Genomic DNA, 288,358 nt, shown 5'->3' with positions numbered 1-288,358 from the left:
GATATTGACTTTAATAACACTGAACTTGCTCCACTCAAAGAAATGCTTCCTATCGCTAAAGATATATTCGAGCAGTGGGACCTTCATATCAATTCTTCCAAGACTGAATTTGTCCATTTTTATTTAGCAGATCCTAAACCCACTGTTAAACGCAAGGTGATTGTTGGAAAAGTGTATAGAGGTGATGAAGAGTGGCGCTCTAACAAAACTTTAGGATCGTTGATGTGCACTGTTAAGGATATCAAGAATCGAATATTCCTTGGTAATGTTGCCTTTAGTAAATTTCAGAAAGTTTGGATGAAGAGCAAGATTTCAGTCCAAAGGAAGATCAAAATCTACGAGGCACAAGTAGTCTCTATTCTACTCTACAACTGCAACTCCTGGGCTGCACCACTAGCTTCGTTGAATGAACTTGATATTGCTCATCGCAAACACCTCCGAAGAATCCTCAACATCAGATGGCCTACTGGGGTTATTTCTAATGAGGCACTCTATGCTCGTTGTTATGTCACTCCCTTGTCTGTGAGAGTCTCTAAGTTTCGATGGAGAATGTTAGGACATATCTTAAGAGGACAGGAAGACTCACCAGCATACACCTCTATGTTATTTGCTATAAATTCTGATATTTTTATGGAAGGGAGACGGGGTAGACCATGTTTAAACTTATTAGATGTTATTAGAAAAGACTTGACTAGTAGAAATCTTGATATTAGACTTAAGAATTTGACTGATTTCGAAGACCTTAGATTTTTGGCTTTAGATAGGGAGGAATGGAAGAAGTTAGAAGATGGTTGATGTTTTTGTTTTCTTTTTTATGCGTTTTGATATCTATAAGGTGCCTAGGATGCTCTTTTAAAGAGATTTTTCGTACTTTGAAAGATTTACTACTTACTACTACTTACTATCACAATCATTTTAAATCATTTTCAAATCATTTGAGTGATACACAATGAACTGAAAACAAATGTTAAATAGTAATCTATCATAAACCTGATGTGATTAGATATAATTATATTTTAGATAAATAACACTATTTCTACCTTTCCTTTTCAGCCTGTTCTTTAGAGATACCCTCCCCAATGAAGGACGGTTGTTTTGGTATCAGGAGACAGGCATGAACAGGTTCATAGTACATAGCAGACATCAGACGTCTGATTGGGTACAGGAATCCTACTGCAGAGAATAACTGAAAGAGCGGTTGTAATGATGATTGATGCGCGTATTATGGTTTCAGGCAAAAAGTAAAACAAAAACTCTCGTTGAAATCACACATGTCATAAAATATAGACATGGCTTTGTTAACTATTATTACTAGCAGGAACCCGTTTAACCCTATAGTGGTGTCAAGACTCAAGAGACTAAAATATTTATTATCTATTTAATTCGCGTTTTTGACACCACTTGGGAGTCCAAATTTTGGGCACTAAAATTCTTATTCTTTGGCCAATGTTTTATTGTTTCATGCTGATTTAAAGGCCATTAAAGCATTTGAACCAGTCAAAAAAGTTTAAGTTGTATATCATTTACGGTTTTGCGGAAAGTCGTGTTAAAGTTGATGCCGTGGTGTCAGTAAAATTGTTCGAATATATAAACTTATATATATCGTCTCGCTTTATTTTTAGTAAGATTTAAAATTTACATCATAAAATAAACAAGTTTCTAAAGCCCATGGTAAAAGATATATTACCCAAACGAACAAGCAGATGAACTTGATGACATTCCTGGTGACCATCTGTTTATAGAGGGCAGGGTTCCAGAGTCTGAAGCACTGCTCGAAACTTATCACCCCCAAATGTCCAAAGGAACAGTATAAAACAGTCGTGTTTAGATAAGGAAATATTTCACACCACCTGAAGGATAAGCTTCGTTGTAAGTATGAGGCATTGTGGTAATTTAATTAATAAGGTTAATTAATTAATTAATTAATAGTGATATTTCATAACCATGAGTAGGGGTATCAGTAGCTTGTAGCCGATTATAACTCCGTAGAATAATTTGCAAATCATTGCTTTCATAAATTATAGAACAAAAGTATAATGACCCATTTATTTGCGATGGGCAGTTTCAGTACAATTCTCATCAGGTTTTGTATGTTCCGAATACATGAATCTGGGTATTAGCGGGGAGATGAACCATAATAAACAAACAATCAGTTCCTATATTCTGGGTTTTGATTGGTAAATAGAGAAAACAATTGGTTCATCTCCAATATCCAGATTCATCGGCAGGTGTAACAGCATTATTATTATTATTTGATGTAATAATAATAATTTCCATAATTTCGTGCAGTGTATATTCTAAGAGTTATTATGGTTTTATATTAGCAGATTTAGGTATATAATTATTGTATATAATTGTATCTATAAATACTTGAGTAAACATTAACCAGTAAACAAAGCTGGTTCCAATCAAAAAAGATGTTATAATTAACAATACGTAATAGGTATAATGTACCTAATTAAATAATTAATTAACTAAATGTACCTATCTCCAAGGGGTCGACCTCGTGTAACACTTGACAGGCAGATGCAGGGCATTAAAAAACCTGTTGGATATCATCTGTCACATTTGAGGTCACTTAGTTTGATGATATCAGTTGTAAAAGATGGCAAAAAACCGATTGCAGTATGGGAAATATGAAGTTTTCAATGATAAAACAGATTGAATTTGCCACCTAGATGACAATCACATGAAAAAGAAAATCTTTTCGAAGAAAAAAAGGTGGATGGAAAAAAGTCTCACAGCAGGAGATAAAGTCACTGAAAGCGAGACTCAACATGACCAGCATGTGGTGAGACTTCTTGTCTAGGTTGGTGAGAGTGTATATCACCACTGAGTTGCCATACACCCCGACTAAACTCAGCATCAACATTGGTATCATCACCAGCAGCTCTGAAATGTTACAAATCTGCATTAGTTTTAAGTTTTAACAACGTTCAAGAGAGGATAACATGAAGATTGAAGTTAAACTTGTTGCAGCTGCGACTGCAGGTATGGCAACCCTGCTAGATGCTGGTGTTAAATGTGTGGAGATGATAAAGTAAAAGTATCAGGTGTAACCAGGGACAAAAGGAAATCGTGGCATGTACGGAATCGCGATTTTTCCCATTATTTGCGACAAATTAAATTAAGTAGTAGTGTTAAATTTCTGGTATCGCATTTTGGCCAAAAGATCGCAATCTTCGTGCTGTGTAAATAAGTATGTATACACTACTAACCTTGTCAGGTTCAAGTCGACTAATGGAGGGGAGGAGTAGACCAGTGTAACAGTGTAGTAGTAGCCTTAATAGGTTTATTGACTGTCGTTACTTGTACACTAAGGTCGAGATCGTTCTAAACGTGAGTAGGCAGTATGAGATCTTTGTACATTGTCATAAGGTCCGGAATCGAATGGTACAGTGTTACGTGTTCGATGGTTTTCATACTATTGAAATGCTTCTCAATAAGGGAAGTAAAAGATCCTTATGATTTCCAAGCTGTGAATAGGACTTGCAAGAGTTTTCGAGCAGACTACCGGATCATGAACAACCATAATAGAACTTTAGGTTTACCCATTCAAAGCGAGACCCTTTGCACACTACCTACCATCTAAACTTCCAATGACATGCAAATTGGTTCAGTGTAAAAGCAAGTAACTAGGAGTTACAATTGGGATCAGTACATGGTCCTATGGACACAAGAGTCTGTACAAAGCAAGCAGGTAGAAGTCGAGCGTATATAAATGGCCCGTATATATACCTCGTGAAAGAAACATTGGATTACTTCACGGCAATGGTATTGTCAAAAGTCTTTGCAACATCTGAAACAGATATTGACGCAAATGCCTTCGTGTTAGGACACGTAGCCCCTGATATTCAAGTGAAACCAAGAGGGACTAATCTGACTTGAGGTGGACTAATTTCAATGAGCATTACATACTAGTTCTTCTGTTACTAAACTTTGGCACAGTAGAATCTGTACTTGTATCAATCTTAGCCATTTCTCCACGTCATGTCCAAATCAGATACTCTTGTATGCTTTTAACATTTTGCTTAGACTTAGGATTATGTCTGACAAAATTATTCAGGAGTGGCGCCTCATACAATGAAGAATGGCATTATACAATACACAAACCAAATGTTACACACCGTATTAGTTGAACGTGTATTACCTCACTAAATGTGCTTCAAAACTTTAACGGTTAATGTGAACAATCAAACCCATTTCCTCGCAAACATTCCGGTTCTTCCTATCTAAAGTAGAAATTGAGTGACCATAAATCAAAATCGTTTTCAGTCCCAAAATAAACTGTGAATAAACTCATATTATCGTGCACAAATAAAGGATTCATTTACGGACACCTGCAATTGGCTGCACTATTTGAATGACTATTACGATATTGCTATCGCAATATAGCTGTCATGTAATTACTCAGTTATGTTCTAATCAGGCCACTAAATGCCATCAGTTTATGATATTCAACTCCCGGTTTAGAGTTTAAGTTTGATGGAGAAGAGGACATCTGTAAGAGACAGGAGACTCACCAGATACACTCTATTATTGCTATAAATTTGATATTTTTAGAAGGAGACGGTAACCATGTTAATTATAATGATATTAGAAAAGACTTGACTAGTAGAAATCATGATATTAGACTTAAGAATTTGACTGATTTCGAGACCTTAGATTTTGCTTTAGATAGGGAGAATGAAGAGTTAGAAATGGTGATGTTTTTGTTCTTATTTTTGCGTTTGTATCTATAAGGTGCCTAGATGCTTTTAAAGATTTTTTTGTACTTTAAAGATTTACCACTTACTAACTACTATCAATCATTTTAATCATTTTCAAATCATTTGTGTGATACACAATGAACTTAAAACAAATGTTAAATAGTAATCTATCATAAACGTGATGTGATTAGATATAATTATATTTTAGATAAATAACTATTTCTACCTTTCCTTTTCAGCCTGTTCTTTAGAGATACCCTCCCCAATGAAGGACGGTTGTTTTGGTATCAGGAGACAGGCATGAACAGGTTCATAGTACATAGCAGACATCAGACGTCTGATTGGGTACAGGAATCCTACTGCAGAGAATAACTGAAAGAGCGGTTGCAATGATGATTGATGCGCGTATTATGGTTTCAGAAAAAACTCTTGTTGAAATCACACATGTAATAAAATATAGACATGGCTTTGTTAACTATTATTACTAGCAGGAACCCGTCTAACGCTATAGTGGTGTCAAGACTCAAGACTCAAGAGACTAAAATAATTATTATCTATTTAATTCGCGTTTTTGACACCACTTGGGAGTCCAAATTTTGGGCGCTAAAATTCTTTGGCCAATTTTTTATTGTTTCATGCTGATTTAAAGGCCATTAAAGCATTTGAACCAGTCAAAAAAGTTTAAGTTGTATATCATTTACGGTTTTTGCGGAAAGTCGTGTTAAAGTTGATGCCGTGGTGTGAGGTGTCAGTAAAATTGTTCGAATATATAAACTTATATATATCGTCTCGCTTTATTTTTAGTAAGATTTAAAATTAACATCATAAAATAAACAAGTTTCTAAAGCCCATGATAAAAGATATATTACCCAAACGAACAAGCAGATGAACTTGATGACATTCCTGGTGACCATCTGTTTATAGAGGGCAGGGTTCCAGAGTCTGAAGCACTGCTCGAAACTTATCACCCCCAAATGTCCAAAGGAACAGTATAAAACAGTCGTGTTTAGATAAGGAAATATCTCACACCACCTGAAGGATAAGCTTCGTTGTAAATATGAGGCATTGTGGTAATTTAATTAATAAGGTTAATTAATAATTAATTAATAGTGATATTTCATAACCATGAGTAGGGGTATCAGTATTCAGTAGCTTGTACCCGATTATAACTCCGTAGAATAATTTGCAAATCATTGCTTTCATAAATTATAGAACAAAAGTATAATGACCCATTTATTTGCGATGGGCATTTCAGTACAATTCTCATTCAGGTTTTGTATGTTCCGAATACATGAATCTGGGTATTAGCGGGGAGATGAACCATAATAAACAAACAATCAGTTCCTATATTCTGGGTTTTGATTGGTAAATAGAGAAAACAATTGGTTCATCTCCAATATCCAGATTCATCGGCAGGTGTAACAGCATTATTATTATTATTTGATGTAATAATAATAATTTCCATAATTTCGTGCAGTGTATATTCTAAGAGTTATTATGGTTTATATTAGCAGATTTAGGTATATAATTATTGTATATAATTGTATCTATAAATACTTGAGTAAACATTAACCAGTAAACAAAGCTGGTTCCAATCAAAAATGATGTTATAATTAACAATACGTAATAGATATAATGTACCTAATTAAATAATTAAATAATTAATTAAGTAAATGTACCTATCTCCGAGTGGTCGACCTCGTGTCACACTTGACAGGCAGATGCAGGGCATTAAAAAACCTGTTGGATATCATCTGTCACATTTGAGCTTACTTAGTTTCATGATATTAGTTGTAAAAGATAGCAAAAAACCAATTGCAGTATGGGAAATATGAAGTTTTCAATGATAAAACACATTGAATTTGCCACCTAGATGACAATCACGTGAAAAAGAAAATCTTTTCGAAGAAAAAGGTGGATGGAAAAAAGTCTCACAGCAGGAGATAAAGTCACTGAAAGCAAGACTCAACATGACCAGCATGTGGTGAGACTTCTTGTCTAGGTTGGTGAGAGTGTATATCACCACTGAGTTACCATACACCCCTATTAAACTCAGCATCAACATTGGTATCATCACCAGCAGCTCTGAAATGTTACTGCATCAGTTTTAACAACGTTCAAGAGAGGATAACATGAAGATTAAAGAAACTTGTTGCAGCTGCGATTGGGTATGGCAACCCTGCTAAGATTTATACATTATTATTATGAGATGTAAAAGTATCAGGTGTAACTGTATGTTGCACTACAAACCTGCGTCAGGTTCCTGTCCCCCTAAAGGGGTTGAGGAGTAGAATCCCGTGTAGGACGTGTAGTATGTAGCATTAGTAGTGTTATTCTCTGTCGTACTTGTCACTAAGGTCGAGAGTTCCTGAATGGGACAGTTTTACGTTTCGAATGGGTTTCCCATACTAATGAAATGGGGACAGTTCTGCTGAAATGGGGACAGATTAAAGTTCTTATGGACTTTCCAAGCCTGCTGGAATAGGGACTTGCAAGATTTTGAGCCAACCGCTTGGATCTATGAATTCAACGATAAATGAATTTGGTTTACCCATTCGTAAGGGATCCCGTTTGCACACTCCATATCCAAAGATCTAAAACATTAAAATCACAGCGACATGACAAGATTGGGTCTTCAGTGTTAAACTATTGCAAGTAACTTGTGATGTTACCATATTAGGGCATCACGTGATGTGCATTGGTTGCTCCTATCCGGAGGCAGCAGAGAGGTTTAGATACAAAGCAAAGCAAGGGCTGGAGATACGAGTAACTAAGAAAGGACCCGTATAATAGTACCGTTTAAAAGATTATACAGTTTAGAAACGATTCCTTTGTCACGTGCACGGTCATTGTAAACAGGATATTTGCAACATTGTAAACAGGATATTTGACCGCAAATGACTTCGTGCTTAGTGACACGTAGCACCCTGGATATGTTAAAGGAAACCAAGGAGGGGACTAATTGACTAAGAGGGGGCTAATACCTTACTAGGATTCTTCTGTATACTAAAATTTGGGCACAAAGGTTAGAATATGCTTGTAATTCATTTGGGTGGGCCAGCATGGTCCAAATCAGAATATGCTTGTAATGCTTTAACATTTTGTTTAAGTACTTGAGTATTTTGCTGAACAAAACTTAGCTCTCAACGGAGATGGCTCCCTCTTGTACGTAAGTTGCAGTTAAACCAATTACAGCAAAAGCCAAATTTACCACACCCGATTTTCATTTACCGTGTTCATTCCCTTCCCCTAAATTGTGCTTTAAAATGTTTAATGAGTTAATGTGAACAATCAGAACTCCCATTTACCGCAAACCCCAATTTACCGCAGATTTCTCCCAAACTAAAGAGAAACCAGTCTTAAAAGTGAAGAAAGGAAAAGTGCCATAAATTTAGTGGTTCAATTCGGAAGTGACCATACATATTCAAAAGTCGTTTTTCAGCTACTCCTAAAAATATAAACTGTGGAAATGATAACGTATGGTTATTTCTGCAACAAATAACAGGATGCATTTTACGGACTAGCGCGTGACAAATGCTTCACTATTTCAATGAGCATAGTTACAGAGTTATAGCAACCAATTAGGCTTGTTCTATGTAATTTCAAATTATGATTGCCGGGCCAACTAAAGTCCAAAGTCAGTTTAGAGTATTTCAAATCAAATACGACACGCGATTTAGTAAGTTTAAGAACCCTCTTTAAGTGTTTAGGAGTAAAATCGCTCTATATAAAGTGGACCTCGCTATAACTACACAATTAAATTAAAATATACACTGCATACAAATTTCGAACGTCCTTTTAATTTTTTCCATTTTATTCTCGACGGAGCAAAAACATTGTCGGTTAAACATTCCGAGTTTTACGGTAATAATATCTTATAACATACAGCCAATCCTACTACAATTTACTAACTAATCAACTGAAATAAGTGCCACTGTTTGTACAGTCAATATTAAATCATGGAGTAGTTCGATGTTTATAAGTCTCATGATTGAAATACTGATATTTGGATTATACCCAACTATCAGTATACCCAACTATCAGTATAAAGTAAATGAGTAAACTCATTTACTTTACAATACTAAATAAATGAGTTTCACTACAACGATATAACAAATAGTTTCAACATAATACTTTCAACACTACTATATAACAAATAATTTGAGAATATGAGTATGACGTAGAAATGTCGATACGTTATTCAGCTATTTATTTCCATTAGAATCTGTCTTCACTGAGTCTATTCAGAAACAATCAGAAATTTGAATGAACGAAAGAACTATCAAATCAAGAGACTCAATACAGATACCACCACACCAGATAGGACCCAATTAAAAATATTATTACAGACATATCTCCACCCTAATTATCCTATGTAATAAATAACGGGTCGATTATTAATGGAACATACAACTCGACAACTAATTATGAATCCTGATTTCCGCCAGTCTCAAACGAATATAACGTTGACATTAATTTTACTTAAATCCAGTGCTTACAAAAGCATCAAAGTGAAGCTCGGTGATTTTAATTGTTGATTAATAGCAGCAAAATGAAAGTTACAGGTAACTCTGTTAAAAGAGACAGAGCTGCGGTTTAATTCACAATTAATATGTTGTCAGATTTGATAGTAAATGTCAGAGCGTAATAAGGGCGTGAGAAATCATAAAACAGAAAAAATGTTTTGTTACGCCGCGCGGGCACATCGAGGCTCCCATATTCGGTATTCAGCTTTTTGTCAGAACCATTCAAAATATTTGTTTAATTTGACAATTATCCCCCTTCAACAATACCTAACTAGTTGTAGCTAGTCCGTCACAAGATTAGAACTATAAAATAAATGGCAATAAAATAAACTCCGCTTTCTACTGCCCTCCTCAAGAGTTCAACATACAACTCAGCGGAATAGCGGTAATTTGGCTAATAACTAATAACTAATTACTAATTGTTCTTTACTTTGTTTGTATTAGGGGAGGTTGTTAGCGTATCATTATCTTAGTTATGAGGTATTTGACATGGTTGTATGAAAATTCCATTCATGCTATTTCTAGCATAAAGAATCACCGTTATAGTAGGGCCAGATATTTTAGTAGGGCCATTGTACTATTGTAGCTTTGTAGGAGTTTGGGTTACAACAAAATGGGCTGGGGTGTTCATGAAAGAAAGGTCAAAGTTCAATAATAGAAATAAAAGTAATATAAAATTAACGGGTCTACAATTAACTTTCCAATTTGCAGAATTTTGTTTTAATTTTGTTTTAATTTTGTTTTAATTTTGTTTTAATTTTGTTTTAATTTTGTTTTAATTTTGTTTAGATTTTGTTTAAATTAAGTAATTATTTTTGAACCAATGACAAGTTAGCAGTAAGAAGTAAAAGAACAGCTTATATTATGTTTCAGCAGGACAATCTTCAACTTCAGAGATTTCGCATATTTTACTTTTACCGCTTCTGGTAAATCACAAATACAATAATTAAACAAGCGGATTTAAAAGTGGTATAAAGGCTAAGGTATAAAGGCTGGGGTGGTGCCGGCTTATAACCGGCTAATAACCGGCTAATAACTGTCTAATAACCGGCTTATTACAGGCTAATAACCGGCTAATAACCGGCTAATAACCGGCTAATAACCGGTAAATAACCGGTTAATAACCGGCTAATAACCGGCTAATAATCGGCTAATAACCGGCTAATAACCGGCTAATAACAGGCTAATAACCGGCTAATAACCGGCTAATAACCGGCTAATAACCGGCTAATAACCGGCTAATAACCGGCTAATAACCGGCTAATAACCGGTAAATTAACCGGCTAATAACCGGCTAATAACCGGCTAATAACCGGCTAATAACCGGCTAATAACCGGCTAATAAATAAACCTGTACTTTAGGAGAGTGGTTGTGAGAGACCAATGTGAAAAGAGGGAATGTTGTTGTTGCACTACTCCCACAAGTATCTCCGCTGCTACATCGCTCTCCTTCCTCCATATTGCCTGATAGTTGGTTGTAAAACTCTGAACAATCTCCAATAGAGAATTCTTTAAAATATTTAGGTGCCCAGGGATGAAAGCCGGAATTAATGAACAGTGCTGCGTCAAGGCTTCCCTTCTTCTCTCCTGATTTTGAGCCTAGAATCCTATCCTATAATTTCAAGTTGCATAAGTCATTAAGCCAACTTTTGCTTTGATACTAACAATAAATCATGTTTAAGGAAATAAAACTTACGACTTACTCACAAAATGAGTTGAAACCGGGTAAGCAACAATAAAATGAAATAAAATTCGAAATCGGTCTTCGAAGACATGAATACACTTTGAGAACTAATTGAGACACAACGATAAAACCAAAGCTTCTCTTATCTTACTATAATCGTTTATAAGTTCAAAGTATCCTAGGATACTTCGGCTACAGAAATTAGAATTTAATTCCCTAATCAAATAATCATGGCTGGTAAATTTTTGTCTTCACATAAAGTTAAGCCACGCTTACTAGGTATGTATTTCTATCTTCAAAAAATTGTGTATGTTATTGAAGCCAGATATTTTATTTTTTACATCGCTATCTAAATTTTATATCTTCAAGTCATAATAGTCGCACTAAAATGAACAATAATGAACATTACCCTCGAAATTCATGTTATATACAAAGCACTGAAATTGCACGGGTATACTAAATTATAGCCGAATGAAACCGTAATAACTTTTGAATAATTAGAAGTAGCACTAGCAGTTAATTGTGGTTCAGTAATTAGTTCTTAAATTAAAGGTCTTGTTATTGTGGCCACAATTTTGGAAAGTCGACAATTATTAAGGAAAAGATAACTTTTCAGGATAGGACAACTTCACATAAAATACACTAAGGCTAATCTGATAAATTATCTGACATAATTAACATTAATCTGCAGCAGCTTGATTTTATCACCGGTATTAATGATAATTTGATTGAATAATTGAAAAGCATGCGAATTGGGCCGGGGACATTATTGAAATATAGTGAGGTTGACAATTTGGAATTACTAATTGAACAACAATTCTTAACAATTTCACGAGAAACTAACACGATGCGAAAGTCACTTAAATTAATCCAACAATAGTAGTAACTTAGTAAGTATATGTGATAACGAATAAATTGCGAAAACGTTTCGTAGAAGACCCCCTGAGATGTATACTTTTAACCTCAAATCTAAGGTGGTGCGATCGTTAATTAAGGGAACGTAGGTACAATTTCAATAAACAAAACAACTTATCATACTCATACCATTCTCAAATATATGTGATTGAATCCCATACCGAATGATCTCGAGTATAATCTAATTAGTACATTCTTTTAAAATCATCTCATGTCGACCAGAGGTAATCATTTTTTACTCCAAGTGGCACGTATATCAAATAACATAAATAACAGTATTCGAAAGTAGCAACTCTACATGAAACTTGGAGGAGATTTAATTGGATCCCATCTAGTCTGTAGACTATTAACTTATTAAGCTTATAGTTATCACAAAAAGGAAAAGGAAAAAAGGAAATCACAAATTTCCTATTCTCATTTTTGGCCTTAACAACCACGATTTTTTGTCCATGTACAATGTACCAGAAAGTATCCTCAGATAGATCAGAGTAGTACATTATTAGTACATTAGTTACTTATTAGTAATCAATTATTTACTAACTAGTACATGATTATAGTATGGTGAACTGGTAAACACCCTCACGAACTTCGTAATCTATGTTTTATAAAGTAATAACGGACCTTTACCGATAGTTGAAATTCGACATTTAGCGTCATTTAGCGTCATTTAGCGTCATTTAGCGTCATTTAGCGTCATCTAGCGTCATCTAGCGTCATCTAGCGTCAAGTAGCGCCATCTAGCGTCATCTAGCGTCATCTAGCGTGAAATGACGCCTGATGATGATAGATGACGCTAGATGACGCTAGATAGCGCTAATTAGCGACATGCCGCTAATTGCGTGGCACCTTTCCAATGTCGCCATCTAGCGCTAGATAGCGCTAGATGGCGCTACTTGACGCTAGATGACGCTAGATGACGCTAGATGACGCTAGATGACGCTAGATGACGCTAGATGGCGCTACTTGACGCTACTTGACGCTAGATGACGCTGAATGACGCTAGAGGACGCTAGAGGACGCTAGAGGACGCTAGATGACGCTAGAGGACGCTACCTATATTTATATAACGCTAGTTACGCGACACTGTCGCCAGGCGACAGCTAGCGCTATTTGCATAGAATTGCTGGCCTTTTTGTAGGCGACATCTAGCGCCATCTGACGCGGCGACATCTAGCGCTAGATAGCGCTAAATAGCGTGCACTGTCGCAACCCGACATTGATCGCTATCTAGCGGCTAGCGCTAAATGTCGTTGCGTCAGTTGTCGCCGCGTCAGATATCATCAGATGTCAACATATAGCGCTAGATAGCGTTAAATGTCGTTATAACTTATATGTCGCCCACAAAAAAGGCCAGAAATTCTATGCAAATAGCGCTAGCAGTGTCGCGTAACTAGCGTTATATGACGCTATAGATAGCGTCATCTAGCGTCGTCTAACGTCATCTAGCGTCATCTAGCGCCATCTAGCGCTATCTTGCGCTATCTAGCGCTAGATGGCGACATTGGAAAGGTGCCACGCAATTAGCGGCATTGTCGCTAATTAGCGCTATCTAGCGTCATCTAGCATTATCTAACGTCATCTATGATCTATCATCATCAAGCTTCATTTCACGCTAATTGCCGCTAGATGACGCTAAATCGATGATGCTAGATGTCGAATTTCAACTATCGGTAAAGGTCCGTTTTATAAAATAAAAACTAGCATGTTAACCTAACTAGTTAAGTTATAACTACAAAATGTCTTCAAGAGAGTTTTGCAGTAAAGTGGTACAAAACCGACCTGCACTATTAGCCGGTTTTTAGCCGGCTAATAACCGGCAAATAGCAGGTTATTAACCAAATTGCCGTCTTGCTGTACAGTGGTTTAGCTCCGCGATCGCAAAATACGTTTTGTTTTATTTCACTTACAACAATTAAATGTGTAACTTCATTCGTTATATTGGCTGACTGAAATAAAAATAGTTTTCGAAAATCGTTGTGTCTACAGTACTGAAATTTGGATTTAAAAAATCAAAATATTCCATATTTGAACAGAATATCAGGTGCAGAAGGAACAATCTAGACTATAATTTGTAACAACGAACAATCTAAGATTACTTTACCACTAATGTGTGTGGTTGCCTTTTGATACAGTGAAGTTATTATGAAATGGCTGCAGAATATTTAATTTCAATGATGCGGAAGCTGGTGGATAATTAAAGATTCGAGCAAAATTCTTTAAATGCTCATTTTTGTATAATTTCCGACTTGATATCTCAAAATAATGGGTTTCATTCACTAACCTTCCGTAACAATTAACGACACCTTTCGACAACATGGCGCTTTTGATGCAAAAACACATTTTTCCATTAAAATTTTATCTTCACCGCGATATATTCGCCTATAAAAATTTCAAAATATAAAGACTTTTATTGTTCAAAATGAAACAGGATATCATAACTTCATGAGTGCAACAATATGTCAAATCTCATAACCAATAAAAACAATCAAAGACAATTAAAACACTAAAGAAATTCACTAAAAAGGAGGAACGTGTAGCAGCGCATCCGGAAAGAGTGGACACGTTTTTGGAGAGAGCTGGTCCAAAACCTGAAATATTTAAATTCAATAGAGGGTATTAGAATATTTCTATGGTCCAAGAGTTGTGTTTCAAATACATAACAGTTGATAGTAATAAACCGAATGTGACGACGCTTTACCAAACTTTTCAGTCCTTAATAAATTCCAATAAATTTTGTAAAATTCTCAATAATTTGTATAACCTTGAGACGTTTCGGGAGTAATGGAGACAATGTACTCAGTATTAGACTTTACAGCTTGACCGGCAATAACAGCGTCAACGTCAGAAACATTCTTTTTGAATATCGACAATCCTGTCTCTTTCCTCTTGCAATCAACCTGCATGTGAAATTAAGCATGACGCCTATCATGATTGCAATGTTTACCAGTTAATGTTATAATACGTGTAAACGAGCCTAGACAAAATTGCTCGAGTTTACATGTTACCTGGGGACCTCAGGCTATTATATTTATGTTCATAATCATAATAGAGATTCGGCGGAATGACAGGCTGAGCGCGGCCCAGTAAGAGTTTACACCGCGGTCTGTGAAACTGTGAAAGTTCGCGAAATATTGTACTTAAAACGTAAGCGTTTTATAAAATATCTTGGGAAAGAAACATGGGTTTGGTAAATTGGGCTGCTGTAAATCATGATTTTATTGTTGCAAATATTACATACAAAATCATACGATGCAGGTAAACATACAATGGCTAATAAGTATAACAGAGAAATGAACTCACAATGTAGAACATATTCTTAAAAGACCCAGCAGGTTTGACCCAGCCTATCCTGATATTCTTAGCTCCAGATATGATGTAACGGAGAGCTGGTCGGTATAAGGGTTTATCCTCGTTAGTGGTTACTTGCAGTTCTTTAGCTAGGCCACACCCCACTGCAGTGCACCCCATCACCTGAGTTATCAGACTTAGTAAGTTAGGAGGCGTGCCAGCTGCAATCCCAATGCAATTAATTAATTGATTAAAGAAACTTTACGAAACTTTCAGAAAATCTAAGTTTGACCCATCTCTATAATCTCTGAAGCATCACAAAAACGTCCTGAGTAATCAGAATTAACACATTCTTTTTACACAGTAAAATCCCGATATAAATCAGGGTTCATGATGCAAGTGCTGAGTCCCACATCTCAAAATAAATACATAAATCGATGAAAATATTTAAAAAGCATTATAAAAATATGTCCCTCATCTTTTTTCCACCGTCCATCGTCATAAAACTTTTAAACAGTCACAAGACCAAGTTTTACCTGGACAGTATAGAGAGCGACTGGCTGTAGGTCTGGTATACGAATATAGTCCACTGAAGTGAAGTTAAACTCCCACTCGTAATCAAGTCTGTATTTTACTTTGTAACTCGTTATCTTCCCGTTCCTCTCTCTAAGTAATTTAATTACTAGGTAATTTAATTACCAGGAAATTTAACTATTTATTTAACTAATCTTGATAATTATTAGTATTTCGTCATCTGCCGTTTATAGCAACTCATCTATTAAAATTGGATTGCAATCATAAGTACAATTTCAGCTTTTTTACTTTACCAACAGAAGATAACAGATTTACAAGCTGACTAATAGAAAATAACTTACTTGAGAGGTATCTCGTTCCAGACACAGTAAAGAGAAGTAGTCCCCTCCTGTGCTTCACATCGCACCTCTGTGGGCGTGGCTCCTGGACGCTCCTCGTGGGTGTTAAACTCTATCCTGTGTCCTACCAGGTCTCCTTTAGATTGCACTGAGGTACAGGTTATTATATAAATAATTATATTATTAATTATATATAATTACGTCTAGTCTAGTTTCTGCATTATTCTCGTAGTCGTATGTGTTATCCGATAACACAATTATACACATGCAAGCATAATACAGAAATAATACCTGATACCTTGTCAGGATTCATTGTTTACAACAAAACAAACAAGCTGTCTTCTGAAAAGAGCTCCCTTATCTTTTCGCGTACTTTTTCAAAACGAGCTTTGTTGATCACGTGTAGTGACGTGTTTCAAAATTAAAACTCTCGCAATTACAATTATAATTATATCGATCTTGTATAGTATTTGTTTCCAAAAATAATAATTTTCTCCCAAAAGTGTACGTACCGTATGCGTAGTAAGGGGTACCAGGGTGGAGGTTCTCCACAACAGTTGATAGTTTTACAGTGTGGGAAGGTTCAAGGTTCTCCTTCCATGCCCGGTTCTGGACTATTATCTGATAGATTAAAGCTTTGTTCTGGTTTGCTCGCGGACTGTCCCATTCCAGCCGAACACTCCTGATGTAAAGTTTCTTCAACACAAGGAAATTTTTTATATTCTTGTTTAAACACATGGAAATTTTTGCTTGTCCGGGATTGTAAGTGTAATTGCAAGTTTTATATATTTGCGAATCTTTTTGAAGAAACGAATTGCGCAACCAGTATTTAATTAATTAATTAAGTAATTACCGAGGACTGAGCACAGTGTGTCTGAGAGAAAAGCAATTTCTACTGGTCTCGGAGTGGGGGTATGTTTCCACGTAAAGAGGATCTGAGATACTGGTACCTGACCAGTTCTTCACGCGGACCTGCAGATTATTGGTAACTTATTGGTAACTTATTGGTAACTTATTGGTAACTTATTGGTAACTTATTGGTAACTTATTGGTAACTTATTGGTAACTTATTGGTAACTTATTGGTAACTTATTGGTAACTTATTGGTAACTTATCTCAGGTGATCTGAGATACTGGTACCTGACCAGTTCTTCACACGAACCTGCAGATTATTGGTAACTTATTGGTAACTTATTGGTAACCTATTGGTAACTTATTGGTAACTTATTGGTAACTTATTGGTAACTTATTGGTAACTTATTGGTAACTTATTGGTAACTTATCTCAGTTGATCTGAGATACTGGTACCTGACCAGTTCTTCACACGAACCTGCAGATTATTGGTAATTTATTGGTAACTTATTGGTAACTTATTAGTAACTTATTGGTAACTTATTGGTAACTTATTGGTAACTTATTGGTAACTTATTGGTAACTTATTGGTAACTTATTGGTAACTTATTGGTAACTTATTGGTAACTTATTGGTAACTTATTGGTAACTTATTGGTAACTTATTGGTAACTTATTGGTAACTTATTGGTAACTTATTGGTAACTTATCGGTAACTTATTGGTAACTTATTGGTAAAACTACCTGATAATATCCAGTATCAGTATCAGTAGTACAAATAATCAGTATAGAGACTGTCTTGGTATCTGCATTCCACGTGCACTGTTTATGCCACCCTGCCTCCATCTGGAATTCCTCTCCGTTCTTGTAGCACGCTATCTGATAATTGATTGATTTGATTTAATTAATTAATTAATTAATTAATTAATTGGGGAGTTCACCAGAAGTAAACTCGGCACTAACGCCTCAAAAATGTTATTTACAAACAAACTTGTAAGCTTTGTGCTTTTAAAGTATCATTATTTTGGTTCAAGTAGAACTGTTTTGTGGAATGGAATTTGTGGAATGCATCATGGTTATCAAAGTATTTTGAATTTTCTACCTCGTCCACATTGATTTCTGTGTGCAGAGCGTCTGAGTGACCTCGTGTAACTTTGAAGTCTATCGTGAAATTGGCACCGTACTCTACAATCTGTAAACGTGTATTTAAATGTGTAAAATGTGTAATTGCACTAATCAAATAAATGTGTAAAATGTGTCATCAATACTATGAACACCTTTGCAATGAGAGCAAGGTATCAGAAATATAAAAAAGTGATTTCCGATAACAAGCCATTTGACAGAATGACAAATTCAGATAACTAACGTCTATTTGAGATGAGGATTTTATTTTAAGCGGCTCTGTTATCGCTATTCGGTAGTTTGCCATATACAGTGAGAACATTTGTTGACTGAAAGCATTTTAAAAAGGGTTACAACTTTAATGAGTTGGTACTTTATGGATGTGCTTTATAATGCAGTGATTATGCTTCACAATTTCTAATATTTTAGAGATACAAAGCTTTCAAGCAGCTTTAGATGATTATATTAAAATGTCCACATTCCGATAATTCTTATCAACTATAAGGTTCCTATTTCCTAATTCCTAATAGAGTTTCATTATCTCTGATCCAAGTATTTTAAACGTGTAAATATTTAAATAATCAGTCAATAGTTATTATTATAAAACTTATTGTTATAAAACTTATTATTATAAAACTTATTATTATAAAACTTATTGTTATAAAACTTATTATTATAAAACTCCAATCTTATTGTGACAATCATATTGTAACAATGTAGTTTCTACACATACCTATCGTAAGTCCCACAGTCGACTGAGTTGATAAAAACATCTTTATTCGTGTAGTTCCGCAATACTCCTGTACATACTTTATCGCTGTACGATATGAACCTGGGAATTTTTTTATATTTTTAAAGAGAGGCTGGGCTACGAGAGGATAGCATTGAGATGCTCTGCCTACCTCTGGGGTGTGACAACCCTGGGGAAGGTTGCCGGTGAAATCAGAGTGACTGGTGGAGGATGGTGTAAAGAGTGACATGCGTCAAAATGATACGCTTAAGTGCCAGCTGGGTTTGGAGGAGTAAAAAGAGAGAGAGAACATGGGAATGAGCAAGGCTATTTTCAGATTTATAATCAATGATGTTATAACATTCGCACTTCGCACCTCGCGCGGGTTAATTGTTAGTATTTTGGGTACTACTAGTTATAATAGTTATTTTACAGAATGGAAATTAAAATCCAGCAAATCTTGCTTCCTCACCTTGGGCTCTGGACTAATGTTTTCATTTCGTAACCAATGTAGCTGGAGTTGGAGTGCATATCAGCGAACACCTGTGGTTCAGGAATTATAAGTTTCGAATTTCAGACCCTAATTGAGCCAAAATACTATGTCATAATATCATGATTACATTGAGAGATTTAACAAAAATGTGAAAAATCCCTTTTAAATTTTTATCAGCGTGATCCCATGAGTGCCGTGATAAACAGGTCAACATTAACAACTAACCTCAACATTAACAACTAACCTCAACATTAACAACTAACCTCAACATCAACAACTAACCTCAACATTAACAACTAACCTCAACATTAACAACTAACCTCAACATTAACAACTAACCTCAACAATCAACATTAACAACTAACCTCAACATTAACAACTAACCTCAACATTAACAACTAACCTCAACATTAACAACTAACCTCAACATTAACAACTAACCTCAATATTAACAACTAACCTCAACATTAACAACTAACCTCAACATTAACAACTAACCTCAACATTAACAACTAACCTCAACATTAACAACTAACCTCAACATTAACAACTAACCTCAACATTAACAACTAACCTCAACATTAACAACTAACCTCAACATTAACAACTAACCTCAACATTAACAACTAACCTCAACATTAACAACTAACCTCAACATTAACAACTAACCTCAACATTAACAACTAACCTCAACATTAACAACTAACCTCAACATTAACAACTAACCTCAACATTAACAACTAACCTCAACATTAACAACTAACCTCAAAATTAACAACTAACCTCAACATTAACAACTAACCTCAACATTAACAACTAACCTCAACTGTCAAGATTAACAACTAACCTCAACATTAACAACTAACCTCAACATGAACATCTTCATGAGGCCTGATATACATGTAGAGATTACTGGAAGTTCTGTGATACGAGAAACAACTGTCGATCCAGCACTTCACGTTTTTTGGATTAAGGAAGTAGTAGTCTATTCTGATTTGCTGAGGAATTGTAGGGGTCAGAATATCGTCCTCTATCTTTAACTCGTAGTCAGGACCTGAATAGTAGCGGAGAGGGATTTATTTGTTGGTAATTTGTTGGTAATTTGTTGGTAACTAATTGTAAATTTTTGGTAACTTATTGGTAACTAATTGTTAATTTGTTGGTAACTTATTGGTAACTAATTGTTAATTTGTTGGTAACTTTTTGGTAACTAATTGGTAATTTGTTGGTAACAAGTTGGTGGCTTATTGTTGGACTTATCAGTGACGAAAATCATGAGGATATGACGAAAGTTATTGATCAGTCAGCTTTATTGCAGCATCGACCGATCGAATATCTGTAAAAACGTAAAAGTTATACTTTGTGCTGAGTGTTTTGAGCATTGGGAGTCCGCAGAACACCTCTCTCCACAATTATTAGTGGCACTGCATGAGTAGAAACCGACATCGCTGAAAAATGTTAACTTTAATACTTTAATATCATTTCCAGTATCATTTTTAAATCATTGACAGTTCCTTTTCGTCGCTTGCTCGGTATCTAACCTTTTGGTAAATTTCTGAAACATACTTCCCTATTCATCAATATTCACTTTTCATTCATCAATATTCACTAAACATTCATCAATATTCACTAAATTCATTCATCAATATTCACTAAATGTTTTGTTGCTGCTGATAGTAATCTGATAAGCTGATAACGCGCGGCCTGACCTGCCTTTTAGCCACGTCTTGTTAACCAGTTTACATCCTACACCTACTTTTACACCCTCTATACCATGTCTTCTGAGCCTAGTTCGAGTCCTACTGACCTAAGCTTGATCCCCTCGAGTCCTCTGGAGTCCCACAGCCCTACCTCTAGTTCGAGTACCACGACGCAGAGCGACACATCTGAAAAGGGGTTGCTGGGCAGTGGTGCCCCCACCACTGCCGCAGATCAAAAACACTGCTCGGCAAACCCTCAAGCTGAAGGTAAGATAAACGTCGAAAATCACAGTACGCAGACAGAGTTTGTTGGTTTTTGGGTACCTACTTTTACGCCAGAAACTTGCCTCGAGCTACTGCCGTCACTTACACCGGACCAACTTTATCGTGAATCTTTAAGTGCCGGACTCTGTAAATCTACAAACAAAACGCTACGAAAACCATACATGACAGCAAAGCTAAATCTAGACTCTAGATACTATGATCATCTTATCAGAAATCCAACTGATAAGCAGACTATACACGATAATCTAACCTCCGATTTTTGCATGCTGCTGGAAAAAGCCGAACAGACGCTTGACGAATACAAGGAGGTGATAAGGAGCTCTAGTTCTCTCGTCGCTAGGAACTCTACTCCCAACACTACTTCGGATCCCTCAACCTTCGTCACAGGTTCGCCAGCCGGACACGAGGAAGTACTAGAAGCTACTCCGGTAAGAAGTTTGCGATCAAAGTTTGAGTTTGAAACGCATAATGTTTGTGATGGACTGGACTTTCAACGCATAGGATCACGTGACGTCTCTTACTTCGGCTCCAGTAAATACAGTTACGGCAGTATTACCCATCGCGCTAAGGCCTACCCACCATCTGATCACGCTGTAAATAAGATATTAGACTGTATAGCTGACGAACTAGACGATCCCACCTTCAATAGGGATAACGTTACTTGCATGGTCACTAGATACCAGACAGGCTCAGACTCTATCCCGTTTCACTCTGATAATGAAACAGGCTTAACGGGTGAAATCATCACTGCCAGCTTTGGGGCCACTCGCACCTTAACTTTCCGTAACATAGTCACTGATGAGCGACGTGAACACGAACTAAGGAATGGCACAGTGTACGCAATGACCACAGAGTCTCAGTTTTTCTGGGAGCATGCGATACAACCCGAACCTGGCGTCACCTCGTGTCGTGTGTCAGTGACCTTTAGACGCATTGACAAGCCCATGCGCACGCACATTCCTAAAATCCATGAACCGTCAATAGCACCATCCGACCCCCTGAGACCCTCCAAACAGACTGTCCTATACCTTACTGACTCTATGATACGTAACACCCCATCATCTTTCCCCTCTAACTTTCGTGTCATAAAGCGTGACATGTACCAACTCACGGACTTAATGAAGTTTGAAAATTTTTTTGAAAACTGCGATTATGTGATTATATCTTCCGGTATTAATGATTTGTCGAGATATGACCATAGAAGCTATACACTTTCCCGTGAAATTAGGGACAATTTTAACTACTTGTTTGCTAGATATCCAAAAACAGTGTTTGTTTTCAACTCCCTTCTTAGAACGAGATTTGCATGGTTAAATAAGGAGGTTGATTTGTTTAACCGCTGCATGTTTGACTTTAGTCTGATCGAAAATCGTAACTTTTGGTTTTTCGACTCCCACCATATTTGTAGTGTGATATTTAACAAAGGGTTTGAGATTTTAGATAGATCTGGAAATGGGATTCACATTACTCAGCTGCCCAAGAGTGAGATAGCTAACTGTCTGGTGACCGGTGTTCAAAAACTCTCTATGCGAAGCGAGAAAGTTCGAAAGCACTGGCCATTAAGGCGGGAGTTTGTCTCGCTCTTGCCTGGTAACTAACGGTTAAATACAAACTCACAAAGCCGTACCCCAGCCTACTACTTATACTTGCCGCGCCAAAATTTTCACAATCTTTAAGGGATTATAGCTTACATCTTATGGTTATAATGAAAACCCTCGCATGAAAATATATAGTCATGCCCGTGCTCTTATCAGCTTATCGTAAGTTACTAGAATTCTTGCCCGAGTTTTTTAAACACTTTAGAATAGTTCTGAAATCAGTACCGCTATCGTAATATTGTAATATTGTAGACTACGTTACGATTCTATCTACACACAGAGCTGTATAGTTCTTGATAGGTAGGTCTAACAAGTTTTCTTTTTCATCTTTACGCTTTCTCAGCACACAGTTTATTCCTCATTCATTCACACGCACACACATTAGCTTTTTATACATATTCTTAGACTGTACAAGCTATTCTATACACCATACTATACACTCTTATCTATTTAATATCTTACTTAATTATTCACAGATATCTGGTATTTACACATCTTGAACAATGGTTGAACCTAGTTTCAAATCACAATGCTCAAGTTGCTTCGGGTGGTCTTATGCTCCTAGAAATGTTTTCATTTGTCCTGTATGTGACAAACCAGTTCATAAAAAATGCCTCAAAGATTATCTTGGTTGTATTACATGCTGTCTAAACCTAATACCTGGCTATAGAGTAACTTCCTACGAACTTAATGATAATTACAATACAATAACCCCCACTTTTAACCCCTATATTCGTTCTCACGTACTGAATCAAATAGGCGAACTTACTGATGAAATAGATTCCAGCGAAATCGATCTCAACAATTGTATATCGGAGATATTGGTTAGCTGTAAGTACCAACACCCTGATAATATCAAGACCCCTAGCAATCGCGAATTTAAGATACTTTCGTTAAACGTTAGATCACTCGTGAAGAATATCTCAAATTTTAGTGAAGAAATAGAAACATTCTCCAAATTTGACCTCATCTGCCTCAATGAAACCAACTGTAAAATTTCTAATCTTCCTAATGGTCTGAACGACATTGAAATCGAACAGTTTTACGAGCCCTTTATCAAAGAACCTGCACGTAAATCTGGAAAAGGAGGTGGTCTTGCGCTCTATGTTAACAAACGCGTTTGTGATTACGATAAAATACAGGAACTCGAACTCAATCTGAGTCCAGAAGAAGTTACTTGCGGAGAATTTCAATTGCTTAAAATCAACAATTTTAAAAACGGAAATAAGACAAAAATCATCGTAAATTTCTACCGCTCGCCATCCACAAGCCCTAAAAAATTCCTTGAAAAGTTTGAAAACGTGCTCAGGGGTCTTGATAGACACTCCAGAAAGCAGATAGTCTTCCTGGGTGATGCAAATATTGATCTTATAAAATACGATACCGACGCTTACAGCCAGGATCTTATAAGCTTACTAGAAAAATATGGGTTTGCCCAGACTGTCTCCAAGCCTACCAGGGTAACTGACCACAGTGCAACGCTTATTGATCACGTGTATACTAATCACGTGACAAACGTTGTTAGTTGTAATGTCGTGACGTTGGATATGTCAGATCATCTCGCGGTTAGCACGACCATTAGTTTAGGAGCCACACCTAGTTTGAACGAGCGATTCCGTAGTCAACGTGTAAAGAACAACAACACTAGCTTGAAATTAGAGGCCCGTGTATTTAACGAAGCTAATCATGCTAAATTCAAAGAGCTTATTGTAAGTGAGACCTGGGATGATGCTACCTCCTCAACGTGCGCTGATGAACAATACAATTCCATCTATCAAACGTACATGAAACACTACAATACTGCATACCCCCTGAAGCGCGACAGTTCGAGAAGAAAATTCGAAAGAGCTGACCCAAAGCCTTGGATCTTACCCTGGCTTGAGGCGGCATGCAACCGCAAGAAGTTACTTTTTTTTGAAAAAACTATAAATCCATCACAAAAAAACTGCGACGCGTATGATAAAATGAAAAAGTTTTGTCACAAACATGTGAATCTAGCCAAAGAAAAGTACTATAAAAAAATGTTTGACAAATACCAAAACTGCTCTAAAAGTCAATGGAAAATTATCAATGGCCTCCTGAACCGTAACAGAAAAAAGTTCGGACACACCCGTCTGAAGGACGACGATGGCACGATTATAAGCTCCGATCTGGCAGTCGCTGAGAAATTTAACGGCTACTTCTCCGGTATTGCAGCCAGTATCAAGAGGCAAATCGCTGCCCGTCGAACCTTTGACCCAGGTGGTTTCAAGCATTTTCTTAAGGCTTCGTGTAGTAACTCGATGTTTCTTAAGCCTACATCACACGGTGAAGTCCAAAAGATAATATCAGGGCTTAAGAACAAGTCCACACTCGATTGTAAAATTGAGCCATTGAAAATTGCAAACAGCTGCGAAAACTTTACCAGGGCACTAGCTAATGTCATTAACTGTTCGTTCTCCAGTGGTACCTTCCCAAATGCTCTAAAAACTGCGAAAGTCGTTCCTATCCACAAAGGTGGTTCAAAATTGGAAGTAGCTAATTATAGGCCGATCTCTCTTTTGGGATCATTCTCGAAAATTTATGAGAAACTTATGCATGCTCGTGTTTTAGAATTTTTAGATAAGAACGATTCTCTTTTCGAAAATCAATACGGATTTCGGCCAGGAAGATCGTGCGAACATGCACTGCTCAATGCCCAAAATTCCATACTACACTCTCTGAATAAGAAACAAATTTCCCTACTGCTCCTGCTCGATTACAGTAAAGCCTTTGACGTGCTTGATCATGAGACCTTGCTTAAGAAGCTTGACCATCATGGGATCCGGGGAGTCGCGCACGAATGGTTTAGATCTTACCTTTGTAATCGATCTCAATACGTAACTTTAAACGGAACTTGCTCTTCTAGCATGCCCATAGTTTACGGCGTACCTCAGGGTAGCATTTTAGGACCTCTCTTATTTGTAATTTATATAAACGACCTACCTGGAATTAGTGATTTTGCAAAGTTCATCCTTTATGCCGACGACGCAAACATATTAATTAGTGGAACCACCCTAGAAGAAATACAATTAAAAGCTAATCAGCTAATTTCACGTCTTGTAGATTGGGTAGGTGTTAATGGGCTATCTTTAAATGTAAAAAAGACGTGTTATATGATTTTCACTAGAAAAAGAATCGACTTCAGCGGCTTTAATTTGTCCATTGACAACACTGTAATCGAACGTAAGACTGAAGCAAGATTTTTAGGAGTGATCCTAGACGAAAAGCTCACTTGGCAAAAACACATTACGGCCGTTAGAATAAAGATGGGTCGCTACCTCGGAGTTATGTATAAGCTAAAGCACCTTCTACCTATCAAAGCCCGCCTAAACATTTTCCAAAGCCTTATCCAATCCCATCTAAATTTCTGTTCTTTAGTGTGGGGATTTGCCTCAAAATGTCACATTGAATCTCTGTTCACCAAGCAAAAGCAGGGAATTAGAGCTGTTATGTCAGGATATGTAAATTATAGATATAAAGACGGCAATCCCCCGGAGCACACAAAAAGTGCGTTTAGATTGCATAATATCCTAACAGTCCATAGCGTCATTGTAAAAAACGCTCTTATTCTACTACACAAAGTAAGGAACATGCCAAGCCTTCTCCCTAAATCCATCAAAGAACTTTTCCCTCACGATATTCCCACCTATAATTCCACATTCGAACATAACCTTTCTTGGTTCACAACTTACAACGGCCCAACATTTAGAAATACTCTTTTCTTCAAAGGACCCATGCTCTCTATTACAAAACAAAGTAAGGATATAACTATTCCAAGTTCTACCTTTTCAATTGAAATCTTTAAAAATTCAGCTAAGCGCGAACTCCTCAAGCTGCAAAGCTCAGGAGACGATGAAAATTGGCCAAATTTCTTACTTTATAGTATACCTGGGCTAAGAAAGTCTCAACGAGAAGGGCGCTCGCAAATAGACTACAGCACCGAGTTAGTAAGCGACAACGCGTAAAGAAAGATCACTCGCGACAAATGACCATGATCTGTTATCAACAACATATCATTTTAATTTCACTGCCATTATGCAATGCCGAATTTACATCTGCCGCGCAAAACTTTTTATCAATTACTATTAAATAGTAATTAGCATGTTTACAAATTGCGACTTCAACCAGTTTTGCAGACCGTTAGTTATATAGTACTTTTAGTAGGGCATTTATTTTAATATATTTATTTTACATTATTATATTTTAGTGTGACTTCTATAATTTCATTTATGTAATAAACATTGATCAATAAATTGCGGCACACGCCAACCTCCACCGTGGGGTTTCAAAACAAAAATTTAGCTATTTGCTGAAGAACAACAACGACAACAACAACTGAGTCACAATTATTGCAAATTGGATTAAAGTATTTGAAAAGAGTCGAGATGTTTAGTTATCCAAATCATTTAAAATAAAAATGAAAGTAGTTGAAGATTGCCGAACCTGTCAGAAAAATTAGAAATAAAGAGATGTCCCAAGTTTGATATCGTATACTTGTCATCATCGCTGATGATGTCCCTGTAGCAAAGGATATTGTTGTCATATTCAATGTCAGAACAGTCGGCAAAATTATTACATAAAGCATTCAATATGATATGAGCCTTAAGAGGAGAAACTTTAAATATAATTTGGTCGCGGGAAAAATGGTATATATATTTCGCTGGATTGTACAACTTTCGTCTTGGTAGATTCCAAACACAAGGAAATTTTCCTTCTGGTTGGTAATATACTCAATGATGGAAGTATAGTGTATTGGCTATGCCCCGCTTACTAGTTTAGCTCTTTCTAGTCCCCTGCTACACGGCATGTAAACAGGGATTGGCTAGTTAGAGGCGGTCCGTGTAGGCCTTACACTGTTCTTTCAGCAATACTCATATTACTATTATATATTAGTATCTAAGAAAGTTCTTTTATTCAAATTTCTGATTGTTTCTGAATAGACTCAGTGAAGACAGATTCTAATGGAAATAAATAGCTGAATAACGTATCGACATTTCTACGTCATACTCATATTCTGAAATAGTATTACTATTAATTCAATTATGACGATCAATATGTACATTAAAAATTTCAGCTATTTATTTCTATTAGAATCTGTCTTCACTGAGTCTATTCAGAAACAATCAGAAATTTGAATAAAAGAACTATCAAAATGAGACTCAATAACACTACACGAATCCACCAGAGTATCTTAGTAGATGTAGTTATTATGAGTATACAACCCGTTCAATAATCCCAGTACCTTCAACTCATTCTAACTTATTCCTAAAAGTCCCTTGTACTTGTTCCGCGGTAATAACCACACACTAAATATACGTGTGCCACGCCCTGCATGCGTCATTATATGATAAGTGTCTGATATGGCATACCCTCGTGTTATATGGACAAATATCCAACTTTTAAAACTGGTTTAGAAATATGATATTCAACATAAGTTGGTTTTTAGACAAGATAATGCTGTAAGAGAAGCATACCGGACGATTAATAAGAGAGCCAAAGTTGATAGATCTCATGACAATAACCGCACACGAGGGGCCGCGGTTCTATCCCAAAAGGGTGGACACGAGCCTCGCACCGCCCCTGTGTCTTCCTTCCGCGTGTCCTCTACACCTCATGACGGCTTATAGATAAGGTTTTGATATATCCCCAAATATTCGTCAGATAAATTATTAACAACTTTTTTGAACTACGGAATATGAAAGCATATACATCTCCTAAAAGTTTTAACATGGATATTGAATAACTCAAATATCCTTCTATCCTTGCAATGCTCACACGAATACCTCAAATTCCTATATGAATATCCTACTCCCGAATACTCACACGAATTTCTCGCCGTCTCGTTTCCTCCATGTCACGGAAGGTAAAGGTTCTCCCATAACGGTACAAGGTACCACAACACCGCGTCCTCGTTTATTTATTTCTGGTAACGCCCGGGACAGATATTCCTGAGGAGATATCCGCGTTACAAGGACAACAACACTATAATCAGGATGAAATGATGGTTACTAGGACAACAACACTATAATCAGGATGGAATGATAGTTACTAGGACAACAACACTATATTCAGGATAAAAGGATAGTTAACAGGGATAAAAAACCGTAAAAATCGGGATAAAAGGTTGTTTACCGGAACAAGAACACATTGGTTAGTAACTATAGGGTTAGTAACTATTGGGTTAGTAACTACAGGTTAGTAACTATTGGGTTAGTAACTACAGGTTAGTAACTATTGGGTTAGTAACTACAGGTTAGTAACTATTGGGTTAGTAACTACAGGTTAGTAACTATTGGGTTAGTAACTATTGGGTTAGTAACTATTGGGTTAGTTACTATTGGGTTAGTAACTATTGGGTTAGTTACTATTGGTTAGTAACTACAGGTTAGTAACTATTGGGTTAGTAACTATTGGGTTAGTAACTACAGGTTAGTAACTACAGGTTAGTAACTATTGGGTTAGGAACTATCGGTTAGTTACTACAGGTCAGTAACTATTGGCTACCGGTAAATGTAAGATGGGATTGTAAAGATCCACTAATTGTCCTGAGTTCTGTTTAACGTACCTCTGGTTTCTGCATACACAGGTAGGAGGCTGTGATGTTCAGAATGTAGGGAATAATAAAACCGATATCTCCTGATTTTAGTGCCATCGTGTAACTACCCTCGTGGCTTACTGATGATACTGAAAATCTGAAACAGAAAAGTGTTGCTTTTATGCTTCAGGGCAAACAAATTTGAAGTTGGATCAAAGCAATGAAGAGTATTTACCAACTTATCAACTGTTGAAATGATATAATTATAAATTAAAATTATCGTTCGCTTTGTCAGCACTGTGTTTGTTAACTGTAAAGTTTATCATGAATAAAATCGCTCTGAGACATATCAATAATTAATTAATTAATTAATTAATAATAATATTATGAAAATTTACCTGCTTGTTCCATTTGTAGGAACTTCTCTGTTAAAATTTTGATAAACTGATATGTCACATTCTTGCTCGACACAATACTTCACGTATAGATCATAGTTCTTTAGTTCTGAAAATGGGGATGCCTATTTCATATATTCATTGGGTTTAGCCAGGTTTCGACGTTAACATACAAATTTAAACAATTTAATAACACCTTACAATTTTCTGTCACATAATTTCAATGATGTCCAAAAAATCTTAAATTTCGTGCAATTACGTATTTCTTTAATCTTTAAGATGTGGCAGATATTTGTTCAACCAAAAAATGAATTTCAATTAATTAACTAATGAATTTCAATTAATTAACTAATAATGAATTTCAATTAATTAACTCATAAAATGTTAAACATTTATATACTCTTTACCAGGTGAGAGTTGGAAAAAGTCGAAAGAGCTAGTCGTTCCCGGATAAAATATTTGTCTGGCAGTTTCGTGTGTATTTACAAGTAGGTGGAGGGGGAGCAATGTAGTGAAGTACAGTAGAACACTATTCATTCAGGCACATCAGACTGAAACAGAGTGACATGGTTAAACACTGTTAGATTGGTACAGGATGGGGGCCGGGGGGGGGGGGACTTTATCAATTATTGTGGGCTAATGTTGAGACTGGTAGTGTGATATGATACCCTACAATTGGCCTGGAGGGGGATATTTAAAACATATAAGTGATACGAAAGATTTTATTAGCAGGAGCTTTCAAAATACTTGTGTAAATCGTCTTCAGCTGGGGATAATGTTGTGAAGGGTGATTAATTGGGATCCTTGCACGATTGTTATGTATCCTTATGATCCTTGCTCGGTTCTTATTGTAGAGCGGATCTCGGGATCTAGTTTCAACCCAATTTTCTGGACCTTTATAATATCTCAGTCATTTGAGTAACAGAAAAACGAGCATTTATTTTTCAGGAAAATGTAGTTTAATTGGTAAATTTGACACGATATAATCGTTCAAATAGCAAAAAAACGCGGAAATGGTTTTAGGTCGGAGAATAAAATTGAGCAACAGAAACGGGTATCAGCTTGTTGGCTTATTTGAGTTGCCTTGTGGCTGTTCGAACTTTAAATATGATATGAACATGATTAACATATGGCGACACAAATTAACTCTAATTAAAAGTTATGGGGTTTCGACAAATATGAATAATATATATTATTATTATTATCATTACCCATTTATTGTTGACTCCAGAGCGGCTTGTTCAAAAACATTTTCAGTAAATATCTTGCAATAAATTTAACCTCTTAGACGAAAAAATGTCCTTGTTGTTTGTGTTTGAGACGTCTAGGATTATCTAGATTACATTTCGAATCATTAAGTATTTAACTGCAGACAGACTGCAGACAAAACCATGGATAGAAGTTTGGAATAAGAAAATAAGTGCACAATTATTGACTAAATATTACAGTAAAACCCATATTTAACTATTCCTGTACACCGCAGATTTGTTACAGCTCTCCGAATTTCGATAAGAATGAAAGAAATGCGAGAAAATTCGAGAAAAAGGGGGAAAATTGGGGGAAAATTCCAGCTTGTAAACAACAGGTTAACACGAGAAACTAAACATTAAGCCAAAGTAACTATAGCTTGTAAGTGGGTACAGGAGTAGATTCACATATTTTAGAACCTCAAAGTAGAATAAAATATACCATAATGTGAGTATGTGATGTTGGGATCTATAAGCAGTAATCTAATTAACAAAACAAAATGAAGTTATGATAAGAACCATGCGGACTTGTCAAGATAACGCAAATTTTAAAAACATTAAGGTTCAAGCAAGGGGCTTAAAACTTTAAAACTTCTCAGCTTGTAAAATATCTTGAAAACTTCCACAAGGAAGCCATGATAGTGGGCATGAATTGTGAAACGCTTTTCATAATATTTTCCTCGACTGATACATGAAACAAATTACTCGGAGGATGATGAAACAAAAAAGTTCAGTAAAAACCATGCTAGGTGCATTGATAAGAAAGGACTTCAAAAACAAAAAATCACGGTATTATCGCGAGATTTTAAATATCAGTGCTGCAGCAGCCAAATGATGTAACTTACACTTGCAGTTCTTTAAATCGACTGTTAAACGTACTCGTGCTTTAAAAAGAACTCAATTTTCGAAGTGGCAAAGCGAAATACACACAGAACACAAGACCTTCCTGTCATCTAAATGGAGATTACATATCAGCAATATTCGTTAAAACGGACTCAAATTTCAGTCCGCGTTACAACCCACAAATAAATGATAATATTCCTAATTAACCACGCGATACACAACCGGTCGTGTATCTCCCGCTAACCGTAGAATCATTTAATTGTCCACATTGTATGGGTCCAGTCATGAAAGGGCTGGCTTCACATCCAAATTATAAACTAATTTAGGCAGCGATAAGAGTTACTAAGTCCAGTAAAGAGCAGTAGGACCGGAAAGTGGCGAGAGTGGCACCTGCCGTTTAGAGAGTGTAACAGTGAAGGTAACACACCGTAACACGTGTGTTTAGAGAAGGTAACACGTGTGTTGTACATGTGGTAATGGGGGCAAGTTGGAGGGCAGATAAATCTTAAGGTATAGCTTTGTATGGCAACACTGTGTATTGATATAAAAACTCGAAAACTGAAGGGGATTGGGGAATGGGGAGGTGAGGCTCATTTTTCCAACACGTGACTGTCAATTTATTTTATGGGTTTTATTGGTCAATGGTAGAAGATGATTGGTTTATTGCTGTCACGTGTCAAAAATATACTTCACCTCTCCGCTCCAGAATCCACTTTTATATATGGGAGCTTATTAGAAAACTGTAAAAGAGGGTACAGTACCATCAGGGTACTTTCATGCACTTATCGGACCTTATTTGGACGGACATTAATTGAACGCTGGAGGCCTTAACGTTCATCTTAATGTCCGTTCAAATAAAGTACGTTCATTTAAGGTCCGTCCAAGTTAAAGTCCGTTGAATTTTTTTCAAAAATTCGAACTTTTTTCCAGAATATGACAACTATGAGAACTTTATTGTGCCGTAAGTTAACGACGGAAAGGTTTTCCTTGGTCTGCCGGAGGCACAGGAAACTCTACTAGTATATGATGTTTTCAAGGGGCACTTTGCGGAAAAAGTCAACGAAGTTATGGCACTCATTAACAACATAGTTCATGAGCTAGTCCCCGCCAACATTACAAACTTGTTCCAGCAGCAGCCTCTACACATTTACGGTAAATCGTGTTGCCAAGGACAGTGTCTATATTAGACGAGACTAAAGAGTTTCTCCAATATAAAATTGATTTATAGATTGCAACAGCCCTTAAGCGCTTGGAACATCGACTTTAATTCTATTTTAAGTCTATATAATTATCTGCACCCGGGAATTGAAAACTGCAAAATCTTGCAGCTTCGGGAAATTAAATTACCACAATGATATCAGAGTTCAGACTACGCAATATGTAAGTCAACGAAAATAAATCCCATGGAAAAAGCGCTCTTGATGAATCGCTAATGAGAGCGGGAACTGGAAAAAGGACGGTCAAGCAAAACCCTTGCAAATCTGATCGAAGATATTCCATAGATGTAGTTGTTCAAGAAGGAGTTGATGATAGAAATGATTGATGCAGTCTGATAATAGTTATTCTTTATATATTGCATGATGTGAACTGATCTCGTAAGGTTGCTTAATCGTTTAATAAGCCTTGACACCACCGCTGATTGGAATTCGCGTGCGATGATGTGAACCCTGCTTGACTCAGGGGATGATGTGAACCCTGCTTGATTCAGGGGATGATGTGAACCCTGCTTGATTCAGGGGATACCGTTATTATACAGTAATATGATCTGGTAGACAGGTGTCCGCGGACAGTGGTCCGCAACAGTGGTCCGCAGACAGTGGTCCGCAGACAGTGGTCCGCGGACAGTGGTCGGGCTATCTCGATACTGCCGATATTCCCTCTAAGAGTTACTCCCAAGCTACCACACTGTAAAACACTAAATCATGTCGAGTCCTAAATAATGGTGATCAGTGCAGACCAAACAGCAAAGCCAAAAAAAAGATAAGGGGGGACCCATGTAGGCGTAGCTGAGACACCTCACAAAAAGTAGACCAAAGTGGCTCTTGCTTGTGAAAGGTGTATCAACTCCACGCTTGGTTCAGCTAGGCCTGATGGAGTTCTCTTCCAATTATTCAATTAGACAGTTAGTATAGCCTTCTGAAGCAGTCCACAAGTGAGCCAGAAAGGAGGTTAACTTATTGTATTCCAGCTGTTGTGAGCCTAATGATCATTATGAAAGTCTGGAAATAGAGATCAAGTTTCTAGCTGACTCATTGAAACTGAAAAGACGCTGAAACTGGGATAAAAAACATTACACGAACGCCCAAAAAGATGAACCAATTGATATGAGCAACGTTTAAAATCGAACAGCGTTTTAACGTTGTATTTAATTTTAGATTGTGAATGAAAAGTTCTTAAACGTTTTGTAGGCCAACGTTGGTTAATTTTAAAGGTTAATTTTTAAACGTTGAACTATTTCATGCACGAAAACCCATTTGATGAAGATGATATGCGATATTAAACACTGATCATGTACACATCTTTTAACATTTTTACTGCTTAACGACTGCTTTTTTTACTAATTACTGTATACAAAATGGATTTAAAAATAATTTTCTGAAATAAAAAAACATTTAAAAAAATGAAAAAAATTCGGATTTTTGATGGTTTTAAGTTGAGTGCCTTCTAGCGTTCATATTAATGTCCGTTCATAATTATTAGTCAGTGTAATAAGCGCCAAGCGCGAGCACAGAACTTTTTTCTCCGATTTCGTTGATACATGTTTCGTATCCAAATATCAGAGTAAATTTATGGGTGCTGGAAGAGCTGCATAGAGTCCACTAGTATTTAATATTAGCCTGTACTGGCTCAATAAAATGTGACCTCCAGATCAGTAAAATTAAGGGTGCTGGAAGAGCTGCATAGAGTCCACTAGTATTTAATATTAGCCTGTACTGGCTCAATAAAATGTGACCTCCAAATCAGTAAAATTAAGGGTGCTGGAAGAGCTGCATAGAGTCCACTAGTATTTAATATTAGCCTGTACTGGCTCAATAAAATGTGACCTCCAGATCAGTAAATTCATGGGTGCTGGAAGAGCTGCATAGAGTCCACTAGTATTTAATATTATATTAGCCTGTACTGGCTCAATAAAATGTTACCTCCAGATCAGTAAAATTAAGGGTGCTGGAAGAGCTGCATAGAGTCCACTAGTATTTAATATTATATTAGCCTGTACTGGTTCAATAAAATGTGACCTCCAGATCAGTAAATTTATGGGTGCTGGAAGAGCTGCATAGAGTCCACTAGTATTTAATATTAGCCTGTACTGGCTCAATAAAATGTGACCTCCAGATCAGTAAAATTAAGGGTGCTGGAAGAGCTGCATAGAGTCCACTAGTATTTAATATTATATTAGCCTGTACTGGTTCAATAAAATGTGACCTCCAGATCAGTAAATTTATGGGTGCTGGAAGAGCTGCATAGAGTCCACTAGTATTTAATATTAGCCTGTACTGGCCCAATAAAATGTGACCTCCAGATCAGTAAAATTAGGGGTGCTGGACGAGCTGCATAGAGTCCACTAGTATTTAATATTAGCCTGTACTGGCTCAATAAATTGTGACCTCCAGATCAGTAAAATTAAGGGTGCTGGAAGAGCTGCATAGAGTCCACTAGTATTTAATATTAGCCTGTACTGGCTCAATAAAATGTGACCTCCAGATCAGTAAAATTAAGGGTGCTGGAAGAGCTGCATAGAGTCCACTAGTATTTAATATTAGCCTGTACTGGCTCAATAAAATGTGACCTCCAGATCAGTAAAATTAGGGGTGCTGGAAGAGCTGCATAGAGTCCACTAGTATTTAATATTAGCCTGTACTGGCTCAATAAAATGTGACCTCCAGATCAGTAAAATTAAGGGTGCTGGAAGAGCTGCATAGAGTCCACTAGTATTTAATATTAGCCTGTACTGGCTCAATAAAATGTTACCTCCAGATCAGTAAATTTATGGGTGCTGGAAGAGCTGCATAGAGTCCACTAGTATTTAATATTAGCCTGTACTGGCTCAATAAAATGTGACCTCCAGATCAGTAAAATTAAGGGTGCTGGAAGAGCTGCATAGAGTCCACTAGTATTTAATATTAGCCTGTACTGGCTCAATAAAATGTGACCTCCAAATCAGTAAAATTAAGGGTGCTGGAAGAGCTGCATAGAGTCCACTAGTATTTAATATTAGCCTGTACTGGCTCAATAAAATGTGACCTCCAGATCAGTAAATTCATGGGTGCTGGAAGAGCTGCATAGAGTCCACTAGTATTTAATATTATATTAGCCTGTACTGGCTCAATAAAATGTTACCTCCAGATCAGTAAAATTAAGGGTGCTGGAAGAGCTGCATAGAGTCCACTAGTATTTAATATTATATTAGCCTGTACTGGTTCAATAAAATGTGACCTCCAGATCAGTAAATTTATGGGTGCTGGAAGAGCTGCATAGAGTCCACTAGTATTTAATATTAGCCTGTACTGGCTCAATAAAATGTGACCTCCAGATCAGTAAAATTAAGGGTGATGGAAGAGCTGCATAGAGTCCACTAGTATTTAATATTATATTAGCCTGTACTGGTTCAATAAAATGTGACCTCCAGATCAGTAAATTTATGGGTGCTGGAAGAGTTGCATAGAGTCCACTAGTATTTAATATTAGCCTGTACTGGCCCAATAAAATGTGACCTCCAGATCAGTAAAATTAGGGGTGCTGGACGAGCTGCATAGAGTCCACTAGTATTTAATATTTGCCTGTACTGGCTCAATAAATTGTGACCTCCAGATCAGTAAAATTAAGGGTGCTGGAAGAGCTGCGTAGAGTCCACTAGTATTTAATATTAGCCTGTACTGGCTGAATAAAATGTGACCTCCAGATCAGTAAAATTAAGGGTGCTGGAAGAGCTGCATAGAGTCCACTAGTATTTAATATTAGCCTGTACTGGCTCAATAAAATGTGACCTCCAGATCAGTAAAATTAGGGGTGCTGGAAGAGCTGCATAGAGTCCACTAGTATTTAATATTAGCCTGTACTGGCTCAATAAAACGTGACCTCCAGATCAGTAAAATTAGGGGTGCTGGAAGAGCTGCATAGAGTCCACTAGTATTTAATATTAGCCCCAAAAAAGCGGTCCCGGTCGAGCCTTGGCTTTAACGAGATGGAAGCAACCAGAGAGATGGTTAGATGTATAAATTTGGGGATTGAAGTGGTTTGCAATAACCAGAGAGATGTTAAACAAATTTAACAACAGGTTGTACAAAAAAGCATGTGTAAAGAGTTACCGCTATCGAGTGATAAAAAAGGACAAAGGAGAAAGCATAGATATGATCTTAGGCAGCTAGACGCCAGCTAGCTCATCGCGGTGTCACATGACTTTAATACCACGATATCATTGGTCATCTATATATCCAATGCGAAATATAAATATAGCGCGTTTTTCATGAATTTGTAGCGCCGTACAAAAATTAAGCAGTTTGGAACAAAATTACAAGTTTTCAGTTTACAGAAATATTGAAACATTTCAATTTTTGTTTGCATGAAGGTTCTAATGACTTAATACAGTCGTTTAGATAATAAAAATACTACAAAGATACCAAGTAAACTCACAAATATTGCAACTTGGTTAAAAACAATGCATTTAACTGTTTTGGTGGCGCGCGCGCGCCATCTCAGTCAATTACTCCCATATTTGATCAAATAGGATAATAGGGACGCAGAATATGCGTCCCTCTAAAAAGTCCGATTCCCTTCATGGTATGCCCCTTTTTCCGCCTTCGGCGGCGCGCGCTTCGCGCGCGAAAAGTGGCATGCAACGTATGTCAACGATTTCGATAAATTTGGTACCAAAAGTTGTCTAAAAATGTGAATAAAATAAATCCACCGTGTAGCAATTTTTGCTAAAAATGCTACACGGCGCTTGTTTGCCGCGCGTGCTTTTTTCGCGCAAATTTTTATTTTTTGGCCTATAACTTTCACATTTTCAGTTATTATCACATAATCATTATGGCATCGTAATCAGCTCATCGAGACAAAACTTTTAGTACTAATATTTTAAGATTTAAAGGAAAATTATTTTCAAAATTTTTTAATCTGAACACAAGGGTCCCCCCTTGTGTGAAATTTTGAACAAATTTTTGAACATTTTTGTGCTTCAAATATTATAATTTTTGTACTAAAAGTTGCGTCTGACTAAGTTCATTACGATCCTGTATGAATTATTTCAAAATATTCAATATTTTAGGAGTTATAGGCATTTTAAGTAATAAATTACCCATTTTTCGTCCTTTGTACACTCTTGCGATGCACAAAAGGCCCACATACAGCTCGACGTTATCGTGCTACACGGTGAATTTTCATTATTCACACTTAGAGGCAACTTTTGGTACCAAATTTATCAAAATCAGAGACAAAAAATTCTGTGCCAGCTCATGGCGCTTATTACAAAGACTATATGTCCGTTCATTTATTGTCCGTCCAAATAAGGTCCGATAAGGTATGTGGGGCTGTCACATGAGGAAACTACCTTATCGGACATAATTATCACGGACAAGTTTTTTCACGGACATAATTATTCACGCTCATGACCGCCCAAAAATTGTGATAATTTTTGGCGATTTTTTAATAAGTGTTTTACTCTTTTTCTGATCTCTAGAATGTGACCGAGGAGTGATTATATTTGTCCTAGTATACTAAAAAGCTATGTAATATAGTAATCGGCTACACAAATATTTCGCATATAAAGGGACACACACACTAGAATTAATGGAAATAATTACCGGACTTTATTATTCACCGACCTTAAATGCCACAGACATTATTTTCACGGACATAATTATTCACGCTAAAGTCTTCAGCGTGAAAGTAATGTCCGTGATAATTATGACCGATAATGTAACTCTTAATCATAACTCAGCCTTAAAAGTACAGCCTTTTCTTGGTAATTCCTTTTTTCCGTGCACGTGGATTATTCATTTATTGCCTGAACGAAGAAAGTACTATTACTACTATAGTACACTTTATATAGTACTATACACTAGCTCAAAAACCTCTCCCGGGAAGAGAATTCTGCCCAGAATTTGTATGATGAATGAAACTTTGTCACATATTGACTGAATAAATAACTCGAACCCCTTTCCTCCAATTTCTTCCCTCCAACTTATTACCTCCAGTCTCTTCCCTCCAATTCCTAATTTTTTACCTTACCCTGCCTACTTAGTACTATAAATATATTCAGAACTTAACAAAAGTTCCAAATTTAATTATCTGACATCTGTTTATATAATTAATAATTGTACTCCGTATCATTATTTGTTTAAAACCATAATCTAAGAAAATTCTAGAAGACTAATATAATTTAGAAATGATCTGATACATAATCGGATGAAAAAGAAGGTAATCAGTCACTCTTAGTCCCAGTCAGATAAGATCGTTAAAACTGATTAAAAAACTGATAAGCATGATGATAAAAACACGGACGATTTATGTAACGTTTATTTTCTCTTTCTTTGCTTTTTTTGCTCGTAGTTTGTCGGATCTGCCTGTCCGTTTGTAAAAGTTACTTTATAAAAATGGTAGCTATCCTGCACTGGACGTTAATCAGTGTGGTGTTAATAACCAGTGTGGAATTAATTAATGGTCAGTACACTTCTCTTTTATTAATCAACAAATAGATCGTGAAAGGTAAAGACTAATAGATTAAAATTAATAAGCCAACATAATAGAAAATGTGTCCTAAAAACTCGTCGACATTTAAAATAAGATGCCCATCGAGTACACACACACCTAAAGAGGCGTCAATGTAAAAATAGGCCCCTTTTAAAGGCCCTTTTTTAAATAGATACCCCTTTAAAAAGTGGTAACAATTTTTTCTTTTTCATTATCCATGATCTTTATACCCATATAAAACCCGAAGAAACATTCTTGCAATTGCAGTGGAGGAAGTGTTATGGAGTGAGTGTATTGTAGAAGAAGGAGACTGCGGGGCGGGAACTCAGACCAGTAGTCGCCTGGTCCTGAGATCAGGAACTCACGTTACCTACCAACAGAGGAACTGTACAGTTGACTGTGATGTGGAACTTGACTTGTTTGAGAGAGGTGGGTGATACTGGGGTGGAAGGGGGGGGGGGGGGGGTGATACTGGGGTGGAAGCCGTGCATTTGCGATTAGTTTATTGTTTAAATACCTTTACTAAGGATACATGCTGGAATTATTCTACGTTGCAATGTAACAACATCGTATTCATGATAAGATAACGAATAATTTGAGATCATGTATACGATGTTGTTACATTGAAACGTAAGATAATTCCTTTCCTGATAAGAGCCTATTCCTTGTCGCAACAAACGGGATCAATACAAATTTTGCCCCAGAACATTACAACTATGCGACTAATAAATAATGTTCGGATCCTGAATATGATTAGTTACTCTGGAGTAACTAAATTCGTGAATGTTTTTATTAAACCATTATTTTGTAACACCACTATTAGATCCAAATCACGTCAAACTTAGGTGGTAAGAAAATTGATTTATGTTTCTAGAACTTAAATTTAGGAGAATGCACAATTTTTAATAGTCGGACTCGTCCCCACCTCAAAAATATTGTTACAGTGATTCGTCGGAATTAAAAACCTATAAAATATTAAAGTAATATTTTTACCAGATGTTCTAGCGACTCCAGCAAGTGGCACGAGCATGCTGGATCAACTTCTGGGTAAGTTTCCTTTTCGGCTATCAAACAACAATAGCTCCAACCATTTAAATATTTAAAAGTAAAAATTATCAATTATCATTTTAATCATGAAAATTCAAAATCATTACCTTCAACAATTAAGAACCAATCACTATTTCATAGTATTGTTATAAATCATCACTTCTTTAACCTGATAACACATTTCTCTGCCTTCCCCCACAGACACAGAACAGCGTTCATACAACCCGGCTCCTGACGAACTCTTATCCGGACAAAGCGAATTTGAAGACACTAATTACGAGGATGTGGAAGAGGCGTCCCAGTCACCAGTATCTACCAGTTTTGAAGGGACTATAATACAAGATAGCCGGATAGCAGAGCTGCAAAGCGGCACTGAGGCTTCGGAACTTGAACGTGATGAATTCTGCACCGTTAACAGTGAGGACAATTGGAAATAAATTAAAAACTTACCCTATTGGAAGATATTTGACTGGTCATTGCGTGAACGGACATTAAAATGAACCACTTTAACTTTTTAAGGGTGGACATTTTTAAGGGTGGATGGAAAAATCCGAAATTAAAACGTGGTCCCACTGTAACATCCACGTGTACTTATCACGTGTTCCCACAGTAACAACCACGTGTACTTATCACGTGTTCCCACAGTAACAACCACGTGTACTTATCACGTGTTCCCACAGTAACAACCACGTGTACTTATCACGTGTTCCCACAGTAACAACCACGTGTACTTATCACGTGTTCCCACAGTAACAACCACGTGTACTTATCACGTATTCCCACAGTAACAACCCACGTGTACTTATCACGTGTTCCCACAGTAACAACCACGTGTACTTATCACGTATTCCCACAGTAACAACCACGTGTACTTATCACGTGTTCCCACAGTAACAACCACGTGTACTTATCACGTGTTCCCACAGTAACAACCCACGTGTACTTATCACGTGTTCCCACTGTAACAACCACGTGTACTTATCACGTGTTCCCACAGTAACAACCCACGTGTACTTATCACGTGTTCCCACAGTAACAACCACATGTACTTATCACGTGTTCCCACAGTAACAACCCACGTGTACTTATCACGTGTTCCCACAGTAACAACCACGTGCACTAATCACGTGTTCCCACAGTAACAACCACGTGTACTTATCACGTGTTCCCACAGTAACAACCACGTGCACTAATCACGTGTTCCCACAGTAACAACACACGTGTACGAGCCGTGTAACGTGACCTGTGGAGCAGGATTCGAGCGGGTTATTCTCCTCCGGAACAACTTTAGGCCCTGTGGAGATAAATCCCGACCTTGCTTCCGAAACTGCACTCACCGACATTCTAGTTTGTTGCATTCTGGAGATTTTTAGTTTATTTTGTCGACACTGTAATGTTTTACTTTTATCTTTCCTTCTTTCCTTATATCACACAATTAATACCTTTAGGCTTTATCTGCTGATGAATGAATAATAATCAACGAATTCTGTCCAACCGAACTCACTTGGATGAACGAATATGTAACTTTGCATAAAACTAACTTACAAGAAATCTACCTCTAATAAACAAACCTTTGCTCAGTATACCTCTAATATTAATAAACAAACCTTTGCGCAGTATACTACGAGAAGATGACTGAATGCCAGGGCGAGTGTGACGGAGGGAACAGCACAGTACAAGGCACTCAGCTTTATATGAAGTTTTGTCAGGATAACCCATGTGCTATAAAAACGGAGACGTGTACTGTACAATGTGGTGAAGATGAGCCGAGAAAACCTGGTAAAACATGTTATTTATCTCTTTCTGGGTCTAATGCATCGAGGAATATCATTTTGGAAACGTCTTGTGATAATTTTATTTCTTTAAGTCAGTATCTTAAACTGTAAAATTAATCCTGGCCTTATAAAAACTGTAAAATAACCAGCCCACGTTTCCAGGTGAGACTCACGGTTGGAGTGAATGCACTGCTCGGTGTGGTCCAGGTACTCAGTCCCAAGTGGTCGAGGGAGGGGATGTCGTCACCAGATCTTGTAACGGCTCATGTGATCAGGATATACCACGTGACAGTGATTACTCGGGTACGTGGAGGTGAAATTATGTCGCTACAAATATTCATGTTTAGCTGCCGCGCGTTTTTAGCACGAAATCAGATTATTTCCAGTGCTGACCGTGACAAAATTCGATACTAATACACTTTTAATGTTATGATAATATTTAAACGGATAACAGTTTCTATGAAAATTCCTTCTCACTAGATTGGAGCGTCTGTAGTGCCCGCTGTAATATTGATGTACAAACACGTGGTCTCCATGGCAACAACCGTACTGATAACTACCAACTTTGTTACGGGCCATGTGACGGGTTAGTTTTTAATTCTTTCATTTCTTGCAATAATCTTTATAACAATCATGGAAAATATTTCTCCCAAAATATTGCAAAGACTTGGGTTATTCTACTGTATATATTTGTTTAGAATGGAGGTGTTGTGGAGTGACTGGTCACTTTGTACGTGTTTTATTCTACTTTATTTATTTGTTTAGAATGGAGGTGTTGTGGAGCGACTGGTCACTTTGTACGTGTTTTATTCTACTGTATTTATTTGTTCAGAATGGGGGTGTTGTGGAGCGACTGGTCGCTTTGCACGTGTTTTGATCACGGAGCTGGTGTTTCCAAGAGGTACCCAATCAGCTGTAACTCCTCCTCCGTTAGTATTAGAGTATTTTATCTTTCTGGGTGATTTGTCTTAAGGTTCTTATTATAAAACGCTGATATTATTTATTTCTTATACATTACTCAAAATAACAAGATCGTAACTACTTGCTTATCTTGTGATTCCCAGGAGTGTAATGAAGAGACTGTGTCGTGTTCATACAGTGATTGTGCCGAGCAAGATGAAAGTTCTTACATTGTTCACGGTTAGTTTGAAATACATATTATAGCTGAACTCGATTATATTAAAGGGTGTTCCTGAATTGTGATATAGAAGTGGAACACTATTTTAATGAAAATGTTTACGTTGCGAGATGGAGCCTAGCAATGATGTATTACAGGTATCAAACTGGTTGACAGTAGTAGTGAATATTCTGTAGCAGAGGGCTCATCTCTAGAACTGACTTGCTTAGTACTGCTAGAGACCTCATCAGACTCAGCTATGACGTCATCAGACTCAGCTATGACGTCATCAGGCTCAGCTATGACGTCATCCAATCTGAAGGCCACGAATCTTTCTCCGAGTGGGATCACATTATCATGGATTACAGTTTCTCCAGGTTTTTTAAATGATGAAAATGATTTTATTTAATTTATTACGTACAACAGCAAGAAGACATTTAAATACGAAAATGTATTTCTTCTGTTAAGTTGGATTTGCATATCCTTGATTAGGAGTATGTTAACCTTTAAAACTTCCCAGATGAAGGGACGATTGATTTTGAAGAGCATGTAGTTGTAAAGAGGGTTGACAAAGTTTACAAAATACTTTACAACGTCTTAAGAATAAAAGTAAGTTTACTTTCCCTCGAGCATACCCAATATTATACTTTACAACGTCTTAAGGATAAAAGTAAGTTTACTTTCTCTCGAGCATACAACGTCTTAAGAATAAAAGTAAGTTTACTTTCCCTCGAGCATACCCAATATTATACTTTACAACGTCTTAAGGATAATAGTAAGTTTATTTTCTCTCGAGCATACCCAATATTGATTAGACAAGATTGTTAATCAATATTTGATCTAATATTTAATCTAACGAATAAAAGTATCTCTTTTGAATCCTAATCTTTACGTACATTTACATACATTTACTTAAAATTGCGTACATTTACGTACATTTACGTACATTTACGTACATTTACGTACATTTACGTACATTTACGTACATTTACGTACATTTACGTACATTTGCGTACATTTGATCAGGTTGTGAGAGCAATCCACGCTGCAGGCTACCTGTGTAAAGTTACATCGGCATCAGGAGCACAGCACACAACAATCAAACCTGTTAAAGTTTTTAGTTTCATCGCCTCCCCACACAACGTCACTGTTGCTTTAGGTTAGTTGCGTATTATTACCGTTGTCATATTTCTTCCTTGAACGAGCTAGAAAATTCGGTAAACGTTTAATGAAAATTATGATTTTATCTTCATTGGAAATTAGGTGGCGGCCTCTGAAAATCTCTCTGAAAAGAGGTTTCCTTCTCCTCGTTATGGAACCAAATGATAATCGTTATCAATGTTTTCATTATTCATTGTGATTGTCCGCGAGAGCTCTGAATTTATTTAAATGTTGTCTAATTATTTGTATACAGGTGGTGAAGCTGTCCTAACGTGTCATGTTCAACATCCGGACCAGATAACTACTCCCAACAATAATGTACAGGTGTGTTAGTGAATCAACTGATGGCAAGAGCTGGTGCAATATTATAATAACATGAATAAATTCGTCATCATAAACTTCCCTACCTAAGTAACTATTACCTAGGCTACCTTGTAGAATGTAGAGTCCACTTATAAGTGTAAGAATGTTCTGAGATTGTAAATTATCAGGAGAGAAGCAAAGTGTACATCACGTGGTTAAAAGATGATCTAGTCCTCTTCTCTCTGGTTCATGTTAGGTCGCCCTTCAGAAGCTTACTTACTGTGTTTAACGCTGATGAGAATGATGGGGGTCGTTACAGCTGCCAGGTATATCTATAATTTAATAAACACCGTTACAGCTGCCAGGTTTCTCTATAATTTAATAAACACCACACATTTTACAGATTTTACTTTTATTTGAGTACTCACTTACCAGTACTATTTATAGATATTGGAAATGAAATCAGATTGTGTTTTGAACTATGTATTAAAGACGTGTTGTGTTAAAGACGTTATGCCTAAAAATTTACCAGGCAGAAAAAGTCACATAGAAACATCTGTCGACTAAACTGAAATATTTTTCCAGGCTCGGTCCGGTGATCTGAAGATAGTGTCAAAAGCAGGTCAGGTGACAGTGGGCGTGGAACCACTGGAGTTGGAGACACGGTCAGACGATATGATGGATTCTCTGGTGTGGTCAGAGTGGTCGGAGTGGTCAGAGTGCTCCAATCCGTGTGATATGGGTGAGTAGGACTGAGATTGTTTTGATAATACTTTTAAAAAAGGATGTAGAAGCAAATACGACATTAAAGTTTGACCCCAAATAGCTGAAGTGTTGGTATGATGTAAAGCTCAAAGCTGTGACAGGTTGCATAATAGGCAAAATTTTTAATTGTAATTATATTGTATGCACAGTTACAAATCAAGTTCTACAAAAATTTATGATAGATTTCTTATGATTTAGGTTTGAGGGTGCGGAGTCGACTTGTGAGTGAAGACACGACAGAAAATGAAATTAGTCTATGTTCTGGAAGCTCTGAATGTGCGACATCTCAAGGTTGGTAGAGCTAACTCCTCATTCAATTTTATATCTAAACGTTACTTTTAAACCCATTGTTGACTCTGATAAAATTATTTTAAAAAATAAATTAAAAAATAAAATAAAATAAAAAACTCTGATAAAATGATTGGAACGCTCTTAAGATTAAAATCACATGCGGCTGAAAACAAAGACGTTATAGGAAGTTAGGATTAATGAATCACAATAAAATCTCACAGTAGGAATGGTTATAAGAGTGGTGTACAGTGAAGTGTCTCACCAAGTGTCAATACTCTCAGCTTGGTCTGTGTGGGGATCTTGTGAAACGTATACATGCTCCAGGTACACTAATAAAACAATTATTAACAATTATTTAAAACTATTATACATTTAAAACTATTATAAATTTAAAACACTCGTAATCTTAAGCAATAAATAATTCTTACTACAGCAAACGATAGCCAATCATTTATTTATATAAGTCAAAATAAGTTGTATGATCTGAGTGAATATGCAGGAATTTAAACGTCAAAAATACGTCATTACTTAGTACTCGTAGAGTTTTCAAAATATATCCTTGTGTTTGACGTTATACACTATGTTCAGGTCCAGGTCCAGGAATTGTTTGAGTACTGGGTGTGAAGAAACACTGTTATCAGAACCTGAATATTGTAATCCCTGTGTAGTTCAGAGCGGTGGTCCGGGCAGAAAGAAACGGTTTTTTCTCTAAAATTACCGATCAGTTGTCACTTTCCCGATTAATTTCCTCGCCAAAATTTGTAATTATTTGTGATCTTTTAATTGCCTTTAATTACCTTTGATTAACTTTAATTGCAAATAATTACATTTAATTACCTTCAATTATTTTAACAGGTCGGCAGAGTACCTGACGGGTAGATTCTCAAAATGCTCAACAAACTGCGGTCTTGGAGTCACTGTCAGACCAATCTTCTGTGACGACTGTAATCAGGTCAGTCAACATCGTGATCTTTTCCATCTTTTCCTTCTTTTTGTGTGATGAGTTTCAAGTTTTTAGCTAGTTTCAAGTTCGTGACAAGATTATGATTCGTTTTTTCCCCTTCAATCATAATCTCTAAATCTAATGACCACCGCCTTTGACTAGATGACGTTTGAAGTGGACTCATGTATGAGTGATGTTCAATGTCAAGGTAGCAATTTGGGAGTTTCTGCTCAAGTAACTATCTTCTCGGACTCTAACGGTAACAAGACTACAAGAGTGACTGAGATAATTTGGAAAAAAGATAATTTGGAAATAATTTTTTTTTCTTCAAAAGTTAAAACTATGATCCAGACAAAAGTTCTCAAATGGGTCACTAATCAGTGGTCACATAAGTTACAACGTCACTAAAAGATCACACTATAATATCCCTAGCTTATCACCCTCTATTTGTACAGGAGTTGAGATGTATTCGGAGTGGGCTGACTGGGGGGAGTGTAACTGTGGAACCAGGACTCAGACCAGGACCAGGTTTTGTATTACAACTAGCTGTGCAGAGCCTGCACTTTGTCAGGAGTGTTCTATAGGTGGGTTATTTTAGTTGACATAACCTGGTAACCTGGTAACCTGGTAACCTGGTAACCTGGTAACCTGGTAACCTGGTAACCTGGTAACCTGGTAACCTGGTAACCTGGTAACCTGGTAACCTGGTAACCTGGTAACCTGGTAACCTGGTAACCTGGTAACCAGGTCCTGTATTACAACTAGCTGTGCAGAGCCTGCACTTTGTCAGGAGTGTTCTATAGGTTGGTTATTTTAGTTGACTTGGTATCATTTTTTATACTTTTCATATACTTTTTGTATATATGTTTTTTTATGTGGCACATACATTTTTAAGTCGATTTTCTGGCCGACTAGATTTCAGACACACAGAGTTAAAGTATAACATAAATTGAAATGTAACGAAATCTTAACAATGGATTTTAATTTACTGGTGTAAGTAAAAGCATTGTCTACAGGCGACCAAAGCGAGGATAGATCGTGTGACAAACAGTGTGAGTTAGACTCCTTCACAACCTGGAGTGTTTGGGGACATTGCCAACCCTCCTGTGGATCCGGCAGACGCTACCGCACACGCTCTTGCAACGTTAGTACATACTTTAGGTTTTGTTAGTAATGTTAGTAAACATTTTTGTGTTTTGAAGTGGTAGTTGCTCTTTTGCTCTCAACTATTTTTAATCAGGTGCGCTTTAAATTTGAATCGAATAATGGTTTAGTACCAAACAAATTCATTTATAATCGTGGACTCAACAAAACACTATAGCAATAAGCAAACAATTTGTAATCCAAATAACTCCTGAAACAACTAAAATGATTGCTGCGCGCTTATCAGGGGTACACGTGCACGGGTAGACTATCAGACTCAGAACAGTGTGACACGGAGTGTGCGGAGGTGGACTACTTCTTTACCCAGTGGAGTAACTGGACATCCTGTAATCTTCAGAATTATAAGCTCAGGTATGTTCAGACCCTTACATGTTTTTGGATTTTAAAGATGTCGATATACTCGATCATCAATCATTAATTTTTATGTGTAATTACTTATACTATCATGTTGAACATTGTTTATTGTATGTTGAACATTGCATTGCAACTACTGCATGTTGGACATTATTTTTATTGCCTGTTGAACACTGTTTTCTGTATGCAGAATGTTGTTTATTGTTGTGAGCAGTTACCACGTCTTCTTCAGGACCAGGACTTGTATAGATGAGACAAACTGTCCGAACACTGCAAAATTGAAGTTAGATTTGAAGAATTGTGACCAAAGTATGACATTTAATTCTACTCATCACTTTATAATTCTTATACTCAGACGTTCAGCAAAAATTGTCAGCATAGGAAAATTCAATCAAAAATGTTGTCACCGTTTGCATTGTTTAAAATATATTTGTATACGATCCTGTTTAATGATGGTTGTTGTCACCGTTACATTGTTTAAAATATATTTGTATAAGATCCTGTTTAATGATGGTTGTTGTCACCGTTACTTTGTTTAAAATATATTTGTATACGATCCTGTTTAATGATGGTTGTTGTCACCGTTACATTGTTTAAAATATATTTGTATACGATCCTGTTTAATGATGGTTGTTGTCACCGTTACATTGTTTAAAATATATTTGTATACGATCCTGTTTAATGATGGTTGTTGTCACCGTTACATTGTTTAAAATATATTTGTATACGATCCTGTTTAATGATGGTTGTTGTCACCGTTACATTGTTTAAAATATATTTGTATACGATCCTGTTTAATGATGGTTGTTGTCACCGTTACATTGTTTAAAATATATTTGTATACGATCCTGTTTAATGATGGTTGTTGTCACCGTTACATTGTTTAAAATATATTTGTATACGATCCTGTTTAATTTAATGATGGTTGTTGTCACCGTTACATTGTTTAAAATATATTTGTATACGATCCTGTTTAATGATGGTTGTTGTCACCGTTACATTGTTTAAAATATATTTGTATACGATCCTGTTTAATGATGGTTGTTGTCACCGTTACATTGTTTAAAATATATTTGTATAAGATCCTGTTTAATGATGGTTGTTGTCACCGTTACATTGTTTAAAATATATTTGTATAAGATCCTGTTTAATGATGGTTGTTGTCACCGTTACATTGTTTAAAATATATTTGTATAAGATCCTGTTTAATGATGGTTGTTGTCACCGTTACATTGTTTAAAATATATTTGTATAAGATCCTGTTTAATGATGGTTGTTGTCACCGTTACATTGTTTAAAATATATTTGTATAAGATCCTGTTTAATGATGGTTGTTGTCACCGTTACATTGTTTAAAATATATTTGTATAAGATCCTGTTTAATGATGGTTGTTGTCACCGTTACATTGTTTAAAATATATTTGTATACGATCCTGTTTAATGATGGTTGTTGTCACTGTTACATTGTTTAAAATATATTTGTATACGATCCTGTTTAATGATGGTAAAAATATATTTTTAAAGTTGCAGGAGAACTCGGTTATGAGGACGGATCTGGTGATACAGGTAAATACGATGATGATAGTGCTGATAGTGCTGATAGTGCTGATAGTGCTGATAGTGCTGATAGTGCTGATAGTGCTGATAGTGCTGATAGTGCTGATAGTGCTGATAGTGCTGATAGTGCTGATAGTGCTGATAGTGCTGATAGTGCTGATAGTGCTGATGGAGAATACTACGAGCAATGGAGCGTATGGTCATCGTGTGAGAATCAGAGCTATAAGTACAGGTGAGCTATCAATTCTGCCATAGTCAGTAGTCTAAAACAGTGTTAGCTTATTTGATGTCTGATTTGCATTATCTTAGTATCATTTTATCATTTTTAAAGCAGCGAACTTATCGTTCCCTTCCTTCATGTATATCATACAAGGCTGCCTTTCAGAAGTCGAGGATGCAAGGAAGGGTACAAATGTGAAGACTTAGCTATGCTAAAAGACGTAGAGGAGTGTGCTGATAGTGCTGATAGTGCTGATAGTGCTGATAGTGCTGATAGTGCTGATAGTGCTGATAGTGCTGATAGTGCTGATGGAGAATACTACGAGCAATGGAGCGTATGGTCATCGTGTGAGAATCAGAGATATAAGTACAGGTGAGCTATCAATTCTGCCATAGTCAGTAGTCTAAAACAGTGTTAGCTTATTTGATGTCTGATTTGCATTATCTTAGTATCATTTTATCATTTTTAAAGCAGCGAACTTATCGTTCCCTTCCTTCATGTATATCATACAAGGCTGCCTTTCAGAAGTCGAGGATGCAAGGAAGGGTACAAATGTGAAGACTTAGCTATGCTAAAAGACGTAGAGGAGTGTGCTGATAGTGCTGATAGTGCTGATAGTGCTGATAGTGCTGATGGTGCTGATAGTGCTGATAGTGCTGATGGTGCTGATGGTGCTGATAGTGCTGATAGTGCTGATAGTGCTGATAGTGCTGATGGTGCTGATAGTGCTGATAGTGCTGATAGTGCTGATAGTGCTGATAGTGCTGATGGTGCTGATGGTGCTGATAGTGCTGATAGTGCTGACAGTGCTGATGGTGCTGATAGTGCTGATAGTGCTGATAGTGCTGAAGAAAGTTTTGATGGGACAAATTCAGGTTCTTTTCACATTCTTCCTATCATTGTTCCTCGGTTAACCAGGAGGTGAAAGCTATTTTAATATACCTGGCTTACATAGAAAAGCAAACTATGAACCAAGCAAGAAAGCAACACGTGATTTCAGATGGCAGAGATCTTATTGACATGTACGGAGAGTGGAGCGAGTGGAGTGACTGTAAGAACATGCAGATAACACTAAGAACTAGACAGTGTAGAGACGAGAACACGTGTCTTCAGAAACCCGAACTGACAAGTGAAGTAGCTGAATGTCAGCAGCCGTCTTCTTCAGACGAGGTCAGTAAGTTTCAGTAAATTTCTGTTTACTTGTGCATGCACTAACTGCAGTCTGAGCATTTCCCGCGAGCCTAAAAATTCTTTGTTGCCATTGGTTTCATTTAAGTTCATTGCTGTGTAATCCTGTACTATTTGATGAAAGTATCAAATCAGGTGTTGCCTGGTAACCAGGTAACCAGGTTACCAGGTTACCAGGTTACCATTTAAATCAGGTGTTGGGACCATGGATAAATCAGGGAGCTTGTCAAGTTGGTGCAATACAATGTGGAGATGGGGAGCAGATGAAAGTCAGGCAGTGTTACCTTGATCAACCCAGGTATTATAACCTGGGGACCCCAGACTATAATGTTAGATTAGAGATTTAGATGAAAGTCAGGCAGTGTTACCTTGATCAACCCAGGTATTACCTGGGGACCCCAGACTATAATGTTCATAAACTTAGATTAGAGATTTGGCGGAATGACAGGCAGTGTTACCTTGATCAACCCAGGTAACATCAGCCTGTCAAAATGTCTTTATTCTGGATGGAAATCTGTCCTGGATGTTTTACTTCAGTTTAAGAATGCTACATTTTTTTCAAAACGCATCAAACAATACAACTTATGGCAGTACCTTTGCAGATCCTGCCCCGAGCAAAGCTTCCAATCTTCCGAGTGTGACGATTCAAACTTCTTCGAGTGCACCAAACTCTTCAAAATAGTCCCCTGCAGCATACAATGTGACGATGATGAAGATGCAGGTATTAGACCTTTTACAATTCGAAACGAAACGAAATACAGTATTTACTATTAGATCTTACAATTCAATACGGTACACGTACTGTAGTTCTACAAGCACTAAAGTTCGACAAACCTTAAAGCTCAACCCTGTTGAATTTTAGTGCGCTACTTGGACTGTAGTTCGACACGGCTTATTAGCATGTTTTAAAAATCTAACACATATTTTACTTTGGACATTCCAACAGCCATATAATTTGTTACACGGGTGTAACCAGTCAATTACAGGAAGCCGAAGGATCCAATTATACATAAGTCCAATGTGTGCCATGATACTTGTCTGATATGACCAATTTAAGGTTAAAACTGGATCTGGACGAGTTGCATTTTAGGGCCTACCTGATAGTTTAAGTTGTCTCTAGAATCTAGAGACATCTAGAGTCTAGATGTTAAAGATGGTTACAACACGGCTATCAAAAGGTGAAAGGTCTGAATTCGCTTCCATTAAGTCATTAGTTAACAAACTTGCTTATGTCATAAGCAAGTTTGTTGACTAATTTATCATAAGCCTTATAATAAATACAATTCCTCGCATTCAGAACGCAGCAAAGAAGAGTGGATTACTTACCAGGAATGTGTTATGACGGATCCGCAGACTAATTGTGGGGCTGGTGTCCAGCTAAAAATACGGTCCTGTTTCCAAAGAGGTTATTCGTGGATACGTTTGTTTTCTTATTATCAATATCAATCTTAAGTGTTATTCGTGGATACGTTTGTTTTCTTATTATCAATATCAATCTTAAGTGTTATTCGTGGATACGTTTGTTTTCTTATTATCAATATCAATCTTAAGTGTTATTCGTGGATACGTTCGTTTTCTTATTATCAATATCAATCTTAAGGGTCTGCCCACACTACGCCATGTGGCGACGGGCCACTTGGCCCTATTAACCTAAACATACTGTGCCACTTGGCGTGGATTTAGCAAATCCATGCCTCTATTCAGAGGCACGAATTTCCTGCCCACACTACGCCATGTGGCGACGGGCCACATGGAGTGGGTCAAAAATGTAATTTCGTGGTTCTTTCAGCTGATAAGTAATTTGTCCGAGTATTGTATCATTTTTGAAAAATCGTCAATGCTCATAGTTTTCCATTGTGCAGGAGAGTGCACCAAAGAAGAGCTTGGGTGCAGCGACAAAATGGACTTACTAAACTGCACAGCTTTGATGAAATCAGAAGTCTGCTCACTGCCTTGCCCCCTTGACTGGAAACAGATAGATAAAGACTGCGATAACAAAGATTGTGCTGTGACAGTTAACATGACGAAATATTTTGTAGAGATGAAGTTCGTTGAAAAAACATCTTTATGCAAAATGATCTGTGAATATAATTATACAGAAATACGATGTATTTATAAAAATAATATTTCATTGACTACATCAAACGTCTGTTCTTCCTTCTCAGCAAATTCACTTTATTCAGGTACAAATCCTCCAACGCATTTTACGGAGCTGTGGAGCTTATCGGAGACAAGGGCAAAATAGGTTTTATAGCTTGGGGTTTTTCTGGGGTTTTCATTGAAGGCTGTGGCGGATTGACGCGGTTCAAAGGCCGAGAGGGACCTGTTCATGTCGACCAAGATCGGGAGATTACCTGGACACTTTACATCTCAGATGAGGTTAGAGTGAGGTTATAGTGAGGTTAGAATGTGGTTAGAGTTGGGAGACTACTGTCCATGACATCTTGTCCATGGACAAGATGGCTATACTTAAAAATGAATTAAGTTGTTCTGATGATTCAATCAATCAATTACAATGAAGATCATGTGTGCAGTAAGATATGAAGATCATGTATGCAGCTGACTGAGTCCGCTGCAGTAGTACCTCGCTTTCACGTGCATCGAGGGAAGAAAGAATTTTAATTAAAAAAAACCGCGTTATAACGAGGTTCACGTTATAAAGATGTATCTTGTTTCCAGGAGATGTTGTTAGTGATGGGAGGTATTCTCTCTCACCGGTAACCAGGTTACCAGGTAACCAGGTAACCAGGTAAACAGGTAACCAGGTAACCAGGTAACCAGGTAATCAGGTAACCAGGTAACCAGGTAACCAGGTAACCAGGTAACCAGGTAACCAGGTAACCAGGTAACCAGGTAACCAGGTAACCAGGTAACCAGGTAACCAGGTAACCAGGTAACCAGGTAACCAGGTTACCAGGTTACCAGGTTACCAGGTTACCAGGTTGTAAAGATGTATCTTGTTTCCAGGAGATGTTGTTAGTGATGGGAGGTATTCTCTCTCACCGGATGAAGATGGATGGGTGTAAATCTAAATACGCTGCCAGTAGGATCAATACTGCGGGTTTTAGGAACTTCAGAGCTGTTCATGCTAGATACCGATTTGTGGAGAAAGGTAAAACTCTGAAATATTCGTATCAAGGTGATCTAACTCATTCCATGATTTGATTTGAAGTAGCCTTATGTTGTGTGTTTCCCTTCGTGTCCAAAAGTATTATATTGATTTGAAGTAATAGTTTGATGATTATTATGGAAAGATTGCAGCCTCTTTTAACTTTTTAATTTCATATACGATTAATTCTTACCACGATAGATACCAATACAGTAAATACTAAGTACGATAAAATCTCAAACCAACAGCCACGAATTTCTAATTTCCCTCAAGGAAGCGAAGGTATCTGGGAGAATATCGGAGACTGTTACCCAGACAACGCGAGCTCCCAGTGCGGTCAGGGAACCCAGATACAGGGGAGAGCGTGTCTGAGGACGGGAGGGTGTCCCCCCTTGATGGAACTGGTGGAGGATTGTCCGGCTGGGTCCCCCCTGGGATGTACTGGGTTGGTCAGATCGGCGGAATGTCAGACGCCTTGTCCTGGTAAGATTAATTTTGTTAAGTCGTGTGTTCTGTTATTGTCATTATTTTTATCTATTTATGAATACAGAGTTTCTACGAATTATGTTTTTTGAAACATCACATTCTTTTGCTCAGATCATAAGTCATAGCCATTTTGTTATTCCTAGAATTTTACTATTTTTGTTGCAAATCACAATAAATGCATATTCATTATTCATGAATATTATCATTTAATTAACTAATGACTGGACATATATTTTACCAAGGGTCCTTAAATTTAAATCTAGAACGTGGTTATATTATCAACGTAACGAATAAATAAATAAGATATATTTGTATCATATTATAATATGTCCCCAGAGAATATAATTGAGATAGGAAAGAGAGAGCAGTCTAACACTCCAGGATCTCTGGTAGAGTATGGAAACGGCATCTGCCATCTCCCTTACAGCAAAAGGTGAGTCTTTAATCTGTATAAAGTCTGTATAGAGTCTGTATAGAGTCTGTATAGAGTCTGCATAGAGTCTATATAGAGTCTGTATAGAGTCTGTATAGAGTCTGTATAGAGTCTGTATGGAGTCTGTATAGAGTCTGTATAGAGTCTGTATGGAGTCTGTATAGAGTCTGTATAGAGTCTGTATAGAGTCTGTATAGAGTCTGTATAGAGTCTGTATAGAGTCTGTATAGAGTCTGTATAGAGTCTGTATAGAGTCTGTATAGAGTCTGTATAGAGTCTGTATAGAGTCTGTATAGAGTCTGTATAGAGTCTGTATAGAGTCTGTATAGAGTCTGTATAGAGTCTGTATAGAGTCTGTATAGAGTCTGTATAGAGTCTGTATAGAGTCTGTATAGAGTCTGTATAGAGTCTGTATAGAGTCTGTATAGAGTCTGTATAGAGTCTGTATAGAGTCTGTATAGAGTCTGTATAGAGTCTGTATAGAGTCTGTATAGAGTCTGTATAGAGTCTGTATAGAGTCTGTATAGAGTCTGTATAGAGTCTGTATAGAGTCTGTATAGAGTCTGTATAGAGTCTGTATAGAGTCTGTATAGAGTCTGTATAGAGTCTGTATAGAGTCTGTATGGAGTCTGTATGGAGTCTGTATGGAGTCTGTATGGAGTCTGTATAGAGTCTGTATAGAGTCTGTATAGAGTCTGTATAGAGTACAGTTCGTAGCATAGAAGCGCTTAAAAGTTGTGATCATTCATTTCTTAAAGTGCTAATGTTTAACCTCGTTGATTTTGACAGATAACAACTTTATCTTTTTAAGCTGAGATGTCTTTCACTTCAGTTGTGGTGAAGGTGAGATAGTGATGGTATTTTCTTGTTTCCTCTCCGGTTCCTGCCCGGCTGAGTATCTCGGAATGCAGGAGGGCTGTTCTTCTCATAACTTTCTGGACTGTTCTCTGTTGTTCTCTGCACTTCCGTGCCACGTGCCCTGCCCTGTAAGTAGTCATATTCTTATTATATAATTCATTTAGAGTAACTTAAGAATAACCATCTTTAATTTCCATATTGTTTTTGGTCGCCATATTCTAAAAATTCGAAAGAAGGTCCAAATAAAATGTTAATGATAACCCCCTGTCAGGTTGAACGAAAGTTAGGAGAGTGGGAAGACGCAGGAGACTGCGAAGTTTTAGGAAAGAGCGGATGTGGACCTAACCACGGTTCCCAGTTCCAAACTAGATCTTGTGTTAGAACCAAGTCTTGTCAGCTTACCACTACTACTAAGGAGTGCTCTGATCCATGGCACTGTTCTCAGTTCTTCAGGTACCGTCGCCTGGGTGACGCTCGCTTGTCGGTCTGATCACACGAAATGTTTTATTCTTTTATTGTTGCTTTGATGAGCAATTTTCTGTTTGAATTCAGTCCAAAATTTGAATTATTTCCGTAAATTTTTGAGCCCACTTTAGCCGAATAGCGAATTAGCGTTCAACCATATTGTTCTTAAGGAACTTCTGCATCTCATAAAACATTTCTAAAACAAATTCCCATGTCTTCAGATCAGTACCATGTGCGGTAGAATGCGAGGAACAACTAGGAGAGTGGGTGGAAATGCACCACTGCGTACCAATCGCAGGTATTTATTTATATATTTATATATTTATTTTTATATTTATATATTAGTATATTGGAGTACTTATCTTTATTAGAGTATTAGAGTATTAGGTACGATGGCTGAAAATATGTTGCCAATGTTGTAGAGGTTTTATTGAATCTTTTGGAACTCATTCCCTTGTCTAATTGCGGGAAATACTGATTTTTCCCTACCAAACCCAGGTAACTGTGGAGACGGTAACCAGGTACAAGTCAGGTCATGTCACGTGACCCACACCTGCCCCACGTGGGCTAGCAGCACGCTGTCCTGCCAGGGTGATTTAACTGAGTGCTCGGAACTATTCCGGTCGGTGCCCTGTCACGTGCTGTGTCCGGAGGAGAAGGTGTGGGAGGAGATGGGCAACTGTTTAGTAGGCGGAGGAGAAGGAGGAGGAGGAGACTGTGGGGAGGGGACCCAGATTTTAGCACATGAGTGTGTGGGGACGGACACGTGCTCGGAATTGTTTAGTTGTCAGACCAGCTCGTCTTTCTCTTGTTCTGATGCTTTTAGTAGTCAGCCGTGTACTGTGGAGTGTCATCCTGAGCTTGGACATTTCGTTAGCGTGGGAGGGTGTCTTGTGGAGGATGGCAAAAAGTTAGTTTTATTTTTCTTGCAAAATGCAAACTTTTTCAGTTTCTTTTCTTGTTTTATCAAAATTTTGAACTTTTAGGATAAAGTTGGTAACATTTTAAAGAGTAATTCCAGCAAATAATTACCCTCCCTATAGTTGTGGTGAAGGGCACTATGTATCGGTTTACTCGTGTTTCTTCAACAATACGTGTCCGGGACCTCTATACTCTTGTCAGAACTTCCTCGATTGTCCCGAGCTATTCCGGCTCTCGCCCTGTTCCGTGGAGTGCGCTGATGTGAGTCTCATGTAAAAACAATCTCAAGCCTTTATAGTCAATAGTGGTCTCTGACCTATAGTCAATCACAGGCGTTTATAGTCAATAGTGGTCTCTGACCAATAGTCAATCACAGGCGTTTATAGTAAAAACTGGTATCTGATTTATAAGTCCATCACCAGCATTTATAGTGTCTGGACTGTGGTTTAGCTATTTCATATTTGTTCAGAGATTATAATGCATTAGTATATCGTACCAATATTACATTAAAATTTAACATTGCCTCCCTTTGACCCTTTCAGCCGTTGGGAGATTGGGAGAAACACGGACAATGCCACGTGGTCCCGGGGAATGGTACCTGTGGGGAGCTGGCGGGTACTCAGCTGCTTGTCCGGGAGTGTATCAACTCTAAAACGTGCCCTAAAAACAAGGGTTGTACTGGTGTCCTGACTTGTTCTAGTTTGTTCAAGTTCGAGTCGTGTGATATCGACTGTGCTAATGATAAGGTGGAACATGATTAAACTTTATAATTTTATAATTAAACTTTATAATTTTATAATTAAACTTTATAATTTTATAATTAAACTTTATAATTTTAGATTTAAACTTTATAATTCAAATAATCTTATCATTCTCTTAAGTTAACGATTAATTTATTTCAATTTAAACTGAAACTAAAAACTCACTGTAGGAGGAAGATGAGATGCTGGGCGAATGGGTGGACATCTACCACTGTATTGCTAGCAATGATACCGGTTGCGGTATCGGTACTAAACCTCAGGTTCATTTCCTTATAATTATAGTTCTAGAATCTAGCTGCTCTGCTTAATTAGTTATCCACTTGGAAGTTTTGATTCGTTAATTAACTTCGCTAAAATTGACTATTTGATCTCATGCTTGGATTAAAAACACGATTTACACGAACATAATTTACACGATTATATATTTTAAAAAAGATCTTCAATATTAATTTTACCCTAAACATAACAAACAACCCAATGTATTGTAGATGAGGGAGTGCATGAACACTAACACGTGTCCAAGGTGGGCGAAGGAGCACATAAACTGTTTCGATCATTTCAACTGTTCCACTTTGTTCAGACAGATTCAATGTGTTGTGGTTTGCGATAAAACTATTGGTTAGTTTCACTCTAAAATATTTTAATGTTTACTTTTGATATAATTTTCGGGCTGAGGTATCGTTACAATTCTCTGTTTTGTGTTTCTGTATATAATTTCTGAGTCCATTCGAATATTTGCTTGTACTTATCGTTGATGCAATCACAGCCAAACCCACAAAATACCTTTGAAAGCCCAGCCTACTCGTAGATTATCATTATTGGATTGAAAAAATCGTGTGTCAATGGTGCAGTCACACTAGTACTACTACATATCGACAAAATCAGCCACCCACCTTACTTATATATATAATTAATTCATATACAATAATTGTTTGCAACGTTTTAAACCATGAGTTATTTCGTTTTGGTTATATTTCATAAATTGTTTTCAGATGGAGGTTATACGATTGACAACCTCATTCTAAATGAAAATTCTACACAAAATAGCGATAACCTTACGGTTATAACTGATGGAACCAAAGAAGAACAAGAAATAAAAGGAAAAGAAGAAGGCAAAGAAGCAGTGAAAGAAGAAACGAAAGAAGGGGGAGGAGAGAACGATGACGGAGAAGTTACTGAAAAATTGATAGAAGAAGAAACGGGGGAAGAGGAAAAAACAGTTGAAGGAGATGATGAACTTGAAGACGAATCAAGCAGCTCAGTCGATGATAATAAAGGGTTTAGCATCCTTCCTTACATAATCTCTGTAAAACCAACTCAGTCTTCAGACAGAAAAGTTACCAGTAATGCAGAGCTGGGGAAGGATTCAATAACAGAAGAAGATGAGAAGGGAGATTCAACTAAGGGAGAAGATAAAGAAGAAAAAGCATCAGAACAAGAAGCAAACAAAGATAAGGCAGAAGAAGGGAAGGAAAAGCAAACAAAAGAAGAAAAAGAAGGAGAAACACTGAAAGAAAAAGAAGAGGGAAATGCATCTGATCAGTTTGAGACTGAGGATTTGAAGAAACAGGCTGTTGAACTGAAACCCACCTCATGTGAAGCATTGTTACAGCTGTCCACTGATATATCTTCTGGTGTGTTCACTCTTTACAAGCTTAATGGTGACGTGTACAAGACGGCTTGCAAAATGGTTAGTGCTTGACATTTTGCAGCTGTATTTAAAAATTGGAAAAATAATGTGGGTTAGCTTCTGTTCGATGTAACCGATCACAAAACTGATTTTTACATGATCAAGCAATTTATCATACAAATTCTAATACAAATCACACTCAGGACAAGACAAATTTAGAACCAAAAGCCTGGACACTACTGGGAAGTTTTGTTAATACTGACGAAACAGTATCTTGGGGCGGAATCAGAAATAGGAACTGGACAAACTCTGAAACATTTGGACGAGCTGGGAATGCAGAGTTAGCTGATTTTAAAAGTGACGCATGGAATGCAGTAGCTGGGACAGAGATTTTAATCGAGGACAGGTCAGTGCGCTTAAATCGTTTTCATTTTCTGTTCTGCCTGAATATATAATTTTTAGTAGATATTAGGTTAATCTATTTTTATTATCATATTTATAACGATTGTCACAGCTATTTTCTTTTATCTCAGTTATGGTTGGATGAGCTTCTACCTGGGGGACCCGAAAGTCACCCTGATAGATCTCCTTGGAAAAGTAGAGCACTGCACTACAGAACCCGTCAAAGGTCCCGGTCATAACGTAGAGTCGAGCAGTTCAAAATGGAGAAAGACTGGAGTACTTCTGATCTACCCTGCTAGAGCTAAGGAATTAGGTACCTTACCTGCTTATCGGCCTTTATTTTTCCTGCCCTCATTAATCATCATTTTGCTCCTGTGGCCATACTTGGTGTTAGGGCCGTAACAAATTTTTGGTTGACCAAATTAGGGCCGGGTTAATTAGGGCCGATAAGACATGCTTGTCTGATGTCACATTCCTTATCATCGGAACACATCTCGTCAATCCCAGAAGTTATAAGTTATAAGAATATCGCTTTCACTTTCTAACTCCTGTATCCAGGTTGCAACAGGATGGACACTAATCCGGGTTCCACTGAGAGGACACCTGTGCTGGGTTTTGGTGGAACTCTATGTGGTCTGATGGGAGCTGGCATGCTCAGTAGTTATAACGCTAAGTCTATGGTGGGTGTGTTAAAAAACCTTTTGTTTTCAGCGATCATGATAATTGTCGTTTTAGTTTATAATTGTAGTTGTACAGTTTCAGGGCCAATTTTCCATTGTATGAACCAGTAACTATAATCAACTACATTCTGACCATCGCAGAGGATCCCTTTCATTTCACTCAAACCCTAACTTTTTACTAAAACCCTAACGTTTAACTAAAACCCTAAATTCCCAGACCTAATTTGTTAAATCCTCTCCTACAGGACTGGCACATGTCACTAAATGAAGACACCACGTGCACAGAGGTCAGGTGTGACGAATCAAGATGTGGTGGACCTTGGAACAAGCTGGTACTTGCTACGTCACGTGACTATATTAACGTAGAAGGCGCGCATGATCTCAGCACGTGGGGCAAAATTTACATCAGATAATGTGTAAATGTTGGGACAGCTATCCCCCGCATTAACAAGGGGAAGAAACTGAATTTTTTCAGTTTACTGTTTGGAATATTTTGTAATTTCAATGCTATCATTTTATATTTTTAAAAGTTTTGATTATTTTTGTCATTGTATTTCAATTTTGTGAGACACTATTTAGATTTTATTTTTCAGTAGCGTTAATATTGTATTTGATATATCATGAAATTGTTGAAATTGTTAAATCATGAATTCGAATTATCGTTAATCGCAATCGTATAACGGCTATTTAAATGAAAAAATAAAGCCGACAGATACAAACCCACTTACTGACTTACATCTTTACATGTAACTACAAACGTTACCCAAACTTTCAGTCGGGATAGGATCAGAAATTGAATAGAAATACATTTTAACGAGGGCTCTGGGTTCATACTTCATACAGCCACATAGAAAACCGAAAACGTGTTAGTAGAAGATTAATGCCCTATATAGATAATTTTTATTTTATCTATAAATGTTCAGAGAGGTTCGCGAAATTTATAAATAATTTGTATTTGTATCTATAAAATGTTCAGAGAGGTTCGCTGACGTTCGCTAACGTGACTATGGGAACAGGTGGTTTGATTGCGACTTGTGAACCATTCACTAAACAGAGGGTCTGCTCATTCAAGTAAGTTGTCGCTCTAACTTTAAATAAAGTACTTTTAAATAAAAATTGTTAGTATTCAAGATAAACTGCATTGTCAAGTACGTTAATTGTTAGTGTTCGAGATAAACTGCAGTGTCAAGTACGTTAATTGTTAGTGTTCGAGATAAACTGCATTGTCAAGTACGTTAATTGTTAGTGTTCGAGATAAACTGCATTGTCAAGTACGTAAATTGTTAGTGTTCAAGACAAACTGCATTGTCAAGTACGTAAATTGTTAGTGTTCAAGACAAACTGCATTGTCAAGTACGTAAATTGTTAGTGTTCGAGATAAACTGCATTGTCAAGTACGTTAATTGTTAGTGTTCAAGATAAATTGCAGTAGTAAGTACCTGTGCACGCAAGGTAATTTCTAACTTATATAAATACAGATGCTCTGTGTTCGAAAAACAGTTAAAGTTATTTTCCGCTTCTCAAAATAACTCGTGCTCTCTCCGGAGTTAGTTAGATTAAGTTAGAGATAAGTTAAGGTACGGTCAGCGAGGGTTGGGTGAGGGTTGAGTGATATAAGTCTGGTTATATATAGGGTTTGAAGTAAAAGTTTCTCGAATTAGTCATTGTATTATTATATAATTTGTTATCTTGTAACCCTCGTTTTCGTTGTTCGTACCCTAAATTGCTACAAATAATCTACAAATCTTAAGCAAATAGAGACTGCTTACACAATTTCCATACTTCATTTTGTACAACAATTTCAAGATTACCGTTACGCTTACATTGGACATTTTACTTTATAATTCACTTATATTCAGAATATGAAAGGAATCGTGTCGGGGGTGGTTTTTTATGTAGGAGTGAGCATGGAGAAGAAAACAAAAAACGGCCATCAGTACAGTGAGGTATATCTGTCTAAAACAACAATGATTGAAGAAGGAGGGGAGGTGCAGATATATCGGTGGTGGGCCTCACAGCCCACCCCGAACCTAGAGGTAATGCTTCTTATGCTGATATCAATAATTTTAGAAGTTCAGGTGAATTTGTTGAATTTTTTCAAAGTTGCAAGATGTCTTGATTAAACAGGGGGAAACTTAATTACACTTATAGATAATTAATAATTTATTCACTCATGTTTTGCATTTCTCAGCTGAACACCCCATGTCGGGCGGTAGTTATCAAAAGGGATAACTACCTGGAGTTATCAGGACTCATGACGGTATCTCAGCCGCCTTCAACCTCCAAAGCACCAACCCCACCAGGCCCAACCCCACCAACCCCAACCTCTAAAGCCCCAACCCCACCAGCCCCAACCCAACCAACCCCAACCTCTAAAGCCCCAACCCCACCAGCCCCAACCCAACCAACCCCAACCTCTAAAGCCCCAACCCCACCAGCCCCAACCCAACCAACCCCAACCTCTAAAGCCCCAACCCCACCAGCCCCAACCCCACCAACCCCAACCTCTAAAGCCCCAACCCCACCAGCCCCAACCCAACCAACCCCAACCTCTAAAGCCCCAACCCCACCAGCCCCAACCCCACCAACCCCAACCTCTAAAGCCCCAACCCCACCAGCCCCAACCCAACCAACCCCAACCTCTAAAGCCCCAACCCCACCAGCCCCAACCCAACCAACCCCAACCTCTAAAGCACCAACCCCACCAGCCCCAACCCAACCAACCCCAACCTCTAAAGCCCCAACCCCACCAGCCCCAACCCAACCAACCCCAACCTCTAAAGCCCCAACCCCACCAGCCCCAACCCAACCAACCCCAACCTCCAAAGCAACAACCCCACCAGCCCCAACCCAACCAACCCCAACCTGGCCTCTAAAGCCCCTCGAAAGACACTGAAAAGGGCACCCCACCTGTGAGTTAAAGTTTTCCCCCCTATTTTTTATTTAAAAGCAAAATTCATTAGAGCTGTTCATTTTCGTTATATGACTCAATACGTGTAGTTGGTAAGTTATAGGTTTTTCAGAAAGCGTACATTATTAGCGCTGTTTAATTTTGTTATGAAATGTATAAACCTAATTTAATTCAGATAAAAATCGTGAATAAGAAAAACCCAAGACCTAGCACATCCTCAAAAAGCACACCGGCCTCAAAAAATCACCCTATCCCCTGGGTAATATCTTTTTTACAAAGCAGTAAACACAGCAAGATTTGTTTTTAAAATGGTTTTATCAAGATAGCTGGTAGAGTTCTTGTAGGTAAGTTTTATACATCAGAGTTGAGTTTATCAATTTGAGGCAACATTCAAATGTTTCAGTTTGACCTCGCAGCTCTACCCTTACCTCCACATCCCGATGACCTTCTTGGTATTGTTCTATATCTTCCTCCGGCCTCCCTCATGATCCCCCTCCTAAAGAAGCGTATGTGGTCATTACATTAGACTTCACTTCTGAATTCATGAACTGCAGAGCCTAGCTCGCATGAATACTTTATGTTATATTTGTTAGCCTTACTATACCGCACTTTTATTATTACTTTTTGTAACAGGTCTCTCTCTCTCTCTCTCTGATCCTGACTCTCTCTCTGGTCCTGACTCTCTCTGGTCCTGACTCTCTCTGGTCCTGACTCTCGGTCCTGACTCTCTCTCTCTCTCTCTCTTTCCCTGGTACTGACTCTCTCTCTGGTCGGTCCTGACTCTATCTCTCTCTCTGGTACGGACTCTCTCTCTCTCTCGTCCTGGCTATCTCTCTGATCCTGACTCTCTCTCTGGTTGGTCCTGACTCTCTCTGGTCCTGACTCTCTCTCTGGTCCTGACTCTCTCTGGTCCTGACTCTCTCTGGTCCTGACTCTCTCTGGTCCTGACTCTCTCTCTGGTCGGTCCTGACTCTCTCTGGTCCTGACTCTCTCTGGTCCTGACTCTTTCTCTGGTCGGTCCTGACTCTCTCTGGTCCTGACTCTCTCTGGTCCTGACTCTCTCTGGTCCTGACTCTTTCTCTGGTTGGTCCTGACTCTCTCTGGTCCTGACATGACATGCGACGGATGTTGCTTCATCACTCAATGGGACTACCCAAAAAGAATACACAACCAGATGAAGCTCGTTTCAACTGAACTCTGTACGTATTCAAAGTCTAGCGGATATAAATTAGAATTTTATTATCAGAAGGAAAGCCGATCGTTTACATTTGTGATTTTCAAGAACAATGTTTTGTTTGAAAGTGTGAGTGAAATGAAGGCTGGTTTTGACTATACCGTCATCGCATGGTTACTGGTTAGCTCTAGATAGTAAATTTTTAGATGTGGTTGATATCTGTTCAACTCACTGATCCAACAGTTGTAATTGCTAAAAAGTGTTTGAGTAAATCTATAGAAGTAATTTTTCAATTTGACATGTTTTACTCGGTGTGGAAATGTTACATTTTTCAGTAAGTAGATTGTTAGTATTATATGTTACTTCATACCTTACCTGATTTTTATATAATAATAATAAATCTTCTCATTCTGATATACGTTTTTTTCTTGCTTTATCATACCATCAATCTGCTCATTTCAAGTTTAAATTAAATGGTTTGAATATAAAATTAGCTGGATGTCAAATATTTGAGTTAACCAAGCGCTTGGTGGTGATGTTACAAAATTCATTGTAGTCACGTGTATCAATCAGCATCATGTTGTTCCACATATTTCCAGGCCAGTAAGCTAGCTTCCTACCTTAACCTATAATCTATGTCACCTATGTTGAGATTCGTTAAGCTTTAACAGGGCCATCACAATTCAAATTTTGTGATCACAGAGAGGAAATCTTACAAAGAGGAGATCTCTCTTTGAGTCTTTGAGTTCTGAGGAGTGCAGCCCCTAATCATTAGGGCCGCTACACTCCTCAGAACTAACGGGCGGTGTATTAGGCCTAATGGGCGGTGTATCAGGAAGAGATAGCTCATAATATTATACAACCGGAAAGTGTGCAGTCCATTGGAAATAGAATTCGAGTCCCAAATTTTCGGAGAATTGCAGGATATTTACATGACGTGTACCCCCCTCTCCCTGTTATTATAATCAAGTTATTACCTCATATAAAAACATTTAGGGGCGCGTGAATTTACATTTTTCTTCCTACTTTACCATATTTGATTTCCCAGAATCAGCGAAAAGACGATATAAAACAAATCGATGTATTTTCAAATTGGCTTATAAGAGTTGTGATTCTGAGTATCTTCTCAATTCTCACTATTGCCGAGTAAACAATCAGTATTAATGGGGATACCACTCTATTTCGAAGATGAAGGAAGTTGAATTATCTATATTCTACAATTGTTCTATGCTTTTGTTTGTCATGAAAGTGATTCATTTTATTTATATGCAGTGTATACTCCTTGTATAGTAAACACTCACAACATGTATGCACTTTATTGCGTTAATTAATGTCCGCGTTGATTTGTTGAACACAGTATACGGCCTTGTACAACACAGCTCTTTGGAAAACATTTTTGATCCCGTTTTCTTGGATTGAAAGTTTTCAATTCAGTTATTTCACATTTAATTTTCCGTCCCAAAAGCCACGTTATAAAAGTGGGACTACCGTTATATACAAGTAGGGTTGGTACAATCACAGGCACAATAACACAGCAAAGAAGATGTCAGAAGCTGGTTCAGTAGATTCAGAGCATAGCCGGCTACTGGACGACGAGACGTCACGTGCTGATTACTCAGGGAGGAGAGGTTCAGTTCACTCACTGGATAAGTCTAATAAAGCTGATGTCCTGGAGATTTGTGAGGTAGCGCTGCTATTTGAATAATAATATTGTTCCATTGTAGTGCAATTCTAAAACTTATCACTCCTCCTATTAAGCTATTGAGGTGGGGCAGTTCATCAACAAACTAGGTCACGTGACTTTTGAGCAGATCGCAGCCCTTCATTAGCGCCCATTAGTGCCGTGGTGCAGCTTATATTTGGCCAAATTATGCCAAATCACATTAACATGCCCAAAACCCAAGCCGAAAACAATATGCTCATATTTACTATTTAGGGATGAAGAAATCTAAATTAAAGGTAACCCTGAAGATCCGTGTAACTCTTCAGTTAACAGAAGAAGGTGAGAGGTTTGATACCCTGACCTCTGTAACCTAGTCTAACTCTTCAGTTAACAGAAGAAGGTGAGAGGTTTGATACCCTGACCTCTGTAACCTAATCTAACTCTTCAGTTAACAGAAGAAGGTGAGAGGTTTGATACCCTGACCTCTGTAACCTAGTCTAACTCTTCAGTTAACAGAAGAAGGTGAGAGGTTTGATACCCTGACCTCTGTAACCTAGTCTAACTCTTCAGTTAACAGAAGAAGGTGAGAGGTTTGATACCCTGACCTCTGTAACCTAGTCTAACTCTTCAGTTAACAGAAGAAGGTGAGAGGTTTGATACCCTGACCTCTGTAACCTAGTCTAACTCTTCAGTTAACAGAAGAAGGTGAGAGGTTTGATACCCTGACCTCTGTAACCTAGTCTAACTCTTCAGTTAACAGAAGAAAGTGAGAGGTTTGATACCCTGACCTCTGTAACCTAGTCTAACTCTTCAGTTAACAGAAGAAGGTGAGAGGTTTGATACCCTGACCTCTGTAACCTAGTCTAACTCTTCAGTTAACAGAAGAAGGTGAGAGGTTTGATACCCTGACCTCTGTAACCTAGTCTCACTGTTCAGTTAACAGAAGAAGGTGAGAGGTTTGATACCCTGACCTCTGTAACCTAGTCTAACTCTTCAGTTAACAGAAGAAGGTGAGAGGTTTGATACCCTGACCTCTGTAACCTAGTCTAACTCTTCAGTTAACAGAAGAAGGTGAGAGGTTTGATACCCTGACCTCTGTAACCTAGTCTAACTCTTCAGTTAACAGAAGAAGGTGAGAGGTTTGATACCCTGACCTCTGTAACCCAGTCTAACTCTTCAGTTAACAGAAGAAGGTGAGAGGTTTGATACCCTGACCTCTGTAACCTAGTCTAACTCTTCAGTTAACAGAAGAAGGTGAGAGGTTTGATACCCTGACCTCGGCTACTTTAGCCTGGAGAGATGTACACGCCTCCACAGAGACGTACACTAAAGCTCCATGGTGCAGTAACAAACTGGGCAAATACCTTTGTCAGGACATTCTTAAGAGAGGTGGGTTTTTTAATTAAAATAATTTATTTGTTCATTTATTTGTTTATTAAAAAAGAGAGGTGGGTTTCATTTTGCGAGGGTACTTCAGAGTGGAACAGCATGTTTTTTAAATGTTACGTTCAGTTTTTTACATTTTGCAATTATTAATTAAATTAATATGAGGCTGGTTGGCTGTGCTATTTCTTTATTTTGAGCAACTCATATAATCGGGTGTTTTTTCAGTTTCTGGTCTGGTCGAGCCAGGACAGTTTGTTTCCATTCTAGGACCTAGCGGAGCTGGAAAGACTACAATGTTGAAAACCGCTGCAATGATAAGAATGGAAAATGTGAAAGTTACAGGTAAGTGTACTAGTGATTGCTAATTTGTGACCAGGTAAATTGATTGGATGAGAAAGCATTTAGAAAGACCCTGATAGACAAAAGCTGATGTGCAAATTTTGAAAAATTCCATCATGCTTTATACTTTTATATTTCTCTTTAAGTTTTCAACTCCAACTATTCCACCCGTTTTGTATATGAGTGATAACCGAACAGCTCTTCGCAAACGTGAACCTAAATTAATTATATTAGGTCGCATTCAATCTATAAAGATATTCAGTACAAACACTTTAGGTTCACTTTCACTTTCACTTTCACTTTCACTTTCACTTTCACTTTCACTTTCACTTTCACTTTCACTTTCACTTTCACTTTCACTTTCACTTTCACTTTCACTCTAGGTACAATTCAAGTGAACGGATGGCCTATAGAAAGCTCCCAGATGTCACTGATCAGTTCTTACGTTGACAAAGACGATCACTTTTTTGGTGAACTAACTGTGCGGGAGACGTTTATGTTTCATGTAAGTTTCTAAGCTTTCGTGTAATAATATAAGATCAAAGCTTTCTGCAGTCACCAAGAATCTGTAAGATTTCTACTTTGGTTAGAACTATCAGCTTATCAAACTATTCTGCAGGCAAACTTAAGACTAGACAGACGGCAACGATTAGCAAAAAGAACGGAGAAGGTTGAGGAAGTTATCGAAAAGGTATCACTTTTAATATTTAAATAGTTATCGCGTGTAATAGCAATTTTCGTAGCGGCAACTATAATTACTTTCATTATAAGATCATGCAAAAACGTATTCGATTTCAGCTGGGACTAAAGAGCTGTGAAAATTCACTGGTCGGTAAGGCAAGAATCGGACTTGGCTGTATTTCAGGTAAACAATTTTATTGTTCAATGTTTCTTTGAATTCACATAAAATTTCTAGATTCGTAATTCAACAAACATTTGGGGGGGGGGGGGGGCGTTACACTTACACGTTACACACGGGGGGCGTGTAAATATAGTAAATACTTATGAAGCTTTTACAAAGGTGGAGAAAGAAAGCTGTTGTCCATTGGGCTGGAGATGTTGACGGATCCATTGATTCTGTTCATAGACGAACCAACACTGAATGTGGAGTATTTTGAAGCTGAAAACGTTGTAAGATCACATTCAATAATTTCTTGGTCCTTACCTGTTCTCGTGGAATCAGATCATACCATAGTACCTCACACGGAATTGAATAATAACAATATAATAGCTATTTTGTATATATAATAGTGATACAAATAATATGAAACTTTGCGCAGGTGAGGACTATAGCGAGTTTAGCAAGTGTTAACCGCACAGTACTGATGACTATGAGTCACCCTAGCTCCGAGGACTACTCCCACTTTGACAGGTACAAATACAATAGAAATACAATTGTTTTTTAAGGTTTGGAGTTTCGTAAATTTCAAGTAAAACCGCGTACTTTTCCGAGCATGCCCTCGAGACTGATCAGGGATAATGAATTTTCCCTCCTTCAGGGATATATCTTAAAATACCTTTTATACGGTTCACGAGTCTGAACGGTAGTAATACTGACATGCCGCCATTTTAGACACGTTTTTAATTTCCTCCACCCACCTGACAATGTCAAGTTTTAAACTAATTACAACAGTACAAATCTATTACATTTATTGAGGACGTTACTGAAGAAATTAATTTAATGTAGTTTGAGGAGTCCTCACTCTCCTCACGTCCAACAATGGCGTTTCTCTTGTCGCTAATATATAAATAGAATGTTACAATTTAACACAATTTCTGTTCCAGGGTTTGTCTGATGGCTGAGGGAAACATAGCATTTTTAGGAACAAGTGAGGATGCAGTAAAACACTTTGAGAATCTGGGTAGACCATGCCCAGTATTGCATAACCCAGCTGATCATTTTATTAAAGAGCTCACTATCAAGAAGGAGACTCAGATAGAAGATATTGGAAAAATTGAGGTTTGTGTGGAAAATTGTGGAAGGGAAAAAAATGAAAAATTTAGGTTTGTGGAAACAGGATCATGAAATAATTCCTTAAACTGATGATTTAGTTGAATCCTAAACGGAGATTTATAGTATCTTTCATATCACAGTCGTTTACCAACTACTACAAAGATTCTGACCACTACAGAAGAATGGATGAGGGAATCTCTTACACAGCCAAAATCAATACTGTCAAGCCTAATATCATCAGGTAACCTTTCTTTTTGCCGGATCTAAATGTCTTTGACGGAATATTCAGAGTGATCAGACTTCTCAAGAGGGAGAAATAATTTGCACTATATCGTTAATGAACAATTTGCTGATGGACTTTTCAACCATTACATTAAAGCATTAAATAACATGTGACGTAGTAGTGACGTAACATGTGACGTAACATGTGACGTAACATGTGACGTACATGTGACGTAACATGTGACGTAACATGTGACGTACTGGTAAGTCTTATAAGTAGTATAGTACCAGTAAAGAAATCAATGATAACACCCCTATAATACCTTATTACAGTCGGAAAGTTCTAACAGCTTCATTTGTGGAACAGGTAAAAGAGAACCTTAAGAGCGGTTACATCGTAGCTAAAAGGTCTCTTCCTGATGGGTCTCAACAAGTTATTCAAACTGTGGTAGGTGTTAATATTTTTATTTTTTACACCTTTTAAGAATTCAACTTCAAGATTTATTGGGACATGATTTAAGATGAAGCTTTTATCAACAGACTTTGCTTTAATCTCAAATATCTTAATTTAAATATTATTTGAAGTTTATTTTTCAATTGAGATTATATCGAAGATCAGCAGTTAACATATTCACAGGCAGTTGGTCTAATATTGGCGCTGGGATTTTTCCACACTAAGAATGACCAGCAAGTTGCGCAGAATAAAGCTGGATTACTCTTTTTCTTCGTTACATTCCTGGCATTTTGTTGGTCGCATGCATCCACCTCGTTGATTCCTCAACAATTTCCAGTGAGTTTCAGATAAAGCTAACTACATTTTGTATCACCTTCCAAGCAAAAACGTTATTTGTCTCCATGAAAAAATCATGATTGATGCATTTATTGTTCATTACAAATGTTTCGATCGCACGTGTGGATTTTTCCGACAACGAGAATGAACGTTTAGATTTCAATAATGGCTATGGCTTTTAATCGCGATAATTTATATATCTAACAATTAAAAGTGATTTGACCTATAATTATAATTTACTAATATAACATATTTAATTCAGGTGGTACAGAGGGACTACAAACGTGGGATTTACGGGGCGTTCCCTTACCTCCTGACCACAATCGTAATGGCGGTAAGCAGGGAAAAAAGAAAATCGCGGCGCCGCGACAGGTCAAACTAGGCAGAATCGCCGCAAAATCGCGGCGGGAATTTTGTAAATCGCGGCATATTCGCGGCAAACAATCGAATAATCGCGACGAATTCGCAGGGGGTTCCCATACCTCCTGACCACAATCGTGATGGCGGTAAGCCTTCTGTAATGCTAGAAGAGAACAACTCATAGCACTGAAACGTTGCAATTTCATGACATCCTTTCTATAAATTTCCTTGTTTTAAATGTGCCATTTTACTGGCATCAACAAAAAACCTGAATAAAAATAAATTTTAACAAACTGACCCGCCCCTTTCAGTGTCCATTTGAGCATGTTCTAGTGGGAATACAACTTATATTCTTCTACTTCTTCACAGGTGAACTAGAACTTGGTTATTTTTACTCTATCATAGATTAGATAGCTTACTCATTAAAAAAAAATATTTCTTCGTATTTATGAATGAATCATGTTTTACTCGTAGAAATTTATTTTGTTTTAAAACTAACAAACCAATGATTATTAATAACTTGCCTCAATACAGGACTCCACATCTCGCTCGCAGCTTTCTTTAACTGTTACTTTATCAGTATCTCAGTGGTTTGGGTCTCTTCCTCAGTCAGTGATTTTGTCTCACAGGATAAGGGGTCGTTCACATATTACGTAATCAGCTGAGGGGGGGGGGGGTTTCCGAATGATTACGCTAGTGTCATTTTGACACAATAGCTATGTGTAAAACTGATTACGGAGGAGGGGGGGTAAAAATGTTCCAAAAAATGATTACGTAATATGTGAACGACCCCTAAAAGCTTTACTTTCAGTGACTTATTTTTGTTCCTTCTTCCTTTGTGATTTTGTGTGGAGCAGGCCACTTATTTCAACGAAGTACAAGTAGTTTCGGAAATAATTCTTTACTATCATAAATAAAAATTGTTTTAACTGCATAAAATTGTAATATAATCTGCTTTAGGAATTTTTTGTGGCTCCGTAATGAAGACGGTGGATGCAGCAGGAAGCTTACTGTTAGCGATCACAGTTCCAAGTTTTTTACTCGGAGGACTCTACCAAAACGACAAGTAAGGACTGCATACAATTTTGAAAATGTTCAATGTTTTATTCATATTCCTGATGTACACTAAGTCGTATTCATAAGAAATCGGATAAATTTGGTATTCATGAAAACTAACTAATGTTTATGAATGCCAACTATGTGCAACTCACTATTCGCTCAGCAAAACTATTTTCAACACTTTCACCTCGAAATCGAACTTCAAAGCTACAAAAAAATAATTTTTTCATCTCCCCCCTCAAATCTAAATATCTTATAATACCATGATAATATGTATTATGTTGTATTAAACCTTATATTTTCATTTCAATTTCATATTATCAGTACAACCCCGTATTGGTTTATGCCGTTCAAGTACCTATCTTGGATAAGGTATGCATGGAATGCCATGATGGTGAATGAGTTCCGCAACGTTGATCATATCGGTATGTTTCCAATTTCCATGTAAATTTACAATTATTATTTGTACGCTAGAAACCACTCAGTTAGAATTTCAAACGTGCTTTAATTTCAATTCTTGCACACATTGCATAATATAATTGATTAAAAACTAATTATAATCCATATAACTGACGTTTTTTGATCAATGTGTCCTCAGAATGTGACGTACAAGAAATCAGCTGTCAATTTAACAACGGTTCAGAAGTTCTATCTTTCTACGGAATAGAAAATGTAAGTGTTGTAATATTTTAAAATTAGATAAAAGTAACACAGTCGAGCTTTAGTGCAGGGTCGGTTTTAGTCCGGTTAAAGGTTCGGTTCTGTTTTGCAGAGCTTCGGATTTCACAGCTGAAAATTGAAATGAGCCGCTCAATCAAATCGACTTAAAGAAGTAAAGCTGAACCTGCAAGTTCTGATGTAATGATAAACATGTATCATCAGTCATCACTGCATGATCTCATCTTCGTGAAAATTATCCTCTGTAGATTGCCGCTAGAAAGTTTATTTTTCAACCTCATGGTTAAACTTGATTTTTCAGAACATCTGGTTGCCCAATATCGTGGCGAATCTGTCTCTAGGACTGGGAATGTGTTTATTAGCCTGGTTCAGCTTGTGGTGGAGACTAAGGAAATGAAGAAAAGAAAAAAACAATTTTTTGAGAAAAGACAATTTTTTGATCGGACACCTCAAATCATACTGTATATAAAGATTTTGTGAATTCTTTTCTGGCTATACTATCAGATATGTCGACTGATGGTGATTTGTGTGCCCTGGATCCCGGGAGTATGTATACAATTATACTTGAAGACGTGGTGAAACGATTAACGAAAACGGATACCCGAAGAAAAGATATGCGACTAATCATAGCACTTTTTTTAATCGATCAGTGCATTATGGATTAAAAAACATCAAGAAACGTTTAAATACTCATCAATATCTAAAGACTAATAGTAATCGATTTAACTTGTAATTGCAGTTGAACGTAAAGTTAACTTTTATTTGGACACAATCAAAACCGCATTACAAAGGTATCTAAAATTGAATTTTGACTGTCTCTGTTCTTCACGACAGGAAGCAGTCCCTCAGATATAAAATTTGCATGTGCTAATGATATAGAATTACAATACTCCATCATGACAAGTTCATCGGGCGACTGATGATCGTCGACAAACACGTCATCAAACCTCGAAATCAAGCTGTCTATATTTTTAGCTAAACCAGTGCCAATATTCAGTAATACGATTTTATTGGTGTTATCAGATAGTTGCTGTGATAATAATGTGCGTGTTCGATCCAATTTATCACCCTGATCGCGACCAATTACTTCAAAGCATGTCTCACAACCACATTTTGTCATCACACATGTTATATCCTGTCCAGGGACAAAAGGAAATCGCAGCATGTACGGAATCGCGTTTTGGCCAAAATAATCGCGAAATCATTTTGTCCCTGATCCTGTCTGATGTTGTTCAGTAAAAACATTGCATCACGTGGAGCTGGGTTGTTGTCATGGCCTGTAAACATCAGAAGTATCCTCTTCTCTGGTGGTGTCAGAGCAAGGTCGATAATCTTACTTAACATCACAACCGTTTTGCCTGATCAGATAGTGAAGATTTATTTTCAATGAACCGCGTTATTGTTAATTTTCAAGGGGTTCCAAAGTTTTGGTGATTTCTATTACCCTCTTTGTGAAAAATATCTTAGGTTACAGATTAATTTTAAAAAGTAATAAAAAAGTACTTGGCTGAGCCAGCAGGACCGTCCACCCAAAGGAATCTCTCAGTCTCATCACTACTGAATACATCCAGCTGGCATTGCGTCAGGCAATTTATTTTGAGATATTTTTTGAAGAGATCCGGTGCTTGAACCATCCTGGGATTTTGAGGATAGTTCTTCTTCATCTTTCCTTTTATTTATTTTTTAAGCCCTGGCTAATTTCTGCTTCTTCAACCAATTTCCTTATTACAAGTGAACTCTTGAGTTTATTATCTACATCTTTTACACATTTGGAGAGGCTACATTCATCTAAATCCCATTTATTGTCTTGGTTCACGCACCACAATCCTAAAAAACTGCAACATAACATTTCTCTGGCAGTCTTCATACTCAACGTTGTGACAGGTGACAATGAGAACGCTTCACAGCAGTAAATAATCAGTACCAAGTTCTCTAAATCCTCTCTGAACAGGATTGTCTCGTCTGAGAGATATTTCTCTTCCACCTCTTCCATGGAAATATTCGGAAACATTGTAAACTCGAACACCGTCACCAAGGCGTTTATTGATCTGATGAGGTCCCTCATCCTTTTCCTTTGCATTACCGTGCTGTCACAACATCCATCTAACTTAATCATGTCTTCTCCTGTCTTTTGGAGTGAAAGCCCTTTAACCTCAATCACCGCCACGAATTTATCTCCTATAACGATAAAATCGCATTCTCCTTCATGTTCGATGTACTGGGCATGACTGATTAGCAAAATATTTGTCGCAGATGAGCAGGGTAATAGATATTTTGTTTCTTTTTCTATTGCGACCAAGAAAACAGAAATTATAAGTTCTGAATAAAACTTTTGTCATTAAAATGTATGTTCATAATCCATGCTTCCGAAATGAACACTCAAACTATATTCACTCAAAACATTACTATAGTTTTTCTCAAATATTTACTTAGATAGTTCTACTATTTTGTCCATGCTTTTATTTTCCACAACAACACTCAGACTCTTCTTCCTTGCTGTCTGTTAAAGCATTGTCCTTAGTCTCCGTATCCCAAAGCATCGCCAAAACAAACTGCACCACCGCAGAGCCAACCATCAGAGAAACAACCGCCACAGGACTAACAGGGTAAATACTGTACGTCATAAAACTACCAAAAATCGCCCCAACCTCTCCAAAACAGCTGGTGAATCCTGAAGAGGTACTTCTCAGAACTGTAGGGTAAGCCTCCACAGCGATGTAGAACAGAGTTTGTCTGAATCCGGTAACACCCAATCGAACCATCATGTTGAGTATGTTTTTCAAGATTGAGTTCAGGTCAAAGTAAATCGAGATTGCAGTCAACATGGTTAGAAATCCAAGACTCTTCAACATTAATATTCTCCCTATTTTTCTTCCAGCAAGTCCTGCCAATATGCTTCCGAGTACATCACCTGACAATGCTACTAACGTGCCAACCAAGGCTTCTTGGTTTAGACTATTACTACATTTAGGCAATCCAACGACAACATTTGTCGTAGATTCACGACTTTTGTACGAATCTAATGGCAAATAAGCTGCAAATGTTAAGTAAATGCAGTAGTTCAGAGTAAACATAGCAGTAACGAAAATTGTAGTTTTAGCATAGCCGTGACGGAACAATGCACAAATTTCCGCTCTTTTCTCGAGCTTCACTGCATTCTTCCCAGAATACGACTCAGGAAAAGATCTGCAGTTCCATCTGTACAGGGTCTTTAAACTAAGAATACCTTCTTCTGTTTTTCCTTTTACAAACAGATATCGCGGGGATTCCGGGACAACTAACAATCCAAGCAGTCCTGGTAGCAATGGAACCATTAGAGCTGCACACAAATAACGCCAGCCTATTTCGTTGAGAAGAAAGTATGCCATCAACGACAGATATAAGCCACCAAGTTGGGAACTGAATACCATTATAAAAACTGCAAGTTCCTTGTACTCAAAACCGACAATCTCTACAGCAAGCACATAACAAACGTGGCCACCCACCCCGTTGCAGATCCCTTGCAGTGTACGAACAAGTAGAAAGACCATTGGGTTGGGCGAGAAAGCTGCCAGGACACCGCACAGAAGGTGGGTTACCGAAGTGATAACGATAATGTTTTTGCGTCCATAGTTGTCAGCAAGATTGCCAAGGAAAATGCCACTTAGACAAAAAGTAATAGAAAGTGAGGAAGCAATAGCAGCTTCAAAAGGGCCGCTCAATTCCCATTCACAGCTCAGATAAGGCATTAGAACAGTTGTTAGCAAGTAAACCATATTTTGTATCATCATAATGGAGGCGAGGCTACTCCAAACAAAACAGTGAGCCTTTCCTAGGCCCAGTTCTTGGGTTAGCTCATCAAGGCTTTTTTCCGTGCTTATATTTTCTGGTTCTTCTACGTTTAAACTTCCGTACTTCACTGTCATATCTGAGTATATGTTGCTAAGTGTTGTTCAAATGGAATAATTTATTTGATTTTATTCTCGCCCTCAAGCAAATATACGTGCCAAAGCTATTATCAAATACCTTGTTGCAGTGGCGTGATTGCGCAGCTGTGAACTGAAAGTTTATAATGCTTGCAGTCGAATGGAAGGAAAACGAGTGAATACTTGTACTTGTACTTAATTAATTATATTGAATTGATTAATTATTATTGATTATATTAAAAACGGTGAAGTCTTTAAATGGTTAAAATTAAAGACGCTGAAGCCTTCGCTAAAGCTAACTGTCTATATTTAATGACTGAGTGTATTGTTTTAAACAAAGAGTAATCGTGAGTTTATGAGTAATATTTTTGATTTGAATTATCCCCGTAATTTAGCTTATGATAAGAAATATTGGCAGAAATTACAGTGACGTTTTGATAATTAGTTAGTTATTTGTTTTAGGGAAAGATTAGACTTGGGTGTTGTTTTTTAACTATCCCTTGTTTAGAACTTTTATTTAATATAAATATAATAATATTTGTGAGTTAAGTATACACTTTCAAAACGGTACTGTTCTTTAAAAGTTTTACAATTTTAAAAATACAATATTTATAGAGGTCAAAAATATCCAATGTGGTGTATCCAAAAATGAATTCTCTTAAAGTAGCGATACGAGGTCGGGGCAAGAAAATAGAAAAACATCTCGGGTTTCATAAAACAATGTGAGCATAATGGTGAGATTAGCCAAGTAACCAAACAACCAAATAAAAATGTTATAGGATGGACATACTTTTAAGTTTTATCAGTGTAGTATGTAGTAAAACCATTTTCTCTTATCTGCTCTTTCGAACTGATATCGATCACCGCGGTATTCGACCTTTTTTGTGGACGAAATACATTGCACATTGTAGATCTTAACCTTTGTAATACCGATCACTGCTTCGAAACGATACAATTTTCTAACGGTGGAGCAGGAGGTCAAAAATATCCGATGTAGTGTGGGACGAACAAATGTTTCTGGTGTGATTTGCAGCCTATAATTTATCACTATATTGAATTAGTTTCCTAAATGTGGTAATATTCCTATAACTGGTATAATACATTATTGTATTATACAATCGGCGCCGCGATTATTTTGGCCAAAAATCGCGGCGCCGCGACAAGCCAATAATTATGAATCGACGGAAATTTGCCTTGCATGATTTGAGAGGTCAGTTTGTTTCTCTTTTTTTTCTGTTTCACACTATTCTAGCGGTCCCATTTAAATTTTGGGAATTGAAAAGTGCTATATTTGATTCTTTTTGTTGAACTTTGTTATATTACTGAATAAGTTAAAGTTAGTAAATATTCTAAAATAATTCACATATTACATGAAACTAATCTGAATCAACATTCAAAAGTAATTGAAACCATGTTTTTAATCATAATACCACCATGCGGTCTTTGGCCCAAAGGGGCATAAAAGGGCAACTTTTAAAACTATGTTTAATTTCGATATAGTTATACATATATCCTATCATTATCCCATGTGTTAATTAAAAATTATACAATCATATCATTGTTTATAATATTATTGTTTAAAACATTATTTTGTTTATAAAACTTTTTTAAATAAAATTCCAGCTTTATCATCTCATTAAATGGTTATAATCATTAAAATCCTTTTAGTTCTAACACAATACCCCGTACCATATGTGATATGGACCACCAATAAATTTAAACTCTAATAATAGTTCCATGTTCAGTGTCCTCTATTAAAGTAATAGTGTCAGAGGTGAAATTAGTCCTTCCTGCTAGCAGTCCATATCTTGCACAGATAGATTCTTGACTCCTTCTCTAGATAATTTGTTAACCTTTATTACACTCACTTTAACTTCAGCTCGCTTCAACGCAGCTTTAGCTCTCCAGATGGCAATATCCTGAGCAATGCTCATAAATACAGATACTGAGCTGAATACTGCTAGCATCCATCCACCGTTACTGAAGCTCATGAGCTCCATCACCATCAAGGCCACTAAGTGTCCTCCATAAACGGACATCATCCATGAACTTAGCCAGATAGAAGCTGCAGTGGACTTGTTTTTGCTTGTGTAGGGTCTTCCACCTAATACTACATGTGTCTCTTCGAGTGCTGGAAGGGTGGCTACCCCAATCATTTGGCTTCCGTACCCTTGGAGGAATATCCCGAGATAAGCTATATTTGGAACTTCTTTATAGAGGAAGTAGATACCCTCGCCTGGGAAGACAAGCATCACGCCTAAAACACAGAGAATTGACCCTCCTGCTGTGACTTTGCTAGCAGAAAACCACCCTAGTTGCAACATTGAGCCGGAACTAGCAGCCCCTATCATCAATCCAATGTACTGCACGAACACGTAACTGCTTCCACGACTAATGGGTATATCGTAGATATCTTTCAGGTAAGGAGTGGTTATGGCGGCCGTGAAACCTTCAAGCACTACCGTGAGAATCATAGCAGCGACAGGGATGGCAACACGCCAGGACAGGTTCAGGGATGAAGCTACGTCCTCGGACATTTCAGGGACATTACCGGGGTTTGCAGCTTCAGTTAACCTTTCTTCTTTGGACCACGGAGCTTCAATAGTGTCCCCTACCTCTTTAACTTTAACTATCACTGGATCTGAGTTTTTTGGCATGCAAATTAAATTGTATAACCAAAATAGGAGGCAAATTATTCCAGTGAACACGTAAGGCATCTGATAGCCATAAGCTTCGTAGACGTACCCTCCCATGAGAATTGCCAGAGATCCTCCAAAGTACATACCACTACACTGGAGCCCATTTGTAAGATTGAAGTGGTCAGGAAACCATGCTCTGCAGCATTCCAACGTCAATTTACTGGTTAGAAAAGCCAGAAAACCGTGAAGGGTACGTTGAATAATCAGAATAGCAGCCAAAAGTTGGTTGTAGTCTGTCGGGAGCAACTCGACGAGTCCCATAACTGAAGGTTAATGATTATTGCTAGGAGACAGTAACTGAGTAACAATTTAAAATTCAAAAATCAATATCCATAAATCATTACAGTAAAAAATAAATCGGTCAAGCGTCAATTGCAGCAGTTGAATATTTGGTCATAGATCAGACAAGGCTGGTCGGTCGGAGGTCGGTCGGAGGTCGGTCGGGCGCCGGTCGGCGGTAGGTGAACGCCGGTCGGAGGTCGGTCGGAGGTCGTTCGGAGGTTGGTCGGAGGTTGGTCGGAGGTCGATCGGGCGCCGGTCGGGTGCCGGTCGAGCGCCGGTCGGAGGTCGGTCGGAGGTCGGTCGGAGGTCGATCGGAGGTCGGTCGGAGGTCGATCGGAGGTCGGTCGGAGGTCGGTCAGAGGTCGGTCGGAGGTCGGTCGGAGGTCGGTCGGAGGTCGGTCGGAGTTCGGTCGTAGGTCGGTCGGAGGTCGGTCGAAGGTCGGTCGGAGGTCGGTTGGAGGTCGGTCGGGCGCCGGTCGGAGGTCGGTCGGGCACCGGTCGGAGGTCGGTTGGAGGTCGGTCGGAGGTAGGTCGGGCGACCTACCTCCGACCGGCGCCTGACCGACCTCCGATCGACCTCCGACCGACCAGCCTTGTCTGATCTATGACCTATTTATATTAAATTTTTATTTATAAATTTTATAAATAAAAAACCTACCAACACAGTTTACTATGACTATAGCCATAAACATGCACTGAGCTATTCTCAAGGACATCTTCCTGGTATGAAGGAAGTAGCCCGTGCCATCAAAAAAGGTGCTACAAATGAAGCCAACGCCAGGAACCATCCCGATCAAACCTACTTGGAGCTTTGGGATTCCTGAAATGAAAATATTGTTATTCGACTAAACCACTAATCACTGATCAGAGATCCTTAAATTTCGGTCCCATCCATGAATAAGTGTTAACACGGAATTCAATAAAGGAATAAGCATACATTTAAAAAAAACGAAGTTCAAACAAACGTATAATTTTGTGAAACTAACATTGAAAAATGAAACATCTCCAAACCTCTGTTGACGAGATGGGTGACGTAGAAAGATGATTGAACCACTGAGCATGAATACACGAGAACACTCTGCAAAAAGATCGCAGCAAACACCACAAAAGCTCTACAGTACGACATTCCCTAGAAAGATGATAAGATGATGATTAATCACTCTACACTCGACTGTCACGTAACTTTTTCAACCCGTTCTCTAGCTGGTCCTGAACGACTATTCGAAACGAACGATAACCTCATTTCGCTATTTTTAAAAATTTTCAGTTGCTCAAGCTGAACTATTATATATATGGCATATAAGGCTTGATTTTATTTTCCTCCTTTTTTAGAGTACTTGAGAGTTTATACTCAGCGAAAACAATTAACGGTTCAACAATATTTTAAACTTGCGTAGGTACTGTATAAAGTACTAAAGTATTGTAAAGCACCAATCACAGACCACTGCAGTAGTTCAGTAGTTGAAGTTCGGCAGGTTTTTAGTTTTTTAAAGTCAATGTTAAAAACAACAAAAATAATTATATTTTTGCCGCTTATTTTTTTCAAAATAAGCGGCAGCTCAAAACAGCCTCAAATCGCCAAAATATATCGAGGTGTCTAAAATACTGCATGTAAATATTAAAATAGACATTTGAGATTTTGTAGGGCGTATTGACACGTTGACCAAATCGACTGAATGAGTGAAGGAGCTCCTAACATTAACAAGGCCCCTTCCAGCCATTGCCACTGAGAATTAAACCTAAAATCTTACCTAGCTTGCTTATATATAATTTATTGAAACATTCCGATGTTCAAGCAGCTAGCACGTGACACAATTCAGCCAATCAGAGTACAAAAATCTGCAAAGTTTAAGTTGCAAACTTTTATTCGGCCCAAAATGAGACTATTCTGGAGATTCCTCCATGTTGTTTTCTCAAACATTGCCGCTAAAATCAAAACTCAGAGCTAGGTGGCCGTCAGACCCTCTATTCGACCCGGAGAGGGGGGGGGGAATATCTTCCCAGCTCTTGTTTCTACAACAAATAAAGCGACCCTTGACACAAAAATTTAACCGCTGAAAGCGAGTTCGGGCAATATAATATTGTTTTTGGTATACTAGCTAAAGTAATCATCAATCGAATAATATTCCCATCCACAAAGGAGGTTCACAACTGAACGTGGCAAACTATACCTTATCAGAGGTCCTAGCGTTCATTTTAATGTCCGTTCTTGGAAGAGTGGAAGACGCCGCCGCTTCGATGCGCTGCGCGAACTATTAATATTATTCTTGCTTCGCATCGAAGACGAGATTGTTGCTGACGAGATTGTTGCTGACGAGATCGTTGCTAACGAGATCGTTGCTAACGAGATCGTTGCTAACGAGATCGTTGCTCTTCCTCGCAGCTAGGGGTGGTCGAGAGAAATAATGATGCTATATTGGAGATGACCAATATGAGAGCATCCGGGGCGGCGGGCGCGGCTGCAAATCGTGGACCTCATGAAACGTGTTGTGCCCGATATATAGGAGATAATAGGAGATAATTAACTAATTACTACTAAATTGTAGTATTACTAAATACTTTACCAACTACTTTGCTTATTATCTCTCATTTCATCCTGTAAGTGTATGTAATATCATGATGATGCTATCTCGGAGATGACCAATAACAATATGAGAGCATCTGTTGGGTGAAATCGTGAACCTCATGAAACGTGGTGTGCCCGATACATAGTTGGTCAGTAGGCACTGTACGAACTTTTAAAAGGTGCCGAACTGTACGAATTTTAAAAAGCTGACGAGGAATTTTTACCGAATTTTAAGAAAAAAAATGTTGTTTTTTAATCATTCAGTCCGAAAAATTCAAACCTCAAACTGTAAAATCAGGTTTTTGAGTCGGACACAACAAGTTTAGATGATACTGATACTGATAGCAAAGTTGATGTGACTTATTGCATTGATTTCCTTGATAAAGTTGAGAAGTGATTTTCATGCTTACTAATACTTCAGTTATACAATTTGTATCATTTGTCAAAAGTCAAAACACAAAACTTAAACCCCTCATATTTCAAATTATAAGATTTTTGTAGTTAGCTTTTCGAAAATTTATGAGGCGAATTTTTCCCGAACTAATCCCGAACTTTTAAAAGATGCCGAACTGTACGAATTTTTTACAAATTTTGTACGAACTGACCAACTATGGCCCGATAGGAGATAATAAACTAATTACTACTAAATTGTAGTATTACTAAATACTTTACCAACTACTTTGCCTATTATCTCTCATTTCGTCCTGTATGTAATATCAAATAGCGGTCGAATCCAGTAGGTATATAAGAGCTTTTTAATAGTAATTAATAGTACTCTAAGATACTCTAATAATTTGTTTAATAATACTATATACTGCAACGGCTAATTATGGTTCTTTGTCACCCTGTGCTGCTTCTCGCACCCCTCTATTGGTTTTAAATAATTGCAGCAATGAGCAGCGGTGAGCAGCAGTGAGCAGCAGTGAGCAGCAGTGAGCAACAGTTAGCAGCAGTGAGCAGCAGTGAGCAACAGTAAGCAGCAGTGAGCAGCAGTGAGCAGCAGTGAGCAGCAGTGAGCAGCAGTTAGCAGCAGTGAGCAGCAGTGATCAGCAGTGAGCAGCAGTGAGCAGCAGTGAGCAGCAGTGAGCAGCAGTGAGCAGCAGTGAGCAGCAGTGAGCAGCAGTGAGCAGCAGTGAGCAGCAGTGAGCAGCAGTGAGCAGCAGTGAGCAGCAGTGAGCAGCAGTGAGCAGCAGTGAGCAGCAGTGAGCAGAAGTGAGCAGCAGTGAGCAGCAGTGAGCAGCAGTGAGCAGCAGTGAGCAGCAGTGAGCAGCAGTGAGCAGCAGTGAGCAGCAGTGAGCAGAAGTGAGCAGCAGTGAGCAGCAGTGAGCAGCAGTGAGCAGCAGTGAGCAGCAGTGAGCAGCAGTGAGCAGCAGTGAGCAGCAGTGAGCAGCAGTGAGCAGCAGTTAGCAGCAGTTTCTTTGCACTACAGTCCTCCTGTGTATAAAGGGCCCCCGATTATCATATCAGGGTGATCACTATCAGATCATGTCAGTCCTGTTTAATCCTGTTTAATCCGGTCACCAATTAGTGACGTATAATTAGTGATGTGATCCATCAGTTATCAGTAGAATTTAATTGACCTAGTAATGGGTTGTATCACGTCGTGACCCCCAATGTCGTTTTCACACTGTAGAGTTTCTACGATACAGGGGAAGCCGCGCACTCGTGCGCGGCGGGTCATACAACGTATGACAAGAAATGGGCTAGACGTAGGATAGATATAAAGTTCACATGTCAACTCTGTACGTCATAGTTGTACATTAAGAAGTTAACATGATCATGATCGACTTTAAGTTTATGATTTGTCTGTTCGACTCGAAGAGTACATCCCTACATTGATTTAAATTTACAAGTCAATAGACATTTTTTCGTAAGATAATCAATCAAATTTATTGAATCACAGTGCTGGCAAGCACGACCGCCGCCGTTATAATTATATCATAGTGCTGGCTTTCGGCTTATTTTGACGAGGCGAACATTTTGCAAGAAACCGGAAGTCTCTATCCCAGTATCTCTTTTACTTTCGAAGTTAGGCCCCTTTCGGTAAGGTTTCCTGGGTAGCTTGCTTATATATAATTTATAAGTATATTGCTTGCTCGTGTTCAGGAAGCTTGAAAAGAGCGCCGTGCACAGGGACTGGCGTGCAGGTAACCTAAAATCCTGCCTACCTAATTGTAACTGTAAGTCTGCGATATTATCTTTTCTGCCTAATAATCTAATTTTCCAAGTGCTGATCAGCAGTATTTATCAACAAATTCGCAGGTTTATATTTTGATTTAACAGAATCCAGACCCCTCGAAAAAAATCACGTACAACAACGAACTTCAGAACATTTATATGTAATAAAACCCCTGAATTTCTCAATATGCCACCGAGCGTGTTAAATCACTTCACAGTCGATCTTCGAGATTGTCCGGAAATTATAGTTCCCCCGACAGTTGAAACAAACTTCAATCGATGTATTTCATATATATTTTTGGACGCTGATTCCGAATCACCCCATGACATAAACTTAAAGTTAAATACTCCCCTGGCGAGATATTGGCGAAAAACTGTCTCGATCACGTGATATGACCGTATAAGGAACTTGAAGTTTTAGTTGATATAATTTCTCGTTAGGGTTAGGGTTTCTGCATATGCTTTTGTTAAGGATTGGGTTAGAGTTAAGGTTGGGATCAGATTAGAGAGTTAAGTGTTAAGGTTTCGAATAGTCGTTCAGGGCCAGCTAGAGAACGGTTCGAAAAAGAAATCGAGTGTAAAGTGATTAATCATCATTCATATGCCAGTGCTAGTGCTACTGGTAGTGGTAGTGCGTACCTTATCGGACCTTATTTGACCGGACATTAAATGAACGGACATGATTATGAACGAACATTAAGATGAACGCTCGAAGGCATCCTAAACCATCAAAAATCCAAATTTTGTCATATTGTTTTTTGCGTTTTTTAAATTTTAGCAGATAATTTGTAAATTAATTTGTTATACTTACACAATGATCAAAAAAGGCAGTCGTTAAGCACTAAGAAGTAAAAAATGTCAAAATATCTATAGATCAGTGTCTATGATTATGAAAGGTGTGCAAAAACAACAGATACGAAATAAGACCAGATTTTATGATCATATCACAGGTCATTTTCCTCAAATTGGTTATCGTGCATTAAATAGTTGTCATATCCTAAACGTGAGTTTGCAGTGGAATAATTTTGAAAAAAAATCTCAACGGACTTTAACTTGGACGGACCTTAACCCATATTCTTCCACGGTACTTTTAAAAGTACGGAATTTATTTGAACGGACATTAAAATGAACGCTTATATAGGTCCTATATATAAGTCAAACCTGCCCAAGCTAGAGAGCCATGACAGGGCCAGCAAGCAAGGCCCGGACCAAAACAGCCGACTGAGTATAGAAATTAGAAAATATCAATATGGAAACAATATTAACAATAATAAAAGAACATAAATAGTATTAAGGAGGGAAATTAATATCTGTTCAAATAAGGTCCGATAAGGTATCTTTAATGGTACGCGATCAGCCGATCAGGTTCAATATTCTCCCTTCAGAATGCAGCTGTAATTCCTAGGAAATATGGGCTTTCTACGAATTCCTATAACGATAATTGAATCGCCTCGAATAAGGACGGAGGCCGAGGCCCTCGATAAGGTCAAAGTTGAAAGTGTGAAAAAGTAAATAAGACAAACGACTGAACCAGTCACCGCGCCGTGACACGACTTCTGGCCATCGGAACTAATCAAAGATAACATAAAATCCAGACCCCTCTACTAAAATCACGTACAAAAACGAACTGTAGAACATGCATACGTACTGTGCAGCTCTTTCTTGACACACGCTGCAAGTGCAACCCATTTCGCCGCAAACTCTCTCGCCGGCCGCGGCCGGAGTGCACGTGTGCACGAGAGAGGTATACAACGTGTAGCAAGCCGATGGAGAGTGTGCCACAACTAGCACCGTATATCACACAACTTGTGAAGTTGACTATTGTAGAGAAAACTATCATGGTGATCTATAGACCACTGAATTACAGATTCAGTGTACTACGAACCAGAACACTACCGTAGTGCAGCTCATCCAACAGCAAAGTCTTATAAGAGTAAGACAATCTATTTAATTAGCGAAACATTACAATATTTTCAGGGAAAGTCATTATTGCATTGCTAGAATTGATTCCTTACAATAAATTTTCCAAAAATTGTTCCAGATTCTCCCTCCTTGCACCGTTTTTGAGAGTGAGACCTATTTATACTGTAAGCATGTTTTTCAAAATTTGCAGAACTTTATCCTTAAATTGGCATTACAAAGTCTTGCTGGATTTATCATTTCACAATGCACATGATCGATTTCAATTCTGGAAGCAAAGTTATATGTACAGGGTGGGCCAAAAGTCAGTACCCATACGTTGGCCTTTATAGCTCAGTCACTGAGTGCCCAATTTAAATACTTCTTTCTGGTATGACTTAGTACCACCACTGGTTCGAGGAATTTGTCAACTCGAAAAATATTCGCGTTCATTTTTTTCAAATAGAGGTTCATTTTCACATTTATTTGATAGTTTGGATAGTCGGATCAAGCTAAATGTTATTGAATTGTGTTTGGCCATTCGAATTACGTTTGTCCTGAAAGAATTAGAACTGTAGCTTCTCAGATGACCGAGATATGAAGCATAACGAGTTTATTCATTACGTGTGATCAGGTGATTGGTTTACCTAATCACGTGATAAGGTGACCCCGTTAACTACCCCGTTAAACATTATGGGAATTGTTAAGGGTGCCCAATTAAGGTGTCGTGTCACGGTGTCACATAATCACCCAGTCAATTTTGTTAACGAGATACAGAACATGCTTGATAACTTCGTCATTTCTGATCCGTTTTGCCTCATGTTTTCAGATCATATGCAACATTTGACAATCTACCGTCTCTGAAAAAATTAGGCGTTCAGCATGTTCAGAGAAAACAATATAGGTGTTTTAATATTGAATGGGCGTGGTCTAAAATATTCGAATTTTCAAATTTTGACGACGGAATCCTCGAACCAGTAAGTACAGTATGCCATCTGCAAAGCAACAGCTCTCAAATATAAAACACGGCGGAGCTATTAAGGCCAACGTATGGGTACTGACTTTTGGCCCACCCTGTATTAGTACAGTCAAATCCGTCCTAATTTAAGCCTTTGTCGGACAAAATTCGCAACAAAGCGATTTTAACGGGATATGGTCGAGACAGGTCCCAGGACTCATTCCAGAGAGTTCCCAAAATCCTCGACTTCAGGAAAATCCACAATTACCACTTTTTTACCACCTTTTTACCACTTTGGTTTTCTGTAAATAAGTCACGTTCTGAATATCCTAGAAGACTCTAGTTTAAAGCATTGTGTTAAGAAAACAAAGAAGAACAACTTTTTCTTTAACAACTTTTTCAAAAATAAATTATTTAATTAATTAATTAAATAATTAATAAATTTTCAAATATTTCAAAAATATATTTTCATAAAAAATGTTCACGATTACATTCCACGTATAATGAACTAATTTTTATAAAAATTTTCACTTTCAATATTTTGGACTTGTAAAATTTTCGAAATTTGTAAAGAAAAACCACTATTTACCACTTTTTACCACATCGAATCTCCGCTAATAAAACGACTTCTGAATTTCGTATAAGGTTCTAGATTGAACCAATGTGTTCAAAATATAAAAGAAAACAATTACTTTTTATATGACAACCTTTGGATTAGATAATTAATTGATTTATTAATTAAATAATAATTAAATTTTTTAAATTTCAAAATATAATTTTTATCAAAAATATTTGCCGTGACGTAAAACGTAAAATGAATTTACTTGAATAACAGAACATACACCGTCACATAGATTAGATAACAGATTAAAAAAATCCAGATAAATGGAATAAATGGTAAAATATCCAAATTTGTACGATACTATTATAGCTTATAACTATTTACACAACATATCTCTCGACTTAGTGTTGTGCTTAACTAGATTGTTAAACTGGTTTGTTTGGAAGCTTCAGCTTTACTTTATGTTGACTTCTCTTCGTAAAAAAGTTGAATCTGCTAAAAATCGAGGACTAAAATCACACGAAATAGTTAATATTTTGACAAAAGAAGAACACATCGTGTGCCTGATACTGTACGCGTGCAGATTCTATGTAAGTAGCTGTCAACTAATATACAATAATAGTAATCTGTTTTTACCGTTTTACTTTTAAGTTTTATGTCAGCGGAGAGCGCAACTAGAGGCATTCTTAACCAATACAATGTTTTAATTTACCAGGCAAATGAGGAGTTAGTTTCGGTGAATAGCTTTAAGAGGGCGAATGATCGACAATGTAAATTTGTATGGAATGAAATATGGAAAGGGTTGCTGTTCCCAGGTACTATTTAAACTATTTATCTTTTAAGTAAGTACACTAACTTTTAAACTATGCCCAGCAAATTTGAAACGGATACGTACAGTCCTATTCTTTATCCTGACGCCTCTCATACCTTGTATAAATAAACAAATCAATGCACCACAGGTTGGATCAACAACCCCTGGTCACTGAACGAAATTAAACGGCAGTACAACGGCATGACTGATTCAGCTCAGAGTGACGTCTTGTGTTTATTATTGCAGACAGTGACCATAGACCAGTTCCAAAGATTCATATCTAGCCTAGCGGTTAGAGCATCAGCCTTCTGCGCAGAAGGTTCAGGGTTCGAATCCCAGTGTCACCTAGTCTAGGGAGTATCTAAGGATCCATTGGATCTATGCGATCTCAACGGTCGACTCAACCGAATGATAGGAAACTTAATTGAGGGTTAAATGAGGAGGGGTACCTGTTAAAAGTTCAAGAAACTTCCTAGGATACCCCTTCAGTGCATACTGTAAACATAGTGCTATTAACTATTATATCGGCCAATGAAGAGGAGTCCGTTGTAACAGAGTCAGGACCATCTTTAGTCCACGAACATAGTTTAAACAAATGTCCATACTGTAACGTAGAGATCGCAAATGATAAATCCTCAAACCGGATTACAGACATGCTAAGTTATTGTGCGGGGGAGGGGGGAGGTGGTATAGTACACATACGTTAGGCTCTTATTAAGTTACTAATTCGCTCGCCCAAAAATTTCACGTGACTTTCTCCGTAGCTTAGTGCACTAGATTCCCACTATCGGAATCGTTCTGAATAGCCGATCCATACCTACTCCGTGGATCCGACTGGTGGTGTCTGATCCAGTGAAAGCGTGGCACAGAAATCGTGCAGAAAGCCCAATTACGGTATCCTAGCACCCTGTCACGTGATAAGCGATTAGGTAATTATTGATAACCCAATCAATTTCGCTAACGAGATAAACAAATTGCTTGATAACTTCGTCATTTTCAATCCGTTTCGCACATCGTTTTGCAGATGTTTTGATTTGCAGAGAGGCAGTTGAGTGGTCTAATCAAGTTGATCTTTCTGTAATTTGTGATGATACTGATTTGCTTGTCATTTTACTGCACATGACAAAACACTTTGCATTTGACCACCAACTGTTTCTCACCACCAAAAGCTACATCTATGACATTGAGAAAATTCAAAGTGCGACTGGTAGGAGGTACGAAAACATGATACTGCTGCATGCCACGCTTTCACTGGATCAGACACCACCAGTCGGATCCACGGAGTTGGTAAGGATCGGCTCTTCAGAACGATCGCATCCATCGATGAAAGTGTAATAGATGCTTTTTATTCGGCAAATTCTACACCAGCTACCATAAAGCATGTCGAAGAACTTTTGATGCTGCAGCCGATTTCATCAAAATCGAGATCACTAGATGAAGCTAGACTTTCAGTTCTTGAACAGAAGTCGCAATCTTTAACAGCAGACATCAAGTGAGAACAGCTCCCGCCAACATCTGGGGCAGCTGAACAACATTCTTATCGTGTTTACCATCAGCTGCAGGCGTGGGATAAGAATGACCTAGATCAGATAAGCTGGGGATGGAAGATGAACAATAGGGCGCATGTACCAGTGACCACTCTTATGAGTACAGCTCCGAAAAAGCTCATTCAAAAAATCAGTTGCAACTGTTTAAAGTCAGGTTGTGGCAATGCTTGTTCATGCAGAAAAGCAGGAATACATTGTGGATCAACCTCAAATGTCAGGACAATTGCACCTATGTGCCAGCTGAGGACTCATAAGTTAGACTCTTATCTAGTATATATGGTTATATAAAGTACCACTTCGATTTCCCGATTAATTTAATGAAAATTTGTTAATTATTCGTGATATGTAATTTTAAAATATTTTGATCAAAAATAATTTGTATAATTTTTGAATATTTGTTTAATAATCGAATTAACTAATTAATTAATTATCTAATCCAAAGGTTGTCAGATAAAAAGTTGTTCTCTTTTATATTTTGAACACATTGGTTCAATCTAAAACCTTCTACGAAATTCAGAAGTCGTTTTATTAGCGGAGATTCGATGTGGTAAAAAGTGGTAAATAGTGGTTTTTCTTTACAAATTACGAAAATTTTACAAGTCCAAAATATTGAAAGTGAAAATTTTTATAAAAATTAGTTCATTATACGTGGAATGTAATCGTGAACATTTTTTATGAAAATATATTTTTGAAATATTTGAAAATTTATTAATTATTTAATTAATTAATTAAATAATTTATTTTTGAAAAAGTTGTTAAAGAAAAAGTTGTTCTTTTTTGTTTTCTTAACACAATGATTTAAACTAAAGTCTTCTAGGATATTCAGAACGTGACTTATTTACAGAAAACCAAAGTGGTAAAAAGTGGTAAAAAAGTGGTAATTGTGGATTTTCCTGAAGTCGAGGATTTTGGGAACTCTCTGGAATGATTCCTGGGACCTGTCCCGACCATATCCCGTTAAAATCGCTTTGTTGCGAATTTTGTCCGACAAAAAGACGGATTTGACTGTACTATATATAAAATAGTATTATTTTAATCGTTCTCGAAACTGTGTTTGAAAACGATCTATAGCTCTATTGCCAAATTGCTTAGCTAGGCCTTTTATTTTGCACGTGCAAAATCATCAAACAAATTTCCCGATACCCCTGAAACTTTTAATCTTTTTACAGTCGATTTGGTCAACGTATTACAATTCGTAATCGTAAGCCGTGAATGAATTGGAAAAGCGAGCGACCAATTTCATTCTCGGTATCATTTTGCATTTGCAGACGGTCATTCAAATTGATATCATTTACTTTTGTTTGGGAAAGAGAGACACTGGCAGCGGTAACGTCCACTCTACCCATGATTATGGGTTTTGGTCAAATATAATATATATATTATTAATCTAATATATATATTATTAATCTAATCATTATATAATTAATGATTAGCTGTTGCTTAACTGTAATCTAGCAGGAGCAGTATATTTCAAACAAAGAGAAACACTCAAATTGCATGTGGCGGGCAAAGGATCCGTTTCATGTTAAGTAAAAATACCAAACCTCATGAGTGCCAAATTAGAATAATGAATTTCAGTCATACGATATGCAGACATGTTGCTCCTTTATCTCGTTCATAATCTCAGCAATTTGAAACGGCAATTACAAATCATGCCATGCACAAAAATTAGAGCAAAAAAAGATTAAAAATATGAGTGATCTAATTATAAACCCAACCATATAAATTATAAACACTGACTTTGCAGTTGTCCTTGATACAAAATCACATACGATGAAGTTTGACAAGTTTAACAATCTACTACTCCTAAATTTCAAAGGACACTCATTTCTAGATTAACAAGAACGGAAATTCAATCGACAGTTATCCTGATGAGTGATGAGGAACAATAAAATGATTAGAAATAGTACATATGTCATATGTACAGGGTGGGCCAAAAGTCACTGGACATGGACATGCGTTGGCCTTAATAGCTCCGCCGTGTTTTATATTTGAGAGCTGTTGCTTTGCAGATAGCATACTGTACCTTCTGGTTCGAGAATTCCGTCGTCAAAATTTGAAAATTCGAATACTTTAGACCACGCCAGTTCAAAATTAAAACACCTATATTGTTTTCTCTGAACATGCTGGACGCCTGATTTTTTCAGAGACGGTAGATTAGTAAATATTGCATCTGATCTGAAAAAATGACGTTAAAAAAATGACGTAAAACTGATTAGAAATGACAAAGTTATCAAGCATTTTGTGTATCTCGTTAACTAAATTGACTGGGTTTTATGTGACACCGTGACACGACACCAATTGGGCAGCCTTAACGATTCCCATAATGTTTAACGGGGTGACCTTATCACGTGATCAGGTTAGCCAATCACCTGATCACACGTAATGAATAAACTCGTTTATATGCTTCGTATCTCGGCCATCTGAGAAGCTACAATTTTTTCAGGACAAACGTAATTCGAATGGCCAAACGCAATTAAATAAAATTTAGCTCGATCCGACAATCCAAACTATCAAATTATTATTTAGAAACTGTTTACACCATTAAAATATTCAAACCCCCTAAAATAAATCAAGTCATCCTAAAATGGTGATCAGTACAGATCAAGACAGCTAGAGTGAAAATTTGTTTCTCCAAGCAACTCTATCATCGGATAATATCTTAAGCTTATTAAGATCATTCAAAGAGTTAAGTTTTAAACCTCTACGGGTCAAATCATTCACAATAATCTTGAACAAATTCTTACGATGCGCACCGAAGCGCCCTTTACAGTTTGTTCTTTTGTTGTGGCAGCAAACTTTAACGCTAATGCTGTGGGGGAGTCATCAGCACTACGCAAGATATGACCTAGGAGCTTCCACCTTGCTTTAGGGACACGATCTGATAGCTTTACTGAGTTACATCTTAGGTATAAGTTTGCATTGGATATTGTTCCATATGGTGGTTAAGGGGTTTTCCAAACTCCAGGGGCTCGTGAAGTGTCTTACACAACCTCTCCGAGCCCAAGATCCGTAGTGCGTGGTGAAGAGCCACACCCTTCTCGAGGTGCCACTGTTAAGCTTAGTAGCCTGTTCTGGGTGATTCCAGTTAAAACAGGTGAACGGTAACAGAACACTGCGGCTCTAGACCAGTACAGGTCGAAAAATATAACCGGGACATCTGTCTCGTTAGGACTGCATGCAGTTCATCGGGTGCGAAGGGCCAGCATCCCTTCCACCTCAAATAACAACGCTACTGAAACAACACACACATCAAATGGACGGAGTGCTACTTCCAATTCAAGGACGGATGGTTCCAGCATGACGGAGGCTGGGCAAAGCCTACGGGACCCCAGTCGCCTGATGAGAAGAGGGGGTACTCGTCATCCGACCAGATTTATTAGTCAACAGATCATCCATGTTGACCCTGCTTCCAACAAATCCAATTCAGTAAATTATTGCAAACAGTTTTTACGTTTTGGAACATGGAACGTTCTATCTCTTGTCAGCTCATCTACACAGCTCTACCAACTTAGTAAAAACATTGATCAGTACAGATTGGATCTTTTGGGGATCACCGAGACTCACATGCCTGGATCTGGCACCACTCTACTGGACAATGGCAGTCTACTCATCCATTCCGGTAGAGTCGCGGGATCAAGAGACAGGGAGTCGGTCTCAGTCTTTCAAAACGAATCAGAAACTCCCTGATATCGTTCACTCCCACATCGGAGCGGGTTTTAACTGCTAGGCTGCATAGTAAGCAAATCAACATCTCTGTTGTTGTGGCCTATGCTCCAACTGAGGGTGCAGAGGAGAGTGAGAAAGATAAGTTTTATAGGACACTCACAGATACATTTGATGGGCTACCTCGTCACGATATCAAGTTACTGCTCGGCGATTTTAATGCAAAAGTAACATCAGGCAGATATGGAAGTGAAGCGGTCATCGGTGGGGAATCACTCCATAGCTCATCAAATGACAACGGGACAAGACTTGTGGATTTCTGTGCGACGAACCAGCTTGTCATCGGGGGAACTCTCTTCGAGCACAAGAACATTCACAAGGGAACATGGCGGTCCCCCAACGGGCTCACCGTCAATCAGATAGATCATATCTGCATTGGAAAGCGGTTTCGTCAGTCACTTTTTGATGTTAGGGTATGTCGCGGGGCAGACATCGGCTCCGATCATTATCTGGTTCCAGAGGCACATATTAGGTGCGGTAAAAAAATCGAAATTATGCGGTACCGCACCCGACTATAAAGTTAAAATGTGCGGTAAGGTGCGGTAAATTTTTACCAATTATGCGGCAAATGTGCGGCGATTTTTTCGAAATTTGTGCGGGAATTGTGCGGGGTTTTTTTTGCATTTTCTCAAGGACTTTGGAAATTCTAAACGTATAACCGCCGCTCTTATCAAAAATAGGTCTGTTTATGTGTTACTGAGGGTGTAGTTCTTTACTAAGACCATGATTGAACCTATATTGAGATTCAGTTATCTGAGAACAGTGACTTGATCTGGTAGAGATCAGGAATCAGGATACAGTTATTTGAAGACGCCTCTTGATAGAGTCGATCAGATCCCATGCATGATCGCAAATATGTGACACGCTTGTTGGAATTGATCGTCAGTATTTGTGAACCATTTGATCCAAGATCCATTAAGCCCACTATAAAGCCAACGCTGCAACGAATAAAGCTCATTACCCTTTACACCTACTTCTTCTATTATCACCTACGAATGATAACTGATACACTATAATCGAAGTACGGCAACGACGAGGGTTCCATAATGGCCTGGGTCACGGTCCCGAAAGGGCCTGAGTCACGTGGTAACTGGGTGTGCGGAAAACGGTAAATTGTGCGATCCCGCACCCATCACACCTAATATGTGCCCATGTCTGGTTCTAGGACTGCTGAAAATCAAACTTCAGTCAGTGACAAAGATCAACGCCAACAGGCCCAATGTGCCTGCCATTGAGCGCCTGATGGATAGTACTACGGTTTTAGAGTACAATGTGGCTCTTCAAAACCGATTTGCAAGTCTGGATAGTGAGGTCGACCTCGAGGATATGTGGCGTAATCTCAGTCAGACCGTCACTGATGTCTCACTGGAGGTACTAGGCAAAAGACCCCGGAAGGCAAAGGAGCAACACCTGTCACGGAAGACCAAGGATTTATTGACTCAGCGGGCACAGTTTAAGCGCAAAGACCCAAACTCGGACACTAACAGGTCAGAGTATTCTAAACTTAATAAGTTAGTCAAGAAAAGCAGCAAGCTAGACGACAATAACTGGGCAGTTAGAGTAGCTACTGATCTTGAGAAAGCAGCGAGCAAAGGTCAGCAGCGTGAGGTATGGGCAAAGATCAAGAAGATCTCTGGTAAGAACAAGAAGCCTCAAGCATCTTGTGTCCGGGACAAGGACGGTAGGAAGATCACGGATCCCCAACAGCAGAGGGATAGGTGGAAGGAGCACTTTACTGAACTTCTGAACCCCCCATCATCAAGTGTCAACCTTGCCGACCTTGATACAGTACCACCCCAACCCCACTTTAACTCTCTCTCTTGTTCGGATGGACCACCCACCAGAGACGAGATTAGTTATTCCCTGACAAAGCTTAAGAACAACAAAAGCCCAGGAGTGGACGGGATAACTAACGAGCAACTGAAGTATGGTGCGAGTGCTCTAGTTGATCAACTAGAGTGTCTATTCAAGAAAGTGTGGGAAGAAGAGACTGTTCCTGAAGATTGGTTAAAGGGTGTGATCATTGTTATTGGGAAGAAAGGAGACACTTCAGTCTGCGGGAACAACAGAGGGATCACCTTAAGGTCTACAGCATCCAAGCTTTTTCAGATGATTCTTCTTAAGCGGTTACATGCTGGTATGGAGTGTCTCCTCAGGGAGAATCAGTGCGGATTTAGACAGAACCGCTCATGTATTGATCAGATTTATTCTCTCCGAACTATTATTCATAACTGTCTTGAGTTTAACATTCCTCTTTACATTAATTTTGTGGATTTCAAGGCAGCGTTCGATTCTATCAGAAGGGACTTTATTTGGTGCAGTATGAGACACTATGGGCTGCCTGAAAAATATGTCAGAATATTTCAGTCATTTTTTGGGGGTACCATGAGTGCCGTGAGGGTTAATGGGGAGCTGACAGACTGGTTTGATGTTAACTCAGGCACAGGTCAGGGTGACATTCAAGCACCTCCTGTCTTTAATTTCTGCCTAAACTTTTCTGCATTTCTGGCTGAGACCAACAAGATCATCAGTCAAGGCGCAGTGCTGCAGAAAGAGATGAAGACGGTCGAGGAAAAGGTCATTCTGGACACCGATTATGCTGATGACATGGCTATTATGGACAACTCAGGGGAAGGCCTACAGGAATCAACTGATCTATTAGTTCATTACAGCTCCTACGCTGGGCTCAGAATAAATGCAAAGAAGACCCAATGCATGGCTGTAAGCAAGTGCGCCTCCCAGCGACCTTTCATCAAGGATGATTGTATTGAGCTGTCGGTTGAGGGTGAACCCGTCGAGCAGGTTAGCAACTTTGTCTACCTGGGTGCAACTATTAGTGGGGATGGGACAATCAACAGAGACCTGGATGTCCGTATCCAGAAGGCTAATGGCGCCTTTCATCAGCTCTGGAACATTTGGAATAGCAGAACTATAAAGACTCCAACCAAGATCAGGATCTATAGGGCTGCTGTCCTCACCATCTTGTTGTATGGAGCTGAAGTCTGGAACACCACCAAAAAGCAGATGAAACGTTTCGAGGTTTTCCATCAAACCTCCTTGAGAAGGATCCTTAGGATTAAATGGTTCTTTCATGTAACCAACGACGAAGTTCTTAGGAGGGCTGGCATCAAGTCAGTTGAGACTTTCATCAGTGCTGCCAGGCTACGTTGGTATGGACATGTAGTTAGAATGCCAGACTCTAGACTACCGAGGTTTCTGTTGAACTGGAAGCCAAACTATGGAAAGAGGTCAAGGGGCAGACCCCGTAAGAACTGGAAGTCCTGCGTACTCGAAGATGCTGCTAAGTTTACAGGTGTTGAAAACATCGACAACGACACAACAGAAGCTTTGGCTACCAACCGAGTACAGTGGAGACATATGTTACGCCGCCAACGCGATGTGTGTGATGCAGGCCACTCCAACGACTAGGAGGAGACCTTACCATGTAACATGTGTATGTATTGTTCCATGAGGCCAAAAAATGTTCAGTAATGATCTAAGGTGTTTTCTATGGCAAATGTCTAGTTTTTCTAGTGACTTTGCAGTAGGACACCAACTACTGCAATTATACATAATGATTGATACAATTTGGGCTTCGTATAATACTGCTATCTTTCTGGTAACGGAGATATTCTGCTGAGACCAGATCTTGGTGAACTTATAGAAGGCATTGTTCCCAGCAATGCATCGAGCAGCTATATCACATTCACTACACAACAATGACCCAAGAATCTTACTCTTCCGCCAATCTTCATTTCCACGTAACATGGTTTCATCACGACCAACTATCAAATAAATGCAAAAATATTTCGAATATTTTTCGATTTGACAAATTCCTCGAACCAGTGGTGGTAAGTCGTACCAGAAAGAATTATTTCAATTGGTCACTCAGTGACTGAGCTATTAAATTTAAGGCCAACGTATGTCCAGTGACTTTTGGCCCACCCTGTATATTAAAGTCACTATTGTGACGGTGCATTAGTACCAGACAGAAACAAAGTGTGAAGGGCCTGAACGGAACCCCTCAGTTTCAGTTTCTTGTTTAACACTGCCGTACAGCAAGGACATCTACCGGGTTCTCCAAGGATGGGCACATATAGCTCACTCCACACTATGCTCTGTCGAATGTTGCTTATATACCAACTTACCAAGGATCTACAGGAAATATGTCCTTGTAAGTTTATAGAGGGCGATATATATAATACATATTATACATATTATCATAAATGTAAAGGGTAAAAATAAAAGTTCATATTACGTAATCAACAGGATGATCATAATTATTATTAATCAATCTACACTCGACTTTGATTGGGCGACATTTGTCCGACAGCGACATCTGTCCGACTCAGAAAATAGGTTATTCGGACGATAGTATTAGTTTATGTCGGATCCTACCATACGATTTTCTTGAAACTTTCCATAAAGTATGATGGTTATAGGACGAATAATTTGTGTAAGTTCTTAAGTTTGAGCGAGTTTCTATGTGCTAAATTTGAGATATCACTTCAAACACAAGAAAAAAGTGCTGTCGGACAGATGTCGTGTTACCCTCGAATTCCACTGATCACGCGAGTCATGACTTATTTAAACACGATGGACAATTCAAAACTCTAACATCTAACGGTTAAGTTTAACCAGTAACTTACTGGGCCGCGCTCAGCCTGTCATTCCGTTCTATGATTATGAACATAAATATAATAGCCTGAGGTCCCCAGGTAAACCAGTAACCCTTGCTTTAATCTGACCACAACCCTAACCGTAACCCAATTAATATATAATATATATTCTAAAATCCTATACTAACCATAACGGGAAATAAGACTGACTTCCTTATAGTTATATCTAAATTTCATATCACGTGATTCATCGATCCAATAAGTTGGTCCATTAAGTACAGTCTGAACTGTCGGAGGGCTTTTAGAAATATCTCGAAGTTCGTGTGTAAAGTTATTTAGCTCGTAATCAACAATCCACACACACACCCTCCCCCTTCCGTAATCAACGGCAACAGCCCCCCCCCCCCCCCCCCCCCCCTTCGCCTCCTCTACTCCGGCCGATCATGACGTAATAAGGTAATAAATGTGAAGTGAACGACAGCATATTAAAATAGAAAACGATGGCGGGTTTGAGCCATGAAATTCCGGCTGCCAGACAGTTGCGCCCAATCTACCTTATCGGACCTTATTTGGACGGACATTACTTGAACGCTGAAGGCCCTAGCGTTCATCTTTATGTCCGTTCAAATAAAATCCGTTCAATTAATGTCCGTCCAAGTTAAAGTCCGTTGAAATTTTGTCAAAAATTTTTCCATTTCGAACTTTTTGTCCAGAATATGACAACTTTGAGAACTTTATTGTGCCGTAAGTTAACGACGGAAAGGTTCTCCTTGGTCTGCCGGAGACACAGAAAACTTTACTAGTATATGATGTTTTCAAGGGTCACTTGGCGGAAAAAAGTCAACGAAATTATGACACTCAACAACATAGTTCATGAAGTTGAACTAGTCCCCGCCAACATGACAAACTTGTTCCAGCCTCTAGATATTACGGTAAATCGTGTTGCCAAGGACATTGTCCGACGTTGTTATAGCTCATATTACTCAGGGGCGGTAATGAAACAGTGCTAGGAAAGCTCCACGTGATGTTAAGGTTAACCTTAAGTTGTCTAAGATAAAACCACTTCACGCCGAATGGCTTGTAAAAGTTAACACTGAAATGCAGGACCGGGGTAGTTTGATAAAAAAAAATGTTTCCATAAAGCTAGAAATCACTGATGCTTTAAGCATGGACTATTTCATGCACGAAAACCCATTTGATGAAGATGATATGTGATATTAAAAACTGATCATGTACACATATTTTAACATTTTTACTGCTTAATGACTGCTTTTCTTGAATCTTACTTACTGTATAAAAAATGGATTTAAAAATCATTTGCTAAAATTAAAAAAACGTCAAAAAATTGAAAAAAATTCGGATTTTTGATGGTTTTGAATGCCTTCGAGCGTTCATATTAATGTCCGTTCATAATTATGTCCGTTCATGTAATGTCCGTCCAAATAAGGTCCGATAAGGTAGATTTAGCTTAACCTACCATGGGAAGATGACGAATCAAAACCAATAAAAAACTGCTTGATCAGATACGACAGTTGCGCCCAATCGATATTGAAATCCCCCAATTATAATAAAAAGTAAACTTTATTCAATCAAAAATCGTACGATCATAACGATAGACTCAAAGCTGCGAAGAATGGGTCAGGAAATAAAAGGGAAAATCCGTTAAGATTTTTGAGCAAGTTTTAGGAGGGTCTGTGGCTTTATGCCAGAGCTGAGTCGTAACATCCTGTATAATTACCTACATATACTTATAGGACCGGATCGTAGCATTAGTCGTTCATTATAATCTTTACCCTAGGCCCTATAGCACATGATAGTGAGTTATCAAGAATAACATGCAATGAAATAGTGAATATGTGCATATTCCTTACACTTCAACTCCTACTGTAAATTTATTTTCACCGCTCACTAGCTCGAGTCTCAACATTGAACCAGACACCCTGCAGTATGCTTAATACATTTTTACAAGAAAAGCGTTTCTATATGGCATCAATTACGGGTGCAGCCGGTGCACGTATCTCCTCTGCTTTCTCACAAGAGCGAATAGTTTCACCGAAGATGTGCGACAACGTAGTACAAAACCTTAACTATCTTCCTATAAATTTGGTGAGAACCTCGCAATTTATTCCTACGTACGGTCCTATTAAGGCTTGATGATAATAATTACTTAAAACAATACAAATTAGACAACCGTATCATTTAACAATATTAAGATGTACAGTTACAAAAACCAATCGTTATAACAATGACACTAACAATTATTTCCGTCAAAAATATTCTCGATATAAGAACCTTCTCAGTGATAAACGTTAAGCTTTTGATTTTTTAAAACGAGCATGAGATGCTCCCATAACTGAAATCAATGATATAATTATATGCCAGCTTGTCTTTTTTAATGTTAATTAAACTTCGTGTTTTACACGGTCTCCCAAGTCCACTGAGCCCCCACGTTTAGCTGATGATGGCTACGGGAATCTCTACACATAGCACCTGGTCATCCTCTCCAACAGTCTGAAGCTTCCATCTCGACACAAGTCTCAGTGCGGGGTAGGATGGTTCCACTTTCAGTGCCTGCCAGAGAACATGGTTACATAATATGCTGGTTAGTGGTTACTGAATATTATACTGGTTACTGAATAGTGAATATGCTGCACTGGTCACTGAATATTGTGGTTACTGAATATGCTGGTTATTGAATATGCTGGTTATTGAATATGCTGGTTACTGAATATACTGGTTACTGAATAGTGAATATGCTGCACTGGTTACTGAATATACTGGTAACTGTATATGCTGGTTACTGAATATGCTGGTTATTGAAAATACTGGTTAATGATGAATATGCTGGTTACTGAATATACTGGTTACTGATGAATATGCTGGTTAATGAATATGTTGGTTACTGATGAATATGCTGGTTAATGAATATGCTGATTATTTAATATGCTGGTTATTTAATATACTGGTTATTTAACATACTGGTTACTGTATATTATGATGAATATACTGGTTGCCAAGTAAATTTAAAATTAAGAAAATCAAGAGCAAACATAATCTTTTAGATTGATTTTAAAATTAGGCATGCTGGGGAGACGCTACCACATACCTCAGAGAAGGTAACATCAGCTCCTGAAGCGATGGGACACGTGTCACCACACGCTACACAACCGTCCCTGCGAGAGGGGTATTAAAATGTCATTTGATTAACTCAAAATAATTATTGTTATGATAAAATGTTTTTAGGAGACGGTTAGCCGATTCTCTGTAACTGTAAGTATTTATAAATTAACAAACTTTTCAACTACAAAAGTGGTAAGTTAACTAACGTATTTCTGTTTAATCAATCAAATTAATCAGTTGAATATATTAATATTGACTAATTTACTCACGATACAGGGAGATGGAACTATTAATATTGACTAATTTACTCACGATACAGGGAGAGGGAACTATTAATATTGACTAATTTACTCACGATACAGGGAGAGGGAACTATTAATATTGACTAATGTACTCACGATACAGGGAGAGGGAACGGGATAGGAATGCCCGCGATCACTCCAGCAAGAGATGCTTTAAGTTCTTTCAGATCAGAAGCAGGCTTGAAGGATATGTTGATTTGATAAGTGTTCCCTGGCGGGGAGAAGTGAATTTAATTGTTGTTTAATTAATTGGATAATTACTGAATATACACAATACTATTTTATAAAATAAATTCATCATAATATAATAGAATCCCGACACCATAACAATGTCGACACAACATGGTTATGATGTGGTTATGGCATGGTTATGACATGGTTATGACATGGTTATAGCATGGTTAGGGCATGGTTATGACATGGTTGTGACATGGTTATGGCATGGTTATGGTATGGTTATGGCATGGTTATGGCATGGTTATGACATGGTTGTGACATGGTTGTGGCATGGTTATGACATGGTTATGACATGGTTGAGACATGGTTATGGTATGGTTATGGCATGGTTGTGGCATGGTTTTGACATGGTTATAGCATGGTTATGACATGGTTATGACATGGTTATAGCATGGTTATGGCATGGTTATGACATGGTTATGACATGGTTATAGCATGGTTATGGCATGGTTATGACATGGTTGTGACATGGTTATGGCATGGTTATGGCATGGTTATGGTATGGTTATAGCATGGTTATGACATGGTTATGACATGGTTATGACATGGTTATAGCATGGTTATGGCAGGTTATGACATGGTTATGACATGGTTATGGCATGGTTATGACATGGTTATGACATGGTTATAGCATGGTTATGGCATGGTTATGGTATGGTTATGGCATGGTTATGGCAGGTTATGACATGATTATGACATGGTTGTGACATGGTTATGGCATGGTTATGACATGGTTATGACATGGTTGTGACATGGTTATGGCATGGTTATGGCATGGTTGTGGCATGGTTATGACATGGTTATAGCATGGTTATGACATGGTTATGACATGGTTATGACATGGTTATAGCATGGTTATGACATGGTTATGACATGGTTATAGCATGGTTATAATGATAATTTCTAACCTTTCTTAAGTTTGCAGACAGCATCGGCACAGTCATCACTAAAAACCTTGGTAACAGTGGCCGAACTACCGCAGTCCTTGTGGCTCAGATCAACTGCTGTTGCCATGGCAACTAGTACCACGAATACTCCTGCTACTCTCATTCTAAAATCAGTTTTATAAATTAATTATAATTATTAATTGTGAAGAATCAGATATACTCATGTATCTAAACGAGGGACTTGTGTTATTAGGGTGACTTTTCTGCTTTACATTAACTTAAGAGCCATTCCAACAGTATTGTCAAACACAGGGAAATATTTCTTGAGGAAGATATAATCGCGGTTGTGTAGATAACAATATGTCCTTGCGTTTCTCTCCCGCTAAACCCAACAAAACGGTTCATAGAATAAATGAAGATTAGCACAAGTACAAAATTTGCTCCTTCATAAAAAATATTATCGATTTTTACTTTCTACACACTATTTTCAACTCACCCTGTAACTTATTTTTTCCTTTTCACCCTTTTGAAAAAAGGCAATAGTGAAAGGTTACGAATGGACGTTTTTGCAGAAAAACGTGGATTTTGGAGATAGCGGTAGGTGGGTCAAATATATGTCGTGTTCCTTACTTGCTTGCTTCCGTTCGTTACCATGTCAACTTGCCGCGCGCACGCGCACGGGGATTGCTTGCGGAGATGTGGTGTATAGCTAGTCTGTGGTCAATGAATGCGCGGCACGAGCGTATTTTAATGTATACTAGTAATGTATAGTATTTTGTAATAAGCCCAACTTGAATGTGGCACGCGTAGTCTACTGATGTTTCAATATTATTATTATAAGGTGAGCTGATTAGAGCTTATATTAATAGTTATAGTGAAATGGAAATCTAGCGTCCGCCAAAACGAAACAACGGGCGCAATTCTTGTTAATTGTAGTTGACGAAGTGAGAGTCTCCACTCAGTGTGTTAGTTTAAAACTAATTACAACACTACAAATCTATTACATTTATTGAGCTATGTAAGTTTTCAATACGTCCTGTTTATGACAAAGGCATGTAGCCGAAACGTCGACAAAGAATTATGTTTTAACACACTGAGTGGAGACTCTCACTTCGTCAACTACAATTAAAAATAAATGATTGACCCACTCATAAGAGCAAAAAAAGATGATCACCCTGTAATTGTATACGATAAATTATCAGTTATAGGAAACTTAGCATAACCCCAGTTAATCTGATTTGAGAAGATTTGGAATAAGAAAAGCTCGGCTACTGAACTGAAGATACTAAACAAATACCAGTTTCCCATGTTCATGTAGTAACCAAGAAATAGTAACCAATAGTAACCAATAGTAACCAATAGTAACCAATAGTAACCAATGATAACCAATAGTAACCAATAGTAACCAAGAAATATGAATAAAGATTAAAGATGCCTGGCGAGAATGGCTCGACATTACGTAGAAACTGAAAGTGAATTGTAGCTGCACAAGTAAGCAAGCAAAGGCAAGGTATATAGCCTGATTTCGACCTGTTATCTAATATACTGATACTTTGCTGATAAGGATTATCGTCAGAACTGCCTCTCATTGACCGAGCAGCTGGCCCCGTGACCACAAGACGGTCCCTCATTGGCTGGGCTGTATCTAAGTATTGTATTACAAGTAGATAGCTGCCACAGGCCTACTTTTCAATTAATCATCAGCTGATCAGCAGGTTAGGTTTAATATGAAGTTAATAATAATGAAGTTATAACTTCATGAGTTATGTCTGGCGCACTATGAAACTATGAAAGGTAAGTGCCAGGTATCTGATAGTGGTGCAGTTAACTTAACAACTGCAAATGGTTAACTTATAACTGCAAATATAAGTGCGTAGATAATCTCACAGAAGAGAAATTTGTAAACCAAAGTAAAATTAATGACCCAAAAACGTAAACAATTAAAGAGATGAGCGTTTGGTTTTCCTGAATCCATGAAGGAAAAGTCGTTTATTTTACTGTAAGTGTAAAAATTAAAGTTTTAAGAGAAAAAACTGGCGCACTTGATACTTATAACTCACACTGTAGTCATGTCACAGTATTATAATAGATCGTCGTGATACCATTTTCACGTTCATACGTTGGTACGACCCACAGCAGACACAACTCATTTTAAACGTTTCAACAACAAAAAAAGAAAAAAAAAGGGGGGACCCCCAACCCATGTAGCTGAGACACCTCACAGCAAGTGGACCAAAGTGGCTCTTGCTTTTGAAGGGTGTATCAACTAAACGTATCAATTAAACGTTTCAACTCTATAGAAACTGTAAAAGACTACCTGGCACCTGCCAACGTACCAAATGTTCTATACTATAAATGCACACTTAGTAATTAGTCGTATCCTTCTTAGCTCTTACACTGCAATAAGGAGTAAAAATATCCAGACAATATACACAGACAATTTCAGCAATGATCATTGTCCAATGTTCCGCTCCTACTAAATCAGCTACAAGGTTAGACTTAAAGACACCCTTAACAATATGTAAACCAATACTCTGCAATGAGTCACAGTGTAAGTTCCACTTACAGTAACAAAGGTTAACAACACGGCCGGTATAATTATTATGAAAGTACTTCCTACTCTTCATGAGGAACAACTTACAGAGTTATAAAGTTACATAGAACAAATCACCTGACTGAGCTGCAGCCTGGTTATTAACACGTACACACTACAGTTACACGTTTCTATTCCATATTCATGAAATAAAACACATTACACAATATAGGTCAAACACTTAACAGTGAGTACTTTTTATTACGGTCATTCGTCAACCGTTAACAGCACGGTATAAATCATTAATCATTAATATAATGCAGTATAGTGTAGACTGTAGGGTTCGTTCAAATATTACGTTACCATTCTCAATTCTTTTGCCAATTTTTAACCACCTCCTCTCCTCACCGTAGCCGTTACCAGCATGTTCAGCATGTTCAATAGTCTGTATATGTTGTTCAGAGAATGCACCTCAAGCGCATCCTACACATCTATTGGCCTAGCTCAATATCTAACAAGGCCCTCTACGCTCGTACCCAGACCAGGCCCCTTTCCGAGAGAGTGGAAAAGGCACGGTGGACAATGCTAGGTCATGTTCTACGCAGTGACAACGACACGCCTGCCTACCAGTCTCTGTTATTTGCTACACTAGGATGTCAAACGCTAAAGGGACGAGTGGGTAGACCAGGGATCGACCGGGGACGAAATTTAGCCGGGGCCGGGGCCGGGGCCGGGGCTGGGGCCGGGGCTGGGGCCGGGACCAAGTTGAATCAGCCGGGGCCGGGATTAACCGGGATTTTGAAATGTCGCCAACAGCCAAGGCCGGGGCCGGGGCCGGGATTGGCTAAAATATGCCGGGGCCGGGGCCGGAGCCGGGATTTTATTTAATCTAATTTTGAAAATTTTTGAAAATACGTCAAATTTTCGTGAAATAATACGACGTATTCGGTTCTAATAAAAAATACGTCGTAATACGCCGTAATACGGTAATTTCTATGGATTGTTAAATACGTCCACGAATACGCCATAATACGCCGTAATACGCTGATTTGTCAAAATTAAACATTACAGCTGAGCGCCACCTTTTCGTAATACGTCAATTTTCGAGGATTAATACGTATTCGTATTCCAATACGTATTCCCTCCTAATACGTATTTAACAACCTTGCCGGAAACTCGTATCAATGTGAGCTAGCTTCAAGGTCAACCTAGAAGGCAGCTACACAATTTTTAAAGGATGAGGAACGATTATTTCTCTTTAATAGTTAAATGTAACTCAGAAAGGCTTTCTTGTAGCCGGACATAGATATTTCGGACACTGAAGCTGACACCGGAAAAGAGTAGTCATCTGTGATCTGATGACTATCATCATCATCATCTGCATTGAGTCGGCCTCACGCTCTGCTGTTTTTTGCTCCTGAACAGTGAACTAAATTGTTTGACGTTTGTACTAGTTATATGAAAGAAAACGGTACACGAACACATGACTTTACTCGAACTTTTTAATCAACCTCGAACTTTTTTAATCAACATTAATATTTTACATTCTTTGTAAATTCAAAGTTGAAATTTTCTGAATATCAAACTGGAATAATGTCAAGTCCGCGTATTTATATTTTTTACTCGATCTCATGTTACCGAAAATGTTGTGTTTAATTTAAGTCTAAAAATCAAGATAAATTCTGATAATCTATTGGTTTAAATTGAGGCAGAAAATACGAGAAATTCCGGCAAAATCCCGGCAAAAATTGACAAAAAGCCGGGGCCGGGATTGGGGGCCTCTGGCCGGGGCCGGGGCCGGGATTTTGAAAATTGTTTTGCCATTTGCCGGGGCCGGGGGAAAACACAAATCCCGGCCGTATCCGGGGCCGGGGCCGGGATCCCGGTCGATCACCGGGGTAGACACAAGACTAATTTGTATGATATTATTGTGAAAAAGGACCTATTTAAGAGACAAATTTATTTGAAAAATGAAGATGATTTTACCAACTTAGTGAACTTGGCGAGAGATAGAATAGGATGGAGGAGTTTATTTACTTTGAGACATATTGATTAACGGGTGATACTCGTAAAATATTTGACGGATGTTACTCGCCTAAATTTCTTCGAAGTAGCGCGCGCCGTTTTCTTCTCGAAATGTTAGGCCCGATGGCAAGTGCTACGAAGTAGCGCGCGCCGGGCCAGATCATTAACAATGGTCAAGTAAAATATCTGTTCCATATATTAAACCGTCAACGAGTCCAACTCGGCGCGCGTCCTGGTAGGTTGTAAACCTACAACATATTGAACGAAGGAGTCTTCGAAAGCGCAAATATGAAATAGGCCAGTACTTTGCTGAGCCTCTTTAGGTGCTCTTTTGTTTATAGATGTTATTATATATATCCGTCTGTCCCTCTGATTCCCTTCAACTCTTTACTTCTAGCTAATATAAAGAGCGGTGTTACTGTTAGAAGTGAGTAAAGTAGAGGTAATGTCATGTATTGTACCGCGATGCACTACTGGGTCGCGCATCTTCTCGCAACCTTCCGTAGATCGGGGAGATGTACCACTGGGCCTCGCCGAGCTGGGAAGGATTGACATCGTAAATCAATGTCACGCACAAATCATCAACACGAAAACTGACTCGGCAAACGTATTTTCAAGAAGCTGATTGAAGATCTGCAGAAGTGATATTCCTGAGTTACAAACTACGAAGACAGTCGTGAGGATAGAAACGGTGGTATTAAGTATTTACATTTTACTTGTAGGTTTACAGCCTACTAGGACGCGCGCCGAGTTGGACTCGTCGACGATATATGGAACAGATATTTTACGAGTATCACCCGTTAACATTTTACATGTGACTAATCAACAACCACAGGGTGGTCGGGGTCACGTGCACAGGGTGTCGGGGTCACGTGCACAGGGTGGTCGGGGTCACGTGCACAGGGTGGTCGGGCCACGTGCACAGGGTGGTCGGGGTCACGTGCACGTGTACTCTGCCGTGTGACAATAAATTGGATCACGAGGCAAATCAGAACAATCGCGACTGGGGTTTTATATTAAATACAGCTTGTAGGTTTACAACCTACCAGGACGCGCGCCGAATCGGACTCGTCGACGGTCCTAATATATGGAACAGATCTTATACGAGTATCACCCGTTAAGATACAGCAACCCTGCAAGACAATGTTCAGTTTCTTAACGGGTGATACTCGTAAAATATCTGTTCCATTTATTGGACCGTCGACGAGTCCAACTCGGCGCGCGTCCTGGTAGGTTGTAAACCTACAATCAGTTTCCCCCAGATTATCCCACGAAATATCCACATTGAACATCATAACAAGTAAATCTACTAAACACTAAATTATGACCAACAAAACTAATCGTGACATTCATCCAGAGAACCATTAACGGGTGATACTCGTAAAATATCTGTTCCATATCTGTTCCATATACCGTCGACGAGTCCAACTCGGCGCGCGTCCTAGTAGGTTGTAAACCTACAAGAGAACCATGAACCAGGGGAAACCTTCATATTCAACTTATTTAACAGCGACAACATACCAAACATCTATTGCAGCCAATGTAACTAAGAAGCCGACGATTAGAGTTATTGCTATCATCAGAGTCCTGACTTTAACTTGATAGAAAGGGAAAATTATTTTTACCGATCTTAAAATAGCGAGTACCATGTTCATTGTAGGTTTACAACCTACCAGGACGCGCGCCGAGTTGGACTCGTCGACGGTCCAATATATGAAACAGATATTTTACGAGTATCACCCGTTAAACCAATACACGTGACCAAATCAGTTAACGGGTGATACTCGTAAAATATTTGTTCCAGGACCGTCGACGAGTCCAACTCGGCGCGCGTCCTGGTAGGTTGTAAACTTACAACCAAATCAGCTGCTGTTATCATATATCATGAGGAATAATGTGTTGGTGAGATGTGAGAGTTCCATTTCAAAACCTTGAAGTATGCAATATCCGATGGGCTCGATATTATTTCATATTTACTCAATTCTAAATTTCACCACAGACTACAGAGGCCGCACTTGACACGGCCACGGTCGTTTGCTGTAAACTTACAGTAATACTAATGCACGAGACTGGAGACTATGATCAGAATTACATCTCCGTTTCCACTTCCTCTAAATTCAACAAAACTCTTTACCTGGGGACCTCAGGCTATCATGTTTATAATAATGATAAACATATGAATAGAGTCAGAGATTCGGTTAACCGAATCTCCATTCATATGTTTATGAACATGATAGCCTGAGGTCCCCATACCACTATCAGGTAAATATAGGTTCTACAGCAAGATTTGAAACATTACATGTATTTAGTATATAATCACTATCAGTCTTCATATTCATAATTAATCATAAGCAATAGGTAAGGTTGTACATTGTCAATAAAAGTGTTGTATCACGTTGTGACCCCCATACCACGGTCGTTTCACTATAGTCCTGACAATACAGGGGGAGCCGCGCACTCGTGCGCGGCGGGTCATACAACGTATGACTATGACAATAAAAGTGTGATGAGGGTCATGTCAATGATCAATGGATCAGTTGAGGAGCGTATGCGAAGCTGTTCAAGGGTTTGGAAGGTATTTTGATTGACTATGTCAACCCATCGAGATCGAAGAAGAATGCTAGTTCGCGCGGCGCGTCGAAGCGGCGAAGTCCTCCAAAAAGGTATTTTGTTTAATATTCATGAACATTTATAAATATAAACTTTTAAGGGTTTTGAGATATTCGTCGGAGCCACCTTCGAAATAAGTTGAAGTTGGTCACGTGACAGCTGGCATAATACAAAATACAGGACGATAAATAGCTCATCATTATTGTACACCTTCTTCAAAAGTTCTCTGTTGGTTCTATTGCTGTTATTCACGGTAATACTAATAGTAATATTAACAATTCCCGATCTACCGTAAAACTGAACCCGAAATAGATCCGGAACGATAGTGTACATAATAAAAGTAAAACTTGAATAACATCAACATGTTTTCTCTTGTGTTTACATATTTTGCGATTATCACATGTACCGGTCAGTGGCCAGCTTTAAAACACGGGAAAAGTATCGTCACGCGTCAGTTAGTGGGCCGGAATCCAAGCAAGCTCATTGGGGCAGGGTTATCACGTGTTTCTGACCTCACGATCTGGTTGGTTGTTGACTGACCGGGCCTAAAGACAAGTTATACAAAAAAGTCAGAATGGCGCCAATCGAGTGTAGACGATCACTTTCTCAGTGTTTTCAATGCATATTGTAGTTGAGGGTGAGAGGATTAGCTTCAAAGTGTTGTAATGCGTGAACTAAGATGATTAAAGTGGTTATTATAGTGGTTATTATCTATTATATTCACCGTGTCAACAAGCAGGTTATATCCCATTACCACATTACGCAGTGTGGTTTTTATTGAACTTATCGTCAGATTGGGGATGTGTATGTTTGTCAACATCTGAAACGACAGTTTCAGATTTATGTTTGAAAATGTTCATCGCTTTAAGCTTAAATGTTGCAGTTATGTTACCATGGTTACTATGCGATTATACAACAATAAAGATATTTTACCCGCCAAAAGAACCTGTTTCTTTATCATATAGCCCAGCACACACTTTCTTACTATACAGTTACATACTTTAAATGTTATTCATTCACTAAGTTACAAGTTATCTACAAATACCTTGAATGACACAACAACACGTGTAATACCATTATTACAATCAGTCTTTAGATCTGCAGCGGACAGCCATTGAATTAGCTCAGAACTATAAATAGATCTGATAGCCCACTAATTATAGATGACACCAACAAAACTTGATGATCAAACATTAATTATCTGATTAGTGAGTAGTTTATTGTCTTAACAATCGCGACCGTGCCTTATCACTTATTTCATGTTGCCCTATATCTGGTATATTACTGTATAGACATCATATACAATACTGAAAAGCCTATTATTGGACAGTAAATGTCACCGGGATAATGTAAAATTATCGTTTTTCTCTAAGTCTAGTATTTAATAACCAGAATACCAGAATACCTGATATATTGCTTCAATCGGCCACATTACATGGCCAGCTACCAGCTTGTCCAATAATGACTCTCATAAAATGGCAGATTGCCAAAACATTGGCCCCCAACCGTCCACGATGTGTTCCAAAATTACAGTATGACAGAGCAGGTTACAGCTCATGCTTTATTTCCTGGCAGAGGTCCAGTAATAAAATGATCTGCCAGTATAAATACCCTTAGTAATGGCCCACTGGTCACTCGCCGAATAGAACCCCCCTATTAGCACACACGTGAATAGAGGTTCAGCCATCAAGTAAACCAGAGGAGAGCTCCCATTGGTCACCACCTGTCACGTGACAACAGATCCTGAAGCTGATTGGAGGAGAGCAGACACCCTAAGGGGAGAGCGGCAGAAGAATCAGATTTCAGGCAAACCTCATTAACTGCCAGCAAGAATGGGCAAGTTGGGCATGTTATCAACAATTTGTGTGGCAGTCGGGAGGCTCACAGTGGCTTATTGAGAGCCCCCACCCTCTGATCGAATTCTTGTTAAAAACCGTCCTGTTTTAATATTGGCGGGTCCGATTTCACCAAATATTTAGGAAACATGGACGGTTAGTCCGGCCCCTGAATAATTCGATTTGTGACACACAAAGTTTAAAGTCACATGTTACGATGAGAGACACAAGGCTATTCAAGGCAGACGTGACGTTGACTATGTAATTATGTAATACGAGCTGGGTATTTACCAGGACAATCTAGCTGAGTTTTGCTTTTGGTTATTAGTGAGAATTGAGATGGCCGTTACGTAGGTGTATTATACAGATAAAACACGTGTCCTACGTTCACTGGGACACACATTTCTCCCCAGAAATTAACATATGGTGTGCTTTACCAAGTTATAAAAATAGAAATAAAACACGGTTATTTAGTTTAGTTAGTTAAAAAGATATGTGTCGTTCGGTGGCAGATCAGTACAATTAGTAAAATAAGTAAAAAGTCGTGCGTTGTCACTAACTTGGCCTGCAAGATTGAGGACCGTACCGTGGTTCAAGGAGCCACGTTTTGATGGACACGTCTCAGAGGAGGCGTATATACCGTTATTGTGGTATTTTGGGGTGACTTCTCAAAAATCATCCAAAAATAAAACCGTTATATAACAGCATTTTGGTTGATTTCTTAAAATCACCCCAAATTAAGGAACCATTAGTACAGCCCTAGCACAGTGGTCGATACTTCTCCACTTAGCACTTTACACCTCGACACACAACACTTCAACACATCGTACTGTGGTTTGTACACGAGAAAATTGACGGTCGTATTGATGACGTCATAGTGTTACGTCATAGTGTGGCGGTGCACTGGATTTGGTATATTTCAAAATTTTGTAAGGAGTTTGAACAAGATTTCATTCTTTAAACTTTTTTAAGAGCAATATTTCAAAGAACTGTGATTCGCTCATTTGGAACAAGTTACAGTTTTCAAAGACGTTTTGAAGGTCAAAATTTGTATCATCTATCGTTTTTGTAAGTCAAAATTAGGTAAATCCAGCACACGTACAGAACGAAGTGGCCATGTGTGTCGAGTGTTCATATATTCATTATTCCGGTAAAACCCGTTACAGCTAAGGTCCAAAATGCAGTTCAGACAAATTATCAAGATCTCACATCGGCAGATACAATAACCCACACTACATTACATAAGTAAGTAAAACTCACAGTATATAAGTAAGTAATACTTACCGTATAAGTAAGTTCAGGTCTAAAACTAAAATATCGCCAAATCGTCACCAAATTAAACACACACAATCATTATAAGCTAGCGTACAAACAATACCGTGTGATATGTAAGTTGTATATAAGGAATAATGTTAGAACGAACACATCGTTATCATTAAACGAAAAAAGGTAAACCAGCTCTGTCTATGAAAGTTATCGTCTACGATAAACTAAAATAAAATGTGACAAATTCTTGTAAAACCTGGTCGTGTCAAGTAAAGCCTCAAACTTAAGTTTGGACGGATTTTAAACAAAAACTTACGTATTTTAAAAGGAATTTAAAAGGATGGTCGAAAACCAGTCGATCATTTTTTACAGTTTTAAAATGTATCATGGTCATGAACTTTCACACGTCTTCAAATCATAAAACTATGCGCTTTAAAACTAATCTTCCAAATTAACCTATGTAGAAACCAATACCTTCTACGTAACCTAGTACCTACTCTTGTAAAATCAACAACATTGCCTCCATCGCTTAAAACTGAGATTCCAGGAAAGTTCGAGGAAATGTGGGGTAAAGATCTGTGGAAGAAGAGGCAATGTGACATTATCATGTCATCATGGTAGCCTAGAATAATCTATAAAGCCTTAATTTAAAAGTGAAATAACCATTATTTTTGGTACAAAATCTAATGGTTAACTTCAAACTGGGCCTAACCAATTGTGTTTTTTTAAATTTTCCTACACACGAAAATCAAAATAAATTATCTTAAACTTAATCGTGTTCCGCATTGTCATGATAGAAGACTGAGCAAACAATCTGGTTAACAATATTATTTTTCGTCATGTGATCAAAACAAAATTTATCGTAATTTCGACGCAAACATCTAAAACACAATTGAATCGGATGGCCTAGAAAAGTGAGCGATATCTCCCATTAGTAAGGTAATTAATTAATAATTAATTAATTAATTAGTAAGGGAAGAATCTCGTTCACATCGTGACAATAACTGCACATTAAATCCAGGTACCATCAAAAACCCCCATACATAACAATTTTAATAAATAACAAAAAACATAACTTAAACACGCAAAACACACACAAACGCACAAACGTGAAGAGGTTGGACCCTCTCCAAAACTATGGCTATAAAAACTATATTTAAATTATTCGTGCTCAGCACTTTCTCAGAAACTAGCTGCAAAAAATAGAAACTACCCTCTAGTTCCCTCTGATGACGTCATAAGTCACGTGGGATGACGTCATGAATATTGGGGTGACGTCAAGACATTTATAACGCCACATCAGAGCTCTTTTCATCGTACATTAAAATAGGGAAACTTCACGCTCGTAAAACATCTTGTTAATATCATTGACAATTCTCAATGAAGTGGAACTTCTCATATCCGTCACTAAGTCCCCCAACACAGTTGTACATACCCTCCCATGCCCCAGTTTAAACTTTAAATACCTGTCTCCTTAAGTTCCCACCCATTTCCCCACAAAAGAAGCTGAAGTTCCACTGATTCACAAATACGCTGCTACAAGGAGCTTCATGATACATGTTAAATGATCAATAAGTTGTTTGGTATAGAAAATTCGGTGCAACAATACCCGCTACAAAATAAATAAACCTTTGTTTGATCACCATACATTATTATACGAGTTACAACTTCGCTCGCCTGCTGCTGCTCATCAATCCTAACAATAAAGTTATCTCGCAGGTACATAGCACAACCAGGAAGCCCTCACGTGACGTCACAAAAAAGCCTGATGACGTCATCATCAAGATTCCATGACATCACGTGACACAGGACAACCCGGCGCGCTACATCTCACGCACTTTTACCGTGTCTCCTGCTTAATCCGGGGTTCCTGTTTTATACCGTTAGCTGGGACTTCTAACCGGTCTACTTTACTACTGACCCAAGATAAAAGTTCTAATCCGGATACATAATAAACTTTCTGCTCCGGTACTGGTTTGATGGGGAGAGGGTTGTAGAGTCCGGACTTTGGTTCCGGTTTTAACGGAACTGTGGTGGCGGGGACTGACGGCCGGAAAGCGGAGGTGTAAGGCATTATCTTCCGCTTCGTTCTGTTATCTTTTGTGGTTTCCTGAATAGTAATGGTTCTGTTATCTTTTGTGGTTTCCTGAATAGTAATGGTTCTGTTATCTTTTGTGGTTTCCTGAATACAAATGGTATCTTACAACACAGGAACTTTTTAAAACAAAACGGTATAACTATTATATGTAACTCCTTAATATGGGCAGGGACGTCTGCCAATGGTTAGAATTTGAGAGGTTTTTAACGCGGACGTCAGCTTCAGCTCGAGAATAAGATCTCTGGAGCCCTGGCGCTTACTTAGTAAAGCATCAACTTATTAAACATTAAGTAATAATTGCTGACAGTCCAGTAATTGCTGGCAGCCTTACATAACTTTGGCAGCCTTACATTACTTAACTAGCATTGTCAACTGAATCTCAAACGCTGACATCTTGCCCGCGTTTACCATGACATAAGATAAAAATAGACAACATATAAAACCATGAAATGGTGAGCTCTAAAAATAGCGATGAACACTACATAATGATTCGTTAAAACTTCTATAAGTAGATTTAATAATAACGAGGTACTTACCCGTAGGAGATTGAGAGAGTATCGCTTGCTCCGGATATGTTCGCTCAGTTTTAACAGTGTTGAAGGTCGAACTCCAGTGTGACCCTGATACTGATCCTGAAGTAGCACATAATTTATGTGGATATAAAGATAATATGTAGTGTTTAATGACAAGATGCCAGGGTGGGAGTAGCCCGTTGAGAGGCGTGTCTCTTAGAATTATGTCTTGATATGCGGTAAGTCCGGGGGTTTTATGTTTTATGTGCAGCTTAAAGACAGTGTTATTCATTTGATTAGGCGGGTAAGACGGTGTTATGTGTTTTATTGATGTTGAAACTTAGGAGTCAGTGGTATGTTATTATATCCGTTTAACTAACATTAAAATTTATTATTTTATTATATCTTATCAAGTTCTAGATGCTAATGTATCTAATAATGCTGAAGTTATAATCTAATAATGCTAAAATTCATAAGTTTATCTTATCAAGTTCTAAAACTCATGAGTTCATAATTTTGTACTTCATAGACCGATCTATCCGATATAGATCACCAGGTGGTAATTTAAATCATCTAGTTTCAGCACACGTTGCAGAGATGTACTATTACGAAATAATAAAATAATTTGAAGTGTCACACTTCACATGACTCTATTTTGTGTGACTTTAACATGATTAAACCAGAGGATGAGTTACGTGTAAGTTTGATAATGATGACGTCACGATCAAATACATTTTAAATTTGTTTATCTTTCGGTCACAATCTGTCACCACGATAATCATGCACTGAACACACAGAGAGTGAGTGTGCCCTAAATATAAACATGATGATAGTTTTAAAATGACGTAAGAGAAGAAAATAAATTGTTATCGTATTTAATTACCTGTTGTCGGAAACATTTCATGTCCGTGGGTAGTGAATATTGCTGAAAGACCTGCGTTTCCGCGGTCATGTCGTTAGTTAGCTAATTGGGAAGGAAACTGATTAGTTTTTAAGTTGAGCAGTAATTAACAAGGGAATTAGAGAGTATTCAGGGTTATTATATAGAGGCCGTATAAAAATCAGATCGCATTTCAATCAGTAAGTTTCAATGTGGAACGTAACCGCACCACCACACAACTAAAGTCTAAACCGGAAATAAAATCAACTTTAACAATCGAAATGTTATCATCTAATTTTGAAAAGGAAATAAAACGATAATGCGACCAGAAATTACCAAAACGTAAAGGGGTTTAATTTTAGTTGTTACGTTATGTAAGTTCAGGGACTATAATATTAATACCCCTTTGTCATCTTTAAAATAATGGTATTAATTCAGAAGCAATGCCAGAAGGGCGAAGGGGTTAAATGCAAATGTAAACCTCAGTCAGGACCACTCAAATAGTGTCTTGATACCTTAGATAATGTTAAATACCTAAAATACCTTAAATACTGTTGGGTAGAAAGGCTACATATTTGGCTGAAGCTGTGTAAGTAAACCAAAAGTTAACGACAGATATTTTTAATTGCGCAAACGAAATAACAGACTTTTATATTCGCGGTAATAATGCGAGCTAAAAATAGAATTCAACGAAAAGTGATATTTCTCGGACAGATAAACAAATGTTTACTTTTGTCGGGCTTATCTTGAATGTAAGGTTTGAGATAAAATGTGTTTTATGAAAACTGTAAAGTTACACAGAACGCGTCCCTAAGGTTATTAATATTTCTAAGTTTAAAGTCTGAAAATGCCAGACAAGTTTGAGATAAAATTATGTTTAAGTTCGCCTTAACTTGAAAATTTCAAGAAACGAAACACATCCTAAAGGCTTTCATGACAAACATAACCGAAATTGGTCCTGTTTAACGAATATACTGACCGTAACAAAAAACGTAGAATCTTTCAAAACCCACCGGCTCCCCAGATTTAACCATCACAACGAGCACAAGCCACAAGTTCAAACACCAACTGGATTCGCCAAAACTGACGCACTTAAACTATTCACAACATTCTACAGAAGGCCAAAATTCCTGGAAACATAGCACCCGCTTCAACACAACAATATATCGCGCCAACTTTAGGAAAGTATGCAACGCCCCCTACTCACAGCCAACTTTCGATTCAGATTCACAGGGCCGGGTCCCCCCATCCAACAAACATAAGTAACGGAAATTCAAACAACAGTGTTACCAGTTAAACAGCAAAGCGAGTGTAACAAATGTTTAAAACATACGATAAGGATTTAAGAGGAAGGAAAAGCAAGCTGTGTTTAAGAGAAAGCGAGTGTAATGAACAATCATGGGCGGGACGTGAAGGTTACGCTAGCCCACACATTCAGTACAGCCTAGAGAGAGAGAGAGAGAGAGAGAGAGAGAGAGAGAGAGAGAGAGAGAGAGAGAGAGAGAGAGAGAGAGAGAGAGAGAGAGAGAGAGAGAGAGAGAGAGAGAGAGAGAGAGAGAGAGAGAGAGAGAGAGAGAGAGAGAGAGAGAGAGAGAGAGAGAGAGAGAGAGAGAGAGAGAGAGGAGAGCTAAAAATAAAGCACTCGACCATTCATCTCCACTCTCAAAAGAGCGGGAGCGTTTCTCTACACCAATCCGAGACAATCCCATACGTCACGTGGTACAGTGATCGTGATGTGATTGGAGAGTTACTCGGTAGAGAGGCCGGGATTGGTCAGTAGAAATGGCGGGAACGCGTGCCAAGTGGAGGGATCAAATTAGAGATCATCAAATTACAACGAACTATTGAGAGGGCTAGGGCATCCACGTGGGGTGGTCCTCGAACTGTGATTGGTTCATCTGCAGAATAGCGCTCGCTGATTGGCCAATGAGGGCGCGTGGTAGTGGTGTAGTGAGGTGATTGGACTGTACGGACTGCTGTGTGTACACGGAGTATACCACAACATAATGCTGCCTCATATTCACAGCGTATACTCAATTACCTGCACATCTAAGAATAGATGCACAGTTGTGTAAGTTCCCTAACTCCCTCCCCGGTCCTCCCCCATTGGTGAATACAAACCACGTGACACACCACGTGACCCACAGTGGGTACCGAGATCCAAGTCTACTCTATTATCATGCAGATCAGGCCATGTCAAAACAATGAAGGTGACGAACGTGAGTAATGTGACTGTGAGTGTCCTTCTAGAATTCGGATATTACGTTATCGGTAATATACAATCAGGACAGTCGGGAATGCTTTTCATTCCGAGCATAACTTAAGATCGTAACACAATTATAAATACTGATATTGATAAACATACTGGTGGAGGATGACCTATGTAGGGTGAATAATGTTAGGTTATCCCCCGGAATTTGATAGGATGCGGCTTACATAATATATGGGATGTTACACTGCGATATATCATTAGTTTGAACCTGGTCCTTAATCTAATGATACGTTATATATCTATATATAGATATTATTTGTTGAAATTTATGGTATTCTCAGGAAATAACGTACAATACTTGTGACATTTGTCGTATCCATCTAAGGAAAAATTCAGACAATATCGAATTTGTTGAGATGCACGGAACGATACTAAAGAATTTTGAAGTAAACATAAAATCAATCGATGATGGATGATGGTCACGTGACCCAAAATGCCAGTAAACATCACCATGGCGATGGAATGTTGGCGACGGCAACGACCGGAAGCTGAATTTTGTCAAATATTTCGAACAACTAAAATTTGAATAAGGCAACAATTTGAAAGCATCACGAGAAACTGAGAAAGCAATCCAATAATATATCTCAGCATAACAACAGACTGAACCACATGGTGCAACCAATATCTTATCATTAGTTCAACACACACGATGTTTACAAACACTATCTAATAATAGTTATAGTAGATATTAGTTGTAGTTACTAGATAATAATTATAAATACTAGCAGGAGTAATATTAGATTCTTTACGATTATTGAATGCGATAATGATATTGTTTTCAGTGGCCACGCACACGCCCCAACCCTAATAAAGATTCCATGACAACTACCACAGTGACTGCTGGTGACTAGTGACTACTGACTAGTGACTATACTAGTGACTACTGACTAGTGACTGCTGGTGACTAGTGACTACTAGTGACTACTAGTGACTACTAGTGACTACTAGTGACTACTAGTGACTACTAGTGACTACTAGTGACTACTAGTGACTACTAGTGACTACTAGTGACTACTAGTGACTACTAGTGACTACTAGTGACTACTAGTGACTACTAGTGACTACTAGTGACTACTAGTGACTACTAGTGACTGCTGGTGACTAGTGACTACTGTCTCTAGCATGTTCAGTACGTGTTTTTCAAGACAACCCGTTCTTAAGAAAATATAAACCATCCCCATGGAAACTCTACAAATAAGTCATAGTTCGAGAATCCTTCACGCTAATAAAATATATTCTAGAAAATTCCCAGGATGACGCAAATCAGCTTACGTAAGTAGACAGCAAGATGCCCACGTACAATAAGTACATAATAAGCTGTGTGGGATGTTGGAGAGCTGGACTCGGTTCAGCTAACAAAGGAGACTTGGTACTATCAGAGATATTATCAGACGAAGATACTATCCGAATTCAGAGGAATATAGTAACTATTATGAGAGGGAGCCGCACACTTAAATTAGAAATGGCGTCACACGAAGAAAGCAATATGAGGGATATATAAACAGATTACCTGGTCAATACCACGTAGAAATAGGCATCTTTTACTGAGGTTCCTCAGTATGTTAGGACGCAATGAAACTACCGGACCACGATGTATGGGGACTTGCCACCCCATGGCAACATTAAAATATATCGACTCTGTTACATCGTTTCCTGTTAATATAAAACTCCGTTACAAAATGAACTGGGATCTGGCAATACTACACTATACTGGGATCTGGCAATACTACACTATATATATTCCTCATTATATACGGGGTGGGTCACGTGGGTGAGTTGTTCACCATATGGTTAATATCGTACCGACCTTTATATTTATGATATTATGTGACATTAAGAGTTGGATTCTATTCAAAGGAATATTGTACCAAAGCAAGCCGGATGGCGACCTCCTTAGATCGATGTTATAGTAAAAGTAAACTTCGTGTGTAAACTGTAATATAGTATACCTACTTCGTGTTCCAAGAATCAAACTATTTGTGATCAGTCTATGTAAAGTTAGTGATTCTGTGATCTGTGAAATATGCCATATTGTTAAAGAACTGTGATTTAATATAAACCTATAAATAGTCCTATAAATCGTTAAACGTGGAACTGGAATGAACAAAAGAAAGACCCATAATTAAATATAAATTAGGAGGAGTAGCATTCCAAAAATATCCGGGGGAAAGTGCGTCTGTTAATAAATGACTCCTCAAATTAGCTATTATAGAGAACGAGTAAGGTAACTGTAACCTACTATATTAAGTAAATATAAATGCGGAATGCAGACGGAGCTAAACTAAAGGAGAGGTAGTACAAATATGTATTATAAATACTACTATATAATATAAATTAGTTATATAAATTATATTATGCTATTAAATATCGAATGATATTATAGTTGGACTATGCGAGAGGTTTCACAGTCGAATGGTTCTACAATAATCGCAAGTTCCCTGGTTGTTAAAGACTAAAGATACTGATTAAAGTTTGATCATATTTCAGTGCCACGACAGTTATTTGATATCAGCATATAATATCCAGCCAGCGGAAGAAGACACAAATTTATTAGCATATGCGATATATTATATCGTCCTGGAATTAACATATATTCGTCATTCGACGCATGCCGTTCTAAAAATAGACTTTAAGACTGTAGACTAATTTGTTTAACTGGCAGCAGGAAGAACTCCCTCGCTCACTCCCTCGCTCACTCATCGGAAGCTGTTAAATATAGAGTCAAATCATGTAATTATCCTTTAAGAGGCTGTTTTTCTGCAGATGCACTGTTATGTTCCATGGACATTTCAAATTGACGGATTTTAACTAAATTCGAAGACCTTGATGAGAAAGGTTTCCGTCTGAGATAGAAATAAAGGGGGAAAAGTGAACAAATATGGCAATACGAATAAACATTAAACAGGTGTTGTGAAGTTTAGACAAAACAGCATTACTAACATAAAGACTACTTGAACCGATTTAGCAAGATAGGCTTGCCTACTACCATACTAGCCAGCCAAAAGGAAACAAAATCAGACAGCCTCTCCACCAACCAACCAATCACAACGCTGCAAACCTGCCACGTGACATATACCAGCCAATCAGGTGACGCGAGACAGAACGCGAGGAGCCAATGAGCGCACTGCTTCCTGTCTAGCCAGCGGGAACTATTTTTAGTGGCACGTCTGGTTATTTATAGCAGGGTCTCAATGTTTTGAAGGGAACATCCTGTCTGACCAGTACCGACCAGTACTGTCTGACCAGTATCCCGGACAACACACCAGTTGCAGTGCCAGTCTCGTTATTACTGCTCCACTGAATGTGTCAATGTCACTTGTTGGTCCGGACTCCGGATGATGACTTTCCGGTGTTTTGAACATGGCATCTGGCTCTGCTGTAAAGCTTATTATCTAGTTAAAAAGCTGGTGGATAAGGGAGCTGCAGGAAATTAAATAGAAATCACAGAAAGATGAAAACACGATATTCAGATTTGAAGTAGTTATGGGGCTGAAAAACTTAAAATGTTAAAAAAAGATGTTAAAATGTTAAATAAAGATGTTAAAATGTTAAATAAAGAGGGACATGAGCGGAAATAAAGCTATAAAAAGCTACTTTGGCCTTCAAATGAACTTGAAATTAAAGTATATTAAGAACGACCAAAAAAAAACACTTTAAACTACAGTTTAGTTAATTTACAATTTGTTTTAAGAAATATTTACTAGATATGCATTACATCATATTATAATATTAAATCATCCATAAGCTATCTCATAACATAAAATAATCCAGTTTAAGTATGCAGTCAATGGCATTTAACTTGGCGGATCTGAACACCTTTTGCTAAGAACTAACCAATAGGCAGCGATTTAACAAGCGTGACCATGACTAACGTCTCAAAATATAAGATGTAATCTCACGTGACCTACATATCAAAGCTGTCCACAAATCTACTTATGCCTCAAATTGTTAGGTTCGTATTGGTTGCCCTCAAGCTTTGTGGGATGCTGTGATGATAAAACCAAAAACTGGTGATAAGGTTATTACGGCAAACAGATTAAGTGAAACAAAGGATGACCACACGGGAAACCAACATTGCATTGATCAAATTCCTAAGAAAGATTATCCAATCACCTCTAACATTACAACTATTGTCACACGGACAAAACAAAAGATTGCACTGTGACCCGCTAACCCAGGTCACACAAAGACACACTGTAAACTAACTTGACTGCAACCTGACTACCGACCATGTCTCCCATCTTATACCCAAGGAAACACCATCAGACACTACCTAGGACAACTACTCCACCAATCAACTAATAGGGACCCTCCAAACCTGCCACGTGACATATATCAGCCAATCAGGTGACGCGAGACAGAACGCCAGGAGCCAATGAGCGCCCTGCTTCCTGTCTAGCCGGCGGGAACTATTTTTAGAGGCACGTCTGGTTATTTATAGCCGGGTGCAGCTGGTGGCTGAAGGAACATCCTGTCTCATGTTTGTCTGAGAGTACCCTCGGACCAACAAGCCAATCCTGGTCCGTTCCACGTCCCACGTGGCCAGTTTCAGCCAATAAGAAGCAGCGGTCTAACTACCCACGTGGGCAGTTTCAGCCAATAAGAAGCAGCGGTCTAACTACCCACGTGACCCATGGTGACCAACGAGAGACGTTGTATCATCAAGTATTTGGACCTGTCTGAACCAAAGCTGAACTGACACACCACGAGCTCTACTGTACAAAGCAAGTGAGATTTCTACATTACATTTAGTTAAACACTTGCCAGATAACAGAACTTCCATCGAGCTCCTTATATATGTTAAGAGGAAGTTTCATGGTGGGTGGTCCTTGCTAAACTGTACCTGTCGATTAAAGAAAATGACAGGAATTCCTGAGTGCGAAGAGATGTTCCGGAGGTTATGAACCACGGAGTCGTACTAAAGACTGTAGATCCTCGGTCTGTTTCGTGCGTTTTGCAAGGTCTAAAATATTCCAATTTTAAATAATCTACGAAATAAAATCATCCAAGGTTTGGAAGCAAAGCTTTACGAGAAAAAATAAAACTTGTGCACCCAGTCTAACTCGTCACATTCCAATCGGGTAAAATGTCTGAACAATCGTCCGGGAGGTATGCTTACAATCAGATTACAAACGAAAAAAAGGACTTGAAAATAAAGTAAGTAAAAGTTATTTTTAGCACAGCAACAATGGGCTGACATTCACGAATTGTGAGCACTGGATCTGTTTAATAAATCACGAACAGACGGCAGTGAAACAAAGTACAGTTGGAGTTATGCCAGGAATTCGTGATTGGTCTGTTACCAGGGTCATTTCAATTCGACCCTTAAGGGCAGGATATAGAGGATGCCAGGATGGTATGTAAATGCTTTTACGTGGTTAATGAATTGTTCATTTCAGGGACTTTTGCCAAGTCATCAACGGAAATGGTTAAATATTATAAGTGTTTTGGGGCACTTTAAGTATGATGCATGTAACAGGAATGCGTGGGTTGGTATTTTGGTTGGTAAGGACAGGTTCGACAGGGAAAAAACAAGGGAAAAATAAACTGCACGAGGATGCATTCTGGAACTGTATTTTAAGATTTTTCGTAAATGGAATTACAACTTTGGTTGATGGCCAAGTTCCTAATCTATATGGAAACCCCAATCTAGGCAAAGATAAAGGACAACAAACCCTTGTCCTGGTCCAATGAAATCACGCCATTCAGTCACGTGGTTCCCCCTCACCCAATCAAAACACCTCCTCCACTTGATGAGGAGATAAGGGTCGTGACGTACGCAAAATAACGTATGATATATTATACATGCTATATTAACACAAACCACGCTTTTAGGCTATCTTTTTTCGGCCGAATTCTAATCTCAGTTCACGTGCCACATTTAGGCGTGTCCCCGACCTACCGTGAAAGTATGATGTGATACTGATAACGAAATATTTGGGTCCAGTGGTGATACCAAATGGGGTGAGTGGTCGTGAAATGGAGCGTGTTGATAATAGGTCACATACCAAGAACATACTTTATCTGTCTGCTTTTTGTAGGGACTAATTTTATTACTTCTCCTTTTTCCTGTCAAAAGGGACAAATAAGGGTATTATGGTGGCCCCTCCTTTTAGCTAGAACCAGCACTGTACAACACAGCACAAGTTCATATCAGTATCACATGTGCCATGTGTGACGTGCGCTTTAGTTCTTAGGAAGTTTTCAGCGTGCGTAGGAAGGCCGGGAAGTGAATCTTCTGGAACATGGAAAATAAAACTCGGAACAGACAACGAAGTCAATGGTCATGTACTATAAATATGTTCCATTAGGTTCCAACTGTATAAGGTCATGGTTATTATCCGGTCTTGGGAAGGATAAATGGTAAATATTTTCACTGACACCCTCCTTCTAGGGTGTGAAATTAAAGCGGGAAATTAATTTAAGGGTGCAGACTTTTAACTTCCTGATATTCATCTTACGAATTTTTACTTAAACCTCAATACTTAAACGCCTATTACCTTAACCACACCTTCACCAAAAACCTCAACATAACTCTAACCAACATACCATATAAAAACTTCAACCCAAACCCCTAAAACCAACCCCTAGTCCTTTGTCATGAGGTTAATAAAGCCCGCTCTCAATCTGTCAGGTCACAAGTAGAGGTGTAGATGTGTAGTAGAGGTGTAGTAGAGGTGTAGTAGAGGTGTACCGTGTAGTAGAGGTGTAGTAGAGGTGTAGTAGAGGTGTAGTAGAGGTGTAGTAGAGGTGTAGTAGAGGTGTAGTAGAGGTGTAGTAGAGGTGTAGTAGAGGTGTAGTAGAGGTGTAGTAGAGGTGTAGTAGAGGTGTAGTAGAGGTGTAGTAGAGGTGTAGTAGAGGTGTAGTAGAGGTGTAGTAGAGGTGTAGTAGAGGTGTAGTAGAGGTGTAGTAGAGGTGTAGTAGAGGTGTAGTAGAGGTGTAGTAGAGGTGTAGTAGAGGTGTAGTAGAGGTGTAGTAGAGGTGTAGTAGAGGTGAGGTAGAGGTGAAGTAGAGGTGAAGTAGAGGTGAAGTAGAGGTGTAGTAGAGGTGTAGAGGTGTAGTAGAGGTGTAGTAGAGGTGTAGTAGAGGTGTAGTAGAGGTGTAGTAGAGGTGTAGTAGAGGTGTAGTAGAGGTGTAGTAGAGGTGTAGTAGAGGTGTAGTAGAGGTGTAGTAGAGGTGTTGTAGAGGTGTAGTAGAGGTGTAGTAGAGGTGTAGCCCACAACTATTACTCTAAAGAGCGACATTACGTCTTCATCATTCTAGAACACGAACTGTCTGATCGGACACAAAATAAACAATTTTTAGCGCTGACCAAGTGTTGGCTGAAGAAGAAGAGACAGGTAGGGAAACAGGTCGCATTAAAACTTGAGAAGCATTACAAATGATAACACTTATAATCACAAGATATGACAATAATAAAAACGGTATTCTTTCACGAGCAATGAAAGAATGAAGGTCGAAATTTGCTGAATTACAATGTCAATATTTATATATTATATTATATATTATATATATGTCATGTGAGATATAGCGTGACATTTAATATTAGACGATATGATGTAATGGGCTGGTCATTAAGCCGTATAAAACATTCGGACGAGAAAACTCTGTATTATTCATGATATGAGCATATTATCATTGAAATCAACAAGCATTGATATGCATTATGCATAGTGCAAAATCAGAACATAGGTATAGTGTGACAGTGACTAGACGGGAACGAATAAAATAGTACTATTTGCAGGTGAAATAATGTACTGCTAAACGTATGTCGATTTATTAATTATTTACAGCAATTCCTCAGGATACCGTGGGAATATCTGAACATAATAATGTTTTAAAACGCGTGGCAAAGATAAACAGTGTTTTCAAAGTGTCTTCATAAAGAAGCACCACCTATGATATGACGCACTAATTTCAACAGAATTCAACCGTAATTAAAACAATTCCAAGTTATGAACGTAGTATAATCGATGTGTCACACAGTAAATAGAGCGTAGTAAATGAAGATCAAGGCATCACATCGGATCGGGGTAAACTAACGAACAACGACAGTTTCAATAAAAACCTCATCTCCAGACATTCCCTAATCTCCTCTAGATCACTAGGAGAGTAGGGGGCTGGGGGGGGGGGGGGGGGGGGCCGGGGGGGGGGGCAACCTCACTAACTTAACCCTGATACAATCCTGCTTCCGCCCATAATTACAAATTAAACAATCTACCTGATATATCTAACGGTTCCTTCCAACTTCCATCCCACAAAAAGCCTTATACAAACGGGTCTATAAGTACCGCTATCATATATCATTCTATAAATAGAACACTAAGCTGGAGAGAATTATATCAACATATTATTTTCCTGTTCAAAGCGAAGGTGTATCCCAAGTAGGAGGGCGTCTAGAGCAAATGTCTAGACAGAAACTTCGGGAGGGTTGTTGTAAACCAACCAATCACAACGCTGCAAACCTGCCACGTGACATATACCAGCCAATCAGGTGACGGGAGGGTTGTAGTAAACCCTTGTGCCAGCTAACTAGGTACTGTTTGAAATTCCGTGGAAAAAAACCAATTTGATCGCAGCGATCAAGAACTGAAATTGATCTCGGGAATAGCGTTTTAGTTAGGAAGAGTATCACAGCCATGCTCCTGAGTGTCTAACCTCTACACTGTAGAGTTAGAAGGGTTGTTAAAATTGGATCTTTATGCAAGTTTAAACGAGTGAATTGTTTATTTGTGCTCTTATATTATATTACACTGCTCACTGCTCAGTGCTCCATGATATGTTATATGTGTGTTTAGCCGCGTATTGTAACCAGGGTCGTAAGTACCACTGCGGTAAATGAAAAGAATAGACAAAGCAGTGATGTCTACACTATCATACTAGCTTAGTAGGCATCATACGTGTGTTAATATTTTCAAAGGAACTAAAAGCACTGTATTTGTTTATTTATTGTTAAAATAAGCTGATGAATAAACGGAAAATTTCTCCATCAGCAATATTAATAACCAATTTACCAACGATTTCGATTGACTCGCGGCAATACTCGATCAAAGCTCATGAATGACGGAAAATAGAAATATAAGTCTGGTTGTCTAGATGACTCAGAGCAAGGAATTCTTAAGAATCACGATAAGATATCCCACCCTTTGCAGCATTTCGAAGCTTCATGAAATTATTGATATGGTCTGAAAATTGAGTAAGAAGCTTTGTAAAACTTGAATTTATGGATGGCCCCTTATCTAATACTAGGTAAAAATTATTCTTCATTCGTGCTATAAATAAAATATACTCTCAGCGTTAAGCCTCATGCGCAAATACGGGATCAAAGTATATTGACTAGCGGGTATTGAAGAAAGAAGAAACTAGAAATACTAACACCATAAAATCAGAAACAAAATTCCTCACACATTATAATATTACAACTTAAACCGATTCAAATTTCAGATTATAGTCCCCTTGAAGGCGAAGGGTAGAAGGGTAAGCACAGCCCCTCCAAAATCATATCAGTGCCAACTGGAACGGAAAACTAACGTAACAACACACAAGCTTGTCAGAACAGACACTGTATGGTAGAAAAGTGCAGAGCCGGAATTAGTCCTCGGGTTGCAACTGTAGACTATTGTCCTGTCCGGATTCTTTAGTAATAGACAAATTGAGTTCATGTTGAGGATTACTGAAGCTGTCTAACTAAATTCCTTTTGACAGATATACTGTACACACGTTTCCTGTTGTACAGGTGTTACAGGTGTTTTCTACCAGTTTGGAGATGGAGAAACCATTATGTTAGTGTTACAAAATTGTGTAAGAAGCTTCGTAAAACTTGATTTTATCTATTTAGGGGCCATCTATAAATTACGGATGGGGCCAGAGGGTTTCCGATTTTGGAGATGGAGAAATCAAACATGTCGTTAAAAATTAAACTGACAATAAATAGCACTGTCTGCTTTATCTCACTTTCTCTTTCTGTTTAGTTTATCGTTAGAAGATAGCGTAGATAACAATTTAAGTAGCGTGTCAAATATTGTCTATTTTAGGCGGCCATTTAATACAAATAAGGATTAAGGAGGCTAAAAACAGAATTATAAATCATTATAAGTCAGAACTGAGTTGAATCTCAGTATAACTATATTGCATTTGCATCAACTGCTCTTTCACTAGTCGAACAACATTTAAATGCTGAGACGTATTTTTGTGGCATGCGACAGCACAGTTTCCACGGTTGACCAATAAAATCTCAGAATCACGGTCACGTGTCAAGTTGTATGCTCCACCCATTAATAGATTAGGATTATATTAACAGAATTGCAACATAATTAGCTATTAGGGTTTAACCATTTAAGGATACTATTCATTGGGTTGGCAGTTTACAGTTTATATATTAGTCAACCCTGTATCTATTAATAGCGGCAAGATTAAAATATATCTGGATACCAAATTTGTAATGACACATGATGGTGATTCTGGATTTTTATTGGTCAACACTGGAACTGGAAGTGGAAACTTAAATCAACGCTGTCAAAAAATGATGTGGATCACCTCTTCACCAGTATATTTGCGCTTTTCATGCAAGTTAAAACAAAGTCTTCATGTTATGTAGCCAGGGTTTGGACTGGCTTTTACCCGCTTAAAATATTTCCATCGCGATACATAGCACTCAATAAATGTAATAGATTTGTAGTGTTGTAATTAGTTTAAAACTAATCTCAACTGAGTCACTCCAATTGGCACCTATCAATACAATTGCTCACCAATTTCTATAGTGTCACCTAGTCTAGGGAGTAGCTAAGGATCCATTGGATCTATGCGATCTCCTCGGTCGACTCAGCCGAATGATAGGAAACTTGATTGAGGGTTAAATGAGGAGGGGTACCTGTTAAAAGTTTAAGAAACTTCCTAGGATACCCCTTCGGCCTTCAGTACATACTGTAAAACATAGTACTATTAACTATTAACTATAGCAACTAATAGAACCTGTGCCTATAAATATATTGTGTTTAAACAGTAAACCACCAAAAACACCTTTATTAGTCAATACTACTTAGTCTAATGACCAATTATTGATTTAATTATTGTTAATTAATTGTTAATTATTGACGTGAAACGACTTACTTTCCCACTACTTCATATTGTTTAAACTCATAGCATAATCAGCGTTACATATATGACCAAAGGCCAACGAGGATATAACTAAAATAAATAAATGACAAAGGCCAACAAGGATAACTTAAATAAATAAATTAAATAACAAACCCTTTTGTTATTACGAACACAATACCCCCAACAAATGACGGTAACTTAAATAACGCACACAAGACAGCCACTAAATAACGAACACATAAAAGCCCATATAATGAATAATAGACCACATTGGCACACTAAAAGCGCTAAGCTGTGACATATCCATTATTTTGTGTTCCGGTTATCTTTTGACCAAAAGCTATGGGGTGATTATTACAAATCATGAAAAATATCAAAGCGGTGACCGTACCAAAATAACGACTTGAACATTAAATGACGGCTTCCCAAAAGTTTGATTGGCCCACCTTAGCGGTCAGTGATATACGGTATACCCCAAATGGGAGATGCTGTATTACTGAGGGGGACCGCGCAAGCTGCCAGCTTGAAGCTGGTCCCAGACGGCTGTGGGTCCTAATTATTTAAGGAATCTGTCCTTATTCGGCTGTCTTCATTATGACGTCAACACTGCTCAATTGAGAGACAAGAAGATTTAGAAAGTACACGGTTCAGCCGAAAGCAAAAGTAAGCATGGTTAATTTATAATTTTATGAGAATTAGACTGTCCTTATCTTGAGAGATTTAACTGAATGAAACCGCTCATCGGTCTAAAGTCAGGGAAACAAATGGTTACTCAATACTTGTCACAAGATAATGAGTAGAATTGTCATCGAGAATTCTATAATTATCACCGAATAATTAATACTAATTAAACAACAAAGCATAGCTCAAAGTGTGATGTAACTTTAAATCAGCTTCAATCAGATAACTGATTTGGTGTTATTACCGGCTCTAACACGAATCTGGGTTTCTCGTGAGAAATTAATCGTAGTATTACTAATTACAGAAATTAATCAAAGTAAATTACAAATTACAGAGTTTAAACAACTCTTTAAACAAAACACACCTATCCATTATCCAACGCTCTATTATATTTATAAGACGTATAAATACTTATATTGCCGAATATGGCCGTAAGATTAAGTTTATCTATAAATAACGATGACAATTATCAGTTCAACGCGTAGTGATAGTGATCAACTAAATACCTATAATCAATCTTCCATCATACTAAACTTATCATGATAACAAAACAAAAGCAACAAAAAAAGTTGCTCATAACAACTGAACGCGCGGAGAAACAATAAAACTTATACAGCCCAGTTATGAAGTGAAACTGAAGTTAATCACAATGTGTATGTGTCACCATTCAGTCGTAACAACTACATAATCCACCGCCTGCTGATGATGACGAGCTCAATGCTTGTAAAGAGGCTGAAGAATATCTAAAAATAGAAAAAAATCTCCGCAAGAAACATAACTTGGACGGCGTTCAGATACATAACATCATTTCGCAAGTAACGAGTTTAACGTCTTCACGAAATTTCGTTATTTATATTTTACGTAGGCAATAGCAACATTGTGACTCATCAAATATCAATTGTAAATATTGTAAAGTAATGTGATACAGCATGTGGTGTGCGTGTGATTGAGATCAGCGAAATCAGGTCACGACTCATGATGGTCTTATCTATCAATTATAAATAAATTAAACATTATAGTTATTTGAGGTCATGCTTATCTGTAGTGAATACATTAACCATGTGATGACCATGTGAACCAATTGATTACAACAAAGCGAGAGATTATATTATTGGGGAAACCGTCTAGAGGTCTAGTAATGCATACCTTCCCTTATTTGGTGAAAACGAGAATAAAAAATAAAATTCTCTTCAAAGTCAACAAATTTTGGTCCTAATCTAATTTTCAAGTGCGTGATCTATGTAAAGATACACTGAAATGCAGTGATTACATAATAGAAGAAGCAATCCGATATGATATTTCAAATCTATGACATATTTTCATAAGCAATTCGATCGGGGCACCCTGCTCGGCATTACTACGGTCACACACTGGAGGTGGCAAGTAGCCCTAGAGGCCTAGACGGAGGCCTAGACGGAGGGCGGACCGCTATTATACACGTTTAAGAGCGGTGCCACCCTACTAACCGCAAACCGCGCACTAAAATTACACTTCACTGATGCTGAGCTGAGAGGGCGGGGTGTCGTCACCATTTTGGTGACCAACATTTGGTAATTAACGTGGTTAACTCTACACTTAAAATAGAGGACATCTACTTTTTAATCTATTAATAGAAACATGTCCCTGTGTGTTAATACCATAGCATAGGTCTGTCACCAAGATGCACGGGAAGAAACATTTAAGAGGTTCCCGTATTGGACTATGTCCAATCGAGGTAGATTAGTCTAGACCACAGCCTTAAAATGGCCGTTTAAGTGGAACATATCAAGCCCTAGAGTGGACGTATAAGTGGAGCGTATCAAGCCTTAAAATGGCCGTTTAAGTGGATGGTATAGAGTTAAACTAGAAAGATCGCGAACAACTTCAAAGTATCTGTTGGACCGGGTATGATCAAAGCATCCAATCTCATTATGTACTTAAAATGTGAACCACTTAAATAAATTGGGTTGCTGATCATCAGGACAAGCAGAACTGCTATCAGATCATTGTACGTGTAGTACAGTAAGTGAAATATGTAAGTAGACTAGACTGAGATTAGCGTGAGACGAGCGGCAGGAAGATGATTCATGAAGATAAAAACCGCGTTTTAGTCAGACAGACGTATAGCACTTTATGCTTAATGTTTTAAAGTGTTGGCAGTACTTAGCAGCATTATAAAGCCGTTGGAAAATAAAGGTAGGGTCTTCGAAGCAGGGGAAGGCACAAATTGGAAAGGAGCCAAATGGCAAATACTGTTGAGCCAAGGTGCAGCTTAACATATTGTCATATAACTGAAGTTAATATTTCATTGAATCTCACTAATTCAAATAAAACGATATTTTAGTTCGGTGATTATATTACTGACTATAACTTTAACTTGACGAAATCCCTCCGGAAACTACATTCAAACACAACTACATTTACCAAAAAGTGACCATCCGTTGCAAATGAAGAGAAATTAGAACATAACTGATTTTAAATTTCCTCCTCCTAAAGCTTTCGAGTTTCGACTAGCAGGTTTCTAGCAGTAATAGTGTACATTGGGATAGTGTCGATACTAAACAACTCCAAAGTCCAAACCCTGGGAACATAAATATTGACAAGTATCCAAACATTGAACACGTACAAGGTTAAACGAGTACACGTGTGAATGAGAACAAGTAGCATAATGAACCACACCACGTGACACACCACGTGACACACCACGTGACACACCACGTGACACAGTGCAAGGAGCAAGTGAACAGGTCACGTGACAGTCGACAGGAGCAAGTAACCACATCACACCTCCCCAGCAACAATAAGCAACACTTGGCACGGGTACGGGGTCCTGCACCCAGTATAATGCGTGCAGACAAGCGGTACACTTCACCGTGATTGGCTCATTGTGATCACATGACAGGAGTACCCTCACTCGATTGGTTGGTGCGCTCATGGTGATCATGGCAACCTAGGAACCAGGTTGAATATAACATTAAACACATATATTTCGTATTTGTATGTTATAATGCACGCAATATTATACAGGATAAATACACATAATATACGGTTCAAAATATAATGATGATAATAAGTGGTGTGGCTCCACCCTTATAAACTTTACAACAGCTTGCATGCAAAAGTTGTCAACAGCCCAAAACATGCGTAACGGTCCGTCTGCACAAAGAAGAAGCGAGGAGAGAGAGCGAGCAAGGTTATACAAACTGTTGAGTTGAAGCGCGAGTAGCTTGGGTAGGTGTGATTAGGTGTGATTAGTTGTGGTGATTAGTAGGTGTGATTAGGTGTAATTGGTGGGTGTTGTTGCACTAATGAGAGGAGGATCAGGAGGAGAAGGTGTGATAGTACACCTGAGATCGGGGTGTCATGGGAAATATGATAAGTACTTACAAACAGTACATATTATAACATATTATAACATATTATAACATATTATAACATATTATAACATATTATAACAGTATACTAGTGATCGAGTGAGATTGGGGCGTGATTGGGTGTACTCTGCCAAGTTCGAGGTATTGACGTATTGACTGTATCGCAAAAGGCAAAGCTTCAACAAAGCAATCGTACAAATGATATCCCGGCTTTATGATTCTGGAGCACACTTTGGGAGAGCAGCACACGGTGTGACGTCATGACACGTGGTGTGACGTCATGATATCCCGGCTTTATGATTCTGGAGCACACTTTGGGAGAGCAGCACACGCTCACGCAGCTCAATGCTAAGTTTCGAGGTTCGAAAATACAATATCATACAATGCGAGCTACTCAGCACAATATGGTGTATCCAATCACGCATAATATTTGAAATGTATACATGTATTATAACGGTGTAGAAATGTTGTGTGTTCAGCGGGAAGGTCGAGCAAGTAAAGTGGTTTTTGAGATCATTACACGTGGTGTGACGTCATGACACGTGGTGTGACGTCATGACACGTGGTGTGACGTCATGACACGTGGTGTGACGTCATGACACGTGATACAGTATAAAGAGGTCACGTGATCAGTACAAGAAGTCAGCACTATCTCGCCCTCTACAAACAGAACTCCTTCAGCCTCGAGTGTTGAGACTTGCGTTGTTTAGCAAATTAGACCTTATACCACGTCCATTAATTAACCTTGTGTGTGTATGATGCTGGGCTGTGTGCCTGTGATTTGTTGCAAATACTGGGATAATCAGTCCTACCCACTCATTTCACCGGACTTTTCTGGAAATTTCTGGGAGGGTTAGGCCAGGGTTGGAGGGGCTGGGTTGCAAAGAGGACGGGCTGGTTATTTAAACAAGGTGAGTTATAGTAGCTGGAAACCTGCCAACTCCAGCGAAAATTACGTCACCCATCTCGAGTCAACTTTATACGCAGCTTGATTACATGACAAAACGTATACCGCTAGCGACGATAGCAGCGAGAGAGAGAGAGCTACTCAGTGGAATTTGACAGGAGCTAAAAATAGAACAGATTATGTAAGGACAGAACTCGATGGAGAGGGAGAGGGGGGAGAATATCAAGGAATATAATTACCTGCAGTGCTTGCTAGTGCTTAAATATAACTTGACAGCCTCTCTAAGGTTATATCATTCATATCTGGCTAATGTTCATATTTCTATATTCTGCCAAAGTTCGAACTACTACTATAATAACTAGAACTGGTTACATTTTATCAGAGATATAATTTCGGAAGAACTGTTTAAATGTATTCCATTGCAATTTCCAGGAAAAATAGACCAGAGGTATAGTTCAGACTTCAGAGTTTGAAAAATATCTACACAGAGAGTCGCAAAGGGCAATCTAGAAGGTCTGACACGAAATATATACATCGCTAGACAAGTGAACTAGCTGAACTAATTTAAGTTCCATTCCCAAAATAGCTGGGAACATAGTTCACGTTCCTAGATGATCCCCTCATAATATTAAAGTAGTGTACACCTGCTCTACCTAATTTGATTAAAGGGACGATGCTGCTACCACCAGAACAACTGACTATGTTAGAAAAGTGCTATTTTTACCTCCCACCTGGCTGATCAACAACAACCCACCAATACGCTGTGAGAACTGCGGCCACGTGACTCATTAAAACTAATAGCGTCCTGGTATTGCAGTCACGTGGTATGTGTGGACCAATGAGAACGGCCCGTGCGAGAAACCGAGAAAGCGGTAATTCAACACCCACAGATGAAAACAATGGACCAGTGGTTCTGCAGGAAGGTGAGGTCATCCTCAGTTAGCACTTTTGTAACTCACAGAGTCACGGACCCCTTTCTCTCACCCAACCAGAGCCCGGAACGGTTCCACGTGACTTTTGTTTTAGCCACTCAGGAGAACAAAAGCCGATCACGTGTTCCGGAGATAAGGATTTTATCCTGATTGAATAATGTTTTTAGCGAGCGACTTGTTGGGAAGGTGATGTAACGGGTACCACGTGGTAACTGCGGGTTAAATCACTGGTAGAGAGTCTTTATTAAGGACACAATGCATTGCAATGATAATGGGAATTGAGTAATAATTTTAAAATTTCGCAACACCACCATTTCATCGCGTGCCCGATAAAGTAGGATTTAATTCCCGCCCCTAAAATTAGCCAAATTCCGCTCCATAGTAATTATATTAATTTCTTCCATTACTCCACCTTTACAGCATTTAAAGTCAATGCCCGCAATGAATCTAAAATAAGGCTCGGACATTAAATAATAAAGGCCTGAAAAATGCGGAAGGATGACATTTTCTATGTATTCGAGACTGGATATTAGTATTATGTCGCCTGATGACGACCATAACTTCTATACTATTTGAAAGCAAAACAATGTATTGAAGCATAGCAGTGGAACGAGTTTTAGATAGAAATGAATTTAACATGTTAAATCATTTTGCGGTATTCTTCCAATTGTACATAAAACAAATACGACAGAAACATGACAAACCTAAATATAAGTTATATATTATAACTCAGAAAAAACAAAAAGTGAAAGTATGAACTTCCCACATAGAGTCTATAATTGTGATGACAGATACTGTAGGAGGAGTTCTAACACTTTTCAGAAAATATTTAACAGTTCACGGAAGCATTTTAAAGTAAAGATAACTTTCCCAGAGAGTGACACTGAATGATTTAATAGCTATTTTCCCGATTTGATCGACACTTTTTAAATGAAACGGACAGGGTTGCATATTAGTATGAGAACTAAGTAATTAGTTAATTACTTAGTTAATTAACTAAGCGATTATATGAGAATTCATTAAGAAATTTCGTCTGCTCTGTCATTTGTCAATTCTGTCGGTGACGGGGATGAAATGGACAAACTAAACTTTTCAAGTTTTTAGTAAAACAACCAAAAACATGGCTTGTGAAGTTCTGATCAGTGCAGTTATAATGTCCGTAAATATTGAAAACCATGACTTAATACTAAAGCAGGGTTTAATCACGATCGGATATTAGAATTAGAATCAAATTTACACAGCAATACAATAATAATAGTAAATAATTGAGAGATGCTTCAATCTGCTGTGCAGGACAATCAAATCAGTCAAAAACTGTTAATAGAGTACCCTTCTAAGGACTAGCAATTAAAACATATAGTAAAAAGATAATAAGTTAATGAGTATAAAGTATGGTATATTGGTATGGTTGGTTAAAACATTGAACTGTGGGCATCTTACTATATATAAAGCGAGACGATATATATATATATATATATATCTGTGCCATTTTACTGACACCGCGGCATCAACTTTAACGCGACTTTCCGCATAAACCGTAAAAGATATACAACTGGAACTTTTTTGGCTGGGTCAAATGCTTTAATGGCCTTCAAATCAGCATGAAAAAATAAAAAATTGGCCAAGGAATAATGATTTTAGAGCCGAAATTTGGACCCCCAAGTGGTGTCAAAAACGCCAATTAAATAGGTAATAATTATTTTAGTATTTTGAGTCTTGACACCGTTTAGGGTTATATTATACGGGTTCCTGCTAGTGAATATAATTGACACGTACATGGTCATGGAAACGCTATATAAAGAAGCAGTAAAATACCATTCATACTTTGTGCCAGGCAGGAGTTTAAAAGAAGTAAACCAAAAATTCCTAAGTGTGGATCAAAGGCTTAAGAATAAAGATGTAGACAATGTCGTCAACATCAAATGGAAAGACAATCGATACCAGTAGCTTCGTCAATCTAGCCTGAGATCATCTTAGATATTTTCAGATTGATCGGAATTCTAAACTGTGAGGTATTTAGTGATGCTAAATACGTAAATCATAAATTCTTAACTAAGGTGGGAAATAAAATGCTATGATCTCAGACAATCTTCACTTAAATAGAAAACCACCAAACTTAACATTCCATTTAACAGCAGGTGCTGGGACAAGCTGACAACGCAATAATCTATTAATAGAAACAAATCAAATGATCTATATAAATGCCGATCCTATAATGCTTAGCAAACGATGAATCATGATTGCATTGCTTAGTACAAAATATTTGCAATGTTGTGGTCTTGATCTAACTGTTTGAATCTTGACTAGCGAGCCAAAATTAGAGCTGGATAATAGCCCAATATAAAGGTGACTACGACAAATATCTCAGGAACGCAAGGTCAGATTTTAATACGGTTTTCCTACTTGTTCGTCTCCGGCAGCTTTATCACATTTGTTAAAACTAAACAAATAATTTTTACCCTCCCCCCTCTGCCCTTTACACTGGTATTATATTCATAGGGAACTGTTAAAGTTTGACGGTGTAAACTTTAACATTTTAACGGCGCAAGGAAAAATTTTCGATCAAATGCAACTGTACCGACAAACAACGGCTATATTGTTCAGGGTATTAAGATACACTGTTCACTTAAAGAGCCATGACTCTTTAGGTCAAATTATCTATAATCTAGAAATAGCAGGGATGGAGATGACATTTCACATGGCGAAAATGGCAGCTCTACTTTCTTAAGAAAAGTGTGGTGACCCAGAATTAGCTATATGTTGGTGTGCCTACCAGGTGCCTGTCCGCGATGCAGCAAGAACCTCGCTTAACTGTGGAGATGCCGTTTCCGTTTAAGATAATAAATTGTGCATAGTTAACTGCTGATGCCCTGTGAAATCTTAAATGATTTCGGAACATACTTCTTCCGGGACATACTTTTCCGAAACATAGCACTTTCTATTAAATGGAATATTAGCAGATGCCAAAATACGGAACCCTGAAATAGCAGCAAACAATTTCAGAATAGTCAGTGAAGCAGAAACGTCAAGATTAAGGTCACCGCTCAAAATGTCCCGCCAATAAATTTTAGAGGCGGATTTCCGCAAAGTTATTGATAATTCGATAAATTTAACTTTGGACGCGCGGCTTATGAATAGAAGGTGGAATGGTTTATTTTTCGTAATTCCCCGTATATTTTTCATTGTATGATTGTACTAAAGCCTTTATTGACAAAAGAACATTTTTGTCTTAGAGCGGGGTAAGGTAGTAAAAATAATTACTGAATATATTGGGACGGTCGATAAAATCGAATAGTACCATATTTTAAACCAGTCTGAAGATATATCTGAACGTACGTTAATTAAGGCGCGCGCGCGTTGCGCCTAAGCGCCTTAGCTTTGAATTACGCGCGGCACGAATAGCGCAACAGTATTAGCAAAATTTGTCTCAGCGTTTTCCGTATCCTATATTATGTAGACCCATCCATCCACTTCTATTTGTAAGCGAAACCACAACCAGGTGCGACCTCCGCAAATGACCTCCACAGTCCACAGGGAAGCGTGCACAAACTGGAGTGATAGAAGAGCAAACTTGATCACTATATTATTCACTATACCTTTCTATTCGAAGCCTTCCCTTTTCGGTTGAACTTTATTAGAGATTTATTCGTTTGAGCAAAGATCTTAGATGTTACGGTTATGAGTTGGCTATCACCAATTTAGGCATTAAGTACAACGCAATTGGCTTCAAACAGTTCAAAGCCGTAAGGAGGGACAATTGAGGCATGCTGAGATGCAAGACTTAAGAATGTACAGTGGCCAAATGGGGTGATGGGGAATACCAGGGGAGGGTCAAACATGATTAAATATATTTACCTTTATAGCTTTATGTGAGAGAAATGTTTTGTGTACAATTAATACAAGCTCATATCATGAGTTTCAAAACGGAATGGAAAAAGAATTTAACTTACAACAATATTTCACAAAATCTAAGACATTCAACTACACCTCTACCTTTCTCCCCCAAAAAAGAAATAACAAAATTCCGTACTATAATACGATTGAATTAATTTTAATAGTAGATATGATTCATATTGTATTATATAATAAATATTAAGTAGCATAAAGTAAGTAAGTACATGTATATAATATATACAAAACCAAACTCGGTCGACAAAAGTCGTATTTATACGAATTTTGTCGACCGAGTTATTATTTATAAATAATAACAAAAACGAAAGGAAACCCTGTGCCTGTTTTACAAATCACAACAATTTTTCCAAAGTAAGTAAATCCTAAATTCTCTTCTTAAACATCGTAATCTTTCAGATTGTAATGTTCTCCGTAGATCTTCAAATGTTCTTCTAGGTGCTCTTTTTGCTCGGCTATTTGTGTGGAATGCGAATCGTAAACGTCGTCAAATACCAGATATGGGGAGGGTTTCAGGGCACTTTCAGCCACGTTGAACGCTGCCATTATCTCTTTTCGACACTGAAAATATAAAAGTTTAATACGGGAAATGTTTCATGACCCCTGGATACACTACAAAAACTTGTAACCACAGTGAATGGAGTTGGTTTAGAAACATGTAAGAGATACGATGGTTTAACTTGTAGAAGCTTTCAATAAACATGTGTTAATCGTCGTCAGCTGAAGGTGATGGGGTGGAAAATAACCACGGATTGTGTGATGACTGTGCCTACTTCTAAACTTCTGAATAAATTAAATTTTGTAAATTTGTTCAATAATTAGGTAGGTTGATGAGAAAAATTGCCACCTATTTAAATACGTTGGAATATTTGAAAAGCACGGAAAGAATTTATGATTCGTTTCTTTTTTATTTGATTGACATTTGTTCCTAATCTTATCTAAAGCAAAACAATTCTGTGACACGTGTAACCAAGACAATGTTAATATTATGTATCATGGAATTCCAGGGTAATGTAATTATTGGACAAAATGGGTGTCCTAACTTTACAATTTTACATAAGTTTCAACAAAAGCGTTGCAAATCAAATTACTAGACGATTGAAAGCTATTCCGTTAATTTGTAAAATATGTACATTTTGTCTGCAATTATTATAGTCAGAATTCAGGTACACGTCTTGTAACTGTGTACATTAAAACCCCGATTTACCGCAAACCCCGATTTACCGCGGCCATCTCCTTTCCCCAAATAGGGCTTAACATGCATAATGTAAACAAACAAAACCCCGATTTACCGCAAACCCCGATTTACAGCGGATGTTTCCTTTCCCCAAACTCCGCGGTAAATCGGGATTTTACTATATAAGGCAATTATACAGCTCATAAGTGCACTGTATCTGGAGACCATCTTTATACAAATGAAAGTATATTATAAGGGTATTATACCCAACAATGACCGGCGAACTGATAGCTACTTCAGATGCAATGAAACTACGATCTTCTGAATAAAATGAGTATATTATAAGGTAAACATCTAGTGGAAACATAATACAGTCTACAGATTGGCAAGGGAAGATATTCCTACAGTACATATTCAGTTAGCGTAAACAGCGGACCACCGTACACTGAACTTACTGACACCAAGTGTTACGTTATACATTGTATGTAAATGTATAATTCATAATGTATAATGTATAATGTATAATGTATAATGTATAATTCATAAATTGTTTAACATCGCAGTGTTCACTGTTCAGTAGGAAGCATCCATGTTAAAATATCTATTTAAATAGTTTAAACATTCTTCATTTATAGACACCTATTCATAGTATGGAGTGTGAACCTCTGAATTCCAACTTTATGGCAACAAGCAAAACCGTTCGATAACGTGCAAATAATCATTTGGCACAGTCAGTTTTTCGACGTTAAAATACGTTGACAATTTTTCGAAATCTTTGAATGGCAGATGAGTGCAATAAGAAAAACAAGCCCTCCCAATTATCATCATGATTGTAGCGAGCGACACAATTTTGGAAAATATGGACTTTGATTATTCTGCTTTAATTGAGCGGGATTTAAATGGTACTTGAGTTCAAGTTTATGCATACATGAATTCTCAAGAAGGTTTTCGGGGTACTTTGGTAGTTCAATTACCTAGATTTTTAGTACGTGTAATTTGAAAGATAATTTCTGTTACTAGGGTTGAACGACCTTATCAGTTGATGACTGGATTTCAAGTTTTCCGGGAATTTGGGATTGAATCGAAAGCTGGTGCTTTTGGGATAAAGGGTCCGTGAAAATAACAGGAAAATCTAAAAGCCAGATTGTTTCAATGGGGAAGATGAGGAATATTGTAAATTATCAGAGACTATACCATAGACTATACTATAGACTATTAATACTATAGACTATACCAGAGACTATACTATAGACTATATTATAGACTATACTATAGACTATACCAGAGACTATACTATAGACTATATTATAGACTATACTATAGACTATACTATAGACTATACTGATAGTCTTTCAAGTTTCCAAACCTCTTTAAATTATCAAATAATTTTATTGTGTTATAGATGCTTTGTTACTTTGATTTTAAATCTAATTCTAACTATTGTATTTATTATTAAAATGTTTCTCAATGAAAAATCAAAACGTGTGCATTTAAAATGGCCCTCTTCAAAAATCGTGAATTATGGAAATCGCTTGAACCTGGTTTCATCATGGTGATAAAATGTATTCCGAAATGATATGACTTCCACTTTGCCACACTATTAAGGGAATATTTACCGTACAAGTTCCGATGAGGAACCTTTCCTTGAAATCACTGATAAAAAATTGGCTTAGATCCGGGCAAACTGGGTTTAGATATCATACCATCTGAGATATTGTGTTAATACCAAACTGCTAATTAGATTTTAATTTAAAATCTAATCAACCTATCAGAGAAGGAGTGATAAGAAAAATTGGTATGTTCTATATTTAAGGAGGTTCAACAAAATTAGAAATGGCTGGGAAAAGGCACATTATTTGACTGTCAACGTTAAAATGTTGTTTAGATTGTTTCTCTTTGGTTTCACAGCTGGGTTTACAGCTAGGTCGACTCAATCAATCACAGACACAGGTACTTCAATAAATGACTTTTAAAAATTGTCTTTACTTTTACGCTCAAACATCAATGCTACATTATCTGCCTTAATTAATTTGTACGGTCCTCTTATTTGAGCAATTAATTAATTAATTTTCCTCTATCAGAAACAACTATAAAGTCAATTTCGAGAGAATTTTGATGAAGACCCTCCCCCCCCCCCCCCCCTTAATTAATTTGTACGGTCCTCTTATTCGAGCAATTTGCCCTTCGCTGCGCATGATAAGGGCCACCTGCTCGCATTTTTGGTAGGACACTCAAATTTGGGCCCTTCAGAGATTAATGGGTCGGTAGAAGTGCCGCTAGAATTGGATGGTCGATCCCTGGAAAGATGTACGGAAACACTTGATAAAATGAAGCATATCGCTGAGGTACAGAGATAATCAAGTTCTTAATCGATTTATCGCAAATCAAATCATCAACATATTATATACATGAATACTTAAAGCTTTAAAGGTCCCTTGTATCGAATAGAAATATGGAGGTTAAGAAACATCGCATTTCTTCAGGGATTTCAGATGGAAACAGCTGATTCGATAAAGCAATGGGAACTAGTAGGTCGTTTTTGCAACTCTTTGCGAAAATATTCAAACTGCGTGTCTTCAACAGGGCTAGGACCTGAGTTCATGAAACTGGTCGCAGATTTGTCAACAGATATGCTAGCTCTTTGTGAAGATGGAATAGGTGATCTATTTATAGATTGTAAGTATGGTCGGTTTATTTCCAACATGTTGCACAATAGTGGTATTGCTAATAGTTGTATTACTATTACATGTAGTTACTCTTGTACACTGCACTGTACAGTGTACAGTCAAACCCTGATTGAGTGGGATTCAGTGTTGGAGATGCAAATTTGAGTAACATTTTACGGCTGATGATGTCAATATCGGAATTTTGATTTATTAAATTAAAAGCCGCTGTAAATTCCCAAATTATAAATAATCTCGAGAATTTCCACGGCAAGCTATCAAAATCAGTGTTAATCAACTTCAGTGAGATCAATGGCTCCTATGGAATTCACAGGGACAATCCTGACTTCTCCAACAGAAAGTGCTTTGGGATCAAAATTAAATGGTAAAAACTGTTTGAAGCAATTGGACCTAATAATTATAAATAGTTACTAATTCTAATTAATGATTATTAATATAAATGTACAAATAAATTAATAATATAACCCATGCTACCAGGTAAGGGTGATTCTGAATTATGTGGTCCAGCATTACCCAACACGACAACATAGTTCTATTCACGTGTTGTCATTTAACAGTTAACAATCCGATACATCGTGTTTTTGCTAGATTTCGCGGACCTTTACTGATAGTTGAAATTCGACATATGACGTCATCTAGCGTCATCTAGCGTCATCTAGCGTGAAATATCGCCAGATGATGATAGATGACGCTAGATGACGCTAGATGACGCCAATTAGCGACATTGTCGCTAAGTGCACGGCACCTTTCGAATGTCGCTATCTAGCGCTATCTAGCGCTATCTAGCGCTATCTAGCGCTATCTAGCGCTATATGACGCTATATGACGCTAGATGACGCTAGATGACGCTAGATGACGCTAAGCACGCAGCACTGACGCCAGGCGACAGATAGCGCTAGTTTCATAAAATTTCCGCCTTTTTTTTTGCGACATCTAGCGCTATCTAGCGCTATCTAACGCTATATGTCGCAACGACATCTGACGCAGCGCTATCTAGCGCTATCTAGCGCTATCTAGCGCTATCTAGCGGAGAATGTCGGTCTGTGACAGTTTACGCTAGATAGCGCTATCTAGCGCTAGATATCGTGGCGACAGCTAGCGCTAGATAGCGCGGCGTCATCTAGCGCTATCTGGCGTAAACTAGCGCTAGCTAATGAAGAATGTCGGTTTGCGACAGTCCACGCTAGATAGCGCTATCTAGCGCTATCTAGCGCTAGATATCGTGGCGACAGCTAGCGCTAGATAGCGCTAGATAGCGCTATCTAGCGTAAACTAGCGCTAGCTAATGAAGAATTTCGGTTTGCGACAGTCCACGCTAGATAGCGCTATCTAGCGCTATCTAGCGTGGCGACAGCTAGCGCTAGATAGCGCGGCGCCATCTAGCGCTATCTAGCGTAAACTAGCGCTAGCTAATGAAGAATGTCGGTTTGCGACAGTCCACGCAGTACGCGTAGACACATGGGCTATCATGTCACATTTGAATCCAAACCCTCACCCCAAAGCTATCAAAGTTATCTAGCCTTAATTGACGATGTCAATTCATCGCAGCTCGGCGAGGCACAGAAGCGCATTTCGCAGATCTAGCGAGAAGCATAATTGGATGCGCGGCGCGGCACAGTAACGCTTATAGCTTAATTAGCAGAATAACTTGCAATTTAGTAACGTATAATATGTGCTAAATTTTGTACGAACAAGTAAATTATTTGATCATTGTTAATGGACTAGCCCGAAGCGACGTGCGCTACTTCGTACTTCTTGGCTTGGACTAATATTTTGAGAAAAAGCGGCGCGTGATAGAAAATCAATGTTTTGATGGTTTGGCGAATGTTGACGATGTCATAGTCATACCTTATACCTTTCGTCTTTCCAGTTGGAGGTGCACGATAAAAATAAAGTTGCTCGGATTTTCAAAATTTTTGTTCACATTTTTTGGAGAGTGTGAGCCTTTTTACAATATAAATTTTTGTCATACGTTTTTGGAATCATCAGTGACTTTCGCATAGGTGCCAAAATTGGTGATGCGTGGCTTTGCGGGAGCAAAAGTTAATCTAAAACTTGCGTACTTTATCGAAATTCGAGGATTTTTGACGTATTATTCGGATATATTTTTGGTTCCTTGAATGAGATCATTCTGAAAATTTGTGAATCAAAAAACCTTCCAATAGGGCTTTCACAACTGTCCGAAAATTTAGTGGATTTTGGAGTTGATATAATAATTGATATTGACGATGTTTCACCTAACCATGTGCTTGCTTTCGCGCCACTTCGGGCGCGCTTGTTTCAGAGTTCAAGTCCACGAACCCTAATGTGAAGGTTCGTGCGCGCGCGCGCAGTGCTGACAACAGCGTCTATGTAGCGCATGTAGTCTTGGCACTTCTCCCTCCAGTATGCAGTAACCACTTTTCAGGTTCCTATAGTGCATAGTGACAGTGTATAGGGGTTAATTAGGTATAAACTACAGTACAGCTGTACTTACATTTACATTCACAAGCATGCAAGCTCACCTGGTCCAATGAGCGGGAAACGGACTACAAGGTCTGGTGACGTCATAGTCACGTGACAGCTCATACATCATAGGCTCATAATTACGTGACCTCAGACCCAATCAATGATTAATCAGGTTCGGGCATGGTCAGCCCCTGTCACCCGATCTTGAGGTGACGTATGACACCTCGTTTACGCAATCAATGTCTGAAAGGCTACACACGTTGCATATGAGGACAAAAGCGCGGAAAATTTTGGCACCCTATACACACACACACACACACACACACACACACACACACACACACACACACACACACACACACACAGGGTTAGGGTTACTGTTACTGTGATAGGATATGATATCTAGCGCTATATGACGCAACGACATCTGACGCAGCAACATATAGCGCTAGATAGCGACATCTAGCGCTAAATAGCCTGGACTGACACGACCCGAAATTCTTCGCTATTTAGCGCTATCTAACGCTATTTAGCGCTATCTAACGCCAGATAGCGCTATCTAGCGCTATATGTCGCAACAACATCTGACGCTATATAGCGCTATCTGGCGCTATATAGCGCTAGATAGCGTGAACTGTCGTAAACTGACCTATCCCGCTATCCAGCGCTTGATGTCGCCTGCGTCAGATGTCGTCGCGTCAGATGTCGTCAGATGTCGCTATCTGGCGTCATCTAGCGTCATCTAGCGTCAGATGTCGCGGCAACATATAACGCTAGATGACGCTAGATGACGCCAGATAGCGCTATCTAGCGCTATATGTCGCAACAACATCTGACGCTATATAGCGCTATCTGGCGCTATATAGCGCTAGATAGCGTGAACTGTCGTGAACTGACCTATCCCGCTATCCAGCGCTTGATGTCGCCTGCGTCAGATGTCGTCGCGTCAGATGTCGTCAGATGTCGCTAGATGGCGTCAGATAGCGTCAGATAGCGTCAGATGTCGCGGCAACATATAACGCTAGATGACGCTAGATGTCGTCCCTAGAATTTTTATGAAACTAGCGCTATCTGTCGCCTGGCGTCAGTGCTGCGTGCTTAGCGTCATCTAGCGTCATCTAGCGTCATCTAGCGTCATATAGCGTCATATAGCGCTAGATAGCGCTAGATAGCGCTAGATAGCGCTAGATAGCGCTAGATAGCGCTAGATAGCGCTAGATAGCGACATTCGAAAGGTGCCGTGCACTTAGCGACAATGTCGCTAATTGGCGTCATCTAGCGTCATCTAGCGTCATCTAGCGTCATCTATCATCATCTGGCGATATTTCACGCTAGATGACGCTAGATGACGCTAGATGACGTCATATGTCGAATTTCAACTATCAGTAAAGGTCCGATTTCGCCATGTAAAAACTAAGACATTTATGTGCCAGCAATGGTTTTAGAAGCTGTTCATGACATAGTATTATATCCCATTCAGCATTTAGACGACGTGTTCTTATAAAGCTACCATCTTACTTGTTTTTGATTTATAGGTAAATGTCCAAAGTTTGACCAGTTTAATTTAATTTAATTGTCCATATATATACATAATAAGGTGACATAGTAATTTTATAATGTTTGCGATTTCTTTGTCTAAACACAAGGAAATATGCGGGATAGTGCTGTGTAGCTACTCAACGTGCCAAATTCTAAGAAAAATTTTATCAAATTCGTGGGCATTGCCTACTCCTTGAATGTTTACGCAACTAATGCAATTATTTCATTATCTTAAGGGCCAAGGGGGGTTCACCCTAATTTTCTTGTTAAATTTTATTTCGAGATAGCAATTTTTTAACAAACTAGAGCCTTTGATCAAACTTTTGAGGGGGTTCCGGACTCCGGGTGCCCGCGGGACAGCCACGCCCATATTCGATTCAAATACGAGTTCAGGGGACCACTAGCTACAAGTATAGCACATAAAATCTGGGTTTTTGAGCATGTTAAGATGATTTCCAGCCTAATTGGGCATAATTTGGATCAAATATAGGCAGGCACCGGCCTGGTGGAGTGGTGGGTACCCGGAGTCCGGAACCACCTCAAAAGTTCGGTCACAATCCCTAGTTTGTTGGTCAATTGCTATCTCGAAATTAAGAAAATCAGGGTGAACCCCCCTGTACGTGTTTAAAAAACGATTTAAACAAAGATTTGTATATGCAGGTTTTTAATATTAAATGTTGTGCATTGTACAAACCCTATTATCTTATAACATGACGCAAAGCGCTGAAGACTGCCTAAATCAATTATTGGGCTTTCCAGGTTATTCAACTTATTTATTCTTATGAAATTATAAACTAATCAAAGAAGTCCGTTATCGATATATAGAACAGCGCTCCAGTTATTCTCATATCGTGTGGTTCACTAATTACCTAATTATATCATGGCTCATCACCCAGGAACTAATCCAAATTTCCAGGGGAACGGAAGTTTTTCAATTTGGCCGAGGTAAGTTTACCTTATCTAAATTGGGTCTGGGTAATTCAATTTTGAACCGAATAATCTGGGAGAGATAACAGCGAGACTAGACGAGGGATTAATCGGAACGAGTCCTCACTTTTTGAATTTATTACGTTGAAATGTTGTTTAAAATATTGCTGTTGGGCTTGGTGATTGGGAGTCAAGGTCTGGTTGAAGTGGCTGAAGTGGCTGAAAATGCAGGTACGGGTAAGCGTCAATTTGGAAAATTCTTATTTGACAGTGTTTAATGTTTAAGTTACTGTGTCCTAAACCATGGTGAAACAAAATACCGCCGTGCTCGATGCTGGTGCCAATTAGTCAGATATCTAAATCTAATCTAATCTTTAATCTATGACGTAAGAAGATGGTCAATCATACCCGAACAATATGAAGATGAATTCTATTCCTGCATCTTGATATTCATTGGATTTTAACTTGATAAAACTGCACATTGTTTTGTATCCGATAAAAAGGTTAGCCTCGCATGGTATTTTCGCACAATGCGTCATTGACGTCACACGACTAGTCAGTAGTCATTGGCTAGTCAGTTGTCATTTGTAGTCTCAAACACTATTTAGTTTATTTAATTTGTAAAGTAGTTTTTATTCAGTTACTTTTAATCAAGTTAGATAAGGTAGATAAGAGTATAGATAAGGTAGGTAAGAGTTTTTCACTAGTAGTCTTAAACGGTATTAAGTTTATTTAATTTGTATTGTAGTTTTATTCAGTTACTTTTAATAAAGTTAGATAAGGTAGATAAGAGTCTAGATAAGGTAGATATGAGTATTTCACTAGTAGTCTTAAACGGTATTAAGTTTATTTAATTTGTATTGTAGTTTTATTCAGTCACTTTTAATCAAGTTAGATAAGGTAGATAAAAGTCTAGATAAGGTAGATATGAGTCTTTCACTAGTAGTCTTAAATGGTATTAAGTTTATTTAATTTGTATAGTAGTTTTATTCAGTTCAGTTTTGTTCAAGGTAGACTCTTCAGCTACAATAAAGAGATTTTATTTTATATCTTAGGAATCCTCATTTCATCAAATTGTGTTGTTATTTTATCCATGGCCCATGTTGGCAGCCGAGACTGGAAAAGATATCACTGCTTAAATGATTTTATTATAACTCACCATAATCAATAATTCAAAATCAAAATTTTGTATAAGTTTCGTCAAAATTTTCTTCATATCTAAAATCCAGCGACTACACTAACCATTGAAAACTATCATATAGTAGGATATAGAGCATAATTAAATTGATGAGATTTCTACTATCCCTTTTATTGGTTTTACTGAGCTACACCCAAGTGGAATCAAACTGTTTCAAGTTAACCCCAACTACATGGAAATTCCTAAACCCCAACTCCTCCGACAACAAAACCGGCCTCCTCCTCGCTGAGATCAACTCGGAACTCTACACCGTCTTACCTGGACTCAACCCCTACCAAGATATATGTAACTCATCGGAGTACAGAGTAAGTGAAGCTGAGGAGTTCCTGCCAGCTTCCACCCTACTGCGGTTTCCCTGTTTGTTTTATGAGGATGGAGTGGCGTACACGTGTACAGGAGGGGGCTGTATGGAGCATGTCTACTTGGAATGTGGTGACTCTGGTAATGGCGGTAGTGATAGCAGGGCTGGACAACCTGACCCGAACATTTTCCACGCTGAATCTCAAGGGAAAGGTTTTAATTCCCTTTTAATTGGATGAAAGAACTAATTATCATAGTTTAATTTTACTTTATTGTAGTTGTTTTAGAAATAACTAGCAGGAACCCGTCTAACCCTTAAGCTCTTAAGTGGTGTCAAGACTCAAGAGACTAAATGAATTATTACCTATTTAATTCGCGTTTTTAACACCATTTGGGGGTCCAAATTTTGGGCACTAAATATATATATATATTATATATAACTAGAAAACAAAACAATAAAAATGCCGTTTTAACAATCTTTGCATGTGCACGTGCGTGTAACAACCCTCGTTACCATGGTTACTTTACAACCTTTGCTTTTTACCGAATTTGCACGTGGGCGGTCGCGGTCGTACATACAGACAGCCTCCTATATCTCTATATAGTGCGCCTCCTAGTGCGCCTCCTAGTGCGCCTCCTAGTGCGCCGCATAGGACAATTAGTCAAATAGTGCTGCTCAAATATTGACCCACTGTAAAAATGTAATTATTTGTTAAATGTTATGGATATCAACTTATCAAGTTCAACATCATTTATTGAACTACTACTACTACTTATTGCAGTTAAACCAACGAATGTAATTTCAGCCGGATACGCACTAGAAGACTACAGCAAAGAGAATTGTCCAATTTGCTACAACCCCAGAGTGAACCTGCCCAATGAGTGTACACAGGATGATGCAGACAAGACAAGAACTAAAGGTAATATTGATAAACAATCATAAACAATCATAAACAATCAACAATGAAATATAATATTAACTATCAAACTATTAAGATTAGCCTATAAAAGAGAAAACACATTTTTGTTTTATCCTAGCGTGCGATGAGGATGAGCTTTGTTACATTATGAAGTTGGAAGAAGGTGCTGTTCCAGGCGCAAAAGATCCATATGTCAGAAACACGAACTATCATAAAGACTACAATGCCCAATTTCTTTGTGCCACCGAAGACGGTAAGCTTCGTTCTAACTTTTATTATATTTTTTGTATTCCAGTAGTATATAATATAGTTCATCAGTAGTTAGTACATGTATTTACATTTTAGAATATGAAAACATATCCCTGCTCTCGACATAATGTATATTATAGTATATATACATTGTATATTGTATATTACACATTACACATTACACATATATACATTATACATTACACAAAGTTTTTATTGAGTGTAAATCAATAAAATCCCTAGAATTCTTAAGTATGAAGCGTAAAAGACTGACAATAAGAGATGTGGCAGCTACAACTGCTGCGCCCACAGGCTCAACATCAGGAACATCAAATGGTAAGTGGTTGTTGGACGAATATCAACTTTCCGTTTCAAAGCTGATGAATAAACTTAGTTTATAAATTACTAGAAAACCCGTGGTCACAGGGAGGAAGGTAATAGTATTTTTTGTTAGCAAGTTTAAAACGCGTCAAAAAATATCCTACACAAACCGAAGATACAGCCGATTGAAATGTTGCTCGCACTAATTCTAAACACAACCTAATATCAACAACCAATAAAAATGGCGTTAAAACAATCATTGCACGTGCACGTGCGTGTAACAATCCTCGTTACTATGGTTACTTTGCAACCTTTTGCTTTTTACCTGATTTGCACGTGGGCGGTCGTACAGTGTACAGTGTACGTACAAAGGGAATTTTCTGAATTATAAGTAAGACTAGAAAGCTCGTGGTCACATGGAGGAAGCTAATAGTATTCTTTGATAGTAAAGTTTTTAAACACCACGTAATTACCACAAAACCGATCAAAATGCCCCTCTCAAATCCTTGCACGTGCACGTGCATTTAACAACCTGAACCCTCGTTACCATGGTTATTATGTAACTACCTATTTCTTATCTATTTGCACGTGGGCGGTCGTACAAACGTACATTGTACAGACAGAAATAATTCTCTGAATTATAATAGAGACTAGAAAACCCGTGGTCATAGGGAGGAAGCTAATAGTATTTTTTGTTAGTAAGTTTAAATCGCGTCAAAAAATATCCGTCACAACCAAAGATACAGCCGATTAAAATGTTGCTCGTACTAAACTAAAACACAGCGTAATATCAACAAAACTGATCAAAATGCCGTTTTAACAATCTTTGCACGTGCACTTGCGTGTAACTCAAACTGTAACAACCCTCGTTACCATGGTTACTTTGCAACCTTTTGCTTTTTACCGAATTTGCACGTGGGCGGTCGTACATCCTACAGAAAGAATCTTTTGAATTATAGTAGAGATTATATATATTTGGCCCAGGGTCAAGGGCGGGCCAAATGTCAGTGGACATACGTTGGCCTTAATAGCTCAGTCACTGAGTGACCAATTGAAATAATTCTTTCTGGTACGACTTACTACCACCACTGGTTCGAGGAATTTGTCAAATCGAAAAATATTAGAGTTCATTTTTTTCAAATGAAGGTTCATTTTTACATTTATTTGATAGTTTGGATAGTCGGAACGAGCTAAATTTTATTGAATTGTGTTTGGCCATTCGAAAGTTCGAATTACGTATGTCCTGAACAAATTACAGTTGTAGCTTCTCGTATGGCCGAGATACGAAGCATAACGAGTTAATTCATTACGTGTGATCAAGTGATTGGCTTACATAATCACGTGATAAGGTCACCCCGTTAACCAACCCATTAAACATTATGGGAATCGTTAAGGCTGCCCAATTAAGGTGTCGTGTCACGGTGTCACATAATCACCCAGTCAATTTTGTTAACGAGATACACAAAATGCTTGATAACTTCGTCATTTCTAATCCGTTTCACGTCATATTTTCAGATCAGATGCAAAATGAAATAATCTATAAATCTACCGTCTCTGAAAACATCAGGTGTCCAGCATGTTCAGAAAAAACAATATAGGTGTTTTAATTTTGAATGGGCGTGGTCTAAAATATTCGAATTTTCTAATTTTGACGACGGAATCCTCGAACCAGAAGGTACAGTATGCCATCTGAAAAGCAACAGCTCTCAAATATAAAACACGGCGGAGCTATAATTAAGGCCAACACATGCCCACTGACTTTTGGCCCACCCTGTATATATATATATAATATATATTAATATATAGTCTCAAGATGGTACAGTCTCAAGATGGTATAGTCAAGATGGTATAGTCTCAAGATGGTATAGTCTCAAGATGGTATGCAGAAAAATACATATTATTATAATACTAGAAAACCCGTGGTCACAGGGAGGAAGCTAATAGCATTTTTTGTTAGTAAGTTTAAAACGCGTTAAAAAATATCCTACACAACCGAAGATACAGCCAATTAAAATGTTGCTCGTACTAAACACATGAGCGTAATATCAACAAACCGATCAAAATGACGTTAAAACAATCATTGCAAGTACATGTGCGTGTAATAACCCTCGTTACCATGGTTGCTACGCAATTTCATATTTTTCGTCTGATTTGCACGTGGGCGGTCGTACAGACAAAGGGAATTCTCTGAATTATAAGTAAGATGGATAACTGTACTTAATGTAATATACTTATACGGCCAAATAAAGCGTTATTATTATTATTCTTATTATACTGTAATTGTAAATTGAATTAATAAGTTCAATCCCAGGTGTATTTGATCCAGAAATTATAGCGGATCCAGTTCCAGATAGATCCAGAGTACTTCCCAAAGAAATAATTAAAGCGGCCAGAAACATTACGGATAAAACTGGTAAGACAGATTGTGTCAACTAGTCTTTTCAAAGCTGAGGTCACTAAGCATCTATGGAAATGTTTATTGGATAGTGAAACAACAGTCTAGCCTTATCTCTCTGCTCCCCATATTATTTTTTTGTATTTTTATTTTTTTCTATCTACTTTACTATACTTTCAACATCATATCACACTTCCCCCACACACCTTCTCACACATTAATGACCATAGCAGACCTGTAGATCAAATGTATCTGGAATTTTACGTATTAAAAAAACCTATTTTGACTCTATATCCACAGTTAGTCACCATGGATTTGTTTGTTATTAAATAGTTTTTCATAAATTTTTGGATTTAGATTAATTCGATGTATTGGGTCCAAGTAATTGCGGAAAAAACAATGGTAGGTAGCTGTAGGGTGAGGTGGATTGTGAACTGTTGTGGCTGTTTTACAACATAATGAAATTCAACCTCAGAAAATGATATCCGTTAAGGAAATTTTCACATTTTTTCCGATATACTGAGAACAGCCTGCAATTTAAAAATAGCAGGACGTTCTTGACCAAATTATTGCTAGACAAAATTTATCCCTCATAAACCCAAGATGAACTAGATAAAAATCGGCCCTTTTCGTCTCACAATAAAGATTTAATTTGACGATTATATCGGAAATAAACGATCAAATTTCTCAACCTCATCAAAACACTCTCTTTCCGTAATTAACAATTAGCCCCAGGAACTTGGCGTCCAGACTGACGCCACTGACTGATTTGGAAATTTTTAAATCCAATGAAAACATCATTCGACTTGGAAACATCCCAAATAAATATAACGAGATACTGATCATAGTCTGTATCTAGTAATCTTCTTTTTAACTGGTTAGTCACGTGACTTTCAATTTCCAACAGATAACATTTCTTCTGGGAAGTAGCTGTAGCCACAAAACAACTCATGTCCATTTCCAAAATAACACAAACAATATTGTAGACTTGAATAGAACGTTTAAAAAAGTGAATCCTAATTCTTACACTCAGATTACTTCACCACTTATGATTGCATTCCCATTGCATCTTCAAACTCCTTTTTTTCTTCTTTTTTTTAAAGAGGTAACTCCTGTTTATCATTGAACGATGAAATAACGATAAGTTAAAATGTCTCCTATTTCAGTACAAGGTTCACCTTCAACAGAACCAACAACAGAACCAACAACAGAACCAACAACAGCCAGAAGAGACACCACACCTACTACCACACCTACTACCACACCTACTACCACGCCTACTACCACTGAAGGAACTACTCCCCCGACTCCATCAAAAGAACACACTGTGGGTTGTTGGTTCAGTTCACCCGAGAAAACACCAACACCAACACCTGTGCTCACAAAGGCCCCAACCCCCTCCGGGTCCGTTCCCTCCAGGTCTAATGTCACCACATCAGAACCAACAGCAGAACCAACAGAGAAACCCACAGAAGGAAGAGACACTGATTGTTTTAAAGAGAACTTAAGAACAAGTGGCGCTGTGTTGAAGCAAGTTAGATACACTACTGACAGGGATTGCGAAGAGATCTGCTTGACTTTCGATGGGTAAGTTCCGGTTTCAGTCAGCCTTTTATGAAAAACAGGTGTATTAGCTTTTTTAATCAATCGTTCCAAATTAGCGACAATAAGCTATAAGCTCTTGAATTGACCATTCGATTCTTTGTTGACAGTTTCAATAGCTATTTTTAACAATCCTTGCGATCTACATTAACTTTTAAACAACAAATAATTTCAGATGCCAAGCAGTGGTAACCAGTCCAATGTTTTGGTTCTGGACAGAATGTTTCGTTATTGGAGAATACGATCTTTCGAAAAACGATGCTTCGGGATGGGATACTGCTGAAAGAAAATGTTTCGACGACAACTTTGATGGAGGTATTAAGACTATATATATAATAATAAACTGAATAGAAAAATTAATCGGTTTTAAGCGAAAGAATTCTTTTTTAATAGGAAACAAGATTGAGTTCTTGATCAGCTAAAACTTTTTTCAGTTACAAGACCCCGAGTAAGAACAGAAAGAACGGATCAGCCTACAAACTCAACATCAGAACCAACAGCAGAACCAACAGAGAAACCCACAGAACCAAGAGACATCGACTGTTTTACAGAAAATCTAAGAACGCAAGGAACAGTTTTGAAACAAACTAGATACTCTTCTGACAGGGCTTGCAAGGAACTCTGTGTAACTATCGATGGGTAAATATGAATTAACTTAGATACAAAATCATTTAAATTTAGAGATGCTCTCTCGTCTTTAAACCCTCAACATGATAGGTCACAAATACTTGAAATTTTACATAAAATTTGCTCACAGACGTTCAATTAATGTTTGCATGATCAAATGTATTAAATATATAAATTAACATTATATAAATATCAAATATATTATTATTAAATGTATTAAATGCATTAAATTTATTCCAGATGTCAAGCAGTGGTAACGAGTCCCATGTTCTGGTATTGGACAGAGTGTTTTATCATTGGGGACTATGAGTTGTCAACAAATGACGCTACTGGATGGGACGTTGCTGAAAGAAAGTGCTTTGATGCTGATTCCCGAGAGGCAACAACAGAACTTGTTCCCGACACCCTGACGACAGCCGAACACGAAGTACCAACCAAATACCGCACAGAATGTACCCTGAGGGTAGTATCCTCCGGTGAACCAAGTGCCAGAACACATTCCTGGTATGGAAGGAGAGACACCTGGAATGGTGACGTCACATTCTCAGCAGATACCAAAGATATGCTCCTGATAGGACTACATCCAGAGCGTGGGAACATAGCAGTGCAAAACAGTGTGTTTACACAGGGAACGGAGCAGTGGGGGTATCAGTGGGTTGATGTTAGCTTTCCGGAGGCAGATGAGGAAGGGAGACGGGAGTACGATTTTGAGTTCAACGAGTCTGCGTTTGTTCTCAGATGTGGGGATAAGGTGCCAGGCTTTATTATTTATTATTTATTTATTCGGGAAGATCACTGTACTGTGATTCTGCTAAAAAAGGATTCTATATAGTAAATTGTGTTCGCATTTTCTTTGATTTATGATAACATTAAAATCATAAATGTCCATCAAATTGATACATTTTTTTTGACAAATTATCTTCCAGGTTATGATCACAATTCCATACGAAGAGCTAACAACTGCCAAAGAGCAGTTTTTGAGCAGCATTAATACGGTAACATTCAAACTGGGGACAGAAGAACCAGTTTCTGTTCAATATGCCCGAAGGTGCCAAGGTCAGTGCTCGGCGGTTGTGTGGGTGGAAAATCGAGATTTTATTTGAAAGATTTGTTTCATTTACAATGATCATACACCATCTACATTCTAAATGCTTTGAAAAGTTCAAAATAAGTTTATATATCTATTATCTGAATATGCACCATCGTATATTTCAGATAATGAACGGGAAACAAGAGATTGGCGTGACTTCTCACTGAGTGACAGGCTTAACCTAGCAGTCAACATGGAAGAAGAAGAAACATACTACGTCAGATTCCCTTGCTCCGACTCCATCTGGTTCAAACTCTTCCTGAATGCTGAAGATGAACAGAACTCCCACATTGAGCTCTTCAGTAAAACTAGGGGTAACGTTTATTGTAACAAAGCTGGATTCAAAAGCTGGTACGGTGGAGAAGTAACAGATTTCAACATCTACAGGGAGTGGGAATGCGAGGATGATGGACGGTTCATGGTTGTGGAGTAAGATTTTTTATAGTTTTTAAAATTTTAAAATACCTTTAAATTTACAAACTTTTACTTATTATTATCCCCTAAGTTCATAGATAATTGTTAATCAAACGTAACTTGTGTTCAACAAAACCATGCAAATTGAAAGTACCAATTATGATGATTATTATAATATTGAATGGCGATTATGATATGCTTTGTACACATAAAATATATGTATAATGCTTTTGGACACGAAGGGAAACACACAACGTAAGGCTTGGAATCTTCGTAAAACTACATCATTAGAGCCTCAAATTATTTGTTATATAGTAGTGTTGAAAGTATTAAAACATATCTATTATCTCAGGGTGGAGAAGACAAGGGATCACGTTGCAATAAAGAACAGAGGAAACGTTCTATACAAGAAAACGTTCGGCTCCCGAGACGGAAACTGTTATAAGAGAACTGAAAGAGTTTCCACTCAAGTTTGGGACTATGAAGGTTCCCTCTCGCTTGCCTTTTCTTCCACAGAAGGTCCGTAATCCGTATGGTAATACAAATCTTAAAGTAAATTTTGGGATCATTATCTCTGCAAGAATATACAAATTGGAAGATGTATAATAGTTGAGCATAAAACGTTGGGCATTAAATGAAAAATTCATGTATGTAAGAAAATTAACTTAATTTGTGTATAAAATAAAATGAAAATTGGCAGAAGTACAAGAAGCAACGGGGACCACAGCGCCAGTTATAGTGGTGACAAGAAAGATATCATTGACTACCGAGGAACTAAAAGAGGAACGCACCGAGGAAACAACACCAACAGAGAAAACTTTGTGTAAAGACGATCAGTTCACTTGCCCAGAAAGGTGTATATCAGCTTCTTGGAGGTGTGATGGTGAATCAGATTGCTTGGACGGATATGATGAGAAAGATTGTGGTAAGGATGGTGGTTCTTTTTCTTTTATTTCCTTTTGTACAACCGTAAGGAAGACTGTGTTGAAGATTTCCACACACTAGTCTTACTATATCGTTTTACAGTTCAACTAGAGACTTACAGGTTGACGTATGATAGGAAATTTTCAAATTAACAAACATTCTGCCAAGCAACAGAAAGGATTAACTTGTCCAAATAGCTCATTCCAGTTGCCTATTATATATAATATAGTTCGTAACAATAGTTGTAAACTCATTGTGTTAGATCAATTAGAATACCGTTTACCAAGTCAAATCTCTTCAAAATCTCTTTCATGACTCATATCTTTCAGCCCCTACCCCAGTAGAGGAAAAAGAAGGATGTGAAGGTAACACATGCACCAGACTATTATCCAGGGGAGACTTTGTATTCGAAACTGACAAGAAATTAACAGCAGACAACAAGGAAACGTACCTGATAATGAAGAGGACCGGTAACCTGGCCCTGTACTGCAGAGATGAGACTCTGATATGGGAAACTGGTACTAAGGGTGTTTCTGTCCGCAAGGGGTTGGTTATCCAGGTGATTGGTCTTTTATTTATGTACTTTTTATTATGTACTTTTTATTCATGTACATAACTACAAAATTGATTAAAACTTGCATTGAGTAAAAGTAGGATTTTTAATTTTGCGTTTAATTTTTCTGGGGTGAAAATTTCTGAAAGATTTTTAATTATCGTCCTACTTTTTAGAGGGATGGACGCATGGTTCTGTATGATGATAAAACTAAGCAAATAGTTTGGGACAGTCATGAAGAGCGTAGGGTTTGGTATGGAAGATCGGAAAATCTGAGGCTTGTGGCACAAAATGATAACAATTTGGTTCTCTACGGTGCTAACAGAAGGGTGCTGTGGGCTTCTGACACTGTTAACCAATGTAAGTTTCTTAATAATAATTTAAACTTATAAACATTTTAGGCATCTTAAACATGAGTAGCTTGAATATAATGGGGGGAAACTTAAGCGGAGTTATTCTACAATGTCTAATGAATTAAATATAGTATATAATTATTATATGAGGGGAGGCCGGCGCAAAAAGAGAACTTTTCTTGAGAAAATCATAGTGAATATTCTGAGTATGGCAATTGAAGTCAAAGTAGCAATTCTTTTTTTTTAAGTAGCAATTTGCCTCTTTAAAACTCATGATAATACAGTGACTTAAACTCCTTAGGTAAGGAAACTCCCAAGGAAGGAGGTTGCTCTGGTAACAGGTGTGTTGCTCTTGCAGACGGAGATAATGTAATCTTAGCGCCAGGTCAGTGACCAATTTATACTCTTGACTGGGAGACCCATCCAACAAAATTGTTGAGGTTTTCTCAAATCAAAAATATCCATTGTGTGATTTGATGCTTATTATAGAAGACGATGTGCTTTACTTCTTATCGATAATTATCGTGATGTTGATGAACGTCGAAAATCACAGTACGCAGACAGAGTTTGTTGGTTTTTGGGTACCTACTTTTACGCCAGAAACTTGCCTCGAGCTACTGCCGTCACTCACACCGGACCAACTTTATCGTGAATCTTTAAGTGCCGGACTCTGTAAATCTACAAACAAAACGCTACGAAAACCATACATGACAGCAAAGCTAAATCTAGACTCTAGATACTATGATCATCTTATCAGAAATCCAACTGATAAGCAGACTATACACGATAATCTAACCTCCGATTTTTGCATGCTGCTGGAAAAAGCCGAACAGACGCTTGACGAATACAAGGAGGTGATAAGGAGCTCTAGTTCTCTCGTCGCTAGGAACTCTACTCCCAACACTACTTCGGATCCCTCAACCTTCGTCACAGGTTCGCCAGCCGGACACGAGGAAGCACTAGAAGCTACTCCGGTAAGAAGTTTGCGATCAAAGTTTGAGTTTGAAACGCATAATGTTTGTGATGGACTGGACTTTCAACGCATAGGATCACGTGACGTCTCTTACTTCGGCTCCAGTAAATACAGTTACGGCAGTATTACCCATCGCGCTAAGGCCTACCCACCATCTGATCACGCTGTAAATAAGATACTAGACTGTATAGCTGACGAACTAGACGATCCCACCTTCAATAGGGATAACGTTACTTGCATGGTCACTAGATACCAGACAGGCTCAGACTCTATCCCGTTTCACTCTGATAATGAAACAGGCTTAACGGGTGAAATCATCACTGCCAGCTTTGGGGCCACTCGCACCTTAACTTTCCGTAACATAGTCACTGATGAGCGACGTGAACACGAACTAAGGAATGGCACAGTGTACGCAATGACCACAGAGTCTCAGTTTTTCTGGGAGCATGCGATACAACCCGAACCTGGCGTCACCTCGTGTCGTGTGTCAGTGACCTTTAGACGCATTGACAAGCCCATGCGCACGCACATTCCTAAAATCCATGAACCGTCAATAGCACCATCCGACCCCCTGAGACCCTCCAAACAGACTGTCCTATACCTTACTGACTCTATGATACGTAACACCCCATCATCTTTCCCCTCTAACTTTCGTGTCATAAAGCGTGACATGTACCAACTCACGGACTTAATGAAGTTTGAAAATTTTTTTGAAAACTGCGATTATGTGATTATATCTTCCGGTATTAATGATTTGTCGAGATATGACCATAGAAGCTATACACTTTCCCGTGAAATTAGGGACAATTTTAACTACTTGTTTGCTAGATATCCAAAAACAGTGTTTGTTTTCAACTCCCTTCTTAGAACGAGATTTACATGGTTAAATAAGGAGGTTGATTTGTTTAACCGCTGCATGTTTGACTTTAGTCTGATCGAAAATCGTAACTTTTGGTTTTTCGACTCCCACCATATTTGTAGTGTGATATTTAACAAAGGGTTTGAGATTTTAGATAGATCTGGAAATGGGATTCACATTACTCAGCTGCCCAAGAGTGAGATAGCTAACTGTCTGGTGACCGGTGTTCAAAAACTCTCTATGCGAAGCGAGAAAGTTCGAAAGCACTGGCCATTAAGGCGGGAGTTTGTCTCGCTCTTGCCTGGTAACTAACGGTTAAATACAAACTCACAAAGCCGTACCCCAGCCTACTACTTATACTTGCCGCGCCAAAATTTTCACAAAATTTTTACAAAATCTTTAAGGGATTATAGCTTACATCTTATGGTTATAATGAAAACCCTCGCATGAAAATATATAGTCATGCCCGTGCTCTTATCAGCTTATCGTAAGTTACTAGAATTCTTGCCCGAGTTTTCTAAACACTTTAGAATAGTTCTGAAATCAGTACCGCTATCGTAATATTGTAATATTGTAGACTACGTTACGATTCTATCTACACACAGAGCTGTATAGTTCTTGATAGGTAGGTCTAACAAGTTTTCTTTTTCATCTTTACGCTTTCTCAGCACACAGTTTATTCCTCATTCATTCACACGCACACACATTAGCTTTTTATACATATTCTTAGACTGTACAAGCTATTCTATACACCATACTATACACTCTTATCTATTTAATATCTTACTTAATTATTCACAGATATCTGGTATTTACACATCTTGAACAATGGTTGAACCTAGTTTCAAATCACAATGCTCAAGTTGCTTCGGGTGGTCTTATGCTCCTAGAAATGTTTTCATTTGTCCTGTATGTGACAAACCAGTTCATAACAAATGCCTCAAAGATTATCTTGGTTGTATTACATGCTGTCTAAACCTAATACCTGGCTATAGAGTAACTTCCTACGAACTTAATGATAATTACAATACAATAACCCCCACTTTTAACCCCTATATTCGTTCTCACGTACTGAATCAAATAGGCGAACTTACTGATGAAATAGATTCCAGCGAAATCGATCTCAACAATTGTATATCGGAGATATTGGTTAGCTGTAAGTACCAACACCCTGATAATATCAAGACCCCTAGCAATCGCGAATTTAAGATACTTTCGTTAAACGTTAGATCACTCGTGAAGAATATCTCAAATTTTAGTGAAGAAATAGAAACATTCTCCAAATTTGACCTCATCTGCCTCAATGAAACCAACTGTAAAATTTCTAATCTTCCTAATGGTCTGAACGACATTGAAATCGAACAGTTTTACGAGCCCTTCATCAAAGAACCTGCACGTAAATCTGGAAAAGGAGGTGGTCTTGCGCTCTATGTTAACAAACGCGTTTGTGATTACGATAAAATACAGGAACTCGAACTCAATCTGAGTCCAGAAGAAGTTACTTGCGGAGAATTTCAATTGCTTAAAATCAACAATTTTAAAAACGGAAATAAGACAAAAATCATCGTAAATTTCTACCGCTCGCCATCCACAAGCCCTAAAAAATTCCTTGAAAAGTTTGAAAACGTGCTCAGGGGTCTTGATAGACACTCCAGAAAGCAGATAGTCTTCCTGGGTGATGCAAATATTGATCTTATAAAATACGATACCGACGCTTACAGCCAGGATCTTATAAGCTTACTAGAAAAATATGGGTTTGCCCAGACTGTCTCCAAGCCTACCAGGGTAACTGACCACAGTGCAACGCTTATTGATCACGTGTATACTAATCACGTGACAAACGTTATTAGTTGTAATGTCGTGACGTTGGATATGTCAGATCATCTCGCGGTTAGCACGACCATTAGTTTAGGAGCCACACCTAGTTTGAACGAGCGATTCCGTAGTCAACGTGTTAAGAACAACAACACTAGCTTGAAATTAGAAGCCCGTGTATTTAACGAAGCTAATCATGCTAAATTCAAAGAGCTTATTGTAAGTGAGACCTGGGATGATGCTACCTCCTCAACGTGCGCTGATGAACAATACAATTCCATCTATCAAACGTACATGAAACACTACAATACTGCATACCCCCTGAAGCGCGACAGTTCGAGAAGAAAATTCGAAAGAGCTGACCCAAAGCCTTGGATCTTACCCTGGCTTGAGGCGGCATGCAACCGCAAGAAGTTACTTTTTTTTGAAAAAACTATAAATCCATCACAAAAAAACTGCGACGCGTATGATAAAATGAAAAAGTTTTGTCACAAACATGTGAATCTAGCCAAAGAAAAGTACTATAAAAAAATGTTTGACAAATACCAAAACTGCTCTAAAAGTCAATGGAAAATTATCAATGGCCTCCTGAACCGTAACAGAAAAAAGTTCGGACACACCCGTCTGAAGGACGACGATGGCACGATTATAAGCTCCGATCTGGCAGTCGCTGAGAAATTTAACGGCTACTTCTCCGGTATTGCAGCCAGTATCAAGAGGCAAATCGCTGCCCGTCGAACCTTTGACCCAGGTGGTTTCAAGCATTTTCTTAAGGCTTCGTGTAGTAACTCGATGTTTCTTAAGCCTACATCACACGGTGAAGTCCAAAAGATAATATCAGGGCTTAAGAACAAGTCCACACTCGATTGTAAAATTGAGCCATTGAAAATTGCAAACAGCTGCGAAAACTTTACCAGGGCACTAGCTAATGTCATTAACTGTTCGTTCTCCAGTGGTACCTTCCCAAATGCTCTAAAAACTGCGAAAGTCGTTCCTATCCACAAAGGTGGTTCAAAATTGGAAGTAGCTAATTATAGGCCGATCTCTCTTTTGGGATCATTCTCGAAAATTTATGAGAAACTTATGCATGCTCGTGTTTTAGAATTTTTAGATAAGAACGATTCTCTTTTCGAAAATCAATACGGATTTCGGCCAGGAAGATCGTGCGAACATGCACTGCTCAATGCCCAAAATTCCATACTACACTCTCTGAATAAGAAACAAATTTCCCTACTGCTCCTGCTCGATTACAGTAAAGCCTTCGACGTGCTTGATCATGAGACCTTGCTTAAGAAGCTTGACCATTATGGGATCAGGGGAGTCGCGCACGAATGGTTTAGATCTTACCTTTGTAATCGATCTCAATACGTAACTTTAAACGGAACTTACTCTTCTAGCATGCCCATAGTTTACGGCGTACCTCAGGGTAGCATTTTAGGACCTCTCTTATTTGTAATTTATATAAACGACCTACCTGGAATTAGTGATTTTGCAAAGTTCATCCTTTATGCCGACGACGCAAACATATTAATTAGTGGAACCACCCTAGAAGAAATACAATTAAAAGCTAATCAGCTAATTTCACGTCTTGTAGATTGGGTAGGTGTTAATGGGCTATCTTTAAATGTAAAAAAGACGTGTTACATGATTTTCACTAGAAAAAGAATCGACTTCAGCGGCTTTAATTTGTCCATTGACAACACTGTAATCGAACGTAAGACTGAAGCAAGATTTTTAGGAGTGATCCTAGACGAAAAGCTCACTTGGCAAAAACACATTACGGCCGTTAGAATAAAGATGGGTCGCTACCTCGGAGTTATGTATAAGCTAAAGCACCTTCTACCTATCAAAGCCCGCCTAAACATTTTCCAAAGCCTTATCCAATCCCATCTAAATTTCTGTTCTTTAGTGTGGGGATTTGCCTCAAAATGTCACATTGAATCTCTGTTCACCAAGCAAAAGCAGGGAATTAGAGCTGTTATGTCAGGATATGTAAATTATAGATATAAAGACGGCAATCCCCCGGAGCACACAAAAAGTGCGTTTAGATTGCATAATATCCTAACAGTCCATAGCGTCATTGTAAAAAACGCTCTTATTCTACTACACAAAGTAAGGAACATGCCAAGCCTTCTCCCTAAATCCATCAAAGAACTTTTCCCTCACGATATTCCCACCTATAATTCCACATTCGAACATAACCTTTCTTGGTTCACAACTTACAACGGCCCAACATTTAGAAATACTCTTTTCTTCAAAGGACCCATGCTCTCTATTACAAAACAAAGTAAGGATATAACTACTCCAAGTTCTACCTTTTCAATTGAAATCTTTAAAAATTCAGCTAAGCGCGAACTCCTCAAGCTGCAAAGCTCAGGAGACGATGAAAATTGGCCAAATTTCTTACTTTATAGTATACCTGGGCTAAGAAAGTCTCAAAGAGAAGGGCGCTCGCAAATAGACTACAGCACCGAGTTAGTAAGCGACAACGCGTAAAGAAAGATCACTCGCGTCAAATGACTATGATCTGTTATCAACAACATATCATTTTAATTTCACTGCCATTATGCAATGCCGAATTTACATCTGCCGCGCAAAACTTTTTATCTATTACTATTAAATAGTAATTAGCATGTTTACAAATTGCGACTTCAACCAGTTTTGCAGACCGTTAGTTATATAGTACTTTTAGTAGGGCATTTATTTTAATATATTTATTTAACATTATTATATTTTAGTGTGACTTCTATAATTTCATTTATGTAATAACCATTGATCAATAAATTGCGGCACACGCCAACCTCCACCGTGGGGTTTCAAAACAAAAGATGTTTTCAATATTAAGAAAGGAATCATAATAACTCATTATAAACTCATTATAAACTCATTATAAACTCATTATAAACTCATTATAAACTCATTATAAACTCATTATAAACTCATTATAAACTCATTATAAACTCATTATAAACTCATTATAAACTCATTATAAACTCATTATAAACTCATTATAAACTCATTATAAACTCATTATAAACTCATTATAAACTCATTATAAACTCATTATAAACTCATTATAAACTCATTATAAACTCATTATAAACCACCAATCAGGAGAGTCGATAAGAGCAGAGAACGGAGAGACCACACTTTACATGCAGACTGACGGAAACTTGGTCCTGTACTGTGCAGGGGGAACACCGATTTGGCACTCAAATACCTGGTTCTGGGATGAGGAGAACCATCGACTTGTAATTAAGGTATTTAACTTATTATAAAACTACAAATATATTACTTTAATTAAGGTATTTAACTTATCATAAAACTACAAATATATTACTTTTATTGGGTATCGACTTGTAATTAAGGTATTTAAATTATTATAAAACTACAAATATATCACTTTAATTAAGGTATTTAACTTATTATAAAACTACAAATATATTAGCGTTTTGACCCGGTGTAGCCAGTCAACACCCTAACTCAATATTTATTAGGAATTTTATTAACTTCTATATGAAAAGCTCCATTACCTCCAGTCATTTTTGTCAATCAGTTGAAAGTAATGAAAAGCTAACATTCAGCTTGAAAATTTAAAAATAAACATCCGCAAAGTACAAAATTTAAATTTCAGAACACCGGCGAAATGGTTGTAGTTGATAATTTAAATTTCAGAACACCGGCGAAATGGTTGTAGTTGATAATTTAAATTTCAGAACACCGGCGAAATGGTTGTAGTTGATAATTTAAATTTCAGAACACCGGCGAAATGTTGATCATTTAAATTTCAGAACACCGGCGAAATGGTTGTAGTTGACAAAGAAGACAGTCAAAAATGGTCCAGCTACTCAGGTAGTCCAGATGGAGTAACGCTGGTAGTCCAAAACGACAACAACTTGGTTCTGTACTCAAGAGATGGTGAGGGCATTTGGCAATCGAACACTGCTAATTGGTGTGAACGGTACTAAATTAGAGGCTCCTCGGTCCTCGTGAATCTATTTTTAGCTGTGTCCGGATTTAACGCGGGCTTACAACTTTTCAATACAGTAGACTTGAGGTAACTTAAAGAACTGTCATACTATGAGAATCTTCTTCGTGATTCAAATCAAATATTTTATTGCTTTGGAAACATCGCTTATTATAGTTAATATTATGGGTATTTCAATTATTATGAAAAGAATTGTTTTTAAAGTCACAAATGTTAAATTTTCTTATAATTTATTATTATTTCTAGCATCAACACAATATCGTAGTATCTTAATCAATTTTACGAATTCGAAAATGGATTTTTATCCTTCAGTTTCCTTCATATCCCATGATAGTTAATGATAAGATAAGGAAAACATTTCATACTTTTCATCAAATTATTAAATTTCCATCGTGTATCAACGAAACAACATACCTCTTTAGCGTATGAATTCTCTTTTTCAGCGTCCCAAAGTTTCCGTTTCATGAGATACAGCCCCAGCCGTCCCACAGGGCTGTCTTCCTTATTCCAGTAATTCACCTCGTCTATTGAACTGATTAAAAACATATTAATAAGCAATTAAAACTCATTAATAAGCGATTAAAACTCATTAATAAGCTATTGAATTCAGAGTAATTAAAATTTAATGAAACCTAGAAACTATCCGTATTCTCTCAGTTAATTCAGTTCCTATTCACAGCAAAGTTACATATTATCACGTGATATCAGCTGATTGTAAGCTTATCAGCTGTTTCTCTACAGCTGTGATCTTGATATTCATGAACATTACTATTAGAATATTATACCCATTAGAACTATTATTGTGCCTCGTACCGGTAAGCAGTAGAATCATCACTAGTAGAATGATGTCCAACTCGGTACGTCATCAACTCAATCAGGACCGGACATGAATTCTCCAGAGCAACCTTTCTGGCGTCGGACACTGCTTTGTGCACGGCGAACAAGTCATTTCCGTCCACACGCAAGCTGCGCATTCCATATCCATATCCGCGCACAACGATCCCATCTCCCGCGTATTGGTCTTCAGTTGAGGTTGATATGGCGTAGCCGTTGTTACTGAAAAGGTTAACATGTCTCAAAGGTATGCCGCTCTGTACAAAGAATTTGCCAAAATGAACTAAATTTGTATTAGGTCATATTATTATCACCATGACAATCGCACACTACTGTCAAGAGGTAAATTCTGTAATCATTAAATAAGCGATAATGAAATAAATATGTTAGATAACATCGAAGTAATTTGTTTTAGGGAAAGATTAGACTTGGGCGTTGTTTTTAAAAAACCATATATTGTTTATTAATTAACAAAATGATATAGAATAAGCAAAATTACCGACAAATGAAGATTGTTGGACATCTCGATTCTGCTAAAATCGTGCCCATTGTAAAAGTGTAAAATCAAGTTAACAGTCATGGTCATAATTTGTCACCATGACAATCGCACACCATCAAGATTGAAGAGTTAAATTCTGTGATTATTAGATAGGCGAAAATTAAATAATATTTTGTTAAATGATAAAGAAGAGCGAAATTACCGACAAATGAAGATAGTTGGGCACCGGAGCACGGCTGCCATGTTCATAGCTGCGTGCACATCACCTTCACTGGCTGCTCCTTCACCAAAATACGTGACTGTTACCTGAAATATGTGACTGTTACCTGAAATACGTGACTGTTACCTGAAATACGTGACTGTTACCTGAAATACGTGACTGAGTGACTGTTACCTGAAATATGTGACTGTTACCTGAAATATGTGACTGTTGTCTGTTACCTGAAATATTTGACTGTTACCTGAAATATGTGACTGTTACTTGAAACGTGGTTATTTTTTTTCAGTAAACGGTCAAATAATGATACAAAAATTTATACGCGTGTAAAACTCCTAAGTTGGAAGCTGACTCCTCTTCTGATCGACATTTTTCGTTATTAATTCAATTAATTAAATGATTGGAATGTCGTATTCACCACGCATTTGTGACGCTACCTCGGGGTGTTTAAAAAAATCATAATTACTAAAAAAATCGTTCTTCAACCTTTAAACCTTATATTTGTTTTCTACATCGTGCTTAAAACTTTATAAATCCTAATAGTTTCTAGATTGTTCTTTAACGTATGACAATAAAAAGTAAGCAAACTTAACAACAGCTGGTTTACTGTACCATCATAAGATTGTACTTCCTTATAGAAATGTGACAACCAAATATAAACTTGGATAATATACATAGTATAAAAAGCTTTCTTGCTTTTAATAACCGTGCATAATAGTAGCCCTGCAAAAGGTTTCAACTATCTTACTGTATATAATATAAAGCAAAATGATATATTATATAAAATTGGTACTCACTGCTTTGATTCCCTTTATTTTGTTGGAGTAAGCGTAACCAACAGCATTCGGCACTTGAGTTGCTAACGTAGAGCTAACACATTGTATGTTCAGCTTCTTTGCTGAGTAATGTATAGGCATCTGCCTACCTTTCGTGTTATCCTGCCAAATTAAATAAATTAATAAATTTAATAAATTAAACAAATTAAATTTATTAATAAATAGATTAAATTAATTAATAAATAGATAAAAGTCACATTCTGTATTGTTTTTGGCGACCCCGAAACTGCTGAGATCATGGAAAGATACTATAATAATAAAATGTTATTCTGAGCAGAAGTAGTACACTCGAAATAGTAATTGAGAGTTGAGACCACCCACCATGTAAGTGATAAGATTTTTATATTTTGGTATGGTTCATAATATTTTGATAAATTTACCGTTTAAGAAAGTAGTGTGGATTGTGGAACCTAAGTAATGATCGTCTGCGTTGGAAGCCCCTATGGCTTCCAAGTTGAGCAGAAAGCATAACCAGTTCTGATCTAAAGCTTTTACATAACTTCTATTAACTCGTCACAACGACCCCCAAAATAAAACTACAGTACAAAAGAAACCGTACAACACCCTTTAGACAGATTCCAACACCCCAGAACAACAGCTGACTGTTCCATCTGAAGGGCTGAATCTAAGGACGAATACTATCCTCTCGGAGATATTGTTGTTGCAACACACACCAAACCAAAGATCGGGTTCATGATAAGACCAACAGATGCTAACGACGACTCTATTCGACAACCAATCTCCTACTCGAAAATCTGGAACGACACAGGATCTGGAGCAGACAAGGATGTTCAACTTTGGAAAGTTAGCAGCCTGCAGGGTACGTTTCTCTCGGCAGTGTCGCCACAACCAGTAGTTATCCAGCAGCAGGAGACGTGTACTGTGTAACAGGGACAAAAGGAAATCGCGTTAAAAGTAAAGGGTCACTAAAGTATTGTGACATTCTAAACCAAGATTAAAAACATCAATACAGCAATACAACAAAAGGAAAACACAATTTGATAAGCGGTTATCATTTTAGAGCATAAGTACTTAGTACACCCCCTACCAAGAATGCTCAAACGTTGGCAGGGACAAAAGGAAATCGCAGCATGTACGGAATCGCGATTTTTCCCATTATTTGCGACAAATTTTATGTATAGTTTAATGTATAGTCTGTTAAAATTCGCAGTATCGCAATTTTTGGCCAAAATAATCGCGAAATCCTTTTGTCCCTGCTGTGTAAAGAGCAGTTTCACTACATACGGATCATCCAGCAACTGGGGGTACGTCTGGAGGGACCATGGGGGCTAACTCTCATGTATCTATCTGGGAGCCTCGAGCAACCTCTGCTAGCGAGCAGTCCGTGAGGGGCTTTGGAGCTGTATCGAACTACAACTATTTCCCCTCCTCTCCATACTTCTTAAACAAGGAGTTCCTCTCTTATTGGGCCGAGAAACCTATATCAAAGATCATCATGTACAGTGTGAACTACGACTTGGACGCGGAAAGACAACAAACTGCACCGGTAAAGATGAGCCCTTCAATCATCACAAACGAATCTCAAGAGCCACAGACAATGTCTAGAACCCTCTCCTACTCTGTAGCAAAAGAGAAGTCCTTTACGTTCAGCCAGGCTATTCAGCTTGGAATTGCAGTTGAAATCACAGCAGGATCTCCACTCATTAAGATAGAACAGAAAACAGAATCAGCGCTTTGACCACATCCACCTTTGAAACTGGTGATACTACCACTGAAACTTCCACGGACAGCATCACCATTAATGTGGCAGTACCAGATGACTGGCTGGATCCAAGGTACCGAGTACAAAGCTGACATCCCTTACACTGCCACCATCAAGAAGTTTTTTTCGACGGAACCACGGCCTTGGCTACAATCTCTGGGGTCTACAAGGGAGTGGCTATAAGTGAAATCAAGGTCACTTATGGTGAAATCGAGTCCCTTGATTAATTTCTGTCTTTCGTTTTAAGTTTTGCATTTGAAAAACAATACGAATCTTCTTTCGATGTTGATAAAATTGAAAATAAAAATAAAAAGAGGTGCGAAAATACATGGCAAAATAAGTAGAATATAAGTTAGTTATATGTAGTTACTATACTACTGTTATTACTGTTACTACTGCAGTTACTACTGTAGGTTCAGATCCGGAAAACAATCATGGAAACAGTGAAACTGACCAGTTGCAGTTTCAATTCTGATCAGCAGCAGTTGTATTGAAAATCAGTTCATACATAATGGAATAGAGGTCTAATCATGTGATACCTGATAGTGTTCATTTTAGCACAGTAAATTCCCATGGGGAGTATTTTCAAGGACATATTATAAGATCAAATTACAGACATCTTACTCAATAAAAACGCACTGTTAGCGAATGAACCTTCGACTAAGAGGGCAGAGGCTAAGGCCAAGGAAGTTGGATGATATTAGTTTATTCAAAATATGCTAAACCTGATGCGATTAACAATCAAAAAATGTTTAACTAAATAGTAAATTACCAGTTTAATGTAAAGACAAGTATTTCAGTATAAATTAGGATCTATATTATTATTATATGCCAGCACTCAGCCTGTTATGTTTATCATGTTCTGTTCCATGCAATTACTGTAAATATTGAAGCTGTTCACTGTAAATGTTCTGACAGCTGAAATACCTTATGTGTGCTAAAGCACTGATGCATGACATCTTGCAAAGTGAAGCCTCTCCACAAGAAAACGCCAACCTCTCGATATTGAGTGAACACTGTATCCACATCTTGCAGTGCTGCAGCACTACCTGTACAATACAAGACAACAGATTTGATCTCTACATGCACGTTTAGAATAGAATAATGCAAATAATTCATATCCTTACTGATTGTATTTTCTTAAAAGTCGATATGAGCCAATATCATTTTCAATATAGGGTAAGTTACAAGGTTGTGTGTATTGTGAAATAAATAACAATCACTAAACTGTATTCTTAAAAACAAATGAAAATACTTCAAGTAACTGTACATACCTACAACCGCAGCTTCTTCCCCTGAGCAAGTCATGTAGAATGATACTCGGCCTTGACGTTGTGACTGGAGCAATATCTTATCCATTTTGCTGAGAAGAGCCATGCTCCTGTAAATCTTGACAAGCTCCTCGTCTGATAATTTTGGTGCCTGGAATATTGAGTTATTACAAAGATACAATCAGCTGTGCTATATTACTGATTCTAATCAGACCTTGGCCAATATTTTCAGATAAAAGTATCAAGTAGTGGTATCTCACTTTATTCATTCGGAATTAACAATCCAATACCTCATAAGATATAACCCCTCAATTCCCTTGTAGCTTTTGCCATGCATCAGATGCAGAAGCAACATGGATATTGAATATTTATCATTCCAAAAACTAACTAACTTACATCATCTGTCTTGATATTCCCATGATTGTCAAGAACACGAAATGTAGGAAAAGCAGGCTGCTCAAGAGGATTTAGATACTTAAGTTCATGTGTGAAGTTTGTCTTCTTTGACCCTGATTGAAAACTATTAAGGAATTACTCTTCATCAGCAATCAATACAAAATATTTTCTGAGACATGATTCAGATAGAAAAAATTCACCCAGAACACGTAAGAGTTTAATGTGAATAAAGAATCAAATAAATCAAGACCAAATAAACAATAATTATTAGCAGTAAGTAATATAACGCTAGCAGTACATAATACTAGTAGTTATATATAACTGTTTTGAGTAAAACTGACCTGTGAATTTGGCTCTTTCATCCGTGTGTGAAATGCTAGAACTAGCAAACCTTGTACAGCTTCTCTTGAGTTTATGAACTAGTCGGAGAGTCATTTCCCACAAGCTTTTTAATTGAAGTTAAGCCATTTTCCTAATCATAATGAAGTTTAAAGTATCAACCATCAGAACTATTTTGGCTTACATTGGCCTCCCTTAATTGGGTAGGGGAAGGCCAAGGAACCACACTTCTACTTGGCCAATCAATGCAATTTCACTAAGTTTCACAATTCAAAGCAGCAAGCTCAAAGGAGGCTGCAGCTTAAGAAATTTGTTTGGAGTTGATATCACAAGCTTGTTAAAAAAGAAACATTTTCCGATTTACTTTAAAAGAGTTCAATGACGTGCAACTCTTAATTTCTAAAGGCAGCTTATTCCATAATTGAGGGCCTATGTTCTGAAACGATTTTTTTCTCTAAGCACCCTTGGTTCTATTCAGTCAAATAGATAAGATGATTATACAGTAAAACTCGATTTACCATGCCCCGGTTTACCGCAAATCCGGATTTACCGCAAATCCGAATTCACCGCAAACCCTGATTTGCCACAGCTTTTTCCATTCTCCCAAAAGTTGATGTGTCTCGACCAAAATTGAACTGGAAATCGTACAATCGTTCATGAGGCTACTCACGATATTTTAACGAAGTAAGACACTATCGTTTATGAGCTTGTTATTCTCTTTCAAAAGTATTCCTAGTCATTTATATACAAACATATATAATTAGATGTTGATTCTTAATACATTCAAGAAAACAACAATTTCAAGAAAACGAATTGCAAACGGTTTGATCTCGATTCATGAAATTTAAAAGAAGTTGTGTGTCTAATTGGTGTGCTTTCTGTGGGGATGTAAACTGCGCCTTCATAAATTTATAAACAAGAAGCAATAACTTGTACCTCTGAATATTATAACTTTAACAGGCAGCCAATGAAGGTCTTCCAAATTATCCACTCTGTCCTAGTTGACCATGTTTAAAAGTCCTATTAATTCTTTAGTTACTACGGCAAAATTCATCAACAAATAATTGCTGTAATATTCACAATTCAGGTTCAGGTCCGGAGTGATTCCAAAGTAAAGACATTGTAATAGTTCAATTTGAAGATCAGACAATGATGCTTTCAACAACAAGCTTAAACTGAGCTTTATTTGAAAAATACTTTCTTTTGATTGAATTTGATTCTAAAGCAGTATTTTTAAGGCGCATTTTATATCTCTACCGAGCACATTACATTTTTAATGCGTATGAAATTTACTGGGCGGCGCTCAGCCTGTTATTCCACCGAATCTTTATTCGTTTATGAACATAATTGACCACTATTAAATATGGTCTGGAAAATATTTGAAACAAATATTTTACGAGTATCATCCGTTAACATGGTCAATTTAATTTAATTTATGACAGTACACATGAGCGTTGATTCACGATGTCAATCCTTCGCATCTCGCCGATTTGCATACCATGTACCACATACTCAATAGGCTAATATTAAATACTAGTGGACTCTATGCAGCTCCCTTTGTTAAAAGCAGACAGTGCTTTCTGAGGTGCCCCCATGGTGTCTCAAACAAAAAGAAACCTATAAATGTTGGTTATAAGTTAATTTTTAAAATCTTTCTTTTGTTAATTCTTTTCTCATGTTACCAGTCGGCAGTCCTATATTTTATCATGAAATTTTCTGGGATGACTAATTGAAACACTGCTTAATATTTAAAGTATTATATCTTAATAGTGGTGTTCTTTAACTTCAATTTATTATTATTACTAAGCTTAGAAGTTACGGCGCTGTTCTGAACTTTAAGTAGTCCGATCTCATAAAACATTTTATTTCAGGATAAGGGAAAGCAGCGGATTAGAAAGCTAACCATCAAAGGTACGAAGTGTGAGGCAGAGATACGACTGTATGAATACAGAGTTTATACAAATAACCGGGTAATAATTTCTTTACTGATCTGTAAAAACAACACACTTATTTGTTAGATACGTGCTATTTTATCTTATTTAGTAGTAGAAGTAATATTAATAAACCCGCGATGGGGAGTATCGAGAGTATACAAATCAATTTATATCATTTTAATCATAATATATCGAAAATATCAAAAGCGACAAGAGAAACGCCATTGTTTGACATGAGGAGAGTGAGGGCTCCTCAAACAAACAAAAAAACTGCATTAATTAAAATTTAATTCCTCCTGTAACGTCTTCAATAATAATAATAAATTTGCAGTTTATATTAGTATCAAGGCGGTAGAATTCCAAGAATTTTATTAGCACGCACTGCGCACGTAATTGAGTAAATATTTGTGTAGATTAGTTTAAGCGTGGCAGTGAAAATTAAAAAATGGCAGTGACTGACTCAACTGCGCTGTGCTTTGCTGTCGAGATGTGTAGTGAAGTTGGTAGACTCGGGGCTCACAGACGTAACCTCCTACACCTCCTGAAGGTTGACCTCTGGAAGCGTTTCATCTTGCTGGAGTCGTATGATGATATTCTTCATTTGAGAGAACTTGCTAGTAACCGTGGTTATTGGAGTAAATTGTTCGACTTTATACTTGAGTACAAGTCAATTTGACTTTTGGGACATATAATCTTACAAAGGATCACGTTTAGGTTCTAAATTATTTTAGGATTGTTGACATTTGTAAGATTGACATGTTTGATAATAAAGTGACTGACTAAAAGATGCTTTATCGCAGTTCATTTTATTTGATGGCAATGTTGTTTGGACTTAACTCGAACAGATGGTATAGTTTCTTTGTAATTCTGTTACGAGCTGTAGAAAACGACGTTCTTTTCAGCGGCAAGTTTTTGTTTATCGAGTAAATAATAAATATCGTTGTTCCTAAACGAATTAATGAACTTATCCTGTAACTTTAAAGGGAAGGATTTTATTTATTTCGTTCTGAATCCTAATAATCGTTACCTTGAATGTGAGAGAGGCTATAATCGTTAATCGTTATCAAGGTAATGAGTTTGATTTCAAAATACTGTGGATTCCTCCTTTTTTACGTGTCTGCCATCTGCAAAAAAAAACATATATTGGGATGTATCTCTTACATTTGCAAGATCGTTTATGTAATCAATAGTCAATAACTAGACAATAATATTGAACAACATCGGACCAAGAATGGATGACACGTAGTCAAGCTAACATTAACGATTTTAAATCCAATAGTGGACGAAGACGGCCAGGTAGCGTAGTTGGTTGATCATCGGATTTGTAATCGTGAGATTGCGAGTTCGAATCCCACTGCCTGCCTAGTCGTGGGGTGAGCGTCGTTGACGCTCTGCTAAGGATCCCGAGTGGTCTATGTAGCCCCACGGTTCACTCAGCCGAATTCTCGAGAAATCGGGTGTGAGGGTTAAATGAGGAGCTGTGCTTGATCAACACAGCGAAGCCTCGGGCGAAGAAAGTGTGGCATAGTGCCTTAACCGTCGCTGGCCTTAGGAACGATCCTTCGGCTTCTTGTAAAGCTCTTCCTTGAAAGTGCTGGTTTACATTGTAATGCAGGTAATGCCGAAGTAAAATAACAAAGGTGGTCGACTCATTCGATAGCCTTGTTGCGTCGCAACGAATCCTCATAAGATAAGATAAGATAAGATAAGACACTACAAGACGTATTATATGATTATAATAGTAGACCAATTTTAATTTTAAATTTAAACCAAAGAAATGTACAAATTTCGAGAGAATGGAACGCAGACATGCCCATAGTCATTTCTACGTAACTTACAATAATTGTAATAGTAATAACACTTTACCAGGTTCCTAAAGGAGCTACCAGGGCGCAGAGAGCGGATGCAATAGCAGCAGTGAGGGAAAGTGCTGAAGACACATCCGAATTTGAGCTTCACACTGTGGTTTATCAAACATGCAGAAACCACAACCACAAAATTGTTCCACAACGGAACGCTATATCATCTGGTTTGTTCTGTCATAAACACTATTATACTATATACCTCTTTCTACCTCCTTCCTACGTCCATAACTTCAACCCTCCGGCCTCCAATTGTTTGTGCATCCTTAGGCTTACTATCACAACAATCTGTTTAACTTACCCCTTCTTTTTATTGATAGCATATCTATTATTAAATGAATTGATAATTATTTTACTGCAATTGTTGTTACTATGATTTATAAAAGAGTTGTCCTTAAATTTCAAAATTGCAGAGGACACGGAATTCCTTACAAAAATAACCAGCATCGGAGTAGTAGGAGACTCGACCCTGACTGCGCAGATGAATTACCAGGCTCAGTTAGGAGCAACAAGTTCGGTTATCTCCTCCTTTGATGTGCAAACTGTTGCCAACAAAAGACGAAAGATTCAACACAGGAAACGTAAGTTCTGTTTAATTACATCTCCGTGCCGGGTGGGCGACAGTTGACCCCCGACAATTGACCCCCGAGGGTGGGGGGCAATTGTCGGGGTCGATTGTTGGGGGTCAATTGTTGCGGTACCCTCCGTGCCGTACAGTTCTGTTTTGTACGGCGGTTTCACGCCGTAGTGTCTCGGATCCGGTAGAATTATATTAAACATTGAAATAGTCATGTAGTTTTTTTCTTGATACTTAAAATTTAAGTAGAAAAAGTCTGTATGTACTGCTTGTCTTGATGCTCTAATTGCTAAAAGTGTTACAAGCAAGAAATGTGATATGGCATTCATTTCTCTAAAATGAATTTAATGCAATTTTGAAAATTAATTATGCGTAAATCTGTCAGCTGGACTGGAAGGAGATATGAAACGTTTAGAAGAAATTGTTGAAAAAGAAAGGGAAAACAAAGACAGCCTAATCTTTGTTCGGTACCCGACAGAGGAGAATCGTGAATTTGGATTTCTGTATCAAAGTGGTGAGTACTTTGTGCTAAATATCGTTCACTGACCATTAAACAACAATTTGGTGTTTTTATTCTTCTGATTCTTTTAAATCTTGCAATTGCTATTTTTTTTCGGTAAACTTAATGCTATTTCAGCATTTATGAAGCACTTACTGTCCGTGTATGGCAGTATGACGGTTTATTTAGATGCAACACATAATGTGTGTGACTTAGCAGATATCTCGCTGTTTATTTTGGCTGTCAGAACCAACTGCGGCTTTCAGGTATTAACAAAAATGTTATCAATTTTATTTATAACTCCGTTATTATAAGTCTATTCGTTCGATTCAGCGAGTGAATGAAATCACAATAAGAATGTAATCGTGAACATTTCAGCCAGTGGCTGTGTGGCTCTCCAGTAAAGAGGAAGGTTCTAACATAGCAGAGTACTTGCAAATGCTGAAAGATGCCAACCCAAATTGGTCACCGCGATTCGCGATGTGCGACAATTGCGGAGCAGAATTCGATGCTTTTTTGAGTGTTTTCCCAGCAAACTCGAGTGAGTTGAAATACGAAATCTCACAATTGATAAATTGGGTTAAGTCTGATAGTATTCAGGGGTCATCAATTCAATTTACTGTGAGGTACTCTTCAGCCCTGACACAACTAAGAATCTTTTTTTACATAGCCATTTTATATTTATATGTCTGGTTAAATTAGCATTATCACGACTAGCGTTATTCATTTCACTGTGTCGTTGCAGGTGAAAACTATGGAGGAGTAAAGTGTCTCATTTGTACTTTCCATTTACTCCAGGTAAAATTCACTACACTGCTACTAGTTATTTAATTTGCCAGTCCCTGTTTGCTTATTATGATAACTTAAACAATAATCTCAGAATGTGTGTTTTCTGGGTGTGCTTGCGTGTGTAATTTCCGAGCGGCTTAATCAAGAAAACGGTAAGAATTACGGGGCTCGCTCTCTATCCGATAACTGCATATGTAGCTGCATAAGTAATAACCATTATTGGGTTAACGCGGTAAGATTCGCTGTCATGTTCTTCTTTTGACGTGGTAGCCTATGAACGTGTTAGAGTCTGTTAAGTGTTAAGAGTCCTAGGGTTACACGAGACATGGTAGCCTGTGAGCGTGTTAGAGTCTATTAAGAGTTGGAGTCCTAGGGTTACACGAGACATGGTAGCATGTGAGCGTGTTAGAGTCTGTTAAGAGTTAGAGTCATAGGTTTACACGAGACGTGGTAGCCTGTGAGCGTGTTCAATCCTGGGGTTACAAGAGACGTGGTAGGTTGTGAACGTGTTAAATCCTAGGGGTTACACGAGACGTGGTAGCCTGTGAACGTGTTAGAGTCTGTTCAGTGTTAGAGTCCTAGGGTTACACGAGACGTGGTTGCCTGTGAGCGTGTCAAATTCTGGGGTTACACGAGACATGGTAGCCTGTGAGCGTGTAGACTGTAGACCGCTCCTCTATCCTTGTTTTAAGTCTGATCCAAAACGAAATCCTAGGGTTCACGAACGTGGAAGCCTGTGAGCGTGTCAAATCCTGGGGTTAAACGAGATGTGGGAGCCTGTGAGTGTGTTAGTTTCCTGCGGAAGGTGTTATTTCCCTGTGGGAAAAGCGGTTATGTTGCGGTTCTAAGGTTAATAGAGGCTATTAGAGCCTTTCCTTGGTTGTAGAGATTGCTAATCCCTTCCTTTGCATAGGTTAGAAACACCCATGCACCTCCCGTTCGTGCCACCCACCCCACACCGCGTGGAGGTTCGGTGAGGTTTTCGTGGGGCTCTATGTCATGTTATACTTTAATCTTATTAGGGGAGGGAGCACTGTTTGGGGTATGTTTGAACTGCAGAGAGAGTTCATACTTTCATACGACAATGTTATGCGTGTTTTCAAATATAATAGACAGGACGTGTGGTGTGGAGTTAAAAAGGGTTAATTTCTAAACCGATAAAAAATGGAAAGCGGTTCAAGACGGGAGTGATGAGGTGTAATAGCCGGTGTTCGGACCTTAAGATCTTGGAATGTGGTGCCTAATAATGACTTAATTATCCACGAGAATGAACTGATTATGAGATTATTGTTTAAGATACTATTGGATACGCGGGACACTCCGAATAGAATTGCTCACATAATGCGGGTTTTGAATCAACGGGTAATTACTTCTACCCTTTTTAACTGCGGCAGTTAAAAATATAATATACACAATTATCTTCTATTATTAACCTAATTCCCCCAATCCCCATATCTTACGTCGTTAATTTTAGGCTTGGAGAAAGTGGATTTATAAGAGTGACAACAACGTTCACCCTAATCAGCGAGAAGCAGATCTCGACCTACTTCGAGATATCCTGTATGCCAAAGATTGGTTATAAATACAAAGAAAGGTCGATGAGCTGAAGAAAAAAGCATCACCACAAGTCAAGCGGTATTACATGTCAACCTACGATCCTATAATAGAAGTAAGTTTACTCTCCTGGAACAGTTCTGATTTGCTGTCAAAATAAACCAGTTACCAGAGATTGTGGCAGTAGTCCTTCACTCTTTAACAATAGCTTAGGTTTTAAGGAAGAACTTATACATCTTCAATAAATTTTATGCAATTTAAATAATCAATTTCAAAGAGATGGGCATTGCGCTATCGAACAAAAAGGATAGATAAAAGCAACACGAACAACGGTGTTGAGATTATGAACAAGGTGTTCAAATATAGCAGCGAGGGGAAAAGAGGAAAAGTCATCCCAGTGCCAGAAATGATAACGGTGGGTTATACTTATGGTGCCTCTACCTTTTCAGCTGAACATGATATTTTATTGAATTGGTTCAAATAAATTGAAATTGATTGGATTGGTTTTTATGTATGTATATTTTTAAGGTCTGAACTGATTAACAATTTTGAAGTTTAGATATTTTTCCAATACAAGCTTACGACTGGAATTGTTTGGCTGAACACGTAATACGGGCGCAATGTCCCCCTTTCCTATTATCTCGTTCTTCTTCGTTTGATCGAAGTTGTCTGACTAGATATTGATGGCCTAATACTAACATGCTTGTTTGACAGATTTTTGTCTATCAGACATTGTAACGATAAATAGTTGTGGACTGTGGTTAGCACTTCAACCTCGCTGCGTTGTCAAATACCACGAATCACCTACATCATAAATCTGATGTTTGTTTTGTTAAAATGTAGTGCAAAACCTCTTTGGGTTTGCCGTTTTCTCCTCTATAATCATCCCCGAGGCCAGAACACAATGATACATGCGTATTCGGGGAGTACCTAGACCTAGATAATGAACCATCTCTCTGAAGTAGAGTCCTTCTTGGTGATCTTGTAGCTCTTCTGGGTAATTTCAGTTCTTTCTTTAATACTTTACTTCTTCAGCTACTTCTGCGAGACTTTCTGAGGAAGAAAAAAGAATCATATAAAGTGGAGAACTTCTCCAACGAGGAGAAAATGAAAGAGCCGACGAGTAATGTACCCAGTTACATGGTGGAGGCACCAAAACTTCTCTGGGATTGGTGGAAAAAGGAGAGAAAACTTCGACTGAAATACGATAAGGGTGAGTTAAAAGTTTCAAACCCGCTTAAAAAGTTAAAACGACGACACTAACTTGGTGCTATATTTCTACATTATATGTGTAAGGCAAATTTCTGGAGAATCGAGTATTTTTTTGTAATAATTTGAATTATGAAGCGACAAAATATTATGTGTTCTCTCTTGGTTTGATTTTTTGAATAACAGCCAGTAATTTTAGAAGGTAAACGGTCAAGCAAAGTGTGCAAGGTCGTTGATGGAGTATTCCATGTGAAATCCTCTCACCGGTCTGAGCCACACCAACTGAACATCAGAGGACCAACTTGCACCTGCAGAAACTTCAGCAGGACCCACTTCCCCTGCAGACATATTTTTCAAGTTATCGATGATGGTTTAATGAAATGGGAGGACCTACCTGAAGATTACAGAAACATACCGTTCTTCGTAAAAGATAAAGGTCTGTTAAATTGATCTGTATACATGTTTACAATCCAATTTGAATAGACAAGACAAAATTGAGGTTTATAAACTCGTTCATGTGCTATGGCCGTGCGTCCGCGTCGATGTAGGAGGTGTGGAGCCTGCTAGTAGAGAAAATATGAAGTTTCCAACAGTAAATATTATTATCAATATCAAAGGCAGGGTATTACTTCGACCTCCGAGGCGAGGTATCCGTGTGGACCCTGGTTGTTATCAGGGTTGGAAAGACAAAGATAATTTTGTCTGTTAAAGTGGGTTATCACTCTCTGCCATCAGAGTCATAAATCACATCTCCGCAGGGTTTGCCAGGTTTTCCCTAATATTGCTTTGCTTCCAATTCTTATAATAATCAAAATATAAAATCCGATATTATTTTTGCAGGAAGTGATATTGGGATATGGCCAGCTGATGCAGATGTAAACAAATGCTGCGATTATCCAGCATCAGAAGATGAGGATGAAGAAGTAGAAGATGATGAGGTTGGAGAAAATGGGGATAAAAGAAAGAAGAAACGGGACATAGACTATAAAGGAGATTGGCGGGAGCTTTCAAACAGAATAACTTCCTTCATTAATGATCCCGAGTTTGACGTGATGGACGATGATGTCCGTGCATTATGTTTAAAGAAACTGTCAGATACCGCCAATGATGTGGCATCCTATATTTACAAAAGAAACTAATATAGATACGATTATATTTGATACGATTATATTAAATACGATTATATTTGATAATATATTACTTTAAAAGCCGTGCAGCATTTTAGATATTAGATATTAAACTAACCATAATATGATATTCTCCGTCTAACTATTCGATCTGTCTCCTCCCACTATTCAATCTGTCTCAACGTTCATTCTCTGTTTAACTATTCAATCTCTGTCTCAGTGTTCATTTTCTTGTTTAACTATTCAATCTTTGTCTCAGCGTTAATTCTCTGTCTCGACATTCATTATCCGTCTACGTCTCACTATTCAATCTGTCCTCAATGTTCATTCTCTGTCTCGACGTTCATTCTCCGTCTCACTATTCAATCCGTCTCAACGTGTATTATCTGTTGAACTATTCAATCTCTTTCTCAGTGATCATTCGTTGTTTAACTATTAAATCACTGTTCATTCCTGTCTCGACGTTAATTCTCTGTCTCACTATTCAATATCTGTCTCACTGTTCATTCTCTGTCTCGACGTTCATTCTCCGTCTCACTATTCATCTGTCGCAACGTTCATTATCTGTTTAACTGTTCAATATCTGTCTCACTGTTCATTTTCTTGTTTAACTATTCTATCTTTGTCTCAGCGTTCATTCTCTGTCTTGACATTCATTATCCGTCTCACTATTCAATCTGTTTCAATGTTCATTCTCTGTCTCGACGTTCATTTTCCGTCTCACTATTCAATCTGTCTCAATGTTCATTCTCTGTCCCGACGTTCATTCTCCGTCTCACTATTCAATCTGTCTCAATGTTCATTATCTGTTTAACTATTCAATCTCTGTCTCACTGTTCATTTTCTTGTTTAACTGTTCAATCTTTGTCTCAGCGTTCATTCTCTGTCTCGACATTCATTATCCGTCTCACTATTCAATCTGTCTCAATGTTCATTCTCTGTCTCGACGTTCATTCTCCGTCTCACTATTCAATCTGTCTCGACGTTCATTATCTGATTAACTATTCAATCTCTTTCTCAGTGATCATTCTCTGTTTAACTATTAAATCACTGTTCATTCCTGTCTCGACGTTAATTCTCCGTCTCATTGTTCAATCTCTGCATCAGTGTTCATTCTCTATTTTAGAGTTAATTCCCTGTCTTACCTTTCAATCTTTCTCGGTGTTCATTCTCTGTCTCACTGTTCAATTTCTGTCTCACTGCCCATTCTCTGTCTCGCTGTTCAATCTTCGTGTTTCTTTCCAGGTGTTACAGTGACAAGGAGACCGAATGATATTGTTGTAAAACAAAAAGCTTGTCCGCTTTAGTTATAGTGATATTAAAACATATACAACACCATGTATTATGAAATTTTAGATTTTGTTACAAAATATGGACAGTGAATTTGATGTTGGAGTTGGACTTTCTGTTCCATTTGTACCGCGGAACAATATTTGACAAAAGTCGATTATCTTGAGATCCTACTGATAAATTTTCTTTAAACTTTCCAGATAGTTGTATGGCTATGAGACGGATATTCTGTGCGATTTTGGGCGAATTTCTATGTGCTAAACCTGAGATATGACTTCAAACACAAGAAAATATCTCAAAATGGCGGTTTCTAGCGGAACGCAGGCACATATTTCGAGATCCTACTGATAAATTTTCTTTAAACTTTCCAGATAGTTGTATGGCTATGAAACGGATATTCTGTGCGATTTTGGGCGAATTCTATGCGCCAAACCTGAGATATGACTTCAAACACAAGAAATATCTCAAAATGGCGGTTTCTAGCGGAACGCAGGCACATATTTCGAGATCCTACTGATAAATTTTCTTTAAACTTTCCAGATAGTTGTATGGCTGTGAGACGGATATTATGTGCGATTTTGGGCGAATTTCTATGTGCCAAACCTGAGATATGACTTCAAACACAAGAAAATATCTCAAATTGGCGCGTTCTAGCGGAACACAGGCACATATTTCGAGGTCCTACTGATAAATTTTCTTCAAATTTTCCAGATAGTTGTATGGCTATGAGACAAATAATCTGAGCAAGTTTGGGCGAATTTCTATGTGCCAAAATTGAGATATGACTTCAAACTCATGAAAACATCTCAAATTGGAGGTTTCGGAACGATATTTGACGAAGTCGATTATTTTGAGATCCTACTGATAAATTTTCTTTAAACTTTCCAGATAGTTGTATGGCTGTGAGACGGATATTATGTGCGATTTTGGGCGAATTTCTATGTGCCAAACCTGAGATATGACTTCAAACACAAGAAAATATCTCAAAATGGCGGTTTCTAGCGGAACGCAGGCACATATTTCGAGATCCTACTGATAAATTTTCTTTAAACTTTCCAGATAGTTGTATGGCTGTGAGACGGATATTATGTGCGATTTTGGGCGAATTTCTATGTGCCAAACCTGAGATATGACTTCAAACACAAGAAAATATCTCAAAATGGCGGTTTCTAGCGGAACGCAGGCACATATTTCGAGATCCTAATGATAAATTTCTTTAAACTTTCCAGATAGTTGTATGGCTATGAGACGGATATTCTGTGCGATTTTGGGCGAATTTCTATGTGCTAAACCTGAGATATGACTTCAAACACAAGAAAATATCTCAAAATGGCGGTTTCTAGCGGAACGCAGGCACATATTTCGAGATCCTACTGATAAATTTTCTTTAACTTTCCAGATAGTTGTATGGCTGTGAGACGGATATTATGTGCGATTTTGGGCGAATTTCTATGTGCCAAACCTGAGATATGACTTCAAACACAAGAAAATATCTCAAATTGGCGCGTTCTAGCGGAACACAGGCACATATTTCGAGATCCTACTGATAAATTTTCTTTAAATTTTCCAGATAGTTGTATGGCTATGAGACAGATAATCTGAGCAAGTTTGGGCGAATTTCTATGTGCCAAACTTGAGATATGACTTCAAACCCATGAAAACATCTCAAATTGGCGGTTTCGGAACGATATTTGACGAAAGTCGATTATTTTGAGATCCTACTGATAAATTTTCTTTAAACTTTCCAGATAGTTGTATGGCTATGAGACAGATAATCTGAGCAAGTTTGGGCGAATTTCTATGTGCCAAACTTGAGATATGACTTCAAACACAAGAAAATATCTCATAATGGCGGTTTCTAGCGGAACGCAGGCACATATTTCGAGATCCTACTGATAATTTTTCTTTAAACTTTCCAGATAGTTGTATGGCTATGAGACGGATATTCTGTGTGATTTTGGGCGAATTTCTATGTGCCAAACCTGAGATATGACTTCAAACACAAGAAAATTCTCAAAATGGCGGTTTCTAGCGGAACGCAGGCACATATTTCGAGATCCTACTGATAAATTTTCTTTAAACTTTCAGATAGTTGTATGGCTTTAAGACGGATATTATGTGCGATTTTGGGCTAGAAACCGCCATTTTGAGATATTTTCTTGTGTTTAAAGTCATATCTCAAGTTTGGCACATAGAAATTCGCCCAAACTTGCTCAGATTATCTGTCTCATAGCCATACAACTATCTGGAAAGTTTAAAGAAAATGTATCAGTAGCTCAGTAGGATCTCAAAATAATCGACTTTCGACAAATATTGTACCAAAACCGCCACTTTGAGATGTGTTCGTGTGTTTAAAGTCATATCTCAAGTTTGGCACATAGAAACTCGCCCAAAATCGCACAGATTATCCGTCTGATAGCCATACAACTATCTGGAAAGTTTAAAGAAAATCTATCATTCACATCTCTAAATATATACCTGTGTTCCGCTAGAACCCGCCAATTTGGAGATATTTTCTTGTGTTTGAAGTCATATCTCAAGTTTGGCACATAGAAATTCGCCCAAACTTGCTCAGATTATCCGTCTTATAGCCATGTAACTATCTGGAAAGTTCAAAGAAAATTTATCAGTAGGATCTCGAAATATGTGCCTGCGTTCCGCTAGAACGCGCCCATTTGAGATATTTTCTTGTGTTTGAAGTCATATCTCAAGTTTGGCACATAGAAATTCGCCCAAACTTGCTCAGATTATCTGTCTCATAGCCATACAACTATCTGGAAAGTTTAAAGAAAATTTATCAGTAGGATCTCGAAATATGTGCCTGTGTTCCGCTAGAACGCGCCAATTTGAGATATTTTCTTGTGTTTGAAGTCATATCTTAAGTTTTGCACATAGAAATTCGCCCAAACTTGCTCAGATTTTCCGTCTTATAGCCATGTAACTATCTGGAAAGTTTAAAGAAAATTTATCAGTAGGATCTCGAAATATGTGTCTGTGTTCCGCTAGAACCCGCCAATTTGGAGATATTTTCTTGTGTTTGAAGTCATATCTCAAGTTTGGCACATAGAAACTCGCCCAAAATCGCACAGATTATCCGTCTGATAGCCATACAACTATCTGGTAAGTTTAAAGAAAATTTATCATTCAGATCTCTAAATATATACCTGTGTTCCGCTAGAACCCGCCAATTTGGAGATATTTTCTTGTGTTTGAAGTCATATCTTAAGTTTGGCACATAGAAATTCGCCCAAACTTGCTCAGATCATCTGTCTCATAGCCATACAACTATCTGGAAAGTTTAAAGAAAATTTATCAGTAGGATCTCTAAATATATACCTGTGTTCCGCTAGAACCCGCCAATTTGGAGATATTTTCTTGTGTTTGAAGTCATATCTCAAGTTTGTCACATAGAAATTCGCCCAAACTTGCTCAGATCATCTGTCTCATAGCCATACAACTATCTGGAAAGTTTAAAGAAAATTTATCAGTAGGATCTCTAAATATATACCTGTGTTCCGCTAGAACCCGCCAATTTGGAGATATTTTCTTGTGTTTGAAGTCATATCTCAAGTTTGGCACATAGAAATTCACCCAAACTTGCACAGATTATCCGTCTGATAGCCATACAACTATCTGGAAAGTTTAAAGAAAATTTATCAGTAGGATCTCTAAATATATACCTGTGTTCCGCTAGAACCCGCCAATTTGGAGATATTTTCTTGTGTTTGAAGTCATATCTCCATTTTAGCATATATAAATTCTCCCAAACTCTTACAGATTATCCGTCATATAGCCATCTAACTATCTGGAAAGTTTAAAGAAAATCTATCAGTCAGATCTTGAGAAAATCAAAATTATATTCTAAGATATTCACTAAAACACTCGATTTTCGATCTTTTTATTTGGAACAGATTTGTCGAAAGTCCTTCTGGATGTTGTTGTCTAATAATACAAGACGTGAGGCGCGGCGACATTATAAATTTTAGAATTGCCCGCGCATTTTAGTACTTTGCCGCGGCTCCACTAGTTTTTAACGTTTACCTACTCAATACTGCACTCTCGTGGTTGCGAGAAAATGCGCGGCGCGACCCAGTAGTGCAGGAGGAAAGAAAAAATTTTTTTTTTTTAGGAAAGAAAAATTTTTATTTACCACAAAACAATCAATACATAATGTTATATTCATAAATAAATTCAAATTTCAATTTCAAACACATATACAGTACGCCGCGCACACAGCCACAATTTAAAATTGTTCAGAAATTCGTAGGTCAGCTGTAGGCGCCGCGCACATGATCTATTTAATTGTTATCTTACAATACATGTCAATACATATCTTACAATTACATGTCACATTTCTTAATTTCTAGAGCCAAAATTTCAGAAGCAAAATAATTTAAAAGATATTTCTGTCGTTCACGCAGTACAGGCCGTGAACACTGCGACCTAATTAATATAATTATGGAGAGATTCCAAAAAACCGCGCGCTCGTTATTTGTGATTAAATTGAGTGCGCGCCACTGTCAACCGCAGTACCGCTCAAGCATGAAGTACTAAGCGGTACGCAGTTTTGCGTGAGGCGTAGACATTTGTAGCACACGTTCGCGCACACATCGCGCTACAAACATGAACGGAAACAATGACAAATAATACAAAATAAGTATTTACAATTTTATTTCCTGATCCTGGGTTGATCAAATGAAAACATTAAAAGCAATTTTGTTAATGCTAAGTTTTTCGGAATTTATGAGCAAAATAAATTAATTTCTCATACGCGCGCACATGACAGGCTTGTAAAACTTTAAATTTAGTTAGACTATTAAGGTATTAAAATAATGGCTAGTCTTGGGACCATTTCATAGCGTCTATTTTTTAATTATCTTTCGGATAAGCAAGGATTGGGAAATGCGCCGCGCATAGGGATAAAATAGCGTGACAGATAACAAATAAGTGTTTAAGAATTTTAGTCAAAATCGAGCGCTATGAAATGGTCCGAGACTTTTTCGTGACTCCTAATAATAACTTCCCATCGCATATTGTCCGTCTAATTACTGGCACTTTTGTATGTTGTTATCCATGTGGGCAGTATAAACTCAATGATTTCTATAAGTTATAATGTATGAATGAATCAAGTCATTTTAATCGTCACTGCTGTCTAATCCTAGCTATTTGAGGAAGGGATAGTTTGCGGCAGAATTTAAACGTTTTATCACAACACTCATGTAGTTATTGTAATGATCTTTCAAATTATATTTTAAATGTTCAAAATGTAGTTATTGGTTATTAGATCCAAGGTTAACAACCAGAAACACCCCTTTAACAATGTAAGTCTTTGTTCGATTTCTAGCTAAGGGGCTGACCTACCTGACCCTTAATAAAAGAATTTGTAACATTTAAAGACTCTAGCTCCTAATTATTACACTTGCATATTATTATTATTTATTAAATCTAGAATAGCTAATAATTTAATAAATTATTAACAGGCCCCTTAACGTGGGCAATAATATACGCTTTATAAATTATATAAACAAATTGCAGTCTATTTTTCCAATGTTGTTAAGTGTCTCTTTAGATCTGTTTTGGTTTTTCGTGGGAGTTCCCACATTTGTTGGTTGAGAATGCTCAACATAACATACATGATGCTTGACTGCTTTATTGATCCGGACAGGCACCGGGGGCAGACATCCCAACACCAGTGCGTTGGGACATAGTGTTGGTCTGCTTCAGGACGTGTTAGATCCTAGAGAGGCCGCCATCCCCTCTACTGCTTTAGCTCAGCGGCAGCATGAGCCCTGGTTTCCTGCCACATTGGTACCTCTGAAAGTACAGAAAAGTGGTGGATTTCGGGGTCCAGGATCCTCCCTCTTTATTCTTTACGGTGGTATTATTTCTCTGAGATGTTTGCTGAGTCTTTATTTTATGATCTTTCTAGTTTAGTTGGATAAATCCTGGAGAGCATCATTTTGTCCCCAAAGAAATTCGACTCTTCTAATGAATGCTTTTTGTGTGCTGCTTTTTGTTAACACTTCATCTAGATAGGAATGTGAGTCACTTGCATAAATTGAAAGGTAAACGATCTGTTGAGTATCTACATTTCAAGAAAACAAAAATTTCAACATGTGCACTAAGAAAGGACTTCGACTCAGCCCAAACTGCCGGGTGATGAGTGAACCGCTTGTGAAAGTAGGATTTCGTTATAGAACCAACCCTAGTACAACATTTGACCACCTGGATCAAACACAGAGAAAGGAACAATTTTATTATTAATTAGAGCACGCATAACAATTTTATATAGAACCTAGAAGTTTCATGTCTTGGTACCCACACGGCCACACCCGTCTGTAAGTAGACATGTAGCTACGTCTTGATAAAGGCCGTGGGGTCTTCATCAACATTCTCTCGAAATTGATTTTATAGTTGTTTCTGATAGAAGATTAAGATTAAGAAGGGAGTGATATTTATCAGCTACTTTTGGTCCCATGGAAAAATATTGTTCTTAGCCTAAATTATCGCTGGATGAGGGTAAAGGATACCATTCTCAGCAAAACACTTGTGTATTTGTTAATATTTTTGACTAGGGCTATTAATTCAGTTCAAGTTAGTAGCTGGGATGAATACTTGTGAATTGTGATATCTAGCTTCAGCACTGCCCTTGAAACAATCTTGTCTCAAATTTCTTTTTCTTAACATTGATGGTTCTGATTGAGTCGTGTATTATTATTGAATCTCATACTTTGATATTTTTTCCCGATCCATGACTCAAAGTGCCGAAGGCACAAAAGAGTCAAGGACAAGGGTTAGCGATCGAGGTTTTTTTTTGATATGGTAGCTTGCGACCGTACCTGCGTGCGAGCGTGCCTGCGAGCGTACGTGCCCTCGCGACTGTTATCGCCCACGTGACTACCTGCGCAAAGTTATTTTGCGCACAAATTTGAATTAAATAATTGTTGGCGCGCGGCGCTGAACTGACCAAGTACATTATTAATTTCACAATGTACATATCCCACTAGGCACTAATTGATAGCATACTATTATTATTTTGAGTTACTATTTTGTATTACTATTTTGTATTACTATTTTGCACAGATCCGTGTCGGGTGTCAGGTTGCATAAACAATAAGCATATGGTTACATAGAAATATACACGATTTTCAAATTCAATATGGAATTATATTAACTTGGTGGCGCTCGGCCTGTCACTCCGCTATATCTGCATGCTTATAAACAGTTAAAACTGGGATCTCCAGGTTGTTTGGAATATGATAAAATACGCCATCACGGATCGGGAAATTGAGCGGCCATCCACAAAAAAAGCGGCCGCATTTCTTGTTTCATACAAATTTCTAATTTTTTTAATAGACTCAGGGAAGACAGGTTCTAATGGAAATAAATAGTCCAATCACGTATTGACGTTTCTATGTCATACTCATATTCTCAAATCATTTGTGTTATAGAAGTATTGAAAGTATTACATTATTAACATCTGCTATTGGAACAAACTCCCCTCGGATGTCAAGAATTGTGGGACTGTGTTAAGTTTTAAATTAAGATTAGAGGCTTTTAAAAAAGAGACTATTTTAAACAGATCTGTAAATGATAGTCATTTTTGGTATGTTTCGGACGAAGTACTAGGAAAGATTGAGGGATTAAATTATGCTACTAATAAAGAGAAGCACAATGAATATCTTGTGTGTAATCCTCATGTTGCTAAAAAACGCTTTATCAACTTATATAGTAGTGGAAAGTATGTAAATTAGATTCATTTTAACATGGTTGTTTAGGCCAATAGATTTAAGATAATTTTTAAACTTTAGTAGCTATATTTTTGATGATGTGTGATGATGTTTGTGTCATTATATTTTGATTTGATTTGATTTAGTCACCTAGTCTAGAGAATAAATTTTTTTCCCTACTCTTGCCGAAAGCAAAAAGATCGTAGGGAATAAGTAATCGGGTTTAGATATATGAGGTGGCCCGATGGACCTGCGGTGACGACAAAAGTCTACTCCTTCGCAATATAGACCACTTCCCTATAATTAAGTGTATAGGAAGCGTCTGTTATGCTGCGCGCGACGCTAGCCATGTGTTAATTAATTACAGTGAAATTCCTCCTTCGCAAAGTTATTTTCCGCAATTTTCTGGATTCATTTATTGTTGGTGCGCTGCGCTGCATTGATGAAATAAATCGTCAATTTTTACCATGCACGAATCCCACTCATTTATAAAAAACATAGTATGTAAATATTGTGCACTTTTTTCCAGTCACACTTTTCACTCAAAAGAATTAATGCCATAATGGTACAAGTATGTACATGGTAGGGAAAATTGATCGTGCGTGGTTTAACCGCGGCGAAATTCTTGTTTAAATCGTATGATGTCAAAGTTTATTGGCATTGCTTCAATGAATCTCCTACACATTGAGACCCCAGTTGACTTGATTCAATGGATTATAATTTACACAGGTCTGACCACTTGGAGGAGTACCCTTTGAACTTGTTATATTGCTAATGCAGCAAATTTATTTCCGCAGAAACCATTACCATGCTCTCAGACAAAATAGTTAATAATATTATGTTTACAGTATGCACTGAAGGGGGTATCCTAGGAAGTTTTTTGAACTTTTAACAGGTACCCCTCCTCATTTAACCCTCAAGCAAGTTTCCTATCATTCGGACTTCGGTTGAGTCGACCAGGGAGATTGCATATATCCAATGGATTCTTAGCTACTCTCTAGACTAGGTGACAAAAGGGAACTGCTGGGAGGTTAGTGGTTCTCACTTCTCTCTCTCTCTTTTCTCTCTCTCTCTCTTTCTCTCTCTCTCTCTCTCTCTCTCTCTCTCTCAGTTACGATCAACGGACACTGGCCTCCTGCGGTTAGTGGTTCTTTTCAGAAGCACTGATGTGCCATATTCTACATTCTAAACTATAGGCTATATATCTGCTCATTAATCCAAATTAGGCAAAGATCCAGTGTAATATTCCCTACCCTTCAGAATCTACTCACAGATCTTGACTGATAGGAATGAATATATATTAACTATTAAGGGGCTTGAATTTGTTCTGTTTTTATTGAGATTGATGGTTATCATGAAGACATGAAAACGACGATTCTCAAGTCAAGGCAACCCACTTATGTACACATTAAGGTCATCTCTATTATATTTACTTTCTATAGCAATGTTAGAATTAGAAAGTTTATTAGAAAGTTTATTAGAAAGTTTATTGGAAAGTTTATCATTATGAGCTTCATAAATCTGAAAAGCTAAGGCAGATTTGTTATAATGCCCTCTTTTAAAATCACCTCTATGATAGTTCATTCTAATATTCAAAGGTAACCAAGTCTGCCCGAAATAAAAACCTGAGTCACACGATATACATTTGGCTACATAAATGACATAACTATCACTACAATTTAGGTTCATGTTTATTTCACAGTTTTGTGGTTATTTACTGTGAAACTCCCACTTGTACTTGGGTCATAAACCGTTAGGCAGCATTCAGCAAGTCAGACATCTGGACCTGCCACAAGCTTGTAACGTGTAGTTATCGTATTCTCTGCCTTTGATGTTATTAGAAGCAGTGGCCAGTTTTTCTTTCTTTTAAATAACTGGTTGCTAATGTTGCAGCCTCTTAACTCACAAATTATTCTAATAATAAGTTATCCGTTAAAAGCTCGAGATTGCATTAAAATTACTATTTATATTTATAATGATTTCATATGGCTGGTAGAAACTAAAAATAAATCTGGTGCTGAATATTTTTCTTTACAACTTTCACTTCAAACAATATACATTCCAGCATGTCATGGAATGTTGACGCCCCAGAATTTGTCCCTGGAAGAAGATTTGTCCCGCAAACCACCCCTACAACCCCACCTAATGAGTCTCCACCAAAGGAAGTTCATCTGAGCTCCCGATCACGTGACCCATCACGTGACCCATGTCACGTGTCACGTGTTACCAACGGTGAGCCGTCATCTTCTTCAAGTAGCTCGGGTATGGTTAGTTCTCTGAGGTACAGTGACGTCACTGCTTTACACTCTGACGGTGGGGAGGCTGCTGATGTACAATCTGAAGTTGTTGAAGGTTTGTTTTTGGAGTCCGGACATTCTAATAATTCATATAATTAAGTTATTCATCAGGCAAAGAATGTACAATGTTTTAGGTAACATAAATATTGAAACGAGAGCCATAGCGAGCTTCTACGAAACCCCTTATAACTTTATAACCTACTTACAAAATTACAAACTCGTTACCGGGAAACATCAACTATTCCAAACAACCTGCCACAGTTGAAATATCTAAAACTTGTCCCTGACCAGGTGAACCAGGAAGTAGTGGTGAACTCTGTCCCTACTACCTTGAAACAGGCACATGCTCAGAGGACGAGATGTGTGTTAATATTCACGGGTTACTATGTGAACACTGTAGCCGATATTGCTTGCCCCCCAACAACCCAAAACTTCAGAAGGTACGTCTTTTTTTTCCCTTTTTTTTTGAGACTTAGGTTTTTTTGTTATTGGATTGTTGTTGGGAGTATAGCATGCTCAGAAATGTGGAATGTGGGGAATGGGGCTCTATCTGCCACATGAGACCCTCTGAAAGAATTATAATTATATCACCAGCAGCAGTATTACTAAGTTGGTTATCAAGGAAATTAATCCAACTGTAAGATACCAGTCCAGAGCTGAGGTAACAAAGCAGCAGGTGCTGGCGGGTACATCATAGTTCATAGCAATTAGCTGAAGAGGTAAAGGCCAAATAAAGGCCAAAGCCTCCAAGGTGACAGTATTCTGGCAGATCTACATAAATGTATTAGCGTGGTTTAGGTGGAGCTAGGCCAGTGTATGCTAATAACCTTGGTGGATGATATTAGACTATTGAATATTATACAGTAATACTCCACTTAATGGGACGTACTGGGGTGCGGGGATTCAGATTCTCAATAATTATTTGGGTTTTTAATTATTTGGTAAATTTATTTATCTAGACAATAGACCAATTTTTCGAGTTGTCTGAAACAGAAAAATCAGAAATTTTTCAAGAATTTAATTTGATTATTATTATATACGCGATAGGTTCCAATTTCTCCTGTGTAAGTTTGTACTGGAACTTCAGATGATATCATAAGGGGTTACTTACAACTTAAATGTTACCAGTTTGTAAGTCTTCGCACACACATATATTACAGATCGCGAGATCTCAACTTTCCTGGCGGTAATCCCAAATAACACTGGCTTTTGTCATGACAGTTAATCAAATAACGTGCAGATCAACCATCAATCATCAATCAATCATCAAGCTTCTGAAATCGATTCTAACACAAATAATTTTGTCTGAATTGTGTCTAGATAATTTTGTCTATCTACAAACAGACAGATATTATTGATTGATTGTCTTGACAATCCTATGTAGACATTGTCCAAATAGAAACCGTTATAATGAACAATTACGTGTGTTTAATGGGAAGAAGAACTCCCATTTACTGAGGGTCATTTCCTTGACAACCCAGGGAAATTGGGGTATTTTTGTAGTGTACGTTGACTATCCCGACTTTAGAGACAATGTTAACTTACATCTGTATTGTTACATAATAATCATTTAGACATTTAAATAGATTCATTTAAACGAAGAATGTACCCAATTTACAAAAAAGTAAGTCTCAACTTATCAAGTAAGGTAGTTTTAGTAGTTGAGTTAGCAATGACCAGTAAAGAACTGTGTTGCTAATCTAAGGCTCTCTTTCTCAAGTTTAGAATTGTTAATCAAAACAGATTTTGACCGCTAGATTATCATAATAATGGTTTACTCAGGGATCGCTTATTTCTGAGAAGAGACCGTTAGTAATTGCACGTGATCTCGTCACCTGATCTCGTCACCTGATAAGGGAACCATTCGTTACTAAAAGTTTACCGTTGGTTACTGAGAAGCGATAGTTTATTATTGCATGCTATCTTGTTTAATGATAGGAAGACTGTTTGTTACTGTGAGACAAAGGGACTGTTTGTAATACGGGCCTTGAGCTCATATGATAAATGAATCCAAATCGGTATTCGGTAATGATGGTTTAGTTTGGTTGGTGAGTTCGGATCCTAATAATCAATCAACCAATGGGTTCAAGTTTGTATGTTACCAATGAATTTGTAATTCTTTTATCCGCACAATTTCTGTCCGTATTCAACCATGAACAGTGGAATAGTTACCACATGAAGAAACGGTTTCTCAGAAACCTGGCCTTTCTCTATTAGGTTAAAATTAGGTTAAGAATCTGAAATCACTATGAAAATTGAAAATTCCAGGAATCCTAAATCCAAGGACCCTAAATCACCGGGTCACAAATTACTCCGGATGGAGTAAAGGTTAAAGTAGATGAACTCGTGCTTTCTCTCACGTACAGACCAAAATTAGTGTGGACTTTTGTACTTTGCGTAGCGCGCGATGCAGTCCTCAAATACAAATGCTCTTTAATTTCGACGCGCGCGGTGGAGCGCGTTCCTTGGATTATTTACAGAACCGATTCAAAAGATGGAATATTGGGGGTTTCATTCTAAATGGGTATATTGTTTCCATCGCTTAGCAACCGGTATCCATTCTTTTACGTCACACAATGCATAATCCCTCCTTTCATCCGCTAACCCACACTTTGCTCATTCAGTGCCACGAAGATATCTGCGCAGAGATAAAGTCGTACAAAAAAGCCGCTGAGGCCAGCAAGGAACTCACATGTGCCATTTGTTTTGAAGTTGTCCTTGAAAAGGAGGATAAGAAACAAAGAAAGTAAGTTTATATTATGTTATTATTTGAGTGAGATCACCTGATTTGACACATCATGCGTACTCAACAGACCACATACCCTGCCAATTTTATCAGACTTATGGAACTTAACAGTTTAGTTACAAATTTAGTTTTTATATGATTGTAAAATTTCAGATTCGGGCTATTATCAGAATGTTGGCATACGTTCTGCATCGAGTGCATTAGGCGTTGGAGAGCGAGTCAGTCTAAAGATCAGACCAAGAGGAACTGCCCAATTTGCAGGAAGATAAGCTACTTCATCGTTCCTTCAGAGGTCAGTTTTAACGTTCCTTGTTTTGCTTTTTTAGGAGTTTAGGGCTTTTGATACAATCAACTTATTTTGATACATGTTTATAAGCTTTTTGAATTACTCTGTATATAAGCCGGGTGTTTTAGTGGTAACACGATCATAAGGATCTTTTTTATATTGTTTGAATAATTGTAAGCAATAACACTGTTAGTAAGCTGAACGCGTAGTAACTTGTTGAGTTAACATTCTGGAATGTACATGCAACATTGTACAAATTCCACCACTCACCACACTGTAAATCAGGATATTGTTGATTGTATTAGGATGTTAACTGTAGCATGCTATGTATATTTCTGAGGAATTGTGTGTTAATACATGTTACATGTATACGTGTGCATGTGTATACAATGATAGGCTTCTGCTTCATATTGTGGCCCTATAACTTACAGTGTTTATGGCTGCTATTAACATCGTAACCTTACCGCGGATGTAATTTTAAATCATTTGCCACCTAATACTTAAAGTACATATAGTATAGTATATTGTATAATACTATGTTTACAGTACACTACAATGTAGATGTGCTGGAGAAGCATCCTAAAAAGATGATTGATCCTTTAGCAGGGCCCTTCCCCCTTAATCACGGTTACCCGATCATTCGGCTGGGTCAACTGAGGACATTTCACACAGATTTGTAATGTTGCATAAATCTGATATGATGGAATCCTTAGTTCACTCCTTAGACTGGTTTGATTTGGCATGATCATTTCCCGTTCTGATATCACGCGATATTCTCTAGTACATACCAGGGGTTTGAAAATAAAAATGGTCACATAATTGTTTTAAAAGACACCTTCATCATCAAAAAAATAGCCTTTAACTCAAGTTAACATTACCTAACGATTTGAAGTGATATTAAGTATCATGCAATCAGAACTCATTTACAGTTTGTACGCTGGGATATGTTTCGGTGGAGTTGAACGGAGTTGTGCCTTCTAAGATAGTGCCGGACTTGGTGCCTATTTTTTGCGAGTCCAGTATTTTGTCTAAACAGGTTAGGGCAGGATGAAGAATTGAACACATTCGGCAATCAGAACTTGGTTCATACGTACTGTTATTGTTCGACACGCCCTGAACTTCGACTCTGTCTAACGTTCGTGCACTACATGGACGGTAACCATTAAGTAATTCGTCGGGTCGGTTCACGCCACGTATGTCGAAGTGATCCACTGAGTCAGTCGTAAGCAGCAGATGATCCCAATTCCTATCACACGCATGACGCATTGTATAAAGACATATCTATGATTGGGATAACAAGTTTATATGCTTGGGCCATATATAAGGTCACGATGATTCTACTGGAGATGCACTGATAAGACCTGCTCCGGACGCCTCAACCTGATGATTGTCACTACTGTGACGAGTACGAAGCCTCATTCCCACCCTCCTACTCTTCCAGCGAACTCAGTCCACATAGCAAAACAGAACACGAAACGGAAAGCTTCAGATACTGACCTCCCTACGAAGTACGAAACACCTAGATAAGGATCTGACCAAGTGGAAGATCAACCAGAAGATGCTGAGACGACCACCTCCTCCCCGACAGAAGAAGTGGGTGGATTACGACTGTCGCTTGAACGCTATAATATTTATTGAATGTGGAAAGTTCTTTGTCGCACTTGAGTTCATGTCGCACTACAGTTCAGGTAGCGTACTGAAGTGCGACAGTGTCGATCTTGGAGGTTTTCGCACTAGGGTACGTGTCACACTCTCTCTCTCTCTCTCTCTCTCTCTCTCTCTCTCTCTCTCTCTCTCTCTCTCTCTCTCTCTCTCTCTCTCTCTCTCTCTCTCTCTCTCTCTCTCTCTCTCTCTCTCTCTCTCTCTCTCTCTCTCTCTCTCTCTCTCTCTCTCTCTCTCCCCTCTCTCTCTCACTCATTCTCTCTCTCTCTCTCTCTCTCTCTCTCTCTCTCTCTCTCTCTCTCTCTCTCTCTCTCTCTCTCTCTCTCTCTCTCTCTCTCTCTCTCTCTCTCTCTCTCTCTCTCTCTCTCTCGCTCTCTCTCTCGCTCTCTCTCTCTCTCTCTCTCTCTCTCTGTTCTGGTCAACGGTTTCTGGCCTCCTACATTAAGATGCAACTCGTCAATGTGTCGTCATTTGTGCGTGTACTATCTTGTAACCTGATATCTGAAAGAGAAATTTCCTGGTGCTTGGAAGCTGTTATATTAGTGTTGACTTCCTCGTTCCTATGGGAATTTCGAGTTGGCAAGTCCCAACCTTTGTACTTAACAAGAGAGCACACCACCCGTTAGTGCCAACCAGGCCACACCACGTGGAGGTTCGGAGAGGATTTCGTGACCCGGGTACGTGTCTCACTACAGTATGGGATTCGGGTAGAGTCCACTTGTTATCGCGGACTTTCATAACATGACAAATTTTGTTATGTTACTGAAGGAGCTCGTTTTACAAAAAGCTGGTCCCCAAAACAAACGTTTAACTTCCCCATGCAAAACTGCACTACTATAATTCACCAAAACAATTTTATTTTGTTGTAGCTGCTGCCTCTTTGCGATGTTGAAAGGTTTGCAGATCGTGGCTATTTTTATAGTTTTTGGAAGAAACGCCGCTTCTTCCGGATTTAACTTTCTAGGTGATATAGTCGACGGTTTAGACAATCTTGCTATCGGTGATGATAACGAAGAGGATGTGGTTTTGCTTGATAATGAAGAGAATGTGATTGATAACGAAAAGGATGCGATCGATAACGAAGAGGATGTGATTGATAACGAAGAGGATGTGATTGCTAACGAAGAGGATGTGATCGATTACGAAGAGGATGCAGTCGATGAAATTGATGACACGATGGAAGATATGGCAGAGGAAACAGCTGAGTTCCTTTCAAAAGACATTCCGGACTTTGTAAAGAATGTTAAAGAGGCTTTCAACGAGGGATATGATAATTTCATAACTGAACAGATAAACAACAAAGTTTTGATTACCTTGAGTGGAAACACAAAAGACTACAAAGTGAGCAGATTTTATATGTTCTTAAAAAACTTTAAAGGGCTGAAAGAAACTGAAGACAAAACTCGAAGTTTTAGCTTAGACCAAAAAGTCAAGTTCATGTACATGAGTGACAGTGAGAAGAAATCATATTTAGGGTTGGGTAATTTAACAGAACTTGAGAAGCAATTGGATGAGGAAGAAGCTAAGGAAGCTAAGAAAGCTAAGGAAGCTAAGGAAGCTAAGAAGGAAGCTAAGGAAACTGTCAAAATGAAATGCGGGATAGAGAAAAACGGCAATATAGTATGTGTAAACCCCACAAATAAGGAGGATCGAAAAGGAAGAAGCAAACGAGATGTTGGAGAGGAAACCGTTCTGAAGTTGGAGAGAAAAGACGAGGCAAGTTCAGCAGAATCATTGGACCTCAGGGATTTCGGGATAATCACCGCTGTGAAAAACCAGGGATTTATTTGCCTGTCCTGTTGGGCATTTTGTGCGATCGGTGCGTTGGAGGGTGCGTTCGCTATGGCAACAGGTTAGTACAATCTTTTTATTATAAATACGAAAAAAATGTTGTATTGATAGTACTTTTGTTTTAGTATATTATACTCAAGTAACTTAGAGAAATTTTGATGCATTTTTATCATTGCGGAAATATCATGATAATGTGGAAATATAATAATAAATTGCTCACTTCATTGAATGTTAAAAGTACCAACTTTTAATCGACTAATAGAACAAAAATATAAAATGCAATTTTTTCAGGGGTTCGCCGGAATTTTTCAGAACAGCATGTCATGAACTGTCACAGCAGTCCTAATTCAAATTGCAAAAAAGGAGGAACCTGGCCACCCATCTGGAATGAAATCAAAAAGTCCGACTTCGTAGCTTTGATGGAAGACCAAGAATACCAGGCCAAAGACAATTTACCATGTGATAGATCAACACCTAACGGGCTTGTCTTGGACGAACCTTCACCTACAGGTCTCACTGGAGGGTTTACAATCGGTGACTACAAAGTTCTGAGGAAAGTGGACAAGGAAGGAGAATGTTAAATTACCTGGCTACTCATGGACCTGTTATAGTCGCCATCAGTGCTAATGATACCCTATATTATTACGGATCCGGGGTGATCGACTACTGTTTGGGTGGCCAAAAAGCTTTGGATCACTCGGTACTTCTGGTGGGATATGATCCTAATGTCCTTGTAATGAAGAATTCGTGGGGGACAGATTGGGGTGAAGATGGGTTCTTTCGGGTTGCTAGAGGGTGTGGTCCTTCACATTTAGGGTATTCTTACTGGGCTTCAAGACTATCGGTAGTTTCGTTGAAGCCTATCACGATAGAAACAGGTTACGAGGCCTTCCAATTTACGAAGCAATCATCGAGTATACCGCAATGGCTTTCCTTGCCTGGCGTGCAAGTTAAAAAAGGTGACCTGATTCTTCTGAAAGTGGCGAATAATGCGGACCCGAAAAAGTTCAAGTTTAACATAGACTTGCTAAATGTTGACGGAGACAATGTACAAAGAGTGTATAGGCTTGTGTATGTGAAAGAGAATGGTGAGTTCTTCTGCAGACAACTGGAAACACCTGAAAACCAAGAGGACGAAACATGCACTTTGCCTCGTAAAGGAGTAATCAAAATATCGGTGTGCAAGGAAGGGTACTCAGTGGTCATTGGTGGCACTAGCCTTAAACCATTCTCCCACAAGTTAGAAGTAAGTTTGGTGAACAAGATTGAGATTAAAGTGGTGCAGGCTGATTCGAAACAACTGTTCGAGTTCTTTAAACTAAGACGTGAAAAAGGGAGCTGTGCCACAAATACAACCACCAAACCAATAGAAAATGTTGATGAAGATATCTTCCAATTTACTCGGAGTTCATCGAGTATACCGCAATGGCTTGATGTGCCTGATGTAGAGGTAAAAGAAGGTGACCTGTTTATACTGAATGTGCTTAAAAAAGCAAAGCCCAAACATTTCAACTTCACTCTAGACTTGCTGAATTTTAAGGGAAACAGAAAAAACAAAGTGTACAGATTGGAGTACGCCAATAGGGGAGGAAAATTCTTATGTAGACAGCTGGAAAATTCTAGAAACCAATTGATCGAAAGTTGTACTTTGCCTAGCCAAGGAATAATCAAAATCTCGGTGTGCGAGTCGGGTTACTCTGTGGTATTTGGTGGTACTAGTCTTAAATCATATCCCCACCTAATAGAAGTTGATCTGGTGGAGAAGATTGAGATTAAAGTGACGAAGGATGATCCAGAACTAAATGACTCGGAAGAATTGTTCGAGTTCTTTAAACTCAGGCGTGAAAAAGGGAGCTGTGCAAAGACCATCACGACAGGAAATAATGGTGAGGAAGCCTTCCAATTTACACAGAAGTCATCGAGTATACCGCAGTGGCTTTCTGTGTCTGATGCGGAATTAAAAGAAGGTGACCTGCTTATTATAACAGTGCTAAAGAATGCAAACCCGAAACATTTCAACTTCGCTGTAGATTTGCTAAATGTTGACGGGGATAGCGAACACAGAGCGTACAGGCTGCATTACGTGTTGATTTTGCAGGTGCGGATGGGTTCGAATGCAGGCAGCTGGAAACATCTGAAAACCAAGAGGTCGAAAGTTGCACTTTGCCTCGCCAAGGAATAATAAAAATATCGGTGTGCAAGGAAGGGTACTCTGTGGTCTTTGGTGGAGCTAGTCTGACGACATTCTCACACAAAATGGAAGTTAGTTTGGTGACCAAGATAGAGGTTGAAGTGTGGAATGATGACTCGGAATTACTGTTTGAGTTATTTAAAATTAAGCGCGGAAAAGGAATCTGTCAACCAGTATTATTTGGATGAATGGATGGATCAGCCCAGCATTGTTTGTATGAAGGACTAAGAAAGACGCTGGCTTAAAAATGTGATTTGGACGATGAATATTAGTTAATAAATCAAAATATTATTATCTAGCACAATCTGCAACTTAGAACTAAGAGAACGCTAGCGATTTCATTTAAAATATTAGATGTCGACTTTAGGGTTTAAGCTATAGTTTGATATTTTTTCTGATGATACGGATGTTCTTTCTTTTTCAAGCATATTATATGACGAGGAAAAACAATATCACGTTAAAAAGACCGCGAGAAGTCGATGATATACAAGTTCTAAGTATCCCCAAATTGATACAGTTTCACCTTATGTAGAAATGCTAATCTCGAAAAACCTCATGAATATTTGAAACATCTAAAATATTTGAAATATCTAAAATATGTGATGCAACCACTCGACATGTTTACAGAACCTACCCTTTACGTACCCTAAAGTAAACCCACTCCCATCAAATAAAATGCTTTTGAGGGTGAACCTGTAGAAATGCAGTCGCTTGAAGCTGAACATTTTAAACTACGGGCTTGAAGCTGAACATTACTTACTACGGGTTAGAATATGTCCCAGCTTGCGCGAAAACCGAGTTAAACCAACACATATCACTGTTTTCACAGCAATAAACCATCAATTAACCAATTAACCAATTATCAGGTGTGGGTAGCAGACCCAGCAGAAAAAGACCGTCTAGTCCAGGGATATAAGGAGCATCTCTCCACCAAGGACTGCATGCACTTTAACAAAGGGAGAGATCATTGTCCGTTTGGTGCTAATTGCTTTTACAAACATGCTCTACCTGACGGGACTATTGTGCCGGATAACGTGGTGGGTTTTATTTTCTTATCTCCTTATTTTCTTATCTCCTTATTTTCTTATCTCCTTATTTTCTTATCTCCTTATTTTCTTATCTCCTTATTTTCTTATCTCCTTGTTTTCTTATCTCCTTATTTTCTTATCTCTTTATTTTCTTATCTCCTTATTTTCTTATCTCCTTATTTTCTTATCTCCTTATTTTCTTATCTCCTTATTTTCTTATCTCCTTATTTTCTTATCTCCTTATAACCTCAAAATTCTCTCAAAGAACGTTACTCAATTTAAGTTGATTAACTCATTTCCTGACTATAATTTCCATAATTAAACCAAAAACGCTCTCCAGGTGAAGAGAAGGGTGAACTCGCAGGGGGACCAAGTGGTTGTCTCGATGCCGCTGATATCGGACTTCTTGGAGGAACTTTTAACCTACTCCGCAGCCAATACCCACCATCTTAACGCACTTCGGACTCTCTTCCAGGAGCTCAACAACCACCCTTAAAAGGGATCGACTTTCAAACTCTTTTTTTTTTCCTGCAGTTTGAATTATAAGTGATTGAGTAATGAGTTATTTGATATAAGCTGGAAGTAGCGCTGATTTGATAAAAACTTGGTGTGACGCGTGATAGCGAGTCACGTGACAGCGAGTCACGTGATAGCGAGTCACGTGACAGCGAGTCACGTGATAGCGAGTCACGTGACTCGCTGTCACGTGACAGCGAGTTTCGAACAAAGCTGATTTGAGTATACTGATGATAAAAATCCGAGAATTTTGTTTTGTTAATATTGCATTTTGAGACGAGAATAATTTCGCAATTTTCGATCGACTGATTTATCTGAGATTTACAGGACCGTACGGCGGAACTTTCGGAAAAGGCTGAATCACATAAAACTTAAAATACTGCAAGAAATCTCTCCATATGTTTACAGTAACAGGAGTAACCCTGTGTTAAACTGTTACAGTTGTCCTCGCGTAGGAGCTGATAGTTTAACAACAAAATAAACAAAACATTGTATGTACTATGGAAGGTTCTAGAAGAATGAGCGTTTAGGGTGAATCACATTCGATTCAATCTACAAAAATTGTAATCTGTGTGCCATGTGATTCCGCCGTATTACCCACCGTTTTTGAAAAGTTCCGCTGTACTTCCTGTCATATACGAACCGTCTTTGTGTTGATGATTCCATTTTTCTAGATACTTCAGACGATTCATTTTATATTTTGAGGAACATAAAGAGAAATTTTGTCCAATCTTGTTATAGTATGCATTTGAGCCGATCTATCAGTATCAGAAAAAATAAGTGCATTTATACGATAACTGAATTAAAACTGGCGATGAAAGTTAGTGCAAAACCGTATGACCTTACTCTTTACGTTACCGAGCAAAACAAGTTAAATTTATTTACTTTTGCGTTAACTCGATTAGCTACGTTGAAATCTAACCATGTTACTCTTAAGATCATGTTTAAGTAATGGGTGAAATATCACACCCAGGGACAAGGGTAAAATTTATTACATGTTACTACACCCAATCTCCTTTTTCGTTATCAACCCAGGCGAAATTATTTTCATTTCTAATTTAAAGATGGTCATTACATAGCATTTCTATAGGCGTTAAAAAGTTAACCCCCACAACCACCGGACACGAGATTAATTAACCAATTGCTTAATTAATTATGGAATATGTTGACGGTTGAGTTTCAAATGAATATGGCAATCTGTTTTACTTTTACTTTATAATAATATATGAAATATACCCACGCGTAACACTGCTTATTTGTAAGCAGTGTACCAAAACTTTCTACTATAAAGTTTGTAATTAATTGTATCAGAGAACAATATCAGAAAAGAATAGAGTTTTATTACTATTAGTCGTATTAACAATTAAATTAAAATAGTTTTGGCACACAGTTCTTTTTGTAGTGGGTCAACTAAATGTACATACAGTAGAAAATAGAATGGTATTCCTCTACTTAAAGTAAAATATGCGCACCTGTCGGAATGTGAAGGAAAATGTAAAATTTTCACGTCAGATTCTCAGGACAGAGATTGTCCCATTATGGAGAACAATCTTGCTCCGCATGCAGCATGGTTTGGCAACGAATAATACACTTAAAGTTAAAACACAGAATGAACAATGATCCTGTTCTATTCCGGCCGATTTGCTGTAGCTGCGTGATCTCCCAATTTTAACCAAAATATTTAGGTTTGACAGTACGCTCTTTGAACCGTCACATCTAACTATGTGTGTGGTACAACTACAAGTAGAAAAACTGAAATAACTAGAACTAGACCGAGAGTGACACCGAGACGGCGCGGATAAAGTGTTACAAAATATCAAATTTGAGATTGCTTCGGAACAAAGTCAAAAGTTTGGTGGACTGGTGGAGAGTTCTGCCGCAATCTTGAGTTCATATCCGTGCTCGAAATATATTGTATGAAACGAGCCATTACCATAATTATGTAGTGTTCGCTTCATTTGTACGGTCTCTATTATGGACCCATACCAGGCTGTCACAGGTGTAATGTCTGCGTCATCTAATTTTATCTTCTTAATATACACATGGTGCGCGCGCGCGCGGCTTTCTTGTTGAACTAATCAAAACATGTCGTAGTTTTTCCATATTTTAACGATTCGGAGTTCGCGTACGCCGTATACGTTCCGCATCCGGAAGAATGTTTCATTTATCATACATCATATTATAATTAGTTAACGCTATCTTCGGCTTAATGGCTGCAGCTCTTAAAGCCTAGGGAGTGACCACTATATTGTGTTGTCTGTGTGTAATTCAAGTCACGAGACAGGATGTTACAATCGTATGCTAGGGTTAGGTAAGCTCAAAAGCTAAATTATAAATATTGCCGCTATTCAAAATGCATGGTATTAAAATGGTATGAAGCGAATTGTAGTTGTCCTCACTTTTGTCAGGAATCCATATTGACGTGGCAGATCACGCTCGTGACTATCAAACAGAGAGTAGTATTGTAATGCGAGGGTATCTCATCTAACTTTCAAGTTATATCCCGCGTTTAAATGAACATGTTGATGTTTATATTGAATCATCATAATATTATTATAATATGTAATATAATAATATTATTATATGTAAAAGTGATAGATTTAACGGTTTTCAAGTAGTTTTCACGAATGTGGTCAATAATAATTTGGCAAAGAGACAAGAGTAATCAAAAGGAATTTAGCACTTATAATGGTTTATAAGTTATAACAACGTACGTCATAAACGTGTTAAAAACATTTGAAATATGCAAAGACCTTGCCAAAAATTCCTCGTGAGGCTTAACGAACCATCGGGAATTTTCTGAGCTCCTTAAATTTTGAGCAAGATAACAAACGGACGATCACATGTGCTGAATAAAATTTTTTTAAACTTTCAATTTTTTCGGAAGCAACTTTCTCAGAATACAAATGAAAAATGAAACAAAATCTCAACGATGTTTAAACAAATTTAATTTTTCACAATACATCATCTTATAAATTTGTCAAAACTGTATATCTAACTAGACACAATTATAGTTGAATTACGATGACTATCCAATATTTTAAAATTGGAGTTCTCTGTTCTTGCCAAATATTCAACTTCTTCCCTTGCATACGATAAGTAAGAGTCGAGAAATCTCTATAACTTTCGAAATTTCGAGAATGTCTAAAATCTTTATAACCTCCAAATTCTTTAGAAGGTTAAATTAAAAACAATCACCTAGAATCTTCTGTAAATAAATACGTCTAGTAGCCTAGAAAGTTAATTACCATTTTACTGCACTGACTAACTATCATGAATTCACGTTTTACTCGTGCTTGAAAACATTTAAAAAATAAAAAGCTGCTGCGAGGATACTGTAAATCGAGATATTATTGTTTCAACAACATGGTCTAGCAACTATTTGTACGGTAAAATGCATCCCCACATTGCTTTACACTGACAATGATTTATAAGTCAGCAAAGATCAAATAAAATCGCTGCACCAAGGTTCTAAAAATACATTCAAACAGCTAAATTGTGCGAAGGTAGCATCAAACCGGATTTTCAATCGTTTTTAATGTCAACCTTTTCTGTAATTTCCGGATCAGAACGTTGTTTATTAGTAACATTCCACACATTTCTCACATTATTGTGATGATTCTGATTCGAAATTTCTGGTCATTACGTTTTTGCGACAAGTTTACTGATTAGACGTATTTTATTTAATAAATAAATGCACGGTTTGACACACCCCACTTTCATGCAATAAAAGGTCTAAACTGCCCGCTATAGCTTAAGTGCACGACAATCGACCAAGTAATCCTACTTTTATACATAAATATAGTACATGCAATGTCATATTTACTTATTCATTTAACAGTGAGCGAATTATAGTGTGTGTAACATTACATTATTATCATATCGTAACACAAAAGCCAGGAAAATGAACTTCCGATAATTTAATAATGGGGGACATTTGAATTATAAGGAATGGAATTTCCGGGTCAAACAACCGGAAAACTTTTTCTGCCTAAAATATTTTATTTTATTTACAGTCGATTTTAAAATATCTTTTAAAAAGAACGGCTTATTTACACAATCTAGTAACATTTTGAACAGATCAAATCCTAAAATCTTGCGTAAAAATCTTTAAAAGTTAATATTTAATCATTGGCTGTCTGTTTCAATGGCTATAAAATACCTATCTGATCATTTATAAATTCATCTCCGTCTGTTCAACACATTTTTATGATATTTCGATGCCAAAATCAGCAAAGAAACACGATAAAATGAAAGACAACACAACAGAGACACTTGAAAAGTCTCTCGATAAAGTCTTGCGAGAGACTACAATCTCCGTTTCGTGTATTAGGGAAGACGAAGCACACTTCTTCTGACACGTGACATATTTTATCTAATTTTAGCTTGCAAATTGTAGTAATTAATAATTAAATATTTTGCCAAAAGCAGCAACTCAAGATTTTAAAAACACTGTTGAGAGTGCACAAAAATATGTGGTCTCAACTTACTATTTCTACTTTTCATTTCAAGACCATGCAGCCAATTGAAAACCATTATTTTAGTCACGTGTCAAAACAGACGTGTTGCGCTTCCCAGTCCCATTATTACGTCCTAATCAGTTCCACAGGGACAACAAGCTATCATCTTCGCAAACCCTGCACCATACTTATTACTGTTATTAGTAATTAACTAATTGGTTATAATCACTGTCATTAGTAATTAACTAATTGGTTATAATCACTGTTATTAGTAATTAACTAATTGGTTAGTACTGTTATTAGTAATTAACTAATTGGTTATTATAACTGTTATTAGTAATTAACTAATTGGTTATTACTGTTGTTCAAGTAATTTGGCAGGTCCACGTGCGCGTTGTTGAGAACATTGTTATTTCTCTACTGTGTACATGATGAGTCTTCAGCCATCACGCACTTTACGATAAACTCTGTTTTGTCTCCAGTCCTTTCGTCATACGTGTTTACCTGAAGTAAGTTATTAGTTAATTAATTAATTAATTAGTTATATTAGTTAATTAAATAATAATAAATTGAAGTTTAATAATACCACTATTAGGATAGATACTCAGCAGTTATTACATATTAGTTGATTAAATAATAATAAAATGAAGTTTAATAACACCACTATTAGGATAGATACTCAGCAGTTATTACATATTAGTTGATTAAATAATAATAAAATGAAGTTTAATAACACCACTATTAAGATAGATACTCAGCAGTTATTACATATTAGTTGATTAAATAATAATAAAATGAAGTTTAATAACACCACTATTAGGATAGATACTCAGCAGTTATTACATATTAGTTGATTAAATAATAATAAAATGAAGTTTAATAACACCACTATTAGGATAGATACTCAGCAGTTTTTAATCTAGTTGGAACCCAGAAATGTACTTGAATAATAGGGAAGATCTGGTAATCAGGACTAGGTAATCAATTTCATTATTCAATGAACTGAATTAATTAATTAAATAGGTTAATCAAGCATCCTTTATTTGCCGTACAGTATAATTTCTAAAATCAAATTAATTTTACCGTTACCTTAGTGTACGCTCAATAAAACAGCTACAAGGAAGATAAAATTCTGGGAGTTAAATTCCGGTAATACGTGTACGTTAAAGGGGAACCGCAGATCGTAGCCTTCTGTAGACTGTAGAGTGTATGTAAATCTATTTTCATTTCTTACCTAAGTTAGCAGCACATAAACTCACATTATTTTCCAGAAGAGCACAGACAGGATTTCAAGATTATTATGATAATTTGGGCAGGAAATGTTTTGTGAGTTTGGGAAATATGTATAAGAAATTTTAGAATTTTGTATATTCGACATCGGCAATCTATATATTTCATGGTATGGACTGATGACAATGGAGGAATCGATACTGTTTTTTATTATATTTCTTTCGATTATTTAAGGGTCTTCTAGAATAAGTTTTCGGAATGAACTACTGAGTGTAACTCTTAATCCAGTCTCCAAACTCTCGTCTCGTCTAAAACGAATTTGATTCTACTTTTTCCGGTAAACATTTCAGCAATATATCGCGGTTAGATGAAAAGCTGAAAAGCTCTTTCTAATTCCGTGTTTACTGTTAACCATATAAAATGTGTTAATAATAATAAAGGTAGTAACGTTGAGGATCGAATCACATTTTCACATATTTTCCTGGTGAAAGTTGTTGTTGCACGCATGACCTTTAAAAACACCCACTAAAAACACGACTTGAGACACGAAGTAAATTATGTAAACAAAACCTTATATGAGTTAAAATCCTCTCACACAAGGGCTATCCGGTTCATGGCGTACGCTATTTTCCTGGTGAAAGTTGTTGTTGCACGCATGACCTTTAAAAACACCCACTAAATACACGCCCCCACTTGAAACACGAAGTAAATTATGTAAACAAAACCTTATATGAGTTAAAATCCTCTCATACAAGGGCTATCCGGTTCATGGCGTACGCTATGGCTTAAAAGAAACTGTCTCTGGCTGCCCCTCATACAAAAGTAAGAAATTCGAAAACAATGATGTATGGGAAAAATAATCATGATGGAAATTATAAAGTAACCCAATAAATTAACATTAATCAAAACTAACTAATAATAATAATGAAAAACATATGTTACGTACTGTTTTGTACGGAGGAAAGTAGCAATGTAACGTTACACATGTGTCCGTGTCACTGTCATTGCTCATCCGGTGTATCCCTGAAATGGTAAATGTATTAACAACTTACTAACAGCTTACTAACAACATACATGTCTTAACAACATACTAACAACTTACTAACAACATACATTTCTTAATAACTTTTCTATTTTATTTCTAATGATCTCTGAGAGAGGTAAGGTAAGGTTATAGCTAAAAAGCAAATCAACATTGTCCAACTCACATTTCTAATACGATTTGCAATACGATTTATTTGATAAGTTTTTCTACCTGAATTCTAATCGAGTTTAACACTTGTACCTTTAACACTTTAACAGAATTAATAAACCCAATATCCATTTATAGACGACATCCACTTCACGAAAAACACGAACCCCTATGATTTACAATGTTATTTTTACTGATATTGAAAATGTTTCCCAACACTGATCGAATAAGAAACTGCCTTTTACCTGCACAGATTACATAATTTTCAGTGTTTGTGGAATGCGGTCTGACACCGGGAAAAAACGGGATAAAAAAGGATAAACGCCTCAGAAACAGGACAAGTTCATTAATTTCCGGCTTGGTAACGATGTATTTCCGGGTTTTTTTTCGGTGAGCCGTATCTATTGAGAGCTGCTTACAGTTACACATAAAGTTAGAAGAGAGCTACTGCGAGATAATTAGAAAACATATAAACAAGAGTCCCCGTCCCTTCTTCTATGATATATTTTTATTTTTACATAAATATTGACGATGTGTAAATTTGTAAGCGAAATTTACTTTTATCTTTCTTTTATCAAATTTGATTACGACCAGAAACTGAACCATAATATGATAACCTGTACTAATAAGTGCCAATCTGTGCAATTGTTGGCATTGTAACAGATAACTGTACTTTACACAAGGTTCACAGTTCTCTCCCGGCTCCGCCCAACATTAAGCAGATAACTGTACAGTTAATATACACTGAGAATATTCCAGAAAATATCGATTAAAACAATGAATGTGACTGTAGGTTGTGCAATCTTCTTGAATAGCTGATTCTAGAAGTATATATTACAGTGCATGCAGCATAATCTATAAAGTTAAAGAAACAAAATATATATCCAGTTTAAAATTTAGTGACCACGATTTAGGAAGGAAAGTTCTTACAAATTTCGTGTGCATGGTCTTTAAACTTAAAAATACAATATCCAGTTTTACACTCAGTGGACACTATTAAGGAAAGGAAATTGTTTAACTACCAAACTTTTTAACGATTAAATTAGAATAATGATATAATTAATATAATAATATAAGTAATATAAGTAATGTAATAATATAAGTAATATAATAAATATTAATATAAGTAATATGTGATAATTCAAGTAATATATTAATATGAGTAATATAATAATAATTTAAATAGTAAAGCAATCACCTTGGTAATCGTTTATATGACCAACTTCTCCCTCGTTTAGAGAAGTTTCTTCGGAAACCTCCAGGTGAACTTTTTTACCGCACTCTGGGAACGAATATCTGAGTTTGGAGGCAAAGTTAGAAGAGGATAAATGAGGTTAGAAGAGGTCAGATGTTGATGCTCAATAATTTAAAATAGCGGTCTAATAGGTAAGTTTTAGATAATAATAAGCCGTGTCAGCTTCAGTGTTACCCACCATGTGAACCAACCAAAGATGAAAGAAGTTGAGACAACAAGCAAGATGTTAATCATGGTGAGAATTAGAGATAAATATTGGTGTAGCTATTGAATACTAATACAGCTATATTGGTGTAGCTATTGAATACTAATACAGCTATATTGGTGTAGCTATTGAATACTACTACAGCTATATTGGTGTAGCTATTGAATACTAATACAGCTATATTGGTGTAGCTATTGAATACTAATACAGCTATATTGGTGTAGCTATTGAATACTAATGCAGCTATATTGGTGTAGCTATTGAATACTACTACAGCTATTGAATATTCTTAACTTGCAGCTGATGTAAACTGAATGTGAGTAGATGAAGACAGTCACAACAACATTACTCACTATAATACAGTTACTTTGTTTAATGTTTATAAACATAATGTGTATAAATGTGTATAAATGTGTATAAATGTGTATAAATGTGTATAAATACACACTGACCTTGTTTCACAAACGGATCCCTCACAAACTTTAAACATGCACTCAGCAGTTGGATGATCGTGTACGGGGGTACCTTGTCCACAGTTCCAACACAGGATCACTAGATTGTACCTGAGGGTGAAATTACGATGACTGTGAAAAAAATACACCATTTTTTAGATCTTGTTGTTGGTGTAATTAATAAATAAGCTATCTTATAGCTTGAAAGTAGTAAAGCATACAGTCACTTCTCAACTATACAGGAGTTGGGAATATACAAGTGTCATGTCTGATTGATTATACGATATATGGCATGTTCTGTTATAAACATTTATAGTTGAGATATCTTGTCAGTCTCGTATGATGAAAAATTTCTTTGAACTTATCAGGAAATATTTAGAGACACAATTCCATCGAAGAGTGTACAGAAGGCTTGATTCGATCAGTTTGATGTAATGATAATGCAATTCAGTGAAGCTGATATAGAACATTTAAAATGTTATGAATATATTTTGCAACCAATCGATCACTAATCTATATTTTTCAAGATTTATTATACTACCAACTAACCCACCTGTTGTTTCCTATATCGATAACTACTCTGTAGTATTTGTGGTCGTCAAACTTGCAATATTGTTTCCAATCTCCTCCTGTGTGATCGTAGCTGAAACAAGTAAATAATTAGGGTACAAAATTTGTCAAATAAATGTCTTTGCAGGGAATGTTGCAAGGTACATTTACAAGGTAGTAAATACTGGATAGGTAGAAATAGTATGAAACCACAACTATCGCTACATAGTTTCATTACTTATTGTCATTGATAGGCTACCAAATGCATCCTTTCAGTTTGGATGATGAGACAATGAGAGATTACCATTTGTTGTAATTTACCTTTCAAGGATTTCCTTTACAGATTCTCGTGACCATTTGTCTGTTGAAAACTCCTCCTTGAGGCACTGCATGACTTCGCTAAGAGTTAGTTGACCCATTCTACATAAGCTAAAAATTACGGTTATTACTATTAGTTCTACAACAAAATCCATAGTAAGATACCTTATGAGACATATTTAAAAGGTACGAAAGTCGGTGGTTTTCCGAACAAAACACCATATTTTCGGACTATTATTTTTCACATATTTACTTTAATTATGACTTTGTCGATTTACTATCAATATAGTAGGTTATAAATATGATTCATGACGGTTTGACACGTTGTATTATAAGTCAGCAAGCTCTGCTACTATTTCATTTGCCACGGCATTGAAATTTCGGGAGTGGTGGAGGATAACAAACACTGGTGGTCTCCCATTGTCAAGTTAAAACTAACTTTCAAAGGTGCCGTAGAAACTGTTTATAAGATAAAACAGCTTGTTAGAGGTACCTATACCCGGGACCAAACTGGAGAGAGAAACGTCCCTGAACCAGAAATGAAGAAGAAATTGACTAGTAGTTTTATTTTTGTAAATTAAAGAAATGAAAAAAATCCCCAAATACCATGATTTAATTTTGGGGTACGAAATGCAGTGGTTTCCAGCAAAAATCCCATCACAACTCATTTAGGTCACGGAATTATGTCGAATATAAATATGTCTCGTTAGGTAACATGTATCTTGGGAGCATAAAAACATGATCTGATATTCTGATTTGCTTGAAGTTGTAAAGATTTCCTGCATCTGACATTTTAATCTGAGATAAATCTAAAGAGTCCATCTCACTCTCTCACTTTGTACATTTTGTTTAATACTGAGGTGGGTACTCTTCCATACATCTCTCAACTGGAAATCCTCAAGAAAACAACCTCAACACTTGCAGAGCAGTGTCTTTGTTGTAATCTTATTAAAGCTTTTTAGATTATAAGCGGTTAAGCAGATTATGAAGCCGGTATGTCGGGAATGAGCAGATCAGGTATAAATCAAGTGTTAAGCATGAGATGTAGTAAGAGTGGTACTGTAGTTAAGAATCTCCAGAATTATTTTCTCTATGAGAGAGCTAGATCATATTGGAATAAACTCCCTGACTCTGATATGAGACAGTTCTCAGCTTTACAGTTAAATTAGAAGGATTAAAGAAAGATGTGATTTCAAAAAGTTATGTAAACGAATGTTAGTTTTATAATGTTATGTGTTAACTTTACATTAAGTATTATTATATTAATAACTGGCGCTGTGCTGATACTTAACTATGCTTTTCAACTTTAATATACGTACAAGTGGAAGACAATTAACAACATAACATTATAAATAATGCCTCTCTGGGCATCTCAACAAGAAATTCACAGAAAATGAACAATTTACGTTTGAAACCATATAATTACAAACTAAAAAAATTCAACTAAATACCTTTGATAATAACCTTCTTCCTCTTAGCTATCATTGAATTCTCTTTCGTATACAATATAACTTACATAACTATTCCTATTTATTAATTAGACACAGACTCATCTTTACTGGGCCGCGCTCAGCCTGTCATTCCGCCTAATCTCTATTATGAACATAATAGCCTGAGGTCCCCAGGTAAACTCATCTATCCTATCAAAAATGTCATATGACAGTTCCCAGTATAGTAGTAGTAGTAGCGAAGCTTATTAATTGACGATGTCAATTCATGGCAGCTCGGCGCGGCACAGTAGCGCATTTCGCTGATCTAGCCAGATCGCTGTGAGAAGCCTCATTGAGTGCGCGGCGCGGCACAGTAACGCATCGCGCTACAACGAAGCTTATTAGCCTGAGCTTATTAGCCTGGATTTATTTAACCTATACTACTGAAGCCCAAATTAAGCGCATGACGATTTTTATTCATGTATATTTATTGGTTCGATCTTAACCTAGCGACCCCAGGCTGTTATGATCTTACTGGGCAGCGCTCAGCCTGTCATGATAGCCTGAAGTCCCCAGGTAATTATATGTTTATATATTATGTTCATAAACATTATATATAATAAAGATTCCTGATTCGGCGGAATGCCAGGCTTAGCGCCGCCCAGTAAGTTCGATCTCAGAACTCGAACTAAAGCTGTAAACTGTGACGATTACAATTTTTAATTCAGGTGATGCCTTCAAAAGGCCATTGAAGGTGGATTTTTGATTTGGCAAAACTTTTGTAGTTTGAATTACAGTTTACCAATAATCATGAGAAAAACTTTTGATTTGAGGAATAAATGGGAAATTAATTGAAGAATTGTTTTTTTCAATTACAAAATTTAGTTATTACGTTGCAGTAAAATTACAGGGAAAATGTTTAAAAATAAAAACAAAACTTTTTCAACAAATATTTACTTTTTTTATAATATATAATTCACCTAACTTGCGCTTGCTTATTTTTGCTCGATCCATTCATGAAATGTAAAACGCTCCTATGCAAAATTTTAAAATAGCACCGCGGCATCCAGCATAGAGAGTAGTTGTCATATGACCCGCACGAGTGCGCGGCTCTCCCTGTATCGTAAAAACTCTATACAGTGAAACGACATTGGGGGTCACGACGTGATATAAAAAAGTAGCGTGCCATTTGCCAACTGACCATTTTATATATAAAAAATTGTCAGTTGGCACGCTACTTTTTTGTATCACGCTCTATCATCTATGGAGCATTAAAATTATTTCATTATTTAAAATTGCAGTACAAAGTTTAGTTTATAGGTTGGTAACCTACAAAAACGCGCGCCGAGTTGAAATTGTCGACAGTCTTGGAACAAATATTTTATGTATTGCTTAAACGCTTTTTAAACCGTATACCTTAGAATTTTATAAATCGAGTGGACTAGGATGAAACGCAGTTTTATACGCATATATATACAATTTTGTTTAAGTTATTATAAACCAACAAATTAAACATGCAAATTATACAAACAATAAAAATTTAACTTTGACTCAGATGTGAAATTCTGACTAAAGATAAATAAGTTTTAAAGCTTGCGTGTAAATAATTACTTGAATTCTGACTCATCATGTATTTTGTTATATTACTGTACGAGCCTTAGCTTATTGCATATAACGTAGCAGACTTGAAATTTTACGCCGCGCATCATCAACCATTTTTCTCAAAGTGCACTTACGAATTTATCCAACGCGATATTGAATAACGTTATGCGTTACGGCCTAGCCAATTAATTACCTTATGGGGTGTGTATAGACTACCTTTTAGCGTCTTCTAAATTGTGCGTACAAAATGTTGCTGGTACGTATGTATGTGCAACGATTTTGAGTTCTCGTTTTTATACAAAATAATGATTTTTCAATCATTATATTTACTGAAATTTGTTTATTTTATTACCTTTTATTATTTACTGCTAAAAAATAATCTTTATGAAATGCGAATAATAATTTAATAGAATTGCTATGTACCCTACTATAGTGGACGGTAGTATAGCGCCTCCATTAAGCCATATAAGGAGCATATAGTGTTACCATAAAAGGCTATCTAATTTTCTGTTTGCCATACCCGGTCAACACGTGTTTCGTTCTTCCATTTCTGGTATTCGTATCTTTGACAACAGCTTGTGATCTTGCCGCAGATGGCAGAGCCTATGGAATTTGATCGCACTAGTCCGGAAATGGTTCGAGCGGGCGGTAATACGGGCTACCCAAACAAGAAACACTGCACGTCACCTCGGAAAGGCAGCACAAAGACAAACAAGGACAAGAAGATGGACAAGACCATTTACCGCGAACAGTCAGATGGGATGCAGCAGCAGCAACAGCAGCAACAACAACCACCGCCTCCCCAACATCGCCAACATCTGGAACCTATGAATATTCCTCTAGGTCAGGGTGTTCCCCCTGCCTCTGGAATGCCACCACATCACCTGGGACCCGAACATCACGTACAGCAAGCCTCTCGGGCCAGACATCGATCAGTTAACAGCCCGTCCGGGGAATCGGCAGCGGATAAGAAAACGCGGGGCAGAGTCCGGATCAGGATGGAGTTCATCTCGAACAAACTTCGGAGGTACACGACTTTCAGCAAGAGGAAAACTGGGATCATGAAAAAGGTTAGATTTTGCGCTGTTTTGAAGCATGTTTGTTACTTTGATACAGCTTATTTTGAGCTGCTTATTAGATGAATTCTTGGCTATTTTAGTTCCAAAATTATTTTCCCGCCATATTTCTGAACTTGCTCTTCTTGTCCGTTACCGCACTACACATTGCACACGTTTACTTTTTATCTATTGAGTTGTAATTTTCTCTATTAACTCGTTGAGAAAGTTACTCTCTAAACTTGACCTGATAGCTGCTACCCATTGAAAGAATTACGGTGTTTTTTATGCCAGTACGTGATTTCGTGATTATACTATTTCCAGAGAGAGATCATACCATTCTAAGAATTGCTTTTGAACTTGCTAACACCTTTTTCCGAGTATTAGTTTAAAATTCTAGGTGACATTGTTATGTTGTTATGTTGATGTATAGTTCCATAGATTTCGTAAGTGGTAAGGCTGACCGTGAGTTTTTAACATTGGCCTCTTACTAATTTTAGTAATCTAAGTAAAAAGCCAATGAGCCTAACGTCGATTATTTTTATTTAGTGTTCACCAGTTATTTGCCTCCTTCCATATTGTCTACCGTGAAAGCCATGATACCCCCTACTAAACACCGCAATGACATTACTTTGTTCATGTTAACCCTGGGCAGGCTGTCCCCCTCCCATTCACACTGCCGCTACCCCTCAGGGCGACACACTTCTTACTTGCTAAATATCTTACTTTATTAGTTCAGTACCACTTAAGAATGAGCGCCAGATACCCTTGAGCTTGCTTATTGTACACTGTAACGGGCTGTGCCAACAAGTCCTGTTTCTCATGTAAATTTAACAGCTTAGAGTTATCAAACTGGCGATTTTACCGCTAATATTTTGTGGATTACTAATAAGTTTGTCCTGAAAAACAAGATGTTTTGCACCAAGATGTACCCACAAGAGAGATTGTTTTCTGTTTATTTCCGATAATTCGGTAGACAGAATGAAACTTAGCAAACAAAATGACAAGCAATCGATATATTCGGCATTAGCATGATGGATACTAAACATAGATTCAAATCAAAGTAATGAAGTTCACTTTGCTATTCACCCTTCATTTCTGCTGTACAAAGTTTTCAAGGTATTCATTCAAAATATAGAAATCGGATAGGAAACCGACAGAACGAATTATTTAGCATTTAGTTCATAATTTATTTAAATATATACTATTATGAATGTACTATATCTAGAATGGCTTGGAAAGTTAAATGTGCGTCTCTTCACTGCTTCTTACTGTTCGATAGATACATCAAAATTGTGGCAGAATTGTATATTAATAATGATCTGTGGGAATTCGAGTAAAATCACACAATCACCGCTTTTTCTGTTCACTGAGCTGAAAATAACATCCTCGGTAAACCCATACATGCAAACACCTTACATGTATTATATTACTGTTCTTACGATAATCCAAACAGTTGGTTTCCTTGTTGGTGACATTTCACCCGATCAAAACTGATGACTTGTGAGATTTTCAGTTAAAATAAATTTCACAGTATCAGAATTTTCCTACTCAACTGATACATTTGTACGATGATCAAATCTCTATGATATTGTATCATGACTTGTACAGTGTATACATGTACTAATATAAGTGTACGCATGATACATGAAACTTGGCCGCGTGTAATATAACGCAACAACTCTATGTTAATATATATAATATAATATACAGCATTAGTAAGATTTATAGAGTCCAACTCACAGCATTACCTGAACTAGAATTACAATTTACTCGGAACGCACTGTTACAGCCCAGAACTATATACAAGTAATGTTACCATTTACTGCAGAATTCTCCCTACCTTATAAGGTCATGGGCAGGTTGCCAGAGCTACATGGTATACCCTCTTTTTTAGCTGTCAGCTCCACAGTACTTAACCCGATGCGTAATAATGCGTACATATAATGCGGAAATTAATAAACTTTTTACTAAACTAAAATGTAGCTTAGTTATTCCTAATATTCTTCCAGGATTTGTTGTAAGATTCAAGTATGCAATAGTTACAAAATATTTTGAATCGTCTCTTAATTTTGTTATTTTAACAACCTCAACAACGGTCCTCAATCCACTTCTCAAGTCCTTCAATTATATATATATATATATTGTGACGTTAAAAGTAGATCGACAGCGGATAATAGTATGGACGTAAATATAAAATTAGTGCAGTTTTTCATGTCCAATATAACTTGTATAAGATGTACAGAGTAAGTTTCAGTTTTACAGTCAGTCTAAACATTTTACACATTATATGTGTCTGAGTCAGACATCATCTCTTTACTTTGAAAAAGTTAACCTTGGAGTGTTCAATTCTGAAATTTATCATATTATGAGCTTTATTCGTAGTGCTGGAACCAAGTGAGAACTAATATGGCTAATCTTAAAATTTACGGAAAGTCCAGGAACTGCATTCCTAGCCAAAATCCAGTGCTATTTTGTGTTGTACTGAATCAAGCATCATAACAATAAGCATCATAACAATAGTTTATATAAGCATCATAACACTAAATCTAACAGTTTGTGTACCCCCAGGCGTACGAGTTAAGCACCCTAACTGGAACACAAGTAATGTTGCTAGTCGCTTCGGAGACTGGTCACGTGTACACCTTCGCTACTCCTAAACTACAACCCATGATCACTTCAGGTAAGGTCACGTGTTCTGTGTGAGGTCACGTGTTCTGTGTGAGGTCACGTGTTCTGTGTGAGGTCACGTGTTTGATCACGTGTTTATCGGCTTTGTTTGTTTAGAGTGTTCCTTTTTCTGTGGGTTTGTTTACATATCTGTATTTACTTAGTAAGGTGCACTACTGACAGTTGCTGTCACATGATCTGTTTTTCTGCATCTTTTATTGTTCCTAATATAACTGGTATGAATATTTATCGGTAGTTTGCTGTATAAAATTTGACTTTATTTATTAATTATCTAGGTACGCAATTTGTATCGCTAGTCCCAACCCTGGAGGAGAAGATTTGTAAAATAATATTCGGAAAAACACCTCAGGGGAATTTTAGGCCATATGGTGCTTCATAAGTCGTACATCTTAACATGATCATGGCGAGTATTTCTAACTCGAGAAACCAAAATCCAGTTTTATTTTGGGCTGCACTGAACCGAAAAAAACAATTTTTTGTGAATATCTTTAAAGCTAAGCACACTAGCCCTTATGTTGCTTCGCAATATGTATATAAATTTGGCAATTGCGGTTATTTTGAGCTAAAAATCAGAACTACCATACAAAGAAACCTTTGTGGTATAAAATTGTGGACATCGAATTGTTAATACTGAACTACACTCAGCTACAGTTATTTGAACAATTTGGATTATTCTAAACATAAATTAAGTAATTATATATTAATATATATAATAATAATATATAATATTTTTTAGAGACGGGAAAAGCACTGATACAGACCTGTCTGAACTCGCCAGATCCTCCCCCTCCCAACCGTAATCCCGATGAGAGGATGTCTCAGACTGGGTACGAGGAGACGGAACTTGCGTACCCTGTCAACCCTGATGAAGTGGAACCTGAAAAGGTACGAAGTTGTAGCAGGTTAAGGCAGGTTAAGGCAGGTTGTAGCAGGTTATAGGAGGTTACAGCAGGTTAAGGCAGGTTGTAGCAGGTTACGTAGGGTACGAAGTTGTAGGAGGTTGTAGCAGGTTAAGGCAGGTTGTAGCAGGTTACAGCATGGCAGGTTGTAGCAGGTTATAGCAGGTTACAGGGGGTTATAGCAGGTTATATGAGGTTATAGGAGGTTATGGGACGTTACAGGGGGTTATAGGAGGTTACAGGGGGTTATAGGAGGTTATGGGAGGTTAAGGCAGGTTGTAGCAGGTTACAGGGGGTTATAGCAGGTTATATGAGGTTATAGGAGGTTATGGGAGGTTACATGGGGTTATAAATCAAGAGGCTTGCATATATATAGGAGGTTATGGAAGGTTATCAGGTTATGGGAGGGGGCTTGTGCTAGATTTTGAATATCTTAATTCTATTGCCCTCTACACTGCACTGGTGAGTGGTGGGATGTGAAAAATAAACTTCTTCTTGCCTTCCTAGCTTCATCTTCTTCTTCAACTTGATCGAGAGTTTCATGATTTGTTCAAGTTTTTGCTAGAGCTGGTCTAACTAGAAAGTTTGTCAGCATCTTTACAAGATAGTTTTGCAAAAAACACACTCTATTTTAGTAAATTTCGCCCTAAGAACAGAACAAATCGAATAAGTATGTCTTTTAGCATATATCATATATGTTTAACCAATTTCGAATAGAACCACAGTATGGCACAGTTCAACTGATGGTAATAGATTTTGGGTTCTATAACACTTAATGATCTCTGTCCAGCATAGAATGATGTATGGCAACAATGATGAATGTAATCATTAAAAACTCGAAACAAGATAATATGTTAAGATAAAAACTTAGTCTGGTTGCCATAACAACACAAATCTTAACTGTTAAATTAAGCTATAAACTTAGTCTGGTTGCGATCTCAACTGTTGAGTTAAGCTAAAAACTTACTCCTCTCGCCATCATGTCAATACGGCTGTCCATGTCAACCTTTCCTCAGATTTGGGCAGCAATCGAGCCTAAAAGCAGTCTCTCTTTTAGATTTGGAGCTACCTTTCCTTCACAACGACACGCCCACTTTCCAACATCTGATTACACTCCCTGGATTATACCTGTTTATCCCTTCAGTTTTGGTTGTTAGCTCGAGCCCTGGTTGGTGAAGTTCAGTCACGTGACTAATTCGTTGCTCTCTCACTGGTGGTGAGCTGGTCACGTGACTTTCATCATTATACTCTCAATATGTTCTCTGCTAAGTGTTTAAATGCCATTAAACCATCTAGGTCTCCGCCCCAGGAACATCCCAAACTCCAAAAATGGCACCCTTCTTATACCCTATATATTAATTTGGTTAAATTACATCCTGCAAATCGATCAGAATTCTTCAACCAAGTCTCGGTATAAAATGTCTTAGTTTCTGTTTGGGTGGTTTCTTTTTGTGCCCGTTTGGTGGCGTGCCCTACAGGGTGGCACAAGGATACAGGGGGGGGGGGGGGGGGGCAAAGTCAGTACACATACGTTTGGCCTTTGGGGATTATACCTCAGTCCCTTAAAAACTGTTTGAATTAATTCTTTCAATTCTGGTATGACTTGCTATTATGACCAATACGAGAAATTTATCAAATCAAACAACAGTGATGTTAATTTTGTCCCAATGAACGTTCATTTTCGAGTCTTTAGATATTTTGAATGATTGGATCGAGCCAAATTTTAATGCATTGTGTTTGGCCTTTCAAAATACAGTATACCATCTGCAAAGTTATAGGTCTCAAACATGAAACATGGCTATGTTATAAGACCCAATGTTTGTGTACTGACTTTGCCCCCCCTGGCCCCCTCCCCCCACTGTGTATTGTATGTCATTGAACTTTACCAAAAGAATAAGAGAACGGATTCTCCCCCAGCAGGACGAAGTGTTTTGAGCAGTACAAAATGCCCTCCTCTAATAGTACAATAGACCCACTATTAGTATCACGACCACCGGACCACGAGATCCTGATTTGATTTACAGATCCTTACCGCTTGAATTCACTAATTCCCACCATTGCTAACTACACAGCGTATCACACGTGATATTCATGGTATTTTGTTCTCGTAGTTGAAATCACAGTACATTTCGATTGTCAGTCATTTAACAAGGTCACCTCCATAACTAAAACTGGAACACACCACCTAAAGTTCTATCTGGTCATATGCGTTTAGTTTAGTGGGCAGACAGTATCAAATTTTCTACCCGTGTCTGGTTATACGGTTAAATGTTACAAATCACACGTGACACGGCTTACTTGACTAATTGAGGAAGCGAGCTGAGCTTGACGGTTCCATTTGGTTTGTCACGTGACAGGACGCGACAAGTTACTTATAAATAGAAATACCTGAAAACTGATCTCGACGAATCCTCGATCCTAATCGAATGTTCGACACTGGACAGGCACAGCTTGTGAAAACCTTAGAAAACTTTCTTTGTCAATCCTAAATGTACAGAGTTTTATTTTGTGCAACGTGGCTCGTTATTGAAGGTAAAGGAAGAGCACGTTCAACATCTACTGTGTTTAGGAATAGGGGATTCTAAGGGAAAGAGGCCTCTTTTACTTTGCTGAAATAGAAGTCTTACCTCCCCCGAGGTTTAGAGAAATGTCAAAATTTAAATTTACAGAAATTCCGGACAAGCTGATCCTGACCCAAAATACAAGCGAACCATCGAAATTTTGATTACTTCTGTCTCGCCATAAAATTGCCATATATAGGGCATGTAATTCGGAGTTCGAACCAATCGTTTCCCGGCTAATTTGTTTTGAGTTGTAAATTATTCAGAGTTTCGCTGTTATTATAACGAGGCTTACTGTTAAACGATAGCCTCGTCAACATTTGAAGATTCCTGTAATTCACAATAATAATTGTTAGCTCAATACATTGGTAATATACTGTTGCTGCTAATAGTAACACAGGTTAAAGTGTCAATACTGTGTCGCACGTCAACACACAGATAAAACTTGTAACTCTTTTGACACCACCTGATCAGCGCTAAATTGCACTTGATGCGCTAAATTGCACTGATGAGAATTAAATATTGTGTTCATTAGTCCCACTTATTCAACAGCACATGTCATTGACAGGGAACTTTAAACTGAAATCACTGAAAATACAATATTATTTCAGGGGTTGCACCCCCTAAATTCAGGGGCATACACTGAACCAAAACAGAACAAACGAAGTGACTCCTTCATAAATATAACTCCCTCTTAATCACTTCCCAAACCCTGTCTAATGTGATTATTCATTTTTTGGTATCGCAACAACCAGAATTACCAAATAAGTTTACTTTTAGTCCGAGTTTGCAAGGTGGCCTCCTTTTGGGCTGATTGCAAGCTGGTAAGGTACCGTATTTCGAACCTCCCTTTCTCATATAAGACAGAGCTACCGCTATTTGCTTGTACAGGTCACGAGGGCCCATCACGTGGTGTGTTTTGAGTTTTGTGATTGGGCGTCTCGGTTCGGTTATATGTGATTATACCAAATAAGGTAATGTTGTAAAGACAATGTTGGAGGTGGTGGTAGGCTCTCGCTAAATGTCTGTCTGTCACGTGACTCAGATCAGCCAATTAGAGCTCGACCCTCCTACCAGATTTTAGAATCCGCTAAAAGCTCTATAAAAGCATTTGCGCTCTATTTTTATGGATTGATTCGACCAGCCAATCCAGTCTTTCTCTCGACGTCACGTGACTTTTTCCAGCAAATCAGATTCGCTGACTTTGCCTTTAATAAAGAATACTGCATCGCATCGAATTTAGGAAAGTGGCACTGCTTAAAAGGTTTTATGAACACTTGCTTATAGGATAAATGAGAATCTTGCTCCCTAGTAGGGCGGTTAGGAGAGATACCTCCCTTAAATGGAGCCTGATGTTGGGAACCTTTAATTTGGGGTGGGAGGTGAGGAGGAGTTGGTGTGATAAGTGTAAATATGACCAAAGTTTTATCAATATTATTATATCATGTGGTATGCTGCACTTCAGCCTTACTGTTTGATGATATTTACTAAGTAAAAACTCTGCTCAGTTGAACTGTGACACGTTGCTTAGGGAGCTGGGAGGCTTATCAGAAAACGTTTCGTCTTAAATTGTCCTGTCCCACCTAGGCGACTTAGGTGGGTGGACTATTTGGAGTTCCTCGTCGGCCAAGTCATTGTTGGTTATTCTGTTAGTGCTCCACACCGGAGGCAACTTAGTCCAAATTTAACAAACTATCCCTGTCAAAAACCCTATTTTATAAAAGATTCATACTTTATTCTACTATAAAACACCCAAATATTGGCGAATCTTTCAAAGAAAACCACAAATATTTCCCTGAGGGCCAGGGTTATGGTTCTTTATTATCAGGGTATCCTCCTCAGTTTACTTCTCCTTACCACGCCTTTTTCACTTTCTGACCGGTCGGGAAATATTCCTATTTTGAGCGGTCGCTGAGGTGTTTTGTCCTATTCTTGCGAGAGCAGATATGGATGTATTTATTTTAATCTATTGTTCTCTTTACCCTCCCGTGGATCAAGAGTAAACACCCAGCTATCGGAACATGGTCACGTGCCTAAAATCCCGGCCTTCTCATTGGTGCGTTCTGTCACGTGCGGGAATTTGCTGCGATGCTATTGGTCCGTCTCCTTGGTGATCAGGTTGGCTAATTAAGCGTTGGTCGCGGTCGATTGTTAGTCAATTTGGTGCCCTTTTGTGGACTGATCAGACCAACTTTTGTCCGGTTAATTGAGAGCTCCCTGCCCATGTCACGTGATGTACCTGTCACGTGATGTATCGACTTTCTGTGTCACGTGTCTTGAGGTGGAGATGTGATCATAATTCCTTGCTAGTCTTTAATCCGGAAACATGCCTTGTCGTAGCCCCGTAGCCGGGTGACTGGAGTTGATAAATGACCACAATATCGGGAATCAAGAAGGGGAATTAGGGTTAAACAAACTATTATCGACATTATTAATACATACTTCTAGTATAACATTTGAGATCGACCGTGTTTTAAAGTTGAAATAAAGTTAACAGAAATCACAAAGAGACCTCAAGTTTGAGTTCTAGACCCATTAAACCGTGTTTCTTGTTGAAAGAATTCTCTTGCGCCGGTTTTTCTTGAATTCCGGTTAATCAAGGTTCTCAGCTGCAAATAAAGCACTGATGATTGTGCGCCGAACCGTTGGAGAAGGGAGGAGGGGCTATTAAGAAACTCGTTTTTGGGAAGTAAGATACTGACTGCTAATTTTCATTGACCTTCAGGTTCCTGGTGGAGATGAGAGACACATGTACAACAACTCAAACGATCCCAACCTTAACTCTGGTTCTCCCCCTCACTCATTTACTGGTATAAATAAATTGTAACTTTTATTACATATCTTATACATATTTTATACATATTTTGTACATATTATTTTAGTTCAATGAGTTATTATTGGTTATATATCTAACTTCTCTGTTATTAGATTTCTGTGGGGTTCGTGTACTCTAAATTTATGATCAAACCAATTTATGTGATATTGTTACAGGATTACCTATGCCCCACGGTTCATTCCCAATGAACATGAGCTTCATCCCTGCGACCACGAAAGGGGATTCAAGTGAGTGTGAAAAATAGAATTGAAGGATACAAACTTGGTCGGTATATAGCCGTTTAAAAGAAATAGTTACAGTTATAGCTAGACCTAAAGCATTAGGCAGTATCCACCATTACTCATATTTTAACAACATAAGATAACAACATAATATAACAACATAAGATAACAACATAAGATAACAACATAAGATGACAACATAAAATAACAGCATAAGATAACGTTCCATATTTCAGATAACAACATAAGATAACAGCATACGATAACGTTCCATATTTCAGATAACAACATATCAGCACAAGGTTACACGGTTCAACCTCCCCTCTCCCAACAACAGCTCGGTAACTTCGGAGCCATCTTCCCACCTCACACTTCCTACTCGACCTCACCTCAAAACATGCCTGGTAAGTCTTACTAGTTATTTAATTAGTTATTTATTTAGTTAGTTAATAGTAAGTTATTTAATTGTCAGAACAAGTTACTAACAATAATAATATTAGTTAGAATAAGTAGAAATAATTAGAATAAGTTACTAACAATAATAATATTAGTTAGAATAAGTAGAAATAATTAGAATAAGTTACTAACAATAATAATATTAGTTAGAATAAGTATAAATAATTAGAACAAGTTACTAACCCTACTTTTACCTCAGGTACCATGAGTCACGCAATGTCAAATCACATGGTCCGCATGCCGGGCAGTCTCAGTCCTTCTCATAGCATAGATATAGGTAATTCTTAATCTTACATATTAAGATGTTTAAATGTTATACTTAAATGTTGTTTTGTGTAAGTTTTGTGTAAGTTTACATAATTAAACATGAGCTAAAACTTACCAGTTTGTGTAACTTTACATAGTTACATCAGCCCTAAACCTGACCACCCATTAAACACGAGATATACACCTTGTCAATAACTATTGTCTAAACACTCCTTAATATCTCTCTGCACCAACATTGTAACTGTATATCTCATTCCCAAATGTAAGGGGGGTCCAACCCCATTTTTGGACATGGGCAAAAATGGACAAAAATGGGGTTGGACCCCCCACGATGTACACCAACATTGTAACTGTATATCTCATTCCCAAATGTAAGGGGGGTCCAACCCCATTTTTGGACATGGGCGAAAATGGACAAAAATGGGGTTGGACCCCCCCCCCCCACGATGTGACTTGTGTTTATAACTGTAAAATGCTGTCAGTGTTAATTTTTGTTCTGACATCCTCATCGACGTGTTCTATGATTTAGTTAATTAATGTTTTATACTTCTCCAGTAATTTATTGCCTGTCTTCAAGGCAATGGTGTTATGTTTTAGATAACTTTAACACAACATTTTCATTATATATCGGAAATAAGCTAGTGGTAGTTTTTGATCATGAACGTTGAGCTATACTGAAAAATAACACTATCATTCTATTATAGCCTTATATTAACCATAATTTGTAACATAAATTTAGAAAACTATAACCTGGCAGGTAATATGGTGACATTACAAAGAAACCCAGTCAGCACACAGCCGAGCGTTTCAGAAAGTCCAGCTTTTTACTCTAACTCTCCCAGGTTAATATAACCCTCATAAAAAACCTTTCCTTGTGTTTGTATTGGTTACTCAGTTGCTCATAGTCATGCTCAATCCAACAGCACTTCATGCCAACATCTGACATAAATTGTGCGGGAAGAAACCTTAGGAATTTGGTTTTGTGAGGATTTATACCAATAATTAAACTATGCTATTTTTAGGCATTTATTTTCGAGCTCATAAGTATTTAATTTTTACAAAGAATTTTTGCAATCATGTAGCAAGCTTATTATTAGTAATTTAATAAATTAGTAATTTAATAAATTAGTAATTTAATAAATTAGTAATTTAATAAATTAGTAATTTAATAAATTAGTAATTTAACTGTAAAACTTTTGCAGGTCACGTGATGAAAATGACAGCAAACACGACATAAAACAGCACGAAAGTGATGGTGAAACGCGCGACAGTTGCTAGGCAACGGCTCCTTTTTTGATTTCCTTAAAAAAGGAGAGATTTATTTTATCATGGTATAACACAGAAAGGGGTACCTTCAAGAAGCACACGATAGAATTCTGATCACATGATCATCTCAGAAATGTTAGTCAAGGACTGCGAATGATTTGTTGTGTAATATTAAGATGGAGGTCACGTGACTGTTTGATTATATTTGAAGAGTGTTATTATTATCTGCTCACTGGATTTCAGTTGACTTGAAAACTTTGCGGTCCATGGCTCCGTTTGGTGCCGTGCAGTGTGTATTTTTGTTCTTTTTTCCCGCGTTTTTTCTGAAAAGTGAACACTTGCTTTTTGATTTTTATATTTGTGATAATCTGTTTATAAATCTCAAAATGCTTATGATTATCTTTTAACGACATTTTCCCGCTGAAATTTAGCTAAAACGGAAATTGTTTCATTTTGCAAATGGTTGGAAGAAGTGGGCATGTGTTTTGCTAGAATGATATTGTTGAACAGATTTTGAGAAGTGAGCGCTATCGATCTCATTCACATATAACGTAATCACTGAGGGGGAGGGAGGGGGTTTACAGATGATTACTCTATAAGCGCAATTTTAACTGATTACGGAGGGAGAAGGGGAGGAGGGGTGTTAAAAGTTGGCCATAAAGTGATAATGAAATATGTGAACGACCCCTTATAGCCCACAGTACTATTCTTAATTAATCTTTTTTGGTTTTAATTTTCGATCTGTAAATCAACAGTCATTTCGTTTGTATTCGTACATTTAGTTCAATATCTAATAGGAGATTTATGAATTGCTTCACAGACAGAATTTCAAGTACTTAAAGGTTTTTCACCTGAATATTTTGGCATTTTAATAAAATGTGCCTGCTGTTTTCTAATTAATTATTGGGATGAAGATGGGTGAAAGTGAATTCCGACCTCTTTTACCTAAGTCATTTTAAAAGGGTAATTTATTGTAATTTATTGTATGTGTTTCACATATGAGTCGATCAGCGGTTTCGTTTTGATCAAAGCTACATTTTTATTATTGTCCCTGAAGAATGAGTTTAATTGTTTCTCAACCTGGCCTGAAATTAACAAACTTGACTAATTTGGTATCTCTACTCCCATTCTGAATTCTGGTATCGGTTCAATCGATAATCTTTGACACCCTGCGAATGTCGTCATTTCATTGGCAGAAATCATAAATCCGAGTTAATGATTGCTCTTGATTGGTGGACTGAGAGCACATATCTTAAGTGCAGCAGAGCATGTGATAGTTGCGTAATGATAAGTGGTGCAATTATACACCGATATGAGGCAATTATAACAGATTCTTGGATTTAGCCCTCGGTCAAACCGCCAGGAGATCTTAACGTGTTCCACGTTAGATTCTCCCTGAGTAGAAAACTCTTCGTATTTTGAGAGGTCCCAGAGTTAAGCGGCGACATTTTATTAAATTGAAGAACTGAAGTCATATCGTTAAGAAGATAAGTGAACAATTGGAAGTAATGCCTTAATTTGGCTCTGTCTTGAAAAGGTATTATTACTGTTAGGAAAGGAATAAACCATACCAAATTTCCGTATCGGCTTTGTCCTAATATGGCCAAAAAACTAGCAGTTTTAGCATAAAATTTATATGCAAAGTGATTTACTTTTCGCGCGAAAGAGACGCGCGTTAAACGCGCGCACGTACATTTATTTGTCAGTATAAACATAATAGACCCTTTGGCTTCATTGTAAGTTGCTGACTAATTTTCACTCATGCAATTATCTAATATTTAAATTTTTTCGAACAAAGTTTTACTAACTTTTACTGCATTCCATGGTCGGCCAAACTTTCTCAATCTTCGTTCGATAATATCAGCGCGCGTCGCAAATAGTATTGTTTAAATTTTCCCGCTTTGAATCGAGCGCTTTGTCAACGCGCATATAACCTGACCTCCTAAATTACGTATAACATTGTATGTCCAAATTTTTGTTTCGATCAAACGTTTCCGACTGTTTTAAAAACCTCAACGACGGTGTTTTTCAAATTGGTGTCTCTCAAACTTTGGATGGCAAAAACTTAGTGAAGGTTAGATTTTGGGGAAGGAAACAGTTTAAACTGGTACTTCAAAAACACTACGTTGTATGTGTTTCTGAAACTATCGTCCGTTATTTGCTGCTGGAAACGTGTTCAAGTAATTTAACAAGTTGCTTCGTATCATGCCTCGATCTTTCACGCATTCCAATCTCTTTCAGATCCAAGATGGTGAGCTATCAATACGTCTTGTTCTGTCTTATCTTCAGTCTTGTTTGTTCATTGGAACTTCCTGCCTGCTTCAAAAATGTAAGTACACATGAATTACTTTACGTAAATAATTAGTTTTAACGATTTAAAGTGAGTAAAAACAACTCATTTCATTTTAAAAGTACGATGAAATTGTGATGTATCTGAAAAGCATTTTATTGTCTACCTCATTGTATCCACTACATTATCATGCATATGTGAACAGTTCTCCTCAGTAGGCATCATGTACAATGTACATTAGGCATGTAGTTCTGTGTGGCCAATCTGGCCATTGAAATAGCACAATTTTCCATTACAGGAATAATTACATCTTAAATTCACGATGCTTCGACAATCAACACATGTTTTCATTGTATCAATAAAGCAGCACTAGCTCCTTTTCAAAGCGCACCTCAATTGTCCTGACTCTCTTGATATGATTCTTCTTCGGCGGCTTTCTTTGGCATTTTTTCACATCAAAACTGTGATGAGAGTTTACATATTTCGCTATCACTTTTTTGCCAATATTTAACTCTCTTCACCCACCTATACACTTTTCGATTTAGTTCAACAACAACAACAACGACAACAATGCGCTTGAGACATTTCAATATGTATCAAAAATACAGGCGGCTCATTGTATGGAGCTGCTATATAAACATTAAACATCCTTACATACCTCGCATACCTCGTATACCTTGTTTAACTACCTCTCTACCTGTCACTGTTCTCTCTTCAGTTATTTGCGTGTCTTGTTAGGGTTCAGGCATTGATTTGACCTCGTTTTCGTGCTGTTATATCCAATCTCTTATAAATCTATTTGGTTATGTTCTTATTGCTTCCCGATTACAAAGTTGAGATCAAGGTACATTCCTTAATTTTAGCATCTGATTAGTGATTAATAAATCTTAGCCGACTTTCGCCATCATTTTAGCTCATGAATGTGGATTCTGGTTAGGAGGCGAGGCATATTTTTTACAGTGATGGGGGGGGGGGGGGCTGACCATATTAAAGTATATTAAAATATATTAAAGTATATTAAAGTATATCCCGGCCCTAAATTGGGGAAAAACCTACATTTTAATATACTTTAATATTGCCAGCCCCCCCCCAGTGATTCTAAGGTTTGATTGGTCAATAGTGAATGCTGATTGCTGATTGGTTGATTTGTGTCACGTGTTGAAAAATATATTATATTACTACGTATAATTATTGTGTGGCAGCATCCAAAAGTGATACGCTTACAGCTGTAGCTGTCTCTTAAACAACTGATAATTCTCCAACATGCAATGTATTTGGAGCATTTTTTGTTACTTACTAAATTGTTCTTCTGTCATTATCTCAAAAAAGCTACCTTATTATTAACTGTACCAGTGTAGCCTTTAACATTTTTCTACTCCGATAATCGTCCCCATTGTTCGCACAGGAAATCCTAGCCCTCGTGGCTTGTATTGTTATAGTCAACATTATATTCTGGAAACTGTGTGATCTTTAATGTATCATGCGCACTTAGCCAATTACAACTATACACGTTGGATATTGAGAATTGAGAGAGTACACGTCTGCTAGTACAAGAGGTACAACTAAGTATGTACAGTTACTCACCGTACAGTTTGTTAAAGTTACAATTCTGCATACTATTACTATTATTCTGTTACTTTAGGAGATTGTTTCTGTTGATTTTTTTTGATCTTATCAAAGAAAAGAGGACGCCCAAGTATTACTTTGATTTCTTCAAATATCTGTTGTTACAGGAGAACCTCTATATACCAAGCCTCTCTAGTCTCTCTAGTCTCTCTAGTCTCTCTAGCCTCTCTAGTCTCTACAGTCTACACCAGGCAGTCTAGTCTCTCTAGTCTCTCTAGTCTCTCCAGTCTCTCTAGCCTCTCTAGTCTCTCTAGCCTCTCTAGTCTCTCTAGTCTCTCTAGTCTCTCTAGCTTCTCTAGTCTTTACAGTCTACACCAGGCAGTCTAGTCTCTCTAGCCTCTCTAGCCTCTCTAGTCTCTCTAGTCTCTCTAGTATCTACAGTCTACACCAGGCAGTCTAGTCTCTCTAGTCTCTCTAGTCTCTCTAGTCTCTCTAGTCTCTACAGTCTACACCAGGCAGTCTAGTCTCTCTAGTCTCTCTAGTCTCTCTAGTCTACACCAGGCAGTCTAGTCTCTCTAGTCTCTCTAGTCTCTCTAGTCTCTCTAGTCTCTACAGTCTACACCAGACAGTCTAGTGGGCACCTCCATATACTGGTTCTTTCTCCCGAATCTTTCAGCCAATAAGCCCTTGTATGGCCAAGAAATATGATTTATCAGAATATCTAAATTGCATTTGATGGGTAATGTTAGTACATATCGAGCTGTAATCCTTCGCCTCACGGCGCAATAAAGGCATATAATGAGACACTTGACAGGTTATTTAAGAGGCTAGAGATGGTTCCAATATTAGGTGCACTCAGAATGTCTATTTCTATGTTGAAAGTCAGTTTTCTGTATTGCGTTCTACTTCTATCACAGTGCACTGCGCAGTGAACATTGATGTATTCCGTGTATTGTGTTTAGTACTGTACTTCACAGTTATTTTGTTGAACACAAGATACAATGTTCAGTGTATAGTGCTATACTAGTTATTGTGTTGAATACAAGATACAATGTTCAGTGTATAGTACTATACTAGTTATTTTTATTGAATAAAAGATACAATGTTCAGTGTAAAGTGCTATACTAGTTATTGTGTTGAATACAATATACAATGTACTGTACAATGTATTATGTGTGTGTATGGACTATGGCTCTGCACATTGCATAATGCATAACAACTAATGAGTCCAGCACGTCAAACCAGAAGAAATAGAAAAGCATCTTTTGCTTTGTTAGTGTTCAATAGTTCTTAAACAGTACACTGTTATTATCAGTTGTTATCTACTCTGTTATCAGTTGTTATCTACTCTGTTATCAGTTGTTATCTGCTCTGTTATCAGTTGTTATCTACTCTGTTATCAGTTGTAATCTACTCTGTTATCAGTTGTTATCTACTCTGTTATCAGTTGTTATCTACTCTGTTATCAGTTGTTATCTACTCTGTTATCAGTTGTTATCTACTCTGTTATCAGTTGTAATCTACTCTGTTATCAGTTGTAATCTACTCTGTTATCAGTTGTAATCTACTCTGTTATCAGTTGTAATCTACTCTGTTATCAGTTGTAATCTACTCTGTTATCAGTTGTTATCTGCTCTGTTATCAGTTGTTATCTACTCTGTTATCAGTTGTTATCTACTCTGTTATCAGTTGTTATCTACTCTGTTATCAGTTGTTATCTACTCTGTTATCAGTTGTAATCTACTCTGTTATCAGTTGTTATCTACTCTGTTATCAGTTGTTATCTGCTCTGTTATCAGTTGTTATCTACTCTGTTATCAGTTGTTATCTACTCTGTTATCAGTTGTAATCTACTCTGTTATCAGTTGTAATCTACTCTGTTATCAGTTGTAATCTACTCTGTTATCAGTTGATACTGCAATTATTGTTACTGCAGTACTGCCAACAGTTGTTACTGGAAGACCTTTAATATAGTTGTTTATTATTCAGGAAGTACTGTCATGTTGTATGTAAATACTGTGTGATTCAGTGTACCTTTGATCATTACACCTTACTGCACATTTGGTATGTTCCATTAACGAGTCCTACAGTAAATTTGTAATTTTAGAAACCTGTAAATTAAGGTTTGACACTTGACAGTTCACAAAGTGTACCCAGATGTTCAATAAAAGTCTCTAACCGTACTACTAGACTACTGTATTACACTACCGTACTAGACTACACCAGGTGATGAGCTGATCTGTATTGATTGTTTTCTGATAATAATTTCCCTAGGTTTTTTATTATGGTCCATATCGCTTCTTTTTATCTGGTTTAATCGGTCTTCTTAAAACATGGACGCAGTTTAGCCATGCTGGAGAGTGGAGAACCTACTTTCATATACATACCAGGAATGCAATGTTAGTCTGAAATTATCATTCCTACTTCGTGACAGTGGCACGTGTTCAATCCAGACTATTTGATGTATGACACAATCTTACTTGTTATTTTGCTATTTGTTGCGAATAACAGGGGACGAACATGCCCGAGCATGTTAACCTCTTTATTTTATAAATGATTGGTATCAATACCGGGATGGCCCTGTCCCGTCACTAACTACAATACTACAATAGTAGAACAAATTACCTACTAAAACTGCTTCCTAGCAGATCATCCTAGTCTCATATCACTTTAGTTTGTGTATGTACTATGTTATAGTCCTAAATCTTAAACTTGGCGTTCGTTGGTCATTGATGAGGTATTTCCTCTGCTATTTCGTTGCATTATGTTATTATGTTATTATGGTGAAACTAGCGGGTTGTATTGCGATGAATGAGGGCTTGTAAAATTAAACATATTGACTCAGTAACTTTTACTATAAATTTAATAGATTTGTAGTGTTGTAATTAGTTTAAAACTAATTAAAAAGAGCTACGAGTGCGCCTAGCATCTAGCGCCTAACATCTTTGTGTTAACCCAGAGGAATCTACGATACCATTGTTCATGGAGGTGTTTTTTTACAAGTTCTCTTTTACAAGATCTCTTTTACAAGTTCTCTTTTACAAGTTCTCTTTTACAAGTTCTCTTTTACAAGTTCTCTTTTACAAGTTCTCTTTTACGAGTTTTCTTTAGATCGCAGTTAATGAAAACCAACAGGTTGTGCTATGTAATCGTTCAACTTTTAGTTCTCAGATTACTTTCATCTTTCCAGGTAAATCATAATTTATCTTAAGAATTAAACCTCGAATTTCTTACTATTTTAATATTACCACCTCTCTGAAAAGCTCGACAAAAATCTCTATAAAAAACTAGATATTCGTTCATCGTTACAGTTACGTGAAGATGTGGACAAGTAGCGCAACTGTTACTGTAGAAATTAGAATATCATATGTAGACAGGATCCACTCAGACACAGCTAAATCTCACATAACCTCACTTAACCTCACTTAACCTCATTTAACCTCACAGTTGCGTGGACAAGTAGATGACTGTTACTGTAGAATATCATATGTAGACAGGACCCACTCGGACACAGCTAAACCTCACATAACCTCATTTAACCTCACAGTTGCGTGGACAAGTAGACGACTGTTACTGTAGAATATCAGATGTAGACAGGACCCACTCAGACACAGCTAAATCTCACATAACCTCACTTAACCTCATTTAACCTCATTTAACCTCACAGTTGCGTGGACAAGTGGACGACTGTTACTGTAGAATATCTGATGTAGACAGGACCCACTCGGATAGCTTTGAGAATCTAGCAGAATTACTGAAGAGAGACTACTTCAGATTCTACAAGGTTTACAGATCTTACTCATCATATTAATTATAACATGAAACCCGCTGGTTTGCAGATATATTTGTGAAATAAATATATACGTATAATTTTTCGATATTACAACCTGAATGTAAAATATTTGCCAGGTAAACCTTGACAAGCCGTGTGAATTCTGGGAAGATAGAGGGGTGTGTACACGCAGCACATGTGCTCTTAAAACCTGCACTGAGGTAAGGAATCATTGGTGGTACGTCATGACACGTGGTGTGACGTCATGCCACGTGGTGTGACGTCATGACACACGGTGTGACGTCATGACACGTGGTGTGACGTCATGACACGTGGTGTGACGTCATGCCACGTGGTATGACATGTGGGTTTTGGGAGGACCTCGTATACTGCTGAGTTTTACAGCTGCAGTACATGTTATCAATTTAATCAAGTAAATTCCTCATGTAAATTGCCTTTTTTGACAGGCGGAGGTACCCTCGGGGTTAGCAGAAAACACAAACAAGTCAACAATACCAACATGCGAGGAGGAGAGGGAACTCAGCAAGATCAACAATTTTATAAGGTAATTACTAACCTTCTAGAGGGAGGGGGGAGGGGGCATCTACCTGGAACATTCCTCATAGTCCCAATACAATGTAGACTATGCGCTGAGAATGTTCGAGAATAAGCTTCGATATCTCAGACGACACGTGCCCAGGTGGAGCCGCGCATTTCGATTGACTGTTAAGTATTAGTTCCCTAATACAAGTAGGTTATTTAATTATTATAATATAAGTATTGTTATTTGTTGCCTCAAGTGAATGAATATGGTGCACACTGTGACGGTATTACTGTTTGTGGGAATCCCATTATTTGGATTTACTGCTACAGTTATATCGCGAAAATGCTTTAAAACTGTCTCAATCTGCTAATAACTTTCCCCTCCAGGGCTCAGCGCGTGGTCAATTTATCACCGATTAAATTAATCATTGCTAATTCAACTAAACAATATTATGTCCATTTCAGCGATGACCGAATAGCTGCCCTTCAGAATCTGGAGAAACAGGAGTCTGATAATATTAACTTTTGTGTACAAGAAGGTAAGAAAATGGCATCAAGGTTGGTATGTAAACACTATTTACCTTACTCGGGAATATTATGACTGGGATAAAGTGGCGGGTTTTGGAAAAGTCCGCCATATTTTTCCCGGTCATTAATTTTCCCAGTCATAAATTAACCCGCTATAATGTTCCCGAGTAAGGTAAACTAATAGTAATACATTTTGATGTTTGGTAGGTTTTGGAAAAGGTATACAGTTATACTTTACTAGCCTTGATTTTCGGGCAAGTGCAATTTGGAAAGTCTACATACCGACATGTGCGGCGCGCGCGAACGTTATTTTGTATGTAATCACACAAATTTTCCAAACAATCGTCTACGGCCACGCTAATAAACTGGCAAATCTAATAAACTGGCAAATATTTTCCAAAAAATAAATACTAAAAACACCTAGTTTATAGTTATCCATTTTTAAAATTAACTTTGTTCATCACAGATGAAGATTCTGAGAAGGCGGAGTTCTACGACTTGCTTCAGAATCCTGAGAGTTATACGGGATACAGCGGCGAACCTTCCTGGAGGATCTGGAGAAGCATTTATGAGGAGAACTGTTTCAAGTTAGTAGTAATTTATTGCAATTATGTTGAAATTTGGTTATTTCCACTTGCAGCTATCATTTTGTCTGAACAAAATGATACGACGAAATAATTGAAAAATAAAATGTATAATTTTTCTGTCACAACAGCTTCGTCAGAACTTTCTTATCATTCAATTTTTGAAAAATTCATCAAATCGTCTGCCAAATAAAATTAGAAAATACCGAAACCGCAGGCTTTAAAATAGAATTTAAAACGTCCAGTTTGATAAATAAACAGATCTTAAAGAACGAAGTCTGTAAACTGTAAACTTACCATTAATAGATATTTTCATCTGTGAAAATATCTATTTCTCTACTCACTTTGTGATTACCCCATTCCAATCACGAAGTCATCGTCATCAGCGTAACACATCACGTCACCGGTCCTGTCGGATGGCCTCACAAATCCACCTACTTCCCTCTTTCCTGGATATCCTGCTTGCCATTTGTCGATCCTGTAGTGTATAATGAAGTACTTGTCTACGTAAGCCTCTCTCGAAGGGATCTGGATACCTCCAAAGAGTTCTGGACAGCTTGAGGATGCGTGGCTTTCAATGTTCCAAGTGACTGCAAACGACCGATTGCGCTGAAATATAACTTCATTTTGATTTCATGGAGACAGTTGTGCATGAATTGAAGTTCTCTTAGGTGGTGGAAATGTGTAAAATTTGTGATGTAAAGAACGGTTGATTGCAGATCCAATACTTACTCCAACGTTGATATGAAAGATGCTCTTAGTAAATCGTTGGCTTCCACAACCAGGGACGTTTACGTAGAAATCTTCAGCGCCTAAGAGGGTCAGAGGGTGTAAGTGATTATATTTATTATTCTATCTTCCTGTAGTTTGGAAGATGGAATGCAGGACCAAGGGCTATGGATAAATATTAGGCGAATTACTACTTCGCATTAATACTGAAAAAAATATGCTACTTCAAATGGCATGTTTTCAATCCTGCAGATATTGCAAAGTATTACCTCGAAGTGCACTGACTTTAATTCCGCCAGTTGCAACGTGGAAGAGGTTTGTTCCAGTAATATATACTGAACCAGCCAAGAAGAACTGGAGGTTCCCCTCTAAGATCATGCCCTCATACTGGGGTGTGCTCCCCCAGGCAATGTTCATGGTCAGCTGGAAGTTCTCCCCCATGCGGTACCCCAGTTCGGAACGGTGCCAGTAGATACCGTTTTTGCTAGGTTGGTCGGGGAAGCTGAAGATTTATTTAAAAAAGTTAATCTTCAAATTTAACCCCCTAAAGTACTTGGTACTCAAAATAAGATTATGGGAGAAATGATTATGTGATCGTTTCATTGATATTCTTTTAAACTTTCATCACTCTAAAGAAAAAGAGGCTCTTTTAACGACACTCTTAAAACGCTCGACATACCCTCTCCCACATTTCATGGTCCCCTCCTCAAGACCTCACCTACCCCCAAGAAAGACACCACAGCCAAAACAGTGATCAACCTCTCTGGACAGACCCTCTCCACAGCTGAAACTGACGTCCTCTCCCTTGGACTGAAGTTTGTCCCGACACCCACCTCAGATCCTACCCCCGACCTGGCTCCCCTCATACAGAATATCACTAAACAACTAGGAGAAGGCATGGAAGCCTCAGCCACATATCAGGTCACCTCTGTATTATCTAAATTTGACAATAAACGTGACATGACCACCGACAATTTGACTCCACAACAACGTACCGCTCTTAAATCTTTAAAATCTAAGAAATCTGAATTGAAATTTCTTCCTGCTGATAAGGGCAACGCCACTGTTGTACTGACTCACGATCAATACATAACCAAAGTTACCGACCACTTATCCTCAGGTAGTTACACCCTCTTAACGAAAGACCCCACTCAATCCGTTACCACTAAACTACAGAAAGTCCTCAAGAAACTACACACCGACAAGAAGATCACGACCGACCTATACCACAAGATGCGCAACCTACATCCTAGATGGCCTCAACTTTACGGACAACCTAAGATACACAAACCCGGCGCACCTATCCGTCCCGTAGTCAGCTTCTACAACACCCCCCTCCAAGCCCTCCACAAAGTCCTCGCATCTTTCCTCAAACCCCTAGCCCAGAACCCCTTACGCCTCAAAGACTCTTCCGACTTCAAACATCGCTTCGACTCCTCTCTCAATCCCTCCTTCCACTACCACGCCTCCTTAGACGTCCAATCCTTGTACACCTCCTGTGACATGCGCCTAGCCCTCAAAACTGTCATCTCCTCCTTTGAACAGAACCCCTCTCGTCTTCCCTCCAATGTCACCACCACCACCATAGGCTCCCTTATCAACTTTTGCCTTGACAACTCATACCTTGAATTCAACGGCTCCTTCTACTCCCAAGACGAAGGTGGTACAATGGGATCCCCCCTCATTGTTGAACTAGCTGAAATCCGCCTTGCTGAAATCGAGACCTTAGCTTTATCCTCATGTCCTGACCCTCCGAACACTTACTCCCATTTCGTTGACGACGGCCTTGGATCTTTCAGAGACAGAAACCACGCAGAATCCTTCCTTACATTCCTTAACTCCCTTACTGAAGACCTCAACTTTACCCAAGAACATCCCTCTACAGACGGAACTATACCCTTCCTTGACGTTCTCATCCACCCTGACAAATCCACATCAGTCTACAGAAAACCCACCCACACCAACCTCTACACCAAGTACTCCTCCTGCACCACCAACTCATCTAAGAACGCAGTCATCCGATCACTGACCAGAAGAGCCCACAACATCTGCTCACCCCAACACCTTGACGACGAACTCCAGACAGTACGACACGTTTGCCTCCAGAACGGCTTCCCTCCTCACCGCATCACCACCATCATGGACGAAGTACAACGGAAATTCACCAACCCCTCTCGCCACCAATCCCTAGCCTCATTCAACCGACAGACCCGTGAACATGCCCTTAGTGTTTCTCTTCCTTTCCATCCCTCCCTATCCAAACCCATCTCCAAGATACTCGGACAACACGACATCAAAGTCACCCACTCCTCTGCTACCTCCCTCCGCAACCTCCTCACCAAAACGAAGACCACACCCCCTACTCACCTCACTCCCAACACCATCTACGAAATATCCTGCTCACAGTGCCCCTCCAAATACGCCGGACAGACCTACAGACCCTTGGTCCACCGCATGAAAGAACACGAACGATGTTACAGACTCAACAACGCCATCGACGAATCCACAGACAGAATCAAATCAGCCCCTGCACATCATGCCCTGACCACCGGCCACACCATCTCCTGGAACAACATCGAAGTCCTCAAATCCCTCACCTCACGCTCCCAACTTGACCTCACAGAACACGCAGCTATACAAATACGACAACCAGCTATGAACAGAACAGACCGCGCACCCAAATGTAGCTCCCTCTGGGACCCCATTCTTCCTAAAATTGCCAAATCCTTAAAGTCCAGACCATCTGGCATTTCCTTCTCAACCTCAACAGAAGACTAAATTTTTATTGACATTGTACTGTAATTTTCACTTTCCCACCCACACCTCCCCCACCCTCCATCCCTGACACCACTCAATCACATATAAGCATTGTCCACCACATCACATTCAGCTGACGACGATTAACACATGTTTATTGAAAGCTTCTACAAGTTAAATCATCGTATCTCTTATATGTTTTTAACCCAACTCCACTCAGGCTCTTTTATAACGAAACTAATTTTCAAGCTAGTTTGTAAGCTAGTTTATAACGGACCTAGGTGTGAACCAGCTGGTTGAAGCTTGAGAGATCCCTAAGAGCAACGTCACCAGAACTGTCAGACGAATAGAACTAACGGCCATGGTTAAGATTATTTTGAAACCTAATAAGAAAGACTGTGATGAGATGGCTACAATACCGTAGGGAATAAAGGGAAAATTTCTAAAATAATAGAATAGAAAAGTGTTTGTTGTTATAACAGAAAAACTACTCGAATTAAAGCAGAGAAGCGTTCTCCTTTGGAGGTTTGAATGGATCTCATGAGCTGGTTGGGTCGTGTAAGGACTCTCAGCTCAGTGACAGACTGAATCAATATTAGAGCAACCCTTATATTTTAAAGCACCCCGGCTAGTCTGTGGAACATTTTCACCGCCCAAAACTTGGAACTTTCGTCGTCCTTATCTAGACGACTAATGTGTTATCTTAATTGCCTTGCAGGTGCGTCGTGAGAAATTAGAGGGCTAAATGCAGAAAATATGATTGCATTAGTCCCAATATCACATGAACTTGAATTCAATTTCAAGTTCTTCAGGGAGAATTCAGAATCACCTTGGCGGTTCACAGTGCCTCATATTTTATAACTTTTATTAAAATCAACAGAACAACATTTTAATAAATATTAGCAATCTCACGGGTGGAGTCCAGAAAATTCGTTTAAAATGTAATTATATTCACATAACGAATTATGATAGCATTGTGATCTTGATGAGTTAACTTCCGAATTCAACGCAATTCATCAGAAGCTTAGCTACCGCAATACATTTTTTACCAAGATGAATTTTATCCGAAATTTGTAATGAATCCAAACATATCATACGTATTCAATGTTCTATTCCGAAACAAATGTTCATTGTTTTTAATATCATGGATACTAAATTTTGTTTCTTACCTTAATAAAGTAAAAAAGCTTCATAAGAACTCAAATTATTTTGAAATTGTAATCAATTAACTAATTGTTTGATTAATTTATTATAACGTGACAATAAGTCCTGTATATCGACAACAGCACAATCTCTGGAAGAGATCTGCTGTTTAAAATTATTTAACCAAAATTTGTCTCAGCCTTTTAAAGAAGAGCTGCACAAGTTCTCTTCAATTTTAAGTCTTTTAATAATAATATTATTATAATAATAACTTTTATTTGTAATAATTTTTTATTTGTTTCAGACCGAAGAAAGACAGTTTATTTCTAGATCTGACACACAAGTCAATCAACTATATGTGTAAAGAGAAGCGTGTATTCTTTAGAGCAGTCTCGGGATTACATTCCTCAATCAGCATACATCTAGCTGCTAAGTACCCAGTACAAGGTTAGGATATTTGCTAAATACCCCGTATTTAATAAATATTTGCTAAATACTCCGTATTTAATACGGGGTATTTATATACGGCCTATTTTGCCCTAAACAGTAAAATTCGTAAATTCAAAGATACGCTAATTCAATTGATTTCTCATATCGCTGATTATTTATTTTTGATTTTGATTTTTTGATTTTGTATATATAATGTCTTCAGATTTTTTCGGACAGAAGTGGGGACCTAACTTGGCAGAATTTACCAGAAGGTTTTTACCGGAATCCACTGCTGGAGAGGGGCCACACTGGCTGAAGAACCTGTACTTTGTGTATCTCGTTGAAATGAGAGCCATAACTAAGGTTAGTGGTACTAAGTTTCTTTCTAGAAGCTTCTAGAAAGAAACTTCCAGAAGTTTTGTATGTTGAGGTTAGTGCTCTGTTGACTTGTTGACTTGTTGACTTGTTGACTTGTTGACTTGTTGACTTGTTGACTTGTTGACTTGTTGACTTGTTAACTTGTTGACTTGTTGACTTGTTGACTTGTTGACTTGTTGACTTGTTGACTTGTGAAAAGATGCCCATAAAATACTTACAATCATCATAATCATATATCACGTGACCACTTACTGCCCTCATCACGTGACATAATTAGCATAATTAGCATTAATTAACTCCTAATAACACACCAGGCTCTGCCGCTGTGGAAAAGGTGGGATTTCCATACGGGTAAGCCGGAGGAGGATATCAAGACTAAAGAAAATACTATCAGTATTGTTGAGGGGCTGCTCTCATGTCCTGATACTTTCGACGAGGAACAGCTTTTCAAAGGTGGGGTGATTGGGTAATTGTGGAATAATTGGTAATTTGGTAATTGTGGAATAATTGGTAATTGTGGAATAATTGGTAATTGGGTAATTATGGAATACTTGGTAATTGGGTAATTGTGGAATAATTGGTGATTGGGTGATTGTGGGACTGTGATAATTAAAAATGCAAATATGGCGGAAAATTTTTGTCAACTTATCTCCCAGAAAAACAAATTGTCGTCAATGGCGAAAATGTCAGTGATTCCCTTGTTATAATTTAACTTAATTTAATGTTGAATTATGATAATTACAGGCCCAGCTGCCGAGGAGATCCTGAATGAATTTCTGGTTCATTTCCGGAACATATCCCAGATAATGGACTGTGTAACATGTGACAAGTGCAGATTATGGGGCAAAATACAGGTATGTTCAATGATCAATTACCACATCTCATGACGATTAAAAAATTGAAACTTTTCAAAGCATATTGTTTCCTCCATTAATAAATTCACTGGATATGACTGACCAATATTCAATAATTTCGCTTCGCAGATACGAGGTCTGGGAACTGCACTTAAGATCTTATTTAGCGGAGGGAAACCTGAGAATCTTAATTTGGAGAGGGGAGAAGTTGTGACTCTGTTCAACGCTTTTAATCAGTTAGTTTAATTATATTCTTTTTTAATTTGTTTTGCCATTAATTTGTTAATTTATACCGAGACACTAAATGATATTAATTAAAATCAGGACCCATGTAATATGTTTTGCCACTTAAGTTTGTTCGCTATTTGCCAGAAAAATTTAATTTACCGAGATTGTCAGTGACATTAAAATTTGTTGTTAAAAATGTTAACAATGCAATGCAAACAAATAACAATGTTAATAACATCACGTGACCCCAGGTTATCCCACTCTTTACACTACGTCAAAGTGTTCAAGGATCAGATGGACTACAAAGAGGAAGCAGGACCACCCGAGGAATCGGACAGGAAACAGGAAAACTTATTTAATACCTTTACTCGTGGGGAACTGTGACGTCACGTGAGATTGTGACGTCACGAGAGATGGTGACGTCATATCGGGCTGAGAAGTGTGACGTCACATGATATCATCAGATGTGTGACGTCACGTTAAACACAGTACTGCACACCGTGACCCAGAGTTATTTGAACTGTTTACTAACGACCTGAAATCTAGATAAATAATATGGGGCAAAGATGGAAGATTGAATTGTTCTGTTAAGATCTGTTTGATTAGCATTTATTTGTTAGAGCTAAACACATAGGCTGATAGTTGATTTAGGGTTTTAGTTTCTGGATCAATCAATCATGTTTTCTTATTCATGACCTACTAAAATGTAATTGGTGCAGTAAAACATAAAACTGCTGCACGGTTTCGTATTTAGGTTAAAATTTCCCAGTCTTTATGCATTCAGCTGGTTAGTTTTATAGGTTACAATAATAAAAATAAATTATGTAAATGTTGATAGCTTTTGTTTTTTGTTATAAGTTTTTGCCAGACTTGTCACACGTTTTTTCTAAGTTATTGTCTCGTTTTAGTTTGAGTATTTCATTGCAAAGTTTTAACGATTTACTATGAAACAAAGGATTTTTCTTTATTCTAGCAAAAATAATCAAGAAACGGGTGATATAATATTCATTCGAATTAATAACATCGTCGATGAGTTTCGCGCGTTATTTACCTAGCTTCTCAGTTCGGCGGGGCCCAATAGCGCATCTCGCCGATCTAACGAAGATGTGGTTGCGAGAAGCATTTGCATTATTTGATGCGCGGCCCAGGTCTTACCTGAGGACCCCAGGCTATTATGTTCATTAATAATTAATGAATAAAGATTTGGCGGAATGACAGGCTGAGCGCGGCCCAGTAACCCAGGTCCAGTAACGCATCTCGCTAAATACATTGTATGTTTACAAACTACCAGGACGCGCGCCGAGTTGGACTCGTCGACGGTATGGAATAGATATTTTACGAGTATCACCCGTTAATAAATACATGGTTTGTCATTAATTGTAGGTTTAAAACCTACCAAGACGCGGCGAATGGCGACGCGCGCGCCGGTCTTTAATATTTGAAACGAATATTATATTTCTGCAATTTCACGAGTCGTCGAGTATCACCCGGTAATGGGTAAAACATTAAGTCCCAGCAAATCCTACCGGCTGGGGTCTATCTCCAAAAGTAAAATTAAAATAGTTATAGAACAGTAGTATATCAGGGTTGAATCTCACCCCGAAACAGTATATATTCTGCTCGACCTTCTGATTGGTTTAAAACCGTCACGTGAGCTGCAGAACAGTGTCTAGTTGGCTGTTGAAACCTGTCACGTGACCAAGGAGCATATCACGTGGGTCAAAAAGCTGTGTCTGATTGGTTGAGTTTCTCCTAAAGATTTCTCTTTGCAAGGAAAAGTGAGAGATGAGACAACTAGCTCAACAGACGAGCACTTTAATAAGTAAGAGACCAATGCTTATATCTTTTATTTTACAGTTACACTCACATCACACGCAAATTCACATTTAGTTTCACAAGCATGGGAGCTCACCTGGTCCAACGAGCTTGGTATTTATAATCACTTATACTGCACTCTCATGCGGCTTCTATATTAATATAGAAAGTGATACAGTGTCACATGCAACTATAAGTATAATGTTTGGATCGGTTTCTCCTAAAAGTTTCTCTTTGCAAGGAAAAGTGAGAGATGATACCAAAACCTCTTTGTATGTTCTAATTGTACAGTTGTTCAATTTATGGCATTGTTTTATCTGACGTCTAATTCATTTAGTCAAATCATACACCTGTTTCATTACATGGAGACAGTGGCACACTATGATAATCACGACTTGTAGCAACTTAAATCACAAATTTACATTCACTACACTTTAAATAATGTGATGGCCCATTGGCCCTCATCCCATGACACAATATAATAATTTCAGTCCTTGCACAATAAAAGGTAATTAACAAGTAACAATGACAGCCGACCGTGTGCACTGTCGGCAGGTGTGGTAGAACAAAGAATGTCAATGTAAAATAATCTCGAAATTTATCCCTTTTGAGTCCAGGACCAGTCCCACATTTTTGTAATATTGTAACCCTACGAATATACTAGCTAAAATTCTGTGTCTTCTTCGATTTTTCGTTCAAGGTCCTACCGTTCGCTTTCTCGTCACGATTGACAATCTTTTATGCAGGACACTCGTGGAACCTAAAATTATCATACATTAAATATTATTGCACAGAACGCGCGCGCAATTGCGCGTTCCGCGCGAACTGATAACATTAGCATACTTTTACTGTACGCAAGGAGGAAAATCTAGCAGTAGAAAACTGCCACACAATTTTAGGTAAAAATTCCACGTAACTTTGATAATTTGTTAATATCGAAGTTTGAAACATTAAATTAGTCAATGCAAAACTTAGACAAACCTACAAAATCGGCGACAGAGAGCCTACGGATACCGATTCTGTATTCCCCTACGTGGCGAACATGCTCCATGTGGATACTGATGTTCCGCGTCTGCCAACCATTCCGTTGCCACAAAGGATATCGGACTGGGGTACTCTTTTCTAAAGTTGACCTCCACTCATTGTGTGAGTCCCTTGGCCATTTCTTGATTTGTATTAGAGGGCATCTGAGGTTTATCAAATACTCAGAATAAGAAATAGTAACTCGAAAGAAATAGTAACTCGACATATAAGAATACCATAAAACATGTATTACTATTGACCAAATAAATCAATATTCTAATATCTTACCTATATCTAAAACGTTCTGGGTGAATGGCTAATCTTTAACATGCCCAAGTTATGTGACACCGGCCAAATATCAAGACTAAACCATCAATGTTTTGAGCTGGGAACAGCTTCACCAGGTCACATGTCTCTTTGAAAACAAGTGAAAGTTGTCTGTTTGAAAGCGAGTCTGATGCCAGGCACTGAATTTTTTTGAAATTATGACAGTTAATAATAATAATTGGTAATAATAATAATTATTTGCCAATAATAGATAATAATTAATAATTGATGATTAAACGCTAGCGGATTAACGTACGTTTTGGTGACATCCACCTCCAGCTCAATATTGAGTTGTTGTTTGCTGATGTTTATCCCGTAACAGGAGGGGTGTCGGGGTACTGCTCAAGGAACCCGGAAAGTCTAATTTTAAATTTTCCAGAGTCTCAATTTTTCAATTCCTGTCGGTACCAGGTTTTGTATTCTAACTCAATGAAACACCATCCTAAGCTCAAGCCCCTGAGTAAGTATAATGTTAGATAGGTATAATATTAAATAATGATATGAAAACAATATAATAACACAATAAAATACCAGGGGCTAAAGTTTTTAATTGTGAATTCTGAAACTTGAGTTAAATTTATTGAGTTTTGAAGCAATATGCCTGACATCACTTATTTAAATATATCAGCGCAATGTTTGACATAATATCTTGTCAAATTTACGTGGTAAAGTAATGTTATAGACTATAGTGTACTGTTAGAAGTTACAGTAACGTGGTAAAGTAAGTAATGTTCACTCTTTTTGTGTATTTGAGTACTTACAAAGCTGGATACAGACTACACAGCATGATAATAGCAAATAATAGCAAATAATAGCAAATAATAGCAAATAATAGAAACATACTTTAATAGAAATTAATAGCAATAAATAGCAATAAATAGCAATAAATAGCAATAAATAGCAATTAATAGCAATTAATAGTAAATTATAGCAAATTATAGCAAATAATAGCAAATAATAGCAATACAATGTAAGCGGGGTTAGATAAATTGATACCTTTTTTTAAAGCAAAACCAATAAAACTTTTTTGAAAATGGTCGCAGCAGTGTGTTGGAGTGAACTTTGATAAAAGTTTTATACAACAATGAATAATTAAACATTATATTAATAAACTGCTATATAAGAGGTTAAATGGTGCTGTAAAGGATGCCACAAATCAGATCATAGGACTGTTAGCAGTGCACCCTACTGAGAAAATTAATAATATAAGGTATAATATAAGGTATTAAAATACATTAGAATGTACAGTAAAACCCTCATATTACCGTTGTTTTTGGGAAAAGATTTAACCCTGATGAATTGGTGTTGGCGGTAAATCAAGGTTTTAATTTTGGGTTAGACTTGAAGACAATATGTAAAAGAGTATGTGATAATTTTATCAGAATAAGCAATTGTACAAGCAGAGAAATTATTACTGCCCTTAGAGTGATGTTTTTGAGGGGCTTAAAATGAACAATTTTGGCTGATTTCATGGATGATTTTGAGGGCAAAAAATTGGGAAAAATGTAGAATTAGGGTCATTGAACACAATAAAACTGCAAAGTGGAAAATTTGAAAAAAGTATATCAGCACAATGTTAGACATAATATCTTTTCAAATTTACGTGGTAAAGTAATGTTATAGTGTACTGTTAGAAGTTACAGTAACGTGGTAAAGTAAGTAATGTTCACTCTTTTTGTGTATTTAAGTACTTACAAAGCTGGATACAGACTACACAGCATGATAATAGCAAATAATAGCAAATAATAGCAAATAATAGCAAATAATAGCAAATAATAGCAAATAATAGCAAATAATAGAAATATACAAGTGGTATACCGTTTGTTTGAACTAAAAAATGACAAAATCGTCACATCCGTCACTGTGAAATTGCCCTGAGGGGTTTTCAAGTGCTAAAGGCCACTGCTTATTGTTAACAGGTTGGCTGGATGAGAAGACCATGTGATCAAACTGTCACATGCAAAAATAAAACAGGAGAATCATCAATTGCACACGCCTCGCCCTCCTTCTATTGTGTCTGAATGAGGTGAAGACTGAGGGCCAGTGGGCCATTACATTACCAACATTGTTAAAGGTATAATGCACATAGTCACATGAATGTGATATTATTTGTGATTATTTGCAATTACACGCAAGCCAGTCAGTAATTCAGTTGGTCAGTCAGTTAAATGCAATTATTTACAATTTCTATATTATCAGTATGAACAACAAGGGTAATATTATCTTCATTACAGCAGGTAGAGTGGTGTCAGGTGTGATAAGCTCCCTAAATATTGTTGCAGACACTGTTATACAAATAAAATCCTACTATTGGTCTAGAAAAGACACGTCGATACGGGAAAGCAGATAAGTTGATTATTAAAGTATATGTAGCAATCTTATTAAATTGCTCCAAACACTTTTGACAGTTTCCTGCTGTATTATATAATTGAAGATTGTTGTCGCTAATACACATCCACTGAAATATTATGAGCCGAGTATTTTGCTCATTCTGTGACAAATCTTTTGCCAATAAATATAGTTTGGCCACACACAAAAGTCGGTATCATCAAGAAAACCGAGAATCACCCTCTACCATTTTGCCGTTCTCAGAAGCTACATCTGGAGTTACTGAAACTAAAATGGATTATCCTGCTTCCACAAACTCAGATGCTGATACAACATTATCTCAGGAAGACAGCTCTAACTCTGAGGAAACAAGTGATGATGAAATTTCAAAAGCAGAACCTAGTAATGAATCTGATTCTGTCCAGCGATACAAAGGCAAACAGAAAGGAGTAGAAAAAGACCAAATAAACAATAATCCTGAGGAAACAAGTGATGATGATGCATCAAAAACAGAATCTATTAGTGAGCTTGAGTCTGACTCTGTCCAACGCCACAAAGGCAAACGGAAAGGAGTAGCAATCGACCACAAAAACGAAAAAGTACAGGTTAAAATATCAAAATTACTCAAAACTCTAAACATCCTGTTACAAAGTAAATTGTGCAAGGAGGAAGACAAATGTATAGACTTTTTATTCTCTTACATAATGAAGACGGATCTGTTTGAGAAGTTTGAGCAGCATCTCATTGACTGTGGACAAGACATTGCTACGATTTTCAGTATGGAAGAACGAGCTTTTTTAGATGCAGTTATCACGACTAGTAGTCTATCTGACGTCAACAAACTAATGAATGAGAACGTGAATATTCTCAAGAAGATGCTTAAACTTGCATAAAATTATCGTCCGGAAGATTTTTGAACTTTAAAGCCAAACGTTGATAGTTATTGATTAGGATTTTGAATATAGAGCTGATGAATAAAGTTTATTTAAAGTTATCTTCGAAAATCTAAACATGTGTTTCATTGTCTACATTATAGTTTAAAATAATACATTATTGTTATAAAATATAACGTCATGTCACGATCGTGCATGATAGCATAAGGTATAACAATGGAGGTGTTTCCATCAAACATCGAATTTATTAGTATTGAGTATTGAGTATTGCATATTCATTATGCAGTATTCAGTATTCATTCAGTATTCATTCAGTATTCAATCAGTATTCATTCAGTATTCAGGATTCATTCAGTATTCAGTATTCATTCAGTATTCATTCAGTATTCATTCGATATTCGTTCAGTATTCGTTCAGTATTCAGTATTCATTCAGTATTCGTTCAGTATTCATTCAGTATTCATTCAGTATTCAATCAGTATTCATTCAGTATTCATTCAGTATTTATTTATTCAGTATTTATTTATTCAGTATTCATTCAGTATTCATTCAGTATTCATTCAGTAATCATTCAGTATTCATTCAGTATTTATTCAGTATTCATTCAGTATTCAATATTCATTCAGTATTCATTCAGTATTCATTCAGTATTCTGTATTTATTCAGTCTTCATTCAGTATTCATTCAGTATTCATTCAGTATTCATTCAGTATTCATTCAGTAATCATTCAGTATTCATTCAGTATTTATTCAGTATTCATTCAGTATTCAATATTCATTCAGTATTCATTCAGTATTCAGTATTCGTTCAGTATTCATTCAGTATTCATTCAGTATTCATTCAGTATTCATTCAGTATTCATTCAGTATTCATTCAGTATTCATTCAGTATTCAGTACTTAGTATACTACCTGATGGAGATCTGATAATAATTTCAACACTACTATATAACAAATAATTTGAGGTATGACCAAAATGACCAACATGACAAAAATGTAATGTAATTGGAGGTATCAAATCTATTCAATCAACTTCAATCAACTTCAATCGACTTCAATCAATCTATTTATCTACAACCAACTCAACCAACTCAACATCATGAACGATTCATTGGAAACATTTTTCGGCAAATTATTGATGGAATGTGATACAAAATGTACAAACTGTTCAGATCTTGAAACTCGCGTGAAGTTTCTGGAGCGTAAAGTGTTCATTTTAGAGGAGATTGTTCAAACCTCACAAACAATAGCAGAGATTAATGAAACTATTTCGCCTCAAAGTGGAAACCAATCTATTGCTCAATACAAGTGTTTCGATGTATCAGTGCAAACGGACTCCAGCAACAATAACATTCAGTATGACAATGAATGTGAGGTACCAGAATCATTTTTGTTGATTGATGATGATGGCTATGTAGAAGCACCTCTATCAATTATTTCTAACAACATAGACATTTCAACCAGCGAGATTACAGACACTGGCTCAGTTATTCCAAGAAGTGGTGAATATTATGCAGGATTAGATTTAACACCTGTGTCAAGTTCAGACCTTACTACAGACTATGAAATCCCTGATATCGCCATCACACCTGTTGAACTTATTGAACAGGCACCATTCAGCAAATTTTCTGTTGAAATCTTATTTGAGGAATTAAAGTTCAGCCACCACTTCCATAACAGGAAATCAGTCTACTTTGGGAAACATCCTTACGTGTACAGTGGAGGAATGCATGACCCAAAGAAGATCCCCCAGGGATCTTACATGGCAAGTATATGTTCCTTTCTAGATGAGCTATTCCCAGAATACAACTACAACAGTGTTCTGGTCAATCTCTATGAATCTGGAGAGGAACATATGCCTGCTCATAGTGACAATGAAGAATTTATTGAAGAAAATTCGTACATTGTAACAGTGTCCCTTGGTGCTTCCAGGATGATGCAGTTGACTGAAATCAAAACAGGACAAGTGGTGACTTCCCTAATTTTAGAACATGGAGATGTATGTCTTATGTCCAAAAAGTCCCAACATCAATTCAACCATGAACTATGTCCCGATCCACTATGCACAGACAAAAGGATCAGTTTAACTTTTAGACTTATCAAATCAGTTGTCTGCAGTCAACCAAGAAAATCACCTTCTACAGCTAGTGGATATGTACCCTACAACGAAAGTGAATTTGAAGTCCACCATTCCAGAGTTAAGAGTTCAGCCAAGTCAACTGCAGCGCCTCCTTCACCTGAACAGATCCCAAGTGACCTGCCAATTGATACCATCTACATCAGCAGCAGTATGTTCAGGGACCTCAACGGAACTCTACTAAGTTCGAGGAAGCAGAAAGCTAAGGTGTTCTTCTACCCTGGAGCGAACTCTGCTCAAATGTTAAATAGGCTGTTACATGATGAGGAGTTCAAAAAACTGGACAAAAAGGGTGTAAAGCGTGTTTTCATACTAACAGGTACAAACTACGTAGATTCTGTCTGTAACAATTATATTTCTATGAAAAATGCAACAGAAGGAATTGATCAAATACTTAGTATACTTTGGGGAATGTTTATTGGAGCAAGAATTTCAGTTATAAATATTTTACCTAGGAACAGTTATAACAAAAATGAAGTTATCAACGAATTAAATAGGTTTATTTCTAACACCTGCTCTAGCCATGGGTTAAATTATATAGATTTAGAACGTAATAATAGACTATTTACCAGCCGAGTTACTGGAGTAAGGAAACAGGTATTTTTCAAAAAGGGAATAGATAATGTTCACCTTAATATCAAGGGAATCGCCAGGTTGGCGAAACATTTAAAATATTTATCCCACAATGAGCAAACTTAGTCTTTCCATTCAGATTGTAGAAAGTTCTGTAGTTAAATGAGTATTTGATACTTTTATCAAAGAATCACATTTTAAATTATTAAGTCACAAATAAATCAGCATGACATAAAACTAAATGTCATGAATTTTATTTAAATTGCTTGAAGAAGAAACGTATAGATTTGTCCTCCTTTTAACTTTATTATTACCACATTCGTACCTCAATAAACGATAATCTCTCTCTTGGTCTATGTAATATACAGGGTGGCCTGACTAATCTGGCAAAAACTCTCGAACTACAGGAGCTAATATTTCGCGAAAAGCTTGACATAATTGGAATTAATGAGACAAACCTTAAATCTGATATAGACACTAGTACACTTAACTTCCCCTTAAACTTTGATTTTATAAGGTGTGATAGACCTAACGATAGAGGAAGAGGAGGGTGTGGTATATTGATCAACCAAAATGTAAACCACAAATTACTCAATTTAGATATAACTTACTCTGATATTTCTAAAATCGAAGCTATATGGATACAACTCAAGGATGCCAATCTGTACATTTGCTGCTTCTACAGATCACAAAACTTTTGTCACCTAGATACTTTCCTTGATTATATGACTGAATGTATGATGAAACTTCAAGGTAAGAAAGTAATATGGATTGGCGATGTTAATGTTAACCAAAACTCTTTATCTGATCTAGATTATAAAAAGTTAGATATAACAATGAAGCTCTTTGGAATGATACAGACTGTTACAGGAATTACTAGAGTTGCAAACTTAGATGGTAGGATAACGCAGAGCACAATAGATGTTGTCATGACTAACTGTTACTCTAATTTCATACTAGAGTGTAAAGTACTTGATGATAGAATAGGAGATCACCAAGCTCTCAAATGTGTTCTCGACTTTAAAGTAAGTAAAGCTAGTAAATTCCAGAAGGTTCTTATCAGAGACCACTCCTTAAACAATCTGAAAGCCTTAAGCTATTTTCTGGGATCCTCCAGCAACTACAGTAATATTCTAAGCTGTACTGATGTAGACCATGCCCTAGATGGACTTAATCATCACATCCAGGAATCGTATGATAATTACTGTCCACCTAAACAGATAAAATGTAATAGTAACTTTCTCTGTAATCCCTCTAAAGAACTGTTGGCAGAAATACGGAAGAAGAAGATGCTCTTCAGAAAGTATAAAAAGTGTTTAGGACAATTAAACAAATTCAAGTGTAATTGTATTAATGGAATATGTAAATGCAGAAAAAGTGAACTACATAAGAAATGCTCTACTTCGTGGGATAACTATCGTCCCCAAAGAAACTATGTGACAAAATTATCCAAAGAAAACAGACGTACAAATATTGTTCAGGACCTTACTGTGAAAAGTGCAAAAAACGATTTAAAAGGCATTTGGAAAACTATCAAACATGCTTCAAACTTACCTGGAAAAATAAGTAGCTCTTCCCCAAGCAACTTAAATGTTAACGGAGTTAACCTGCATTTTGCCACAGTTGGTACAATAATACAAGAATCGATTAAGGAAAAGGATTCAGACGACTTCCTAGAATATATGCCGCCTCCAACAGAGTGTAAACTCTCTGTATTCGAAGAGGTGACTGTTGAACAAGTAAAAGAATATATACTCAGTATACCATCAGATAAATCGATTAACGATATCATGCCCATTAAAATATATAAGTATATTATTCCCCAAATCATCGATCCAGTAGCTCATATTATAAACCTTAGTATGAAAAGTGGAACAATGCCGTTGGCATGTAAAATTGCATCAGTCACTCCAATTCTTAAAACTGGTGACCCTAATGATCCAAATAACTACCGGCCAATATCCATACTCCCCCTACTTGGAAAATGCATAGAATATTTTGTTAACCAACAGCTTACAGACTATGTTGAAACAAATAAACTGCTTACCAACCATCAGTATGGTTTTAGAAAAGATCATTCCACCACTTTTTTAATGCTTAATCTGTTTGATAAAATATTTACGTCTAAGGAATCACAGAAGAAACCTGCAATTGTATTCTTAGATATCAAAAAGGCCTTTGACACAGTAAGCCATAATATTTTATTAAAAAAAAACTTAAGTATTATGGAGTTGATGGCTTTGTCATAAAGTGGTTCAAAAGCTACCTGGGGGACAGAAAGCAACACACCAAAATACGTGGTAATGTAAGCACATCACTCCCTGTTAAAACAGGTGTGCCACAGGGTAGCATATTAGGACCAATTCTATTTAGTTTATTCATAAATGATCTCAGTAGAAATTGCACACAATCTACTGTTTACTTATTTGCAGATGACAGTGCACTATATTTTGATAACATTTCCCGAGGCATATATGAGAATGTAATTAAGGATATGAAAATTGTGTATGAATGGCTTAGAATCAACAAGCTGAGACTAAATGCTGCAAAATCTTCATTCATTGTATTTGATAGATCACCTAATCTGGACACGTTGTCAATCCCTCTGGATTTGGAAAAAGAATGCCTATTTATAGAAGAAACTAAATCTCAAAAATATTTAGGTCTCATGATAGACAATTTATTGAACTTTCATGACCATATTGATTATGTGAAATCAAAAATTGCTAAAAGAATAGGGGCACTATACAGGTCGAAAAATCTTCTTCCACTGAAATATAGAAAAATGTTTGTAAATGCTCTTATGCTCCCCCAATTTGACTACCTGGATATAATATGGTGCAGGGCTGCCAAAACCAAACTTAATTCTCTTGATATATTATACAAGAAAGTAGCAAAAATTGCTCTGGATGTTCATTGGCAGGAACCATCAGTAAATGTATATCGAAATATGAAGTGGTTACCCTTACACTTAAGAAGACAACTCCATCTGTCAACGTATATGTATAAAATTCTTAATGAGGCTGCACCATCATCATTCACAGATAAATTTTCTTATGTATCCGGAGGATCACGTGATGCTGAGAGGTGCAACCTTTATATTCACAAATCCAGAACACACAAAACCTTTACATATTTAGGTGCAAAATGTTGGAATACAATTCCAGAGAACATAAGGACTATAGAATGTAGTGTAAAATTCTCACAATGTATGAAATCTAAATTTATGTCAGATGTAATTCAAGGAGTCTCATCCTATGAAATAAACAATAGTTTCGACTATTTCTACACTCTAGCTAAGTGACAACTGAAACAAATTTTATGGGGCTGGAGTTTTTGTCGGGTGGAAAGGCCCCCTGTGTTATATATGACCTAGGTATTTCCAGAAGTATAGAACTTTAAACATCTCCTTTATTCGTTCCCATTTTTTATCATTGCCAATCTATTATTGTTCTATACTTCTCTGTATATAACTGTAAATAACATTACTAACGTTATCCCAAAGTGGGCATCTATGTAATCTTAATTGTTACCTTCATGCCCACAGTTCACTGTTAAATCATATCTTATTTTATCACTCATTATTTTATTACTCATTATGTTTACATACTATATCCTTATGTCCCTAGAAGGGTGTTCTGCTAACAGTTTTCGACTGACTTGAATGTCCTGCACAGCAGATTGAAGCTTCTTAAATTATTTTTATTCTTATTGTATTGCTGTGTAAATTTGATTCTAATTCTAATTCTAATTCTAAGAAAGTAGAAAATATATAGACAAGTCTAGATAAGAGATTGAATTGTTGTCAAATACATTACACAGATGTTACGGCTATACAATGACGTATTATTCTTGAGGCTGTAGAGTAACCATTCTGAGAGTGTTCTTTATAAATTAGATTTCATATAAAACAGTCAGTGTTACGTGACCGACTACAGTCAAAAGAATTAAAAACAGTACACTTAACATTAAATTGAATAATAATTAGGTGAAGTAGAGACAAATTTTACGCAACACACAACTGAACGCCAAGTAGTAGTGTAAGATACGTTCCGGGTGTTGTCCAAAACTGTACACTCTAGTTAAATTTAGCTAGCACATAAGTCATTATATCACTTTATCAGTACATTGTACAAAGGTCGCCTCGAACCAGATGTTCATAATGCCGATAGACAACTGATGTAATTATACGTGAACGTGTACACTATACATTTAACGACTTCTGCTGTGTGAAGTGAGCACCACACAATCACAATTAATTAAATGATTCTTTGTGGCAATCGTAAACATCGAAGTGCACACTCAACTACACTCTGCTACTAGAGTAAACAGACATATTCATTGACACTGAATTACTTCACAGAAAACAAAAGAAAAGGAGCATCTGTATGACGGGGTACACTTGTCCACGATACTAGTCAATTTAACAATAGAAGGAAGTTGGCACCTGTTCAATTGATGATTCCAAGCAGAACACCTGCTCGAAGGGATACACTTGTCTACACTACTAGTCAACTTGATCATACTTTTATTCCTATGTACGGTTATACTGTAACATGAGGATGATCGTCGACTCTTTCTACTTGATAGTCAATCAGTATACCATCCGAGCAGGTGTTCTGCAGGAGCCACCAATTGAACAGATGACACCTTCCTCCTACAATACTAAATGCAAAAGTTATATATATATAGGGAGAAATTATAAAATCTTTCCTTGTATTTTACAAAGCATAGTTGTTGGTGATTAGTGGTGCAGTTGAATTATGTGACCCGAACCTGTAATGTAAAAACACTTCAAGAACCATTAAATCCTTATATGGTATAATTTTACTCAAATTTCATATTATGAAAGCTATAAGCATGTCTTAATGTGTGGAATAATTCTACACTCCTCACGATGCTCTTGATCTAGGAAGAATGCGTTTTGCTGTAGTGTGCCACACTCCACATGGACACATAGCGGGGAAAGCCAAGAGCAAGTCTATTAGCTCAGGATAACAACAATTTCAGGAAAACAACAATTTTATTTAGTATCAATTAAAGCAAACAAAATAATATTTTATATATAACTATCAGGACCTTTATACCAGAAATCTAAGGGGACTTGGAGTAGCAATAGAGTGGCTAGAAGGTACATATACCTTTAACAAAAATACGTCAAAAAGAATCCAGGGTGGTACAGGATCGGAGAGTGCAGACCATGTAGTTTACGCACCCACCCTTGCCTCCTAAATTCTTGGTTGGATAAGCATTTATGCGAACTTGGTCGTTTATACTCCAAGTCCCTGCGTTGTAAAAGTTTATTTGTTTTTAAAAAAAATTTACCTCAGTTAACTTCATTCAACAATAAAAATATCAATATAAAAATCAAAATTTGCTAACAGTGTCTGGAAGGAACTATTGTTCTACACTAAATGAATTAGACGTCAGATAAAACAATGCCATAAATTGAACAACTGTACAATTAGAACATACAAAGAGGTTTTGGTATCATCTCTCACTTTTCCTTGCAAAGAGAAACTTTTAGGAGAAACCGATCCAAACATTATACTTATAGTTGCATGTGACACTGTATCACTTTCTATATTAATATAGAAGCCGCATGAGAGTGCAGTATAAGTGATTATAAATACCAAGCTCGTTGGACCAGGTGAGCTCCCATGCTTATGAAACTAAATGTGAATTTGCGTGTGATGTGAGTGTAACTGTAAAATAAAAGATATAAACATTGGTCTCTTACTTATTAAAGTGCTCGTCTGTTGAGCTAGTTGTCTCATCTCTCACTTTTCCTTGCAAAGAGAAGTCTTTAGGAGAAACTCAACCAATCAGACACAGCTTTTTGACCCACGTGATATGCTCCTTGGTCACGTGACAGGTTTCAACAGCCAACTAGACACTGTTCTGCAGCTCACGTGACGGTTTTAAACCAATCAGAAGGTCGAGCAGAATATATACTGTTTCGGGGTGAGATTCAACCCTGATATACTACTTAGAACCTAGTCTTCCGGACTTGTCACACGTTTTTTCTAAGTTATTGTCTCGTTTTAGTTTGAGTATTTCATTGCAAAGTTTTAACGATTTACTATGAAACAAAGGATTTTTCTTTATTCTAGCAAAAATAATCAAGAAACGGGTGATATAATATTCATTCGAATTAATAACATCGTCGATGAGTTTCGCGCGTTATTTACCTAGCTTCTCAGTTCGGCGGGGCCCAATAGCGCATCTCGCCGATCTAACGAAGATGTGGTTGCGAGAAGCATTTGCATTATTTGATGCGCGGCCCAGGTCCAGTAACGCATCTCGCTAAATACATTGTATGTTTACAAACTACCAGGACGCGCGCCGAGTTGGACTCGTCGACGGTATGGAATAGATATTTTACGAGTATCACCCGTTAATAAATACATGGTTTGTCATTAATTGTAGGTTTAAAACCTACCAAGACGCGGCGAATGGCGACGCGCGCGCCGGTCTTTAATATTTGAAACGAATATTATATTTCTGCAATTTCACGAGTCGTCGAGTATCACCCGGTAATGGGTAAAACATTAAGTCCCAGCAAATCCTACCGGCTGGGGTCTATCTCCAAAAGTAAAATTAAAATAGTTATAGAACCTAGTCTTCCGGTTTTCAACAAGATTTCAATCTCGTAAATTTAAAGCTAGCTCTCCAGGAGCAAAATTTGGGACAAATTAGATTTCGAATTAAACCGAAAAGTTCGATTTTGGGCTAAATAAAAGATCGATCGCAGCTTTTTAACTTTGCAAAGTAATGTGGTTGTCATGGTGCATGGGCTCTTACTAATTCGCTCGCCCAAACCATGCCAACAGTGACAACTTTTGCGCGTCTCCTAAATGCGCGTTAGTTTTCTTTGATAATTTCAAATTTTAGCGCCGGCGAACCACATGGTGTGGCCTTGTCATTGGTCATACGTTGTATGACACGCCGCGCACGAGTGCGCGGCTCCCCTGTATCGTTACTGGGCCGCGCTCAGCCTGTCATTCCGCCAAATCTATATTCGGCGTTAAAGGACATAATAGCATGGGGTCCTCAGGTAACCTGTATCGTCGAAACTCTACATAGTGAAGCGACAGTGGGGGTCACCACGTGATACAAGTGTGGCCTTGAAAGTTCACTCAAAACGATCCGCGCCCGCGGACAAGTCAACATTTGTGGTTTTCAGAGACCAGATATTAAGCCATCTTGGATAATGGATCATAAAAAAGGGCGAGCGATTTATCTTGGATCATAAAAAAGGCCACTTGATAAGTCTATATAGATATCAAAACTCTTTTTATCAGCAGTCAGAGTGGTTCGTTCTCATTTTACTTTTAGGGCGAGCGATTTAGTGAGCGCGCAACCGAGTACAGAATTAAATTCGCCATGAGACAAAAGCGAAATAAGACGATCGATTTTGGATAATCTAATTTATGGAGATTTGAATGTTTCATATAATACAGCAATTCAGAATTGAAATAGGGCAACTTCAAAAACCCCCTTTGAGCCCAATCATCTCAAATTAAAAATGGAGTGAAATTTACAATAACAAATCGTAAAAATAGCAAAAAAAAACACTGCACATGCAACCAAATTGAAATCAAATTTAGAGTCGTATATTTACTGCCCAGTTTTACTAGATATACTAAGCAGCTTCAAGCGTACATCTACCTTCTAAGTCTGGTGAAACGAAAGTGAAGCTAAAAATAAAATAATATTAGAACTTTATCAGTGAGCTCTTCTGAGGCACTTCTGATATTTAACATGCTATAAAATGTAAACATCGCGTGAAGTGTGTATCGTATGTAGAAGGAAACTCTTGTCAATCATTCCAATCAATAGGTATGTCATCATTTTCATCACCAGTGAAGTTGTTCGGTGATTGTACCTCAACATTATCCAGATCACACTCTAATTTTTCGGTTGCAATATCACTATTATTACCAACTCTCACAAATGTATTGTCGTCCGAATCAGAGTCCTCGATGGACTTCGATTTCTCCTCTGACTGGGATTCCGCGGAGTCCGAGTCCCACTCCTCAGTACTGCTGTCTTCTGTTCCTCTCACGGAGTCAGCTAGTGCTGCTAACACAGCTCGCTCTTCCGAATTGGACTCTTTTCTTCCTCTTTCTATGGTTATCGACTTTAATTCATTCTCTTCTGTTTCTATAATTACCGATTCCAACGCATTCTCTTCCGTTGCTTTAGAAATTGATTCTGACTCATTTTCTTCCGTTGTTATGGCTGCCGATTCCAACTCATTTTCTTTTGCTGCCTTGCCAACCGATCCCAACTCGTTTCCTTCTGTTGTCATGGTAGCAGATTCCAACTCATTTTCTTCTGCTGCCTTGGTAACCGATTCCAACTCATTTTCTTCCGTTGTCATGGTAGCCGATTCCAACTCATTTTCTTCTGCTGCCTTGGTAACCGATTCCAACTCATTTTCTTCCGTTGTCATGGTAGCCGATTCCAACTTATTTTCTTCTGCTGCCTTGGTAACCGATTCCAACTCATTTTCTTCCGTTGTCATGGTAGCCGATTCCAACTTATTTTCTTCTGCTGCCTTGGTAACCGATTCCAACTCATTTTCTTCTGTTGTCATGGTAGCAGATTCCAACTCATTTTCTTCTGCTGCCTTGGTAACCGATTCCAACTCATTTTCTTCCGTTGTCATGGTAGCCGATTCCAACTCGTTTTCTTCTGCTGCCTTGGCAACCGATTCCAACTCGTTTTCTTCAGTTGTCATGGTAGCCGATTCCAACTTATTTTCTTCTGCTGCCTTGGTAACCGATTCCAACTCATTTTCTTCCGTTGTCATGGTAGCCGATTCCAACTTATTTTCTTCTGCTGCCTTGGTAACCGATTCCAACTCATTTTCTTCCGTTGTCATGGTAGCCGATTCCAACTTATTTTCTTCTGCTGCCTTAGTAACCGATTCCAACTCATTTTCTTCTGTTGTCATGGTAGCAGATTCCAACTCATTTTCTTCTGCTGCCTTGGTAACCGATTCCAACTCATTTTCTTCCGTTGTCATGGTAGCCGATTCCAACTCGTTTTCTTCTGCTGCCTTGGCAACCGATTCCAACTCGTTTTCTTCAGTTGTCATGGTAGCCGATTCCAACTCATTTTCTTCTGCTGCCTTGACAACCGATTCCACTTCATTTTCCTTCTGTTGATCGTTCTGCTGCGAGTCATATCCCATCTCTTCCGGTTCTTTTACATGATCATGATCTTGCTGTTGTTGATCTAACGGTAATGTTTCTACATTTGATTCTCCATTCTCCTGTGTTTCCTCATAACTCTCAACATCCTCCTCCTTCTCTGACACATCCTCCTCCTTCTCTGACACATCCTTCACTTCCTCCTCCTTTTCAAGCTCCTCCTCCACCGTTTCCTTCTCTTCTGCATTCTCCTGATCATCCTTATTGACAATAACACCACCATGATCATTCTCCCCATCATTCTGATCCTCTAATGTTTCATGACTCTCATACCCCATATCTTCTTCATCAGAATTAACCACTCCAACCTGACCAGCTCCAGTACCCTCAACATCCCGCCCGGTTAGAGACTCCAACACTACAGTATTTACCCCATAATCAGGAATCTCATCACACAGCCCACCACTCGCCTCATCAACAACCACCTCATCCTCCTCGATAACATCCATACTACCACCCCCAACATCATCCTCCCCTCCTTGCAGCCCCGCAAGAATACTGTTAGTGTTCCCACTGTCCACATTTGACATTCTCCGTGCCTTATTACCGACAGCTGCCACAGATACACGTTTCTCTGCGCGGCATTCTGTTACCCGCCCCTCCTCACTCTTGCTCCCGCATTTACAGATATTGTGACGACTTTTCCACAAATACCAAAGACTTACAGACAGCACGATTGCTGCTCCTACGGAGAGGGCGATAACTGACACTAGCCATGCGGGGGCTTCACCTGACTCCAGACAGGACGACGCACCTGATTGGTTAGTTTGTGTCACGAGTCTACTTCATAAAGCTCTCTGATTGGTTGGTATGAATTAAAAGGACAGCCGGTTGACATCTTTAGCCGTTGAGCCAGCAGGCAGCGTTTTGACTGGCAGAGTAAGTGGTGGTGATGGTGACTAGGTGGGGAAGTAAGGAATGTGTTTGTGGGGTGTTTGATTATTTTATGTCAAAATAGAAAAATAAAATGTTCTGTGGTCTCTGTTATTTGATTTAAGAGAAACGAAATACAGTTCAAAGTGCACCATTAGTGATTGGTCAGATTTCAATCAAGGGACTGAAATACAGTTCTCTGATTGGTCGGATTTTAACCACGTGACTAGAAAACACTCTCTGATTGGTTCATTGAGTAATATCAGTCCTGATCTCATCTAGTTCCATCTGCAGACTACTCTCATCCTCATCCTCACTGTTCAACATGTAAGTGTAGTTCTGAGTCAGACACAGTGCCGCAAGCTGCGCTTTTAGCGCTTCGTTGTGCCACCAACACGCAATACAGCACAGCGTGGTCAGGATAAGCGTCAGCGTTACTGTGAGCGCGACTGTTGGTAAAGCAGAGTGTGGTGGGAGCAGGCAACCTGCGGGTTGTCCGGGTAATTTGCTGGTTGTCGTGGTGATTTTGAAGTTATCATGGTAATTGTAAGATCATCAAGGTAATATTTGGTGAAGTTTGTGTGGTAGGGGGGGGGGGGGGGGTCCACGTTAAAAAAAGTTAAAAAAGTTAAACTAATTAATGTTAAATTTCAAAATTCAGGCTTAGAAAGTTTAACTTTTTTATTATAAATTCAAATTTGGGTTGAAATTGCAATGGAGTGAATATTCTAGACTAGTTTACTTTCAGGTCATGCGTTGGTATTTTTGTTCATTAGTCACTACATGTAGGAATATAGGAATGCCCATGACAAGAGTAAAACAGTCATATAACATAGGTACAACCGATAAATAATTGATACATTTGATCATTACAATAATAAATTATAATTCATAGAAATATAAACAGCTGATTCATAAATAATTTTTAAAAAACAACAGATTCCATTCACAGTGTCAACACTAAAAATAGGGCTATGATAATCTATATCATTAAATCTAGTGATACTAATCGTAATGAATTAATAACTGAATAAAATTCTAATGATGTTTCATAAAAGTTATCGCTTAAACAAAGAGTCACTGTGTCACGATATTATATTACAAAATTTAAAATAGTGTCTAATGATATTTCATAAAAGTTATCGTTCAAACAATGAGTCAATTTGTCACGATATTATATTACAAAGTTTAAAAGAGTCACGTCTAATGATGTTTCAATGTAAAAGTTATCGCTCAAACAATTTGTCAATATATTATATTACAAAATTAAAAAACAGTGTCAATGAAGTAAAAATTTTACAGGTGTTACTGTAATAACGTAAATAAAAGAACTTGAGGGTCTAATTTGAAGTTACTTATATCATTTAACCTGAATATAAAAGTCTATCATTAAAATAATTTTCACTATAGTGCAGCAGAGTCCTTATCGTCGTTCATATATTTTAGAACTTCACTTGTAATACGATTAACATCATACGGTTGAGGAATCTTCATTATATCACGACATACATCATTATTCAGTAATGAAAATAGATGTTCCTCAATAATCTCTTCCTCGGACATTCCTGATATCCCAAGACTAGGGAGGCTACCTCTTATGGCCAAACAACTGGCTAAAAAAAGCACAAATCCTTCAGTACTGATCCTGAGATCGCTGAACTGTCACTTGAACGCAAGCAGCTGATGATTGCGAATATGCAGAACAAATTCCCGACCAACAGGAAGCATGTCAAGACCAACATCAACCAGAAAGAGACTCAGAGATATCAACAACCGCAGTGCTGACACACTCGTCGAAAAGGTAAATAACACAGACGACGCCCGGAGATACTTTGGAGCCTCTAAGATACTCGCCAAAGGATATGTTAGACCAGCTCTAACCGTCCACAACCCTGCTGGGAATATCGCAGGTACTAATGAGGAGAAAGCGAGGATTATTAAGGAGTACTTTGAAGCTGAGTTCAACGACGCCATGATGAGCCTACCCTTCCTGCCTTCCTTGACCCCCCATCTAGCCTTAACAGTCCCATCACCGTTGCAGAGATAGAGAGAGCCATCAGTAAACTCAAGTCTGGTAAAGCAGTGGGTATTGATAAAGTTGCTGGCGAGGTCATGAAAGCCCTGAACAACCCCCTCCTTCATGAAGAGCTGGCTAATGTGTTCAACGAGTCTTTCGAGAAAAACATTCACATTGAAGCAATAGGAGCAGGCATCCTCACACCACTGGCTAAGCCTGGTAAAACTCGTGGCCCAGTTAAGTCGATCACGACCATTGCAATTGACCCTGCTGAATGTTTCTAGAAAGATCCTGTCACTGATAGTGCTAAACAGAATAGAGAGAGCTGTGGACAACTTCACCGGACCGTTCCAAGCTGCCTACAAAGCTGGCAGGAGCTGTGCCGACCTAGTTTGGGCACAGAGCATGCTCATATCTGTAGTAATGAAGAAGGAGTTTGAATGGAACAAAGTGAGTATCGACATGTCAGCTGCCTTCAATACCATCCGCAGAGGTACAACAATCAGAAGCTGCAGGATGCTCCAGAGACGACCTGAGGCTTGTACAATACCTCATGGCTAACACCACTCTAGTAGTCAGAGTGTGTTCTACTGACTCAGAGATGTTCTCTTTCAACATAGGAGCCTCCCAAGGAGACAGCACAGCTGGTAAATTGTTTACCCTCAATCTAGCTGGAGCTGTAGTGCACATAAGAGCAGTCCTCCCCTCAAGACCCAACCCTCCGATAGCCGATAACCACATGCCTCTTGAGTCCGGCTATTCAGACGATTTAGAGGAGATTGGTGAAGATATGGAGGAGTTACAGGATATCTTTCAGATCTCCAAGAATATTCTCAGTGAATGGAGTCTCTTTGTCAATGACACAAAGACAAAGTTTACCAGAGTGTATTTAGAAGAAGTTGGTGCCTGTGACGAGTGGGATAATGAACTAAGAGGAAAAGAGGAGTGGAGAAACGAGACGCTTCTTGGTACTAAGCTTGGATCAGAGCAGGATGTTACTAATAGAATAAATAAAGCTAACTCTGCCTTCTGGTCATTTGACAAGCTGTGGTGCCAGGGATCAGAGAGGAGTCAGATAACTGAGAAGAGAAAGATCAAACTCTACAACTCACTAGTAGTATCAGTGTTCCTGTACAACTGCTGCTGCTGGGCCGTACCTCAGCATGTTCTAGAGTCTGTAGATGTTCTTCAGAGGAAGCACCTCAAGCGCATCCTAACATCCTACACATATATTGGCCTAGCTCAATATCTAACAAGGCCCTCTACGCTCGTACCCAGACCAGGCCCCTTTCCGAGAGAGTGGAAAAGGCACGGTGGACAATGCTAGGTCATGTTCTACGCAGTTGCAGTGACAACAACACACCTGCCTACCAGTCTCTGTTATTTGCTACACTAGGATGTCAAACACTAAAGGGACGAGTGGGTAGACACAGGACTAATTTGTATGATATTATTGTGAAAAAGGACCTATTTAAGAGACAAATTTATTTAAAAAATGAAGATGATTTTACCAACTTAGTGAACTTAGCAAGAGATAGAGTAGGATGGAGGATTTTATTTACTTTGAGACATATTGAACGAATGAGTCTTCGTAAGCGTAAATAGGCCAGCACTTTGCTGAGCCTCTTTAGGTGCTCTTTTGTTTATAGATGTTATTATATTATATAACTGGCTAAATGGCTCTTTAGATTATGAGAGCATCTATGTTTTGAAACAGAACTTCGATCTGGTTGTTTCACTTTCACACACCCCAATAGGTTCTTTACCTGCTTTAAGACTTCAGGGACTTCATTTTCAATATCTTCCGCGCTATCAATTACATTTAGATATTTCTTTGAATCCTGATTATTTTTTATTTCATTCAACGATCTATGCACAAGTTCCTCATCGTCACAACTTTTCAAATTGCTTGGACCTAGTGATCTAGTTAACTCTAGCATTACCGCAATGTGGGAAATAAAGGCAAAAGAATGCTTCCCTGTCACATTTGCATGGACATAATTAGTAGACAGCTTTCCTTGTATTTTTGGAATAGATTGAATAGTTTCCGATGACAAGATTGGTTTCACTCTAGCTATTGGGCATGGCTGATGCACAGTATTCTGCACCACATCATCTGTACTCTTTGTTCCATTCTGACATTCCGGGGTAGGTAAAATACTCATCATCCGACGACGTCTTTTCTTAGATTTTAGTCTTAATACCCGCTCCATGGATCGCACAATTGATAACGTAGGACACCTGGATTTTTTTCCTCCGAAAATATTGTATATATTCTGTAGGCAAGCTTCCTCTAAAGAACACCCAAGTCTGAATAAAACCTGTTGAATTGCTTTGGCCTTGATAATCTGGCCAGGTACCATGTCGTTACACTTCCACAATTCAATTTCAAAATTCGTCCTGACCGTGCATCTATCTTTAATCGTTTCGGCATCGAGCGCCTTTCTTCCGGATTTCTCCTTACAAAGTTTGTTTTTCGGCGTGGAAGTGCCATCTTCTGTGGCGAATCTTGTAGAAAGTTTGTTTAAAACAGTCTCTTTCTTCGCAATCACAGGCTTATCACCTTTTCCATCGTGTACTGGCAGTCTAATTGTACTCAGAGAACTTGTTGGAGGAGTATTTCTAGAGTTCAATTTGTCCCGATTTCCCTGCTGATTCTCATTCTTGATTGCAGTTCCACCTTCAATGAGTCGTGTAGACAACTTGTTAAGTGCTGTTTCTTTCTTTGAATTTAACACTTTCTTGCTGCTGTTTATCTTATCAACATCAATTGGTCGTCCAATTGTGAATTTAGAATTGTCTACTGTGGGAGTTCTCGTGGTTAAATTATCAGTGTTAGCCCGCAAATGCTCCTTCTTCTTCAGACCCGTCGATGAAGATTTATCCATAATCGTCAATTTGCTTTGCACCGTCGGTTTCTTAATCTTTGGAATCCTAAAAGTAGGGACAGCTCTCCTCTTGAATGAGTTGCTTGTTATTATCGCAGTAGTGATAACATCAGCAGATGATTCGTCTTCAGAATCATATTGAGTTCTAGGTTTTGATGAATCAGCAGCCCTTTTTGAAGTGTTGACAACAACTGATACGTCCTCAGTAGATGGTTCGGGTACAGGGATTACAGCTGGAGGAAGCTCCGGAGTATCAATACCTGATGATGTGTCCTCAGTAGATGGTTCGGGTACAGGGATTACAGCTACAGGAACCCTTCAAGCGAATGAGCGACTCTCCTGATGCCTTCGCTAAATTGCAACGTAAACATCTGTCGTATGTGAGACTTTCCATAACCCTTCCGCACTTACACAGCCAAGCCATATTCTTTTTTCGTATTATATGAATGATTATATTAGTAAATTATACAATTATGTGTTTATATAAATACAAGCTGTTTTTTTTGTAGAGTTATCAAATCAGTTACAACTACAGAAAACAATTGCAAGAGCGAGGTACTACTAGTACTAAAGGTCAACACTCATAATTGAGTTTAATTTGGGTAATTATGTTAAAATTTGAACCGATTAGTCAGCCAAAATCTGATTTTTAATTTATGTTAAAAAAGTTAAAAAAGTTAAAGTAATTAATGTTAAATTCCAAAATCTCGATCTTAGAATTTAACTTTTTTAACGTGGACCCCCCCCTGTGGTAATTATAATAACCATTAGTTTTTTAATTTGGGAAGATGTATTTTCATGGACTGCTCTGTTTAGCATTTTGGCTCTTTGATACATATCATGTAAAGGAGCTACCCAGGCCCGATGAACACAACTGCAACATAGCACGATACAAGCGAAGTGTAGCAGCTATCGTTTGTACTCTAAATCTAGCTAGTATCAAAGTGTGTACTTAGTACACACACAGTGTACTAGCTATTATAGCTATAATAGCTATAATAAAACTGCATTAAGCTGGCATTTTGAAATTTCAAAATCGAAACTTTTTATTGAAATTACCTTCGTCGGTTCTCAAATTAGGACCTGACATGGTCTTTTCGAACACTGGATCCGAAACTGAAAAAGATGAGGACATATAATAAAGAATTCCTCACAGATTTTCGAAACAATTTAATTTAACCCCTTCAACATTCATTTTTAAATTACGAGGTTGTCACTATTGCAGCTCTCTTATTGGTTAGCAAGTATCACGTGACTAGAATACAGCTCTCTTATTGGTTAGCTAGTATCACGTGACTAGAATACAGCTCTCTTATTGGTTAGCAAGTATCACGTGACTAGAATACAGCTCTCTTATTGGTTAGCTAGTATCACGTGACTAGAATACAGCTCTCTTTTTGGTTAAACTCACCCTGACAACTGGTAGCTATCTTGAACCCTACTCTTCCGGTAATTCTGTCGTGCAGAACAGTAAGTCGTTCTAGAAAAGCTGCACCCAGTATCGTACCAGCTTCACTCTTCTGCACTCCAAACCTGCACAGGAATAAGTGTGAGTTGTGAATGTTTTAGATCGTAAGACCACTTTCGGGCACTTTCTGTATTCATTATTCAAAGATATTATTTCCTGTATTATTTTGTAGAAAATGTTAAGTTTTGAGATAGGTTCTGATATTATAGCCCCAGAGCGGATTTGAACTCTCTGCCCTGGAGCAAAATGAGCAGAACGTTCAATGTATGTATGGAGATAACTTATACTTTTAAACTTTGATATTTCACAGAGATATAAAAAATATCTCAGTAGTATAAAAATACTGATCTTCTTACATATAGCACTTAGTTTTATCACTCATCTGCCCCTGTTTGTTGATACTGTCCATAGTTTGTCTGACGTATTGCTGAAAACAAGATCAATTTAGCTCTGGTGGTTTTTACCAATTAATCAACAATATTTACAAAACACCAGGACCCCTATCAACTTAGGGGATGAGAGTGCATACACTCGAATTTAAATAAATCTCGTAATAAATTAAGGTTGGGCGTGGTGAAAAGTGGTGAAAAGGAAACCTGTGGTGGGATATTGACCGCGAACTGGTGAGTCTTATTGTAAGCTACGTTCACCACAATTTCTGGGAACCACGTGAATATGACAGACTGTAGGTCCTCTTTGCAAAGGAAATTCTCTCGTACAATGAATTTGTTAATGTCAGCGTGAGTCACTCCATTCTGATGTTGAGTAGAAATTAGAATATATTTTAATACATATGAAGTCATGCTAATCTCGCGCTTTTTATTTGAAAACAAAATAACACAAAAACAATCCCTCCCTATTTGAATTCTAGATTTTTTTACAAATGTTCTCCATATCCCACCTTCGAACCATTAGCTGCGATGTACGAAAATGACTCAATAGCCGCCAGGACCTTGAAATACACAACTGTTGGCAGGAGAAGATTAGTTGTGCCGCTGTCTAGTATCGCATGCGGTTTGTTTAGCTGCAAATATTGAGTGTTAATTTTATCAAATTTGTGGCCGTGAGATTATAAAATTGGTGCATGCATAATGTATGTATTATTGTTATTGGATAATAATGATGATTAGACATATTTTCAATATTTATGCATTTCATATTTTTAGGGACTGTACAGTTATAGAGAGCTCAGAGCGAATCTATAATATCGTACAAGCTGAATATCGTTATAAATATCATCAGCTGGATATCATGCAATTCAATTCAAGCAAGCTAAGATCGACCATGCATGCATGCATGCAGCGCATGTAGATCGATCAGATCGAATTGCGCGCGCCAGTTTTCTTATGTGTGGCTTGCTTGCGCGTTCCAGATATGACATTCATCCAGGGGGTGTCAGAAGGACTTTCGACAAATCTGTTCCAAATAAAAAGTTCGAAAATCGAGTGTTTTAGTGAATAACTTAGAATATATTTTTGATTTTCTCAAGATCTGAATGTTATATTTTCTTTAAACTTTCCAGATAGTTAGATGGCTATATGACAGATAATGTGTGAGAGTTTGGGAGAATTTCTATATGCCAAAATGGAGATATGACTTCAAACACAAGAAAATATCTTCATATTGGGGGTTTCTAGTGGAACACAGGCCTATATTTAGATATCTGAATGAGAAATTTCCTTAAAACTTTCCAGATGGCTATAAGACGGATAATCTGTGCGATTTTGGGCGAGTTTCTATGTGCCAAATTTGAGATGTGACTTCAAACGCAAGAAAATATCTCCAAATTGGCGATTTCTAGCGGAAAAAAGTCATATATCTCGAGATCTGAATGATAGAATTTCTTTAAACTTTCCGGATAGTTACATGGCTATAAGACGGATAATCTGAGCGAGTTTGGGCGAATTTCTATGTGCCAAAATTGAGATATGAATGGGGAAGAGGAGGAGGAGGAAGAGGAGGAGTTGGAGGAGGAAAAGGACTCAGGAGGAGGTGGACTCAGGAGGAGGACTCATGAGGAGGAAGACTCAGGAGGAGGATGAGGACTCAGGAGGAGGAGGACTCAGGAGGAAGAGGTGGAGGAGGAAGAGGAGGAGGAGGAAGAGGACTCAGGTGGAGGTGGACTCAGGAGGAAAGGACTCAGGAGGAGGAAAACTCAGGAGGAAGATGAGGACTCAAGACGAGGAGGTGGAGGAGGAAGAGGAGGAGGAGGAGGTGGAGGAGGAAGAGGACCCAGGAGGAGGTGGACTCAGGAGGAGGTGGACTAGAGGAGGAAGAGGAAGAGGAGGAGGAGGAGGTGGAGGAGGAAGAGGACCCAGGAGGAGGTAGACTCAGGAGAAGGACTCAGGAGGAGGAAGGCTCTGGAGGAGGATGAAGACTCAGGAGGAGGAGGACTCAGGGGGACTCAGGAGGAGGAGGACTCAGGGGGACTCAGGAGGAGGACTCAGGAGGAGGAGGATGAGGATGAAGAGGACTGAGGAAGAGGAGGAGGAGTTGGAGGAGGAAAAGGACTCAGGAGGAGGTGGACTCAGGAGGAGGACTCATGAGGAGGAAGACTCAGGAGGAGGATGAGGACTCAGGAGGAGGAGGACTCAGGAGGAAGAGGTGGAGGAGGAAGAGGAGGAGGAGGAAGAGGACTCAGGTGGAGGTGGACTCAGGAGGAGAAGGACTCAGGAGGAGGAAAACTCAGGAGGAGGATGAGGACTCAAGACGAGGAGGTGGAGGAGGAGGTGGAGGAGGAAGAGGACCCATGAGGAGGTGGACTCAGGAGAAGGACTCAGGAGGAGGAAGGCTCAGGAGGAGGATGAAGACTCAGGAGGAGGAGGACTCAGGGAGACTCAGGAGGAGGAGGACTCAGGGGGACTCAGGAGGAGGAGGACTCAGGGGGACCCAGAAGGAGGAGGAAGATGAGGATAAGGAGAACCGAGGATTAGAACTGAGGAGGAAAATAAGGACTGAGGAGGAGGAGGAGGATGGGATGAGGGGGAGGAGGGACAGGGGGGGAAGAGGAGGAGGAGAAGGACTGAGGAGGAGGAGGACTAAGGAGGATGAGGAGGAGGAGGAGAAGGAGGAGAAGGAGGTGGAGGAGGACGACTGATGAGGACGCGCCAATTTGAGATATTTTCTTGTGTTTGAAGTCATATCTCAAGTTTGGCACATAGAAATTCGCCCAAACTCGCTCAGATTATCCGTCTTATAGCCATGTAACAATCTGGAAAGTTTAAAGAAATTCTATCATTCAGATCTCGAAATATTTGCCTGCGTTCCGCTAGAACGCGCCAATTTGAGATATTTTCATGTGTTTGAAGTCATATCTCAAGTTTGGCACATAGAAATTCGCCCAACCTCGCTCAGATCATCCGTCTTATAGCTATGTAACTATCTGGAAAGTTTAAAGAAATTCTATCATTCAGATCTCGAAATATATGCCTGCGTTCTGCTAGAATGCTCCAATTTGAGATATTTTCTTGTGTTTGAAGTCATATCTCAAGTTTGGCACATAGAAATTCGCCCAAACTCGCTCTGATTATCCGTCTTATAGCCATGTAACTATCTGGAAAGTTTAAAGAAATTCTATCATTTAGATCTCGAAATATATGCCTGCGTTCCGCTAGAACGCGCCAATTTGAGATATTTTCCTGTGTTTGAAGTCATATCTCAAGTTTGGCACATAGAAATTCGCCCAAACTCGCTCAGATCATCCGTCTTATAGCTATGTAACTATCTGGAAAGTTTAAAGAAATTCTATCATTCAGATCTCGAAATATATGCCTGCGTTCTGCTAGAATGCTCCAATTTGAGATATTTTCTTGTGTTTGAAGTCATATCTCAAGTTTGGCACATAGAAATTCGCCCAAACTCGCTCTGATTATCCGTCTTATAGCCATGTAACTATCTGGAAAGTTTAAAGAAATTCTATCATTCAGATCTCGAAATATATGCCTGCGTTCCGCTAGAACGCGCCAATTTGAGATATTTTCTTGTGTTTGAAGTCATATCTCAAGTTTGGCACATAGAAACTCGCCCAAACTCACTCAGATTATCCGTTTTATAGCCATGTAACTATCTGGAAAGTTTAAAGAAATTCTATCATTCAGATCTCGAAATATATGCCTGCGTTCCGCTAGAAGACGCCAATTTGAGATATTTTCTTGTGTTTGAAGTCATATCTCAAGTTTGGCACATAGAAATTCGCCCAAACTCGCTCTGATTATCCGTCTTATAGCCATGTAACTATCTGGAAAGTTTAAAGAAATTCTATCATTCAGATCTCGAAATATATGCCTGCGTTCCGCTAGAATGCTCCAATTTGAGATATTTTCTTGTGTTTGAAGTCATATCTCAAGTTTGGCACATAGAAATTCGCCCAAACTCGCTCTGATTATCCGTCTTATAGCCATGTAACTATCTGGAAAGTTTAAAGAAATTCTATCATTTAGATCTCGAAATATATGCCTGCGTTCCGCTAGAACGCGCCAATTTGAGATATTTTCCTGTGTTTGAAGTCATATCTCAAGTTTGGCACATAGAAATTCGCCCAAACTCGCTCTGATTATCCGTCTTATAGCCATGTAACTATCTGGAAAGTTTAAAAAATTCTATCATTTAGATCTCGAAATATATGCCTGCGTTCCGCTAGAACGCGCCAATTTGAGATATTTTCTTGTGTTTGAAGTCATATCTCAAGTTTGGCACATAGAAATTCGCCCAAACTCGCTCTGATTATCCGTCTTATAGCCATGTAACTATCTGGAAAGTTTAAAGAAATTCTATCATTCAGATCTCGAGATAATCGACTTTCGTCAAATATCGTTCCGCGGAACATGATACGGAACGGAAAGTCCAACTCGGGGGTGTTTTCTTGGTATATTGTGGCACTGCCCCGTCTTGAAATTTGCATATCATTTAAAACTAACACGTAGCATGATCGGTCTAAACTCTTACTTTATATAGATTCTAGCGCATTGCAGATATTTAGGTCTTTTCAACATTTTATAACAGCAATAAATTAAGCTTTAATAACAGCACTTTAAGATCCAAATATCTTAATAATTTAGTACCTCAAAGCACTCCTCAACAATTGCAGTTCCGTTAACAGTGAGATCAGTTAGTTCTATCTGATAATACCACTCCCTAACCAGATCTGTGTACTGGTAACTTTCATCTGCTGTAGCATTTAATTCCTGAAATTATTTGTATTCGTATCATATATTGCATGAATTAAACGAAATCAAAGATATATCTGCATGCAACAGATGTTGGGAAAATCTGTTTCAAGGGTACAGTTTACCACATTAGGGTATTTTCATGAATCATTTTTGTCTGTAAGATCCTGTTTTATAATAATAATAATGTATCAGATGCCATCTTGGAGTAGGTGTTCTCCTACACCTTTTCAGTCTCGATATGGTGAAAATACCAATACTAGGCATGCAAGCTGCAAAGCTGTAATGTGAAGGTGATCGCAGCCTTTACAGAAGACTATAAGGTCATAATTTTCCTATATTTAATGCTACAGAACCTATATTTAATGCTACAGAACGATAGTTTTAAACTGTTTTCACAACTACAATTAAATACATTTATTGAGTATATGAGTATGACTTAGTCTTAGAAATGTCGATACATTATTCAGCTTTTTATTTCTATTAGAATCTGTCTTCACTGATTATATTTAGAGACAATCAGAAATTTGAATGAAAGAAACATCAAATCATGAGATTCAATAATAATAAACGAGTCAATCAGAACGATTTTAACTTATTATTATATAAACCCCAGATTCCAGAAGTTTCCAGTATGGTTACGAATCTGTACACTTATATTGAACTTGGTGTCACTTGGCCATTGGGAAAGTGGCAATTAACAGGTCATTTACAGGTCATTTTAACCGTTCTGTGGTTTAATGGGCCATTAAGTGTGCACTCTGCAGTTAACTATTGTAATGGGGCACTGTTACAATAGTTACAATAGTCAGCTGTAGAGTCGCTACAAAAATATATGGAGCATGTACCTAGTATGTACCTAGTATGTACCTATAGTATGTACCCAGTATGAACCTATAGTATGTACCTATAGTATGTACCTATAGTATGTACCTATTATGTACCTATAGTATGTACCCAGTATGAACCTATAGTATGTACCTATAGTATGTACCTATAGAGTATGTACCTATAGTATGTACCTAGTATGTACCTATAGTATGTACCTATAGTACTTACCTTTAAAGGATACATGATCAGTTATGTTTTATAATTCTCATGGTTCATTAAAATCATTATCATATTATAATCATTCTCATTAGTTATGTCATCACTTCAAGAACATGATAAAACTAAGGAATCAATTTTCCCTTTTAGAGTAGATACTCGTTGGATGTCTCTCGCCACATCTTAAAATAATTAGGAAATTTTGCCAAAAACAGCCCTGGAAAAATAACTGCTAATACGTGATGATTTTTGATAAAGATTTGATTTGAAACTTTTATATAAATAGTACATTTACAATACAACAATGGAATAAAAGAAAGAAACGACATCATGACGTACTAGGGTAAAAGGTTTAACAGTAAGAAAAGTACAACAATTACTAACGAGTAACCCGTCAAGTTTTGTAGTGTTCTGGTCTCTTCGTCCACATAGCTCAATACTGAACACTTGGCTCACTGCACCTTTAGCAGACAGACTGTCTAGTACGGTATCAGCTGTACTCGGCTCAGGCTGAAATATAGTCACGTGATTATATGGGGAGTAGCTTGCAACTGTATAACTGTGAACGAGCACAGTAACTATGTACTAACAAGGTCCCCATACACGTGTGTTTGAATTATTCAAATACCCTGAGTATCGAACAATACTCTCAACCCCTCGTTACCACATTTGGCTGGATAACAAGTATGCCGTGGCCTGGTAACTGGGCCTGTCTAAGTGGTTTACTGTGTAATTTAGGGGTAACAGTAATGTGTAATTTAGGGGTGTGATTTAGGGGTAACACTTAACAGTGTCGGGACACACAGTGTGTTCTTCTGTGAAGCAATGGGGAAATGGCTAAAAGGTATTGTGTAGATTGTGGGAAGTGGTGGTATAAGATGTAGGAGTTATGAGGTACTTATAAGGTACTTATAAGGTACTTATAAGGTGCCTATAAGGTACCACCTATAAGGTACCTATAAGGTACCACCTATAAGGTACCTATAAGGTACCACCTATAAGGTACCACCTATAAGGTACCTATAAGGTACCACCTATAAGGTACCTATAAGGTACCACCTATAAGGTACCACCTATAAGGTACCACCTATAAGGTACTTATAAGGTATTTATACCTAGTAAACGGGTACCTGCATGAGTCTTTTGTAGCCGAGACCCAGAATTCCCTGCCATAATGTAGGCGAAACAAAGAAGTTGGAGGAAGATGTTATCAGAGCGACATCGACACTGCCACTACCACCTGAGATAATGGGAGGTTAGTTAGAGGTAATTTAGAGGTAAGTTAGAGGTAAGTTAGAGATAAGTTAGAGGTAAGTTAGAGATAAGTTAGAGGTAATTTAGAGGTAAGTTAGAGATAAGTTAGAGGTAAGTTAGAGATAAGTTAGAGGTAAGTTAGAGGTAAGTTAGAGGTAATTTAGAGGTAAGTTAGAGGTAAGTTAGAGGTAATTTAGAGGTAAGTTAGAGGTAAGTTAGAGATAAGTTAGAGGTAATTTAGAGGTAAGTTAGAGATAAGTTAGAGGTAAGTTAGAGATAAGTTAGAGATAAGTTAGAGGTAATCTAGAGGTAAGTTAGAGGTAAGTTAGAGGTAAGTTAAAAGTAATTTAGAGGTAAGTTAAAAGTAATTTAGAGGTAAGTTAGAGATAATTTAGAGGTAAGTTAGAGATAAGTTAGAGGTAAGTTAGAGGTAATTTAGAGGTAAGTTAGAGGTAAGTTAGAGGTAAGTTAGAGGTAAGTTAGAGGTAAGTTAGAGGTAATTTAGAGGTAAGTTAGAGGTAAGTTAGAGGTAAGTTAGAGGTAAGTTAGAGATAATTTAGAGTTATTAATTGGGATATAGCAAAGTTAATCGGACTAATCAGAAGAATATAAGAATCTATCGTTTTTAAGATGATGAATACTGCAAGTCGTAAACAGTACAATGTATTGCATATTGCATATTATATATCTACCGCGATGAAGCTAAATTAGTTTAACGCTTATATACAATTTATACATGTATAAAAGCTGAAAGTAATAGTAATCGTTAGTCGATATCTAGATCCTTTCTAATTTGCTGTCATAATGTAACGTTGTGTCACAACACATACATTTATATTATGATGAATCATCAAATCGGGGTTTGCAGTAAATCGGGGTTTTTTGTTTACATTGCATTGTGTATGTTAAGCCCTATTTGGGGAAAGGAGATGGCTCCGGTAAATCGGGGTTTGCGGTAAATCGGGGTTTTACTATACAAATTGAAATACTCACAGGTTTCACAGAACATAAAGATATCACTAGCGAAGTATCCCTGCCAAGTGCCATTAAAGTACTGAACTTTTATACTTTTATCAGGACTTCCTTTGAATGAAGTAGACCTGAAATATTGGAAAATAAGCTATTAAAATTATGAGAGCTGTCATGTGAATAATTTCAGTTTCAAGAGCCACCCATAAAACAATTGGAGATGATGCAGATAGGCGATGTTTTACTGTATTTAGAAACTCGATATGTAAGCATCCATCTCGATAAGTAAATATTAATCGGCGCGTCGTCGTTGTGCACCCCTGAAACCTCCCACTTCCTCCTTAATTTCACCTACAACTGGTAACTGGCGCCACTGGTTACTGGCACCACTGGTTACTGGCGCCACTGGTTACTGGCGCCACTGGTTACTGGCGCCACTGGTTACTGGCGCCACTGGTTACTGGTGCCACTGTCAGCGCTATTAACATCATGATTATACATTGCATCTTAGTGTGGCAATAAATGCAATCATTACAATAATCAGACGGCTGTACTTATTCATGGTTAAACTCATGCGATAAGAATTTCATTTGTCATGTTAGATCATTGATTTTCCGATTATCATGGGATTCAAATTAGCACCACTTGTTAAATTTAGAGTTCTGTGTTACACATTTGCATTACCAGTATAATTAATATCAAAGTAAGATAATTATATCAGAATAATTTACGGGTTATCTATGCATGTAGCTCCAAATCATTACGGAATAAGAATGGAATTATGGAGGACTGATTTAAGACACTCATTATTTATTCATTATTCATTATTCATTATACCTGTTCATTATTCATTAATACCACACTGCGAATAATAGAATTTAAATAATGTTAAACGGCTATAATGGCAGACGCATTATATACAGATCTTTGATATTGATCTTTGAATTTCACTGCAGCATGGATATCAAGGATAATATATAAACCTTATTCAGATCTGACATTTAGGAATCATGATAATTTAAAAAGAACCTGCCTGTTAAAGTAATAAGTCGCCTCTATTTAATTTGTTAGCTAAATTTTCACTCGCAGGTCATCTGTTCTCACAGAATCAAGCTAGGGGACGTCGAAAATTGTATCAAATATCTTTATGAAGGAGCAAATTGTTAATTGTATCTTGCAGCCATATTATTATATAATATATTCTATACGAAACCAAAACTCATATTCGAAACTAATACAGAAGTAGTCAAAAAACGAACTTTTTCTATTTTCTATTAATCTGTGTGTACAGGAGTTACTTGTTCACACTGGACTTAAGTTTTACACATTCATAATATTCTACCTGTACTTACCATAAGTAACGGGTAATTAATACTACATATATATGTAAAAAAGAATACCTATATTACTTACTTTATGTTACTGTATAGTGTATGTCACTGTATTACTTACACACCTCATCTAGTGGTACTCACAAAAGAAACAGATATAAGCTGTGCTGTGTGCACCTGTTAACCTCACATACACTGATTATTATATACAAATTAGTACGGTATATATTACATATATATTACTATATTATATAGTATTGTAGTATAGTATTTATTATGGTACTGTATATATTAGCGACAAGAGAAAAGCCATTGTCGCGTCGGACGTGAGGACTCCTCAAACTACATTAAATATATTCCTTCTGGACTGTAACGTCCTCAATAAATGTATTTAATAGTAGTTGTGAAAATAGTTTAATGGTATTGAATGTGGAATATATATATGATACATGTTGGGAACTATCACACCTTATTTCGAGGTAACATGCAATAACGCGATAACTTCTCTCTGTCTCTCTCCTTGTTACCATAACAACACGAGATGTTGGACACTTAGAACAGCTGCTGACTGATTGTACCACATGATTGTACCACGTGACTGTATCATGCTAAATAGACATCTCATGCGTCTTTTAAGCTGAATAACTGAATATGAATAGGTCCAACCCCATAGACAATTTTTCTTTTATGAAGTTTCTATTTTATAATGGTCCTTTCCTTACAATAACCACTGCACGGTACGTATAATTACTCTCACATCGCCACCTTCATCTAACAAGAGTTCACTTGACGTACGCTCTTTTTAAGCTGGGAAGATCCAATGCTTCATTTACACAGGAATATCACATCTGGCTGAGGTCGCTCTACACAGGCACACAAACAACAATGGGCTATAATACTAACGACAATGCAGTGCACCTAGACCTAGTATTACGTCTTGTGTATGTAGATCTGTCGATCTGTGGGTCGATCATGCATGATAATAAAAGGGAAAAAACATCGTGCAAATCGTGATAACTCAGGACAATATGAGAGCCTCCACTCACTATAAAATTAAATATAGAATTCAATTGTCGTTTCGGCTATGCTCTAACTAAACATCTCTTTCCAGTTCTGCATAAGCAAAAAATTTAAAGATTATGTAGATCAACAAAAATTGGCAAACATGATTGGACAGCTAATTGCTAATTAATTAATTAGCTAATTGCTTCCACGTGTCAAAACATTTATGTCAACTCCTCCCCAGCATCCAATTTAATTGGAATTTTTAAATAAAACTGAAAATCTTAACAAATTCTTACTGTTCACTGATGAAGTATTTATCAATCCCCACATCAGCAGACCCCGCAATTGCAAAGTTTGAGCTGCCAGTGTCGACCACTACACTAAACTTCTGGGCAGGACTTCCTGAATTATAAGTAAGTTAGAGGTAAGTTAGAGGTAATTTACCTCATCATGCATCACATAAAAATTGATTTCTGAAAATTTTTGAACATGGTCATTTTAGCTAATATTTGGCGGAAAGACTTTTAAACCACAATATCATAATCGAAAATTTGAGTATTTCAAACTAAGACGCGCAACCCCCTCATCAACTTAATAAAAATTAATTAATTAGTATAAGACCTAGGAATATGTCTATGAAGTATCCTTGTTCGGGTCTCCCTGTAACCTGCACATCTGTCTCTCTCTTCCACACCCTGTTGTTGTCAGGATCTATTGTGTAATTCAATGTTTAGTTCTAGAGAGTATGAACATAAATGTTTAAGATGACAATGGCGATGTGTGCCCATTATATTATGTTACAAAACTGAATATGAAATATGAGTTCATGCTTTCAATGCATTATTTCTACAAAATACTTTTGTTTTTGGGGAACACAGAACTTCTAATTAAATAACGATATAATCACAAACCAATGAGACATATTATTATAGAATGCAAGTGTAGTTACCTTGAATACTCCCTCGTAGAGGAAGTTTGATGGCTGACTCAATGTGAACAGTTAGTAGAAAACAGAGGAGGGAGAGCGATACTGCCATCCATTAATATATCATCTCTTTGCTGCATTGATTACAATGTAGTGGAAAATAAAGTGTGTACAGTCTGGCCAGACTAGCTCATCAGTCTTATGATTCTCAGAAATGTGTTTTTGTTGGTTACAATTCTGCCGTCCAATTTCCTATCCGCTTGACCTATTCTTTTTTCTTCTATCAGTTGTGACGGAATTGTAATGAACAAAATCCATATATAATTATTTATGATATGTTTGATTTTTTGTTATTGTATGTCATTCAAATTTGGTAGACGGCCCCAACGTTAATGTGGCTCTTGCTATGTGTTGATTCAGCCGAATTAATTATTATGTAATCAAGTTTATTTTTCTCTTTTAGTTAGTTGTCATCCGGCCAAACATTAAGCAACTTATATTGCAGTTCCATTTATCAATTAGTATATCAAAATATGTCATTGTAATTTTGCATGGCTGAAATGTAACGCTTGATTTATATATATAATAATTAATTGAATTTTCAAATAAAAAAAGTAGTAAAAGATGTACCTCATCACGCCAAGCAGTTATGCTTGTAGGTGAATATACACTTATAGAGTACAACAACTTTATAACACTCCTTATGATTGGAAATTGACCCGAGTGAGGAGGGTTATCCTCACATTGATTAACGGATTGGAATCTCCTTGGAGATATGGCGTTTACTCGTCAAAGGGAAGTTGTATGGTTTGATGGTTATGCCAGTAGAGTGACACGACTTCCCCTCTCACTCTGCGCCTACCTGACTTCTAACTGAGGGTGACGTTTCTACGTCGGGCACCCTCACGAAAACAAATGACTGGGAAGTCCCTTGGGTGTGAACCCCAGCTCCCCTGCTACTATTTCACCCACAGCAACTAATAGCCAGCAAGATGATAGTGGAAACAACACAGGACGGAGTGTCACACACGACCAACAGTGTGATAAGTGTAAAAGGTGGTTTAAGCACGTGAAGAAACACGCGAGATTTTGTAAGCAGACACCGGACAAGAGCCTGGAAGAGGATGCCGTAGGCATTATCGGTCAGGAAGGAGGTAACACGGAGACGGAACCCAGCCAGGATACAAACCACAGTGCAAAATGGAGGACGTCTACGTCTGCAAACTTTAGATCTCACGCAGATCCACCAGAACCGGTAGTTATTAAAACTCGATTAAAACTACCTAAGGCCAATGATATTAGGTGGGACAAGATTGATCAAGACCTCGGTCTAATTGGTCTCCAGTTCACTACACACAGCGACCCTAGTAAGGGTTTGGAGTTACTTGAGAACACCACCTATGACTACCTCGAGTTGATATGCGAAGTTGGTTCAACAAACATTATACCATCGAAGAAAAAACCGAGACTTGATGCTGAGTGCAGACAGTTGAGGGAAATGAAGAAAGAGAGTAGAAAGGAATGGAAGAGAGTATGTGACTCGAATGATGATGAACAGGTTAAAAGACAGAAGATTTCTTACCTGAAACTAGTACGACTTCATAACAAAGCAAGAAAGACCGCCCAGAAGAAAGAAAGGAAAAAGATGAAAGAGAATAGCTCCAAACTCTTTAGAAGAAACCCTTATGAGTATGGTAAGAAACTGCTCACGAAGGAAGAGACTAAAGATAAAGAGCCTGAGTTCGACAGTGAAGAAGCATCTAAGTTCTTTGAAAAGGAGTACAAAGATGATGACCGAGAGCGTGACTATGTAAACCCCACAGGACTGAAAGACCTTGACAAACCTAATTGGATCTGCAGTACAGCGCCACCCACATGGGATGAATTCCACCTAAAGCTTAAGTCAAGGAGAAATAAGTCAGCACCTGGGTCAAATGGTGTCAACTACCTGATCTACAAGAAGTGTCGAACTTTCAGTCACCATCTACACCATCTGATATGCAGGATTTGGAAAACAGGAGTTGTCCCCCCACAGTGGAAGGTGGGAGTGAGTACATTAATTCCTTAAACGGATGATCTAAAAGATCCTGGCAAGTTCCGAAACATCACACTCCAAAACTGTAGCGGGAAGCTGTTCTTTGCCATCTGGGGAGACCGTGTACTTGAGCACATGACACGAAATCTGTTCATTGACACCTCAGTACAGAAAGGTTTCATGAAGAAAACCCCTGGTGGCCTAGAACACACTCAAGCCCTCCTTGAAGAGATTAAAGATGCTAAAAGCCACAGAAGACAAGTCCACGTGATCTGGATTGACCTTATGAATGCGTATGGGAGAGTCCCGCACAGCCTTATTATTTATGCCCTACGCCGGTACCACCTACCTGAAAGCTTCATTAAGCTTATAATAGAGTATTATGGAAGCCTCAGTGTCCTAGTTAAGTGCAGGAAATGGACATCCAGAACATTCTGGTATGAGCTAGGCCTGTTCCAGGGAGACCCACTGTCCGTGATCCTGTTCCTTATAGTATTCAACATCCTACTGGAACTTCTAGCTGTACTGTGCAGTCAAGTTGGGTATGAGCCAAGCTTCAGTGATAGCAAGACCTCAAAGAAAGCATTTGCTGATGACCTAACCCTGTTGTCGAAGAGCGAGAAGGAGATGAAGAAGATGTTGAAGGTAGTAGAAGAGTTCCTGGACTGGTCGAAGAAAATGAAGGCTAAACCATCGAAGTGCCTGTCTATGTCTATGAAGTGTACTGGAGGAAAGTACAATACCTATGATGCAGAGTTTGTACTAAGCGAACAACAGGTGCCGTCCATTATCCAAGCACCAATGAAGTTCCTAGGAATGTACATGTATGTAGATCTTGAGGTAAAGGAAATTCGGTCCATGATTAAGAAGAAGTTAGAGGACCTTTTGGAAACTACGTCTAATGATGAAATCACCGGTCCAATGAAGGCGTGGGTGTATAACAACCTCATCATTAGTAAGATGTCATGGGGGTTTACTGTCTATAACCTACCCATCACATTTGTGAGAGAGCTTGAGGCACTGTGTAACAGATACCTTAAGAAGTGGCTAGGGATTGCGCATCCTTGTACCACCACCGTCCTCTACAGGAGTAGAGACCAGAAAGGATTGCAGCTGAAAAACATCTGCACTGAGTACAAAGTCATTCAACTTATTAAGGGACACCAACTTTGTAACTCAAGTGACCCCTACATCAAAAAAGTGTACTCTAACCATAAGGCTATTGCAGACACACAGAAGATGTGGTCTTATCCCAAAGAGCTGAAAGACCGTCAGCGCCAACTTTACTTCCAAGAGTTAGTTGGAAAACCTGCAGTTGGTACAACTGGCCTCGGGTATGGGACAAGATATGAGGACACATCAGAGAGGAAACTGCTAACCAACATGGTGAGGACCTTTGATGAAGAGACACTTATTTGTTCACTTTTTGACAAAAAGCGGCAAAACCTCTTTCTCACATGGGAAAATACAATGACATTTGACACCACATGGAATAACTTGATCTATCAACTTAGTCCGGAACTGTTAAAGTTTCATGTCAATGCTATTCATGACACTGCGTCAACACCTAGCAACCTAAAGCTTTGGAATAAAGCCGTTTCAGGAAACTGTAAACTCTGCAGCAAACAAGGGACACTCAATCATATCCTGACGTTCTGCAAGGTTGCACTTAGACAGGGACGTTTCAACTGGCGCCATGATCAGGTCCTACGTGAAATCATGAAGACTGTTTCATCACAGATTGAAGAGTTTAATTCCGACATCGCCAAGGAATCGAAGAGGGCACCGTCGGTCTTTCACAAGGCAGGCAATAAGCGCGAGAAGGTTACCTTAGCTGACCCAACTCATCATAAGACCCAAAGATATTTCTTTTCAGATGCCAACGACTGGAAGATAATATTTGATGAGGATGAGAGACAGAGGAACTTCCCGCAGCACATTGCAGCTACACCACTAAGACCTGATGTAGTGATCTATTCAGATAAAGCAAAGAAGGTTTATCTAATGGAGCTGACTTGTGGAAATGAGCAGAACTTTGCTGATCAAGAGAAGCGAAAGATGAAGAGATATCAGCAGCTGACAGAAGAGATAGAAGCCAACGGATGGGCTTGCAAGCTCCAGACAGTAGAAGTGGGAGCTCGAGGCATTTACAACTATAGCCTCCCAACCTTTATGAACCACCTGAACGTAAACAACAAAGAGAAGAAGAAGGCCTGCATGAAGATCGCTGAGATCAGCCTGAGGGCATCGTATACCATCTATTTGTCCAGAAACAATACCATATGGACAGATGATTGGGAGTTAGTCAAGAGACCAGTAATAGCATAGTAGGAGCGTAGAATGTTTGGGCCCAGAAAAACATGTTTAATACCGCTATGAACCCGTCATAAGCCGGGGACTACTATGAAAGTGATGATGCTGTGTTGTTGAAAGACCTTCGACCAATCAAAGATGTACCTCATCACGCCAAGCAGTTATGCTTGTAGGTGAATATACACTTATAGAGTACAACAACTTTATAACACTCCCATAATATGTGAACAACCCCTAAATTAAAACTCTGATTCAACAGGATTATACATTTGCAGTGAAATTTATGCTAAATTTTCTTTTACCAATACTCCTGGTAAGTGTAATAAAAATATTCTCAGAGACACATTGTGCATCTACATCAATTATTTATTCACATTGAACCTAGTAAAGGGCTCAATTTTTTGGTGGTATCTTCTTTATAATGGGGTACAAGACGAATTTTTCAAGGATCTAGACAACTAGAGAAACCAATTCAGTTGTATCCGGTCTTGTTAGCAATTAGGATATTAGGAACAGCATTCCAGTATTTTAAGTAGGAGAGACATCAAAATAACTACACTGTGCTGTTAA

General features: G+C 37.8%; 15 protein-coding genes across 19 annotated transcripts; 9 read left to right on the top strand and 6 right to left on the bottom strand.

The window, feature by feature from the left end:
- Nucleotides 1-14,266: 14,266 nt before the first annotated feature.
- LOC134823824 (uncharacterized) lies at nucleotides 14,267-30,281 on the bottom strand. Its single transcript, XM_063835402.1, has 19 exons — nucleotides 30,132-30,281; nucleotides 29,728-29,833; nucleotides 29,360-29,486; nucleotides 28,618-28,742; nucleotides 27,238-27,312; nucleotides 20,550-20,638; nucleotides 20,057-20,244; nucleotides 19,170-19,240; nucleotides 18,701-18,799; nucleotides 18,212-18,296; nucleotides 17,948-18,037; nucleotides 17,590-17,724; nucleotides 16,848-16,966; nucleotides 16,507-16,676; nucleotides 15,998-16,142; nucleotides 15,659-15,788; nucleotides 15,135-15,305; nucleotides 14,596-14,731; nucleotides 14,267-14,422 (listed from the first exon to the last, which is right to left on the bottom strand). The coding sequence occupies exons 1-19, from the start codon at nucleotides 30,259-30,261 to the stop codon at nucleotides 14,301-14,303; spliced, it is 2,313 nt and encodes a 770-aa protein (XP_063691472.1). The 5' UTR covers nucleotides 30,262-30,281; the 3' UTR covers nucleotides 14,267-14,300.
- A 7,277-nt stretch (nucleotides 30,282-37,558) lies between these two features.
- On the top strand, nucleotides 37,559-50,572 carry LOC134823931 (A disintegrin and metalloproteinase with thrombospondin motifs adt-1-like). Its single transcript, XM_063835527.1, has 27 exons — nucleotides 37,559-37,592; nucleotides 39,771-39,932; nucleotides 40,500-40,550; nucleotides 40,752-40,967; nucleotides 41,760-41,897; nucleotides 42,168-42,329; nucleotides 42,488-42,628; nucleotides 42,806-42,911; nucleotides 43,158-43,254; nucleotides 43,390-43,465; nucleotides 43,601-43,819; nucleotides 43,963-44,051; nucleotides 44,469-44,601; nucleotides 44,857-44,927; nucleotides 45,095-45,232; nucleotides 45,492-45,648; nucleotides 45,870-45,962; nucleotides 46,184-46,286; nucleotides 46,551-46,661; nucleotides 46,818-46,914; nucleotides 47,068-47,164; nucleotides 47,361-47,489; nucleotides 47,922-48,049; nucleotides 48,296-48,420; nucleotides 48,656-48,732; nucleotides 49,948-50,206; nucleotides 50,425-50,572. The coding sequence occupies exons 1-27, from the start codon at nucleotides 37,559-37,561 to the stop codon at nucleotides 50,435-50,437; spliced, it is 3,222 nt and encodes a 1,073-aa protein (XP_063691597.1). The 3' UTR covers nucleotides 50,438-50,572.
- Nucleotides 50,003-61,809, top strand: LOC134824555 (uncharacterized). The gene is made up of 25 exons (XM_063836463.1): nucleotides 50,003-50,212; nucleotides 50,366-50,572; nucleotides 50,767-51,075; nucleotides 51,201-51,370; nucleotides 51,583-51,686; nucleotides 51,991-52,109; nucleotides 52,686-52,793; nucleotides 53,251-53,434; nucleotides 53,572-53,767; nucleotides 54,356-54,500; nucleotides 54,771-54,980; nucleotides 55,320-55,416; nucleotides 56,249-56,402; nucleotides 56,546-56,727; nucleotides 56,961-57,037; nucleotides 57,238-57,649; nucleotides 57,783-57,921; nucleotides 58,203-58,406; nucleotides 58,592-58,681; nucleotides 58,910-59,039; nucleotides 59,414-60,111; nucleotides 60,255-60,457; nucleotides 60,585-60,766; nucleotides 61,012-61,133; nucleotides 61,379-61,809. Exons 2-25 carry the CDS (start codon nucleotides 50,509-50,511, stop codon nucleotides 61,544-61,546), a joined length of 4,467 nt encoding a protein of 1,488 aa, XP_063692533.1. The 5' UTR covers nucleotides 50,003-50,212; nucleotides 50,366-50,508; the 3' UTR covers nucleotides 61,547-61,809.
- Nucleotides 61,810-63,100: 1,291 nt separating this feature from the next.
- On the top strand, nucleotides 63,101-64,029 carry LOC134823929 (uncharacterized). Its single transcript, XM_063835526.1, has 2 exons — nucleotides 63,101-63,169; nucleotides 63,325-64,029. The coding sequence occupies exons 1-2, from the start codon at nucleotides 63,101-63,103 to the stop codon at nucleotides 64,027-64,029; spliced, it is 774 nt and encodes a 257-aa protein (XP_063691596.1).
- Nucleotides 64,030-66,757: 2,728 nt separating this feature from the next.
- LOC134824071 (protein white-like) lies at nucleotides 66,758-74,443 on the top strand. The gene is made up of 19 exons (XM_063835774.1): nucleotides 66,758-66,902; nucleotides 68,123-68,270; nucleotides 68,493-68,609; nucleotides 68,990-69,111; nucleotides 69,226-69,297; nucleotides 69,405-69,471; nucleotides 69,628-69,737; nucleotides 69,887-69,978; nucleotides 70,392-70,566; nucleotides 70,701-70,801; nucleotides 71,116-71,230; nucleotides 71,420-71,572; nucleotides 71,835-71,906; nucleotides 72,244-72,301; nucleotides 72,467-72,544; nucleotides 72,893-72,998; nucleotides 73,316-73,416; nucleotides 73,590-73,663; nucleotides 73,971-74,443. Exons 1-19 carry the CDS (start codon nucleotides 66,762-66,764, stop codon nucleotides 74,064-74,066), a joined length of 1,998 nt encoding a protein of 665 aa, XP_063691844.1. The 5' UTR covers nucleotides 66,758-66,761; the 3' UTR covers nucleotides 74,067-74,443.
- A 4,761-nt stretch (nucleotides 74,444-79,204) lies between these two features.
- Nucleotides 79,205-81,681, bottom strand: LOC134824443 (uncharacterized). Its single transcript, XM_063836349.1, has 3 exons — nucleotides 81,567-81,681; nucleotides 81,214-81,375; nucleotides 79,205-80,536 (listed from the first exon to the last, which is right to left on the bottom strand). Exons 1-3 carry the CDS (start codon nucleotides 81,679-81,681, stop codon nucleotides 79,368-79,370), a joined length of 1,446 nt encoding a protein of 481 aa, XP_063692419.1. The 3' UTR covers nucleotides 79,205-79,367.
- Nucleotides 81,682-101,697: 20,016 nt separating this feature from the next.
- LOC134824372 (NPC intracellular cholesterol transporter 2-like) lies at nucleotides 101,698-159,086 on the bottom strand. 2 transcript variants are annotated; one of them, XM_063836269.1, is made up of 5 exons: nucleotides 159,063-159,085; nucleotides 103,989-104,131; nucleotides 102,940-103,054; nucleotides 102,528-102,594; nucleotides 101,698-101,992 (listed from the first exon to the last, which is right to left on the bottom strand). In XM_063836269.1, exons 2-5 carry the CDS (start codon nucleotides 104,128-104,130, stop codon nucleotides 101,873-101,875), a joined length of 444 nt encoding a protein of 147 aa, XP_063692339.1. In that variant the 5' UTR covers nucleotide 104,131; nucleotides 159,063-159,085; the 3' UTR covers nucleotides 101,698-101,872. The 2 variants fall into 2 exon arrangements, with proteins under 2 accessions (XP_063692339.1, XP_063692340.1); XM_063836270.1 differs by lacking the exons at nucleotides 101,698-101,992; nucleotides 102,528-102,594; nucleotides 102,940-103,054; nucleotides 103,989-104,131 and adding exons at nucleotides 113,443-116,346; nucleotides 116,871-116,966; nucleotides 117,730-117,810 and having other exon boundaries at nucleotides 159,063-159,086.
- Nucleotides 117,471-206,669, top strand: LOC134824371 (uncharacterized). Of its 2 annotated transcripts, none has more exons than XM_063836268.1 (7): nucleotides 117,471-117,476; nucleotides 194,985-195,271; nucleotides 195,508-195,656; nucleotides 197,841-197,962; nucleotides 198,116-198,254; nucleotides 204,759-204,929; nucleotides 205,261-205,504. In XM_063836268.1, the coding sequence occupies exons 2-7, from the start codon at nucleotides 194,986-194,988 to the stop codon at nucleotides 205,414-205,416; spliced, it is 1,023 nt and encodes a 340-aa protein (XP_063692338.1). In that variant the 5' UTR covers nucleotides 117,471-117,476; nucleotide 194,985; the 3' UTR covers nucleotides 205,417-205,504. The 2 variants fall into 2 exon arrangements, 1 of the variants encoding a protein (XP_063692338.1); XR_010161392.1 differs by lacking the exon at nucleotides 117,471-117,476 and adding an exon at nucleotides 205,634-206,669 and having other exon boundaries at nucleotides 194,974-195,271; nucleotides 205,261-205,596.
- Nucleotides 140,878-174,483, bottom strand: LOC134824370 (2-oxoisovalerate dehydrogenase subunit alpha, mitochondrial-like). Its single transcript, XM_063836266.1, has 9 exons — nucleotides 174,351-174,483; nucleotides 174,010-174,122; nucleotides 173,617-173,764; nucleotides 173,270-173,391; nucleotides 170,581-170,721; nucleotides 169,769-169,872; nucleotides 169,047-169,289; nucleotides 168,648-168,765; nucleotides 140,878-141,438 (listed from the first exon to the last, which is right to left on the bottom strand). Exons 1-9 carry the CDS (start codon nucleotides 174,442-174,444, stop codon nucleotides 141,256-141,258), a joined length of 1,266 nt encoding a protein of 421 aa, XP_063692336.1. The 5' UTR covers nucleotides 174,445-174,483; the 3' UTR covers nucleotides 140,878-141,255.
- Nucleotides 149,749-168,490, top strand: LOC134824369 (uncharacterized). 2 transcript variants are annotated; one of them, XM_063836265.1, is made up of 18 exons: nucleotides 149,749-149,883; nucleotides 151,957-152,070; nucleotides 152,189-152,323; nucleotides 152,563-152,655; nucleotides 154,952-155,053; nucleotides 156,202-156,622; nucleotides 156,813-156,952; nucleotides 157,072-157,276; nucleotides 157,505-158,015; nucleotides 158,191-158,320; nucleotides 158,480-158,783; nucleotides 159,121-159,287; nucleotides 159,469-159,693; nucleotides 160,022-160,251; nucleotides 160,422-160,605; nucleotides 160,900-160,983; nucleotides 167,360-167,505; nucleotides 168,037-168,490. In XM_063836265.1, exons 1-18 carry the CDS (start codon nucleotides 149,802-149,804, stop codon nucleotides 168,211-168,213), a joined length of 3,450 nt encoding a protein of 1,149 aa, XP_063692335.1. In that variant the 5' UTR covers nucleotides 149,749-149,801; the 3' UTR covers nucleotides 168,214-168,490. The 2 variants fall into 2 exon arrangements, with proteins under 2 accessions (XP_063692335.1, XP_063692334.1); XM_063836264.1 differs by lacking the exon at nucleotides 149,749-149,883 and adding an exon at nucleotides 150,913-151,363.
- On the top strand, nucleotides 181,907-183,911 carry LOC134823928 (uncharacterized). Its single transcript, XM_063835525.1, has 4 exons — nucleotides 181,907-181,978; nucleotides 182,599-182,776; nucleotides 182,972-183,208; nucleotides 183,613-183,911. The coding sequence occupies exons 1-4, from the start codon at nucleotides 181,907-181,909 to the stop codon at nucleotides 183,909-183,911; spliced, it is 786 nt and encodes a 261-aa protein (XP_063691595.1).
- A 3,507-nt stretch (nucleotides 206,670-210,176) lies between the features above and the next one.
- LOC134823822 (cysteine dioxygenase 1-like) lies at nucleotides 210,177-244,354 on the bottom strand. The gene is made up of 7 exons (XM_063835400.1): nucleotides 244,351-244,354; nucleotides 215,101-215,210; nucleotides 214,784-214,873; nucleotides 214,231-214,341; nucleotides 213,517-213,614; nucleotides 212,073-212,149; nucleotides 210,177-210,400 (listed from the first exon to the last, which is right to left on the bottom strand). The coding sequence occupies exons 2-7, from the start codon at nucleotides 215,196-215,198 to the stop codon at nucleotides 210,314-210,316; spliced, it is 561 nt and encodes a 186-aa protein (XP_063691470.1). The 5' UTR covers nucleotides 215,199-215,210; nucleotides 244,351-244,354; the 3' UTR covers nucleotides 210,177-210,313.
- Nucleotides 218,321-231,435, top strand: LOC134823821 (serum response factor homolog). Its single transcript, XM_063835398.1, has 9 exons — nucleotides 218,321-219,199; nucleotides 221,756-221,867; nucleotides 222,612-222,760; nucleotides 228,061-228,145; nucleotides 228,327-228,398; nucleotides 228,674-228,796; nucleotides 229,048-229,125; nucleotides 229,873-229,957; nucleotides 230,318-231,435. Exons 1-9 carry the CDS (start codon nucleotides 218,723-218,725, stop codon nucleotides 230,391-230,393), a joined length of 1,257 nt encoding a protein of 418 aa, XP_063691468.1. The 5' UTR covers nucleotides 218,321-218,722; the 3' UTR covers nucleotides 230,394-231,435.
- Nucleotides 237,331-247,130, top strand: LOC134823820 (ERO1-like protein beta). The gene is made up of 12 exons (XM_063835397.1): nucleotides 237,331-237,427; nucleotides 237,905-238,021; nucleotides 238,147-238,230; nucleotides 238,477-238,574; nucleotides 239,018-239,091; nucleotides 239,547-239,667; nucleotides 244,598-244,740; nucleotides 244,946-245,085; nucleotides 245,415-245,553; nucleotides 245,845-245,954; nucleotides 246,084-246,190; nucleotides 246,434-247,130. Exons 1-12 carry the CDS (start codon nucleotides 237,359-237,361, stop codon nucleotides 246,564-246,566), a joined length of 1,335 nt encoding a protein of 444 aa, XP_063691467.1. The 5' UTR covers nucleotides 237,331-237,358; the 3' UTR covers nucleotides 246,567-247,130.
- Nucleotides 247,131-262,704: 15,574 nt separating this feature from the next.
- LOC134824365 (uncharacterized) lies at nucleotides 262,705-283,576 on the bottom strand. 2 transcript variants are annotated; one of them, XM_063836258.1, is made up of 14 exons: nucleotides 283,465-283,576; nucleotides 283,137-283,226; nucleotides 282,812-282,917; nucleotides 280,204-280,310; nucleotides 279,087-279,196; nucleotides 278,341-278,466; nucleotides 276,805-276,927; nucleotides 272,646-272,768; nucleotides 272,341-272,499; nucleotides 272,101-272,171; nucleotides 271,688-271,809; nucleotides 271,336-271,392; nucleotides 264,435-265,252; nucleotides 262,705-263,930 (listed from the first exon to the last, which is right to left on the bottom strand). In XM_063836258.1, exons 1-14 carry the CDS (start codon nucleotides 283,550-283,552, stop codon nucleotides 263,100-263,102), a joined length of 2,931 nt encoding a protein of 976 aa, XP_063692328.1. In that variant the 5' UTR covers nucleotides 283,553-283,576; the 3' UTR covers nucleotides 262,705-263,099. The 2 variants fall into 2 exon arrangements, with proteins under 2 accessions (XP_063692328.1, XP_063692327.1); XM_063836257.1 differs by having other exon boundaries at nucleotides 262,705-265,252.
- Between the last annotated feature and the right edge of the window lie 4,782 nt (nucleotides 283,577-288,358).

This window comes from Bolinopsis microptera, chromosome 12, assembly GCF_026151205.1.
Source record: "Bolinopsis microptera isolate Bmic1 chromosome 12, MBARI_Bmic_1.0, whole genome shotgun sequence".
NCBI lineage: Eukaryota > Metazoa > Ctenophora > Tentaculata > Lobata > Bolinopsidae > Bolinopsis > Bolinopsis microptera.
This window is presented reverse-complemented; position numbering and strand designations above follow the sequence as displayed.

What these genes read in the sequence shown, in the direction of transcription:
- LOC134823824 (XM_063835402.1), bottom strand. Translation starts at nt 30,261, where the DNA reads ATGAATAGTGTTCTACTGTACTTCACTACATTGCTCCCCCTCCACCTA. An exon ending in CTTTTTCCAACTCTCACCTG is followed by an intron (nt 29,834 to 30,131) that starts GTAAAGAGTATA and finishes CCCCATTTTCAG; the next exon opens with AACTAAAGAACTATGATCTA. An exon ending in CAGAAATCAATGTGGACGAG is followed by an intron (nt 17,725 to 17,947) that starts GTAGAAAATTCA and finishes ATCAATTATCAG; the next exon opens with ATAGCGTGCTACAAGAACGG.
- LOC134823931 (XM_063835527.1), top strand. Translation starts at nt 37,559, where the DNA reads ATGCGTCCCTCTAAAAAGTCCGATTCCCTTCATG. An exon ending in GAAACGTATACATGCTCCAG is followed by an intron (nt 46,287 to 46,550) that starts GTACACTAATAA and finishes CACTATGTTCAG; the next exon opens with GTCCAGGTCCAGGAATTGTT. An exon ending in TCTGTGACGACTGTAATCAG is followed by an intron (nt 46,915 to 47,067) that starts GTCAGTCAACAT and finishes GCCTTTGACTAG; the next exon opens with ATGACGTTTGAAGTGGACTC.
- LOC134824555 (XM_063836463.1), top strand. Translation starts at nt 50,509, where the DNA reads ATGGAGAATACTACGAGCAATGGAGCGTATGGTCATCGTGTGAGAATC. An exon ending in CGTGCCACGTGCCCTGCCCT is followed by an intron (nt 56,403 to 56,545) that starts GTAAGTAGTCAT and finishes ACCCCCTGTCAG; the next exon opens with GTTGAACGAAAGTTAGGAGA. An exon ending in TCGACTGTGCTAATGATAAG is followed by an intron (nt 58,407 to 58,591) that starts GTGGAACATGAT and finishes AACTCACTGTAG; the next exon opens with GAGGAAGATGAGATGCTGGG.
- LOC134823929 (XM_063835526.1), top strand. Translation starts at nt 63,101, where the DNA reads ATGATTGAAGAAGGAGGGGAGGTGCAGATATATCGGTGGTGGGCCTCA. An exon ending in AGCCCACCCCGAACCTAGAG is followed by an intron (nt 63,170 to 63,324) that starts GTAATGCTTCTT and finishes TGCATTTCTCAG; the next exon opens with CTGAACACCCCATGTCGGGC.
- LOC134824071 (XM_063835774.1), top strand. Translation starts at nt 66,762, where the DNA reads ATGTCAGAAGCTGGTTCAGTAGATTCAGAGCATAGCCGGCTACTGGAC. An exon ending in TCAGGACATTCTTAAGAGAG is followed by an intron (nt 68,271 to 68,492) that starts GTGGGTTTTTTA and finishes GTGTTTTTTCAG; the next exon opens with TTTCTGGTCTGGTCGAGCCA. An exon ending in AAGATATTGGAAAAATTGAG is followed by an intron (nt 70,567 to 70,700) that starts GTTTGTGTGGAA and finishes TTCATATCACAG; the next exon opens with TCGTTTACCAACTACTACAA.
- LOC134824443 (XM_063836349.1), bottom strand. Translation starts at nt 81,681, where the DNA reads ATGTCGTACTGTAGAGCTTTTGTGGTGTTTGCTGCGATCTTTTTGCAG. An exon ending in CACCCATCTCGTCAACAGAG is followed by an intron (nt 81,376 to 81,566) that starts GTTTGGAGATGT and finishes TTTTCATTTCAG; the next exon opens with GAATCCCAAAGCTCCAAGTA. An exon ending in AGTCATAGTAAACTGTGTTG is followed by an intron (nt 80,537 to 81,213) that starts GTAGGTTTTTTA and finishes ATTAACCTTCAG; the next exon opens with TTATGGGACTCGTCGAGTTG.
- LOC134824372 (XM_063836269.1), bottom strand. Translation starts at nt 104,130, where the DNA reads ATGAGAGTAGCAGGAGTATTCGTGGTACTAGTTGCCATGGCAACAGCA. An exon ending in TGTCTGCAAACTTAAGAAAG is followed by an intron (nt 103,055 to 103,988) that starts GTTAGAAATTAT and finishes TCTCCCCGCCAG; the next exon opens with GGAACACTTATCAAATCAAC. An exon ending in CCGTTCCCTCTCCCTGTATC is followed by an intron (nt 102,595 to 102,939) that starts GTGAGTACATTA and finishes CCCCTCTCGCAG; the next exon opens with GGACGGTTGTGTAGCGTGTG.
- LOC134824369 (XM_063836264.1), top strand. Translation starts at nt 150,940, where the DNA reads ATGAGATTTCTACTATCCCTTTTATTGGTTTTACTGAGCTACACCCAA. An exon ending in TTCTCAGATGTGGGGATAAG is followed by an intron (nt 158,016 to 158,190) that starts GTGCCAGGCTTT and finishes ATTATCTTCCAG; the next exon opens with GTTATGATCACAATTCCATA. An exon ending in ATATGATGAGAAAGATTGTG is followed by an intron (nt 159,694 to 160,021) that starts GTAAGGATGGTG and finishes CATATCTTTCAG; the next exon opens with CCCCTACCCCAGTAGAGGAA.
- LOC134824370 (XM_063836266.1), bottom strand. Translation starts at nt 174,444, where the DNA reads ATGACTCTCCGACTAGTTCATAAACTCAAGAGAAGCTGTACAAGGTTT. An exon ending in GGAATATCAAGACAGATGAT is followed by an intron (nt 173,765 to 174,009) that starts GTAAGTTAGTTA and finishes TCAATATTCCAG; the next exon opens with GCACCAAAATTATCAGACGA. An exon ending in AGTGCTTTAGCACACATAAG is followed by an intron (nt 170,722 to 173,269) that starts GTATTTCAGCTG and finishes TTAATTTGGCAG; the next exon opens with GATAACACGAAAGGTAGGCA.
- LOC134823928 (XM_063835525.1), top strand. Translation starts at nt 181,907, where the DNA reads ATGAACAAGGTGTTCAAATATAGCAGCGAGGGGAAAAGAGGAAAAGTC. An exon ending in TCGACTGAAATACGATAAGG is followed by an intron (nt 182,777 to 182,971) that starts GTGAGTTAAAAG and finishes CAGTAATTTTAG; the next exon opens with AAGGTAAACGGTCAAGCAAA. An exon ending in GTTCTTCGTAAAAGATAAAG is followed by an intron (nt 183,209 to 183,612) that starts GTCTGTTAAATT and finishes TTATTTTTGCAG; the next exon opens with GAAGTGATATTGGGATATGG.
- LOC134824371 (XM_063836268.1), top strand. Translation starts at nt 194,986, where the DNA reads ATGTCATGGAATGTTGACGCCCCAGAATTTGTCCCTGGAAGAAGATTT. An exon ending in ACAACCCAAAACTTCAGAAG is followed by an intron (nt 195,657 to 197,840) that starts GTACGTCTTTTT and finishes TTGCTCATTCAG; the next exon opens with TGCCACGAAGATATCTGCGC. An exon ending in CTATTGTGCCGGATAACGTG is followed by an intron (nt 204,930 to 205,260) that starts GTGGGTTTTATT and finishes AACGCTCTCCAG; the next exon opens with GTGAAGAGAAGGGTGAACTC.
- LOC134823822 (XM_063835400.1), bottom strand. Translation starts at nt 215,198, where the DNA reads ATGGGTCAACTAACTCTTAGCGAAGTCATGCAGTGCCTCAAGGAGGAG. An exon ending in GGATCCGTTTGTGAAACAAG is followed by an intron (nt 213,615 to 214,230) that starts GTCAGTGTGTAT and finishes CTCCAAACTCAG; the next exon opens with ATATTCGTTCCCAGAGTGCG. An exon ending in TCATATAAACGATTACCAAG is followed by an intron (nt 212,150 to 213,516) that starts GTGATTGCTTTA and finishes TTACCATTTCAG; the next exon opens with GGATACACCGGATGAGCAAT.
- LOC134823821 (XM_063835398.1), top strand. Translation starts at nt 218,723, where the DNA reads ATGGCAGAGCCTATGGAATTTGATCGCACTAGTCCGGAAATGGTTCGA. An exon ending in ATGAAGTGGAACCTGAAAAG is followed by an intron (nt 222,761 to 228,060) that starts GTACGAAGTTGT and finishes ATTGACCTTCAG; the next exon opens with GTTCCTGGTGGAGATGAGAG. An exon ending in TTCTCATAGCATAGATATAG is followed by an intron (nt 229,126 to 229,872) that starts GTAATTCTTAAT and finishes ATAACCTGGCAG; the next exon opens with GTAATATGGTGACATTACAA.
- LOC134823820 (XM_063835397.1), top strand. Translation starts at nt 237,359, where the DNA reads ATGAAAACCAACAGGTTGTGCTATGTAATCGTTCAACTTTTAGTTCTC. An exon ending in CTCTTAAAACCTGCACTGAG is followed by an intron (nt 238,231 to 238,476) that starts GTAAGGAATCAT and finishes CTTTTTTGACAG; the next exon opens with GCGGAGGTACCCTCGGGGTT. An exon ending in TAACTTTTGTGTACAAGAAG is followed by an intron (nt 239,092 to 239,546) that starts GTAAGAAAATGG and finishes TGTTCATCACAG; the next exon opens with ATGAAGATTCTGAGAAGGCG.
- LOC134824365 (XM_063836257.1), bottom strand. Translation starts at nt 283,552, where the DNA reads ATGGCAGTATCGCTCTCCCTCCTCTGTTTTCTACTAACTGTTCACATT. An exon ending in TCGCAGCTAATGGTTCGAAG is followed by an intron (nt 272,500 to 272,645) that starts GTGGGATATGGA and finishes ACTCAACATCAG; the next exon opens with AATGGAGTGACTCACGCTGA. An exon ending in GATAGCTACCAGTTGTCAGG is followed by an intron (nt 271,393 to 271,687) that starts GTGAGTTTAACC and finishes CATCTTTTTCAG; the next exon opens with TTTCGGATCCAGTGTTCGAA.